The sequence below is a fragment of the Dromiciops gliroides genome, chromosome 3, assembly GCF_019393635.1.
Source record: "Dromiciops gliroides isolate mDroGli1 chromosome 3, mDroGli1.pri, whole genome shotgun sequence".
Lineage (NCBI taxonomy): Eukaryota > Metazoa > Chordata > Mammalia > Microbiotheria > Microbiotheriidae > Dromiciops > Dromiciops gliroides.
This window is the reverse complement of record NC_057863.1, coordinates 423,228,460-423,516,817: the sequence shown is the minus strand read 5'-3', so window position 1 is coordinate 423,516,817 and position 288,358 is coordinate 423,228,460. Positions and strand designations below refer to the sequence as shown.

The 288,358-nt window shown below is 36.8% G+C and overlaps 3 protein-coding genes across 7 annotated transcripts; 2 read left to right on the top strand and 1 right to left on the bottom strand.

The window, feature by feature from the left end:
- Positions 1 to 20,982: 20,982 nt before the first annotated feature.
- LOC122746005 (40S ribosomal protein S4, Y) lies at positions 20,983 to 30,569 on the bottom strand. Of its 4 annotated transcripts, none has more exons than XM_043991476.1 (3): positions 30,452 to 30,569; positions 30,193 to 30,365; positions 20,983 to 22,326 (listed from the first exon to the last, which is right to left on the bottom strand). In XM_043991476.1, exon 3 carries the CDS (start codon positions 22,311 to 22,313, stop codon positions 21,522 to 21,524), a length of 792 nt encoding a protein of 263 aa, XP_043847411.1. In that variant the 5' UTR covers positions 22,314 to 22,326; positions 30,193 to 30,365; positions 30,452 to 30,569; the 3' UTR covers positions 20,983 to 21,521. The 4 variants fall into 4 exon arrangements, with proteins under 4 accessions (XP_043847411.1, XP_043847410.1, XP_043847413.1 ...); XM_043991475.1 differs by having other exon boundaries at positions 30,259 to 30,365; positions 30,452 to 30,567; XM_043991478.1 differs by having other exon boundaries at positions 30,456 to 30,558.
- A 159-nt stretch (positions 30,570 to 30,728) lies between these two features.
- On the top strand, positions 30,729 to 64,960 carry ZC3H15 (zinc finger CCCH-type containing 15). The gene is made up of 10 exons (XM_043991474.1): positions 30,729 to 30,951; positions 36,412 to 36,513; positions 38,763 to 38,874; positions 42,507 to 42,659; positions 42,962 to 43,053; positions 49,609 to 49,791; positions 52,044 to 52,190; positions 52,344 to 52,445; positions 53,346 to 53,472; positions 58,335 to 64,960. Exons 1-10 carry the CDS (start codon positions 30,877 to 30,879, stop codon positions 58,520 to 58,522), a joined length of 1,281 nt encoding a protein of 426 aa, XP_043847409.1. The 5' UTR covers positions 30,729 to 30,876; the 3' UTR covers positions 58,523 to 64,960.
- Positions 64,961 to 145,831: 80,871 nt separating this feature from the next.
- ITGAV (integrin subunit alpha V) lies at positions 145,832 to 261,631 on the top strand. Of its 2 annotated transcripts, none has more exons than XM_043992982.1 (30): positions 145,832 to 146,040; positions 166,071 to 166,198; positions 194,751 to 194,842; positions 201,878 to 201,992; positions 211,413 to 211,474; positions 219,288 to 219,333; positions 224,444 to 224,569; positions 227,038 to 227,082; positions 228,813 to 228,856; positions 228,944 to 229,000; positions 231,299 to 231,351; positions 231,998 to 232,200; positions 236,895 to 237,086; positions 239,181 to 239,226; positions 240,091 to 240,198; positions 243,055 to 243,113; positions 244,314 to 244,468; positions 246,223 to 246,360; positions 247,272 to 247,339; positions 248,246 to 248,393; positions 248,886 to 248,978; positions 251,963 to 252,042; positions 252,618 to 252,698; positions 253,435 to 253,540; positions 254,620 to 254,778; positions 256,329 to 256,442; positions 256,992 to 257,105; positions 257,204 to 257,311; positions 258,066 to 258,188; positions 258,652 to 261,631. In XM_043992982.1, exons 2-30 carry the CDS (start codon positions 166,072 to 166,074, stop codon positions 258,745 to 258,747), a joined length of 2,958 nt encoding a protein of 985 aa, XP_043848917.1. In that variant the 5' UTR covers positions 145,832 to 146,040; position 166,071; the 3' UTR covers positions 258,748 to 261,631. The 2 variants fall into 2 exon arrangements, with proteins under 2 accessions (XP_043848917.1, XP_043848916.1); XM_043992981.1 differs by having other exon boundaries at positions 145,832 to 146,559.
- The last annotated feature ends 26,727 nt before the right edge of the window (positions 261,632 to 288,358 follow it).

Sequence of the window (288,358 nt, the reverse complement as noted above, 5' to 3'; positions counted from 1 at the left end):
ATCCTTGTTGAGTGACCTTTCTGTGTTATAGTAAAGTAAACCTTTTGTTGAGTGATCTTTTAGCATGTTGTTTCATTCCAATAATGGATCTAAACTACCAGGGATTAATTATCAGTCATACATAGCCCACCACAAGATGGAAATATTTTCATTGGGATTCTAATGTATTGCTTTGATGGAGGGATTGGAGTGGGTAGTCCTCTTGGACTGACATTTGTTGACTTCTTAATATCTGAGGATCAGGCTAAAGTATAGCTAGGCTTCATAGATTCATCAAAAGAAACACAGAGAAAACTAGAGAGAAGTGAACACTGAAAAAAAAACAGAGCTAAGAGATCTGAGAGTAGTACTGTGTTACTAGATTTATTAATGACATCTATGAATAGTTAGGGTTGCTGCCTGTCAAGATAGTCCCTGAAAAGAAAGGAACCACATCCCTCAGGCAATGACAGACACTGGGAAAGGTGACCAAAGAGTTTCCAGAGAAGGAATTATGTGGCCTCAGGAAAGGGGAGTTCTGAACCCAGACTCCCTGAGAGAAGAGGGAGGAATCTGGACAGCACTAATATCCCAAAATCAGCTTACTGGGAAAGAAAATGGAACCATATAGCCTACACCACTACCACGAACAATATGGATTGTACATATCTGATGAGTTAGCTGTTGACCTCAAAATACTTTCCCCTGGAGGGGATGAGGCCCAGATCACAGGATGGGACTGTGAGTTCAGATCATTACTGGAGAGTGGGTTTTGTGGTGGTGGTGGTGGTGGGTTTGTTGGGTTGTTGCTCTTTGTTGGTGGTGGGTTTTGTTTTGTTTTGTTTTCTTTTGCCAGGGGCAGGTTTGTTCTTTGTCCTCTGTTCTTGAAGAAGACCATGACATTGGGGTCATGTTATGACTTGCAGTGAATTGGATGTAAATGAGGGAGGGCTATGCAAAGTCACCAGCCTCACTTTCTCCTCCAGACTTATCTATCTAGATGACTGGAAATGGCCCCAGATGTTTAAGGCAATCGGGATTAAGTGACTTGCCCAAGGTCAAACAGCAAGGAAGTATCTAGTAAGTGTCTGAGGTCATATTTGAACTCAGGTTCTCCTAACTTCAGGGCCAGTGCTCTTATCCACTGGACCAACCTAGCTGCCCTTACTGGAGAATGGGACTCAGCAATGAAGGATAGAGGATTTTTTTAATGACCATTATGAAGTACAACTGTGCATCCTTCATACTGTTTTGCATTCTTCCACTAGTATCGCCTGAAATGTAAAACAACATCATAAAAGTCTGATGTAACATAGGTGATAAGCCTGTCACAAAAGTCATTGTCTTGTCTCCCAACTCTACCCTATATGAAATATCCCATATCTGCCCAATAGGAATTTTCCTTATTAAATGAATTTCACATTTAATATGAAAGTTTGAGGATACAGTTTCTATAAGGGAAGAAAATATGGTATAACAGAAAGAAAATTTGAGTCCAAGTTTTTCTACTCACAAGCTGTGTAACATTGGTAAAAATCCTTTAATGTCTCTAAGAATTCCTCATTTGTAAACTAGAAATAATAATTTCTTTCCTGCCTTTCTCACAGGGTTGTTATGATAGTCAACTAAAATATATAGTACTTAGTAAACTATAAAATTCTATTAAAACGTAGATATTATATAGCTTCTGGGTGTGACAATGCTTTAACATAATCACCTCAGAATTCAATGATATATTATTTTTAATCCTACTGCTGCATAAATAATTTAGGAGGAAATCATGCTCTGATAGTAATGCAGTAACAGAAAGTTTAAAAAAAAAACTTGTCAGTGTGCCTTGTAAAGTACTCCAAGGAATCTTTTTAAAGTACACAGAATCCGTGAAATATTCATGTTTACAATTTCAGCACAGTTTTCATTCTTTTAATAATTACTGCAGTGCTGATGTTATTAAAATAAGGAAAGCACATTAGTAGAATTACTATGATTTTTATTTTACAAAAGATGTTGACTGCCATCTCTTGGATTGTGTAGGCACTGTTCTTTTTAAAAATACTACAGATTCAGCCTTTAAATTTTACATATATGGAATTCTTTTAGGATAAAAAAATAAAATTCAATTTTAGGGGAAAATAAGACAAACATGTAAGACTTATTTATTATGACTTGAGTGTTTAGTTTAAGAATCACTAGTGTGGGGCAGCTAGGTGGCGTAGTGAATAAAGCACCGGCCCTGGAGTCAGGAGTACCTGAGTTCAAATCCGGCCTCAGACACTTAACACTTACTAGCTGTGTGACCCCGGGCAAGTCACTTAACCCCAATTGCCTCACTAAAAAAAAAAAAAATCATAGCACACCTCCCCCAAAAATGTCCTTTATTTTCTGGTTGATTTTTATTTTGTCCAGATAGATAAATACATATTTGTTAAAATTTAACAAATGAAAACAGTTTATGCTTTCACATTTTAAAATCAAAGCCCCAAATTTTGGGATATAAAATGTTTATTCCTTTCAACTATTATTTTCATAACTTTCTTAAATTAGACATATAAGCTCCTTGGTGGCAGAGATTGCCTTCATTTTTGTCTTCTATCCCCAATGCCTAAAAATTAATAAATGATTGCTGAATAAATCAATAATCTAGCAATTTTTTCACCACATCAGAACATAATTAATGATTAGCATAATCTTGAAATGTCAAATTGTCAAACCTCTCTACTACCAAAACAATGATCAGCTTGCACAAATTTTAGGACTCCTTCCTAAAATTCATGGTGTGAAAAATGGAAGAAAGGAAGCATATAAGTATTTATATAGAATGCTCATTATATAAATAGGCACTATGCTAAGTAAGCACTTTTTGTTTTGGGGGGTTTTGGGGGGATTTGGGGTTTTTTTTTTTGCAGAGCAATGAGGGTTAAGTGACTTGCCCAGGGTCACACAGCTAGTAAGTGTATCAAGTGTCTGAGGTCATATTTGAACTCAGATCCTCCTGAATCCAGGGCCGGTGCTTTATCCACTGCGCTACCTAGCTGCCCCCTAAGTAAGCACTTTTACATATATTCTCTCATTTTAGCCTGTAGAATCAACAAGAATGATATACTTAATATAAATAAGAGCAACAGCCAGTTGAGTCATCCAGACTTCTAATTTTTAATCAAAATTCTTACTTGCCCACAGATCGATATTGTGGACTATTTGCTATTTTTTTAATGATAAATGCTGATCTTTTTTTATTACCTTCCCTTCACAAATTTTCATTAATTTTTACTCCAACACTTGTCCAGATTACACATCGAGTCAATAACAGTCAAATCAGAACTTCAGTCCTGATGTCAGCCAAGAAAGAAGTGCAACACCTTTCCAGACTATGCAGAGAAAATGTACCATGCAGATTTTCCAAGGAGCTACAGTATATTACTGTACTAAGTACTTGGAACAAAGTGAGAACAATCTAAAATATGAGTCTGTACAACATAAATTAGAACCCTTGTAAAAGAGACACCAGTAAGAAGGCAGCATGGTGAGTGGAAAATGAAAGAGAACTCAGTCAAGATAATTGAATTCCAATCCAGGCCCTACCACTGACTGGCTATGTGATCTTGAAAGTGATTTAATTTCCCTGGCCCTTACTCTTCTTATTTATGAAATGAAGGAGTTGTTCCTTTCCAGGATAACATTCTATGATTCTACATTAATGAAGTTTTTCCTTATATTATAGCTTTCCTGAATATTTTAGTCGCTCAAATCCCCTTGCATTATAAATTGTTGTTTCCGGTCTCATTTATATTTACTATTTAAAGAAGAAAATATAAAAATCACTGGTTTAGTAAGACACTCTAATTTAAAAGGAAAAAATACTCAAAGATAAACAAGTTCAAAACAAAAGAAAAATGTCAGAAAATTCTAAACTAAAAATGGCTTTTCTAATTTCTATTTTTAAATCCTATAACAATCTGCAACAACCAAATTACAAATGAAGTGATTTCACTTTTTAAAATAATATCCCATCGTGTTTTTAATAAGTGTTAATAAACTCAAACACCATAATCCCACTATGTTTCAGTGTGGGTGTGAATTGTAAATTAGTATTAACAAATAATAAAATAGTGATGACATGAAAATAGGGCATAGCATTGCCTCAAATTTGACAAGCATAATCAACTACAGTGTTTAAAACTTGATTTCTCTTGTTCCATTGAAATTATTTCATAAGAATGAATAGCATGCATATGCTTTTCATTCCAGTGGCCCTACAATTGGCTTTGGCCCGGGTGCAGCTGGAAGATTTGATAGTGCAGAGGAAAGTAACACTGAGGACCACTGAGCACCTAAAGGGCTGGACTGCTACCTGGGGCCATGAAGCAGGACCCCTTCCCATCCCCCACCCCCCACCCCCGCAGAAGCATGCTTTCTGGGCTCAGAGCAGCCCCAGAGGTGCCCTGATTGGCCTGGGGGTGCTGCTTCCTTGGTCTACATTTATCTCGAGCCCCTGACAAAGTCGGGGCCAGCCAAGCACCTCTTGGACCCGGCTGAGTCCAGCCCAGGCCTCTTCCCTTCTTCCCTCCTTGCCCCCTCCTCCCACCAGAGGACCCCTCCTCTGTCTTTGTGTTTGTCTTATCAGTCTGTGAAGCACAGGCCCCTGGTGTGCCCACCAGGAATCCCTGGAGGACACTCAAGACTATCTCCTGGCACAGCTGTGCCTGCTTCAGGCTATCTCGAGGTACCTTCTAGGGACTTCTCCCCATCCCTGGGAACCTAAATAAAGTCTGTGTAAGCAACCCCCCCCAAAAAAAAGAATGAATAGCAAAGAAAGCCTCTGATGTTATAAAAATATGAATAATTCTTTTAAATTTCTAACATTAGAATGATTATTAATATTTCCAAAAATATTGATTATCTGTGTAATATTGTTATTGTCTACCTCACCATACAGTCTGGGACTACACTACAGAAATGCTATGGAATGATGAGGTAAAATATACTAGGCAACATAAAATTCCCAAGGGTAGATTAGAAGGGTACACATTGCTTACTTTCTTTGGGTGGGGGGGAAGGGGGAGCAAGGAGGTCCCCAGGTTTTTGTTGTTGTTGTTGTTTTTGCTTGTTTTTTGTGAGGGGCAATGGGAGTTAAGTGACTTGCCCAGGGTCACACAGCTAGTAAGTGTCAAGTGTCTGAAGCTAGATTTTGTAACGATTGGAATAACGCCACCTGCTGGAGACTTACTGTAGAAGAGTTCCACCCATGAAGCGAAGGTCTTTGAGGGCAAGACCAGGAGTCTTTTCTTTGGCATCAGGAAGTGATGTGGACTAGTGGGAGGAGGAAGGAAGAGACTGGCGCTCGGTCTCGGGCTCTTTCCTGGGGACGCTGGCAGAGAAGGGAGCTAAAAATGTGCTCTCCCTTTAATAGATAGAAATCTAGGCCTTTCTCTCTCTCTTTACCAAATTCTTGTTTTCCTTAATAAATGCTTAAAAGCCTAACTCTTGCTAAAGCTTATAATTTATTGGAGACCACTCATTAGATATTTTAGACAGTTTAGCTAGAATTTTAGCCCTTAACAATTTGAACTCAGGTCCTCCTGAATCCAGGGTCGGTGCTTTATCCACTGCGCCACCTAGCTGCCCCCTGCTTACTTTCTAAAATGTAATTTTATGTATTTAGAAAATCCAAACCATAAAGGTACAAAAGGACTTCCAGTAGCTTTTACTGAAATGAAGTAGTAAGTGTGATTTCAGAATATGCCAATTCTGACATCTGGTGGACTTACTGTAAATGGCAAGAGATAGCTTCTAGGTGAATCTAAGTGCATTTGTGAAAATAGGAAATTTTTTTACTGTGTATTATTTAACTGTACATTTTTTTATTCCCCATCATTTTTTGTTACAATCATTTTAAGAATGTATTTAAGATTCTGTTTTTATAAGGTATTGTTCAGATGATTAAAACTTACAAAAACCTATGAGCAGTAAGAAACTTTTAGAAAAAGCTCAGTTTAGGTTAAGATCATTTCATCATATTTGTCAATACCATAATCACTCACCAAGATGAGAAAATTATAATCATTAAGGAAGTTTAATTTTTCATATTTCATACTAAAATGAAAGAAAATACTAGAAAATCATGGAAATATGTAATATAAAGAATAACATACTACCTCAGAACTAGAAAACTATTGAAATTAGGGATTTTCATCATAAGAGGTACACATATCTCTTGCCTATATTCCTCATCCAATAGTGTAGTAAACAACAAACATACCTTTCAGCATAGCTTTCTACTCAACCTTGTTTGGATTCCAATGAGTAGAATATAAACAAAACTATAGATGCCCAGCAGGAGGACCTAGAAGGTCTGGAATATTGAGGGGGGAAAACACCCTATCTCCCTTTTAAAAAGGTAATTTTTCTACTTTGGGTCCTATGAATAGAAGTGGTCTTTATTTAACTTCTAGTCATTGGGACTTTTTACTTTGCTCTCTATTTTCCCCTATATATTCATTATACCACTGTTCTTCTAAACACTTCTTAAAGATCTCTTGACCATATACTTGGAAAGAAAAGGGAGGATTTCTCTTTTATAATAGCCTTTTATTAATAATTCTGAGACTCGACTCCAAAGGAAGAGGTAAATGTTTCATGAGTGATGGTATGAGTTCATGGCTTTAGAGTATGCAGATTAGTTGTTTATTATTAGTCCATCTAGAGTAAATATTAGTTGTGTTACTGGTCGAACAGTGATTCCTAGAACTTTATTTTAGGAGATAAGCAGAACCAAGATGGCAAAGGAACAGGAAGAAATACTGATAATTTCCCCTCCACCACCAAAAAACCCGCAAAACCTCCCAGCAAATCTATAACACACTCTAATGAGTCAATAAACATTTAAGTGCCTACTATGTGACAAGCACTGTGCTAAGCACTGGCATGCCAAAAAAAAGGCAAGCTTGATTGAAGAGAGATAAGAGAATGAGTGGAAAGGAAATGGAAGTGCCTATTGTAAATGGCCTCAAAGAGTTTAGTCACAAAAAGCGGAAGAAATATGGGACAATAGGTAACAGTAATGAATGGATGAAGTGAGAGAATTTGTTGAGAGAATGGGGGAGACATAAGTATGTTTGTAGGCAGTAGGAAAGCAACCAGCAAACAAGAAGAGATTGAAGATAAGTGAGATTGTAGGAATGACAGAGGGGGAAATCTGCTGAAGATAACAGATTGGAATGGGATCACTTGACATGTAGTAGGGCTTACCTTCAGGCAAGATAGGTGAAAGGGGTAATGCAGAAGGTATTTAGGTGATGGGAGATTAGGATGGGAGAAGTGGGAGCTTTGGATAAATGGGAGTTGTAAAAGGATTGCTTTGCCATACTAAAGCCCAGTTGAGGGTATTTACAAAATGAATCAGCAGAGTTTTGTGATTATATCCAGCTTCATTCAGCAGCACAGGTGTATGGACAAGAAGTAGATGGTGAGAGTGACCCAAGGTCAAGGTTTGGCTAAGCAAGATCGGTGACACTTTAGAGGGAGAAAATATTCAAGGGGGAAAAAAGTGTAGATTTGAACTGATTCAATAAGGAGTCAAGATGAGAAAGGGAAGAGACTAGCAAATGCAGGGATGATGGCCTATGAAAGAAAACTAGAGTCAAGAAATTGGAGATTACAGTGAAATTGAAGAACAGGGTTTGGGATCACAAGGCAGAGGGGAAAATGGAATGAAAACAGGGAATTTCAGAGTTCATGAACCTGCAACTGGTACATTTGTGGGCAATGGCAAGTTCAACCATCCTGATCAATTGTTTAGTAAATCAGAGGTAATAGTAAATCACTCTCTTCCTTTGCCACTTCTTTTTCTGGTTTGCTCTACCTTTCTCCCAGTCAAGTAGCAAAAGTCAGGTCCTCTGAGTCTTTTAACTTTTGCCACCAGGGATAATTCTTCTCCTGGAACATTCTCTTTTGGAGTTGACTTTGTGGTCTCAGACTTAGGTCCTGATCAGGAAATCCAACAAAAATTATAAGTATTTTTCCAGCCCAGGTTGATCCTGGGCACAGGAAGAAGCAGGAAGCATTCAACAAAGAGAGAAGCTGTGTACCAAGTCGAAAAGAGGTCTCAGATCCAGCATGAAAGGATAAAAACTTGTACAGTGTGCAAAAACTAGTATCAGCTAGCAGCTCTGTTGCATACTGCAGAGTTTGGGGTCATAAATCCATGACAGTTTGAGGAAAGGACCTGAACCAAGGGGTAGCCTCTCCACTACTTTCTATATTTTTGTTAACCCCAAGGTATGTTTGGGGTTCTTGTTCTTGAGTTTTTTGGTGGTTTTTTGCAGGGCAATGAGGGTTAAGTGACTTGCCCAGGGTCACACAACTAATAAGTGTCAACTGTCTGAGGCCAAACTTGAACTCAGGTTCTCATAAATCCAGGAGTGGGTGCTTTATCCACTGTGCCAAGCTAGCTGCCCAAGGGGTTCTTGTTCTTAAGATGTGCTGAACTTATTCTCAATACTCTTGATTTTAAATATAAAAATAATTGTTGTTGTTGCTCAGTTATTTTTGGTTCTATCTCTTTGTGATCCCATTTGGAGGTGTTTGGGATTTGGTTTTTTGTTTTTTGGTGTGGATTTTTTTCTTTTTGGCAAAGATACTGCAACGGTTTGCCATTTCCTTCTCCAGCTCATTTTATAGATGAGGTTCCTAGTGATAGGTGATTGAGCTCTGTCAGTCATGGAAATTAAGGACTGCTCAAACTTCCCTTTTGAGGAATTCTATGACCTCATTCCAGCACATCACAAAGTCTTACTGTGGAGCTTGTGCAGAATCCCCAAGGAATCACAGGCATATCATATGAACTTCAGGTTTCCTTCTCCAGAATTTAAGTAACTAGGGCTACATAGAACATATTGGGAATTTGGGAGGAAAACCTCATTAAATCACAATTGTGCCATGCCAGTGTTATTCCATGAATTAATTTACTTGGCCATTCACCTCTGCCCTTTGCCACACACAGCATGTGCACGTCATACTCATCTCAGCCAGCACTAAATGTAGACTAAATTTTTTTGTTTGTTTGTTTGTTTTGTTTGTTTTGTTTTTTAGTGAGGCAATTGGGGTTAAGTGACTTGCCCAAGGTCACACAGCTAATAAGTGTTAAGTGTCTGAGGCCGGATTTGAACTCAGGTACTCCTGACTCCAGGGTCAGTACTCTATCCACTGCACCACCTAGTTGCCCCTAATTTTTTTATTTAGATAACTTTTCTTTTCTGATTCAGGTTATGAGTAGGGGTCAGAACCATGGCCAGAGACAGTAGAAAAGCTAAAAGTATTTTCAGTACCATCAATAAAAAGAAATTAAACACTGGCAGGTGGATTGCATCCATCAGTGTTTAAGATAGAGCCACGAAAGGGACATGGCAAGGGGGAATCCTAGGAGTTACTCATGGTAATGCATAACAACTCTTCATTTTCCATCAATGACTCTGTTTGGTTTTAACTCCAAGAAAGTTTTCAGGAGAATGTTTTGTATTAACTTTTACCATTTTACCCAAGAGTAGCATTATGTGTCCTTGGGGATTCAACCTGCCAATTGAAGGAGAAATTGAAAAATACTGTTACTACTGCTGCTGCTGCTGCTGTTGCTGTTGCTGTTGCTACTACAACTACTACTACTACCTTCTTCTCCTCTTCCTCCTCTTCTGTCTCCTTCCTTTCTTTTCTTCCTCCTTTTCTTTCTCTTCTTCCTCTTCTACTTTTTTTTTCAAAGAGTTGAGACAAGGGGCAATTAGCTGGCACAGTGGATAAAGCACCAGCCCTGGATTCAGGAGGACCTGAGTTCAAATCTGGCCTCAAACACTTGACACTTGACTCTGTGATCCTGGGCAAGTCACTTAACCCTCATTGGCCTGAGTGGGGAGGAAAAAAAACCAAAGAGCTGAAACAATTTGCTTTTTGTCCCTATACAGTTTACATTTATGATTTCTAGAAATATATGGGGGGGGAGGGCCGGAATAGGCTTTTTAAATGGAGCTACTTCACTACACCTTTGAACCCAAATCACTCTGGCTTTCACTGAATGACCAATAATAATAGCCTCTAACCTAAGGCTCTGTGACTCATTGTTTAGGTTTTGATGGCTTAGAATAAGTTTAAATAGCAATTGTTTTCTGTTCTAGCCAGAAAACTCTGAGGGTCTTCCCTAGATTTGCTATCTTTTTGGTGTTAAATCGGGCCATCTTTTTCTCAATTCTTACCTAGGCCTTAGTCATTGAATGAGCATGGCCTCAGACAAACTGAGTTCTAGGAAAGACCTTAATTTAGAAAGGCCAAGGTAACTGTTGTGGGGAAAATGGGTAGGGGGTTTGGGATAGGGGTTAGGGTTTGGGGTTCTTAGGAATTCCTCTTTAAAGAATTACGCCCTCTTGCACACAAATCCAATACAAAAAGATAATAGTTTATTTAGGGGCTGGGAAAAGGAAACCAAGAGAGAAATCTTTGGACTTCTCATGGGGAGAAAGCATGGCACAAAGCACGGCTCTGAGATACCAATCTCCTTGAGCAGGAGACCAGCAGGTACTTTTATAGAGGACTGATGGGGGTGACCATCTGACTGTGGAAAGTTCCCTTAGGGAGGGAGGACCATCCCCCACTGGTGGTGGCTGGGGGAATTGGGTGAGGGGTGGCTGTGGATCAGCCATCTCTCTGCTCCTCATGCCACAAAGGCAGCAGCCACACCTAATCTTATCTCCCCAGGGGTGAGGGAGACTGGAATGAAGGGTGGGGGTCCTGGGGCTAGCTCAGTCCTGATCAAGTTCCACTTATCTCTTTAAGTGTGTCTGTCCTTTGGTCTAGTTTCTCAAGGAGAAGGTTCTTTGATGTACTCCAGAGAACTTTTGGGGTGCTAGGCCCTATAACATAACCCGCTGTGTTCTGGACCATAACCAGCTGTCTTGACTTTGCCACTGGACTTTCACGACTCTGAGGAGTGAGGCTGATGACTTTGCACAGCTCTGTTTCACTTAAATCCAATGCATGTGCAAGTCAAGACAGCTCCCTCATGATGTCATTGCTCCTCTTTGAGAACAAAGGATAACAACAACAGATGAGGAACTTTGGCAAACATGTTTAAGTGACTTGTCTGGGTTCACAAAGCTAGTAAGTATCTAAGGCCAGATTTGAACTCATGAAGATGAGTCTTTCTGACTCCAGGCCTGGCACTCATATCCACTGTGTAAAAATGATTTATATTTATATTCATCAGAATTATGCTTATCTGGGGACAGCTAGGTGGTACAGTGGACAAAGCACCCGCTCCTGGATTCGCAAGGACCTGAGTTCAAATTTGACCTCAGACACTTGACACTTACTAGCTGTGTGACCCTGGGCAAGTCACTTAACCCTCATTGCCCTGAAGAAAGGAAAGGAAAGGAAAGGAAAGGAAAGGAAAGGAAAGGAAAGGAAAGGAAAGGAAAGGAAAGGAAAGGGAAAGGGAAAGGGAAAGGGAAAGGGAAAGGGAAAGGGAAAGGGAAAGGGAAAGGGAAAGGGAAAGGAAAGGAAAGGAAAGGAAAGGAAAGGAAAGGAAAGGAAAGGAAAGGAAAGGAAAGGAAAGGAAAGGAAAGGAAAGGAAAGGAAAGGAAAGGGAAAGGGAAAGGGAAAGGGAAAGGGAAAGGGAAAGGGAAAGGGAAAGGGAAAGGGAAAGGGAAAGGGAAAGGGAAAGGGAAAGGGAAAGGGAAAGGGAAAGGAAAAGAATTGTTTTATCTCCAGAAAAGTATACTCTCTCTGGTCATCTTGAAGTTTTTTTTTTCACCTATGACTTTTCATGCAAGTATAGTTTCATGATAAAGGAGCATTTAGTAGTTTTAACCTAAAACAGAAAGTCAGAATGGCATTACTTTAAAGGGTTTAATGGAAAATTTAACAGTGCCTCATACTGTTTAGTTAAATTGCTATCATACTGGTGATCTGTAAATTTATAACTTAATACCTACTTATACAAGATCATCTTTTCCTTCATATTACCTGGTAGTTTGCCATCCCAATGAAGCCAGAAGGGAGACAAGAGAAGTATGGGGCTGAGAAAGAACTACCAGGAATTATTAGCATAAAGGAAAGTACATATACTAAAAGGTCATTGTCATGCTGAGTAGGCATTTAAAGCCAAAGTAGAGGATTATTTTATGAGAGGCACCAAGCTGGTCACACCCAACACTAAATCTCTAACAGATTTCCCAAAAGTTATAAATAGAATGGGTAAAAATATTATGTGCCCTCTACACATTTTACTTTCCAGGGGAAGTAGTTCTACTTTTTTTATCTATCACACTATCACCCTTGGCCTGTCTCAAGCTTAAATAGTTTTTTCCTCCTTTATCACTTTTTTGTTGTTGTTGTTGTTTTGGGTTTGGGTTTTTGGGGTTTTGGGTGAGGCAATTGGGGTTAAGTGACTTGCCCAGGGTCACACAGCTAGTAAGTGTTAAGTGTCTGAGGCCAGATTTGAACTCAGGTACTCCTGACTCCAGGGCTGGTGCTCTATCTACTGCACCACCTAGCTGCCCCTTATCACTTTTAATTTTTAATTTGTAACAGTCAACACAATACTAATGAAATCCTTAAAAGCAAAATATAGCTGGAGGGATCTTGGGATTCATCTACTCCAACCTCCTCATTTTACAGATGAGGAAAACAGGATCCAAAGAGGTATATTGCTTGCCATGATCACACCGCAAATTAGAGGCAAATTATGGACTAGAACCTAGGTTTCATACTCCTTTTCTTTGAACTTTATCACAGAGTTAAATGACTATATCTAAAGTCATCTCCTGGGAAATCAGAGAAACAGCCCCCAAACCCTGTATTTGAGATTATAGGGGAGTGGGAGAGAGGGGTTCAATCACTGAAATTTAGTAGGAAAGGAAACACGACTAGAATGTTTATATCAAATATATTCTGTTCTAAAGGAACAAAATAATAAAAGGAGTGGAAGAAGCTTTTTAAAAAACAAAAAATTAAGAAAATATGCTCTTGTAAGGAAAATCAAGAAATAATCAGGAAAGCATGATAGAGTATATTTGGATAAGGATCAGTATGTGTTGGGGGGGAGCAATATTGTTTAGCTGTATAAGTTATATTACTATATAGTTTGTTAAACAGAAAACTGTCTGACATAAAAACATAAACAGTGAATTACAGTTATAAAGATAAGCATTCATTTTTATTCTTCTCAGCAACTCAGTTGCATGCAATTACATGGGAAATCTTAAAAGATTCCTACAAGATATGGAAAAGAACTTAGTTGAAAGCACTTGAAAGGGGAGGTTATATAGTCCCTGGATCATCCAGGTTATGATTGATTAACTCTCTGATTCCTGGATTTACAATAGAATATGCTTAATTCTAGCTGCACAATACAAATCAATCGATTGCTTACTTCTTCCTTTTTTTTTTTTTGATAGCTCACTTCTTAAAAGCCAACAATGTGGGGGAAAAAAAACAAAAAACCAAAGCGGATGTGGATGAGGAAGCCTCTGGGGATTTTTGCAGATAAGATCCATGTACTACCCCAATTGGCTCAGGGATGATGGGGAGCCTAGACAGCAAACAATGATGTCTCCAGAAGATTCTGGAGAAGCTTCTTTGGTTTGTCCTTCTAATGTTTTCAAGAATGTCTGATGGGGCAGCTAGGTGGCACAGTGGATAGAGCACCGACCCTGGAGTCAGGAGGACCCGAGTTCAAATCGGGCCTCAGACACTTAACACTTACTAGCTGTGTGACCCGGGGCAAGTCACTTAACCCCAATTGCCTCACCAAAAAAAAAAAAAATGTTTTAAAAGAATGTCTGATTATTTGCATATCAGCCAGGTTCAATCTCTGTTACCATGAAGGAACTTTGATTTATTAGGCTAGGTTTTTGTACAGTTCTCCTGGAAAAAGAAGGGAATTTTACCAAGTAATCAAGTTGTATATTATAAACCCCCCAACAAGTAGGAAGAAATAGTAATGGCTATATATTCTAGGCCATCAGCACAAAACTCAAATAGAAATGGGGCCACTGAACTATATATGAGTATCCCTGCAGATACATATCAACTTAAAAGATCATGTGTTAATATTATATATATATGCATATACATATATATTATATTGTGTTTTTTATTTTGTTAAATATTTCCAATTTTATTTTAATCTTTTTCAACCAACACATGGACCTGCAGGCCAGCTACATGTTTAACACCTCTACTCTAGGCCACCAGTAGGCTACTACAATAGTCCAGGCATGATGTAATGAGGGCCTGTAGCACAGGGGTGATGGTATCTGCGGAGATAAGGGAGTGTATTTCAAGAAATGTTGCAAAGGTGAAATCAGCAGTCATTGGCAACAGATTGGATGGGGTGGGGGTGGGGGGGCTGTAAAAGATAGTATCTCCTACAATATGAGCTTGAAGGACTGAAAGCAATGGTTTTTCCTCTCTCCCTACTTCCACAGTAATAGAGAAGATAGGAAGGGGTAAGAGTTTAGATAAGGAACCCTGTTTTGGCCATGTTTAGTTTAGAATGCCTATTGGACATCCAGTTTTAAGATACCTGAAAGGCCCTTGGAGGTCAGCAAAAAGCTTGGGGGCAAAATAAATTGATTTGAGAAGTGTTAGCATCTAGAAAGAGAAGTTCCATTTAAAATAACTGTAAACAATATAAAATATTTGGAAATCTACCTGCCAAGGCAAACCCAGGAACACAATTACAAACACAAATAAAGTCAGATCTAAATAAGTGGAAAAATATCAATTGCTTATGGGTAGGCTGTACTAATATAATAAAAATAACAATTCTACCTAAATTAATTTACTTATTCAGTGCCACGCGAATCAAACCACCAAAAATTATTTCATAGAGCTAGAAAAAATAACAAAATCATCTGGAAAAAGAAAAGGTCAAGAACATCAAGGGAATTAATGAAAAAAAAAATGCAAAGGAAAGTGGCCTCTCTGTACCAGATCTAAAACTATCTTATAAATCAGCAACCATCAAAACTATTTGGTGGGGCAGCTAGGTGGCACAGTGGATAGAGCACCGGCCTTGGAGTCAGGAGTACCTGAGTTCAAATTCGGCCTCAGACACTAAACACTTACTAATTGTGTGACCCTGGGAAAGTCCCCAGTTGCTTCACTTAAAAAACAAACAAAACAAAAGGGGGTGGCTAGGTGGCACAGTGGATAGAGCACCGGCCCTGGATTCAGGAGTTCCTGAGTTCAAATCCGGCCTCAGACACTTGATACTAACTGGCTGTGTGACCCTGGGCAAGTCACTTAACCCCCATTGCCCCGCAAAAAAAAAAAAAAAACTATTTGGTACTGGCTAAGAAATAAGAGTGGTGGAGGGTCAGCTAGGTGGTACAGTGGATAAAGCACCGGCTCTGGATACAGGAGGACCTGAGTTCAAGTCTGACCTCAGACACTTGACACTTACTAGCTGTGTGACCCTAGGCAAGTCACTTAACCCTCATTGCCCCACAAAAAAAAACCCTTTGGGGCAGCTAGGTGGCGCAGTGGATAAAGCACCTGCCCTGGATACAGGAGGACCTGAGTTCAAGTCTGACCTCAGACACTTGACACTTACTAGCTGTGTGACCCTGGGCAAGTCACTTAACCCCCACTGCCCTGCCAAAAAAAAAAAAAGGTATTGCACAAATAAAACCAATTCAAACAAGTTTTAAGGAAAGCAGAAAGCTGGGAAACAATTTTTACAGGCAATGCTTCTGATAAAGGATTAATATCTAAAATATATAGAGAAATAAATCAAATTTATAATACAAGTAATTTGTCCAAATGAGAAATGGTTAAAGGATATGAACAGACAATTTTCAGATAAAGAAATTAAAGCTATCTATAGCCTTAGGGAAAAAAATGTTCTCAATCACTGCTGTGGGGACCAATTTTTAATTGGGGAGTGTTAGCTAAGCAGCTTGCTGCAATATTGGGGCAAGGAAGGAGACTGGCAGCCTCCCTCAAAACAGAACAGGATTTATTTTAACAAGAACAAACCTAAAAAACACACACACAAACAGGATCAGTAGGATCAAGGGAAAGGAAATAAAATGGGGAAAGGGAAATTATACAACCTGAAAAATACTACCACCCAGGGATCAGCTGAGAATACACAACAGAGCTCCTGCTGCCTTCCAGCTTCCAGCTAGAATGCTGGGGGAAAAAAAAAACTTCCCTCCTCCCCACACACTCCACACAACCCCCAGACAATTGGATGGCCACTCTGACAGTCACATGACTGCCCTCATTAGGCTTCCAATCATTATAATTTTGCCAGGCCCATGTAGGCGTCCATAAGTGGTGATGACATGAGGTGCCAGCACCATGGCAACAGCTACAACCAGTAGGTGGAGCACCGAGCGGTTTGCAGAGCCCCAGGCCAGTGCATGATGAGGCATAAAAACCTCAAATAACAATGAATTCTTTACACTACTGATTAGAGAAATGCAAATTAAAACTACGATGAGGTACCACCTGACACCTATCCAATTAGCTAATATGACAAAAAAGGAAAATGACAAATGTTGGAGATGTGGGAAAATTGGAACACTAATGCACTGTTGGTGGAGCTGTGAACTGATCCAAACATTCTGGAGAGCAATTTGGAACCATGCCCAAAAGGCTATAAAACCTTGCATACCCTTTGACCCAGAAACACCACTACTAGGTATATATCCAAAGAGATCATAAAAGAAGGGAAAAGAAACCACATTTAGAAAAATATTTATAGCTGCTCTATTTTGGTTTTTTGGTTTTGTTATTGTTTTTGCAGGGCAATGAGGGTTAAGTGACTTGCCCAGGGTCACATAGCTAGTTAAGTGTCTGAGGCTGGATTTGAACTTAGGTCCTCCTGAATCCAAGGCCAGTGCTTTATCCACTGCACCACCTAGCTGCCCCCAAGCTGCTTTATTTTGTAATGGGAAAGAATTGGAAATTAAGGGGATACCCATCAATTGGGGAATGGCTAAACAAGTTGTGGCATATGAATGTAATGGAATACTATTGTGCTGTAAGAAATGATAAGCTGGCATGTTTCAGAAAAACCTGGACTTAAGATGAACTGATACTGAGTGAAGCAACAGGTGTGGATTGGAATGATTGGAATGATGCCACCTACTGGAGACTTGCTGTGGGAAAGCTCCACCATGAGGAAAATGCCTCAGAGGCATTGTGGCTTTTCCTTGGCGTCAAGAAATGACGTTTGCTCATGGGTGCTGTCTATCAAGGCTACCAGCCAATCAACTTGAGGAGCCTCCTATGGTCTGGGAGAAGACAGGAAGGAGAAAAAGGAGCCTGCAGGGAGAGCTCTGGGGCTTTTTGGGTTCCTGACTGGATGGTGGTGGCGGCAGAGGACTTCACAGGAAATTTGAGGAAAGATAGGAATGCCAGGCTGTTGGAATTCTGTTCTCAATCTTTTTCTTTCTATTTTCCAATAAACCCTTAAAAACCTAAACTCGTTTTATCAGTGATTTTAGTCAGTTTCCCCCAAAACTGGGGGAACAGATTAGAATCCACATTTAGAATCTTAAATTACACAGGATACAATGGAAGCTGTAGTCACAACCCTGCACACAGGCAGCCCAAGCCATAGGGTTGTCTTCTCACTGGATCTTTGCTGGAATTCAGTGATGAAAGAAGCATAGTAATAGAGTCAAGAAGTTCTTCAAAAATACATAAGGGGGTGGGGCAACTAGGTTGCACAGTGGATAAAGCACCAGCCCTGGATTCAGGAGGACCTGAGTTCAAATCTGACCTCAGACACTTGACACTAACTAGCTATGTGACCCTAAGCAAGTCACTTAACCCTCGTTGCCCCGCCCCCCCCAAATTTTAAAAATACATAAGATATGGTCCAATAGACAGTTCAAGCAGCCAAGAAACCAATCAGAAAGTTCATTTTCCAAGATATGAGGGGAACTTGCATATAAGGCCTCTGTGATCTAGTGACACTGACCTCTTTTCTATTCTTCACACAAGACACTCCACTTTCCAACTCCCAAGTATTTTCACTGGCTCTCCCCCATGCCTGGAATGCTCTCCCTTATCTCCATTTCCTGGCTTCCCTCCCTAGCTTCCTTCAAGTTCCAGCTAAAATCCTATCTTCTACAAGAAGCTTTCCTGATCTTACTGCTGGTAGGCTAAAACCTTCCTTAATGCCAGTATCTTCACTGATTATATCCTATTTACCCAATACATAATTGGTGTGTATAGTTGTTTGCATAACTTCCCCATTAGAATGAGCTCAAGAGCAGGGACTGTCTTTTGCTTTTCTTTGTATCATTTAGCACTGTACCTAACATTTAGAAGGCCCATAATAAGTGGCTGTTGACTAAGTGTGATGAAATAATGAGACTTAACAGATACTCAAAGACACACCTGGAGGTTAATCTAGACTGACTGAATCAAGTGAGAGTGATTAACTGCTGATTAGCCTACTTCAAGTTAACTGGGTTGTAATCCCACCTTGAGAACACCTTCAGAACCAATGGATTTGGATGATGCCAACCAATCAGCTTGAAGCAGTGTGTAAGGACCGCCTCTGTTCCAGACCTATCAAAAGCTTCCACAATCAGTTTGCTGGAGAGAGTTTGTGATTGAAGCAGGCTTGTGGCAGAGGACTTGAGGAAGAACCAGACCAGGCTGGAACTCTAGGCTAAATAGGCTTTTTTCTTAACTTTCTGAACTCCATGGGAATATCTGTATGCTTTAATAAATGTTTAATGCCCAAGGACTGGTGCTAAAGCTTCTAATTTAAGGCGACAATTTAGATTTTAAACATCACATAAGTGTATAGAAAAAAACCAGAATGAACAGCCTTGAGTTCATGCTATATAAGAATCAACTTGGGGCAGCTAGGTGGTGTAGTGGATAAAGCACCAGCCCTGGATTCAGGAGGATCTGAGTTCAAATCTGACCTCAGACATTTGACACTTACTATGTGATACTGGGCAAGTCACTTAACCCTCACTGCCCCGCAAAAAAAAAAAAAAAATCAACCTAAGAAAACATTTTTCCTGGAAAAGAGAAGTCTTATTCCATAACAGGATGAATTAAGCTAAAACTGCTAAATAACTTTTCAATAGATTGCATGCCATTTATAGCACCAAGGAGCATCAGTTATAAGTGAGGAAAAACATGTAAAAAATGTTTTTTAAAAAATCGTTCTCCTGCATTTATATGAAAGACACTTCCAGGAACTAGAAAATTCATTAATATGTATTTTGGTGTTCTCATGACAATGAAGCAAATATGAAAAAGTCACAGATGTTCAATTGTGAATTATAAGAGTAAACAATAAAGTTATATCCTTTGGTATCTCATAATTTTAACCTTTTATTAAGTACAATTGTTGATTAATATTATGCAAAAAAAAAGTTGGAATGGTTAGCAAACTCTAATTATATTTCATACCTGAAAAATGGTACATATTTGACAAGAGTTAAGTTACTCTGAAACCAGTTTCAGATACAAGTTAACAATCAAGAATTGAGAGAGCAAAAGCTTTATCTTCCTATCATCAGTATGTTTTATAATTAAATGACTTAGTTATGGTCTTAAAATTAAAAAATATGGGGCTCTTGAAATATTTGCATTTTCATTGTTTGTTGTTCAGTCATGTCTCTTCATGCCCCGATTTGGGGTTTTACTGGCAAAGATACTGGAGTAGTTTGCTATTTCCTTCTTCAGATCATTTTATAGATAAGGAAAGGAAGTCAGAGGGTTAAGTGACTTCTCCAGGGTCACACAGCTGATATGTCCCAAGACTCTGTCCCTAGCACCACCTAGCTGTCTAATATTTGCATAGGTGTCCCCCAAAGAGAGCAATTTTTAAGATTTGTTCAAATATTCTACTCACAATAGGCAGCAGAGGAGATAAAAGACAGACAGATGGCTTCAGGGAAAGACTAGACAAGTCACTTAACCTCTTAGTATCCTGGAGAAACCTAAAGTATTTGCATTGGTAGGAGTTTATCTGGGAGTACTCAAAGAAAAAGTGACAGGTACACCCCCTATCTCCACTTTATCATGATAAAGAAGTTGGGGATTAATCATTTGGATATGGCAACTCATGAAACAAAAAATATCCATCAACTCTGAAGGCTGAAACCTCCCACTGTAGTGGCAAAGTAGCTGAAGAAGTCAAGAATCAGGTTTGGGTTCCTACATATTTAACTCTTGATAAGCTAAATGGGAGATTCTTGTCCAACAACTAGTACCTTCCCACAAGATGGGAAAGACTGAATCAGTGATACTGCCATTTTCACTATAAAATTAAGAAAAAGAAAGCTGCAGTGAAATAAAAAGATAACAATCATCTGGTAAGATCATCTCCAGCCCTCCATTTGGGGGAGAGGTCCGGACTTCCACCACAGCTCAGCTGCCCTCTCACCCTGAAACTTCCTTAAATGCCTGTGGCCTTCACACACTGTAACTTCCCCCAAAAGTCCCCTTCTCTCATTGGTCAAGTTCTGAGTCTCCATTTTGGGGAGGGGTCTAGGTCTGCCATTTTTCATTCCTCTCCCTGTTCTGCTTCTTTGGCCTTTACCCTCATGTTCTGTGGGTACCTTCCCCAATTCCCAGCACTTCTTATCCACCCTGCAGTTTTTCAGCTCTCTCAAGTATATTGTCTTCCCCTAGTAGAATGTGAGATCCTTAAGGACAGGGTTTTGTTTTGTTTTCTTGATTGCTTGTGTTTGTATTCCCAGTGTTCGTTAGCACAGTGCCTGGCAGAGTAACCACTTAATGTCTTTTTTTGAGGGTTAAGTGACTTGCCCAAGGTCACACAGCTAGTAAGTGTCAAGTGTCTGAGACCGGATTTGAACTCCGGTCCTCCTGACTCCAGGACCAGTGCTCTATCCACTGCACCACCTAGCTGCCCCACACTTAATGTCTTTTGATTGGCTGTTTAATAGAGGCTCTGTGAAGTGAAAAAAGGATTTGGTAAAGTTGTGACAGAAAACATTAACAAGTACATAATAATTCTCATTTTATTTGAGCCAGACACAACTACTAAATTCAGAAAAGGAAGTAACAGTGATACAAGGAAAAAACAGAAATATAATAGATGTCAAAATTCCAGCATCAGAATGATAAACCCAATAAAGAGGTTAAAAGTAAATATTTGATCCGGACTTACTTAAAAACCTTCGAATTACAAGTGATATGGAGAGAACTGTTAAAGAGGATAAGCAGAGAATAAGCATTCTTTTCAAATGCACATAGAAGACTCACAAAAATTAATCTGAGACTAGCTTGTAAAAGGCAACAAATTAAAAAAAGTAGAAATAATATATGTTGTATTATTAAACTAGAGTAACCCAAAAGTTGTCTTAGAAAATGTAAACTACTAAATAAAACCAGTCCACACAGTTATATTCCAACAAATCAGACAACATAAAGGAAATAAATGACTACCTACAATATCATCAATTACCAAAATTGACAAAAGGAAATTTCTTCCATGTTTGTAACACTTTTATCTGGTCACATATGCTATTTGTCCTCATCTTCATTTATCCACTGCTCTGTTTAGCTGCCAATCTCTTATCTCTTTCTTCAGCAATAGTGAGACGGATACCTTTTCCACGAGGTAGAGAAATCCAAGGCTTATTACCTTTTCCAATAACAAAAATGTTTGAGAGCCTAGTGGCAAAGCTATTGCCATTGGCATCCTTCACATGGACAACATCAAAAGAGCCTGGATGCTTCTCCCTGTTGGTGATCACACCAATTCGACCCAAGTTAGCACCACCAGTCACCATACACAGGTTGCCAGTATCAAACTTGATGAAATCAGTGATCTTTCCAGTCTCCAAATCAATCTGCACAGTGTCATTCACTTTGATTAGAGGATCTGGATAACGGATTGTACGGGCATCATGGGTCACCAAATGAGGAATACCTTTTGTAGCCACAAAGATCTTTCTCACTTTGCACAGTTTATATTTTGCTTCTTCAGCTGTGATGCGATGAACAGCAAAACGGCCCTTGGTGTCATACACGAGACGAAAATGCTCTCCTGTCTTATCAATACTGATAACATCCATAAAGCCAGCAGGGTAGGTAATATCAGTACGGACTTTGCCATCAATCTTGATGAATCGCTGCATACAGATCTTCTTTACTTCATCTCCTGTCAGGGCATATTTGAGCCTATTTCTAAGGAAGATGATGAGAGGGAGGCATTCCCGCAGCTTGTGGGGGCCTGTGGAGGGTCTAGGAGCAAAAACTCCTGTCAACTTATCAAGCATCCAATGCTTTGGGGCTGCCACGCGCTTCAGGTGTTTCTTTGGACCACGAGCCATGGCTGTGCTGGGTCTACAGAAAGGTCACAACAGGAAATTAACAATTAGACCAGCCTCAGAGAAAGAAACAAGACAAACCATCAAAGAACCACCTGCCTCCCCTCCCCCCCACCCCCCATATAGCTCAGACAGGATTCCCAGGTGCATTCTTTCAAACCAAGAACAAATAATCCCTAGATTACACAGATTATTCAAAAGTTTCAAGATGAAACATTACTATTAACAGAGATCAGTCTCCTTCAATTTAGGAGCAGCGTGTAACAAACAGACTCAATACATGATTGTTAACTAATTCCTACCAATCTCCTTTCTAGTGCATCTAAAAAAATCCAACTGTTTCAATTAAAAAATTTGAGACAATAAAATGAGATGAGTAAAAAAAACACAGGACATAATATAAAACAAAACAGAATTATAAAATAGAAATAATGTTAAACCTAATGGACATTTAATATTCATGGATTATTAATGTAGCAAAAATGACAACTCCCAAACTAAATTATTAATTTATTTATCAATTTATGCATTGAAAGCAACACCAAGCAAAGTACCAAGGGGTTTCTTACAGAACTGGATAAAATCATTAGGAAATATACATGGAAAAAACAAACAGAAAAGAATATCAAGAGACACACTAGGGTAAAAAACAAATGACTATGGTATTCCATTTTCAGACTTTAAAATAAATTGCAAAAGTGATTATCATCAAAACTATCTGGTTGATTGTATATAAAAATGAAATAAAAGAAATATATCAATAAGATTCCAGACTCCAAATGTATACAAGAGATTAGTGTTTGATAAAGTTACAGAATTTTATAGAATAAAAACTGGGGAAAGGATTTAACATGTCTTAGGGAAGAGTGGTTATTAATTGCTTTACTGGAAAATGGTTTTATCTCACATCATATACTTCAATGAATTGCAGTTGGATGACAGACAAAAAAAAAAAAACCCTTTAAAATTTGGGGGAGGGGGCAGCTAGGTGGCACAGTGGATAAAGCACTGGCCCTGGATTCAGGAGGACCTGAGTTCAAATACGACCTCAGACACTTGACACTAGCTGTGTGACCCTGGGCAAGTCACTTAACCCTCATTGCCCCACCAAAAAAATATATAGGAGAATGGAATATATATTTAACTCTTACAGAGGGAAAATTACTTTTTTAATAAAACAAAAAGGATTAATGATATGTGACAATTGTAGTGACGCCACCTGCTGGAAAGTTACTATAGGAAAGCTCCGCCATGAGAAGGCATTTGAGGGCGAGCTATATGGCTTGGAAGGTCAGGAAGACATTTGCTAGTGGGTACTGTCTATCCAAAGCTATCAGCCAATTAGCTTGGAGCTGTGTGTGGGGACAGGACATTTCTATTTTTCACAGGAGGCTTGTGGGATGGAGAAGGGGTGGTTCTCTCTCTTTTTTGTCAGGACTCTCATGGAGAGTGGAGCAAAAATGCTGGCTCCCTGAGATAGATAGATGTAGACATCTAGGCCTCTTTCTCTCTCTCCAGCAAATTCTTATGCTCCTTAATAAATGCTTAAAAGTCTTGCTAAAGCTTCTAATTTATTGGCGACTACTCATTAGATTTTTAGACAGACTAGCTAAAATTTACAGATAGCAACTTTATAGATAGAACAGGGTTTTTTAAAATATTTTTTGCAGGGCAATGAGGGTTAAGTGACTTGCCCAGGGTCACACAGCTAGTAAGTGTCAAGTGTCTGAGGTCAGACTTGAACTCAGGTCCTCCTGAATCCAGGGCCAGTGCTTTATCCACTGTACCACCTAGCTGCCCTAGGACAGTTATATTAAAATAAATTTCTATACAATAAAATATAATCAACAAAAAAAAGCTTTAAAATCTTTATGCTAAGAAACATTAAAACATAAGGAATGGTTACATACTGACAGACAACTCCCAGTTGACAACAGTTAATAGTTATGGGATAATTAATTTTTCAGAAAAGCAAACACAGATTGCATCATAGGCCTATAAACTGGTTGGGATCTCAAAGGTTAGAGTATTGCTAATCACTTTTTTAAAATGCTTAACTTCATTAATAATTAAAAAGATGCAAAATAAAACAACCCAAGTGTGAGAAAATAATGGGATTTGGCAGACTTCCAGGGGCCCCACCTGAAGACTGATTTGGAATTGATTGAATTGGGTGACTCACTGAGAACCTACTTAAGATTGATTAAATCAAGACCACACCTGGCCAGCCCAGAGTTGGGGGTTGTTCTCAGAGGCTGTGGACTACAACATCAACACAAGACCACCCTCAACCAATCAGCTTGAAGGACAGCCTCTTCAGGGAGGGAGACAGGAAGTCAAAAGGGAGGTTGGCTCCCTATCTCTGGCCTTTTTCCTTCTGGAACCTCAGGTTGGTGGCTGAGAGGAGTCCAGTCTGAAAACTAGGGAAGATAGGCTTCCTTTTCTGAACTCCACGTGTTCTATCTTTACTAACCTATAATATGTTTTAATAAATGCTTAATGCCAAAAACAGGTGCTGATGTTTCTAGCTTTTAAGTAAATCATATAAAGTTGGGGGTAGAAACAAGGCAACCACACATTAGATTTTAAACATTACACAAGTTACCCCCTAATTGGCAAAGATAAATGTAAGAAAACCAGAAATCCACCTGGCAGTTCTATAGAGGTTACCAAAAAAATTATATCCTTGACCTAATAACTCCATATATTTTAAAAGTATTTTTCTCAACACATTAGAAAGTATATGTATTTTAACAACCATTTTACTTTGGTATTTCATGAATCCACAATTTCATTGATGCTGGTACTCCTATCATCAACGATACATACCCAGTAGGTCTTTCAATAATATCTGTGGCTAAAAAAATTAAGCCTCTGGTGAAGAGCCTCTCTGAACTTGGCTCAATTGATCCTCAAAAGACAAACATGCCCCTATTACTAAGTAAATCTGGAACTCAAAACCTTTCTAACTTAGTAGGGCTACTGTGAGTCAGTGTTTCTATGAAATAGAAACTTTTCCAAGCACTCAACATTATCAAACCATATAGTTTTTGTTCATTTATTGAGTATAAATTAAAACCAGGCCCCCCCCCCAAAAAGTGTAGGTAGCTCATTATCTTTATGAGCAAGTCATGCATGTGAAAATCCTGCCTTTAGTTTCTATACCACCTACAAATTTTCTCAGCAATATTTTACCCAAAGAAAATATACTGACATTTATGATAGAATGAGATATAAACTGAATTTTTTGTCTCTGAAAAAATTGTCATCTCATCATGGCGGCACAAAAAACTCCTTTATCAATTCCTTTGAAAGTGGCTATATTGGGGAGTTTTGCATCATTATTCCTATATTCACCTGCTTTAATAGTCTGTAGTATGAATTTAGGTTCAATAGTACTGGACTTGAAGTCAGTAATGTCTGGATTTGGATTCTAAATCAGAACCTGTGCAAGTCACTTTACTCAGCCTCAGTTTCCTCCTCTGTGATATAGGGATAATTAATAAAGCTTTATCTGTTATACTGATCAACTTAATACATGCAAACCTTAAAACAACTATATAAATATTACCTATTGCTATTATTAATGGAGATGTAACTGGGATACTGGAAAAAAAATGATAGATTTGGGATGAAAGGACTTTGGTTCCAATTCACAATCTGGTAATCACTAACAGTGTGAACCACGACAAGTCAGTCTCCAGGGACTATTTTCTTCATGTACAAAGTAAAGAGGTTAGACTAGAAGACCTTCAAGGTCCCTTTCAACTCTGAATCCATGACATTTCAGCAGCTATATAAGTGGAGAAAATTCATTTTGTGCAGTAGATAATCTGAAGAAATAGAAAAAAGATTTAGATAACTAATACAGCAGGAAATGGCTAGTAGTCTAGTCTGGCTACGATGTAAAATGGAAGATAACATGAAATAAAGCTAAAAGTTGTACTATAGTCAAATTGCAGAGCTTTGAGTGATAAAATAAAGAATGCAGATATTTAGTCCTAAAGGCCACAGGAAGAGAGTGACATTCATAGGATAGCAGAGGTGTAACTTTTTCCCACTTGAGACCCCTTTTCGCAGGAGAAATTTTTACATGATCCCGGGTATATAGATGTATATATAAGCTTTTACCATTGCCAAATTTGTCACTACCTCCACATTCAGTTACACAATCCCATAGGGTCATGACCCACAGTTTAAGAAGCTTTGATCTAGAGGCAGCAAGATAATACAGTGGATAAAGCACTGGCCCTGGATTCAAGAGGACCTGAGTTCAAATCCTGCCTCATACACTTGACCCTTACTAGCTGTGTGACTCTGGGCAAGTCACTTAACCCCCACTGCCCTACAAAAAATTAAAAAATTTTAAAAGCTTTGATCTAGCCCAACTCTCCCCTTTTAAAGAAGAAACTGAGGTCCTAAGAAGTTAAGTTATTTTTGAGCAGGAAAATAACGAGATGAGTCCTATAAAGGAAGATGACTTTAGATACAAAATGTGAAGAACATACTTCGGAAGAGTCTAAGCAAGAAGACCAGTTGGTAGGTTACCTAAGAGTCCAGACAAATGATCTGAGCTTTTTGATTATACACTGTGTGTGTGTGGGGGGGGGGGTTGGGGGGGTAGACCCAGGGACTTTAACCAGGCATCCTCACTCTTCATTTATATTTACTTGCAACTAAAGTTAATACTATGGTTGTGAATCTGGATGACTAAAAGGATGGGAAAAGGGTTGAGTTGTATGGTGTGGAAGCATTTTTTTTTAAAAACCCTTTTTAGTTTAACTCCAAATATTAATAAATATTTCTGTAGCCTAAAGTCTTTTCCAGACTTTTGTCCTTTAGTAAAGTTTGTAAAGGTCAAAACCAAAAGTTAAAGCCTGGGGAAAATTAGATTATGAATTGTAACCAAACTCAAGAGAAAAAACTTCCTAATTAAGAGAAATTAATTCCCTCCCATATTTTGAAGGGATTAGAGTAGGAACTCATCAAAGCCCCACTGATTATTCTGGGAGAGATTTAGAACAGAGCTGAGTATTTAGAAGATATGATGACCTGTTCTTATAGTGAAATTCTTTTTTTGTGTGTTTGACTTCACTGGTACTCAGGTGAAGCCTACAGAGCCCTTCTCAAAATGTTTAAATACATAAAATAGACAGTTACAAAGAAAAGCAACAATATATTTATTTAGAAGGTTATGAAAATATTTTCCAATCCAAGTTCAAAGACCTTATGAAATGAATTCACTAAGTGTATGGACCCTAAGATTAGAAACTTTGTTATATTCACCAGAGTAAAATATTAAAAACCCTTTGGACATGCTGAGACCTTTTCTTTGTTCAAGATTCTTTTTTTTTTTTTTTTTTTTTTTTTTAGTGAGGCAATTGGGGTTAAGTGACTTGCCCAGGGTCACACAGCTAGTAAGTGTTAAGTGTCTGAGGCCGGATTTGAACTCAGGTACTCCTGACTCCAGGGCCGGTGCTCTATCCACTGCGCCACCTAGCTGCCCCCAAGATTCTTATAAATGTTACCCCAAATTGTCTTCTAAGAATAAGATGTTGACCCTGGGGAAATCACTTAACCCCAATTGCCCACACACACACACACACACACACACACACACACACACACACACACACACACACACACACACACACACACACACACACACACACACACACACACAGAATATGTTCAGAGGGCAAGCTAAGTGGCACAGTGGATAAAGCAAATCCAGCCTCAGACACTTGACACTTACTAGCTGTGTGACCCTGGTAAATCACTTAACCCTCATTGCCCTGCCAAAAAAAGAAAAGGAAAAGAAAAGGAAAAAAAAAAAGAGTAAGATGTTCAGGGGGAAAAGAAGCATTATATCAGTTTGGAAATTTCTTTTAACCTAGAACCGTTTGGGTTCGGAATAATGCTAACTGATACAATTTGTTTCTAAAAAGACAGTACAATACTAATATTTTGACTACTGGTAAAATGTTTTCTTTCCAAGCATAGACTTATAATCTAGTTGTGAGATCAAAGGGAAGGATATGAGGAAGAAAAAAACCCAACTTTAAAAAAAAAGTTTTGTGAATATCAAAATTTTGTTATGGGATAAAGCTGTAATATTCTTTGCAAAGGTGGGGGTCATGGAAGTAAAACATAGCATAGGCTGTCAGACTTAAGAGACTATCTTAGTTTACTGAATTGCTCCCTCTTTTTAAAAAAATTTTGTCATACAAGACAACTACCTGGATAGGAGAGGGATAGATTAAAAGAAGGTAATGTAAAAGCAAGATATCAATGAAATGTCAAAAATAAAACAATAAAGCTTCAAAAAATTTAATTTAATACTGTTACCTGGTTATCATCAAAATACATAGCATATTTTGATGATTTTGAAGTTTTCATTTGATAGGTAGAACATCAAATGTCCAAGTTGGTAAGGAATGAGTAAAACATTAGAAATTTTAAAGCCATGTAAGCCTTATCTATATTTAATGAAAAATAAACACTCAGATCCTATGTTGAATACAAGAACCACACCTTTAAAAAAATGTGGGGGCAGCTAGGTGGTGCAGTGGATAAAGCACCGGCCCTGGATTCAGGAATACCTGGGTTCAAATCCAGCCTCAGACACTTGACACTTACTAGCTGTGTGACCCTGGGCAAGTCACTTAACCCCTATTGCCCTGCCAAAAAAACAAAAACAAACAAAAAAACGTGCAGATAATTAAAGTGAATCTCTAGGGAAAATGTTATAGCTTAATTTGCTGTCATACTACATTAATTGGAAATATAATTATTTTGCATCCCATGTATAACATTACATGAGCAAAAGAACTTCATTACTACTTTACGACATTTCTTAATACAGTTGACTTTTAATGCTTTTAATCTAAGTCCAGAAAGATATGAGTATTTAATGAAATCATGGAAAATATGGGATAAAGGAAAAAGAATTATTCATCAAGTCCAAAAACATTTTAAAAGGACACACCTTGAAGTTCAATTAAAATAAAGACTATACTGAACACTAAATGTCCTATTTATTATTCCCATGAAGTTAATGCAAGCTGTCCTTTTTAAGTATTTTTCAAAGACAGGTCTGAACACTTCACCCTCCTAATTCAAAAGTCTTCCCCATTGCCTAAAGGGGAGAATACAAAATTAGAATTTTAAATCCCCACGATCTCGCTTTCATCTACCTCTCCATGCTGTGGCCCAGCCAAAGTGTCTTACCAGCTGTTTCCCCAATCCCATCGTCTACAGAATGCTACACATCTGGACATATACCTATCATTCATAAAATCCATGGCATCCTTCAAAGCATATAGCTCTAATTATAGATTCTTGCATAAGGCTTTCTTGAACCCTCTTATCTAGTGCTCTCTCCCTCAATAAATTGTCTTCTATATCTTGGATCTTACTTATAATTACACTATTGCACCCTGGCCTCAGTAAGTATAAGTTCCTGAAGGGCAGGGGCGAATCTAGGTTCTGTGTATTTTTGTATCCCCAGATAAATAGGCCACTTTAAAAGGTTTCTTAAATTGAATTCAAAGGTCCACAGTGGTGGGAGCAGAATGAAAGGAATCTTGGTGGGTTTTAGTCTAAAGATCAGTATTTCAAAATGAGTTCTTCTACGAACTCGTAATCATTTCACTTCTTTGGACCTAATTTTACATTTTTGTAAAACATCTCAAAATAGGCCTCCGACTGCAACACTATAGTTTTAATGAGACACCTTCTTTTTAAAGGAAGCTATTGAGCCACGTGTCTTTATCATGGAGGGTGAGCAGCTACCACTCTTCCATGTATCGTCCAGCCTAAGGTACACCACACAATCAGAGAAATAGGATTCCCCCAAACCCCTCACCCTCCGAATCAACACCTGGAATCTCAAGGGCACCGGCGGGATGAGTCTCGGTTCTCGCGAGAAGTTCTCAGCACGCCTTACCGCAGTCAGTAGAGTCGGAGCCCAATCCTTGCTCTCCACCAAAACTGCAACGCGGCCTAGGTCCACACAATAAGTGAGGAAGGGGATCACTCTTGAACTTGTCTGACCTGATAACAAGAGACGAAAGTTAAGCTGAACTGTGATTGACAAACGGAAAGAAAGTAGTAAGATCACTCCGAAAATAAGCACCTACCTACCGGATCCGTAACCACGAGGACGTCTGAGAACTTCCGCTCTCCCAGCCACGCCTCCCCGCCAGACGTCACTCACGTAGGACCTCCGGGAGGGGCCTGAGGCGACAAGACAACGTGACGCACAGGGATTTCTTACCCTCCCCTCTCCCCCCCCCAAAAAAAAAACCAAACCCCAACACGCCAAAGTGGCGCATGCGTATTCCTGCTTCCGGTTGCTTCACTGGAGAGGGGGGCCCCCACAATGCTCCGCGGCACCGGTTCCGACCTGTCGCAAAGGCCGCTTTTTACTCGGGCGTGAGCGACTCCCCTTCCGCGCTGGGCGGCGGTGGCGGCGGCGGTGCCAGCAGCGGCCTTATTCCCCTCCCCCATTCCCCTCCAGTTGGACCCCAGCGGTGCAGTGCCCTGAGCCTGGGCCCTCTCCGCGATGCCCCCCAAGAAACAGGCTCCGGCTGGGGGCAACAAAAAGGCGGAGCAGAAAAAGAAGGAGAAAATCATTGAGGTGAGTGAGTGGCCCCTCCCTCCGGAACTGGGGCCTCCGAGCGCCCGCGCTCCGGTCCCGCAGGCTCTTGGATCTCTTGTGTCCACGTGTCTCGTCTCAATTCCAACCTCTGCCCCCTTGCCGCACGCCCCGCTTGGCGGCCTCCTCGCCACCCCTTTCCCATCCTCATAGCTTTTCCGTAATCCCTATAGTGATGCTTCCCTTCTTATCGCCATAGTGACTCTGACCCGTGGCCGGGGTGTGCTGAGGGTGGGGGAGGGGGAAGGGGCGAGGCAAGTATTCTTGCCTCCCCCCTCACCCCACAGGCTGCTGCCCCTGCTGCCTGGTGCCCCATCTTTGCAAAACATGCACTCACTCGCTCTGATCTCTCTGTGGATTTTGTTGAAGTATGACCATCCCCGCCCCCTTTAGTGTCCTCTCCCATGCAGGCTGATGGTCTTTGTCCCTTCCATCCAGTACACCCGGTGCTGTAGGAATTGGGAAAGCCATGTTGTTCCTTGGTCCGCCAGGGGCCCTTTTTAGTCTAGCATTTCGTTTTTTGACTCTCTGGCCTCTGGTTTCTCCCTCCTCCACACCCTAACAACAACCAAAAATATCAGAGGTGGAAAGAAAAAAAAATTATGAGAAAGGGTTTTTTTTTGGTCACGCTATCCCAATATTCTTGCCATTTCGTTCTGATCTCCTCTGTAAAGGTACTACAAAAATAACAAAATCACTCAATTTAAATAGGAAGGGATGATCATTCAAAAAATAGGGATTTTAGAAATTTGTCCCTCCAGATTGTATGTTGCCATAAACTACTTGATGTCTGTTTATGTTCATGCAGTTATGCCTTAAAGGGTTATCCGAAAATTCCCTTCATTCTTTATCGTTAGTGTTATTCACAATTAAAATTTTAGAAGAGGTAAACATTAATATATGTGTGTGTGCGTAATGGCTTTTTTTATTTCTATCTCAGGACAACTTTTTGTGAAGTGCTTATTTCTCCCAGTGCTTTTAAAAGTTTTAGGGGGCAGCTAGGAGGGGAAGTGGATAAAGCACCGGCTCTGGATTCTGGAGGACCTGAGTTCAAATTCGGCCTCAGACACTTGACACTAGCTGTGTTTCCCTGGGCGTCACTTAACCCTCATTGCCCCGAGGGGGAGAGGGGGGAGTGTTGAACCATCTAAGTGCCTTCTCTGTGTACCTATATTAGCTATATAATACAGTCAAACTGAATTTCTTCTGGCTTATTTAAACTTCTTGTTTTTAAAGGAGGTATAATCACTTACAAAGTGATTTAAACAACTTCATACCTGAATTCACAAGAAATCATCCTGACAAATGTCAAAATTAAATCTAGCCAGTTGTTCACGTAAGAAAGATGAGAACTCACCCCCCCCCCAAAAAAAATATTGCTTGTTAAAATTAAGGATAAAGTCTGTAACTGAGCTTCAAAACCTTTTTTACATTATGCTTTTCGTTTGTTTAGCCTGTTCTCTCCCTCATACCTCTTTTTTAAAATATATTTGCATTTCTTTCTTTCTTCCTCTTTTATTTTGGTGAGGCAATTGGGGTTAAGTGACTTGCCCAGGATCACACAGCTAGTAAGTGTCAAGTGTCTGAGGTCGAATTTGAACTCAGGTCCTCCTGTCTCCAAGGCCAGTGCTCTATCTACTGTGCCACCTAGCTGCCCCTCCCTCATACCTCTGTAAAGAATTAATTGTTATTTGAGGGTTTTATGCCTCAGTTAATGTGACGCTTTTATCATACAAGCTTTTAGTACCAGAATCATGTGTTTATCTTATTCTTAATATTAAGATGTTTTCATATTAGCACACTTACTGTGCAAATTTTATAAAGTTTAAGGACTGGTTATGTTCAGTTTTGTGCTATGTGTAGGTGAATGGAAAGTAAAAAGTCTAATAATACCTAATGTTGTATGGGTAAAAATAGGATTTGACAACTAACTGTTTGAGGTTGCTCAGTTTGTCTGTAAGCATTTATCAAGAGGCTACTTTGTGCCAAACATCATGCCAAATGTTGGGGATACAGAAAGTCAGAAGACGGTTCCTAATGTAGATTGTCTCCACAGTCTAATAGAGTAGGGAAAAGGAGGAGCTGAAGCTGGTATTTGTTACAAACCTGGAAAATTAGGCTATGGAGCCTTTGACCTAAATAGGGAATTTTGGGGAGAGGATATTGAGTTTATTTGATATATTGAGCTTGAGACATTTTTAAGTTTTCAATAATTGGTGATGTGGGACTGAAGATCAGGAGATAGATTGGGACTGTATATGTAGATCTAAAAGGCATATGCATTCAGATGATTTGAACACATGGGAGTTGCTGAAGTTACCAAAAGAGAGCAAAGAGGGAGAAGGGAAAAGGTCATAGGACAGCATCTTGAGGAATACCCACACTTAGGAAAAAATGACAGTGACAATAAACCAGCAAAGAAAATTGAAAAGTGAGTAGGCAGGAAAGAAAAGAACTGGGAAAGGAGGGGATATTTTTAAAATGTCGGGGGGGGGGGGCAGCTAGCTGGTGCAGTGGATAGATAAAGCACAGGCCCTGGATTCAGGAGGACCCGAGTTCAAATTCAACCTCAGACACTTGACACTTCCTGGCTGTGTGACCAAGGGCAAGTAACTTAACCCTCGTTGCCCCACCCAAAAAAATCCCATAATTTAAAATAGTGTCCAAAGGAATAGATTGAGAAGGACATGGACTGTGAAAAGACCATTCAAATCAATAGTCTTTACTCATTGGTAACTAAAAAGAATAGTTTGGGTTGTAATGATTTTTTAAAATCATTTTGGAGAGAGGAGGTAGAGGCAAGGAGTTAGAGACAGCTTTTTCTAGAAGGTCTGCTTGAGAAAGGGAAGAAAAATAAAGGACATATTTCATACCTTGAAGGGGATTGTAGGAGTTGACGCTTTTTTGTTTTGGTTTGGTTTTAAGATTGGGGGCAATCGAACACATTTTAAGGCAACAGGGAAGGAACCAGTGGATAAGGAGAGGTCGGAGATTTGAGGATAACATGATAAACTTTGTAGGAGAGTTGTCTTTGGCAGTTAGAAGAGCTACTGTCAGAGACTAGGAAAAAGGAGAGGGTGGGAACTAAGGGAAATGAAGAGAATGGAAGAGGTAGCTCAGTTGAATGGTATCAATTGTTTCGGATAGGAGACAAGTTCCTCAGCTGAGAGGTGGAAGAAGAGAGATATGAAAGGCTTTACGGAGGGCAAAGAAGTATTGTAATAGCTTTTGTGAAGAATGGGGGGATCAATTGGGGAAGATTAAAAGGCTATCTTGCTGCAGAGAGGGCCTGATTAAAAGTTGGATAATCCAGGACAATTTTGGCAAGAGATGAGTTGAGCATTGTTAGGACAACTGAGATTAGAGAGCCAAGTACATTGTAGAGTTAAAATGCCTAATTAATGGTCAGGATTTAAAAGGAGGAAAATGGATTAGGGTAATGGTCTGAGCAGGTACTAAGATGGAAAGAAAAATTGAAGGTCTCAAGAGCAAAGAATTGGTTTAGGAAGGGTGAGACATAGGAAGAAAAGGAATAATAGTCAATTAACATTAGTAAGATACTGTGTGACCATGTGAGGCTGAGGTGGAATGAATACAAACACTGGTTTGTATTCTAAATGCATATCGATACATTCAAATGTATCTGAAGATAAACATACAACCACCCCAAAATGACAGATTAAAAAATAATAAAAACAAACCAGACATTTTAAATGTATACTTTAATTTTTAGTTTAGGAAATACTTGAGGATCTTCCAAGTGCCTTGGAGTCAGCATTATAAACATCAACTACAATTTATTGCCAGTGTACAGAAGTGCTGGTTAATAAGTCAAGCTAATGAAATCAGCTAAGAGTTTACTGTATTTGAAACATTATTAGTAAAAGGAGTTCTGGACTTGGAAGAACTAAGTGCAAGTCACAACATTACCACTTATTAACAAGGTGATGTTGGGCAAGTCACTTAACCTGTGAGGAAATTGTACTAAATTAATTCTTTCAGAGATGTTTAGATGCTATCAGACATTCACATACTAATATGGTAGCTTTACGTCCCTCTCCTCTCTATTCCATCATCTTCCAATCAAATAAATATTAAGTATTTATTAAACACCTACCAAGTGCCAAGCAGTGTATTAAAACTGGGTATGAAAAGCCAAAAATGAAAGCCTTTGCCCTTAAGTATTTTACATTCTATTGGAAGAACAATAAATAAGTGAATGTATCTGCAAAATAAATTCAAGGTAATTAGAGGGACTAGCAGCTATGGAAAGGTCTATGTAAAAGGTGGCACTTTGAAGGAAATGGGGGATTTTAAGAAATGAAAGTAAGGAATGAATGTATGTAAGGCATGGGGGAGGGGAGGTGCTGTACAAAAATGGTACAGAGAGAAATGTGGGGAACAGCAAGAAAGTCAATTTGGCTCCAAAGTAGAATATCATAAAGCCAGAAAGGTCATTTGAAACCCAGTTGTAAAGTTAACGGGGAGCTGGATTTTAAGGAATATACATACATGGTCAGGCTTGTGTTTTAGGAACAGCAGCCACAGATGGTATGGAAAGAGGAGAGATTGAAGGGAGACCAATTGGGAAACCATTGCAGTGGTTCAGGGCCTTAACACCTCTTCTGAACCATTACAGCAGCCTCCTATTTGATTTTCTAGATCAGTTGGACAAATTCCTAACTCTCCCAATGGTTAAATTCACTGATGGGGGGGGGGTATGTTTGTGTCTTCCCAAAGCCCCTTTAACATTGTGTTTCTTTTTAATAATCTTTGCCAGTTTGATTAGTGTCAGGTATTTAATTTGTGTTTCTTTTATTAGTAGCAATCTTATGGTTGATTGGTTGATTATTTGTGACTTTTTAATCTTTTAGGAATGGCTCTTAGTCTTGTATATTTTTGTCTTCCCTATAGATCTTAGATACAAAATTTTTGGTTTTGATTTGGTTAAAAATTCTCCCAGGTCAAAGCCATGAAAGGATCTCCTTTCATTCTCATTCTCTTTTTATGATGGGACTTTTGTGTATAAGTTGAGTATATATTTGAAGCTTATTATTGATTTATGATGCTGGTCTGAACTTAACCTCTGCGACACTACACTTCCTTCTAATTGAGTTTTCTTGACATGGTGCATGCTAAATGCAAGTTGATTAAAAAAATGCCAATTGTATTCGATTACATTTGGGTCTTGCTAATTCTAGTCTGTTCCTTATTTATACTGTATACCCTTTTCTGTATTTTAACCAGTGCCAGATAGTTTTGAGAATTTTTATTTTATAATATTGATCACTTGCCTACTTTAAGTGTAATTTTGGATAGGAACTTCAGTAGAAAATAAGATTTGAAGGGAAGCTTGTTGATGCAAAAAAGAGAGGAACTTAATGACTGCTTAAAACGTGCTTTTTTCTTTGTGAAGACCTTTTTATGATATTTCTCATTTAGGACAAAACTTTTGGTTTGAAGAATAAGAAAGGGGCAAAGCAACAGAAGTTCATCAAGGCTGTGACTCATCAAGTTAAATTTGGTCAACAAAATCCACGACAGGTATGTACTTTTCATGTTATGTTTGATCATAAAACTTATCCATAAAGAAGTGTTTTATCAGATGAGTTGTCAAGGTGGAGTTTCATCATGACTGCATTTTAATGAGGCCACTGCATTCCTTATTTCTCTGAGCTACCTACCTGACTTTGATCTGAATGGTAATGCTGTATTAGAAAAACAATTTATATTTAATCTAACACTTATGAACAAGAAATAGCTGTTAATTGGAACTTCATTCAGAAAATTGATTGCCTTTTTCAGTTGGTTCTGGCAATGCCTTCTTGTTAATCATATAGACACTTCTTATTCCAGAACAGGGAGAACCTTGTCTTTTATCTCTTAACTGTGGTAGAGAACAAAACTTGCAAAAAATATTTAAGTGATATTTTTGTTTTTTGTCAAACTTTCTTCCTATTCCCTTTCCCTGAACACCATCTTTTATATCAAAAAAAAATTTTTTAAAGATGGCAGATATAGTTCAACAAAACTAACCAACATATTTAAAATGTGTGATACTATATGCTGTGTTCCATATGCCTGTTCCCATACCTCTGCAAGGAAGTAGAAGGCAGTGCCTTCTCTTTTCTTTGGGGCCCAGATTGGGCATTATAATTTCACTACATGCAGCTTTATTATTTTGTTGTTCTCTCCATTTACATTATTGTAGTCATTCTGTATGTTGCTTTCTTAGTTCAGCTCATTTCATTTTTCTATCAGTCTTCTCATACTTCTCTATTCATCAGAATTATTATTTCTTAGATCTTATTAATATTCTAGTACATTTCTTTCTATTATATGACAAGTTTTTTCAGCCATTCCTAGTCTATGCCCATCTATTTTGTTTACAAGTCTTTACTAACACAAAAGGTCTTACTGTAAGGGGCAGCTAGGTGGTGCAGTGGATAAAGCACAGATCCTGGATTCAGGAGTACCTGAGTTCAATTCTGGCCTCAGACACTTGACACTTACTAGCTGTGTGACCCTGGGCAAGTCACTTAACCCCCATTGCCCCAAAATGAATGAATGAATGAAAAGGTCTTACTATAAATATTTTGGTGTACATAGAGCCTTTTTATTAATGTTCTTCTTGGAATGTATGCCAAAAGGTATAATCTTGGGGTCAAATGTATAGTCACTGTTGACATGATTTCAAATTGCTTTTCAGAATAATTGGACCAATTCACAGCTCTACCAACAAAGTATGGTGGGTCTGTCTTTCATAACCCCTCCCATATTGATTATTCCCATCTTTTGTCAGCTTTGCCAGTTTTCCAGGGGTGAGGTGAAATCTCAGATCATTTGATTTGCATTTCCTTTATTATTATTAATTTTTAGCACTCTTTGATGTGGTTGTTAAAAAAATCTCTTATGTAAAACACTTCATAGTCTCATAATGCCAAATAAGCATTGTTACACTATGTAATCCGACTTTCTTCTGTGAGTCCAAAGGGTTATTTTTCATTGTATAGGTTTATGAGGAATACACCTATATTGACTGGCCTAAAACTTTAAGGATTCTCATTTATTGGCAATTTTCTGTTGATGTATGCAATAAGATTTTAACAAGTATACCTCCTAAGGAACTAAACAGAAAAAAAAAATTGATTTAATTTTGTCAAGAAAATGTGATTTTTTTTTTTCAGGTTTTTGGCAAGTGGTTGTAACGAAGTACTCAGGAAACAAAACAACCCGTCCCTCATGAGTTTGCTATATTTAGATGAATTTTTTTTTTGTAGTATTTTCCAATATGTACATTTACTTTAAAATAAATACAAACTAATGAAGCTTTGACATAAACTATAAGATTAAACATTAAAATGACTAATAAAATGGTGATTTAGTGTTGAATTTATATTATTGAATGCTAATAATTTCATAGGTAACAGTTCCAAATCAAGGATAAAATCCTTGAAAACAGGTATTATGTTATAGTTTGTTTTACATCTTCTGTATTGTTTTACATCTTCTGTACAATTATTAAAAATCCTATTTTCAAGTACATTTCACCTGTAATTAATATGCAAATGATCATCTAAAGATTACCATCAGAGAGACAAGGGTAATGCCTACCTTATATGCTTTCTGTATTTTATGGTATACAAATTGCTATGCATTGCGCATACATAGTTTAACTTATGATATAGCCAATCTATAGTATAGCAATGCTCCTGAAACAATGCTTCATTGTATTTATTTAGTCTTTAGAATGTAAGTGATCTAAAATTAACGTTTTAAATCTGGAATTATAGGCTGCACAAAATGAAGGTGATAAAAAATTGAAGAAAGATGACAAGAAGAAGGAACTTCAGGAGCTAAATGAACTATTCAAACCAGTAGTTGCTGCTCAGAAAATAAGTAAAGGTAAAATTGGAAACTTAGTTGTTTCATTTGTGTTAAGCATAATTCATATAAAAGCTATTTGAATCCATTTTATTTTCATTTGTGTTTTCAAAGCATTTTTACTAAAAGTAGCTAGTTTGAAATTAATTATCCTTTAGGCCAAATTGACCATTGACTAATAACTCCCTTCTTGCTGTTAATTGTTTATTCAACTTGGTAGGTCGAACTCAAGTGGGCCCACCTATTTTACACTGTGGTACATATCACTATGGTACAATTACATCCTAGTGTATCCAAATTCCAGCAAATCCATGCTGAAAAAATATTGTCTCTTGAAAGAGAGGTAATGGTCTCGGGGTACATATTTAACATATATTTTTTGGACATGGCCTATTCAGTAATGATTGTTTTATTTGGCTATGTATATTTGTTTAATTAAAAAAAAAAAAAGATTTTTCTTTTCCTTTTCCCCCAAAGTGGGGGAAGAGCAGATGAGAGACAATGAAAGGAGATTTTAATTGAAAAGATCAAATTTTAAAATTTGGTATAAAAATAAATTGGGCAGTACATCAGAGATGGTCATAATCAGATTTTATGGTGTATATTATGAATTAACATTAAGAGTTGTCTTGTTGCCAATTATGAGAAATGACCAGGTAGTATATGTTTATACCAGTAACTTTATAACTTTAGAGTTAACATTTTTTCTGGTTTGGAGTCGTCTTTGTTCCTCACACATAGCGTAATATGACATTTTTAAAAATTTTAATTGAAATTAATTTAGTTTTTTATGATTTAACAATTTGTGAGTACCTTAAGTTAAGTACAGGCAGTCTGAGACATTGATTTTTGTGGTTGCTTTTTTTACCCCCCAAGAAATAGCAAAACAGCCAAAAGATTTTAATTACTATTATTGCTAATACCTTAGCACATAATCTGTCTTGTTCCCAAAAAGGCCTATTTCTGTACCTCATCTTCCTATCATTATGACCCTGTGTAATTAAAAGCACTATCCTTTGAGGCTGTGCCTCTAAGCTAATGCTTTTTGGAAGCTTGTTACTATCCTTGAGGATCCAGTCATCAGGTATTTAACTCGGCCACCTCATTCTAGCTCTCTTCTCTGAATAAAAGGGGCATTGTCAATGCCACTAACATTTCCCTCAGTTATCACTGGACCCTAAAGGGCCTGCTTGCTCCAAGGAACAAGTATTTCACCGATCTTATGGCTAGCATACTTTTATTTCTTGTTCCCTTAATTCTTATCATTGAGTCACGGTCTGCCAACATAAAAAAAAGTCTTTTCCCTGGTATCTCTTTCATTTCTGTGCAGTTTAGCCTTCATCTTCAGTCTCCTTCTTCCTCTGCTTTACCCCTTTTGTTTCTATTATTAGCAAAGTTCCCTTCATCCTAGATCTCTTCCTCTCATGTTTACTCAATCATACTTTTCTCAATTCTTATGCTTTCTATGGTTTTTGACACTCCCTATCCAAAGCCCTGCCTCCTTGATATGTTCTTCCTATGATACTCCTTTTTCCAATTTCTCCTACCTTCTTTGCTGAATAATCCCATCTCTTTAACAAAGATGTACTCCAGTCTGAGTCTTGTGCCTTCTCTTTCAGCTTGTCTTCCTCCTTTGGTGAATGTATCACTCTCCATAGATTCAGTTCAGAAATGTACAAAAGATTCATGTTTTTTAATCTTCCTCCTGAATTCTATTCCCCTCTCAACCAACTGCCTGCTGAGCATCTCCATCTAGATGTCTCTTTGGCCTCAAACTCAGCATGTTCAAATGGATAGAATATATCCTTATATCTTTTGAGGATATCAGCACCAAGATGCAGTAAAAGGATACTATAATTGGAATCCAAAGACCCTCAGGTTCAAATCCTTAGAAATTATGTTAGTAAAGGCAACTTTAGCCTGCACAGTATGGTTATGAGTATTTACCAACTCTATTTTCTCTCATACATACTATGAATTTTAAGAATTTAAGAGCGTATATTCAAATGTAACTGGATTATAGATCATTGTTAGTTGTGTATATTTTAGTAGTACTGTGGAAAGAGGACTGACCCTGGAATCAAAGGACACTTCTTATACTTGGTATCTATAAGACTATGGACAAATCATTTAATGTCCCAGGCAAGACTCAGCTTCTTCATCTATAAAACGAGGGGTTTGGACTAGAGCAACATATTTTTCACTGTTAAATCTATGATTTCTTCATACATTCTACAAATTGCCTCCTTGGGCCTTCGCATCTCATCTCACTAGCTGTGTGACTCTGGGCAGGTCACAATCCCAATTGACTTAAACATCTGAGGCCATCTCTAATCATCTTGAGATATAGATATATATATATATCATGCCACTGGACCCAGATAGCTCTGGAGGAGAGAGTGTGGTGGTGGCCTTCCTTGCACTGCCCTCCCTCCTTTGAAACCAGTTCAGTGCAAGTTATGATATCACCCTGGTGTCATGGTCCTCTTCAGGAACATAGGACAAACAACAAAAAATTGGCCTGCTTGCCATTTGTAGTACACAACATTCCAACTCCTGTCACATTGCTTTACCCTGTGCCTGGGAATAGGTTCTCTATTCAGAGAAGCCTCAGCCTCCTTCAAAGCTCAGTGAGGTGCCTCTTTGTACTATAAAACTGTCTACGTGGGGCAGTTAGGTGGCGCAGTGGATAGAGCACTGGCCCTGGAGTCAGGAGGACCTGAGTTCAAATCCGGCCTCAGACACTTAACACTTACTAGCTGTGTGACCCTGGGCAAGTCACTTAACCCCAGTTGCCTCACTAAAAAAAAAAAAAACTGTCCACGTGCAGATTACATTGTATATATTTTATATTAACTTATTGTGTACCTCATTTTTTTCTCAGAATTCCTTGAGGGCAAAGATGGTTTTGTTTTTGTTTTTGCCATGCTTGTCATGTAGTAGGTAAAAGAGGTTTGTTGAATTGGATTGAATAGTAAAGAGATAATCAGGCTCATGGTCATGAAGTGGTCTTGCAGTCATCAGAAAGGCTTAATACATACTAGAGTTGTTGTAACCACAGGCAAATGTCTTAACCTCTCTGTACCTCAGATGACTCTTAATACTTTAAATTATGGATGAGTTACTAATATTCTTCTGTGGAGTAGTTTCCAAGATAGAAGTTACACATACATACATACATACATACATACATACATACATACATACATACATACATACACATGTGTGCGTGTGCATGCGTGTGTGTGTGTGTGTACCTACTATGATGTTACAGGCCTGGTTTTTTTAAAAAAGAAATAGGAGGGCAGCTAGGTGGCACAGTGGATAGAACACCGGCCCTGGATTCAGGAGGACCTGAGTTCAAATCCGGCCTCAGACACTTTACACACTTACTAGCTGTGTGACCCTGGGCAAGTCACTTAACCCCAATTGCCTCACCAAAAAAAAAGAAAGAAATAGCATTATTTACATATAATTATAGCTCAATTTCTTTATCAGTGCATTGAACTCATCAGTTTATACAAAAGCTAATTATAGTCCATACTGAAACAATTCCTCATGATTTTGATGATGACTCGCTGATTTGAAATTTATACCCTTCCTTCTTCCAAACAGGATCAATAATGCCAAATTTTATCTTTCATTTGGTACAGGTGCAGATCCCAAATCCGTAGTATGTGCATTCTTCAAGCAAGGGCAATGTACTAAAGGAGATAAATGTAAGTTCTCCCATGATTTATCTCTGGAAAGAAAATGTGAAAAACGAAGTGTTTATATAGATGCAAGAGATGAAGAACTTGAAAAGGGTATGTATAGTTTTTTCTGTTATTAAATCTGAATATCCGTTATTAATTCATTGTTAGTGTTCAGTAGCAACTTTCATAATTAGAATCGCTTTTCTAAAGATTGACATTTTTTCTCTTTTGAATCGTAAACATAATTCCTTACATAATTTTATAATTAATACATAAAGAACAGTTAAGTGCACCAGATTTCTTTTTGTGATGTTATTTACCTTTAATACAGTATCTACATTTTTCTTAGAAGGAATATTATGTAATGGCAGAGGAGCTATAGTTATAGTGATTTTAACATCTTTTATATCTAGATACGATGGATAATTGGGATGAGAAAAAGCTGGAAGAAGTGGTGAACAAGAAGCATGGTGAGGCGGAAAAGAAAAAACCAAAAACTCAAATAGTATGTCCTTTTCTTGAATTGAGTTTGCAGTATTTGTTATCATTAGGGAGAAATTAATGTGGCAAGGTATTTGGCTTTTTTTAATAGGTCATATCTTAAATTTTTAAATAATTCTAGTTTATAATGATAAATGTGGTTTATGGGGAAACTGGGTTTTATTTTTTAAAACAGACTTTGGGACACTTTATGCCTTTTATTTTAATGAATCTATAATTTCATTAATTTGGTTATACATCCAATAGTGTATATTACAGTCCTGCACAATCGCATCCCATGTAGTTATTTTCCGTGTTCTACCATAGATTTCCCCAGTGTCCTTGGGGCCTTGCTTTAAATTATTTTATGTTTTATGAATACCAGAACAGATACATGATTCCCATTTACTGTTATCCCTTACTCTTGTCAGGCCTTTCCTTCCCTTCCTTTTCCTTAATTAAATATAATGTACACCACCTCCTGTGTGTTGGTTATCCCTGGAAATATTCTGTGACCATCTTATATCCCCCATGCATTTCTCCCTTGATCTTTGAATCACTTGAATTCTGGTGTTGAGATTCTTAGTCATATGATCCATTTGGATCATTAAAACTACATGTAGGGGCAGCTAGATGGCGCAGTGGATAGAGCACCGGCCCTGGAGTCAGGAGTACCTGAGTTCAAATCCGGCCTCAGACACTTAACACTTACTAGCTGTGTGACCCTGGGCAAGTCACTTAACCCCCACTGCCCCGCAAAAAAAAAAAAAAACCCTACATGTAGACCTGTAAGTATGGTTAACCATGCTCTGAATTCCTTCTCAATTCTGGGCCAAAGTTATTGCTCATCTAGAATATCTGCCAAAGATAAATGTAATGATGTACTACCTGGACCAACTGGTCTTCCAAAATACATGGCGTAATCTGAACAAGTATTTTTCATTCATTTAGCTCCTGTAAATTATTGGGCTAATTTTTAAGAGTTCCTGGATGGGGATGTGAGAATGGTCTGCAGGGTGCTTAGCCAGCAGGGCTGGAGGTATTGTCATGCTTCCCCCATTGCCCTGCCTCTCCTACATCTTGGATTTTTTTCCCTAAAAGCTTTAACCTCCAAGCCTATTATAGAGGGTGGGCCAGAAGACATGGTGTTGGGTTTTTTTTTTTGTTGTTGTTGTTGTTGTTGTTGTTGTTGTTGTTTTGCAGGCAATGGGGGTTAAGTGACTTGCCCAGGGTCACACAGATAGTAAGTGTCAAGTGTCTGAGGCCGGATCTGAACTCAGGGACTCCTGAATCCAGGGCCGGTGCTTTAACCACTGCACCATCTAGCTGCCCCCGACATGGTGTTTTAATAACTTTTTGAACATTATTTTTTCTTTATTTTTTGCCATTCATGATTTGATTTTTCACATGTAATATAAATTCATTTCCTATGTTTACTGTATATGGTACCCTAAATTAAAACAAAAATATTAAATATTGAAACCCCTTCATGGCTTTTGGCCCTGAGGTAGGGGTTGAGAGAGATTGGCAAAAATGATTTCCTCTTTCAAGTTGACAAAGGAGCAAGAAAATTCTTTGCCTTTCACAGCTCCAGACTCCTCTTTACTTGTTTGTAAACATAAAGACATTGCACAAGGTGGCTTTCTACCTCACACACACTGCACATCTATTTGATTCTGCCCCAGTTCATCTTTAATTTTAGTAAACATTTCTTAAGCTACATACCAATCCCCTCTCAGCCCTCACTGAATTTGGACTAGTACCTCTCCACAAAAATTACCTTGTATTTATTTTGTTCATATTTCTGTATGCACATGCTGTTTCCCTGAGTTTCATGAAAGTTCATTGAAGGCAGAAAATGTTTTGTTTTTTTTTCCTTCATGTACCCAGCACCTAGTACACAGTAGGTACATAATAAATGTTTATTGGTTACTCTTTTAAAAGGTCATGGGGCAGCTAGGTGGCGCAGTGGATAGAGCACCAGCCCTGGAGTCAGGAGTACCTGAGTTCAAATCCGGCCTCAGACACTTAACACTTACTACCTGTGTGACCCTGGGCAAGTCACTTAACCCCAATTGCCTCACTTTAAAAAAAAAAAAAAAAGGTCATGCATGGGGACAGCTAGGTAGTACCTGTCCTGGATTCAGGAGGACCTCAGTTCAAATCCAGCCTTAGACACTTAATAGCTGTGTGACCCTGGGCAAGTCACTCAACCCTCATAGCCCTGCCAAAAAAAAAGTTCATGGATCTCATTGAAGAGGCTCTAGAATATATTAGGCTGTGATGCACTGTATACAGTATCATATACAAATAGAAGAATCTAGGGGTCCATTTTTATATTTGAACCCTTCATGGAATATTCTCCATAACATTCTCCATTTCATGCTTTGCCTGAAATTAATAATCTGAAGGTTGTTGAACAGAATTCTCTGTGATTGTGTTTATTAAGGAGTCTTGTATGATCTGAGTATATACATGAAGACTTGTTTGAAGAAGAGACTTCTGAGTCTAATATTTATCTTTATTGCAGTTTTGTCTTCTCTGTATCTTTCAGTTGACTGTAAAGATGTGGTGGGCTGCTTTAGAATATCATTTGTAAAATCTAATTTTCATCAGTGTTACCCTCAATGTAAATAGAGCATTTTCATAAAGATTTTATAGAGGGGCAGCTAGGTGGCGCAGTGGATAGAGCACTGGCCCTGGAGTCAGGAGTACCTGAGTTCAAATCCAGCCTCAGATACTTAACACTTACTAGCTGTGTGACCCTGGGCAAGTCACTTAACCCCAATTGCCTCACTTAAAAAAAAAAAGATTTTATAGAGATGAGAGAGGAATATGAGTCAGCAGTTACAAGTAAGTGGCACTGGGGCAGCTAGGTGGTGCAGTCGATCAAGCACTGGCCCTAGATTCAGGAGGACCTGAGTTCAAATCTGGCCTCAGACATTTGACACTTACTAGCTGTGTGACCCTGGGCAAGTCATTTAACCCTCATTGCCCCACAAAAACAAAACAGAACAAAAAAACAAATAGGTGGCACCTTGGAGTCAGTAAGACCTACGTTCAAATCCCTGGACAAATCAATTAAGCTTTGTCTTTGTCTGTTTCCCCAATTATAAAATGGGGATAATAATAACAGCTACCTCCTGGGGTTGTTGTGAGGATAAAAAAGATAATGATTGTGAAGCACTTTGCTCATTGCCTGACACATAATAGACATTGTATAATGCCAGCTGTTATTATCACTTGCCTTTTGGGAGCAGTAAAATCTTGGGCTTTTTTTCTTTAGGTTTTTTTTCCCCCTCCTTAATATATCCTTTTAACAATCTGTTAGTGTTTTTAAAATCTGGGTTAGACTGAGTACGCAGAGCCATAATCTTTGACTTTATGATTACAAATGAAATTTCTATTTAATAACAAATTAAATGTTAGTGTTAAGCTGAGGTGTCAAAATAGTGGTTTCTCTGATGGTATAAGTAGATCTTTAGAGAAATGTTTACACATATGTTCAGTTTTCCATCAGTTTGTTGTATTGCTATTAGCTTGTTTTCCTCCATAGATGTCCTTGGGGTAATAATTGCTTAGTTGGGTTTCATGTCAAACTTTTTGTCAGCTTAGCCTTCTTTGCTTTTCACTGTCATAGTCTTCTTTATCCATGACATTTTAATCAGTTTCATCCTCATATGATCATAAATTTGTTTAATTTTTTTTTTTTTTTAGTGAGGCACTTGGGGTTAAGTGACTTGCCCAGGGTCACACAGCTAGTAAGTGTTAAGTGTCTGAGGCCGGATTTGAACTCAGGTACTCCTGACTCCATGGCTGGTGCTTATCTACTGCATCACCTAGCTGCCCCACACCACCTAGCTGCTCCTAATCATAAATTTAAACGTGGAAGGGATCTTGGAATATTCTAATCCATGTCCCTATTTTTACAACTGAGAAAGCTGAGGTCCAAAGAGGTTGTGGTTTGTTCAAGTTCACAGAGCGGGGTAACATATGGGTGGAGCCAAGATTGGAACTCAGGTCCTATGACTCCCAATTTTGGCACTCTTTCCACTTAGTGTAAACAGTTCTTACTATTGTTCTGTATCTTCTATGGTCTGGCACCTCTACTTTGTCCATTTAGCTCATCAGATTTCTCTGCCTCTTCATCCTCAAGTTGATACATAAGCACCAATTTTCTTCATGGTGTTATTTTTGATCACAGTCATAAGCAATACAAAATAATATGATCAAATATGCCATGTAAGGTTAACTCAGAAAAGCATTTTTTAGTATCTGCTATGTGCTAGATGCTGCTACGTGATGGGGATTCGATGAAAGACAAAAAAGCAATGCCTGCTTTTAAGAAGCTTACAGTTGGGGTGGCTAGGTGGCGCAGTGGATAGAGCACTGGATTCAGGAGGACCTGAGTTCAAATCCGACATCAGCCACTTTACACACTTAGTAGCTGTGTGACCCTGGGCAAGTCACTTAACTCCAATTGCCTCACCCCCCCAAAAAATTTTTTTTAATTAAAGAAGCTCACAGTCTAATGAGAAAGACAACATGCAAACAACTATGCACAAAAAGAATATACACAGGATAAATTGGAGATAATTTTAAAGTAAAGGCACTAGCACTAAGGGAGATTAGGAAGGGCTTCTTGCTAAAGGTAATCTTTTATCTGGGATCTGAAGGAAGCCAGAAGATAAAGTAGAGGGAGAGAATTTTTGGCATGGGAGGGACAGCCAGCAAAAATGTGGGAAGAATGGTAAGGAAACCACTGTCACTGGATTGCTGAACAGCACAGTATGTGGAGAAGAATAAGATATAATAACATTGTAAAGGTGGGAAGAGACCAGACTATGAAGGGCTTTAAAAGCCAAACAAGATTTTATATTTGCTCCTGAACATAGTAGAAAGTCACTGGAGTTTATTGAATGAGGAAGAAAAAGAGATTGTGACTTGGTCAGACCTTGTGTTTTAGGAAGATTAATTTGACAGCCTGGGGAGAAATTTGAGACCCAGAGACTACTTAAAAAGGCTGTTATAATAGTCTAAACATGAGTTGATATGGTTTTGTACCAGGGTAGTTGCAGAGGAGAAAGATGTAAATGAGCAATAGAATGAACAAGACTTAACTTATTGATGGGGGGCTGGGGGGGGCGGGGTATAAAAGAGTGAGTTGAGCATGAGTGCAATTTTCAGTAGAGGAGGGTGTAAATTTCAGAGGGAAACAATGAGTTCAGTTTTTTTGGACATGGTGAGTTTAAGATGTCTCTTGTACAACGTCCATTAGGCGATTTGAGATCCAAGATTGAAAATTGGGAAAGGTTTAGGGCTAGATAAATAATCTAAGAATCATCTGCCATGGATTTGATAAAAATTGAATGTATATTTGCTGATGAGATCAAACAAAATAATATAGAGAGAGACGAGAGAAAGGCCCAGGACAAAACTGAAGGACTATCAAGCAAAGGAACCTGGGAAAGACTAATGAGTGGTCAGGCAAGTAGGAGTAGAACTATAAGTGTCATGAAACCCTAGAGAAGAGAGCATCAAAGAGAAAACAGTGATCAGGTGTCAGAGACTGCAGAGAGGTCTGAGAAATAGGAGGATAAAGAAAAGACCTTGAAATTTGGCAATTAAAAAAACCATTGGTAACTTGTGAAGTGTTTCCTTTGGGATTACATTGAAACCAACTTCTTTGACTACTTGTAGAAGCTATATTCCATTCTTCGATTTAGTTGTAATTTCCTTTTCTGATTTTTTTTTTTAACAAATGATAAATTTCTATTGGTTGTCCTATCTTGCTCTTAACTGCTTAAGACCTTAAGTGATCTTGATTATTGGAGCAGATAGGAATCCTTCCTTCTTCTTTTCCATGCACTTTAGATTAAGTGGTCTTTGGAAGTAAAGGTCTCATTTGGTATAATTTTTTTTTTTTTTTTTTTTTTTTTTTTTTTTTAGTGAGGCAATTGGGGTTAAGTGACTTGCCCAGGGTCACACAGCTAGTAAGTGTCAAGTGTCTGAGGCCGGATTTGAACTCAGGTACTCCTGACTCCAGGGCCAGTGCTCTATCCACTGCGCCACCTAGCTGCCCCTATAATTTTTAATTACTAAAATGGGGAGAAATGTGTTTTTCCATTTGGGGAAATGATTAATTTTAGACATGAAATGTCTTTAGTGTTCCAAGAAGGCCATTAAAGTCGATACAATATTATCTCAGATTAGTAAACTTGGATTTTATAAGACAAATAAACCATTAGAACAAGCTATTTTATTATTTTCCTTAATGACTATTAATATGAGCTTTATAAATGTTAGCATTGAATTATATGAATGTGTTTCTTTAATGATTCAGCTGAATATATGATGTGTGTATAAGTGTAGTTTATAATTAGTCAACCATTATGTTATTGTATAATTTAAAAGTTCCAAAGTTTTTCTTTTCATTTTTGTTTCCTTGTAAAGTGATTGTTTTTTAAGCTGAAATTTTGTGTTTGTGGATAAGAATTTATCTTTCCCATAGTAATACTAGTACAAAAAATGTTCAAGGACAGAAGAAGTTATCAGTGAACATTATTGTTTCTTTATATAGGTGTGCAAACATTTTCTTGATGCTATTGAAAACAACAAATATGGCTGGTTTTGGGTTTGCCCTGGAGGTGGTGATAATTGTATGTACCGTCATGCTCTTCCTCCTGGTTTTGTATTAAAAAAAGACAAAAAGAAAGAAGAAAAAGAAGATGAAATTTCATTAGAAGATCTAATAGAAAGAGAGGTAACTATAACATAATAATATTTTTGTTTATTTATATTTTTATTTATGTTTTTAAGATATAATTTTGGGATTCACCCCTCAACCCTTAAATCCATTTATTGTGATTTTAAAATTTTTCCACTTGGGGGCAACAGCACTGTTTTGTTCAAAAAAAATGTGATTGATATAGCCTGCTTAATTGTAAAGATTTTATTTTTCTGACATTAAGCTTCTTATATGTTATAATTGTTTTTATTGAGATAGCTTTAAGCTTTTGCCCACTAATATAAAATTCTTTTTTGAAAACTAGTTGAATGACATTTATGCCTATGTAGGCATGAGCAGCTATAAGGTAATGAGGTGGCTCTGTGGATAGAGCACCAGCCCTGAAGTCAGAAAGACCTAAGTTCAAATGTGGCCTCAGATACTCACTAGCTATATGACCCTGGACAAGTCATTTAACCTCTTTTCATCTTAATCCACTGATAAAGGAAATGGCAGACCAGTCTACTATCTTTTCCAAAAAAACCCTATATAACATGAGAAGGAAAAAATATCTCAGAATCAATTTTTTTTTTTTTGCAACTTTAATTCTAGTCAAAGATTTAGCAGAAAGGAATGAATGAGCAAATTAATTTAAAGGTATTTATTAAGTGCTTACTACCTGTCAAGCACTGTGCCAAGTACTAGGAATACAAATAGAAAAATCTGAACATCCTACTCTCAAGGACCTCAGAATAGTCTAATTCAAGGAGATAACATATAAAAGGAAGTTCACCTGCAGGGTAGATGTCAAGGCCCTAAAATCCCCAAAATCCAAGGTTACTAGGTAATTAGTTTAGTTGACAGTGAGGTCAAGCCTAAGAACCTTTCTTCATATGTTTTTAAATTCATAATGTAAAATACATAAGATTATAAACAAAACCAGTTACATTGAAATAGAGGCAGTCTCTGCGTTTATGTATATCTTTAGAGTTCTTGAACTTCAGGTTAAGATTCCTTGGGCTAGAGGATATTTAAACCACTTGTAAGTCTTATTGGACCTGGTGGTCCTCCCATTTCATCAGAAAGAATGGAGGTGTTGGCCATTTCATCCAAACCTTGTCAATAGTTAGGCAGCCCACACAAAGAGGGAAGAAGAATAGGACTTGACCAGAATGAAATGTGAATTTTTGTGTGTTTCAAAGTTTGTTCCATCTTCGTATGAGTAATACGATAGAGTAAAATCATGCAGATATGTAGTTTATACTGTTAGGATTCACCAGAAACCTAATACCTAGATTTACAGATTACATTATGATTCACAGTTCTTCAGTTACCATTTTTATTATGCATTTTTCTTATAAATTATTAATTAGTAGGGAAAAAATGAAATAAAATTTTTATTTCATTACTTCTTACCATCACTTTCCTAAGTGGTAGTAAGGGTTCAATTTTTTTAGCTCTTGGGAATATAATTCTTTTATAAAGCATTTCCATATTGCTTCTAATTTTGTAAAAACTTGACTATTCAAAGTATGATATAATTAGGCTAATACATGTTAAATAAAGTTGAACCACATTTTCTTTTTTAAGAATTATTTGGGGTGGCTAGGTGGCGCAGTGGATAGAGCACCGATTTTACATAATCAAAACTATCTATTTTACACACATTTTAATACTTTCTGTATCTTCTTTAGACCTAAAATTCTTGCCCTATCCATAAATCTGACAGATTACCTATTCCATGATCTCTTAATTTGCTTATGGCATCACCCTTTATGTGTAAACATGTACCCATTTTGACCTTACTTTAGTACATAGTGAGTGCTGTTGCTCTATACCTGGTTTCTGCCAATTCTATTTTCCAGTATCACCAGCAGTTTGTCTCAAAAAATGAGTGAGTGTTTCAAAATCTTGAATTTTGGGGTTTGGATGGGTTTATCATATAGTAGATTACTCTAGTCATTTACCAGAGTGTAATTTGCACCTATTCTATTCCAGTGATCCAGCTCTCTCTTTCTTAGCTACTGGTACCAAGTTGTTTTGATAATTACTGCTTTATAATAGTTTTATATCTGGTAAAGCTAGACCACCTTCTGCATTTTTTCACAAAGAATTATTGGCCTCTGGTGTTTTGGGTAGGGCTGGGGGTGTTTAAGTGTTATTTTACTGCCATAGAATCTTCAGAATAAGAAGCTGAGACATTGTAAAGAAGCTGTTGCTTTGATATGATATTGGAGACATGCCTTTCTAAAAAAAAAGATGTTAACTATCTATTTTTATCTCTCCAGCGTTCTGCTTTAGGACCAAATGTTACCAAAATCACTTTAGAGTCTTTTCTTGCATGGAAGAAAAGGAAAAGACAAGAAAAAATCGATAAGCTTGAGCAGGATATGGAAAGAAGAAAAGCAGACTTTAAGGCAGGAAAAGCACTAGTGGTAGGTTCTAAAATAATTATGTTAATACTAAAAATTAGTAATATCTATATGGGCATTAGACAGGATACCTGCAGTAGACAGTTATTCATTGTTTTTTAATTCTGAAATTTTAACATTGACTATTTAAAACATTGTATTTATGTGTATGAGTAGATCAGTGGCCGTGAAGTATTTGAATTTCGTCCTGAGCTGGTTGATGATGATGATGAAGAAGCAGATGATACCCGATATACTCAAGGGACAGGTGGTGACGAGGTAAAAGTATGCTTCTGATAATCAATTATGTCTTAACTGTTATAGGATTGTAGATTTAAAGAGGGAATATTAGTGTCTTGAATCCATTCTCTTCATTTAACAGATGAGGAAAGTGAAGCTCTAATAGGTAAAGTAAGTTGCCCAACATCACACTAATAAGTAGCAAAGATGTGATTAAGTCTAGGGCCTCTGACTTCAGAAACTAGGCCTCTTCCCACCAGACCATTTTGTAGAATCCAGAGTATTTTGTAGAGAACTTAATAAAATCAGTAGTAGAGCAAAATTAGTAGAAAAATATAAAAGGAGTAATGGGGAAAGCAGAGTCAGCAAAACAGTTGGGGTCAGGTGATTGTGAGTTCATTTGGCAGAAATAGCAAACAGATTGGCTGAATTCCTCTTCTAGAAAAAGGTAGTAAGGATGAAATTTTGTTTCAGGGAATGACTGTTTGACTGAGTAGTAGTAGTAGTAGTAGTAGTAGTAGTAGTAGTAGTAGTAGTAGTAGTACTAGTAGTAGTAGTAGTAGTACTAGTAGTAGTAGTACTAGTAGTAGTAGTACTAGTAGTAGTACTAGTAGTAGTAGTAGTAGTACTAGTAGTAGTAGTAGTAGTAGTAGTACTAGTAGTAGTAGTAGTAGTAGTAGTACTCAAGTTCAGAAAAATTAAATAGGCATGAATTGTTTGGATTGTCATTCAGAGTTGAGCATTTTACCTGGCCATTGTATAACATTGGTTTTTCTTTGTTGTTTTTTATTGTTTTCTGGGGATGGAAAAGGGAAGGTATTTGGAGGGTTAATTTTTGGACACATATGAAAAGATTCACCAAAAAATGCACAAATGATAGATTTACAGTATCTATTCATATTTATAACAGAATTTTCACTTTCATGCTTTTTCTTGAAGGTTGAAGATCTAGTAAGAATAAATGATATCGATTTGAGCCAGTATATCCCAAAGGACGTGGATGAGACTGGAATTACTGTAGCTAGTCTTGAAAGATTCAGTACATATACTTCAATAGAGAAAGATGGTAAGTAGGCTAATTTATGTATATTTCTAAGAAGTAAATAATTGAATGGAGTCTTTATATTTTAAAAAAATAACTATTTCTCAAGAGTTAGAAAGCACAAAAGAAATATATGGTTTTGTGAAATATCTCTACTTCTGATAAGAAATATAGTAGAAGAAAACTTCATATATTTCCCTTTGCTTAAATTTTTTGCTTTATAACTAACACTGGGTGGGGAGGGGGCAGCTAGGTGGTGCAGTGGATAGAGCACCGGCCCTGGAGTCAGGAGGACCCGAGTTCAAATGCAGCCTCAGACACTTGTCAGCTTACTAGCTGTGTGACTCTGGACAAGTCACTTTACCCCAATTGCCTCCCAAGAAAAAAGAAATTCATAACTAACACTTGGGAACTTTATAAAGTATATTTTCTATATATCTTAGATAATATTCTATTGCACTTTGTTTTGCAATATTCCTTTAATGCTGGCTTACTCTTTTGCCCTTTTTATTAATTATAACAGTTTTAAGACTTCCAGCATTTTTAAAATTAGGCAAACCACTAACATAGATAATTGCTAGAAAGTGAGCAAGATATGCATTGGGGGTTAAGTGACTTGCCCAGGGTCACACAGCTAGTGTCAAGTATCTGAGGCTGGATTTGAACTCGGGTCCTCCTGAATCCACGGCCAGCACTTTATCCACTGTGCCACCTAGCTGCCCCCTATGTAATAGATTTTAAGGCCCTATTTCAAACAGTACTTAATAAACATCCTACCCCCCAAAAAAATTAATTAATGAACACCCTACAATACAGGATGTTTATTAAACTTCTGCAAAGAAGTCCAAGGGATAACCTACTTGGCAGTTGTTAAAATTAGCTTGTAATACAATCTGGAACACTTTGTTCAGATACAGCAGATTTTAAAACTGATTAAGTTTTAAGTAAATATCTGAAGTTTCTATACTGTTGCTTCTTAAATTGGGTTGAAGAAGTGTCATTATGTAAACATCCATTCTTAATTTTAGCGTGATCAGGGAGAGGGAAATGGTACGTCAAAGGTGGGAAACAAATGATGTGCCTCGGAGCTGCTGGGCAGTTATGGAAATAATTTTCTTATGCGAAGCCATTGAGTTAAGCACACCTAAATTACATATGACCTTTACATACAAATGGCCATCTTAGCAGCTGAATGGCACTGGGTACTATTACTACTGCTTAAATTTTCTTTTTTTATCCTTTTTTTACCCACACCCAAATCATACATTTTACCTGCTAGAGGGCTGTCTAAGATGGTGGGATTATTTGTGTGGCCGTAAAGTTCCTGAGACAGTTCTTCTTTATCCTAAATACTTAGACTTTCTAAGCCCTTTGAACTATTTGCCTCTGGACCTCCACAAACTAAATACCCAATTAATTCCTCATCTTTATCTTAGCTTCTGTGATATCCTCATGACTGGGCCTGAGCATCTTAACCCAGGCCTGAGACTTTGGGTGTAAGATATTAGTAGAAGAGAATTGAGATTTAATCTTTCCCTAATTAGAGGTGAAAGGTACCAGGAAGTTTAAAAATGAACCAAACTTACCCAGTAGCTTTCCAAGGATACTTAGTTAATTTGTTTTTGTAGGTTTCATGACTTCAGATCTAAAGAATTAACTCAGGGGCAGCTAGATGGTGCAGTGGTAAAGCACCTGCCCTGGATTCAGGAGTACCCGAGTTCAAATCCGACCTCAGACACTTGACACTTACTAGCTGTGTGACCCTGGGCAAGTCACTTAACCCTCATTGCCCTGCAAAAAAAAAAAAAAGAATTAACACAAAAATAGTAGACAGAACAAGGAAGTCACAATGTAAAAAAGAATACTGTTGTTAATATTCAGAAGACTTTAAATCTTGTACTAAAACTGGCATACATGTCATTGAAATGTCCTGGGCAGTTGCACTACAGGGATAGAAGGTGGAATATCACCTTAACGTTTTTTCTTTTTGTTAACCAAAGATTTTCTCAGCATTTTCTTAATGGGAGTGGAGAGGAAAAGTTAAATAGAATTGGGAAAGGAATAGTATAAGAGAAAAGTGCGATAGAGACAGCAGTGCAGAAAATATGGAGAAATAAACCCTATACTTAGTACCACAAAAAATATGAAGGAGAGAACTTGAGGATCCTAGATTCAAAGCTGGACTACACAGGGGGCAGCTAGGTGGCACAGTGGATAGAGCACCGGCCCTGGAGTCAGGAGTACCTGAGTTCAAATCCAGCCTCAGACACTTAACACTTACTAGCTGTGTGACCCTAGGCAAGTCACTTAACCCCAGTTGCCTCACTAAAAAAATTTTTTTTAAATTAAAAAAAAAAAAAGCTGGACCACACAGATCTTACTTAGCAGCAGCTCCCTGGCTTTACAGATAAGATCAGGGACCAAACAGGTCAATGGTGAGAAAAGGTTGTAAGTTGCAGATTTGGAACCCAAATCCACAAGCTCCAAATTCCAGTGGTGTGCCAACACTGTTGTGCGAATTGTCCTTGGGTTCCTTATAATTTTTTTAAAAAGGAATGTTTCTAGCTTACTAGACACTTTTGCCTTGGAAATACTAGGATTATAGCTATATTGTTTTATGTTATTAAATAATAAGAATGGTGTTTCTCAATTCACATATAATTTGTAATCAACTTAACAGTTTGACTTCATGCTAAAATACCAGGGTTTTCTGAAAGTAATACTTCAGTAGTATGATGGATCTTATCAATGTAAGTATTTTCAACATTGGTACACATTGGGCCTCATCTTTCTATGTCTCCTCATCCTGTTTGAGTCTTGTCCACATTCTTGCTTACATTCTTCACAAGGACCAAAAGTGCTGGTACCTTCCTCTGTGGTTCTTCACATTACTTGGATCATAGCTCCTATCCTTTAGTTATCCCTTGCTCTTTTTATGTGGCTGGCCCCACTTCTATATCCAGTCATCTGTCTGATGACATCCTTTATGAAGTTTCTCCTTTATAGCCCCATCTGCTTTGCCATTGCTTTTTTTTTTCCATAAAAGTATTTTATTATTTTCCAGTTACATGTAAAGATAGTTTTCAGTGTGTGTGTGTGTGTGTGTGTGTGTGTGTGTGAGAGAGAGAGAGAGAGAGTTGGGGTTAAGTGACTTGCCCAGGGTCACACAGCTAGTGAGTGTTAGGTGTCTGAGGCCGGATTTGAACTCAGGTACTCCTGACTCCAGGGCCGGTGCTCTATCCACTGTGCCACCTAGCTGCCCCAGCATTTGTTTTTATAAGATTTCTGGTTTCAAATTTTTCTCCCTCCCTCCCCCCTCCCCAAGACGGCAAGTAATCTGATATAGGTTATATATGTACAATCACATTAAACCTATTTTTGCATTAGTCATGCTGTGTAAGAAGAATCAGCAAAAAGGAAAAACCTCAAAAAAGAAAATCAAAAAAAGTAGAAATCGTATGGCTCAATCTGCATCTAGATTTCATAGTTCTTTTTTTCTGGATTTGGAGAGTATTGAGTCCTTTGGAAGTATCTTGGACCATTGTATTGCTGAGAAGAGTCAAGTGTATCACAGTTGATCAACACACAATGTTGTTGATACTGTGTACAGTGTTCTCCTAGTTCTGCTCATCTCACTCAGCATCAATTCATGTAAGTCCTTCCAGGTTTCTCTGAAATCCAGAAATCCACCTGCTCATCATTTCTTATAGCATAAGTATTCTGTTACATTCATATACCACAACTTGTTCAGCCATTCCCCAATTGATGGGCATCCCCTCAATTTCCAATTCCTTGCCACCACAAAAAGAGCAACTATAAATATTTTTGTACCAGTGGGTCCTATTCCCTTTAGCCATTCATTGCTTTTTCAATGACCTGCTGCTTTAATCTTTTTGTTTTTTACAAGGCAATTGGGGTTAAGTGACTTGCCATGGGTCACACAGCTAGTGTTAAGTGTCTGAAGCCAGGTTTGAACTCAGGTCCTCCTGAATCCAGGGCCAGTGCTCTATCCACTGCACCACCTAGCTGCCCCTGCTTTAATCTTTTTGGAGAGGATATTTTAATGTCAAAATTATCTGTTAATTTTTTTCTTTTGAGAGACAACTTTTGGAGGAAACCTTTAAAGAATTTTGCTCAACTGAATCGATTTTTTTTTTTAAATATGCAACAACAACAAAAAATGGTATGATTTTTTTTTTTTTAGGACAGCTAGATGACACAATGGATAGAATGTTAGACCTGGGGTCAGGAAGACCTGATTTTAAATCCCATTTCACACACTTACTAATTTTGTGGGCCTGGGCAAGTCACTTAACCTTAGTCTCATTTTCTTCATATAGACTTTTAGAGGTGAGAAAGTAGGCCTTTTAGTTGGTAGTTATTGATAAATTCTTGGTCACCTCTTTTTGTTAGTAATAAGGTAATAAGGTCATTGATTTGTTGGTTTATTTCTCCAAACCACTGATATCCTCTTTCAGATTTCTTGAGAATCATTTCTTTGGTATCTTCAAGATTGTGTCATATCTAATACAGACCATCACTCTATTCTTCACTGTTTATAGCCTTCTCTTTTAAAAAAAATAGATTTATAATTCGGTTAATATTTATTGACAACTATTTTGAATAAGCCGGTGTACTAAGTCTTTAAGGAAGATCTAGAAATGAGTAAGACAGATCTCTTCTTTCAAGGAACTTTGCTATTGGGGAGACAGACATGTTAAGTTCTCAGTAATACCTGTAATACATTGCAGTGTGAAACAAATACTAAAGCTGTTATAAACCGGATAGGATCGGACATAACAAACCTATTTTATAGCTTAGATTTTCAGCCAAATATTGTAATGGCTATTCTGTTTTCATGTTTATTGATTTTTCTTAATTTTCAGATAATAAATTGAGTGAAGCTTCAGGAGGTGGGGCAGAAAATGGAGAACAAAGTGATTTGGAAGAAAATAATGAAGAACAAGAGGAAAATGGAGTTATTGGTGCTGTTCCTGTTGATGAAAACCTTTTTACAGGAGAGGATTTGGATGAATTAGAAGAAGAACTAAACACACTTGATTTAGAGGAATGACAACAAGCAAGTCAGATGAAAAAAATTGTCAACTCAACATAAATTGAAATTGACTACATTAATTTTTTTTCTCCTGTATAGAATTCTTAAACAGGATGTTTATGGTTTCTTACACTGGTTTTGGGAGGGAACCCTTTCCTCCAACCAAAAAAAGGAATATTCACCCTTATCACCTCTATTCTGACCTTCACTACACCTCATAGTAAGTTCAGAATAGGTCATAAATAATCAGAAATATAATGGTCATTGCAGAAAAGATTTTGTAAATAATTGAAGTAGGAAGTATAACTGCTTTTTTCCAACTTGTGAGTTTCATTGGGCATGTGTTATTACCAAGTACAACATACATATTGAAAATATCCCTCATTTAAGATGCATCTTTTTAATGAGTGATTTGATTTCCTTTGTATTTATATATTAAAAAAAAAAAAGACTGCCTAAAATAAGAGCACTGTACTTCATAGATTACTTATGCAGATTCAGTGTTGGGTTTCTTTGGATAATTAATCAGATGGACATTAAAGATGCAGGTTCTTTAAACTGACAGCATCGTCTGGAATGCCCTCTGTAAACCGTTTTAAATTTTCCCTTTGCCTTTTTTGCCAACAAAGTTGTAAATAAAGACCATCAAACATTTAAATCACAACATGGGCTTTTTATTTTTTATGATTTTATAATTTTTTATATATTTCATAAAGTATGTTGGCCACCCTGTATTTGTATGAAGATTTTTGTTTCGTTTCCATTTTGGAAACGAAATTTCTTCTAAATAGATTGTCAGTAATTAGTAGTTCACCTCAACAAACATGGACCCTCAGGACTATTCTGTTTATCTGTTATGCAGGTTTAAACATGTGTCTGTTCTACTAAATAATCCATTAACATTAGTAACAATAGCCTCCAAGGTATCCTTATTCCCTAACCTCAAGTGAAAGTGATACTATATACAAGTGATCTCTTAAACTGTTTAAAAACTTTAAACTTCAATTCTCATTACTACCAGTTTATGTCTTAGTTAAGTCTTATAGTAGTACACAATCAGAAAACTTAAGGTTATTTGCTAAGTAATGTTGAAGCTCACGATAATTCATTTTGGTAATCTGTTCTCACCTTTGGCTTCAAAAATTAGCATGTCAAAAATAAAGCCACTAATTTTTTTCTTTTAAAAGAGACCGTGGGGACAGCTAGGTGGCACAGTGATTAAAGTACCAGGCCTGAATTCAGGAGGACCTGAGTTCAAAGCCAACCTCAGACACTTGACACTTACTAGCTATGTGACCCTGGGCAAGTCACTTAACCTTCATTGCCCCACAAAAAAAGTAGACTATGACCTTTGACACTCCAAAGGTACATGATCTAATTATGCCTGACAGATACCTAAACCATAAAACTTATAACTAGATACCTAATTAACAAATGAAATAATAAAAAAGCTGGTTATATCCACAATGTCATAAGAGAATTTGGGGCTGGGGCAAAATGATGATAGCTGTCTTCTTTTAAAAAGGTGGTGGTAGTTAGGAAGCAGCTTAGTTCCTTGAAAACACCCTGGGAATTAGCCTGGTGGTCAGAACAGGAGCTCGGGAGTCCTAGAGCATCATCTCTAGAAGGTTTTAATCTCATGGAACTAAAGCCAGACTCTTGGGCAAGAGGGAAATGTAAAACCATCATTGGTGTTTCTCAGTGAGTGGTTTTAATAAACATAAACATGGTGATACAGACAGCCTTATTACAGCATGTTTATCCAAATAATATTTACCTATTTCTAACTTAAGTCTCATAAATTTTAAATGTTCAGAAGTGAGACAATACTTAAGATGTAGCTAACTAGCTGTATCAAATTATTATTAATGATTTGGAGTGAGTGTAGTATAGTGAGGATAGCACTGGCCCTATAATCAGAGAGGATGTAGGTTCAAATCCTACTTTTGACACGTACCTGTGTGACCATGATCAAGTCACTTAGTTTCCCAGGTGCTCATTTTTCTCATCTGTGAAAGAGTTGGGATTGCACGGCCTCTGAAGACCCTTCCCCTCTAAATCTGTGATCCTGTGAATTATAGCATCTAGGTTATAATGTCTGCTTTGACACTAATTAGCCATGCAATCTTAAGCAGATCGCTTCATTTTCCAAGTTTGTTTTCTTTTAAACATAGGGGATGCACTAGATTAATCTCTAAGGTCCTTTGCACCACTGAAAGATTCCTAGTTGGTAAAGATGTTCATCACCCAAAAGTTGCTTCTAGCTAAAAAAGTGCTGTAATTGGAATTTGTCAAACCTTGTGACAGCATGAACCACGCTTATAAGGACTGAATTTATTTATTCACACCATAATGAAAAAGCATACTTAACTAAAATTCTTTATGTGGTAAAGCAGTTTCTAAGATTTATGTGTAGAAGTTATGCCTTAACTTTTCCTCATCCCGGACCCTGATAACTTTTTGAAAATGTTTATTACCAACTCATTATTAAATAACATTGAATTGTTAACAATTTTCAAAACTATTTAAGAACCTGATCATTGGGGGTGAGGCGAGGTAAGTGATATATTCTCCCTCCTTTGTCCTCATTTTGTAAATTGAGTAAAGATCTTTCACATAAATCAAAAGAAATGAAAGATTATACTGACTTTGCTGCATTAATATAGTCCATTATAAATACCAAAATAAGGTGACAGAAATTGATTTAGCTCTCTGGTCAAAGAAAAAGATTGTTAGTGCCTTAAAAACCAGTGTCTGATTTTTGAAACCACCAGATATTTAGCTACTAAGAAGTTATAATACTAAGAATTTATTTGGTATTTTGGAAAAACACCTCTGAAATACCCAAGTGAAATAAAGGAGAAATGTCAGTATTAAAAGTTTATCCATGTGTAGCTGACCATAAGTTCCCTGCAGCAAATTAATTTATTCTATCCATGTTGCTTCCATCTACAGGAGTCATGTACATGGGAAATGCAAAGTCACTTTATTCAGGCAGCTATCAGCACAGTGGATAGAACACTGGGTCTCGAATTAAACCCAAGTTGGAGTTTTCTCTCAGACATTTATCTAACTCTATGACCCTTGGCAAGTCTGTTTGCCTCACTTTCCTCAACTGTAAAATAGGGATGATGAAGTACTATTTCACAGGGTTTTGAGCATCAAATGAAATAGGATTTGTAAAAAATGCTTAGCACCATGCCTGGTGCATAGTTGGCACTGTAATGAATGTGTATTCTTTTCCATTCCCTTTCCCATTCTACTATTAGCCAGAAGAAAAATGAAAGGGTCCTGAAATGTTGCAGTGATACATGTTAAAACCAGAGAGAAATTGCTTGGATTATCCACACCACCATCACCTTCCATTTGTTCAGACAATTGTGAATTAATGGTCTTTTTCAAAACTTTGATGGATCACCTTAAAAGCTAAGTCGTTTTTTCTTGCTCCCAAGCTGTGTGATTTAATTCTGCACATTCTATTTTGCACACTTGACAAAGGAGAGAATGCCTTTGATCTGAATTCAGTCATATGAACTTGGTTTCTCTCAAAAAAAAACTTTGTGATTTAGACATGTAAACAACTCACAGTCTCTATCCTTAGACTTTTTACTGTAATATAATACTAGAACTATATAGAACATGGATGCTTTTTTGGCATTTGGCTTCTTGTATTTGTGTGAGATGCAGTCATTTTTCCAAAAGTTTGAAAACACTTATGGACTATTACGTCGGTGTTATCTGTATTTGGCTTTTGTTTGTTGTAAAGTCACTGTTCTCTATAACAGATTTTGCGGGTTATTTTTGGTTTTGTTGTTTCTTGTTCAACTACTTGTAAAAATAAGTGTTTCAAAATAGTTATATTATGGGTTTTATTCTACTTTTGCTGATGTAGTTAATTCGCCACTATCAGAAAGCAAGGAATGGCTGGTTCACCATTAATGTGTATGCATAATTGTTTCAACTTAATTTTTTGGTCATTGGATTTATAGACCTAAGTTTATTCTTTCTATTGTTAATGATTCAGAGCAGGGGTGTCAAACTCATAGAAATGGGGTGCACTATCTGTACCGAAAAATCCTTATAAGTCGCATATTGCCTTAGTTTAAAATGTATTGTTATCTATTTTTATTGTATTTACATTGTTAAATATTTCTCAATTACATTTTAAATCTGATTGATCCCACACTGTGCCATATGTTTGACACTTCTCATTTTTAGAGTATGGTGCTAATAAGTTGAATGAAATTTAAGAATTTATAGCTGGAAGCAACTTCAGAAAGCATAGGTTAAGTGGCTTGTCCAAACTCATGTGGCTAGTTAGTGACAAAACTTAATGGGTTTGGTTATCATTCAGGCCAATTAATTTCTCACAGAAAAATAGCTCATAGTCACAGACTGTCCAATGTGTAATCCATAATTTAAGGCAGGACCTTAGCTTAAATTTTTATTTTCTTTTTTCCCATCTTTTACTCAGTTCAACATTTTGTACCTATAAACCTCTCAATAAATGTGTGATGGTGGATGAAGTATAGTTAGCTCAGTACACACATGCTAAGAGGTATATTTTGGAATCTTTTTTCAGTGATAGAATAGTGTCTTTCTTAATAAATATTTGACTGTTGACTACCCTTCTTAATATGCTCTTCTCCCATAGCTTCCCATTACTCTTTCTGGTTCTCTTTCTTTCATGGTTTTTTGTTTGTTAGGGGTTTTTTGCAGGTTCCTTGTCTTAATCTGGCCCTACTCTCTATAGTCATCTCTCTATGCTTTCTCTTGATCTCATCCATGCCCAGCACTTCAAATGATCATCATCTATCATGTGATTGCCAAATATCTGCCCTCAGCTCCAGTTTCATTTTTTCACTTGGATGAGTCTACCTTAAAGACTTGGTCCAAAGCTAATTAATTCATCTGTTTCTTCTCCAAACCTGCCTCTCCCCTGGCTTCTCAATATCTTTCAATATCACCACCATCTTCTACATTATCCAGATTCTCAACCCCAGAATCATCTTTGAGTTAACTTCCCCTTCACCCACATATCTAGTCAGTTGCCAAGTCTTTTCAATCTTATTTAAAATTTCCTATTCTGTCAACCTTTTACTCAAAAACTTTCCTTATTTTCCCATTGCTTGCAAAATAATGCATATACTCCTGATTCCAGCATCCAAAGATTTTCACAGTCTGAATCCAATCTATATTTCTAGTACTTCTCATTACTCCCATTCATGTACATGGATCTATTCTTTCCCTATAACTCTCTTCCTCCAGCAGTCAAAGCTGAAAGAGAGTTACATATTTCTCCACAAATTTCTCAGTATTTTTCTTGAACCTCTCCTTTATTTCTTTTTTTTTTCCTTTATTTCTCTAATCATTTTTTATCATGGTTTGTGTTTGTTGTGTTCTCATTGTCCCCTTTCCCTTTTAGATTGATTGTAAGGCCTGTATCATATCTTCATAGATCCAAATACTTATTTAATCCAATTCAGTTGAATTGAAAAAAAAATACAAGAAAGTGATAGGTTTCAAGGCAGAAATTATTAATCAGGTTGTTGATGCTTTATAAAATGAACCATTATTTTTAATTTAAAAGTCAACTTTTCCTTTTATAATTTTTAATGCACCATCCTTCATATATTTTTTTTAAAAAAACTAATGGCCTACTAGCAGACCTTGCAAGTTATATAATTTGTCCAGTAGTAATGATTAATTTCTCTGTGAAGTTAACTATCCCTCATTTGGATTGAGTTTGCCACTTTGGTCTTAGCCTTGTCCTATAACTACTTGACTCTGAATGACAGTTTTAGTTAATGAATACTGTGCTCCTCCAAGTGGGAGCTATATATTTTATCCAAATCTAGCTTATATAAAATTTGAATACATTCTACACTTGTTTTGCTTCTTTTTCAGTATTTTCAAAGATATTTTTCATTTCCAAGCTCTCTGTCAAAAGAGTCATTACTACCATTGGCCAATTAATTAACCTTTAGAACATTCCAGTTTTGATATTCACTTTGCTAGCTATACACATATCATTTCCACTCAATATATCAACTGTGTTTTCTTTCCATCTGTGTACGCCCTCAGCAGCACAAAACTAAACTAGCATTCTAGTCACAACTATTAATTCCTCATTTTGTGTTGGAGCAGTACAATGAAATTTAAGTAATTCCATTATAGTTGGTGTATGATTTGGATAGTAGTTCTTTACCTTAATGATCCTTATTCTCTACATTTTGATAATGTATATGTATGTGCCATATTCTAAAGAAACTTGTGAAATTCCAGGTATGTGAGTAGCTTAAAACTTTTAGTAATGTTACCTGCGTTTACTATACCTTAAGTTGTCAGAATAATACAATTTGTAAAGATTTCCAGTAACCTGGGTAGAAGGTTATTTTCAGGTTGTGAATGATTGTAAATGCATATTTTGTTAATAAAATATTTTTTCATAGATAAGATTCATTCTACAAAGCCATTTGAGTACAAGACAACATTTTTGCATATTAGGAAGAGACTTCATCCTTAAATATATATGTGGCGAATGAACAATGAAAATGGTAGATAATTGTATAGAATGTTATATCATGACTAAGTGGTTCAGTATTTGTTTATCAAATTTTGGAAAGTCAACTAATGGTAGAGTTATGCATAAATGAACACAATGCTTGCAACAAACTGAGTTATTTGTGACTTAATTAGCCAATCAGATACATTAGCAACAAATCATACAGTATACCCAAGAAACCAACTCTTCAATACACTTCTTAGCACCATTAATCTGCCATTTTCTTTCTCCAGTGTATTACCTGCTACACAATGGAAGCCAACAAGTAAATTAAATTGTTTCCTTACCATTTAGCCCAAAAAATCAAATATATAACAGTATGTTATGGGTGAGCAAATCAAACCAGAGTTGAAAGAGAGTATAGGCTTTGAGAAGCTTGAAATGGCTTCTTTGTGATAATACCAGACACCTTATTGGTGTTGTCATTGTCAATTTCTGGCTGAACATACTTTGTTTTCCATAGCTGAAAAATAAAATACTGTAGTATAAATTTTGGCTTTCCTGACCTCTAGCCTTCCTAAACCTGCAAACTTCTGGCAACTTCATCCCTAGGATATCCCTGTTCCCTATCCCCAAAGAAAGTCTTTGCATCGAATAATCAAAGGTGTGAAGAGCTGAAGATTATACCATGCATGTTACAGAAAGTAACTTTGTTCCAGGGAAAGAAAACTTTTACTTGTATGACTTAGATAAAGCTAGCCTTTCCCCATGAAAGCCAAGAAGAAGCAAGAGGCAGAAGAAAGATTGAGGGAGAGTAAACATTGTAGGTACAAATGGTGGAGTATACAAGAGCCAATGATGAAAAGACATTGGAGAGGAAAGTGAGTGATAGCCAGTAGTCACTTGAACTTCACTACTGTTCCCTCTAAGAATAAATAAATAAACCACACTGAGGGCATAATTAACCTTAACGGAGGTGGAAGAGTGGAGGAGGATCTAGAACAGAGATCTTTTAGGCTGTTGCAGTAGTTCTTGACAAATGGTTATTCCTAAAGCAAAGTTCTGACCATATCACCAGATTAGAAAAATTTAGTGGCTTTTAAAGTCCTCCACAATCTGACTCACAACCACCTTTCCAGTCTCATTTCATTTTATCGTACTTCCTGGTAACCTGGCTTATCAGTTTCCCTTATAGACCACATTCCATCTGATGGATGGCCTTTGCACAAGCTCTCTCCATGCTTGAAATATGTCTTCTTTACCTCTACCTCTTTGAATCCCTAGCTTCTTTCAAGGTTCTGTTCAAACACCACAGATTTGGGGCCTTCACTGGTCCTCCAGGGGTTGGAAATGACTGAATATGAACAAATATGTAATGACTGAAAGGGTAGATAGGAGCCAAATTACAGAAGGCCTTAAATATTAACAGGCTGACAAGCTTGTACTTTATTCTAGAGACAATGGGTAGGTAGAGACAATGCTTTAGGAACCTCAGTATGGCAAATGGATTGTAGGAACACCAGTTTGGAGACAGTTGCAGTGGGGTTGAAGAAAGAGTTGGCAGCTGAGTGGCAAAATAGAGTCAGGAAGACCTGAATTCAAATCTAGCCTCAGGCACAAGGCAAGTCACAACCTCCCTAAAATGGGGATAATAGTAGCACCTGGCTCCCTGTGTTGTAGTGAGGGTCAAATGAGATAATAATTGTAAAGCACTTAGCATAGTACCTGTCACATAGTAAGAACTATATAAAAGTTAGCTAATATTTGCTTTAATGAGGAGTAGGGATACCTCTTCTGGAAGCAGAGCAGCATAAAAGAGATTGGGTGATGAGGTAGTTCCATTCTGTGAAATAAGATATCTGCTATAAATCTTGGGTTTGGGATTGAGATTAGGAGCTTTGGGAGAAAAGACAAGATCAGGAGCAACCATTGTTAGAAATGTGATAAGGAGTCTTACTGTAAGTAGGTTTATTGATTAACATCAAGGACACAGCTGAGATTATGCTCTATAAATGCTGTGGATGAAAACTCAAATTTTTTTACTTTTCCCAAAGATGCTTAATAAGCCTGGGGCAGAAGAGAGATTGGTTGTGTAGAAATGGGATGAATAATGACTTTACTAATCACCTTCATTTGTTTGAGCTCCCTTATCCAGGAAAAGCTGAAATAACCTGGGAATCAAAATCAGCCAATCAGGAGACAAGAATAAGTGTTAAGGAGGTTGACATACCAGTGGTCCTTTGCAGGAACCTCAGGGCCAGCTCAAACTTGTTCATACCAGCCCCAAATGAATAGAGGTTACACAAATATCCTGGTTCCGGGTATTCTACGTTCCTCTTTCTCTTGCTTTCCTTTGTTGTAAAACCATATGAACTACTCTCTAAACCTTCAATCTTTGAAGCAGCAGACTAGGTTCTGCTGTTTCCTACATGCACATGGGCTGTACTCACCCAATAAATGCTTCCAATTTTTGTACTTGAACTATGCCTCCGTTCCCTCTGTTCAGGTGAATTGTACCCCAAGTAATCAAACTGCCAATTAATCAGTTGGTGAGTGTTCACCAGCTAAGTCTTTTATTTTAGCCCATTTTTCAAAGTACTATACTGCACAATAAACTGAAGAGTCTGAAACATTAAGTTTAAACAGAAAAGTTTATATTTTTATAATATAACTGACAAAATGACTGGAACATTGGCCTAATGGTGCTTGGCTAGCAGAGGTTTTACTTGAATGTGTATCTAGTCCTTCCAGGCCCAACTTATTTCCTAGAGGAATTTCATGACAAGCAAAGAATATTCTGACAAGAAATGTGTGCCATTCACTATATTCAGGGTCTTAAACTATTAAAGACTTAAATAAAATAGAATACATAAAGTAGATAAAATAGAATACATAAAGGCAGGTCTAGGGGTTGGGGAAATTTGGAAGTAGAATTTTTTCATGTGAAAAAATTGTCATTTACATTAAATGTTTTTTGATACATAGCGTGTTTACTATCACTAGCATTGACATTTTTTCACAGAACCTCTCTTCCATGGAATAAATTTTGGAAAAACAGAGTTACTCAGTGGCCAAGAGATTTATTCCAACTTTACTTTTTCTACTTAGATAAAGATAGTTTGATCAAGTATCCAGACTAGAGTCATAATAAAATGAAATCTATAGCTAAACGACAAAGAAGTAGTAAGATCTATGGCATTTGTCAACACAAGATGGAAAAAGGGACCAAGGAAACATTTACAGGACATGGGCTTAGCCAGTAGAACAGACATATTTCTGAAAGACAGAATTTAAGAGTGAAATTATTTTGGATAGATGACTGGAACTAAAACCATAAAGTGACTATTTCCCAGTCAGAGTTAAGATCTATGTTTAGACAAAGGATAAAGATGAAGGGGAAAGGGATGGGGCAGCTAGGTGGCACAGTAGATAGAGCACTGGGCTTGGAATCAGGAATATTCATCTTCTTGAGTTCAAATCTGGCCTCAGATAATTACTAGCTTGGTGACCTTGGGCAAGTCACTTGACCCTGGGCAAGTCACTGAGCCCTGTTTGTCTCAGTTTCTTCATCTATAAAATGAGCTGGAGAAGGAAATGGCAAACAACTCCAGTATCTTTGCCAAAAAACAAAAAAAATGGGGTCACAAGGAGTTGGACACAACTGAACAATAACATAAGAGAGAAAGTGATGAGGTTTATGTGTTGATATTTGCACTAATAAAGCCAAGGAAGGACTTTTTACAGGAGGTAAGTGGCATAAACCTAAATTTTAGAACAAAAATTTTTTGTGTTGTTTTCTTTTGTATATTTATTCTCTGTGAAGAAATCTTTCTACTCTTGTTCCATTATTTACTGAACCTATATAAATAAATACAAACTAGTCAGGGTTCTATTTCCTATAAAGAGTAAACTCTAGTCCCTTCCCTAATGATTTTGAAAGTTCAGCTGTGCTGTACTTAATTCAGATCATACAACAAAAAAATATAGCTAGTGCCACTTAGAAAATATTTCTAAAACCCAGGAGTTAATCAAATTTCTTTCCAGCTGCACTTTTTCCAATTTAGATCAGGATCATTTGACTAAAGAACCATGCTAGACAAGAAAAAGAACCAGGTTCATAGTTGAAGAACAAGAGCAGGGGGCAGCTAGGTGGTGCAGTGGATAGAGCATGGGCCCTGGATTCAGGAGGACCTGAGTTCAAATATGACCTCAGATACTTGACACTTACTAGCTGTGTGACCCTGGGCAAGTCACTTAACCCTCATTGCCCCTCCAAAAAAAAAAAAAAGATTGGAAAGGAAGAACAAGAGCAAAGGATTCTTTCTCTATCATAGTGGTAGGAGTTGGTGAGGAAGGAATAGCTAGGACGGTAAGGGAGCTAACCATGTCCTAACAGGATTAGTTAAGGGAATTGAGGTGTTTAATTTGAGGAAAAGGAGACAGAAGGGGTAGTGGGAAACTGAATAGTTGTATTCAAATACAGATAAATTTTTTTTTTTAAAAGCCCTCTTCTCTCCGCTCTGCTGTCCTTTTTATTACCCCTAACCACTTCAAGGCTACCCTTCCCCCTCTGACTCTACATCTTTTCACCATGCCTTCTGGAATTCTCAACTTAGAATTCACAACTTCATTTTTGACCTCTTTCTCTCATGTACTTTCCATCCTCTGGCTCTCACTGAGACAGATACTGCATCCTAGGCTTTTCCAGTACTGGTTTCAACATCTCTCATATCCCACAATTCAGTGGTTACAGACTGGGAGTTGGGATATTCTTCCATCCACTTTCAAACTCCACATTCATTTCCATCATTCAGCAATCTATTCCTTTGAGTCTGACCATCCAAATTTATCACCTCAAAAAGGTCATAGCGGCTATTATCTACCAAACTCTGTCCCACCCCACCCTAGCATATTCTCCCTCCTTTCTCATCGAATTCACTGCCTGACTCAGACTCTCTCTAACCCAGCTCCTGCCCTTATACTAGGGGATTTCAACATAAACATTAATATTTCCTCAAATACCCTAACCTGCCAGTTCCTCAATCGGCTTGGTTTCCATAAACTACTCACTCCACCACAGCCACACACAGGGAGTCATACCCTTGATGTTCCCATCACACTCAAGTGTTCCACTTCCAGATTAAGAACTTAAATTCTTTTTATCAAAATGTCCTCTCATTTCATCACTCTACCTTACCCTTCCCAAGCCTATTTGTTCTTACTGTATCCTATAATCTCCAACCCTCACTGCTTTACCAGGTCACCATCACACACGCTCTGGCTGCTATAGTCTTCTCTCCCACTTCCAAACCTCAACCTATTAGTGAAATAGTTCAACTCTATACTATCTTCTCTTCTTGAATCCCTGGCTTCCCAGTCCTATCTCACTCAGTTCATCCCTTACTAAATCCCAGCCCTGGATTATGCCCACCATTTGCCTCGTTTGTTCCTTCATCACATGCTACTAAACTGAACTAGAATTCATGCATCTGTACTATGTATTATGTATTATGTTACCTAATCTTAACTGGGTTCTTTGCTGCCAAGAAAATTGTTTCTCTGTTCTACAGTTCCAAACCTTTTCTTCTCAAAGAGGAAGTTAAGGAAGGGACCAAGCATTTATTAAACTGCTGAGTGCCAGGTGCTTTACAATTACTACCTCATTTGATCCTCACACCAATGCTGAGAGGTAGGTGCTATTATTATTCTTATTTTACAGTTGAGTTAACTGAAGAAGAGAGATTAAATGACTTGCCCAGGGCAATGAAGTGGCACAATGTATTGAGCACCTGGTCTAGAGTCCAGAAGATCTGGGTTCACATCTAGTCAGATACTTACTAGCCATGTGACCCTGAACAAGTAATTAATTCTGGTTTGTTTATTGATTGAAAAGTATGTTGAGGGGCAGCTAGGTGGCGTAGTGGATAGAGCACCAGCTCTGGAGTCAGGAGTACCTGAGTTCAAATCTGGCCTCAGACACTTAACACTTACTAGCTGTGTGACCCTGGGCAAGTCACTTAACCCCAATTGCCTCACTTAAAAAAAAAAAAAAAGAAAAAGAAAAGTATGTTGAATTCCATTTTCTCATAAATTCCTCACCTAAATTTTCGAATTTAAGAGCTACTGTTCTCAAAGGAAAGAAGAATTCACATCAAATTTGAGAGCTAATAAAATAAAAATAGGTGCTTCCCTTAGCATCATACTGTGATTAATTCCTTGTATGTAAACACAGTTTTCTCAGGCAGGAAATATAGCTATGGAAAATCACATTAAACATTTCCACCACGATATTATTTTTTTCAATCTAACAAACATCACCCACTAGAAAGATTTATTGATTAATTGTAAGACCCAACTGATAACTGAGTCAATAAACCTTCCTTTGGCGGGGGAAAAAATAATCCTTTCCAATATACCACAATCCTAAGTGAAATTCAAATAGGACTACACATAGCTCTTCAGGTTGAAAGGCCTGGGCTATATCCTGATGAGATGCTTCATACCAACCACCTTTATTTCTTTTTTCTTTTGGATATACATTAGCCTTTAAAAAGCTACAAGAGGGGGCGGCTAGGTGGCACAGTGGATTAAGCGCCGGCCCTGGATTCAGGAGGACCTGAGTTCAAATCCGGCCTCAGACACTTGACACTTACTAGCTGTGTGACCCTGGGCAAGTCACTTAACCCCCATTGCCCTGCAAAAAAAAAAAAAAAGCTACAAGAATCCAGTTATGGCTCCTGTTAGGTGCTGCCAAATAACAGACTTCTGTTATATTTTAGAAAAATTGGAGACGGTTGAATTTTTTTAAATTTTAGTATAGTCAGTTTTACCGAAATGCTTTTAGTATTAATAATCTATAATTCACTAAAATATTTAATATTATGCAAATAATATAGTTCATTTTATACTATTATCAGGAAACTTTACTGCTTTCTCTTCTTTTTTGCAGGTGGGGGGGGGGGCGGGGGTGAGACAATTGGGGTTGTGACTTGCCCAGGGTCACACAGCTAGTGTCAAGTGTCTGAGGTCGAATTTGAACTCAGGTCCTCCTGAATCCAGGGCCAGTACTCTATCCACTGTGCCACCTTAGCTGCCTCTTTTACTGCTTTCTTTTTTTTTTTTTAAGTGAGGCAATTGGGGTTAAGTGACTTGCCTAAGGTCACACAGCTAGTAAGTGTTAAGTGTCTGAGGCCAGATTTGAACTCAGGTATTCCTGACTCCAGGGCTAGTGCTCTATCCACTATGCCATCTAGCTGCTCCCTTTACTGCTTTCTTAATCAAGACTTTAAGTTGAATTCTCAAGTTACAGGCAGTTAGGTGGTGCAGTGGATAAAGTACCCACCCTGGATTCAGGAGGACCTGAGTTCAAATCCGGCCTCAGACACTAGACACTTACTAGCTGTGTGACCTTGGGCAAGTCACTTAACCCTCATTGCCACAACAAAAGATAATAAGAGAATTGGGACTGGAGATAGAAAGGGAAAAGGGATTTCTGTAGATACATCTGTATCTACATAGAATTTTCACATCATTTCTATAATTTTCAGTTTCAAAAATTCTGAAATTGGAAAAACTTCAGTAGATATGTAATATGGAAGAAATAAATATTCAACAAAAATTTTCTTTCCCCAATTTATCTTAATATATTATAATGTCTTTTTTATACATTTAACCAAAATCTTCAAACTTTAGGTAGTATTATAACCAGTTTTCAATAGATCTTATGTAATTTCTTTTTATTGATCTTTAAGGAACTTTTTTTTTTCCCTTAACAATGGCAAGTTTTGGGGGCAGCTAGGTGGCACAGTGGATAGAGTACCAGCCCTGGAGTCAGGAGGACCTGAGTTCAAATCCAGCCTCAGATGCTTAACACTTAACTAGCTGTGTGACCCTGGGCAAGTCACTTAACCCCAATTGCCTGACCAAAAAAAAAAAAATGGCAAGTTTTTGTGTAGATGTATTTCTGAGTAAGACACCTAGGATCCAAAGTTAATAGTTATTTCAGGTTTAGCTACCAATTTTTGGTAGCTGTGGACAAAGTACTAAGTCATAGTGCTTTGACCACACTTACTTGACTTGCAAATGAAAATAAGACAATTGAAAAAGTTTAAGTGACCAACTTCTGGATGAATGGTTTCTCAAAACTTTAAGGTGTTAACTAATTCAAAAAGCCTATCCATCTTTTTCATCTTCCTTTTACCTTAATAAATAGAACATCAGAAAACTGAATTAAGCTGTCAGAACTTGCCCTGAAGCAGACAATTCAAAGCATATTGATGGATATGAGCCAGTAACATTTCAGGGCACTTGACAATGGGATTCCTAACAGGTTTTTTCTTGTATTGCTATTTTCATATTTATTGAATATTGTATAATATACTACTTGAACAAGAGATAATAGTTATATCAAAGATTAAAATGGGCACAGCTGTGAGATATTGTAAAGAAAAGTACAATTTTAATAATATTTACTTTGAATATACAATAGATCTTCCATGATGAAGTTCTACAGTGTTCCTCAAACAGTTTTCTGTCTTAAAAATAAAATATGAAGTGATTTATAGATTTTAAAGAAAAGAACCAAATAAGTAAATTTTAGGAGTTACAAATATTAGTCATTAGTTTGTGAGATGACTCAAAATGGCTTTTGGGAGAACTTTATACTTTTCACCCATTAGCTCTGTTATGGGGTTGGGACATATCAAGGAATTTGGGACTATTAAAGTTTAAACTGGCCAGCTAAACTAAAGGACATGGGTCTGAGGTAACTCTCCTTGAAAAGCTAAACTGAAAGAATAACACACCTTGCAAAGTAAGGGAGATAAGCCCATTAGGGGTGGCTGCTTCCTGATTGGCCCAGAAGACGAGATAACTCCAGATGTCAGGACCACCTCCCCTCAATCCAGCTTCCCCCACCCCCAAAGAGAATTTTTCACAGTCAGATAGTCACCCCATCTACCATCTACCATCTATAAAAGCTTTGGCCTTTCTCCAGTTCAAGGAGATAGGCATTTCAGAGAACCATCTCCCCTTCAAAGAAGTCCTTGCTTACATGAACTGATGCTGAGTGAGATGAGCAGAACCAGGAGAACATTGTGCATAGTATCAACAACATTGTGTGTTAATTAACTGTGATACACTTGACTCTTCTCAGCAATACAATGGTCCAAGATAGTTCCAAAGGACTCATTATGGAAAATGTTCTCCAAATCCAGAAAAAAAAAACAAAAAAACCCAAAACTATGGAATCTAGATACAGATTGAACCATACTATCTCTATTTTTTTGTTTGTTTTTCTTTTTTTGAGGTTTTTCCTTTTTGCTCTGATTCTTCTAGCACAGCATGACTAATGCAGAAATATGTTTAATGTGATTGTACATATATAACCTATATAGGATTGCTTGCTGTCTTGGGGAGGAGGGAGGGAGGGAGAAAAAAATTGAAACTAGAAATCTTATAAAAACATGTTGAAAACTATCTCTACATGTAACTTGAAAATAATAAAATACTTTTATGGAAAAAAAACATTTAAAAGAAGCAATAAAAGTTTTAAAAAAAGAAAAAAGAAGTCCTTGACTCCTCTCTTGGTCTCCTTTCTCCAGCACCTAAATAAAAGATTATTTTATTCTAATTGGATTTGTGTGTGAGAGGGTGTAATTCCTTAAAAAGGAATACCTAAGGACCCCAACCAGCAATTTCTCCTGTGACAAGCTCCAAATGTTCTCTGAGAATATTTTAAACTTTTAAACTAGAGATCAGTTGGGGTTTGCAGTAAGGCACACATTCATTAACAGGAACATTTTTAGATTAGAAATACCTGAATGAGTCCTACTGGTCACTTTTATTTCCCTGTAGAAGTTTGGAGCATTTTACAATATGTCAAAATGTAAATACCAATACTAGTTCTATATCCCAAAGACATCATAAAAAAGGGAAAAGGACCCACATGTACAAATATTTATAGCAGCTCTCTTTGTTGTGGCAAAGAATTGGAAATCGAGGGAATGCCCATCAATAGGGGAATGACTATAAAAGTTGTGGTATATGAATGTAATGGAGTACTATTGTGCTGTAAGAAACAATGATCAGGAGGAGTTCAGAGAAACTTGGAAGGACTTACATGAACTGATGCTGACTGAGAGGAGCAGAACCAGGAGAACATTGTACACAGTAACAACAACATTGTGTGATGAACAATGGGGATAGACTTGGCTCTTCTCAGCAGTGCAACAATCCAGAACCATTTCAAAGAACTTATGATAGAAAATGTTCTCAACATCCAGAAAAAAGAACTGTAAATTATGAATACAGATTGAACCATACTGCTTCTACTTTTGGACTGTTTTTTCCCCTTCTTTTTTGAGGGTTTTCCCTTGTGCTCTGATTCTTCTTTCATAAGATGATTAATGTAGAAATAGGCTTAATGTGATTGTACATATACAACCTATATCAGACTGCTTTCCGTCTTGGGGAGGAGGGAGGGAATCTTTTTTTTCCAAACTGAACATTTCTAGTATCTCAATCAATACTCAGATGTGCTGACAATTGAGGCTTTTCATGATCTATGTTGTCCACATTCAGTATGAGAGACTTAAGACAACCTAAAAATAAATTGTATATAAGTATGAAGCATTGATGTTTCTTGATCATAAAGTTCTTTGATGAACATTTTTTCCTCTCAGACACATTTTGAGTGAGATTTGTTCTTTATATTTTAATATTGCAATAAAATGAAAGTTAAAATAATGTGATCAAGAAACATTGTGGTAACAAACTAGCTATCATAAATGTCATGGACTTCAGAGAAAAATTGGAGTGTTTAAATCAAAGTATTTGTTTTTTACATATAAGGTATTTTATTTTTTCTGTTACATGTAAAGATAGTTCTCAACTTTTGTTTATACAAGCTTTACAATTTCAGATTTTTCTCCCTCCCTCCCCTCCCTCCCCCCTCCCCTAGACAGCAGGCAATCTGATATAGGTTATATCTATATATCTATATACATATATATCTATACACACACATATATATATCCATAATAACATTCATCCTATTTCTGCATTAATCCTGTTATAAGAGAAAAAATCAGGGCAGTAATGCAAAACCTCAAAATAGAAAAAAAAAAAAAACCAGCACCCAAAACAAAAGAAATAGTATGGTTCAATCAGCATCTATACTCCACAGTTCTTTTTTTTTTTTCTTGGATTTGGAGATCCTCTTCTATTATGAGTTCCCTGGAACTCTTCTGTACCATTGCATTGGTGAGAAGAATATAGTCCATCACAGTAGGTCAACACTCAATGTTGATGATACTGTGTACAATGTTCTCCTGGTTCTGCTCATCTCACTCATCATCAGCTCACGTAAGACCCTCCAGGTTTCTCTGAACTCCTGCTCATCATTTCTTACAGCACAATAGTATTCCATTGTATTCATTAAAGTATTTGTTTTTTAAGACATGGAGAACTAATCTTATCACAGCACAATGATCCTTTTGCTTTACTGTAAGAATAACTGATATACACACGTGTATATGCATGTGTGTATGTATGTATATTTATGTATATATGAAAGAACATGAAGGATGACAGACCCAAAATAAAAATTCTCACTTCTTTCCCAAGGATTTTGTAACCACAGTAACTGTAACACTAACTAACTTCAAAATTTTTAAAGTATCTGTGATTTAAGTAAGCTTAACATTTTAAGTTCATCATTGGCACAAATATGCACATGTGTACATGAGAGTCAGAATGATAAATAGTTAAGTAGTTTATCTTATATTGTATTTTTTTCTTTTTTTTTCTTTCTTTTTTTTTTTTAAGTGGGGTAATGAGGGTTAAGTGACTTGCCCAGGGTCACAGAGCTAGTAAGTGTCAAGTGTCTGAAGCTGGATTCAAACTCAGGTCCTCCTGAATCCAGGGCCGGTGCTTTATCCACTGCACCACCTAGCTGCCCCATATTATATCTTTTTTATTATTTCTGGCCTGGTAATATGCTACAGTCTATGCTCCTACATGTCTCTCTATTACCCGTTGTGAATAATTAATCAGAGATTGTAGTCCACAATGCAGTGCTCTATGGTGTAATTGGAAGAAAATTGGTGCTTAAAAAAAATGAGTTTTTATTCCACACAGAAACGAGGTCACTCCTGCATAATTTCCCAAATGCAATCAATTCCCTCACTTAATATACCCTGCAAACTTTTCTATAACATAGTCACAATCATCTGGGCCCTTTAGAGATTAAGTGACTTGTCCATAGTCACACAGCCAGTATATTTCAGAGGCAAATCTTCCTGAATCCTCTATTGATTCACCATGCTACCTCTCAAGCCCTCTCAAGAAAAAATATGAGAAAGGTAACCACAGACAAAAGGCTGTAGTATCTTTCTGTTCCATAATGCCTTCAAGATCCGGACTGAAGTCTTTTATAAGCTTTCTGCAGAGTACTGTCAAAAGCAAAGTAATTTCAAAGTAAAGATTAGCCTTTTTATGTTGGCAGAGTAAAGATTTAATTTCATATTAGAGTGGCATCTAGGTGGCGCAGTGGATAGAGTACCAGCCCTGGATTCAGGAAGACCTGAATTCAAATCCAACCTCAGACACTTAACACTTACTAGCTGTGTGACCCTGGGCAAGTCACTTAACCCCAATTGCCTCACCAAAAAAAAAAAAAAAAAGATTTCACATTAGAAAGGGTTCTTTCCAACTTATATGAATGTATGCAAAGTGAAGTAAACAGAACCAGAAAAACAAAATAAGCAATGACTACAGTAATGTAAATGGAAAGAACAACAATCAAAACTGAATTCTGCAACGTTATAATGACCAAGCTTGGCCCCTAAGAAAAGATAGGAAAAGATACTTCCCTCTTCTTATCATCAGATTTTTTAAATATGTTGGTTAATGTTGAATTTTTTTCCTTTCTTTTTAAGTTCTTTATTATCAGGGATGGCTTTTCTGGAAGGGGAGAGGGAAATGGATACAGTACAAAATGTCAGTGATATAAAAATAAAAGTCATCAACAAAAATTAATTTGGGGGGAAAAAAGTTGTCTAGGATGGGAAAAATGATGAACTCATTAAAGATCAACTATACAAATTATTGATCAGTATTAATGCCTGAAGTAAATTCAGCATCCTTAATTTTGGCATAGGGTCTGAATTTGTAACTAGATATGTTTTCTCCTAAGCCAGATATTAAAAACACATTTTTTCACTGGTGAGCTACAGTTAACTTGCTGTACTTGCTCTTTGACATTATTGTTTAAAGTTTGATATATACTGAAGTTGTTTGCAAAGAATTATTCCATGCTTCATTTTCTTTCCCTTTAAGTCAAATGCAATCCCAGTACTCTAAGACATTTGTCTTTGGATATATAGAAAAACATGTGATCTCTTTTCAGTATTGTTTTTCATAGGGATGATTTTGTTAAAAGAAAGAAAGAATAGTTCAATAATTAGAATCATAATAAAACTAAATTATGTCCACTACTTGTAATTAAATAAAAAGGACAAGCTTAAACATTATTTACTCCTCCTATAGTATAATTTGAGTTTCTTTCCCAATGACAAGTGAATGGCTATTTAAAAATTAATTGCTTTCATGAGAATATTCATTTTAAGGAGAAAATTGTTAATTTGTTCTGAAAAATAGAAAGTAGTATTTTAAAATTATACCTTGTATTTTTCATTAACTAAAGTAGATTTGATTAGAATTTAAGGATATGCTTACAAGCCAAGCATTTTTTCAAGTTAAAAATTTGTGCATACACATTTATAATGCCAATGAATATCTATAAGATGTAACCACCTCATCTAATGCCTTTCACATCTAAGTTATACTAAATTAGAAAGTAAGTGCTAGGTGCAAGTAATTACTAATATTATAAAGCTTGGAGTACATTGATAACAAATAACAAATCACTGGCATGAAAATAGATTATTTATATTTATAGGTCATTGTTCTTATATAATCACTGACATCTCTTGAACACAGGTACATTGTACAAGGTTCTGAAGGGAATTACAGACTCATGAGGCACCTAAGTAGCACAATGGATAAAGGAGTGGGCTGGAAGTCAGGAAATCTGAGGTCATGTTTGAACTCAGAAACTTAGCTGTGTGACTTAAATTACTTAACCCCATTTGCCTCAGTTTTCTCATCTGTAAAATGAGTTGGAAAAGGAAATGGCAAGCCACTTTATTATCTTTCCAAGAAAACCCAGAATGGGGTCACAAAGAGTTGGACATGAATGAAATGACTGAACAAGAACATGAGATACCATCCATAACCTCAAAAATTTACAATGTACATAATTACCTGAGAACAAATGACTGAAACTCAGAGAAATGTTTGTAAAAATAAGAACAGGAGAAGAAAAATCAAGGCAAGTGATTTGCTCTTTTCTCGACTATTGTGTTCATCCCCTTCTGTTGAATAATCGTTTTCATTCTAAAAATAGTTTCCAACTAAAAATTCAAATGAAAACCTAACTATAAGAGAAGGGGATTGTAGAGAAAGAGACAGTATTTCAGTCAACTAGTGAATTTATTTTAGGTTCTGGGAATAACACATGGCAAAGATAATAATCTGACTAAATTCAAAATGTCAGATACTATGAAGCTACCTGTCATCTTGGTACTTCTAATGTTAATATAATCACTAAAATGCCTTCTATTCATAAACCCATTTTCTTGATAAAGAAGGAATAAGGAGTGAGATAATTTCTCAGCTGAACTCCCATACCTTCCACCTCAAAACCAGAAATAAATAAAGTAATTTCTAAGGGGGGGGGACCCATTCCCCCAAAAAGTAAAATTCTTCTGAGAAAAACAAAACAAAACAATAGATGTCTGCAGTATAAACTTCTTCCCCCACCCACCCAGCTGTACTCAGCAAGTCTGGCTCTCAGTTTGACTTTTGCTAGGCCTGAATTTTGAGCTTGCTTTGTGGTAGAGTCTGACACTGAAAACATTGCTTTCCTATCAAAGTTTCCTTCTAGCAGTGACCCACTCTGACTCTCCACATACATACATTCTGTTAAGGGCTAAAATTCTAGCTAAACTGTCTAAAATATCTAATGAGTGGTCGCCAATAAATTATAAGCTTTAACAAGAGTTAGACTTTTAAGCATTTATTAAGGAGAATAAGAATTTGGTAAAGAGAGACAGAAAGGCCTAGATTTCTATCTATTAAGGGGAGAGCGCATTTCTAGCTCCACTCTCCACCAGCGTCCTCAGGAAAAAGCATGAGACTGAGCGCCAGTCTCTTCCTTCCTCCTCCCACTCGCCCGCGTCACTTCCTGACGCCAAAGAAAAAGACTCCTGGTCTTGTCCTCAAAAACCTTCACTTCATGGGTGGAACTCTTCTACAGTAAGTCTCCAGCAGGTGGCGTTATTCCAATCGTTACAGTTCACACATATGCCTTAACTAGATCACTGAATTCACCTGACTCCAGTGACAGAGGGATACAGCAGTATAGGGGAAAGAAAAAGGGAAGCAAATAAGCATTTATATAGTTCCTAGCATATGGCGAGCAATGATGATAAGGTCTTTTTTTAACAAATATCCCCATTTTACAGTTGAGAAAACAGGCAAACAGAGGTTAAGTGACTTACCCAGGGCCACACAGCTAGTATCTGAAATCAAATTTGAAATCAGGTCTTCCTGACTCCAGGCCCAGCACTATGTAGTTCAAAAAGGAATAGATTTTTTAAAAAAGGAATAGATTGGAGGCAGCTAGGTGGCACAGTGGATAAAGCACTGTCCCTGGATTTAGGAGTACTTGAGTTCAAATCCAGCCTCAGACACTGGACACTTACTAGCTGTGTGACCCTGGGCAAGTCACTTAACCCTCATTGCCCCACTAAAATGAAATTTTTAAAAAGAAAGGAAAAAAAAGGACTAGATCATTGTACCTTTGGAAAAGGATGGATATAACACCCTATTTCATCTTCCCATGAAGTTTTTGCACAGCTGTGATCCTATCAGACAATCCCTACTCCCATCCCTAACACAAAGAGGCTATTGACATCAGTATTCTAGACAGGAGTAAAGAGGTGGCAATGGATAGGGAAGGGACACAGCAGTGCAGAAGTCCAATGTAATTCTATTTAGATCAGAAGGGAAAGGAAAGAAGAGAGAAGATTAAGAAAGATCCAAATATCAAAGATAAGCCCTTGTAGTCTAACACCCCTTTTGGGTCACTCCACCAACTTGCATTTGAACTCACAGGTTGGTTCTCCAAGGGGCTGATGCTCTCTTAGGTTGTAGGATAGTTCTTGCTACCTTAGGCATTTAGGTAGCACACTGGATAGAGTGCTGGGCTACTGTAGTCACAAAGACTTAAGTTCAGATTCAGGCTCAGGCACTTCTTAGGTATGACCCTAGGCAAGTCTGCTTCTCTTTCCTCAACTGTAAAATGGGGATAATTACAGGATCTCCCTTTCAGGGTTGTTTTGAGGATCAAATGAGATAATATTTGTAAAAATTATTTAACAAGTATCTCTATGTTGAAGGTGCTTAATAAATGCTTATTCCCTTCCTTGTTCCCTAGGGCAGCTACATGGCACAGTGAATAGAGTGCCAAGCCTGGAGTCAGGAAGACATGTTCAAATCTTGCCTTAGACACTTACTATATGACCCTGGGCAAGTCATTTAACCCTGTTTGCCTCAGTTTCCTCATCTGTAAAATGAGCTAGAGAAGGAAATGGCAAACTACTCCAGCATCTTTGCCTAAAAAAAACCCAAAAGGGGTCACAAAGAGTAGGACACAACTAAAAACAACTGTTATGGGGTTAAGTAAACTGGCCAGCTGACACTGGACTTCTCCTTGAGAAGACACACCTTGAAGCAAGAGAGATGAGCCCATTAAGCGTGGCTGCTTCCTTTGTGACACCAGGTAGATGGAACTGGGAGCTGCCTCTCACCCAACTTCCCCCAGCCACCACCAATGGGGATCACCCCCAATAAGGGAACTCTCCACAGTCACATGATCAGGTCTCTCCACCATCAGTCCTCTATAAAAGTATTTGCCTTTCTCCTGATTGAGGAGATTGGTGTCTCATGAACCAGTGGTGCCATGCCTTCTCCCCATGAGAAGAAATTCAAGGATTTCTCTCTTGGTTTCCTTTCCCTAGTGCCCAAATAAAATATTATTTTATTCTAATTGGATTTGTGTGGGAGAGGGTGTAATTCTTTAAAGAAGAATTTCTAAGGACCTCAAACCACCCCTACCCTAACACCCATCGCCATATCCCCCTTGATTTCCTTTCCAATGGAGTCCTTCCAACACTTCACTTTGGAGAGCTCAGATAGGATCCCAAAGTCAGTTTCTCCCTGAAGTGCTGCTCTTCTTTTCCAGGGATAGTTCTTAAGACCGTATCTTGCTTTCTTTTGATTCTGCTAGAGGTCTCCATTCGGGCAAAGCTACTTCTGGCAGCTCTGGATCAGGGTCTGTCTGGGGAGCCTCTGTCTCTGCTCAATCAACAACTGTACTTGGAGCTTAAATTGACTCTGCAAATGCTGCATTTGGGATTTCCTGAGTGAGTAGCTCTACTGCTAGAAGCTATAGCCAATGGGAGTGAGGGGAGAAATATTCCCTCTTCCCAAGACATGCAGAGGTCTTCATCTAGCCTGGATTGTCTCCAAATACTGTGGTCTCCAAGGCTTAGCTATTTAAAGTCCTCAGGGCCTTGGTAAATTTCTTGTCTCATTCACTAGCCAGGTTCCCTTAAATTCCAACAGAGAAAGAGGTTCACACTTTATAAAAAGCATCATCAATCAACAAACATTTGTTAAGGCCTACTATGTAACAATAAAAATAATAACTGGCATTTATAAAGCACTTACTGGGTGCCGGGCATTTTGTTAAGCGTTTGCAAATATTCTCTCATCTGATCCTCACAGCAACCCTGGGAGGTAGGTTCTATTACTATCCCCATTTTACAGTTGAGATAACTTGCTCAATGGCACAGAGCTAGTAAACATCTGAGTCTGAATTTGAATTCATGCCTTCCTGACTCCAGGCCCAGTATTCATTCATGAAGTCATCTAGCAGCCTAAGTCCACATAGCTCAATTCTCTTCATTAATTAGAGTGGAATGTGTAACCAGAAATATATTCTGGTTTGTCACATTTACACAAAAAAAGGAAATAATGTCTTCACCCCACCCCCTCATAAAAATCTGATCCCTAGATGGCAAACTGGGGGAAAGGAGTGTAGCCAATAATATAACAGAGGAGAAGGAGAAATAAAAGTAGGAAGTATACATAGTTCCTCATTTCTTCTTATCCTTCCAAGATGTATCATGCTTTAGCACATTGACTCTGTGCTGAGGAGCCCTATATCCTCTCCATAACACTTAATATGCTTTGCCACTACATCTTATACTGAGAATAAGAAGGGTACAAGCTGTACTGGAAAATATACAAGAGGAAATGTAAGTGCTAAAAGGACTCTTAGTTATATTGCCAAATACCTAACACAGTATTCAAGGTAAGAATGATAATACTCATGTCCACCATTGGAAATAGATGTTTTTAAAATACTTGGGAGAACAGAAAAGTAAGGTAAACTATTTATAGAATAAAATGAGCCATTTGCACATGACCAAGACCAGTCATAATCCTAAAACAAAAAGAATGACCTGAGGATGGCCAGAAGGTAGGGTTAAAAGGGTAATAGGAAGGAATAAAATTGGGAAAAGGGAAATGGAAAAGAAAAGGATCTATGACAATAAATAGCTAAAGGTATATCCAGTGCCTGCAGAGTTAATAATATGTCCTTCATAGAGGAGTTAGTAAACAGAAAGCAAGGACAATGGCTCTTTTCTTTCATTCAATTAAATTATTAGGACTGCTACCTGCATTGCTAAGAGAACTTATTTCTAGAGTACATGTAAGGCATTTGGAATAAATGCTTAGAAAAATAATAAAAATAATTTCTGAGCTAGAAAGATGAATCTGGAAGTAAGTAAAGAACTAAACAGATTGGTTATACAATGAATCAAAAAAAAAAATACCAGTCATTTATTGTAATCCTCTTGGACCTACAGAGGAGGTGAGTTGATGAATATAAAGATTTCTATTAGGCCCCAAACCTTATGGTTCAGCTAATCCTAAATAGCCTTTGTTGTTCAGAAGGGGGAGGGGGGACCCCTTATAGTACATGACCACAGGATTTCTGGGGCACTGGACTGTAGTGAATATATCACAGTTGCTTCATACACAATACCTAGCACTGTTCTGAACACAAAAGGCACTTTAAAATTTCACTATTATGAAATTATTAGTTCTTCTGCAGCTTAATTCTATTTCTTTAGATAAAAATTAAATTCTCTTTCCTTATAGTCCTTAGAATGTGATATATTTATAACTATAACTTACTAATGGGCAATCATTGCTTCATATACCATTCCATAGCATACATCCATAGAAAAGCAAACTCCAGAAGCTTTTAAACTTCCTACAACCCTAGACATTAAGCTTGAATGCATCTGGTGAATGAGTATGAGGTCAGCTGTTCTATTTGTAGATAAATCCATACCCACTCTGTCACAGGAAGGCTTCCAGCAAGGATATTGTCTTACCCTGGAGCCACATTTGGTCATTTTTTTTACTCCTTTAGAAACAAAGATGAGCAACGTCACTACATCATAGTGTTTTTATAGGATAGAAATTATAACAGTTTAAACTCTTTGTTGGCACCCAGTGGTCCAATAATGAAAATGGAACTAGCTACACATGACCACTCTTGACATTTCTAGCCTGAAAGAACCCTTTTACCACTTGAATTTTGGTTTTCACTGACCTAATAAAAGGGTAATATCTACAATGGGCACATTGAGGCTCAAACCCAGACTGTTGTTCTTGGGGTACCATAAAAGCAGTTCGAGAAGAAAAGAGTTAAAGAAATACTATTCTCTCCCTTTCTCTTGCAAAAAATTATAACATACTGGAGCACTATTGTTAACTTTATATTAGTGACAATAATAATGAAAACAATAATGAGTGGAATAGTGGACAGAGAGCCAGTCTCTCTTTCCTGAATTGTGCCCTGAGATAGTTATTCCTCTATCATAATTCCTCAGATTTAGGGCAAGTCATCTCTTTGTATTTCAGTTCCCTGTATGTTAAGAAGGCAAGAACATCAGCTAGTTCTTGCTAGTACCTCTAAAGTGACAGGTTCAAAGCACTGGCCCTAGAAAGGATCTCATGAGCCAGTTAGTACAATCTGCCCTATCCCTGGCTTAGGACTGAGGAAACTGGAGCCCTGACACATACTGATCATGTGACACTGAGCAAATCACTTAAGCTCTCAGTGCAACTCTCTAAGCTGTGGAATAGTTGCCCGAGTGCATTATTCCATCACTGAGAGCTCCCCACACCAATGAAATCAAAGTTCTCAACCAAAACAAAACATAAAGATGACTAATGTTCCTAAATGGAAGAAGAGTAGTTGGGACCTGCACATACTGCTGAGATTTAGTTCCTATAACATGGTTTGGGACTGAGGTGGATCTAAAAGGAGAGCTTGGGTGTGTGTGTGCAGGGAAAACTAGGGGGGGGGGGGCGGGAAGAAGAAGAGAGAAGAATGTACCAAGAGGAGAGAGAGAACAGGGAGCTTTTTCCAAAAGCCCAGGGGCACGATGAAGCAGGAAAGGAGGGCTCCCTGGCCCCTCTCCTTTACCTGTAGCTGTCTGAACGGCAGCCTGAGATATGTTTGCTTCTTTTCTGGGCCTCTGGGAAGGGAAGGCAAGGAGAGAGGAGGATGATCAAAGACTTATAGACTGCTCCTTTGGACAGTGATTCCTATTCCCTCCCCCTGCAGCTGGGTAGGACTGGAATCTGTTTCTCTTATCCTATTATAAATGATGTTTTCCTGAATTCATTACTCCTCATAAACTCATGTAGTCAGGCCAGACGTGTATTTCCTTGTGCCCACTGGTTTGCAGCATGAAGGCCCAGGGGAGCCACAGCAGAGATAGTGACCTAGTCTAGCACAGAGCCGGGATCCCACCATTACCCTCCTTCCCCTTGTTAGAGAGTTTTTCTCCCTCTCACTGGGGGCATAATCATGAGCCATCATATATTTCATGACTAAACTCCCAAGGGCAGAATTAATACAAAGCTGGGCCTTTAAGTCAGCCCCATGGGACTACAAGCTTAGCCTGTTCCTCTACCACCTAAATCAGGTGTCTGACTCACTCAGAGCTTCATGGCCAGGGGCTCTGTTGATGAAGCTTTTCATAATGCAGCATCTCTCTTTCAAGTCATGCATAGTGCTTTGGAAACATTGTAGTATATTTTCTTACAATCTTAGAGCCTGGAACATCCTTCCACTGCGCAGGCTCAAGTTCCTTCTTTGGGGATGTGCCAAGGCCAGCCATGCTTCATTCCTTTCCCAGCTGTTCTGCCGGCTCTCCAGACATCTCCACATTGACTGACTCAGCAACCTTTTCACCCTGAAATTTCCTTCATGATTTAGGGCCTTCTTATCCTGGAATATGCCTTTACCATGGCAGCTCCAGTTTTCCCACTGGTGAGTTCCTTCTAGGGCTTCCATTTTGGGGATGGGCCCAAGCCAGCCATGCTTCTGACCGGACCATCACAACAGCCTTTTGCAGGGTCTCCCTATGTTTAGTTTCTCCATTCTGCAATGTGTACAACACATAGCTACCAGAATAATCTTCCCAAGACACAAGTTCTGCCACATCATTCCCCTCTTCAGGGAACTTCAGGGGCTCCCTACTGAAATTCCAATTCTTTTGCCTGGTGTCTAAATTCTCCATGATCTGGCTCCAAACTAGCTTTCCAGATTTATTGTTTATTCCTCTGCTTCATGGTCTCTATGTTCCATACAAACTGAACTATTAACTAAACTTAGCATTCTTTCGCTCCCTGCCATCCTTGAAGCACATTTCTTTCTCATTTCTGACTCTCAAAAGCACATTCCTCAAGAGTCAATTCAGGTGATTCTCAACTGATAACAATCACTATAATTGACATTTTGTAGCACATTAAAAATACTCTCAAATTTTATTCTCACCACAGCCCCAGGAAGAAAGTACTACAAAGATTATTACCCTCATTTTGCATAGGAAGAAACTGAAGCTCCAGACACTGAAAATGTCTTATTCATGGTTATAACAAGAGTCTAAGACATGTGTGTGTGGGGGGGGCAATTGGGGTTAAGTGACTTGCCCAGGGTCACACAGCTAGTAAGTGTCAAGTGTCTGAGGCTGGATTTGAACTCAGGTCTTCCTGAATCCAGGGCCAGTGCTCTATCCACTGTGCCACCTAGCTGCCCCAAGTCTAAGACTTTTAGGACACTGTTGAATTTGTAAAAGATTCAAACAGTCATTTCTGACTCTATGCCCAATATTCCTTACACTATGCTGTCTTGGCTCTGGCATTCATTAATCAGTACTTGAACAATAAACTTAACCTTTCTGAGTTTTAATGTCCTCGGCCACAAAATGGGGAAAGAAAATGAATATTTTTACGCTCCCCATCTCACAAGACTATTGTAAGTCTCAAAGCAGTTAATATACATATATGTAAAACATTTTGAAAACCACGAAGTACTATATATAAACATTCATGATTAATTGCCTGTCATGGTTTATAAGGATTTAAAGTCAATACAAGTTACTATTGGTTCAATCTTGTTTCATATGAAAACTAATTCACTATATGTTCCTCTGCACTGTTATGTCCCCAGACCCAGGGTCCAATTGTCTCAGGGCTTGTCTTACCCACACTTACCAAAGCCCAAAGGGATAAGTTTGGTCTATCACCTCTCTTGACATAACTGGACCCATGATTGAATTTATCTTCTGTATCCACAGAACAATCCCATCCTACCCCAATCCTTGCTAAATCAATTTGCCCCAAGTATAAGAACTCTTGAGAGACAGCGTTATGTAGTGGATAGAAAGTAAGACTTGAAAGTAGGAAAACATGCCTCAAGTCCTGTTTCTGATGCATGCTGTGTGACTCTGGACAAGTTGTTTCACTTCTCTGTGTCCCTAGGTAACTCTCTAAAACTTTAAATTGGAGAAAAGGTGCCAACCTACCCTAGAGGGATTTAATTTAGTTGGGAGTTCCCTATACCACTTAGTTTCCAGGTCTAATACCATGCCTACAAATTTTTCTTACAATGAATTGAATTAGAAGACTTTTATTCAAGGGGCAGCTAGGTGGCACAGTGAATAAAGCACCGGCCCTGGATTCAGGAGTACCTGAGTTCAAATCCGGCCTCAGACACTTGACACCTACTAGCTGTGTGACCCTGGGCAAGTCACTTAACCCTCATTGCCCCACAAAAAAAAAAAAAAAAGACATTTATTAGAAGACTTTTATTCAAATCTTAGCAGCTCTGCCACACACTACAGTTATCCCTTACACATCCTGGGGATTAGGGATGCAGCAGAACCACAATCTGGAATATCCAAATAAAATGTTTTGGCCCTCCTTTCATACCAGAGAAGAAGTCTAATTCTTTTCTTTTTCTTTTATGGAGAGTTTACAGTGCCTCATTGTAAAATTTGGGTGAAGTATCTGGTCATAGGCTCTGTGTTGTCTGTGGCCTCCATAAAACTCCCCCCAAATTCCCATTTAATTTCTTATGCTGACCCATGATATACCAAAACAGCTATGGGAAAGTTGTGATGTGAAAGGGATAACTGTAGTTGTGTAGCCCTTTGTTAGCTATATAAACCTTTTAGGCCTTAACTTCATTATCTGTTGATTGTTTTTTCATAGCAAGAGAATGGGGAAGGATTGAATTTATTACAACAGATCTCTACTATCCACTTCTGGTGATTCAATTAGGCACAAATCATACTGTTAGGAGAAACAGAAATTGTCTCCAAAGTTTATGAAGTCTTGGGCAAAGAACTGAAGACCATAGGGGCATAGCATAGCAAGATATACAGTAGACAAAATTTGTTTGGGAAAAGAACAGCTGGCTGAGACGATAGTGTCTAAGAATGGGATTTGGATTTATAGTACAATTTAAATATAAGAATGTCAGTAATGAGGGGCAGCTAGGTGGCACAGTGGATAGAGCACCGGCCCTGGAGTCAGGAGTACCTGAGTTCAAATGCGGCCTCAGACACTTAACACTTACTAGCTGTGTGACCCTGGGCAAGTCACTTAACCCCAATTGCCTCACTAAAAAAACCAAACCAAAACAAAACAAAAAGAATGTCAGTAATGCAATGTCTCTAACAAAGGTTTGTCATACTATACTTACCTGGCATAATTACAAATGTCATCAAAAGGGATTTAAAATAAAAACAAGAGGAGAGGAAGAAAACTGTTTGATTGTATTTACCAAGCTAGATATTTTAGAAAGTACATACTTCAAAAGGTAAATGATCCAACCAGAGGAAATTCTATTCTTCATTTGACCGAACTGGAAGCTGAGGTGAAAATGATGAGAATCTCAAGGAGACAAGACTGTCCTAGAGTTTGTGATATAGAAGGAAAGAAAAATGGAGTATATAGTCTGATGTGTAGCATAAATTTGAGAAGAGTAAAATTGTCAAGAGTCCAGACAGAGCTAGGATTCTGTGGACTAAAACTCTATAAAGGAAGCCAACCCAGGAAGGATGGGAAACGCTCAAAAATAAAATTCTAAATATACATACGAAAGCGATTTTTGAGAAAAAATGAGAGGTATCTGGAAATTCACCTCAGAAAACTCATCAAACAACATAATAAAGGTATAGAGAGAAGAAAGATGAAAGCAAGGGCAAGTAAAAGAGGTTACATTTAATGAACAGTTAAAAATAGTGTCAGTAGATCTATATGAATTGTTACAGAGTAAAGTAAGCAGAGCCAAGAAATCAATACACCCGGTAATTACAACAATGTGGACAGAAAGAACAATACACCCCAAAAAATCATAAGTAAATGTAACAAAACTATAAAAATCCAATAAGACTCAAATGAAGTTATATGGGAAAATATGCCCACTCTACTCCTACATAGAGATGGGAAGTCCACAGGTGTTATATATTGCACATATTTTCAGACTTTTTCAATGTATCAATCGGTTGTGGTGACTTTTCCCTCCTGATATAAAAAGAAAAAACCTATCATACAAAATGGCTCTCAGGGAGAGGAGTATTCAGGATACTATGATTATGTATGAAACAGAAAATATCAATAAAAACTTTTTAAAAAAAGAAAACTTATAATAGGACAGTATAGAAATCCCTTTAATTTTACATTTTGTTTTTCAGTTAGTACTTTATTTTAAATTGGGTTACTAAATGGGCACATCAGGGGAATGCTGAAGATATAGTTTGGTATCTCATTTTTTTCATGGAAAAGAAGCAATATGAACTAGATATAATATAGTTAGATAATATTCTGACCTGATTGAATGGCTGGATTCAAAGAGTATATAATAAAAAGTCAACTTCAGTTTGGCAGGAGGTCTTTAGTAAAGTTCCTTCAAGGATCTGTACTTGGCCCTGTGTTATGTAACTTTTTTTTTTAAATCAAAGATTTAGCTGAAGGCAAACATGGCTTCTCAAATTTGTGGATGACACAAAGCTGGGAGGGATGGCTTACATGGTGGACAAAAGATAACAAATCTCTGAACTTACTCAAACAGGATGAAATTCACTGAGGATAAATAGAAAGGCATATCCTGGGATTAAAAAAAAAAGTAACTTAAAAATTTTAAAATAGAGGAAGCATCTACTATGTGCCAGGAGATTAATTCTACTGTGAAGGCAAATTAGGCCATCTTTTGCCTCAGTTCTTACCTAGCCTCTAATTACTGAATAGGGGGCAGCTAGGTGGAGCAGTGGATAGAGCACCAGCCCTGGAGTCAGGAGTACCTGAGTTCAAATCTGGCCTCAGACATTTGACACTTACTAGCTGTGTGACCCTGGGCAAGTCACTTAACCCCAATTGCCTCACAAAAAAAAAAAAAAAGAACTAATTACTGAATAGGTGTTGCCTCAGACAGACTGAAAGCTGGGTAAGACCTTAGCTTAAAAAGGCCAAGGAATCCCACTGAATCCGGGGACATCTCCAGTCATCCTAACATATGTCTTACCACTGGGCTCCAAATGACTGTAGAGGAGAGAGTGAGGTTGATGACTTTGCACAGTTCACCCTCACTTAAATCCATTTCACTTGCCTATCAAGAAATCACCCTCCTGATGTCATTGATCCTCTTCTAGAATGAAGAACAAATAACAACTATGTGCCAGGCACTATGCTAAGTACTTTACAAATATCTCATTTGATCCTCACAACCACCCTGTGAGGTGGGTATAGGTGTTATTATTATCTCCACTTCACAGTTGAGGAAAGGCAGGCAGACAGAGGTTAGGTGATTGCTCAGGCTCACATAGTTATTAAGTATTTGAGGTTGAATTTTAACTCATTTCTTCCTGACTCCAAGTGCTCTATCTACCTAGCTGCCAGCTCCTCCTTAGAGAGAGGAAGAATGTTGTGGAAATGGCTGTGAAGTGGCATGGAGGAATGATTCTGGGCAAGAACAGTAAAAACACATATATCATAGCCCAACATAATAGGGGCAGAAGTCCAAGGTTCCAGTGAGGGTTGAAGACAGGGATAATGGTGGGAGCGGAGACTGCAAAAGCATTGGAGTTAGAGTGGCTCTTCCATCCTTGTACAAGCAGAACTGAGGGGGAATTAGTATTTATATAGCACCTACTATGTGCCAGGCACTGCTAAGCACTTTACAAATATTACCTAGTTTGAGACTCATAACAATCCTTTGAGGCAGGTGATATTATTAGCCTACTTTTATAATTGAGGAAGTTGAGGCAAACAAAGGTGAAATGACTTTCCCTGGGTAAAACAGCTAAAGGTTAGCTGTCTGAAGCTGGATTTGAATTCAGGTCTTCCTAACTCCAGACCCAGTACTCTGTATACTGTAACAGCTACCTGCCTCAAATTATTTAATCTCTGAAACTGTTTCTTTTTCTGTAAAATCCCCAGAGGATTGCATCAAAAGTATTTTGTGAACCTTAAAGCATTACATTAAAGTTAATTATTATAATCATTTTAGTTACTTATGCACATGTTTTATCTTTGCTACTTCATTATAAGATCCTAGAAGGCAGAGGCTGAGTAAGTCTCTAAACCCAGGGTTTAGTCTAATACAAAGCCATCAATTCCATACATAAAGAAATAGCCTTGTAGAATTGATAGAACATTAGTATTTCCATTATCCCTTCTGTCACTCAGTTTCAACCATTAATTGATCCAGGAACTTAGAACAGCCAGCAAAAACAAATGTGGTTGTCCTAACACGGCAATATGATTTCCCAGTTTTCTATTTTTAGGTGTGTGCATATTTTAAATGGTAGAATTGGGACAATCAAGTCTGAAACTGAATTTAGAAATATAGATTTAGAGTCAGAAATGACATTGGAGACTATCCAGTCCAACTTTATCATTTTATAGTTGAACAAACTGAGGGTGTTATTTTCTCAGAATGTTTGTTTTGGTCTTCTTAATAACCATTAATTCTGCCACTCCCCCCCCCCTTCAGATATTTTTTTTTTTTTGGTGAGGCAATTGGGGTTAAGTGACTTGCCTAGGGTCACACAGCTAGTATTAAATATCTGAGACAGGATTTGAACTCAGTTCCACCTGACTCCAGGGCTGGTGTTCTATACACTGTGCCACCTAGCTGCCCCTCAGATCTTTTTTAATCTATTGTGTAGACATTGTTTTTGTTTATCAGAAGCTTTTTGTCTAATCTATTAAGGTCTTCACATCTTGCCCCACAAAGTGTTTGTAAATGCCAGGCTTTAGAAGGAACTTAGTACTTAGCTTGGCAATGTACACCTCAGAATATAATGAGTTCAGTTGTTCCTGCCACAAAGACAAAGTGAGTTAGCTATAGTATGGAACAACAGCTTTCCCAGTTCTGTACTCAGGCTATCAGAAAACAAGCAAAACACATATACATGTAAATATGTGTATATGTATTTTAGTATGTTATATGTGTCTATGTGAGACACACATCTAACTATAGATATATGTAGGTGTGTATGTGCATATACATATACACATGTATGTCTACATGTACATGTATGTGTGTGTATCTGGGCATAATGCAAGATCAAATGCAGAGCTATTCCAAGCAGTTGTTTACTGCTACACAAGAGGACATTTTTCTCACTTTATGATCAACTTGATAAGGATGAAAGGATTGGTTCATTGTTTGGGACTTTGATTATATACAAAGGACTCTGTGTCCTGTACAGGTTGGAAAATTCCCCTGGAGTGATTAAGTCATACATCCCTAACCCCATCCCCATGGGTAGATTTAATAGTTGTATAAAGGACTCTGATTATGCCTCCTTGATATGCCAATACATTCCTGTGGAGTGATTAAATCTCAGAATTGGAAGTAGCTTGGTTGATCAGGCTATTGTGGATTTGAGCCAGGGATAGGCTGGTAAATTTTTACCAAACAACTCTCTCTGAAAACACAAGACACATTTTTAAGTTTGATCTGTACAGTTAACGCTTTAGCCTAACCCTGCTGCATATTCCTTTCTGCTTATATAGCGTTATTTGTCCTTTGTTCTGGAAGAGGAACATGACATCTGGGTGATGTCATGAATTGCAGTGAATTGGATTTAATTGAGGGAAGGCTCTGCAAGGGCACCAACTTTTCTCCCGCAGAGCCATCTGGGTGCTGTGGCAAGATATATACTAGGATAACTGGAGATGGCCCCAGTTGTTTAAGGCAATTGGGATTAAATGACTTGCCCAGGTTCACACAGCTAGTAAGTGTTTGAGGTGAAATTTGAACTCAGATCCTCCCAACTTCAGTGCTCTATCCACTGTACCACCTAGCTGACCTTCCTCTCTGCTTAATTTTACCTCATCTGAAGATGGTAGTAATGGAGAGGCAATGGTAGAGCCTTTAGGCCCAAGAAATGGCAACAGCTAGGGGAAGTGGCAGACTAGATATCTTCTCTAGTAACCCCAAGTTTTTTCAATTCCATGGGGAATGTAAACCTGAGAATAGTACAATAAACTTGCAGAAGTGGTTAGGTCCCCAGTGTGGCTACTAAGAGGTAGAGTGTCTAGACTGCTGGGCTTGGAATTGGATAGGCCTGTTTAAAGCTTACCTTAGGGCAGCTAGGTGGTGCAGTGGATAGAGCACTGGCCCTGGAGTCAGGAGTACCTGAGTTCAAATGTGGCCTCAGACACTTAACACTTACTAGCTGTGTGACCCTGGGCAAGTCACTTAATCCCAATTGCCTCACTAAAAAAAAAAAAATTTTTTTTTAAATTAAAAAAAAAAAAGCTTGGGGCAGCTAGATGGTGCAGTGGTTAAAGCACCGGCCCTGAATTCAGGAGTACCTGAGTTCAAATCCGGCCTCAGACACTTGACACTTACAAGCTGTGTGACCCTGGGCAAGTCACTTAACCTCCATTGCCTGCAAAAAACAAAACAGAACAAAACAAAACAAAAAAGCTTACCTTACTTACTATGTGACCCTGGACAAGTCACTTAACCTCCCTCTGTCTCACTTTCCTCATCTCTGAAATGGGAATAATAATAGCATGTACTTTATGAGGATCATGGTGAGAATTAAATGATATAATATTGTGAAGTTCAAATGATATAATATGTAAAAAGGGCTCTGTAAACATTAAAGTGCTATATAAATGCTAGTTATTATTATTATTTTTTTTTTGGTGAGGCAATTGGGGTTAAGTGACTAGCCTAGGGTCACACAGCTAGTAAGTGTCATGTGTCTGAGGCCAGATTTGAACTCAGGTCCTCCTGACTTCAGGGCCCATGCTCTATCCACTGTGCCACCTAACTGCCCCTATTATTATTATTATCATCATTAAAAATAGTTTTCACCAGAGGGAAGGAATGTTACTGTATTATTTATAGTATCTACTGAGTTCTGTGTGTCCTTTGCATTCTTTATGCAGGGTGAAATAAAGGTTATTCTTTATCCAAGATGCATTGTTTTGTTATTAGAGACAGTGGGTTTAAGTAACTTGTCCAGGGTCACACACAGCTAATAAGTCTCTGAGGCTAGATTTGAATTCAGGTTCTGTTGACTCCAGGACCAGTGTTCTATCTACTGTACCACCTAGCTGCCCTCTAATATACATTGTTACCACATGTGTTTCATGGGAAGCTATAGCTCCTTTACTTGCCTCTCTGGAAACCTAGACATGAGGTAAATTCTGAGGTTCTCAGGAAAACAAATCTTGGGGCAAAGGCCAAAGAAGAGAGTGATTTGGGGGACAATCCCCAAGACTGAATCTGAACCATGTAAGCCCAGAACTCTGGGTGGAAAGCCAAAGGTTATATATATATTTTTAAATGCCAAATACATGCAATTCTGAAGATACCGACCATTCCTGTTTTTTAAAAATAGAAAAATATTTATGTTTATGAGAAAATATTTTAGATAATAATTATTTATCAAAGTGATTAGTTGGGAAGGGGACAGTAGAGGGGAAATGCTGGCAGTATAAAACCAAAAGGTAAAAATAGCAATGTTTCAAAAGTTAAACAATATAGCTCACATCTATATAATACTTTACATATATTCTTTCACTTGATCTTCTAACCACCATGTTAGAAAGATAGCCTAAGTATTTCCATGTCCATTTTGCAAATAAATAAACCACATCTCAGAGAGGTTGTAGCTTATCTAAGATTACAGCATTATTATGTGGATCTGGAACTGAACTCTGATATTTTGACTCAAAACTCATTGTTCATTTCACTGTATTGTAATGATGTGTTGGGGCAGCTAGATGGCACAATGGATAAAGTACTGGGCCTTTATGAGTTCAAATCCAGTCTCAGACATTTCCTAGCTATGTGACCCCAGGCAATTCCCTTAACTCAGTTCCTCATCTATAAAATGAGCTGAAGAAGGAAATGGCAAACCACTCTAATATCTTTGCCAAGAAAACTTCAAATGTAGTGGGAAGTCCATTTCCATTAGGGAGCTGGCCCATTCTCGAGTGAATGTATAAATAAAGACCTTTGATACTTCTCCCACACAGAGTCCCAGAAATTTTTTAATGGGGTTTCTCACAATGACTAATACAGAAACATATTTTACACGATTGCACATATCTACCCAATATCAAATTGCTTACCTCCTTAGGAAGGGGAAGGTGAAAGAGGGAGGGAGAAAATTTGGGACTCAAATATTTTTTTAAATGAATGTTAAAAATTGTCTTTACAATCCCAAAGGACTAATAATAAAACATACCATACACCTCCAAAGAAAGAACTCAGACTGAAGCATGCTATTTTTCACTTTTCTTTTTTTCTTTTATTCAAGTTGTCTTATGCAAAATAACTAATACGGTAATGTTTTACTTAATTGCACATGTATAACTCGCCTCAGAGAGGGGAAAAGGGAGGGCAGGAGGAATGGAATTTTGAACTCAAAACTTTAAATAAAAATGTTTATTATTTGTCCAATTAGACCTATGATACCTACTTGAGAAGGAGGTATATATTGCTTGTAATTGGAAAAAAATTAAATACTATTTAAAAAAAAGAAAAACATATCTAATGAATAGCCACTATTAGCAAACATCTCTTTTAGATGTAGACATAAATGTAACATATAGACATCTAAAAGAGAATCCCTGTTTCTCTCCTTCAAGTTACTGGACGTTTTTTTTTTGTGGGGGGGTTTTGTGTAAGTGTGTTGTGTTCTTTTTTCTTTGTTTAGGCAAGTGGTTTGAGAGATTGGATTTTGTTTTTCAAGGAAGATAACTGAAATATTTTTGTGTGTGTGGGGGGAATTGAAGGGTAATTACTGTTGGTAATAGACCATCCCCAACACATCCTTTTTTTTGTTTGTTTGGGGTTTTTTTTTTTTTTTTTGGCCAGTGATTTAATCAGTGTAAGGAGCTTCCTGATAAGGAAACTCCCTTAAAAGTTCTGCAATTTAGATTTAGAGACAAGGGAGTTGCCTGGGGCCCTAGAATGTAACAAGTTGTGCCCAGAGTCATATATCCATTATATACCAAAAGTAAAGCTTAAACCAAGGACCACAGGACATCAAGGCCAGCTTTTTAGTCACTGCACCAAGCCAACTCTTGTTGAATTGATTTGAATTGAACTAAACTGAACTAAATTGAGGCAGCTTAACATAGTGGAAAGAAGACCAGCCTTGGGAATCAGAAAGCCTGTGCTTGAGGCCCACATCTGCCATTCATTTTCTTTATGATCTTGGTCAAGTCTTTTCACTTCTCTGGGCTTCAGTTTCTTCACCTGTAAAATGAAACTGTTAGACAAATGATCTCTCAGGTTCCTTCCAGTTCCAACAGTCTATGAAGTAATGATAGAAAATAACCTTAAGTTTTGGAAATGGACATTAAAAATTGTTTTTTACATGTAATTGAGGGGAAAATTCTAAATAAATGAAAAATTAATTAAAAGAAAAGAAAAAGAAAATAACCTTTATATGGATGGAGAAGTGTTTGTTGTTTGGGAGTGGATAGTGTAGGGAATTTGTTGTAACAACATTGGCAACTATGGGCTACTGCCAAGACATAGAAATAGCTGCTGTTGTAGTTTTTAAATGCTATCTTTTTTATGTAATGGCATTTGCTATAATAGGGCTTTAGCAGCTGTATCATTCTCTTGAATACAATGAAGTCACATGTGTGCATCTAGAAAAGTTCCTGACAGTGACAAATTGATACTGCCCTTTTTGAAAAATAAACAGTATCTTACATTCCTTTCTCTTTTTTGTTCCAAAAGATTCTGAAGCTATTAAGGGATCTTAAATTGTTCTTTCTCAAGCTGTTATGATATGTTATCAAGATACCTTATTCGCAACTTACAGAGTGCTCAAAATTCCAACTTATATCTGGAAGTAAAAAGAAACTGGATATGTGGTTGGGACATATCAAGGAATTTGGGACCATTAAAGTTTAAACTGGCCTACTGGCTAAAGGACAGACATACCTTGAGAAGTAAGAGAGATAAGGCTGTATGAGATGATTATGGATTTGAGTCAGATTAAACTCTGAGGATAGGGTCTGGAAGATACCTAGCCCTGCCCCAGTATAGTTAGTTTAAAAGTTTATTGCTTGTCAAATTCTCACTGTCTCCTTTAAGTTTTATTGCCAGTTAACAGTATTTTTACTTCTGTTCAGTCTCCCCACTTGTCAGCTACATATTAGTTTTGTCTGGAATCCATCATGTGTCAGAACCCCAGTCCCTGTTGAGTGGGTCGGGGAGTTTGCCCACCAATTCAATACTCGGACTCAGGAAGAAAGGACAGGGCTCGGCACAGGATGCGTCAATTAAGTTGAGACCAGATGTTAAGTGACATCTCTTTTTCTCAGAGCAGAATCCCCTTGACCCTAGGGTCCCAACAATGGATTATTCTTTTGTTCTTTATTCTATTTCTTTGATTTCCCAACATAGCCGAAGATAAATTTTAACCCTGTCATCCTTCTAAAATTAACATGACTACAAAACAATGCTGAAACACCTGAGTGACTCTTCCTGTTATTCAAGTTGAATATCTTTAGAGATAGGGGCCGGAGAGGGGAGTCAGTGGGAACTGTGAGATCTGAAACATCTGACTGTCACTCCCCCATTCCCTCTTCCTTCAGTTTGACCTTGTTCCCCCTCCCCTTTTCCCCCTTATTCTTGGAACACGTATGCATGTCTCCATACATTGATCACGAGCTAAACACGCACCCTGGGTGAGACAAGATTGGATGTTAGATTGTGAGCTCGCCCTAGTGTTTGTGGGGACTTCCCCTCTGACCAACATTCCTATAAAAGGTCAAGGCATGTATTAGCTATCGCGACTCAGTCATTGAGTTTGCCCATTCCTGCAGGAATGTAATAAATCTGTCTCTGCTTGACTTGGTGGTCTCCTCGAGTTATTTGGGTAAACTGAGGCAGCTTGCCCCAAACAAGGCCATTAGGTGTGGCTGTTGCCTGATCCGGACTGGGGACTGAGATAACTCCAGAAGTCTGGACCACCATCTCATTCAAGCTTTCTCCACCCCCAAAGGGAACTTTCCATTGTAAGGTTGTGATCACCCCATCTACACTCTATAAAGGCTTTTGCCTTTCTTGTGTTCAAGGAGATAGATATCTCAGAGAATCATGTCTCTGAACCATCTCCCCTCTAGAGAAGGCACTGACCTCTCTTTGTCCCTTTCTCTAGCACCTAAATAAAATAATATTTTATTCTAATTGAATTGTGTACAAGAGAGTGTAATTCTTTCAAGAGGAATACCTAAGAACCCCCACCACCAATTTCCCCATGACACTATGAATTTAGAGAATCACATAATTGATGTTAGATAGCAAGTTCTGGTATAATGAATGCAATATATACCTGCTCAAGTAGGGCTGATCATAGGGGCAATTAGACTTTCTTTCACCCAAATTTTCTTCCTCTTTTCAAAAAGAATGCTTATCATTTTTATGTAGGAGGCAAAAAGGGGTTAATTGAAAAACCTAAGACCCAAGCTTTAATTCAGATACGAACTCCAAAAGGGAGTTAGACCCCAGTTAATGGATAACTTACAAGTCAGGGTACTAGGTTCTCTTACCCACAGAAATCAGTACCCATAACGGGACCATAAAGGGTCAGGTCAAATAACAATAAGACATAAGACAAGGCTATAGAAATTCTCATGAAAAATGGAGATATTTTGAATCTAGCCATGGGAATCAGAAAGAGACATGCAGAAAAGGCCAAATTTGTCCCCAGATTCACCTTATGATGTGTAAACCCCAAAAACACACCTCCCCAGAAAAAGGTACCCACCTGGGGGTTAGTTTAGGACCCCAGGAACTCCAAATTAGGATAAGCCCACCCCTGTACCTCCCCAAGGTGGAGAATATTATAATGAGTAGGACAGGCCCTCCCTTATACCTCCCAAAGGTGGAGACTATTATAATGAGACTCATAATCAATTTATCCATACTATAAATATAACTGTCTTTCCTTTCCTATTTCAGAGATACCTTTCCACTATTCTGGTTCTCTCCCTGTGGTCACCCACAGTATTGCAATAAAACTTGGGAAACTGAGTCACTGAGTCTTGTAATTCTTTTGGGATGACTCATGATCAATTTGACCCCCACATCAATTTTAAATTCCTGACATCTGAAATTCTCAGTCATGAAACTGGGAATGGGGGATAAGATTAAGACTATTTGAATATATATTGAAAAATGATCTGTGGTTTCATGTTTCTGTGTTTTTGTTGTGTTTGTTTTGTCAGACAACTAGAAATTGAAAAGTTAAAAGGCATTCACTAAATGTAAGGGTATGTATTTACTCTAAGATGTGCTTAGTTCAAGCAACAACCAGATAGGTCATTCACATAAGTAATTTTGTCTGAGTATTCTCCCAGCTATAGTCTCCTCCAGTAGAACAAACAGCTCAGTTATCCTGTTTGGCCATAATGATAGTTCTAGTCCATTGATCTGTGGCAAATAACAGTACTTTATAATGAGTCAGTGTAAAAACAAAATGCCCTCACAAGCAAAATAGAGCAGACAAAGTAGAAGTCACAGTATTTTTTATATTGCATTCAATATACTATCCCTTGCTAACAACTACCATATAATTCTCCAAATTCACAGTTTAATTTTATTGAATTGCAGTCAGTTTATTTCAATACTACATTAAAACCAGATTCTCACTTTTCCCTTACAACATCCTTCTAATGTCCTAAAGGTCAATAAGCGTTTCTGTGCTGTGGACATTTTTGTTTTTAACATTTGTTTGCTGAAGTTTTATGGTAAACCAAAAGGGAGGAAAACACTTTACAAAAGAAAACATTCATGTTTATTCTCTCAAATGAATCAATATTATTCTATATATCAGTAAGAGAGTCAGTTGAAAGAGCGTTAGTTTAGAGACAAAGAGCCTATGTTAAAATCCCAACTCTGCTATTTATTACCTGTATGACTGAGCAACTAAACTTTTCTGGGCTTCTGTTTCTTCAGTTATAAAATAAGGAAACTGGATTCTAGTCCCTTCTAACCCTTAATTTCAAAATTTTAGTGAAGAAAAATATTTCTGAAGAGAAGGCATTATTTCAGAAAGACTATAAAAGATAAAATATCTATGTGTGTGTATATCTTTTTTTTTTCTATTTCCAAAGAGAGGGAGAGAACTTTAAAAAGAAACAAAGAAGGAAAAAGAGAAAAAAATATTGTATAACAGCGACTATGTGCCAAACACTTTGCTAAAGTACCCGCCTTCCGGGTTGGCTTAGGACCCAAGGAAGTTCAAATTAGGATAGGCCCTCCTCTGGACCTCCCTAAAATGGAGATTATTATAATGAGACTGATAATCGATTTATCCGTACAATAAATATAACTGTCTTCTCTTTCCCTATTTAAGAGATACCTTTCCATTTTTCTGGTACTCTCCCTGTGGTCAACAGTTTTTCAATAAAACTTGGGAAATTAAGTCTCTGAATCTTGTAATTCTTTTGGGACTACTCACAGTCAATTTGATTACCTTAATTCCATCCCACATCAAGTGCTTTGTCAATATTGTCTCTCTTTATCTTTAGGATATTGCTGGACAAAGTCATAAATTTAATCTGTCGGAGTTGTTTCCCCATCTATAAAGTGGAGAAATAATCACAGCTAACTCATATGGGGTTGTTTTGTTTGTTTGTTTTTTTGGTGAGGCAATTGGGGTTAAGTGACTTGCCCAGGGTCACACAGCTAGTAAGTGTCAAGTGTCTGAGGCTGGATTAGAACTCAGGTACTCCTGACTCCAGGGCTGGTACTCTATCCACTGCGCCATCTAGCTGCCCCGGGGTTGTATTAATGATATAATGGATTTAAAGTAATTTTCAAATCTTCAAATCTCTATATGAATATCTGCTTTTATTGTATTTTTATTTATTTTATTTTTATTGTTTTGCTCTGTTAGCATGCTAGAAACTAAATGTCTAGAGTGGGTAGAGAAGGAAGATTAAAACCCACAGTATTGCCAGAGGCTCTAGTACACAGATGTAACCTAGTCTGGAAAATGGGACAAAAGAGACAGGAGGTGGATCCAGATAGACAAAGAGAAGACCAGACAAGCAATTCTAAATAGAAATACAGAATATCTTTTAAAAACAAACAAACAAATGGGAAAAAAAAACTTGCCCAAAATAAAGCACTGCAGGCAGGAATGAATTTGGAAAAAACAAGTGATTAAGAGAGTTGAAGGGCAACAAGAGGACACTTCAGGTAAGGAAGAAATTGGAAAAACAAGTAATGAAGAGGGGATATGGCTAGAAAGAAAAAATGTGGTGTAATCACAGTGTAATGCAGTTAAAATAGAGAGGGGAGGAGAGCAGAACTTTCTTATAATCACCATTTGCCTCACCCTAATTTAATAGCACCAAAGCAGTTTATTCAACTCCACGTTACCAAATTCTCCCCAGCATCCAGTGAAGCATGCTTTGGTTATTACTGATAGCCCCTGAATCGAAAAATGATGACCATTTAAAGGCATTGCACTACTAGACTAAGAAGAGATGATTTTCTTTTCTTCTTTACATCATATTCCTTGACCTTAGCCAAATCTCACCAGAAAAGAATGTAAATTCCTTTCACCTTTTAATTTGGGATCTGGATTTTTGCTCCCACTGAGAATGATCTAAAAATAACACTATTACAGAAAATTGGGGTATATAGTTTCCAACATTTACAATAATAGTTTTCAAAATTGAATAGTAGTGAGCTTAAGGTTTAAAACATTAATCCTCACCACCTTCCTCACTTAATAGGGTTAGGGACCTGTGATTTCTTTTGTATAGGGAACTACCAGGTGACAAAACTCCTTCTACTAAAGCAGAGCCAAATCTTTTCTGAAGTTATAGTTGTTAACCTGGAAATTAAGGAAACAATCAATATAGGAGAAATAAGGTCTTTAATCGGGGCAGAGGAACTAAGATGGGAACTGAGGACAGGGTTTTTAATGGGGGAACAGAATAGAAGAGAACCAAAAGATTGCTCCAGAGTCACATACAACTACTTAATGTAAATGAACAGAAACAATAGAACTGCTCCTAAATTAAGTATAGATGCTACTAACTCTAAATTGAAACTACTTAATGTAGGTGGACTCTTTTTACATAATAACATAAAGTCTGGCGAGTAAGGTGGGGAAACATTGGGAGGGGACAAGTTGCTTGAGGGAAGTTCCATAAGTCCATCAAGAGTCTGGAAATGACAAAGACAGTCAGCGCCAGGCAAGTCATTTGTCTGGGAAAGGGGGGACTGGGTGGGGAATCAGTTCTCAGTAAATTTTGTAGTTCTCATAGTCTTAGAGCACTTTTAACTAACTTGCTCAGGATCACATCGCCAGTATGTCTTCTTGGCTTTGAGGGCAGCTCTCTATTCACTATGTCATATTGCTTCTCGTGTCATCCTCACTCAATAAGCATAATTTTATAGCTGAAAAAATGGGCATACTTTAAGAAAATACAACCATCCTGAAGACTTTTAAAACGGCAATACCTTCACCGACATCCATATTTGAACAATACCTATTCAGATTAAAAAAAAAAACAAACCCAACTGTTTCTCAGCCAGATGATAATAATGAACTTGAAACCATTTCCCAGTAATCTGAGAACTTTTCTTCTTTGATAGAATTTATTCTGTCTGTCTTTCTTTAATCCATCAGACAAATAATTGCCCAGTTAGTGAAAGGATGATGAAAAATAACTTGTCCTCTTGTTACTAGCCCCCAGTAAAAAAAAAAATTACTATAGGGAACAAAGTTTAGACTGTTAAGAAAAGGTAAATGACTGGAGATTCAAGTATGCCCGTAGACCTCTTAGTGTCTCTCAGTTTAGGGGTATATAATACCAAAAATGGATATGTGACTACACCCTAAACTGTCTAGACTGATTTACTTTAATGGTCTTAAGCATTCAGCCCAGACAGTAATGACTTTGTGACTTCCGGTAAATTGGACGGTGACTCATCCCACCAGCAGAGTCATGGGAAGTTTACTTGCTGACTCAGGAGAATAAGAGACTTGCTTACCATGTTCTTCAGCCTAAACCAAAACAGAAGAAAAGTAGATACATATACGAGCACACACACACATACACAATCCAGACATACCAAAGAGAATTTGAAGTAGGACAAAAGACATTACGTACTATAATTTGAAGCAGCTAGGTAAATTTAAGTGCTCTTGATCTCATGCGTCACTGTTGATTTAAAGGAAAAAGCAGATCATTTTCAGGGCTCCTCCTTTTGTGAGATCTTTTTCTGCTTCTCACAGCTGACTCAGCTCTTTAGGCATAACTCATAGGACACTTTCCAAATAAACATTTAAATAGGTTTTTGAACCCTAAGATATTTAATATAGTTTCTAAAGATAGTGGTTAATACTTGGAGCAGAGAGTTGGGTGTGGACTGGATTTCTGCCCTAAATGTCACTGACTCATTATGCAACCTTAGGCAAAACTATTATCCAAGCCTTCCCTTATGAGCTAATTTTTCTGCTTTTAAGGGGCTAGTGGTAATATTTGACTCAAATATTTAAAATTGAATTAATATTGAATTCTTTGTAAATTATCTATTTTTACATATTACCTGGCTTCTTTTTATCTTCTTGATAACACACACTGTTACAGATTAGCAGCTCCACAGAAGAGTAAGCAAAGCCCGGAGAGGGATTTTAATTCTGAGATCTGTTTAATATATTTGGGGGCAATGAGGGTTAAGTGACTTGCCCAGGGTCACACAGCTAGTAAGTGTCAAGTGTCTGAGACCGAATTTGAACTCAGGTCCTCCTGAATCCAGGGCCAGTTCTTTATCCATTGTGCCACCTAGCTGCCCCCTGTTTAATAGTTTTTTAAATGATTTGGTACAAAAGAAAGTATAGGAGTTGAAATAATGATTAAAATTAAGTTTGGGAAGTTTTTGTGTATATAAATTTCTAGTACTTCTCTGACCCATTTACTCTGATATATTGAAAGCCTCAAAATTTCTAGGGTAGGTTTTCAATCCATCGACACAGATCATATGCCCATTCATTGTGAGATTCTTATTCATGTTTTTGTCTCAATCCTCCACAGAAACCAATGTGCTGTAGGTTTTTCTTCTCTTCCTTTACTATCTTAGGCAATGCTAGAAAACTGCTTGGGCTATTCGTCTGTTGGCTTTCATTCTTGAGCCTGCCTCCTTTTCTGGTCATAAAAGTCATAATAGGAAAATATATCTACGGCCGAAAGGACCATCTCACCCAGTACCTTTGTTTTATAGATGAAGAAGCTAAAACCCAGAGATTTGCCCAAGGTTATACAGTTTAGCAAATTATTATTACCCTGGCCCTCTGAACCTATCTTCAATGTTCTTTCAACTATGCCTTTGCATTAATAACTTTTATTAAACATCACAGTGATAGCATCTCAGTAGAAAGTATATCCATGACCATTTAGCTCAATTTATACCTTAACAAGAATCCCCTCTATAACATATATATGGATTGGTATGTGTATATATATATACACACATATATACCTAACAAGTGGTCATCAGTCTTTGATTGAAGACCTTTAATGAGGGGGAACCTATTACTAACTGATCAAGCCCACCCATTCCAGTTTTGGATAGTAATAGGTGTTAATATTTTTTTTTCTTTTTCATCAAGCCTAAATTTGTGTCTTTGCAACTTGTACGTAATACTCCTAGTTATGTTGTCACTGGGAAAGTAGAAATTGAATCCTTCCCCTCACAGGTTTTCATATGTTCATAGAGAGTTTTCATGTTCCTCCTATACCTTTTTTCTATGCTAGATATCTCTAAATTTTTTAATCAGTCTGCAATAGCACGACTGCAAAGACCCTCACCATCCTCACTGTCCTTCTCTGCATAATCTCTAAGTGATCAATGCCCTTCCTAAAATATGGCACCCAGACCAAACACAATAGTCCAGATACAATCTGACAAACACAGTTTACAGGATGGATGATTATCTCCTTTGCTCTAGAGAACAGGACTCTGTTTGTTTGTTTGTTTTTTTTAGGGCAATGAGGGTTAAGTGACTTGCCCAGGGTTACACAGCTACTAAGTATCAATTGTCTGAGACTGAATTTGAACTCGGGACCTCCTGAATCCAGGGCCAGTGCTTTATCCACTGCACCACCTAGTTGCCTGAACATGACTCTCTGTTAATGCAGACAAATGAAGAATAAGATTGTAATCAACCTAAGAGTAGCTTTTCTGGGTGTTTATAATGCACTGCTGACTCACTTTGAGCTTGCAATCAAGACTTCCATATCTTTTCAGATAAATTGCTCTGTAACCATGCCTTGGCAATTGTGTACTTATACAAAGCTTGTTGTTGTTGTTTGTCCTTAGAGGACCATGACGTAGGATAATGTCCTGACTTGCAGTGAATTGGATTTAAGTGAGGGAGGGCTATTCAAGGTCACCAACCTCACTTTCTCATCCAGAGCCATCTGGATCCAGTAGCAAAATACATATTAGGATGATTGGAGATGGCCCAGATGTTTAAAGCAATTGGGATTAAGTAACTTGCCCAGGGTCACACAGCTAGTAAGTATCTGAAGTGACATTTGAACTCAGGTCCTCCTGACTTCAGGGCCAGTGTTCTATTTACTATACCACCTAGCTGTACCTTATACAAAGCTAATTTAGTATTAAATATATGGCTGTCTGTTTAGCACTCTTAACTTTCATCTGTGAGCTTGTTGAGAGCAGGGACTGTTTTCTGCCTTTCTTTGTATCCCCAAGTGCTTAATATAGTACATCGCACATAGTAGGCACTTAATAAAAGTTAGTTGACTAGTTGACTTGACTGATAGACTAAATTTGGCCTGAAGTTCTAGTCTATTAACATTATTTTGAATACTAAATTTGTCATTCAGCACAGTATGTATCTCTTTCAGCATTTGTTATCTATAAATATATATGATATATATGCCATCCATACCTTTATTCAACTCATTTAAAAAAGTGTTTTTCTTCCACTTTGTTCTTCTAGTATGAATGGTTAATCCAATTTCCTTGCATGAAGGAATATTTTTTTCTTTCCTTTTTTTTTTTTTTTGCAGGACTAGGGGGGGTTAAGTGACTTGCCCAGAGTCACACAGCTAGTAAGTGTTAAGTGTCTGAGGCCAGATTTGAACTCAGGACCTCCTGAATCCAGGGCCTGTGCTTTATCCACTGCGCCACCTAGCTGCCCCCCAGGAATTTTTTTAAAAAATATTTTTATTTAAAATTTTGAGTTCAAAATTCTGTCCCTCCTTTTTTCCCTTCCCCCTCCCTAAGGTGAAAAGCAATCAGATATTGGTTATTGATGTGCAATTGTATAAAATATTGCCATGTTAGTCATTTTGTATAAGAAAACTTGAATAAAAGAAAAAATGAAAGTGAAAAATAGCATGCTTCACTCTGTTTTCAATCAATATCAGTTCTTTGTTTGGAGATAGATAGTATGCTTTCTCATTAGTCCTTTGGGGTTGTCTTGGATCATTGTATTGCTGAGAATAGTTAAGTCATTCAGAATTATTCATTGAACAATATTGTGGTCACTGTGAACAACATTCTCCTGATCTACTCACTTCACTATACATCAGTTTATACAAGTCTTTCCAGACCTTTCTGAAATCATTCTGCTTGTCATTTCTTATAGCACAATAATATTCCATCACAATCATATATCATAGCTTGTTTAATCATTCCCCAATTGATAGGCATTCCATGAAGGAAGATCTAAATAAAGCTTTACAGTATTATAAGGTTCTATGAAATTGTTATATTATATTTAAAATATATATATTATTTTCATTTTATTTAGAATTTCCCCCAAGTTACAGGAAAAAAAAAACAACTAAATTTTTTCACATTGATTTTTTCAAACTTTATGTTCTAAATTTTTTTCCTCCCTCCCTCCTCAACCCTGCCTATGAAATCAAGCAATTCAATATAAGTCATACATGTGCAGTTATGCAAAACATCTTCACATTAGACAGGTTGTGAAAGAAAATGACAAAATAACTTTAGAAAGAAGAGCTAACAAATAAAATTATACTTCAATCTGTATTCAGATACCATCAATTCTTCCACTGTGGATGGTTTGCATTTTTCATGTCCTTCTGATATCATCCTGCTCTTCATTTCTTTCACAATTACTATTGCTAACTGTATTACCCTCCATCTTATTCCCTTCCCTTGATATTTACTCTTTTTTCTATCTTCTTTCACCCTATCTCTCCTCGAAAGCGTTTTGGTATTTACTGGCCTCTCCCCCAATCTGCCCCTCCTTCCTTCACCTCTCCCCCCTCCCCCATCTCCTTCCTCTCCCACTTTCCCTCAGGGCAAAACACATTACTATACCTACTTGAGTGTGTATTTTATTCCCTCTTTGAGCCAATTCTGATGAGAGTAAGTTTCACTCACTCCCCCACTCCTTCCCCCTGTTTCCCTCCCCTCCATAAGCTTTTACTGGTTTCTCTTATGTGAGCTACTTTTCCCCAGTTTACCTTTCTCTTTCCCTTTCTTCCAGTGCATTCCTCTTACCCCTTAACTTTATTTTAAAATTTTTTTGGTGAGGCAATTGGAGTTAAGTGACTTGCCCAGGGTCACACAGCTAGTAAGTATCAAGGGGCTGAGGCTGGATTTGAACTCAGGTCCTCCTGAATCCAGGGCTGGTGCTCTATCAACTGCACCACCTAGCTGCCCCCCCCCACTTAACTTTATTTTAAAGACATCATCATGGGTCAGCTAGGTAACACAGTGGACAAAGCACCAGCCCTGGACCCAGGAGGCCCCAAGCCCAAATCCGGCCCCAGACATAAGCCACCCCACACTGCCAGTCCCACAAAAAATAAATGCTTTACAGATATCATCCCTTCATATTCAATTCACACCTGTGCCCTCTATCTAAGTATATTCCTTTCAGCTGCCCTAATACTGAGAAAGTTCTTATGAGTTAGAAGTATTATCTTCCCAGGTAGGAATGTAAATAGTTTAATCTTTTAATATCCCTCATGATTTCTTTTCCCTGTTTACTTTTTTATGCTTCTCTAGGGTCTTGTGTTTGAAAGTCAAATTTTCTATTCAGTTCAGGTCTTTTCATCATGAATACCTGAAAGTCCTCTTTTTTGTTGCAGTCCCATTTTTTCCCTAGAAAGACTGTACTCAGTTTTGCTGGGTAGGTGTTTTTTGGCTGTAGTCTCAGTTCTTTTACCCTCTGGAATAACATATTCCATGCCCTGCTGGTAGATCTTGTGTTATCCTTATTGTGGTTCCATAGTAATTGAATTCCTTTTTTTCTAGCTGCTTGCAATATTTTCTTCTTGAGCTGGGAGCTTTGGAATTTGGTTACAATATTCCTGGAAGTTTTCCTTTTGGGATCTCTTTCAGGAGGTGATTTGTGCATTCTTTCCATTTCTATTTTATTTCTAGAATATCAGGGCAATTTTCCCTGATAATTTCTTGGGAGATGATGTCTAAACTATTTTGATCATGGTTTTCAGGTAAACCAACGATTTTCAAATTATCTCTCCTGGTTTCCAAGGAGATATTTCATATTGACTTCTATTTTTTTTTCTTTTGGATTTGCTTTACTGTGTCTTGGTTTCTCATAAAATCACTAGCTTCCATTTACTCAGTCCTAATTCTTAAGCAATTATTTTCTTCAGAGAGCTTTTGTATCTCCTTTCCTATTTGTCTTTTCAAGCTGTTGACTTTTTTCTCATGACTCTCCTGCATCACTTTCATTTCTCTTTCCATTCTTTCCTCCACCTCTCTAAATCTTCCTTCTATCTCTCCTACTTTCTCTTCAAAGTCCCTTTTGAGTGCTTCCATGGCCTGAGACCAATTCATATTTTTCTTGGAAGCTTTGGATGTTGGAGATTTGACTTTGTTATTATCTTCTTCTGAGGGTGTATTCTGTTTTCTACTTTTCCCCCCAAAAAGCTCTCTATAGTCTGCTGTTTCTTTGCCAACTCATCTTGATCAGAAGCAGATGTCTAATTGAAAACTGATTCTCTATGGTTGGAAGTTTGGCATGCCTGTGCCCCTCCCCCACTGGGCTACCACCATTCGATTCAGCCCACTCCAGCAGAGACCCCAGCCACTTTACCCTAGCCAACCACCGAACCCCTTCACTGGTCCATAAGCCAAGCCTGAGAAGAAGCCACTGGTGCTGAAGAGTCTGAGGCACTGGAGATGCAGTCTGTTCCGGACTGGGTCCGCACCACGTGCTGAGCTCCTTTCTCAGTCCGAATAGCAGGTAATCCCAGTTTCCATCTTTGACTGGAAAATAGTCTCACTCTGTTCTTACATGGGTTAGGCTGCTCTAGGAGTTGTTTTATAGCATTATTTTGGAGTGTTTGGATGGGTTAATTGGGAGCTTGGGGAAATCGCATTCCTTCCTCTGCTATCTTGGCTCCACCCCCATTATATTATCTTTAATCGAAGTTTAATTATTGCCACCAATAAGAAATGTTGCTTTGTTTGAACCTTATGCAAGGCATCTTCCATCACTGTGGTGAACATTTGAGATGAACATGTATTTCATTTTTTAACCTTCATTAAAGTCTTATTATAAATGCCTAATGCTATAAATGCTTGATTATGGTACAGAGGTGACATAAAGATATTGTAACAAAATATAATCCTAGCCTGAAAGTTTTCAAGTCTGAGCCTGACAATGACTGTGCCTGTCATCTGAAAAATGGCCTACTTTGTAATGGCTGATATATGATAATACATGAATGGTACCTGAGAAATGATGGCTAATTTCTCTTCCATCCTTAATTGCTTCCTCTTATAATACTCCTCTTGAAATATCTCATTATCAACAGCAAATATTAGCAAAAACTATTTGAGTTGTGCTTTAAAGGGTGAATGAGACAAAGAGGAAGAGAAAGAGCATTCCAAACATAGAGAAAAGAGAAAGGAAGGCCCAGGCTACGCTCAGTTTCTCTGGATTGTGGAGTTTATGACAGGGAGTAGTTATGAGATGGGGCTAGAATGATGGAGGACCTCGAATGGTAGGCAAAGGAATTTGAACTTTATTTGGTTGGAAATGATAAGCCATTTAAGATTCTTGTGTGAGGACTAATGTGATTCTATTCCCTACCTTGAACATCAGGCAGGACTGGGGTTTTGTGATCTTCTTTTCCACCTTTCTCCTCACAGAGAGGTCATAACTATAAGATTAAAGACTTTTTTGAACTACCCTGGGGAAGGTACTTTATTTGGAACTGGAATGAGCTGTAGGACAGAGCTGGTCTGGCTGAGGATTGGAGCCAGGCTCCACAATTCCACAATTCCTTGCCAAGATTTTTACAAAGAAAGACAAGCTTACCTTCTGCCTTGCCACCACACATCTCGTCTCTCCCTATATCCTTTGTCCCATTCCTATTAGCAGCTAGGTGGGGGAAGTTAGGTGGTGCAGTAGATAGAGCACTGGCTCTGAACTTGGGAGGATCTGAGTAAAAATTTCCCTCGGATACTTACCATTTGTGTGACCTTGGGCAACTCACTTAACCCCAATTGCATCATCCTGATGCATATCTTGCTACTGGCCCCCAATGTCTCTGGAGGAGAAAGTGAGGCTAGTGAATTTGCCCAGCCTTCTCTCACTTAAATCCAATTCATTGCAAGTCATGACATCTGTCATGGTCCTCTTTGAAAAGAAGGACAAACAACTAATAGCTAGGTGGTACAGTAGCAGCTAGGTGGTGCAGTGGATAGAGAGCTAGGCCAGGAGTTAGGAAGACAAATTCAAATCTAGCCTTAGATAGTTACTAGTTATGTGATTCTGGGAAAGTCACTTAACCTAGGATGATGATAGTGGGGAAAAAATGAAGGGAACAGGTACGAGAAGGTTTGAAATGAGTCAAATTTATAAAAATAAATGTCATTCCCCAACTGACAAATGATCAAAAAATATGAAGTCACTTTTCAGATGAAGTGATCAAAGTTATCTATAACCATATGAAAAAATGCTCTAAATCACTACTGATTGGAAAAATGCAAATTAATACAATACTGAGGTACTACCTCACTTCTATTAGATTCATTAATAGGAAAGAAAAGGAGAATGATAAATGTTGGAGGGAATGTGGGAAAATTGAGACACTAATGAACGGTTGGTGGAGTTGTGAACTGATTCAACCATTAGGTAGAACAATTTGGAACTATGCCCAGATATTTATAGCAGCACTTTTCTGGTGGCAAAAAATTAGAAATTGAGGAGATGCCCATCAATTGTGGAATGGCTGAACAATTTATGGCATATGATTGTGATATAAAAAATGATGAGCTAGATGCTCTCAGAAAAACCTGGAGAGACTTACATGAACTGATGCGAAATAAAATGAGAAGAACCAGGAGAACATTATACACAGTAACAGCAATATTTTAAGATTATCAGCTGTGAATGACAACTATTTTCAGCAATATGATGATCCAAGACAACACTGAAGGACTTATCATGAAAAATACTATCCATTCCTAGAGGAAGAAGTGATAGAGTCTGAATATAGCTCAAAGCATACTTTTAAATTGTTTTTTATTTTTCTTGAGTTTTTATTTTGGTTCATGTTTTCTTTTACAACATGACTAATATAGAAATATGTTTTGTGTGATTACACATGTATAACATTATCAAATTGCTTGCCTTCTTAATGAGAGGAATGGGGGGAGGGAAAGAATTTGGAACTCAGTTTTTTAAATGAATGTTGAAAATTGTTTTTCCATGTAATTGGGGAAATATAAACTATTACATTAAAATTATATGATTAATGAATTTTCTGATATCTATTCCTTCCTCTTGTATAACATACACCAAAACATTTAACATTTTGACTGTGTTTTTATGTAATTGGGCTTCCAATCAAATCTGTAACTTTTTCTGTGCTGCTGAGTTTGTGGAGGGAGATACGAACTTCTAACTATTTGAGAGAATTTGAAGCTTATAGACCTATGTGAAAGATGAAATTGTTACAAGAGCTTTTTGGGGAAGAGTCATGTGTGGGGGGGAAACCAAGATGGTGAAGGAGAGGCAGTGACTTGCCTGAGCTCTCCCCAAGACCCCTCCAAATACTTTCAAATAATGCTATAAGACAATTCCTGGAGCAGCAGAACCCACAAAAGGTCAGGGTGAAATGATTTTCCAGCCAAAGAAAACTTAAAAGGTTGGCAAGAAAGGTTTGTTGCACCGGGGTGAGAGTGGAGTGCAGTCAAGTTCAGGCTGAGCCAGCACAGACCCAGCCCCAGCAAACCAGGAGCAGGTCTCAGGAACCTCTGAATCAGCAGCAGCAACTGCTTCTAGGATTCTTAGACCACAGACAGAAAGGGGATCCAATAACTGGCTGGAAGATGACAGGGGTCTCTTTGCTAGCACCCAGGCAGGACTCTTGTTTTGCCCATACTCAGATCCAGGTCACAGTCTTGGGTGATGGGGGTGGGGGGAGCACAAGCACACTAGAGCTTGTAGCCACAGTGGAGCAGGATTCTGTTCATAGTTCCAGGTCAGAAAAGCCCACCTGTGGTTGCTTGCAGAACAGAGCACAGGCTAGAAGAGTAGAAAACATACCTCTCCTTAAATCATACCACCTTGGAAGAAATAAAGACTTAGAAATTCCTAGAAGTATCTCTGAAAACAGTTACAAAAACCCCCTAAAACTTGGGACAGTGTGCCCTCCACCCTGGAAGCAGTGCTCCACTTCAACAAAGAGTTAAAAGTCAAGAAATAGGCTGGGAAAATTAGCAAACAGAAAAAAATGCTTACCCTAGAAAGCTTCTATGGTGACAAGGAAGATCAAAATACACCGTCAGAAGAAGATAACAAAGTCAAAGCTCCTACATCCAAAGTTTCCAAGAAATATATGAATTGGTCTCAGGCCATAGAAGCACTCAAAAAGGACTTTGAAAATAAAGTAAAAGAGGTAGAGAAAAAATGGAAAGAGAAATGTGAATGATGCAAGAAAATCATGAAAAAAAGAGTCAACAGCTTGGTAAAGGATAAACAAAAAAATACTGAAGAAAATAACACCTTTAAAACAGATTATGCTAAATGGTAAAAGAGGTACAAAAAGCCAATAAGGAAAACAATACCTTGAAAAGTTGAATTGGCAAAATGGAAAAGGAGGTACAAAAACTCTCTGAAGAAAATAACTCCTTAAAAATTAGGATTGAGCAAATGGAAGCTAATGACTTTATGAGATATCAAGAAACAAAAAAGCAAAACCAAAAGAATGAAAAAATAGAAGGAAATGTGAAATATCTCATTGGAAAAACAAGTGACCTGGAGAATAGATCCAGAAGAGAGAATTTGAAAATTATTGGACTACCTGAAAGCTATTATATTAAAAAAAAGACATCATCTTCCAAGAAATTATCAGAGAAAATTGTCCTGATATTCTAGAAGCAGAAGGCAAAATAGAAACTGAAAGACTCTACCAATCACCTCCTGAAAGAGATCCCAGAAGGAAAACTCCCAGTAATATTATAGCCAAATTCCAGAGCTCACAGGTCAAGGAGAAAATATTGTAAGTACTCAGGAAGAAATAATTTAAGTATTGTGGAGCCACAATCAGGATAACACAAGATTTAGCAGCTTCTACATTAAAGCATCTGAGGGCATGGAATATGATATTCTGGAGGGCAAAGGAATTGGGATTATAGCCAAGAATCACCTACCCAGAAAAACTGAGTATAATCCTTCAGGGGGCAAAATGGGAATTCAGTAAAAGAGAGGAATTTCAGGCTTTTTTTTTTCTAGTGAGGCAATTGGGGTTAAGTGACTTGCCCAGGGTCACACAGCTAGTAAGTGTTAAATGTCTGAGGCCGGATTTGAACTCAGGTACTCCTGACTCCAGGGCTGATGCTCTATCCACTGAGCCACCTAGCTTCCCCATACTTTCAGGCATTTTTGATGCAAAGACCTGAGTTGAATAGAAAATTTGACTTTCAAATACAAGACCCTAGAGAAGCATAAAAAGGTAAACAGGAAAAAGAAATCATGAGGGATATTAAAAGATTAAACTGTTTATCATGTTCCTACATGGGAAGATGATACTTATAACTCATAAGTATGTTCTTATTATTAGTGCAGCTGGATGGCATATATTTAGACAGAGGGCACAGGTGTCAGTTGAATATGAAGGGATGACATATGTAAAAAAATAAAAGGGTTAGAGGAATGCACTGGGAGTAGGGAAAGGGAAAGGTGGAATGGGGTAAAGTATCTCACATAAAAGAGGCAAGAAAAAGTTTATACAGTGGAGGGGAAGATGGGGGAGGTGCTGGTGAGGGAGTGAACCTTACTCTCATTAGAATTGGCTCAAAGAGGGAATAACATACATACTCAATTGGGCATCAATCAAATCTATCTTCCCCTGGAGGAAAATAGGGAGGTGTGTGATAAAAGGGAGGGCAGATTGGGGGAAGGGACAATCAGAAGTAAAACACTTCTTTTTTTTTTTAGTGAGGCAATTGGGGTTAAGTGACTTGCCCAGGGTGACACAGCTAGCAAGTGTTAAGTGTCTGAGGCTGGATTTGAACTCAGGTACTCCTGACTCCAGGGCCAGTGCTCTATCCACTGCACCACCTAGCTGCCCCAGAAGTAAAACACTTTTGAGGAGGGACGGAGTGAAAGAAGATAGAGAATAGAGTTAATGTGGGGAGTGAATAGAATTGAATGAAATACAGTTAGCAATAGTAAATGTGAAAAAAATTTTTGAAGCAAGTTCATCTTATAAAGTCCTCATTTCTTAAACACATAGAGAATGGAATCAAAGTTGTTAAAATAAGAGCCATTCCCCAATTGATAAATGATCAAAAGATGTGAGCAGTTTTCAGATGAAATAATCAAAGCTGAAAAAAAATGCTCTAACTCACTTTTTTTTGGGGGGGGGGGAGAATGGGGGTAAAGTGACTTGCCCAGGGTCACACAGCTAGTAAGTGTCAAGTGTCTGAGGCCAGATTTGAACTCAGGTACTCCTGAATCCAGGGCTGGTGCTTTATCCACTGTGCCACCTAGCCGCCCCTCTAACTTACTTTTGATTGGAAAGATGCAAGTCAAAACAATTCTGAGGTACTACCTCATACCTATTGGATTAGATAATAGGACAGCAGAGGAAAATGACAAATGTTGTGGAGGATATGGAGGAAATGAGACATTAGTGCATTGTTGGTGGAGTTGTAACTGATTCGAACATTCTGTAGAGCAATTTGGAACTATGGCCAAAGGTCTTATAAAACCATGCATAATACCACTACTAGTTCAGTATCCAAAAAGAGATAAAAACTAAAAAGTTAAAAGACCTATGTGTACAAAAATATCTATGGAATCACTTTTCTGGTGCAAAGAATTCTAAATTGAGGGGATGCCCATCAATTGGGGAATGGCTGAACAAATTGCAGGATGTGATTATGATGGAACCTGGAAAGACTTACATGAGCTGATAATAAGTGAAATGTGGGGCAGCTAGGTGGTGCAGTGGATAGAGCACGGGCCCTGGATTCAGGAGGACCTGAGTTCAAATCCGGCTTCAGACACTTAACACTTACTAGCTGTGTGACCCTGGGCAAGTCACTTAACCCTAATTGCCTAAAAATAAAAATAAAAAAAATAAATGAAATGTACTGTATACAAAATAAAAGCAATATTTCAAGATGATCAGCTGTAAATGACTGCAATTCTCAGCAATACAATAATCCAAGACAACTCTGAAGGATTTATCATGAAAAATGCCATCCATCTCCAGGGAAAGAACTGATGGTGTCTGAATATAGATTGAAGCATAATTGTTTTTAGTTTATTTTTCTTTTTTGTTTGTTTGTTTTCTTTTACAACCTGATTGATATGGAAATGTTTTACATGACTACACATGTATAACTTACATTGAATAGCTTACCTTCATGGTATGGGGTGTGGGGGAGGGAAGAAGGAAGAGAATTTGGAGCACAAAGTTTTAAAAGTCGGTGTTAAGGGGGCAGCTTAGTGGCACAGTGGATAAAGCTCCAGCCCTGGAATCAGGAGGACCTGAGTTCAAATCTGGCCTCCTGGGCAAGTCACTTAACCCTCATTGCCCCACCAAAACAAAACAAAAAAACAAACAAATAAAAAGAGGATAGAAGTGAAAAACTCATTAAAACATACTGAAAAAATAGGACATTATATGGAACTGAAACAAAATAATTTCAAAGGAGTAGGAAGAAGGATCTCAGCATCTCAAGTAGGTGTGGTTTCAATCAAGTCAACTTCAAGTGAGTCAATCAGCAGAGTCAATCCAATCAATCTTAATCCAATCAGTCCCCTAGATGTTGGGCCTTTGGGCATTCCAAAGCCCATTATTTTCTCACACCTAGATGGAAAAAATATAATTATTAAGAAACTTTCTAGATTTAACCCAATCTATGTAATCTCTGAACTATGGGCTGCAGATGAGCAGCAGGTGACACATGTAATGGTTCATATTGCAGAATTCTTTATGTCGTTGTTTTCATTTAATCATAGATTTCTCAATAATCACTTTTCAGTCTTGGTTTATAGATGATTTTTTTTAATATGTAGAAAATTGATTTAAGTATTATGTAACTCACAGATTATAAATATTCAACAACTACTTACTATCTTGAATTTATTTAACTAAAAGAAAAGGGATGAATTTTTTTTCTTTTTTTCTTTTTTTTTTTTGGTGAGGCAACTGGGGCCAAGTGACTTGCCCAGGGTCACACAGCCAGCAAGTGTTAAGTGTCTGAAGGGGATGAATTTTAAAACATTAAATGTGTCCTCCAGAAAACTCCTCCTCCAATGCCTCATTGTAGTATGGAGGTAAACCTGAATTCTCAAAGGCTATGACATTGGGATAAAAGCTCTGACAAATCTAACCAACCTGGAAAGGCTTCAAGTTGGGTCTAGTGATGGGTTGTACATCTGTTGTCCAAAGACCACACTATGTTTCAAGAGGTATATCATTACCAGGTTGGTTGTGGGATGTTGATTTTTTAAAAAATTACAGCAATTATCTAAGATTAATGACTAAGATTTAGGACTCCACTGACATAATCACAAATTCTTAAAATAGTGGAATTAATTTTACTTAAGAGAAATATTGCAATAACACTCAAATTTACCTCATATACATATTCAGCCAGATTTCTGCTGAGTATAAACTATAAGGTAGGCATTTTTTAAAGTTAAATTTTGTAAGATACTAAAATAATACTTAGGGTATGGAAACCTAAAGAATGTAGTACATGTAGTCTTTTAAATACATGGAAGGAAGTACAGCATTGCAAGGCATGCCCTAATTATCTGGTGTTGGTCAGGAAAGAGTTGACAACTAGACAGAAAGGAGAAGCTGTATATGTTTGAAAGTCATTGGAGGGCAGCTAGATGGCACAGTGGATAAAGCACCGGCCTTGGAATCAGGAGTACTTGGGTTCAAATTCGGTCTCAGACACTTAACACTTACTAGTTGTGTGACCCTGGGCATGTCACTTAACTCCAATTGCCTCACTAAAAAAAAAAAAAAAAAAAAAGGTCATTGGGGTGGGGGGGGGGATTGGAGTGGGGGGGGGTGGAGTAGAGTCTGAGCACTAGAATTAAAAGCTAAATCATATGTCAGTGGACCAAAGTAAAGTTATGGAAAGAATACGATACTATAGCCAAAGTCCCAGCAGTCAGCAAATGAGGTGATCACAACATGGGGAAAAACCCCAGAAGAAGTCATCATGTTGGCTGGGCTTTTTACGGGGGAACTCATATTGTTACAGGATTTGGGATGAAGTAGAAAATGAGGAAATGAGCCAAGAGGTCTAGAGCCAGTAATCCTAAATCAGACAAGGAGCAAAGCTTTAATCAAGTGATAGTTTGGCTGCACTCAGTGCACCCTGGCCTTTTCTAGTAGATCTTGGTGCAATGCTCTTATTCTCTTTTGGATTTTAAAAAACATTATTTTTTAAATAAAATAAACAACTACAAAGAACAACAAATATCCATATGCACAAATTATATCAACAACAATAATACATGTACAGCCTTAAATTTTACTGATCTCTTCTTGACTTTTGTTTCCTGTGAATTACTTGGCCTTTCTGCTGTATTCCTCTTCTCCAGTGTTGTACCTGTTATACCCAGAATCCCAGATTAGGAAGAGACCTCAGAGAATATCTAATCTCCCTCATACCAACAACTGGTCAGTGAATCTCTGCATGAAGATTTCCAATGAAGATGAACCTACTGTTTCCTATTATACTTTTAGAAAGCTCTGATTGGTAGGAGTTTGTTTTTTCCTTTAAATCAAGTCTAAATTGGCTGAGTGGCTTCATGACAACGACACTGTAATATTTAATGTTTTCCTTAAGTTGCCTCATTCTAGCCCCTCAGGGTGTTCATTAATGATTCTTTGTCAATGTAGCATAAAATTTCCAATAGAGTGTGCTGGGATTGTGTTTGACCCTGTGGTATTTACACATTTTTATCAATTTTATCATTGATCAATTTTATAATTTTTATCAATTATTTGGATAAAGGCATAAATCATCAAATTTGAAGATGACACAATGCTAGGAGGAATAATTGGCACATTAGATAATAGAATCAACATCCAAAAAGATCTTGGCAAATTAAATAATTGGATTTTGGATCTTCATAGTCTAGATCATCGGGTCAAATCTACAGGGACAAATGTAGCAGGAATTTGAGTTGTTTTTTAAAAAAATTATCTCAAGAGCATAATGGAGAAGGTATATCTAGCTATCAGTTAATCTGTTTCAGATGAAACTCTTAATGGGCAGCAAGTTAATATGAGCCAATATGGGGTACATCATAGCCACCAAAACAAAACAAAACAAACACACACAAAAAACCCCCGTGATTTTCTGCTACATTAAAAAAGACAAGTGTTTAGAAACAGAGTGGTGAAAGTCCTATACATTGTTCTGGTTAGAGCACATCTGGGCTATTATGTTCAGGTTCGGGTGCCAAATTTTAGGAAAAACATAGATAAGTTGGAAAGAATTTGAAGAAGAACAAGCAGTATAGTTTAAAGCTTCTAAATCATGTCATATGAAGTTATTGTGAAGGAACTTGAATGTGAAGGCTGGGGAAGAGAAAACTCAGGGGAGATGTTATATCTGTGTTCAAATATTTGAATGATTGTCATATGAAAGAGAAAAAAGACTTGTTCTTATTGGCCAAAGAAGGCAGAAATGGAAGTTGAATTCCCATGTAAGGAAAAACTTCCTATGAATTAAGGCTATCCAAAAGCGGAAAGGCATCCTTCAGGAGGTAATTCTCTAACCTCCTCCTTCATTATTAAAAATCTAGCAAAAAGGTTGGATGACCCCATGTCAAGTGTGTAGTACAAGGAATTTTTGTTTGTTTGTGAATTGTATTAAGTAACCTTTGAGATCACTCACAACTGTCAGAGTATGCCCAGTGACAGGGAAATGACTGAATGAACTATAGTACCTAGTAATGGAATAATCAAGTTAACAATCATTTATTAAGCTCACATTCCTTGCTCTCAAGAAGTTCACAATCTAGATGGGATGACAACACACAAATAGCTATGCACCAAATTACATGCATGTATACACGCACACATATGTGTGCATACACAGATAGCTATACATAGATACCTGTATATAAACACATATGCACATGTATACATATGTGTGTATATGTATACACACACACACACATATATATAATAAACTGGAGATAGTCTCAGGTGAAAGATATCAGCATTAAGGGGGACTAGAAAATGTTTCTTGAAGAAGATGGGATTTTAGCTGATACTTGAAGGAAGGCAGAGGTGCCAGGAAGTAGAGAGGTATGAGAGAAAGAAATTAAGAATATCAAATATTGGGAATTTAAAGAAATGTTGAAAGACATCCAAAATAATTCAAAGTGAAAAGTAGAACTAGGTAAAATGTACAACTGGCTAAAATATGAAAATTTTAAAATATATGTAGTCATACATTTGGCTGTATTGACTCTAGCAAATTTCACACTACATTTTATGACCCCCAAGCTTCTCCCTAACACAAAGGCTCATCTTTTTTTTTTCTGATAAAAGTATTTTATTTTTTTCCAGTTACATGTAAAGATAGTTCTCAACATTTGTTTATACAAGCTTTCTAATTTCAGATTTTTTTCTCCCTCCCGCCCCGGCTCATCTTTTTAAAAACATATGGTGCGATATGGTGCTGTCATGGAATATCCTGATCACTAATGAATTACAGCTGTAGATTAAACAAAGAAATTCACATGGGCATAAGTAGATTATAACTTATTACCAACAAAAAGTTGGGCAAATATGTAAATAGGATGCATTTTCATTATTGACAGTTTAATTTTTTTGTTAGCATGTCTCTTTTCCAGAAAAACAAAAACATTTATATATTTTACTCATTGAACCTTCATTGGAAAAGTTTTTTTTTTTTAGTAATGACATTGTAGTTTATAAGTTTGTGAATTCCATATGTAAAGTAAAAAATAAAAAAGTTTTGCATCATAATAAAAAATTAATCATTTCCAAATTTATACCAAATGATAACTAGTAGGAAAGTATTAAAGACTATTGTTGGAAATATTTTAAATTGTTCCATGTGACTGTTTAAAAGATTCATGACATATAGAGAAAACACTGCAATGAAAAAATCCTAGTAGCTAGTTCAATTAGTAGTTATTTTTAGCTGTTCATGGTTATGAAGCTTAGCTATACCACAAACATTTGGCTATCTATGACTTTAAGTCTCTAATTTAACCTTTCGTAGACAGAATTCAGACATGCACCATTTCTCTCCTTCCAATCCCTTCTCTTTTTTATGGCATAAATACTGTACTAAGAAATACGGTCAATTTGTTAGCACACATTAGAGATACACTTCAAGTCTTTAACCCCAAATTAAAGGTCTCTAAGTAGCTTGAATCACTACTTTGCTAAGAGGATAAAGAAACATTTTATATGATTCTCCTTTTATGTTCTCACAAAATTCTGAGATTTTTCTTATGTTATTAGACATATAAAGGTTAACACTTAAAATATGGAATTTCTATCTTTAATCAAAATGTAGCTTTTAACTGTGTTTCACGGAAATCCTGGACTTTCCAAAGACATTTTGTGATAAATGTGATTAACTTATGTATGCTCCATCACTTACAGACAGAACCCAACTAACACTATACCAGAACAAGAAAAATCTCAAAAAGCTTCTCTAGATAAGGCAATGCTTATTTCTTGACTACTCTATAGCTGAATCTTCTCTTTCTGGGTTTTTTAAACTCCATTCTCATATTACCAATGTAGAGACTGATATAACATTAATTCATCCATCTGATCATTCATAATTTAGTGATGTGAAAAAATAATGAGTTTTGGGCACCCAGAGAGCCCCCCTGCCCTTGAAGGGATTATATTAAGATTGATTGAGGGGTGGCAAGGTGGTTCAGTGGATAGAGTACCGGCCCTGGAGTCAGGAGTACCTGAGTTCAAATCTGGCCTCAGACACTTAACACTTACTAGCTGTGTGAACCTGGGCAAGTCACTTAAACCCAATTGCCTCACTTAAAAAAAAAAAAAAGATTGATTGAATTGACTTTGCTGATTAACTCACTTAAATTATCTTAATTAAAACCACACCTACCTGAAAGCCTGGCTTTCATAGGGTGTGTTCTCTTGAACTCTGACTTCAGCACAGTCTATGATGCTAGCCAATTAGCTTGAAGCAGTGTGTAAGGGCCACCTCTCCTCTAGACTCGCAGGAAGCTTCTACTCACACAGGCACAGGGACTTCCTTTTGGCCTTGCTCTCTCTCACTCTTCTAGGTATGTAGGGCTTCTGAACTTTCTGAGCCATGTGCTCCCTCTCTTTACTAATATTTAATATACTTTAATAAATGCTTAATGCCCCTAAACTGGTGCTAAAGCCTCTAATTTATAAGTAGCACTATATTAGGAACCCCAGCTAAGTTTCCTTCAAACTTTGGACAACAATAAGGCGACCACATATAATTTTAAACACCACAGTTTTGGCTGACCACAAAGGGGGTGCCGGACCCTGAAATCTTCTGATCTTCTCTTCAAGCAAGCTAAATGTTTGACATTGTTGATTAACAAGTTTTTACTGAGCAGCTACAAACATACTCAGGATTATGTTAGAAGCTATAGGGAATATGGCAATCAAGGAATTGATTATCTAGTTGGGGGCTAAGTCTAATATATGTCAGTGAATAAAAGTGATAGCTAATATTTATTTATATAAGATTCTATAAATGTAATCTAGGGTTCAAGCCTGGGAATTTGCATAATACTCACCTAACTGGTAGAAAGAATTATTATTTGACACTGCTCTTGTGTAAGTGGTAAAGTTGGTTAGAGCTTAGGAGAGGAAAGTTCTTGCTTTTTGCTTCAAAAGAGACTTTTTTATGGATGGCCCATGAGAGAGAGAAAAATAGGGGGAAGAATCCAAAGTACAGAGGAGTCAATGCCTCAGGCATATTGTTATTTCCAGCTTGAGAATTAGAGACTTCAGGGAATTCTCCCTGAAATGGGGGACACTTGAATGAGCTAAGTTATTTCTCTCCTGTGGAAGAACTCATTTGATTTATTTTCTGATATATTCTAATATGTTTAACTTCTCATTTTTGTTTGTAATTGGCTTTTTAAAAATTAAATTTTATTTTCTTAATTACCAGAAATCTATTTTCTCTCCCTCCTATCCTCACCCATGAAAAAAGAAAAACAAAATTCTTGCAAAAAAAAAGCATAGTTTTAACCAAAATAAATTTCCTTATTGGTTGTGTCCAATGGCTATGGTAAATTGCTTTATTTGCTATTCAATATTTGTGATGGTCTTTATGGAACTAGCATTTGGAGCGGAGTCAAATGACTTATATTGGGATAAAGGAATTTTCCCTAGACTTGAAATATTTAGGAAGCAGATAAATATCACTATAGTCTAATAACCTAATAATCAGAGATACCTAATTAGATTAAATGAGTGGCAAGGCACCATAATATATCAAGAAAATATGTACCTCCATGTAATGTCTTTCATGTTATATCTGAAATATGATATCAGGTTCTGAGCACCACATTTTAGAAGGGATATTGACAAACTGATTGTGTTTAGTCTATGTAGTTTACAAGAAATGCTTGAAGCAGAGAGACAAACATAGAGTAAGGTAAGGTAAGAGGATAGAGAAGAATGTATTATGCTTCAGCTGAAGTAAAAAAGGCAGGAGTATGATCTCAGAAAAAGTAAAAGCAAAAAGAGGCCCAATTAAAAGAAATAATCAGAGAAACTACATTTTGCTAAAAGGTACCATAGACAATGAAGTAGTATCAATACAAAGCATATATGCATCAAATGGCATAGCATCCAAATTCTTAAAGGAAAAGTTAAATTATTTGCAGGAGGAAATAGTAAAACTACATTAATGGCAGGCTTCAATTTTTCTTAATAGAACTAGATAAATCTAACCATAAAATAAATAAGAAAGAAGTTAAGGAGATGAACAGAATTTTAGAAAACTTACATATGATAAACCCCTAAAGAAAACTGAATGAGAATAGAAAAAAGTATGCTTTTTTTCTCAGCTGCACATTGAACTTCCAGAAAAATCGACCCTATATTTGGGCATAATAACCTTACAACAAAAGCAGAAATATGAAATGCACCCTTTTTGGACCATAATATAATAAAAATTTCATTCATTAAAGGATCTTGGAAGCATAGATTAAAAATTAATTAGAAACTAAATAATCTAATCTTAAAGAATGAATGGTTCAAAGGAGAAATCACAGAAATAGTCAATAATTTCATTATTTTTTCCTTTTTTTTTTTTAGTAATGAGCAATTTTATTTATAGTTTTGAGTTCCAATTTTTATTCTTTTTTCCCTCCCTTCCCTCCCTCTCCCTGAGGTGGCAAGCAATCAGATATAGGTTATAGATATATGATTATGTAAAACAATAATTTCATTATTGATAATTACAATGAGACAACGTACAAAAATTTTCAGGATGAAGCCAAGACAGTACTTAGGGGAAAACTTATCTCTAAATTCTTACAGCAATAAAAGTAAGAATGAGCAGATTGATGAATTGGATATGCAACTAAAAACATGAAAAAAAGAACAAATTTTAAATTCCCAATGAAACACAAAAATAGAACTACTAAAAATCAAAGGAGAGATTAATAAATGTAAAAGTAAAAAATAAAATTCAGCTAATAAATTAAACTAGAAGCTGGTTTTGTGAAAAAGCCAATAAAATACACATTTTGCAAATTTGATTTTTTTTTAAAAGGAAGAAGAAAACCACATTACCAGTACAAAAATGAAAAAGGTAAATGAACCACCAATGAAGATGAAAAGATTCCTAACCATTAAAGATACCTCAAAGTGAGATGGGATGTTTCGGGAGTTAGTAGGTTACCCCTTTCTAGAGGTCTTCCTGTGAAAGCTGGATGATTACTTGTCCGCTATGTTGTAGGGGGAATTCTTGGTCAGGTTTGGATGGTCTCTGAGGTCTCTTTCAAATTTGAGCTTTTGTGCGAAGAAATAGTACTTAAATAGTATTAAAAAGCTGTGCAAAGAAATGCAATTAAAGAGAACATCCTTTTTTGTTTATTTTTCCTTTCTTATTTTTCTTTTCTTTTTAATAAACTAATTCCATTGTTGCTTTTAGAAGTTTTTTTATACTTATGTTTTTATTTTTATTTTTATTTTTTTTCTTGGGTTTTTTTTTTTTTAGTGAGGCAATTGGGGTTAAGTGACTTGCCCAAGGTCACACAGCTAGTAAGTGTTAAGTGTCTGAGGCCGGATTTGAACTCAGGTACTCCTGACTTCAGGGCCGGTGCTTTATCCACTGCGCCACCTAGCCGCCCCTATTTTTATTTTTTAAAAATACTCATGTTTTTAAAATGAGGTTCCAGTGAATTAGTTATCTATACAGTGTTCTTTTAGTGCCTAAACTGGGTGACCCAATGCTAAATTTCTCCCTAACATTTATTTTAAACATTTTTATGCTTGCAATTAAGACTTCTAGGAACATGGGATGAATTTCCCATCTTCTAATAACATGATTAACTACTGTTGTGAAAGTATAAATCATTTTATCTAGTAAGTGATGATTGATAATATTTCCTCAGTTTATTCATGAATTTTAAAATTGGCTTTAGTTTTCATGATGATAAACAATGAACAATAATCAAGTCATGGTAATTCAGCCTGGAGTAGTAGAAAGAATACTGGGTTAGAAGCCAGAAGACTGTAGGTCTGGTTCTAGCTTTGTCACTAGTCTCCCTCTTTGTATTTCAGTTTTCCTATCTGTAAAGATAATAATATTTTCCTTATCTATCTCTTATGATGGTGGGGAGGTTTAAATGAGTCTTTTGAAGCATATAAAGCACTCTACAAACCAAGTTATTGCTGCTCAATAGGTGATTACTTAGCAGTTGGTTATCCAGGCTCTTTGTTTCTCTTTCTCTTCTTTTCAGAATTTGACTAAACATTAGCACCTCTATGAAAGGGAAATGAATGAGGAAACTCAAATTAATTCTTTTTTTTTCTTATTAGTAGATTGGTTAAAAATTATAGTGCAAGTAACACTCTCAAGAAAGGATGGTGGTGCTCTAGAAGCAATGAGAAGGATAGTTAGAGTATAGGGAAAGGTGTCTGACTAGTCAAGAGTCATGGATGAGGAGAAGGGGATGCAGACACATAAGCAACATTTTGAGATTTTCTCAACAGGTATCAATTTATTTCACCTCAAAACATTTTTTTCAGCAGGTATGTAAGAGCAAAACTGAAGGTAAATATGCAAAAATAGCAATTATAGATTTAGATTTTTGAGAAAGAACATTTTAATCAAAAAGTCCACTTGATCATGTCCTCAGTATTTCCCTTGTCTTTAAGGTATTTTTCAGTCATCTACCACATCCTCATTCCACTTGATCACAACCTCGTGTTTATGATAATGTGTTACCAAAGAAAAAATTGACTCATCAATTCAGCACTCTGACTTGAGTACATGATCCACACATTGGGTGGAAGAAGTGAATTAAGCTGAAAAGTTTATGTGAATTAGAAAAACAGGCAAGCAATAGGAAATATTTTTGTATAGTTCTCTCCTTCCCAATACTTCTATTTCTTGGCCCTCATACTCTATTCAGAAAAGCAAGAATATTTCTTCTTTATGATTCATTTAGTTTTGACAAAGCTTATCTTTTTTACTCTTCTAATAGGTGTTTTCATTTCTATTGAATTGGATCTGATTTAAGCAACTGAATTGATTGAATCTGTTTTAGGAAACTGGACATCTAGGTGGTGCGGTGGATAGAACACTGACCCAGAAGTTGGGAGGACCTGAGTTCAAATCTTACCTCAGACATTTACTAGCTCTGGGCAAGTCACTTAATCCCAATTGCCTTAAACATCTGAGAGCCATCTCTAGTCATCTTGATGTTTATCTTGCCCCCAGACCCATCTGGAGGAGAGAGTGAGATTGGTGATCACAGCCCTCCCTCACTTAGATCCAATTCAGTACAAGTCATAACAGTGATGTTAGGGTCCTTTTTGAGAATGAAGGACCAATAACAACAATAGTTTTAGGCAACTGGAAGTATGCAGATTCCTAAAAATCTCTCTGAAGTTCTATAATTATATTTATAAATATCATGCATCAATAATTTTTCAAACTTCTTTCTTACTATCTCAATAAATATACTTTTCAAATATGTTTTTAAGGGGGAAGGGTTAGTATTTTTTTGGAAATCAATTCAAATTGTCCAGATATCTGAGTGGATCTTATTTGATGAAACGATCCATTTGTAATCCTGGTTTATATTTTTATATAGTACCCTCCCTAGCATCTTGATTGTACTCCCTGTGGTGGATTTATGTCAAACATGAACAAGTTGTACAGAATGAAAAAGTATGGATGGGATGTAATGTTTCATTAGAGAGAGCTCCCACATCACTGAGATTACAGATCCTTTGACATATTAAAACCAAGGCATAAAATAGTAAGCTGTATATAAATCAGCTATGATAATAACAATAATAATAATAATAATGTAACATTTATATAGTGCTTACTATATGCCAGGCACTATACTAAGTGCTTTACAATGATTATTTCTTTTGATCCTCACAACTCTGGGAGGTAGGCACTATTATTATCCTCATTTTACAGATGAAGAAACTGAGGCAAATAGAGGTTAAGTGACTTGCCCAGGGTCATGCAGCTAGTAGGTGTCTAAGGCCAGATTTTAATTGAGGTCTTCCTTATTCCAGGCCCAGTGCATTATCCACTGTGACATCTATCTCAGCTTAATCCATCAAACATTTATATATATGAAATTATGCTTGCTGCTATGGATTCAAAGACAAAAACAGTACATCCTCTTCTTCAAGGAACTTACATTCATTGGAAGGATAGAACACGTAAACACATAAGTCCAGTTCTAGAACTATGATATTATGATAGCTGATCAGGAATGGTTTATGTGAGGGGGCAGTGAGGTGGCACAGTGGAGGTGGCACAGTGGATAAAGCACTGGCTCTGGATTCAGGAGTACCTGAGTTCAAATCCGGCCTCAGACACTTGACACTTATTAGCTGTGTGACCCTGGGCAAGTCACTTAACCCTCATTGTCCCACAAAAAAAAATAGTAATACTAAAAAAGGAATGGTGTATGTGGAAGGTGACATCTGAACTGTGTTTTGAAGGGCAGATCGGAATTCTAAGATAAGGAGGTAAGTAGGGAGTACATTCCAGACATAGGGAACCACTTATCCAAAGAAGGAAATAGATGCCATATATAGAAGAACATTATGACTAGAACAAGAGGAAAGTAAGCTAAATGAAAGAGGTAAGGGAGAGCCAGATTTTAGCAGGATTTAAATTCCAAGCTAAGGGTCTTCTGTTCTGTTCTGTTTTGTTTTATCTCAGAGCCAAGAGGAAGGCACAGAAGATCTTTGATCAGGGGATTGACATGATTGGATCTATGTTTTAGGAATATAAATTTAGTAGCTGGGTAGAGTACACATTGGACAGAGGAGAAATTGGAATCAGGGAGAACAAGTAGGAGACCATTGCAATAGTATAGGTGAGAGGTGATGCAGACTTGAATTAAGGTAAAGGCTGTGTGACAAAAGAAAAGGGGATGGATAAGATAGCTCTTGGTGGGGGGAGGGTGAAATCAACAAAATTTGCTTACTGATTGAATGGGGTGAAGGTGAAGGAAGAGTCAAAGATGACTCCCAGGTAGTCATCATTGTTATAGCTAATAATAACAACATTTAGCTGGTGATTTAAGGTTTACAATCTATTTTACATCTGTTTATTTGATTCTCCCAATAATCCTGGGAGGTTGGTGCTAGTATTATCCCTACTTTATTATGAAAAACCTGAAGGTAAGCAATGTTACATGACTTGTCACAGAGCTAGTTATTGTCTGAGGCAGGATTTAAATTTAGGTCTTCCTAATTCCAAGTTGAGTGATCTATCCAATATACTATACTGTCTTTTATTTTATATGTACAATTATATATACATATATGTGTATAGACATAAACAGGGTCTAAGAATAGGGACATTATATGTAAACATACACACATACATAAGCAATACATTTATCACATATATGTTTGTATATGTAAATATGTAAACATACAGACAATGCTGCCTCTTATGTGTGTATATATGTGAATATGTATTAAGGCTCACTAAATCATTTTGGAAATATGAAGCACATCTTTGTTTCTATGTAGTCCAATAATAAACAATACAAAAGCAGATAATCAACTCTAATTTGGAAGAATCTTATTTTTCCACAATAATATTCATTGTCATTATTATCATTTGAAACAGATTATTTTTATTTTAAACATTTGGGAGTTTTTAAAAGTCCTAAATGATGCTAAATTTTATTTATCTCTTGCAGCAGTTTTTTAAGGTCAAAGTCTATGTTGTTACAGTTGCCCTGCATGACCTCCATCTTTCCTCTTTTATTTTCTTACTCATGTCAAAGGAGGATCTTTCTCTCCTACCTCTATTGCTCTTATCCCCTATATACTCTCTGCTTGACCACCCTCCCTCTCTTTTGAGATCTCCTGGGCATCCTCTTTTGCTATATTGCTTAACCTCTCAACCTAGCTCAATGCTAGAGTGCTAATACATACGCAGAGAATCAAGAGCTGAGGAAATTATGTCCTTGGGAATAAATGTTACTGTGTTATTTTCATCAGAGTCTGACCAGAATTTGTAATATTCCAGGATCCACATCTGTTCTCTTCATACTGGCTAGTTTGTAGAAGAGTGAGCTCAAGATCCTTTTTTTTATTTTCAGAGCAATGAGGGTTAAGTGACTTGTTCAGGGTCACACAGCTAGTGTCAAGTGTCTGAGAATGGATTTGAACTCAGGTCCTCCTGACTCCAAAGCCAGCGCTCTATCCACTGTGCCACCCAGATGCCCCCTGAGCTATTTCTAAAATGGAAGTTATGTCTCTGCCTACAAGGCTGGGACTAAAGAATATTTTTAAACTAATTTTACATAATCATTAAAGACAAAGAGGCAATAAATGTAGGATGATGCTGATTTACTGTACTACTCTTTCCTCAGGAGTACAGATAAACACTATTAACTGCATGAGGCTACTAGGTCTGTCTGGCCAGAGTCTATAATCCTCCAAAGTATACATCTGTCCTCTTTCAGTTCAGCACTGCTAAGTCCCCTAATGGCTTCAAAAGGATAATTTAGCATTCTAATCTGACTAAAACTCCAACCTAGGCTTGGTTTATATATCAGGAAAAAGTAATCCATTGTTTGCTTGTGGAATTTCTGGTTTTACTGAAAACTCATGTTATGTAGGGATAGTCAATATAAAATAAAACGTTAAAAAACATAACCTATTCATGTATCTACTGTACTTTAAGATTTACAAATTCCTTTCCTCATGACATCCTTATGAGGCAAGTAGCACTAGGGTTATAATCTTCATGTGACAGATAAGGAAATAGAGAATTTCAGAAATTAAATGCCTTCCCTAGAACACACAGTTACTAGGGCCTAAGGGAAGGACTTCATTTAGTTTCCTGATTCCAACTCCAACATTGTGTTTCTTACACCAGTCTTCAAAAGATGGAGTCCCACTAGATAGGGAATGACTCTTCCATTTAAACTTTTAATAAACCCTTCTTGAGGATAATGGTTCATCATTTTTGCAAACACAAATCTCTTGAGTTTATGCTTTTCTTGCTATTCTTTCTAGAATGTACATGGATATGTGTATAGAGTGGCTATACATATAGATGTGTTCATAGGCACATGTATAGCTTTGTGATACTCTGCCACATGGTACTCTCACCATTTCTCTCATTCCTAAAAGGAATTCTAATGGCAGACTGTAAAGAATTGTTATTTGAGGTTTTTATGACCCCATCTTTTGGCTAGAATTTGAAAGAAAAACCTTGGCATGCACTGGCCTGGGGCTCCACAAACCGCACGGTGCTCCATCCACTGGTTGTAGTTGTTGTCATGGCACTGGCACCTTACATCATCACCACTCGCCGATGCCTACATGGGCCAGGCAAAATTATAATCATTGGAAGCCTAGTGAGGGCAGTCATGTGACTGTCAGAGCGGCCAGCTAATTGGCTGGGGACTGTGTGGGGGTGCTGGGAGAAGGGAGTTTTGGTTTTTTTTCCGGCATTCTGGCTGGAAGCTAGAAGGTGACAGGAACTCTGCTGTGTATTCTCAGCTGATTCCTGGGCAGTGGTATTTTTCAGGGTGTATAATTTCCCTTTCCCCATTTTATTTCCTTTCCCTTGATCCTACTGATCCTGTTTATGTTTTTTTTTAGGAAACATTAAATTTCTTTTTTTTTTTCAGTGAGGCAATTGGGGTTAAGTGACTTGCCCAGGGTCACACAGCTAGTAAATGTTAAGTGTCTGAGGCTGGATTTGAACTCGGCTCCTCCTGACTCCAAGGCCGGTGCTCTATGCACTGCGCCACCTAGCTGCCCCTATGTTTTTTTTTAAAGTTCATTCTTGTTAAAATAAATCCTGTTCTGTTTTGAGGGAGGCTGCCGGTCTCCTTCCTTGCCCCAATATTGTGGTGAGCCGCACTCCCCAATTAAAAATTGGTCCCCACAAGACTTAAGTCGGGTTGAAGACTTTCTGTATGTAGAAATTATGGCCTCAAGAATAAATGTTAGGGGCAGCTAGATGGTGCAGTGGATAGAGCACTGGCCTTGGAGTCAGGAGTACCTGAGTTCAAATCCAGCCTCAGACACTTAACACTTACTAGCTATGTGACCCTGGGCAAGTCACTTAACCCCAATTGCCTCACTAAAAAAAAAAGAATAAATGTTGCTGTGTTATTCTCAACAGTGTCTGATCAGAATTTGTAATACTCCAAGGTCCACATCTATCCTCTTTATATCTGGCTACTTTGTAGAAGAGTGAGCTCAAGATACTTTTGATGCTTATTTATCCATTCAACAGTGTAGGTGCTTTTATTAGGTAACCTGTATGGGCAAAGATGTGTGGATATGAAGGAATAACGAAACATTTCTTGCCTTCAAGGAGGTAAAAAGGAAAACAAGTTGTATGTAGATAATCACATGCAACATATATTCAAAATCAGGTTTGGGGCAGGGGAATTATTGTCCTCTATTCATATGGGGATCATTTAACTTGGAAAGATGGTGGGGGGAAAGGGTGTGGTTCAGGAAGGAGGGACTTGACTGAGAGGAATGTTGTGCTCCTGTGATTATTTCCATGTTTATCTCCCAGACAAATGGATCAGGAACCTCTGCTTGCAAAACTTAACACAAAAGATAATTCTATGTTCTGTGTGTTTGACTGGAAGGTTGATTGTAGCCTACCCGATGGAGTGGTAAGCCTCTCTCCTGACCATTGAAGGGGAACAACTCGCCTGAAGGACAGAACTACAAAAATAGTTAAATAATTCCCTTATTGGATACTTGTCACAAAAAGCTTCCTGACTTAATGGATCTTTAAAATGGAGAGTTGAAACCACCCTCCTTTTCTCTCTTCTCTTCCAATCTACTGAGAACACCTATATCTTTGATCTTCTCCTTGGAGTCTCATACTAACCAACATGAGAGAAAGATGGTAGACTGCAAACACTTGGCAGCTGAAGCAAGTGAGAACTTAGGTGAGCCTGAACCTGAGTCCCTTAGTGGCCACTTCTGTTTTAATTCTACTCTGAGTATAAGTGGTCAGGGTGAGATTGATTTGTATAGTCTTGGAAGCAACCATGTGAATTTAAAAGGTCTGGATATCTTAGGTCCCTTAGTCAGATATAGAATTACCAAAGAGACAATAGCTAAACCTATGCCTGGGCTTGCCAGAGAACAGGAAACTGGAGGAAACTTGACAGTGCCAAGCCAAGGTAAAATGTAACATGCTTATTCAACAGTTCTGCAAACCATTTCATGTTCTGAAGTTTAAGTCTCAAACTCTTAAAAAATAATAGAACTATTAAGAAATAGTAGTTATAGGGGGCAGCTAGGTGGCACAGTGGATAGAGCACTGGCCCTGGATTCAGGAGTACCTGAGTTCAAATCCAGCCTCAGACACTTGACACTTACTAGCTGTGTGACCCTGGGAAAGTCACTTAACCCTCATTGCCCAGCAAAAAAAAAAAAAAGAAAGAAAGAAATAGTAGTTATAAATTATTGCTTCTCATTTATATTAAGCATTTTTAATAGATATAGAGGAAACAAACGGCTGTCCTAGACTTGATATCCACATGTCTTTTGGAGAGACTCTAAATATGAGCCAAACCTAAACTTTAGATAATTTTCAACAAAAGTCCAGGTTAAGGATATAAAAACTCAGACAATGAGAAAACCTATTCTGAAGTCACAGATTTAGAATTGTATGAAACCTTAGATAGCCAGTCCATTTTCTCTACCTCCATTTTATACCTGAGGAAACTGAGTGTCCCAGAGAATTTAAGTGATTTGTCAGAGGTCACATTTAATAAATAGCAGATTCAGGGGTTTTTTTTTTGTTTGTTTTTTTGTGGGGCAATGAGGGTTAAGTGATTTTCCCAAGGTCACACAGCTAGTAAGTGTCAAGTGTCTGAGGCCAGATTTGAACTCAGGTCTTCCTGAATCCAGGGCCACTGCTTTATCCACTGTGCAACCTAGCTGCCCCTAGATTCAGATTTTAAAGCAAGATCTTCTGATTTCAATTCATTTCAGATTTTTCTAGAAAATGCTGCTTTTCTACATATAATTTAAAGATTCTCTCTGTTTTGTTTTGTTTTTGCGGGGCAATGGGGGTTAAGTGACTTGCCCAGGGTCACACAGCTAGTTAAGTATCAAGTGTCAGAGGCTGGATTTGAACTCAGGTACTCCTGAATCCAGGGCTGGTTTTTTATCCACTGTGCGACCTAGCTGCTCCTCTCTCTGAATTTTTTTTTTCAGGGCAATGAGGGTTAAGTGACTTTCCCAGGGTCACACAGCTAGTAAGTGTCAAGTGTCTAAGGCCGGATTTGAACTCAGGTCCTCCTGAATCTGGGGCCAGTGTTTTATCTACTGCGCCACCTAGCTGCCCCTTCTCTCTGAATTTTTAACAGAATTCTACAAATGTAAGAATATTGTTGAGAATTTACATGTACAAGTAAGGAAGTTAATTATCAGTTACTATAAAAACCAAAACAAACTTTTTCATATTATTTATATAGCATCTCATAAAATCATAGATTGTGGTTGTATGTACAATGTAGAGAAGTAATCACTATTTTGTGAAAGTAATTGGAGCTTCTGGTTCTAGTGTTTATAAATTTTCAAATATTATAATGAATATGTATATCTTAATATGTGACAACAAACTTTTTTTTTCCCCCAGGGCAATGAGGGTTAAATGACTTGCCCAGGGTCACTCAGCTAGTAAGTGTCAAGTGTCTGAGACTGGATTTGAACTCAGGTACTCCTGAATCCAGGGCCGGTGCTTTATTCACTGCACCACCTAGCTGCACCCCCTGCCCCTCCCCCCCCCAACAAATTCTTCAGTAGAAAAACAGGAATTCAAGTGTATTTTAGCAGGAACAGAGCTCTAAGGCTGAAAAAGTACTTCAGGGATATGTAAAAGAATCTTCCAAATGAGGAAACTGGGAATCAGAGAGTTTAAGGGTATAAAACTGTGACATCTTCAACCCAAGAAATCCAGAAATACTAAAGTTAGTTTGGAGGCCTTCCCAATGTCAGAGTTATTCAGTGAAGGTCCTTGGATAAGTTTGAGGTTGGAGATCTCTTAAGCCATCTTGAACCCATTATAGAGTAATCTGAAATCAAAAGAAAGAAGAAGAAAAAAAGAAGAGCGGGAAGGGAAGCAGAAAAGGGGAGGCAGTGTGGCCTCACAGAGACTCACTGCTGCATTTTGAGCAAGTTGTTTAACTTCTCAGTCCTCTAGACAACTTTCTAAGACTTTGAATTGCAGAAAAGTTACCAGCCTACATTGCTAAAGGGAATTCTCTAGGTGCTCACAGCAATGAAATCACAGGTCCAATCTGTGGTGTGTGTGTGTATGTGTAGAATAATACATATATACACAAATATATGTATATACACCTAATTGCTGTACATATATTTTGCATATATATTTATTTTATGTAAAATATGGTAAATAATTCATGTTAATGTGTTTAAAACACTCATTTATCTATCAGCCCAACAAATGCTTAGTGAACACTTACTAGATCCTTAACACTACTTTAGGTGCTCTGAGGTAAAAATGGTTGGATGATTGAATAATGGATAATGTTCAGATACTGGTTTTTTTTTTTTGGTGAGGCAATTGGGGTTAAGTGACTTGCCAAGGGTCACACAGCTAATAAGTGTTAAGTGTCTGAGGCTGGATTTGAACTCAGGTCCTCCTGAATCCAGGGCTGGTGCTCTATCTACTGCACCGCCTAGCTGCCCTTCAGATACTGTTCTTACTCTAAGGAATTTAAAACTTAGCTGGAGAGACAAAATTAATATACATGAAATATTTAATCATGATAATGGATAGAATTATATAGTGCTTTAAGTTTTGTAAAGCATTTTGCAAATATTATCTTATCTCATCACAACAATCCTGGTAGGTAAATATTATTATTATCCCCATTTTACAGATGAGTGAGGCAGAAAAAAACTGTTAAGTGACTTGCCCAGGGTCACAGAGTTGGCAAGTGTCTGGGTTTGGATATGAATTCAGGTCTTCCTGACTCCAGGACCAGTGCTCTATCTATTTCACCTTAACATACAAAAAAATGGTAGAGACAGTAGGAATTCACAGAAAGGAAAGATTAATATGGTTGGTTAAGGAAGATTTCATAGAAGAGGGAGGTGTTCTGGAGAGAGGACACAGTATAGACAAAAGCAAAGAGTAAGAAATTTCAAAGGCCAAGGAGACTAACCTACTTGGAGCAAAGACTTCCTGCTGGTGTGCAGTGGGAAATGTTTGGAGAACTAAACTTGGGAGAGAATTTATGGAGGGCTTTGAATATTACTACTTGATTGAATATGCAAAAATGGAGTTATTAAGAGCTTTTGAGTTTGAAGTTGACATGATAAAAGTAGTGTTAAAGACATAGCTTGTTCACCACATCTCTTCTTAGCAAAATGAAAGCTGGGTACATAGGCCATAATGCTTTAAAAAAAACAACAACCAAATACCAAGGTTTTAATGATATTTTTTCTTTTTTACATTATCGTAGTATTCTTATTTTTCCTTTACAACAAACATTTATTTTATTTTTTCCAGTTACATGGAAGGGTAGTTTTCAACATTCATTTTCATAATATTTAGAGTTCCAAATTTTTCTCCCTCCCTCCCTTTCCTCCCCACTCCACAAGACAGCACCTAGGTTATATATGTACAATCCACAAGCGCTCTTTTTATCAGTTATTTCTATGGGGGTGGATAGTAAGCTTCGTCATTAGTCCCTTGGGATTGTCTTGGGTCATTGCATTGCTAAGAGTAGTTAAGTCATTCACAATTGATCATTGAACAATACTGCTGTCACTATGCACAATGTCCTCCCAGCTCTGCTCACTTCACTACACAGTAGTTTATGAGTCTTAACATGGTTTTTCTGGGATCATCCCATTTGTCATTTCCTATAGCACAATACCATTCCACCACAATCATATACCAACGCTTTTCCCGTCATTCCTCAATTGATGGACATTCCCTTGATTCTCAATTCTTAGCCACCACAAAGAGTTGCTATAAATATTTTTGTACAGTTTTTCCCCCTTTTCTCTTTTTTCATGAGTACTACTGTTAACTGTTTCCCTTCCATCCTATTCCCTTCCCCATGATTTATTCTATTATCCATCTTCTATTTATTTATTCTATTATCCATCTTCTTTCATCTTATCCCTCTTCAAAAGGGATTTGCTTCTGTCTGTCCCCTCCCCCCCTCTGCCCTCCTTTCTTTTGCCCCTTTCTCTTTATCCCCTTTCCCTCCTATTTTCCTGCAGGGTTAGATAGATTACTCCACCCAATTAAGTGTGTATGTCATTCCCTCCTTGAGCCAATTCTGATGAGACTGAGGTCTTGGAGCCAATTCTGATGAGTATTAGGCTCATTTACTGCCCAGATTAAATAGATTTACTCCACCCAATTGGGTATGTGTGTTTTAATCCATCCTTGACCCAACTCTGATGAGATTAAGGTCTTTGAGCCTATTCTGATGAGTGTAAATTTCATTTACTGCCCTGCTCCTCCCCCGCTACATCAGCCTTTTCCTGTTTCTTTCATGTAGGATTTAACCTCTGCCCTTCCCCCTCCCCCAGTACATTCCTCTCACTCCTTAATTTAACCCTAAAGATGTCATCATGGGGCAGCTAGGTGACACAGTGGACAAAGCATCCATCTTGGACCCAGGGGGATCCCAGCCAAAACCCAGCCTCAGACACGACAGTCACCCACTGCATGACCCCAGGTATGTCCCCCAACTCCAATTATTTATGGTTCTCTAGGGTCTTGAATTTGAAAGAAAAATTTGCCATTCAGTTCAGGTCTTTTCATCATGAAGACCTGAAAGTCCTCTTTTTCATTGAAGTCCCATTTTTTCCTCTGAAAGATTATGAACAGTTTTGCTAGGTAGGTGATTCTTGATTGTAATCCCAATTCCTTTGCCCTCTGGAATATCATATTCCATGCCCTCTGGTCCTTTAATGTAGAAACTGCTAGGTCTTGTGCCATTCTGACCGGGACTCCACAGTACTTGAATTCTTACTTTTTGGCAGCTTGCAATATTTTCTCCTTGACCTGAGAGCTCTGGAATTTGGCTATAATATTCCAAGGAGTTTTCCTTTTGGCATCTCTTTCTGGAGGTGATCATTGGATTCTTTCAATTTCTATTTTACCCTCTGCTTCTAGAATATCAGGGCAATTTTCCCTGACAATTTCTTGGAAGATGATGTCTAAGCTCTTTCTTTGATCATGCATTTCAGGTAGACCATTAATTTTCAAATGATCTCTCCTAGATCTATTTTCCAGGTTGGCAGTTTTTCCCAGAAGATATTTCACATTGCCCTCTATTTTTTTATTCATTTGGATTTGCTTTATTGTGTCTTGGTTTCTCATAAAGTCACTGGCTTCCATTTGTTCAATCCTAATTCTTAGGCAATTATTTTCATCAGAGAGCTTTTGTACCTCCTTTTTCATTTGACTTTTCAAGCTATTGACTTTTTTCTCATGTCTTTCCTGCATCACCCTCATTTCTCTTTCCATTTTTTCCTCTACCTCTCTAATTTTATCTTCAAAGTCCTTTTTGAGCACCTCTATGGCCTGAGACCAATTCATATTTTTCTTGGAAGCTTTAGATATAGGGGCCCTGATGTTGACATCTTCCTCTGAGGGTGCCCCTTGGTCTTCCTTGTTACTGAAGAAACTTTCTATGGTTCTCACCTTTCTCTGTCTTCTCATCTTGCCTTTCTTTTACTTGACTTTTAGCTCCTTAAAGTGGGGCACTGTTTCTGGGTGGCACTACCCCAAGCTTCAGAAGTCGCAGGTGGTATGATTTAAGGAGGATCAGGTTCTTCACTTGCCTGGTCTGTTCCCTGGTCCATAGATGACCCCAGACCAACTTGCCAATCAACCAGTTTTGCGTGTTGTGGTTGTCAGCTCTAAAGAGCCTGTACCCTTCCCCAACCTGGACCACTGCTACTTAAGCCTACCTCCTGGTTCCCAGCAGGGGTGAAAAACCCAAGTTCTGCCTCAGTACCAGCACAGACCTCTGCCAAGGGCTCAGCCCTCTCACCAGACTGTGAGCTTAGTTCCAGACGACACTGGTGCTTCAGCTGATTCAGAGGCTCTGGGGGTTTCCTTCTCTGGTGAGGCCTTCTTGAGACTGGATCTGTGTCAGGGTGACTGAGGGGTTGGGCCTGACTCCTGTATCAGCACAGCAGCTCCCTCCTTCTGACCTTCCAAGCCGTTCTTGGTTAGGAGGTGATTTCAGCACATTCTTCTGTGGGTTTTGCTGCTCCGGGCATTGTCCTATGGCATTATTTGGATGTTTTTTGGAGTGATCTTGTCATGAGTTTGAGAGCTCACTGCTTTTCCTCTGCCATTTTGGCTCTGCCCTGGAAGTCCATACCTACTACCTATCATAGTATTCTATGTGTTCCTTCCCCTCCTCTTCCCTGAGAGCCATCCTATATAACAAATAGAATTTTTTAAGAGAGGAAAAAAAAGTCAGCGTAATTGATCAATACGTTGAAAAAATGCAAAAATGTGTGCAATGTGCAACACCCATGGACCTCCCACCTCCATGGAGGCGGGGTAGGTTGGAGCTATCTTCTAATATCTCCTTTCAAGTTCCATTTGATCTTTGTATTTTTGTCATGTCATTCTTTCTATTTAACATTGTTGTAGTTACTGTTTATATTGGATTCCATTGAGGAATTTCTCCATTATTCCAGGCCTTGATATCATGATGGTAAAGAGGATCTTTTGGAGAGCTCCAGTCTCTATAGGGAATGGCTCTTCCATTGAAGCTTTACACAGGATATCTTTCATAAACTGTTTTATACCTTTGACAAACATGTATCTTCTAGTTTTATGTATCACTTTATTCATCAGAAATTCAAAGAATAAAGTTATCTCTGTAGTTGCCTCTGCCAAGGAATCTTATATGATGACACTGAAAATTGAGAGACAGAATAAAGATTTTAAGGCTATTTTCAATTTTACCTAGTTATTTGTTTAAATCAACATAAATTCTATAGTCTCTATCCCTGTTGATTGCATGACTGACGGTGAGATAGGTTATAGAAAATCATGATAGTTTCATAAAGGATATCCTTCACACACACACACAGGCAACCAAAAACCTTTTTTGTAATGAGTTTTTTGCTGACCTCATTATTGTATGCCTGGGAAACCTGGACAGTGTACTAACACCATGCCAGGAAATTTAATCTCTTCCATCTGAATTGTCTTAGGAAGATTCTGAAGATCACCTGGAAAGATAAGATATCTGATAATGAGGGCCTTTCTCAAGCTGAAAGGCCAGGCACTCAAAGGCTGCTGCAGTAGGCTAGCCATGTTGTTCCAATGCCAAATGTATGTTTGCCTAAAAAAACCAAAACCAAAACCAAAAAAAACATAACTCCTATTTTATGATAAAAGAAAATCATCTGCAAAAGCCTTCCTCTTTTTATAGTTTCATAGAGGATACCCTTCACACACAACCTTTTTTTGTAATGAGCTTTTTTAGAGATGAAAGAATAAAGATATGGTTCAATAGTTACTGATGTCTTCTCAGTTCCTTTATGGAGGGTTAATAGTACCTGTGTTTCTTTTTTTTTTTTTTCCTTTTTTTTGTTATAATCCAAGAAAGCTGCTTCATGTAATAAGTCGGAGAAGAAAAGTATGTTAGTAATGAGTATTTCTTTGTGCTGCTTGTTTTCATGAAGTTTGATATCATACTTAATGGTACTCAGTAGAATGCCATTTGATATTGTCATTCCTTACTGTTTGAAGTGCTGAAGAAGAGTATCAGGATATTGGTGGATGGTACAGATCGTTTCATTCTATAGAACTTTATTTTTACTGTTAGATTTGTGTGTGGTCATTGGGAGTTAATGATTACAATGTTGGGATCTACCAATATGGGGCTTAGTTAAGTCAATTTCCTATAGAATCATACATGAGCAATACCTGAAGTCTATCTACGAAGAGCCAGTACCTTACATACAGATGTACAAATATGCCATGTGAGATTCAAGGGGCAGGAATATCACTATCAATCTGGAAAAGTGGGAAAATGGAAGGGAAATCAGAAAAGGCTTTCAGTACCATTTCAGCTTGGCTTTAGAGGATGGGCAGGGTTTTCAAAAGGAAGAAACACAAGGAGGAAGAGTGAGTAAATACCAGGTATAGGGACAGGACACAGAGGTAGGGCATGAATGACAAACATTATGTTTTCCAGTCTAGCTGGAGCTTTGGACACACACAAAATGTAACACTGGAAATGTTACAAATGGATGGTACTGTGATTTTGGTTTTGATGAACACTATGAAGTGGCCTTAGCAAAGCAAAACCTATGATTGATTTCTATATTGAGATAATCCATTTAGGGGCAACTAGGTGGTACAGTGGAAAAAGCACCAGCCCTGGATCCAGGAGGACTGGAGTTCAAATCCAGCTTCAGACACTTGATACTTACCAGCTGTGTGACCCTGGGCAAGTCACTTAACCCTCATTGCCCCACCAAAAAAAAAAAGAAGAAGAAAAGAAACTCATTGCAGTGCCAATTCTATCCCATCTACCTTGGGCTGGGATCAGTCCAAAGGTGTTTTCAGATGCCCACAATCTGAGATACAATATTGAATAATACAGTTTAAGAGATAACCCATTTAACTAGTAAATAAGCTTTTTAGTATATTTTCCCTATGAGCCCCAAACTGGAAAGTTCTAGTAGTGAAATAGAATAATGATTACCCAGCTAGCCACATAGGTGATATTTAAAAAATCAACATTATTAAATGCCTACTATATGCCAGGTGCCGGGAATGTTGTTATTGAGCCATGTTTGACAAAGATATTAGAGTGGTTTGCCATTTCCTTCTCCAGCTCATTTTACAGATGAGGAACTGAGGGAAACATCGTTAAGTGACTTGCTCATTGTTAAGTGACTAGCTCAGCTAAGTGTCTAGTAAGCTAGATTTGAACTCAGGAAGAGGAGTTTTCCTTATTCCCAGCCTTGTGCTCTATCCACTGGGCCACCTGGTGCTGGGAATACAGAAATAAACAAACAAACAAACCAGTCCTTGGCCTCAAGGGACTTTCACACCATTGGGAAAAACTATACAGGAAATACAAAATCAAACAAAGTAAATAAAAGGCATCTGGAAGTATCATGTACCAGCTCTTGAGTTTTTGTTTTTGTTTTTTTCGGGGCAGGCAATGAGGGTTAAGTGACTTGCCCAGGGTCACACAGTTAGTAAGTGTCAAGTGTCTGAGGCCGAATTTGAACTTGTGTCCCCTGAATCCAGGGCCGGTGCTTTATGTACTGTGCCACCTAGCTGCCCGCCCCTCCCCGCCTTTTGAGTTTTGAAGGGAATCTATTATTCCTCGATGCAGGAGTGAGGAAGGATCCATTTTAGACATGGAGAACAACCTGTACAAATTCATGGTGAAAGACGGGGAAATGTTGTAAGTGAGGTGCAGCAAGTAGGCTGGTTTGGCCAGACTACATAGTGAAGAAAGGGTAGTAATGTACAGTAAGTCTGGAAAGATGGGCTGGGATCAGATTTGGAAGGGATCTAAATGTCAGTGAAGTGAAGGTTTTATATGCAAAGCAACAAAGAAGTACTGGCAGGGTTTTCTTTTGTTTTGTTTTGGTTTTTTTGCGTAGAGAAATGGCAAGATCAAACCTGTGCCTTGGGAATAAATATTTCAGCAGCTGTTTGGAAAAAGGATTACATTTTTTAGGAGGTGGGTGAAATAATCAAGGATAAATAATAGCACAGATTTCATTCTAAGATAGTTTTTGCTTAGCACAGTGCTTGGCACATAGTAGGTGCTTAATTAATGTTTGCTTACTTGATTGCTTAATTTTTGCATTAGCTTGACTTGATTGGCTGATTATATAGTGAGACTGGAAAGACTATTAGTTAAGTGAGGAGTATAAGGTAAATGTATTGGCCCCTAACACTTTCTAAATATTTATAGTAGCCCTATTCCATGACCTTTCTCTCCCCCCTTCTCTCTCCCCCTCACTCCCCAGGCTCAGGAACTTATGGAGGGCAAGTACATATTGAATCCTGGCTTTAAAATAGATGTCATCAAGAACCATTAAAAATATAGAATATTGTTAACATGAAAAAGTTACATATGTAGTTGCAGCTGGACATTATTCTAAGTTTATAATCAGAAATGAAACTTTTTGTATTGGGAACAAATATGAAAAAACAACATCAAAAAGATTTACATACACAACATCATTTGTGAAAATGCTACCGAAAAATCAGTTTTTGTACCAAAATATCTCATGGCAAGCATTATCTCTGGCCTCCATCACTTTCTTTCTACTCATACACCTACCAACCTAGTTCACCCTCCTCTCCTCTTGCCTGAATTTTGTAAAAGCTTCATCATAATTGGTTTTCTTGCCTTCAATGTCTCCCCAAACTGACTCCTGGTTATATAGCTTGAAAAATGATTTTCTAGAAGCATGGGTCTTGCCATGTTACTCTCTTGCTCAGTAAACTCTAGCGGCCAGGAAAAAATAACAAACTCCATTTGTCATCTGGAGCTCATCACAACATATATCCAATCTATCTTTCCAACAGAATTATGTTACCCTACTTCATGAATCTGATGGCATCCAAAGCTGATGTTACCTCATACAAACCCTCTATCACTCTTTTCTGTACCTTTGCAGAGGTTATATACTAGACTTGGAATATACTCCCTCTGCCTCTTTGAGACCTAATTAATTTAATTCAAAGTTCAGCTCAAGTGCTATATTCTACATGAAGTCTTTGCTGATTCACCCCCCCCCCCCAATCAAATGCCTTAGCCTCACCCTGCAAGGAAACAACCCTATCTGAACAGTGGAGTGATCTGCATATCACAGATATCCTGCTTTAGTTAACTTTATGAGTCAACTTTGGAAATGTCCTAGCTGTGTAACCTTGGGCAAGTCACTTAACCCATTTGCCATTGGAGAAGGAAATGGCAAACCACTCCATTATCTTTGCCAAGAAAACCCCATGGGCAGAGATCCAGGGAGAGTTCAATAGGGCTGAAATAAATGAAACAAAACAAAAACTTAGGAAAAAGCAAAGGACATCAAGACTCTAAGGTTTAGGAGTTGTGAGTTACTTTGGCCACGTTTTTCCCTATGTGTATAACTCACAATTCTGTAAATTCATGTCACTCTTTCCTCCATTCCACTACATGGACTGTGTGTTTTTGTAAAAGCCTGCTGGTTGATTGGGGGGGGGAGGGGGCGGGGGAAAGAGTGGTTTGCCATTTGAGTGCCTTTGCTGAAGAATGTCTACTTCATGCTTGTTTAGGAGAAGCAAACCTATGAGGGCTTGTAAGCTACATTGTTAAGAGGCAAACCATCCTCAGGGTTACCTCCTAGAGAGTTTCAGCAGCCACGCCTCTGGATACTCAATCTTCCCCAATCAGTGTGAGTTGAATGAGAGGGAAGGGGTTCTTACTGGCAAGTGCCTTGTACACTTCCCTGCACAGTCTTGGCTGCTTCCTAAGGGGGTAGTGCTTTGGGTAAACTCCTTTAGAAAGGGGCCTGTTTCATTTTTGTCTTGGGATTAACACCTACCACAATTCCTTAATAAATGTTTGCTGATTGCTTAAAATGAAAGGAGTGCTTCATTTGAAAGCTGGGTATAACAAGATCACTGGCTCTACAGTGAGAAGATCCGAGTTAAATTCCACTTTTGGTACTTACCTTGGACAAGTCACAACCTCCCTAGGTCTGTTTTCCTCTTTTTAAATTGAGGGAATTGCATTAGGTGGTCTCTGAGAGTGCATCGAGCTTTGATGTATGATCCTCTGACCTAAGCTTGAAGTTATATTACCAGAATGATCTTGGGTAAGTTATAGCCCCTAAGGGCAAAATGTGGCAGGCCGGAGTCGCTCAAAGGTCTCTATTAGCCTCTTTTGTCAAACATTTAAAGCATACTGATGATCATAAGGCTACTTATGAAAAACATGATAAACAGATTAAATTGACAGGATTCAGCATTGGTTGAGAAGACAAAATTCCTTGTAATAAAGTCTTGGTTGTTAGTCACATCTCTACAACTTCTAGCTTCTGTTTGTTTAATTCAAGTTCGCTTTATTGTAGTAAACTCCTCCAGATTTAAACACTAAACATCTAAAATGGGCTTTGTTTGTGAGTTTCTTTTCCTCACACCTTCTGGGTTCTCTAGGTGCTGAATCCAGAGAGAGGTGGATGCTTGCACATCCTCAGCTCTTAAACACTTAGGGGGAAAATGAGTTCATTAGGGTCATCTGGCCCTGCCACCCTCTACTCTTGAGCACTTTTGCACCCCCCACCCCCCACCTCCTCCAACCTTCTCTTGTTGACTGACCCCTTAGGGCTCAGAATAAAAATTTGTTCTCTCCTATCCCGTTTCCAGTTCCTCTTTTGGCACAGCGCAACAGACGAAGATCGGGCGAGTTTGGACAGCCCCAGCCAAAACTATGCCTGTTTAGAGAGCAGCCAGCGCTCGGCACGGAAGTTTGCAGGGCTCTCGCTAGTCGGATGGCTGCCTTCCCTCCCTCTTCCACTTCCTCCTTCTCTCCGACTGCTCAACCGCCCAGATTCATCAGCTCCTCCTCCTCTCCCTTCTCCGCCTACTCTTCCCAGTCGCGGTCGCACTAAGGCCGGGATGTCCCTCTGTTCCCAGGTCAGTGCCCTACCAGCAGCAGAGAGTTAAGCACCCGGCTAAAACCGACTGGAAGGCCGAGAGGTACTGGATTAAGGAGGGACTGTGGGAGGGAGAGAGGACGGGCGTGGAGGGCCGGCCTGAGCTCCAGCCCACGCAGCGGTCCCAAGGGAAAATCGTCCCCAGCTGGGAAAGCCCCTCTCCCTAGTGGACACCACAGCCAGCTCTGCTCTCCTCCCTCCCTTCCGTTTCTGGAGCGGTAGGAAACTTCGTCTCCGCTAACTTGCAGCCGGGGCGCCGGTGAGCAGCTGCGATTGAGGAGGGGCTGCCCGGGGGCGCTAAGACAGGCTCTGAGCCGCGCACTTCGGAGATGGCCCCTTGGCTGGGGAGGCGGCGGCGACGGCGGCTGCCGCTATCGCTTTTCCCTCTCCGGCGCCGCTGCCTCCACCTCTTTCTCCCCGGCCTCCTGCTGCTGCTGTGGCCGCCCCAGCCACCTCTCTGCTATGCCTTCAACCTGGATGTGGATAGTCCCGCCGAATATTCTGGCCCGGAGGGAAGTTACTTCGGCTTTGCGGTGGATTTCTTCGCCCCAGACCCTTCCTCGTAAGTGGCCGCAATTTATCTGGGAGTCTTCCTTCCTTTTTTCCTCTCTTTCTGCGCGCTCTGCCCCGGGTTCTAAGCAGGTCTACGAATCCTGTTACGACTCTTGGGGGTTAACGAGAGCGTACCTCACAAAGGGGAAATAAATGGGAGGTAAGTGTAGGTTAGCTCTCCTGATTCCAGCCTTTACAATTGAAAAAAAGTGAAAGTCCAACAAAGACTAGTTCGACTCACACTCCACGCCCGTTCAGGCAGTTGTAGGAACTGGGGTTACTTTCACACTCAATCCCCTCTTTTTCACCTAACACTCCAATCATCCCTTTCCTTTCTTATTTTCCCAGACCAGGGGTTCCGTGCACTTTCCCCCTTCCACTTGCATGCCAGCGTTCTTTTCTGGAGTCTTTTTCTCTTTTCCATCCCTCTCCCTCACTGTCAGACGTCCTACAATAGCTACATTGTTACACTAAGTACAACGTGCCTTATCTCTAGAACTTCCAGGCTTTTGCAGATTTGAGGTCGAGCTGATGTATTGAATACACAATTTGGAGTCATTGTTTTGAAAGAATGTGGGTACTTGTTGGATTTTCTCTCTCTGGGAATTTGCTTCAATCTTCCCAGGTCTAAGAATTCAATTCTGTTTCAGCTGTCCTAAATTCATCTTGATTTTGAGATTGTTACAGTTATTAATAATATTTAATGAAAAACTTTCTTTTTCAAATCCTTACTGCCTGTTAGGAAAACATGCCCTGAATATTCGTGTGGAAGTACTGATTTTATAGACACACATTTTATCGTCCTTTAAATTGTTTATAAAACGGATAACTGTGTTTAGGATTCTTTCTGAAACTTTGATAATTACATCAGACATTTTTATATCCATTCTTTGTTTTCTTTACTGAGAATACTGCTTATACTACTTCATTGGGAATATTCATATTTCATTTTAATTTGCATGCGATAATTTTAAATAGCAGCCTTGAGGATAGGCCTATTTTATTATACGTTTGTACCTGACGATATTGTGCACATTTTGCTGTAGCCTAATAATTAAGGATTTTCCCCCATTGTCTATCATAGCATTCAAAACAAAACAAAACAGCTACTTCTCCTGAGTGCCACATTTAGAGTCATTCTGTTGAATGTCATTTATTTAATAAGCAATCTGTTCAGATAGAGGTAGTTTGCACTACCTAGATTTTTTTTAAGAACAGCAAAAAACACGCTGCCCTTCTGCTTTAGTCGCCTGTTGTTTTATACCAGTTTTAATTTAAAAAAAATTTTTTTTTGAAGTTTGGATTAAAGGTTACTTTTGCAAATAACGGGCTAAATTGTGAAACATGTTTATATTCTTTGTTTCCACTTTCTCTTTTGATTCAATATTAGTCATCCTTGCCTCTTCTTTTGGAATCAAAACATTTTCATATTTATCTCTTAATGGTACAGTGTTTTATTGTTGTCAAAAGTCTCCTTGTAAATTCACTTTGTATAGAAATTCCAAAAATTTTGAAAGTACCTAGTAGCTATCTAATGCTGCATTGAGAACACTTATTAAGTTAGAACTTAAATTCTCTTTTCTAGTGGAGTGTTTTACAAATATTGTTAAATTTCTGGAAGGTCCTGTGAGGTAGGTGGAAAGATAGAAGAGGTTGATAAAACTTTGTGAGCTTTTGAAAACTTTTATTCCCATTTGAAATTTGGCAGAGTTGAGCTGTTGGCAACAATGACAATAAGATGTCCAGATACTTTGGCTGACTCTTGTCTGTTGAAATATACTGCTTGCCACATAGATTCAAGGATATTTAAGCCTCTTTTCCAACTTTAAAGCTAATCATGATTCAATTAAAGATGTTTTAAATGGTGGTATGAGCTTGATGTATTTTTGCCAATTGACATCTCTAAAATCGGATGTTGTGAAGCTCAAATTAGAAAGACTATATGAGTGCCTTGGGCCACTTTATAAACATCAGTAGACACATTTAAAAACACATATACACAGACAGCCCACGTTATAAGAAAGAAAAGAAATTACTATAAAAATATAATTCCACAAATTGTAATACATTTAAAAATTTTATTTTACTATTCAAAATAGTGGAGTTTTAAAAAATATTTTTTCATTGAGTTGGCAGAGGGATGCTACAGAGTATCATTAGTACTTTTATAACTATACTAACTAAATGAACTTATTCTCCGGTAGTCTTAAAATTAATAACATGAAATAAAACACATCTACCAAAGGTGGGAATGGGGGGGAATCCACGTATTCCTAAAGTCTTTTTGTCTGCAGAAAGAAGGCAGACTGGATTAGTTAGGAATCTAAAAGGAACTATCATCCCGATCCTGATGCTTAATACTAAAGTTTAATCCAAGCTCTGCTGTTGTCCATTTGTAATACTGGACAAGTGACAGAATTATTCTCTGCAAAACTTCTGGGTTTTGGATAATGTGAGTGATGATATTTTATAAAATAGAGTCATGGAAATTGAACATGTGAGTACTAATGTAAAAATTTGACAGAACAGAAAGGAAAAGGAAATTTTATAATCTATAGTTCATGGAAATAGATTCTGATATGAAATTAACATTCACAAAAGCAGTGATAAAATTGAAAAAATCTTGATGGAAAGAATTTTAAATTAAGTTGGCATTTATCATTTCCATTAAAATGTGTGACTTTTGATATTAGATTAATAAAGAATGTCAAACTTGTCCAATGTCAAGAGATATATGGCCATGTTCTTGGTGCTGAGACCTATAAGGGCAACTAATTCTATAATTTACCAAGTATATTCTTTGCGAGGATGGCTTTGTGATAGCAAGGGGTAGAAATCAAAAGATTTTTTTTTCCTATTCAAACCTCCCACTCAGTGTTGCAATAAAACACTTGATAGAATTATAAGATCATCATAGACTTTTAGAGCCAAAAGAAAATGAGAAAGGAATATCTGTCCATCTTTCTGTGTCTGTGTGTGTGTGTGTATATGCATATATTTAACCCTCAATACTTAGTGCAGTGTCATATATGGGCAGTGCTCAAATATAGTTGTTGACTGGTTAATTTATTATTACATTATAGTACCCTAGAGCAGGACTTCTTAAACTTTTCCCACCGTATATAACATAGACATACATAATCTTTTATTGCTGCCAAATTTTACCAGACCCCTCCCCCCCCCTTCAGTTACTCAACCCCATATGGGGTCATGACCCACAATTTAAGAAGCTTTGCCCTAGAGTAATCCTTATTGTCTTCAGATTTTCTTAATTTTCTAAAAATATGACCTGTAACATTGCTATAGATAAGCAATCCTGTATACTTGATGAATCACCTTGAAGAATTTGAAGAGTAAACTTGAGAAAAGTTCCCTTCGAAGCTATTGGAAGAACTTTTTTAATACCTTCTAGACCTCAAAAAGAAGAATTTCACTCTATGTTCTTATGCATTAGTGGCAAGTAAGGGAAAAAGAAAGACCACCAAAGTCCACCAGGTTTAATTTAGTTTATCACGTTATGTCAGTAGTCAAACAATAGTATATAGTACAAGTCAAATGTTCATTATATCTATAAGTGGAAAGGTCTGTAGGGACCAATTTAGTATAACACTTAATTTCACAGATTATGAAACTATGGTTGAAACATACTGTTTATTGTATAAGACCATATGAAGTCAGTAGCAGAGCTAGGGTTCAAACTTAGTTTCACTGACACCATATCCAGTGTTCTCACCAATCTTATATTTCTATTAAGCAACTGGTTTTTTTTGAGGAGGCTAGGTAGCTCAATAAATAGAGTGCTAGGCCTGGAGTCAAGAAGACCTGAGTTCAATCTGGTCTCAGCACTGATAACTGTTACCCTAGGCAAGTCATTTAACTTCTGTTTGCCTAATCCACTGGAGAAGGAAATGGCAAACCACTCTAGTATCTTTGCCGAGAAAACCTCATACTGGGTCATCAAGTGTCAGACAGGACTGAACCAAAACTGGTTGTTTACTTGGAGACAGTAAAACTTGAAATCTTGACTCAGACGTATGTTAGCTGTGTGACCATGAGCCAGGCACTCAACCTCTCAGTGCCCCGGGCAACTCTAAGGCTGAAATTAATGAGGAGTTGCCATCTGCATTAGGAGAAAGTTTCCTAGAATATCAATTCATGAAGTTAGGACTACATATCATGGTGTAGCAGGTGTCTATTTTATTTACTAAACTGTGATAAACAGAACTGAGAATATTTGATCTGAATCTCAGTCAGTAGTATCTAACTGTTTCATCAAGGGGTGATATTTCCTCTGAGATAAACTATAACCCCTCTATCCTTTAGGAAATTTTTATAAGTTGCTTTTGTTTAAAAAAAAATCCATCACTAACTTTCTGATGAAAAAACTCATTTTTTTAAACTAGGCAAGTCCTTGGATGGTACATATCGTTTGGCACTTTCAGTCTTTCTAGCTTCTGTTTGACTCAGAATAGTGTTCAAGAATCCAGGGTCACTTTCATACCCTGTAAGTATTGGAATGGGATTAATGACAATAAAGTGGCTGACAACATTTATTTTGTGAATTTTTGATTTGAAGTTGTTAAAAACATGTCTTTGGTGATGATTATGGTAAATAATCATAGGCTGAATCCACATACAAATTATGAGGTGAAACAGGTACCATGGGTTCATTTTTGTATAATTCTAAATTGTAAATTTAAAAATATAGTTTGCTGGAGCCACCTTGAGAATGTAGGAAATTGTGTGACTTCCGAGAACTTGGAAAGATGAAGTGTGAGTCAGTTCTCTGCATAAAGCTTTTGTATATGATATGTAGTATGTAGGTTAGAGGTCCTAATGGTACATCACAGCTAGAATGAGAGATAATAAAATGTTAGGCAAAATAAAAATGCCGGCAAAGGCCAAATGTATTGGAATGTTTTCACACTCTTATTAAAGAGGTGACTGGTGAAATCAACCTGGAATCTTTCATGTTATTTTACAACCTGTTATGTTTGTGACAGAAGATGTCTGTGTCGATGGTGAAGAAAACAGTATTAGAACTTTACTACTAGAGGGGAACCTTAGAGACCATCTAAGGTAATTCCTTGGTTTTATAGGAAAAGTGTCAGAGATATAAAGTGTTTTTTGATTTTAAAAAATGATGTCTAAAAAAACCCCATATAACTGCCTGCCACTTCCCATTGACTTCAAACCCGGCCCCCCCCCCCCCCCCCTTGTAGCAAAGGAGACTAAACAAAACACATTGGCCATGGTCCGCCTCTGCTGAGAAGCAGAAGGCATTTTTCACCATTAATCTACTAAAATTATGATTACTTATAGTATTGGGTTCTAACTTTTCTCAATGTAGGCACCTAGTGACCTTAGTGCTTGTTACCACCTCAGACACTTAATAGCTATGAGAACCTGGGTAAGTAATATCATTTCTTTCAACCTCGTTTTCCTCATCTGTAGAATGGGCTAATAATAGTATTTACCTGACTATTGTAAGGATCAAATGGGATAACATGTAAAGCACTTTGCAAATCTTAATGCCTTATGTAAGTGTTTCTTATTAGTAGTATTTTTTCCTTTACTTGACACACTGAAAATTAAATCTGCATTAACATTTTCTCCGTCACTTTCTTATATCTAGACAGTCAACAAAACAATAAATCAGGCCTTGATTTATGATGTTTGCAAATTTCCAAGGTATAAATGCTCACAAAGAAAATTTAACAAACATATTATTAGTATTTTTAGCCATTATATTATTGTGATTATTATGTAAGTTGTCATGAAAGTTTCTCTTTAAGGTCACACATCCTCCTAGTGCAGAACCAGGACTAGAAATCTGATTCTTAAATCTCAGCCTAGTTCTTTTACTATGCCTTGTTGACTCTTACCTGCTTATCGTGATCCAATTTGTGGGAAATTTTGAAAAAAATCAAACCCTAGGCCTTCAAAAATCCTTAATTTCCTACAAAATCTATAGCTAAATATCATTGTCATGGGGGCATCCACACTGTTGGTTCCCTCGGTTTGGTGCACTGTATATTCTAACTCGAGACAAAATTTACTTTGGCAATTTAGGCCCCTTAGTAGATTTAGTTTCTGGTGCAGTATACTTTTTCCATTTACAACATTCATAAAACCTTGAGGGTTTATAAAGCTTAGAGATCACTCTATTTATAATTAGCTTTGAGTTGGAAAGAACATTAGAGTTCCCATGGTATCTAACATAGGCATACAAGAAAGAATATGAAATATGACTGAATTTTGTAGTGGGAAATTCTAAATGGCATTTTAGGCAGGTAGGTTGCTCAGTGGTTAGAGCACTAAGTCTGGCGTCAGGAAGACATGAGTTCAGATTTAGCCTCTGATGCTTGTGATTGTGTGACAAGTCACTTTACCTTTGTTTGCCTCAGTTGCCTCATCCATAAAATGGGGAGAACAGCACCTACCTAGTGGGGTTGTAAGGATCAAATGGGACATTTGTAAAGAATTTAGCACAGTGCCTGGCACAAAGTTGGCACCATATACGTGCCACTTTCCCCAAATGTGAAAATGTAACTTCCATAATTACTTAGACTAGCCTTAGTTTGCATTTTGAAGATATGTAGGTCGAAAGATTGTGTGGATACATGTGTTTCTCTGCTATAAATAGAACTGGTGTCAGATGTATGTCCGGAGAGATGGAGAGACTTGAGAGTAAAATCTTTGTTTAGATGTTCTATTATGTACTTGGTAATTTTCTTTCTAGGATAAACACTTGTTTGACTTCATTTTCAAAGAGTACTTTTATTGGCTTGTTTTCCATGTGACCAAGAAACACTATACTTTAGACAAAATTTATGCTAATCTAAGTGTACTTCAAACAGCAAACAGCTTTCAAATGCTTCTCTTGCTTTTTTGTAAAGTCATATTTTACCCAAAATGCAATGGTTTACTGAATTGGGTTTTTTGTTTGTTTTTTGGGGCAGGGCAATTGGGGTTAAGTGACTTGCCCAGGGTCACATACCTAGTAAGTGTCAAGCCCGGATTTGAACTCAGGTCCTCCTGAATCCAGGGCCAGTGCTTTATCCACTGTGCCACCTAGCTGCCCCCAAAGAAGGCAGTGTTATTATTATTATTTTTTTTTGGTGAGGCAATTGGGGTTAAGTGACTTGCCCAGGGTCACACAGCTAGTAAGTGTTAAGTGTCTGAGGTTGGATTTGAACTCAGGTCCTTCTGAATTCAGGGTCGGTGCTCTATCCACTGTGCCATCTAGCTGCCCCTCAGTGGTTTACTGAAGCATAAAGTGAGTAATACATTTCCCTGCCTACATCACTTGTAAAGAGGGAAAATTCCAACCTGGTAGGTTGTCATAGATCTAGAGGTGAAAGGACCACAGAGACCATCTAGTCTAGCCCTTTATAGATGAAGAAACTGAAGCATACAGAGATTAAATAACTTGCCAAGTCACACAGTTGTCAGAGATGAGATTTAAAGCTAGGTCCTCCGACTTTACTGCTTGTACTCTTTCCATTATACCACACTGTCTTATAAGTGTTTATAAATAATCTTCATTTTAGGAAAGGTTCAAAGTAAATTATCTTAGAACATGGAAATTTGACCTCTTTATTGATTTGATGTTGTTACAGTCTTGTTTTTTATTCATTCTGTAACATGGTGTGTGGAGGTATCTTGTACATTTATGACCATCCATAAAGCAAATTTGTTAAGATAGTTATCACTGACAATTGCTACTGGTTAATGCCAAAAATTTATAGAGCAATTTAGATGAGAAGACACTCCCTTACAAGTGAAGGCTCAGCATAGAAGGTAGCTTGTACAAAACTACATATTCTAGGAAATAGAATTGGGGAATGAATATATTCTTAGCATGGACGGTAGCCAGGGAAAAGGAACAAGGCAGATGATGGAGTGTCATGTTTGAAGAATCGGAAGGTCAATTTGATTGGGCCATAGGGTGTGGGAGTTAGAAAGTAAATCTGGGACTCATTGCCTAACTCTTGGCTTCCTGTCCTTTTCTTTGCATTTACTTGGTTCTTCTTCTGACATGTGTTTTTTGTTGTTGTTGTTGTTGTTGTTTTGTTTTTCTAGTGAGGCAATTGGGGTTAAGTGACTTGCCCAGGGTCACACAGCTGACATGTGTTTTTAAAAATAATTACTATTGGTATGTACAACAGTTTTGGGTAAGCATATTATTATTTATTAATATTATATACTAGAAAAGAATTGACCATGAGAAGTTAGGGAGTGCTTCAGCATGGCAGCTAGTGAGAGTAGGACAAAAGCCCCCAAAAGACCCATGTTGTCTGTAGCATGCAATCTCAAGGAGAACTAGGAGAGATCAGAAGACCTACAAGCCAGGGCTTTTATCCTCTTTTGATAGAAGCAGGTACGTTGATCAAAGCTAATTGTTTAGCATCATTCAATTCATTTGGTTGACAGTTGACATCAGGGAAAAGAATATAAAAGACTCACCAAGAGCAAAGGCAAAGTCCATTATCTAGGTGTGGTTTGATCCCATATGCCTTCACTGAGCTAGACAAAAGAATGTATCTCCATTTCTTTTGTTCCTGTGGGTTTGTCCCAAATAAAGTCTGCTGAAGTTCCTTAAAAACTAGACTTTCTGGAGTAGAGGGTGGGGGAGTGGGAGGGAGCAAGACTGAGAAACTGATCTCTGGGTCCCCCCAAGAAATCCATTCTTAATAATTATTTTCTCACAATGCATATGATTATTCTGCCTTTTCAAAAGATTTTGACCGGGGCAGCTAGGTGGCGCAGTGGATAGAGCACTGGCCCTGGAGTCAGGAGTACCTGAGTTCAAATTCGGCCTCAGACACTTAACACTTACTAGCTGTGTGACCCTGTGCAAGTCACTTAACCCTAATTGCCTCACTTAAAAAAAAAAAAAGATTTTGACCTTCACTAGGTTTATTGGTTAATAGAGTTAACTAAACAACTCATATGCTTTATCTTGGATGTGCCACTACTGAATAATTTTGTTTATTTTCAGGGTTTGAAAACTTCCTATTTTTGGTGGTAAGGTCACATTCCCGGAAGGCTTTGCTTTTAAAGAGCACCTAGGAATAGGAAACTGATTAGGAAGGCATCCTGTTAATTTTTTTTGCATACTCTTCTCTAATTCTCCCTCCCCTATTCATCCTCCATTCCCTTGGAATGATTGCAGATAGTTGGTTTACTCAGTTTCCTTCTCTTCCTGAAAATCCCTCAAGTTACTGTTACCAAGAATCCTGACAATGGCAGTAGTCATAAGGCATAGTAAGGAGTGCACAATTATTAAAGGGATAAGGCTGGTTGTGAGGAAAGAGAGTGAATGGGGCTTCTGCCATTCTTTTTTTTTTTTTTTTACATTTATTTATTTTTGTTTGTTTGTTTGTTTTAGTGAGGCAATTGGGGTTAAGTGACTTGCCCAGGGTCACACAGCTAGTAAGTGTTAAGTGTCTGAGGCTGGATTTGAACTCAGGTACTCCTGACTCCAGGGCCAGTGCTCTATCCACTGCGCCACCTAGCTGCCCCGGCTTCTGCCATTCTTACAACCATTGGCAGCTATCTTTATTATCCTTAATATCTACATAGCAAACTTCCTCCACTGAGTCTTATGAATACTTGATGGTTGACTATTTTCATGCATTTTTTTAAGTCCTGACTATTTGCTTACCAATCTAGTCATAACTGGACTTTTGGCAAGACTGTAAGAAGAAAGTCTCTTGCCTTTGCAACTTTTTAGAATTTGCAATTTCCTCTTTCTTCAGAGGGTATTGATATTATTATTGCTTTTGTTATTAATAATCATTAGAAAACTTAAATCCCAACATTTCTATCACTTTCTCATTTTATCCTTACAAGTTGCCTATTAGGTAGTTAGGGCATTTATATCAGACTACTGATGAGTTGACTAAATTTTTTAATAAAATGACTTGTCCAAAGTTAAAGAGTAAGTTGTAATGGCAGAATTAGTACTAAAACTCAGACCTCCTGACCCTTAGTCCTATTTTCTTTTCATTGAACAATGCTGTAGTTGCAGACTTTTCGTATAATTTTTTGTTGTTGTGCCAGTTCAAAGGCCTTAAGTCACCCTGATTTAGTAGTAGGAACATTCATTGGACATTGTGAGGAGTGGATCTTAAACCCAGATTCCATAAAATTAAATTTGTGTTTGATTTTCTGGTACATTCAACAAACATAGCTTTTGGTAGTCCATTTTGCTTTTGCATTTTTCATTTCCTTTAAACGTCACCATTGTCCAAAGGGCATTCATTCATTCAACACTTTTAGTGAGTGCCCACTTTTGTGCTGGGCACTTTGATGGGTTGTTGTTGTTTGACCTTCATTCTTGAAGAGGACCATGACATCTGGAGGTGATGTAATAACTTGAAATGATTTGGATTTAAGTGAGGCAGGGCTGTGCAAAGTCACCAGTCTTACTCTTTCCTCCAGAGCCACCTGGGTCTGGTGGCAAGATATACATCTGGGGACGAATGAAGATGGTGCTGGATATTTGAGGCAGTTGGGTTAAGTGACTTACCTAGGGTCACACAGATAATAGTGTCAAGTGTCTGGAGCCAGATTTAAACTCAGGTACTGTTTCTTCATCTTGCCCATTTAGCTTTGCATAAGGATTTCCTTCTTTTTTTTCTATCCTGTATTTCTTCCTACCTCTTTCAGTTTGTGGATACTTGTCAGTTATTTTATTTTCCATTCTTTCTCTTCTTGTTGTAGAGCCTGTAAAAAAAAAATCTTTTCATAAACCTTAAATCAAAACATCTTGTCAAAAGTTCTGGTTGGCTTTTGGGGTCAATTAACATTCATTCTCAATGTTTTACCACTTAGCTTTTAGAAATCAATAATGTTCCATCCAACATTTTAAAAAGTCATTCTATTTTTAGCTAGGTTCTATCATTTCCTGTGTCAACTAAATAGGGAACGAGGTTTTACATAAAGGACTTGGGGAAAATATTAATGAAGATTCATATTTGTAACCTAATTATCATAATTTCATGCTTGTAATATGCATTTTGGATGGTAAAAAGAATGCCTTAACTTAGCATGTAAGTAGTTCATGCTGTCAAGTTTTGTTTTTATTTGGATAATATCCCCTCCTGAGCTCTTTCTTGTCTTTGATGAACTCTTTGTTCTCTAACAATTATCCTATTCTTGTTGCTTTTCTCTCTGACATGTAGTAGCAAATCAAAAAGGTACCTAAAGTCATAATTAAAGAAACTTATTAAAGATGCTTTATGTAAATCCACTCACTTGAGGATTATTTAGATGCTAGAAAAATTTTTTGTTTAGTGATTTATTTTTTGCTCTCTCTTGGTTGCATATTTTGCAATTACAGTATGGAATTGTTTAAATATGACTATTTTAGGGTCACCTGGAACTGGCCATGTAAACAAAAGTAGACATTTATTCAATTTGACTATTTGTCCTGGACATCATTTACTTTGTTAAGAAAGACTCAAGGATAAACATCTGAATACAAACTTTTCTTTTTCTACCCTATGAAAAACTCTAAAAATCATTCCCTGTTACAACAAAGCTAAGCATATGGCATAGTATATGTTAGATCTGTGTAGATATAACTATGTGTCCATTTCTGTAATGCAAGAATGATAGTTTTTTCTTAAAATTACTCAGTCCTGGCAAACAAGTTAGTTAAAAATAGCTTCCTTTTCTAGTCTTAAAAGTATATATTTCACAAATTTTTCAGACTTAGTGTGAACATTGTAAGATTGTTGTGGCCAAATTTCTTCTCTCTTAGGTGAAAAAAAGGTTTATTTAAATTATGACTGTTAGTTACTCATTAATTGTATAACTGTTATGCTTCAGATAGAACACTAGCAACTGGGGAAATCAATCAGTAAATCAACAAGCCTCTATAATGTGCCAGGAATTGTAGCACTGGGGAAACATTAACGAACTAGTTCCTGTCTAGAAGGAACTTATATCCTATTTGAAGGAAACAACATCTAAGTACAGGGATACTACTACCTGAGAGTGGGGATCAGGTTAGGTTTCATGTAGAAGAAGGTGGTTCTTGACTTGAGCTTTGAAGGGAGCAACAGATTTTTTTTTTTTTGGGCGGGGCAATGGGAGTTAAGTGACTTGCCCAGGGTCACACAGCTTGTAAGTGTCAAGTGTCTGAGGCCGAATTTGAACTCAGGTCCTCCTGAATCCAGGGCCCGTGCTTTATCCACTGCGCCACCTAGCTGCCCCCAAGGGAGCAACAGATTCTAACAGGTGGAAGTAAAAAGGAAGAAGGGGGAAGAGGGGAGGGAGACAGTTTGTGTAAAGGAATGAAGATGGAAAGTGGAATGGTGTGTATTAGGAACTGCAAGAAGACTGGTTGAGCTAACCATGGAAGATGTGAAGGGGAGTGATAGGTAATGAACCTAGAAAACTAAGTTTGTGAAGAGCTTTAAAATGCCAAACAAAAGAGCTTCAATTTGACCCTAGAAACAATTAGGAACTCCTGGAGCTTTTAGAGCAGGAAAATACACGGTCAGAATGGTTTTTGAGTATTATCACATTGGCAGCTGTGTGGAGATGGATAAGAGTGGGATGAGAGTGGAGGTAAGGAGACCATTTAGGTGGAACAGTACAGGTGAGAGGTGATGAGAGCTTAAACTAGGATGAATGCCACGTGAATGAAGTATGGAAAGAATGTTGTTTGACCTCTGAAGACCTGGATTTAAATTCCTTCTTGGCTGCTTACTTCTTGTATGACCGTAGACAGTTAACAACTTCCCTTGGCCTCAGTTTCCTCCTCTTTAAAAAGAGAGGGCTTGGGGGCAGCAAGGTGGCACAGGAGATGGAGCACTGGCCCTGGATTCAGGAGGACCTGAGTTCAAATCCAGCCTCAGATACTTGACACTTACTAGCTGTGTGATCCTGGGCAGGTCACTTAACCCTCATTGTGCCGCTTTAAAAAAAAACCCAACAAATAAAAAGAGAGGGCTGGATCAGATGGCTTCTAACTTCCCTTTTGGATGAGCCAATCATTTTCATCGTATTTAGGATGTGGTAAATGTTAGAAGTGATAAGAATGTTTTCCAAGGTTAGTTTCAGGCACAGTTGGTCAAGAAATCCTTTACATAAATTGTGCCAGATTATTAATTTTGAGATTATAGTATTTAGAACTAAAGGGGAACTATGAAATTGTAGAGACTAAACCTCTTTTTTTTGTTTGGGGTTTTTTTTGCAGGGCAATGGGGGTTAAGTGACTTACCCAGGGTCACAAAGCTAGTAGTGTCAAGTGTCTGAGGCCGGATTTGAACTCAGGTACTCCTGAATCCAGGGCCGGTGCTCTATCCACTGTGCCACCTAGCCGCCCCCTAAACCTCTTATTTTTACAGAGGAAGACATTGAGTTCCAGAAGAAGTTAAGTGTTTTTTCCAACATCACAAAGCTTTCCACAAGAAAGATAGTGCATTTATTAAGTACTTAGTATGTGTCAGACACTGTGCTAAGTGCTAGGAATACAAATACAATTGAGCAAGACAGTTCCTGTCTCAAGAATCTTACTTTTTTTTTCCTGAAGGCAACCTATCAATTCTTTCTATTGGTACTTACACCCCCTCTGTGTTCAAAAGTTCTCGACAGCATTCTTTTATTATTTCTTGTATTATGATGTTATTTTTTTTGGCTCGTGATGTTCTTTTGGGAGATATATAGCTTAAGGTGTTTATGTGTATCTTATCTTTGAAATCAATATGTTTTGACTTTATATATATATAAATATCAGCTTTCTTTTAAGATTATTTTTTTTCCTTTTCTTCTTCCAGATAGTTCTTCACTTCTTCATATTTTCATTCCAATGAATTGTTCACTCCTTTGTTTCTTTGATGAGATTTGTTACTAAGGATTCAAGTGTTTTATACCTACATACATACATACATATATATATATGTATATGTGTGTATGTATATATATATATATATATACATACACACATCTATCTTCTATCTATCTATCTATATCTATCCATTCTGCTGACTATTTCTGCTATGCGTGCCATAAATTATGCTTTCACAGTTCTGATTTCTCTTTTGATGAAACTTTCAGGAGCCTCCTGTTGTGATTCCATGTTCTTTTTTTTTTTTTTTTTTTTAGTGAGGCAGTTGGGGTTAAGTGACTTGTCCAGGGTTACACAGCTAGAAAGTGTTAAGTGTCTGAGGCCGGTTTTGAACTCAGGTACTCCTGACTCCAGGGCCGGTGCTCTATCCACTGTGCCACCTAGCTGCCCCTGATTCCATGTTCTTTTGAGAATCTATAAAGTCTTCTCAATCTCTCTTCAGGTATTAATTAATTTTCCTTGTCTTGAAGTATTTATTTTGAGATATTTATTGTTTAGCTGATTTGGAAGCTATATTCCTTTCTGTTATTAAAATCTTCCCTGTTAATTTATCTGCATATGTTCAAGGTTTTTTAATTGAGTTTTCTTCTGGTATCTTTGATAATTTCAGTCTTTTTTTCTCCTATCACTTACTTCTTGACTTCTTCCCCTTTGAGGGCAGTTTTCTGAAATGATGTACCTCAAAGCTATCTTAGCACCTTCCTTTCATAGGCATTTCACTTTTCACTGGCCTAAGTTTCTTCTGGTACTGGTCTCAGCTGGATGCCAATCCCATTTCCTTCAAGCCCGATAGAGCCCACATATACGGACTCCCTGTCACTGTGTTCTTTAGTTCTGTGGCTGAGTACTGTTATGGTGTAGTGTGCTGATGAACTGGAGTCCTGGTTAGAGCAAACTTCCCAATTACTTCTACCTTTTCCTCTGTGCATTGGGGGAGAATAAAAAAAGTGGGAACAGAGTTGAGTTCTTTTGCAAGGTGTGTTGCCTCCAGAGTTTAGGGGATAGTGAAGGGAGAGGGAGCTAGGTAAGCCCTTTAGGGATTAGCCTTCTCTGATATATTACTAAATCTGGTTATTGCCTGCTTAGTGTTCTTGGGGGTTTAGACCATTTATTACAGTTGTAGCAGTTTTTTCTATTGTATATAATTCTTATTTTGGAGAGGTTTGAGAGATCCTCTGACCTCACAAACATCTTATTGGTCATGTGACCAGGAAATAGAAATTTACATTCTAATGGGAAAAGACAACACATAAAAGGGAACTACAAAGGGTGATGGTGACAATAGGTAAGATGGTATGAAAATGGCCAAGAAGTGGCATTGAGGCTTGGTTCTAAGGAAAATAAAGAGAAATTACCTATCAGAGCCTGAGGTAGCAGTGGTGGGAGGAGAGGGGAGATGAGTGATGCCAAACAAAGACACCCTGATGAGGAGATGGTGAGAAAGTGACCAAGATGGAGGCCTGCTTCTGGGAAAGAAAAGGGGAAAGTTCATCTATTATTACACCATGCCTCTCCAGATCCAACCTTTTTATCCTGATGAGAGAGTTTTGAAGTCTCAAACTCTAAGTATGATTGCACAAAACTTAAAAATTGGGCTGGGGTTTGGTTAGTGGCTTTGTCTTTGTTTTCTATTTTTGTCCATTTTAAGATGAGTAGGAATTTGAGTGTGGGAGGAGAATTCAAACTCAGAAGACTTCCAGTAACCTAATGATTCATGCTACTAGCTAATAAGTGTTCTAGATTAGTTTTTGCCCACAGCAGATGAATTTAAAAGAGATGACTATAAACAGAATTGGGTTGATTCTGGTTTGTTTAGCTCCTCCATATTTCAGATGAGTGTGAATAGCAATTGTATGTGCTTCTTTTTCTAGAAAGATTTAAGTAAATTATTTGCTTCTTTTTTTTTTTTTAAAGCAGTTTGGAAAGTGGGCCTTCTCTGTGAAAATTTCTCTCAAATTGACATTCCAATTTAGGTTGGTCAAATTCGGGGAAAAAAAATGTAGATAAGTATAGCTAAAAGGTAGCCAGCCAGAGGGTCTTCCTTGGCCATGGCCAAAAAGGCATATATCATTCTGCTTATTTAGTCCATCAACTCTGTTTCCAAAGGTGGGTAGCATTCTCTATCATTGGGTCCTCTGGAATCCATGGTTGATAATTGCATTGATCAGAGTTCCTAAGTCATTTAAAACTTTTAATTTTTTTTTTTGGGCGGGGTAATGGGGGTTAAGTGACTTGCTCAGAGTCACAAAACCTTTTTATTCTTACAATGTTGTTTGTATCATATAAAATATTCTCTTGGTTGTGCTCATTTTGTTGGTTTTTTGTTTTGTTTTGTTTTGTTTTGTTTTGTTTTGTTTTGTTTTTTTGGTGAGGCAATTGGGGTTAAGTGACTTGCCCAGGGTTACATAGCTAGTAAGTGTTAAGTGTCTGAGGTCGGATTTGAACTCAGGTCCTCCTGACTCCAGGGCTGGTGCTTTATCCACTGGCCACCTAGTTGCCCCAGTTGTGCTCACTTTGTATTGCATCAGTTCATACAGATCTTCCCAAGTTTCTTTTAACCCTTCATCATTTATTGCAGAATAATAGTATTTCATTACATTAATATACCATCATTTGTTCAGCCATTCTGCAATTGATGGGCACATGCATAGTTTCCAGTTCTTTGCCATCACAAAAAGAGCTGCTATAAGTAAAAATATAAGTATAAACATAGGACATAGTTCCAAATTGCACTAAAAATGGTTATAACAATTCACAGCTCCACTAACAGTGCATCAATGTAGCTGTTTTCCTTTAGGTCCTGTCAACATTTGTCATTTTATGTATTTTGTTAACTTTGTCAATCTCATGTGTTTTGTGTTAAACCTCAGAGATGCTTTACTTTGTGTTTCTCTAAATTATTAATGTTTTGGAACTTTTTTCAAATGCCTATAGATAACTTGGATTTCTTCCCTTGAAAATTGATTGTTATGGCCATTTATCAATTGGGAGATTGGTTCTTAATCTTACAAATTTGAATCTTTTCCTTATATATATTGGAAATGAGAACTTTATCAGAGAAACTTGCTGCAAAATTTTTTCCCAGTTCACTGTTTCTCTTTATATTTTAAAAAAAATAAATTTGTTTTAATAATTGTTTCCTTTCCAATATTAGCCATACTGTATTGTTTTTTTGCAAAAACTTTTAAAATTTTATGTAATCAGAATTATAAATGTAATCTTTTGTGACTCTTTTAATCCCTTGCTTGGTAATGAATTCTTCCCCATCCATAGATCTAAATGGTAATTGTATGCTTACTCCTCTAATTTGTTTATAATATGACCTTTTATTTGTGAATCAGGTATCCCTTCGGAGCTTATCTTGGTATATGGTGTGAGGTGCTGATCTGAACCTAATTTTTGTCAAACTAATTTTTGTCTAGTTTTACAGTTTTGTTTTTTGTCAATTAGTGAACAGGGTCTTTGGATTCATCCCACACTAGGCTATAAAGATTTTTTTTGGTATGTTAAGTACCTAATCTGTTCCACTGATCATATTTCTTTTTAAACCAGTACCAGATCATTTTTAGGCCGCTAGGTAGCACAGTGGATAGAATACAGGGACTGGAGTCAAGAAGACTGTGAAGTCACTTAACCCTTTTTGCCTCAGTTCCTCATCTATAAAATGAGCTGGAGAAAGAAATGGCAAACCACTCTAGAATCTTTGGCAAGAAAACCCTAAATGGGGTTACAAAGAGTTGAACATGACTGAATAACTACTCGACAACAACAAAAAAAACATTTTAATGATTACTACTTTGTAGTAGAATTTGGGATCTTTTTTCCCTCCATTATTTCCCTTGGAATTCTTGATCTTTTCTTACTCTAGGTGAATTATTATTTTTATTTATTTTTTTATTATATTTATTACTAAAGCAATGCTTTAGTAATTCTCTATGATAATAAATAAATAAAATAATTTAGGTGGTATTGTCATTTTTATTATATTCCTTGCATGAATTTTTAAATTGGAGAACAAAATGAATACTTGCAAATGAAAATTTGGCTTCTCAAAGTCTGCCTTAAATATGTTTTCCTCATATATAAAAGTGACAATACAAAACCCAATTATAATCAGAATAGCCTAAACCTTTTATTCTGAATGTAATTTTTTTCCCTCTCTGCTGGCCTCTTCTCATATCTGAGTAGAAGTATGAGGTGAAGAGAAAAAAGTTTTCAGATAAGTACAAACTTTTCTAAAAGTGAATATATAGGGGCAGCTAGGTGGCGCAGTGGATAGAGCACCAGCCCTGGAGTCAGGAGTACCTGGGTTCAAATCCGGCGTCAGACACTTAACACTTACTAGCTGTGTGACCCTGGGCAAGTCACTTAACCCCAATTGCCTCACTTAAAAAAAAAAAAAAGTGAATATATATTGGTGTTATTTAACCACTACATTGCCCTGAGTATGGTGGGTACTCAATAAATGAATGATTTCTTGGTTTCTATGATGGATCTTTTCCGATTAATTCAGAGTGTCACTGCTTAGAAACATGTTTCTTTCTTGCCCTTTTTTTTTTGTGTGGGGCAATGAGGGTTAAGTGACTTGCCCAGGGTCACACAGCTAGTAAGTGTCAAGTGTCTGAAGCCGGATTTGAACTCAGGTCCTCCTGAATCCAGGGCCGGTGCTTTATCCATTGTGCCACCTAGCTAGCTGCCCCCTAGAAACATGTTTCTAACCAGGTTATTTGATCTTGGCACTTCTACTCAAAGGCAACTCCTATTTCTCTGTAAAATTAGGCTTCAGAATCAAAATCAAACTGTTTATCCATTTCTGACTACTTCTTTCACATATATCAAGCAAATTTGTTCTTGGCTCCTTTTGTTGAATTTTTCCTTTACAGCTTGTATCCTACTATTTTCCAGGAGACTTGCATTTCCAAACCTTAGCCCTTACCTTCTAAGTTTGTTGTAGTTGTTTCTCAACTCTGAATTTTTACCTCTTTGAATCTCCAATGCTGTCTCTTTTTAGGAATCCTTCTTATACTTAGGAGGGTGGTTTGAAGACTTTTGCCTTTTCCTCAGAAAAGTATACAACAGTATACCCCTTTTAAAATCTTGAAATGAGTATGAATCCATAATCAGTGAAAATCAGTGAAGGTTCAGCATGATGAATGAATATTATGTGTGACATATACATTAACTGCCACGGAATTTTAGTGAGTAGAAGGAAAGGACCATATTGCATTGTGATATGGCCCCTAATCAGCTAAGTGGTGTAGTGATAGAGCACTGGGTCTGGAGTCAGGAATATCTGGAAGTTCACATCTGGCCTCAGCTACTTATTAGCTGTGTGACCCTGGGCAAGTCACTTAACTCTTGTTTACCTCAGTTCTTCATCTGTAAAATGGGGAGAAACTAGAGAAGGAAATGGCAAACCCACTCCAGTATCTCTGCTAAGAAAACCCCATGGACAAAAAGTTCATGGAGTCATGTATAATTGGATACAACTAAACAACTTAACAACAAGTAGCATCTATCACAGTGTGGTCACTCCATGTTTTATATTTGCTAAAAATGTCAAAAGAATGCTAGGCATTTCATTATTACAAAGCTTTATTTTAATTTGTGTAATGTGAAATCTTGAATGCTTGTGTCTTTTTTTTTTTTTAAAGGATGTTCCTTCTGGTTGGAGCTCCCAAAGCAAATACTACCCAACCTGGTATTGTAGAAGGAGGACAAGTGCTTAAGTGTAGCTGGTCTTCTAATCGCATATGCCAGCCAGTGGAATTTGACTCAACAGGTAAATATGAGATAATTAACCTTTAATTTAATATAATTCAACTGCTAGATTTTGGTAATTATCCTAAATTGAATAACTAATCCTCGTAAATGGTAATCCCCCCCCAATATTTCTGAATTTTAAAGCACATTAAAATATATATATATATATATATTTTTCCTACAACAATGAATATCCAAGGATGTTTTAAGTGTTCAGCTGATAATTTTACTGAACTTTGAAAAATTCTGGAAAAGCTCATGTTCCCATAGTATTTTTGGTCTTCACTCTGACCAAAGAGTCAGTTTGTAGGCAGAGCAAAACATTATTTTGGATCCTGCGTCTGCCAATTTAAAGTACTCTTTCAACAACTACTAGTAAGAACTGAGTCTTAACAGGTATGAATCTTTCAAAGCTTTGTTTTATGCTACCAAAACCAGTTATACATCTTTTTTTTACCCAAGACTAGTTTTGTGATTAAAAAAGAAAGTTTTTAGGGCTTCAAAAATGTATGTCCTTATTCTATTCCAAACTTTTCTGGGAAATTTGCATTTTGTTGTTCTCATGACATCAGAGTTCAATTCATTGGGACTAAGCTTATTGCCATTATTGTGGAATTGTAGAATAAAGTAGGGAGAGAGGATAGAAAATGATCAGTAGTAGTAGTAAGGCTCACATTTCACCTTTACTTGGCACTTGTAAGCAACAGTTTGGGATGAAAAGGAAACATAAGCACGTACATACACATAGGACTCAGTGTGCACATATATTGGTAAGCTTCATGAACTGCAAACAAATATTGTGATATTCCTATGAGGCATAGTTTTACATAATTAGAATTGTAGTGATTAGTTTTCCAAGTATACTTTACAATTTGATAGATTATGGCGTGTAGCAAGAGGCCTAAATAAAAGATAACCCATGTTTCCATTTTATTTGTTGGTTCTTTCTAGCTTCAAAATTCTTTGTATGTATGAGTTAGAATTTTATTTTATTATTTTATTTTATTTTATTTTGGTGAGACAATTGCACAGCTGGTAGGTGTTAAGTGTCTGAGGCCGGGTTTGAACTCAGGTCGTTCTGACTCCAGGGCCGGTGCTCTATCCACTTAGCCACCTAGCTGCCCCGAGTTAGAATTTTAAGAACTAGAAAGGACCATTTTCAAGAGAGCACTGACTTTTCATTCAGAAGACTTTGGTTCAAATAGTCAATATTAGTTGACCATAGATCACTAATTAAATTTCTGTTCTATTTGCTTCCGAGTTTGGCCATCAAAATTGTTTTCCACTAGTTTTGCCAATGGTTAGTGGAAAACACAGGGCACTTTTTCCTCCACTTTAACCTATCTATATTAAATCCTTTCTTTCATATCTTGCTTTAGGCTAACATTTGGAAAAACCCAAGTATGGGTGAATAGGCTCAGTTTTACAGCAAATGGGGAAACACCTGTGATTCAGAATGTTACAGGTCAGGGCATGTGTGTCTGCCAGAAGAATATGTATACTTTTAAAATGAAACACCACATTTCAGTTTTGGCAGGCTGGACTTGTTCAGATATGTTTGTTTATTTAGTTTCAGAGATTACAGTGCAGCACACAGTAATAGAGGGGACTGTTCTTTGAGGCATTTGGCCCAGTGTTCATTCAGCTAACTCACAGTTCAGTGAAATGTGAATCTGGAAAAAATGATATTTCACTTTCTTTATGTTATATTTTCAAAGTATAGTTTCAGCAATTGAATATGTTATTTGTTATGAGTTCTGAACCTGTTGGCTAGCAGGATTAAGTGCCTTTGAAAGTAAGTTTTTATTCTAGTGTTTTGACAGACTCGTGAAGCTCATGGACCATTTCTCAGAATAATACTTTTTTTTTTACATATAAGGTATTTTATTTTTTCTGTTACATGTAAAGATAGTTCGCAACTTTTGTTTCTACAAGCTTTACAATTTCAGATTTTTCTCCCTCCCTCCCCTCCCTCCCCCCTCCCCTAGACAGCAGGTAATCTGATATAGGTTATATCTATATATCTATATACATATACATATAGACATATATATATATATATATATATATACACACACATATATATACACATAATAACATTAATCCTGTTATTTTTATTTTTTTTTTGTGAGGCAATTGGGGTTAAGTGACTTGCCCAGGGTCACACAGCCAGTAAGTGTTAAGTGTCTGAGGCCGGATTTGAAATCAGGTACTCCTGACTCCAGGGCCGGTGCTCTATCCACTGCGCCATCTAGCTGCCCCAATCCTGTTATAAGAGAAGAAATCAGAGCAGTAATGCAAAACCTCAAAATAGAAGAAAAAAAAACCCAACAGAACCCAAAACAAAAGAAATAGTATGGTTCAATCAGCATCTATACTCCACAGTTCTTTTTTTTTTTTCCTTGGATTTGGAGATCCTCTTCTATCATGAGTTCCCTGGAACTCTTCTGTACCATTGCATTGATAAGAAGAATATAGTCCATCACAGTAGGTCAGCACTCAATGTTGATGATACTGTGTACAATGTTCTTCTGGTTCTGCTCATCTCACTCATCATCAGCTCACGTAAGACCCTCCAGGTTTCTCTGAACTCCTCCTGCTCATCATTTCTTACAGCACAATAGTATTCCATTGTTCAGAATAATACTTTTAAATGTGTAAGATAAAATTCATAGAATTATAAAGGGAAACAATTATATCAAAATTGTTATAAAAATGTCTTTTTTTTTAACAGGAGGGGTTTTTTTTGTTTGTTTGTTTGTGGGGCAATGAGGATTAAGTTACTTGCCCAGGGTCACATAGCTAGTAAGTGTCAAGTGTCTGAGGTTGGATTTGACCTCAGGTCTTCCTGAATCCAGGGCTGTATTTTATCTACTGCACCACCTAGCTGCCCCCTAAAAATGTCTTAGCACCCCTGATTTAGAAAGAATTAATTATGTCCTTCCCAATAAAATAAAGGGGAAAAAAATCCAGTAAGCATGCAGAACCAACTAGATGTATAATGAGAAATTTTGAAATGTTGTGTATAGTTAGATATTACATAGTAATTTTTAATCTAAGCAGTTTTCAGAGACTTTTTAATTCAAAGAAGAGAAATTTTTTTTAAAGTGTATGTGTGTATATGTGTATACACACTAGACAGGATATTTCTTTCATTCCATGTAGACTTTAAAATTTTCTGTTTCTAATAAGGAGAATGTTTGTATTTAATTTTCCCCCTTACCTTGCCTAATTAAGAAGGGCCTGGGTATTAGCTGATGTAGCATTTTTAAGAAGGCAAAGGAGTCAGAAAACAGAATGGTGTGAAAGATAAAAGGGAACTTGGAGGCATCAGACATTTTGGAGCAAGGGTTAAGAAACTATACATTAGCAATAAGGAATGTACATCTGTTTGCTGAGCAACAGTTTTATGGATCAGTTTATCCTCTGAATGTTTATGTGTACCCAGATGTTAGGCTTAAGTATAAATCATAACTAAGCCATTTCCCCACTGCTTGTCTGAGCACATTGCTGTGAACTGCTGCTCAAGGGAAATGCACTTGGTGTTTTTGTTTTAAAACAATACATAACATAGTTTCTTGGATTTTTTACTAGTCAATTGAATACTGAATGCTTTCCTCTCTTGACGTCAGAGACTGTTTTAATTTAATTTTTATTTTTTTCAAAGACTTTTTAAAAAAAGACTTCTAAGAGTTTTAAGAACCATTATATATTTTCATTTTATTTTTGTATGATAAAAGTAGGTCTGTATAAACCAATCTATCAGCTTTTGAAACATAAAAGATAATTGTATCCAAACTAAAGTAGTTTTCCTTCATGTGTATGTTGAAGTAGCAATTTCATGTCCTCTTCCCTGCTCCCATGCTATTTGGCTAGCATTCTCACCTTTCTGGAAGTTTCCATCCCAGTCAACTATAATAGCACCTTTCCTCTGGCAAGTTCATGCACATTCCACAATAAGAAGTCATTATTTTGAACTAGATAAGAGAAGGTTGAGAAGAAGAAATAAATAATGGAGCAATAAGTGGAAAATAAGCAAGAGATAAGGCAGAAGTAAATGGGGAAAATTTAGTAGGTACAATGAGAAAAGGAAGGAGACAGTTGGTAAGGTGAAGGGGACAGATCATTCCATGCTCCATTCGTTCTCTCAATTGTTTATTCCATGAGTTTCCTTCATAATCATTAGGCAATGATTACTACTTTTGGGTGCTCTACTATGACATCTCATGTTTCATATTTCAAGCCTTCCCTTCCACAAGAATTCATCTCTTTTATATCCCAGTATTTTTAGGACATAGCTGTCAGTAGATTAATCAGAAAAATAAGTTGTATTAAATGTTTTAGCTTGACTGTGTCTTCTAACTCAGGTGATTTAATCTGATTACAATGGACATATGGACTTAATGATGTGAGTACTCTTTCTAGTACAGACTCCAATCCATTCTTTGTGATTCTTTTTTTTCCCTTTCTTTCTTTCTTTCTTTTTTTTTTTTGTGAGGCAATTGGGGTTAAGTGACTTGCCCATGGTCACACAGGTAGTAAGTGTCAAGTGTCTGAGGTCAAATTTGAACTCAGGTCCTCCTGACTCCAGGGCTGGTGCTCTATCCACTGCGCCACCTAGCTGCCCCTATTCTTTGTGATTCTTATCCATATTTTGCCATAAATTCTCAATAGAGGGTCTATGTAAACTTTGGAAGCTTTCTGTTAGCTCTTCTGAGATTCTGTAAATACCACGGCAGGACATAAGCTACTCAAAATTAGTTATTCATTCCTTCCATTCATGAGCAACCCACCTCAGGTATGAACATATATTTAACTGGATAATATCCTATATGCAGCTTTATGTACACATTTTTCTGTTCACAGAGGTAAGCTTTTTTTTTTTTTTTTGGTGAGGCAGTTGAGGTTAAATGACTTGCCCAGGGTCACACAGCTAGTAAGTGTTAAGTGTCTGAGGCTGGATTTGAACTCAGGTCCTCCTGAATCTAGGGCCGGTGCTCTATCCACTGAGCTACCTAGCTGTCCCCAGAGGTAAGCTCTTGATTACTCTGGGTCACCTGCAGTTTTGATTCTTCATAGACTATAATCACCCCTGTAATTTCTTTAGCCATAAGGAATCACTGTGAATACTATTTTTTAAAAAAAGATCTTTTCTATTAGCAGCAGCTTGAGGTTGAAGAAAATTAACATTGAGCTGAATTATTTAATAACTAACATTACTCTGTGACCCATCCTTTTCCTTATTTTTTCAGGTCCCACTTCTGAAGGGCAGGCAGTTTCAGAAGGGTGTGATCTAGTAATGTGATTGCTCTCAGCCCCCAAGGCATCTGCTCATTAACTAGTCTGGACCCCTACTAAGTGGGACCCTCAATTCTGTTTACCCCATAGACAGAAGCAGTTTGAGCCCAGGTACTAAGTCTCTTGTTTTTTACTCAGAGTTAGGGGTGATTTAGTCCACTTGGAGTAGAACAAGGGGGTGGGTAGGTTGGACCTAATTGAGCTTTTGTTTTTTTAGCCAAGATTGCTAGAGGCTGCTGGGCCTTATAAAGCAACTATTATTTCTTTATTGTCTGAAGGGAGTGTAATTAGCCACTCTGAAGGCCAGCCCACTTTCCCCAGCTGCTGATTAATCCTATCACTTGAGGATTAGTCCCCTTCCCACCCCAAGATGAAGTAATAGGGAGGAGCTGAGAACTCTTAATTTACCTTCCTATTAAATTTCTACCAATTGGGAGTGGATTGTCTTTGCCAGGGGAGGTCCAAATAATGTACTGTCGGTCCAATCAGAAAGACAACAAAGCTAGGTTTAAAAGGCCCATATCCCTTACTCGAGTCATTGGTCATTGAGAGGCCAATGATCCAATTTACTAGTTACCGCTAGCCTAACTAATAAATTGAATGATCATGCATGGAACTTTGTCTCAGAATTTCTATCATGACACCCATTTTTTATTATCAGGTAGAATGCCCTTGGTGACTTTGTACAGCCTCCCCTCACTTAAATCCAATTCACTTGCAAGTTATAACATCATCTTCCTTATATCATGGTCCTCTTTGAGAACAAAGGACAATGAATGAATGAATGAATGAGGTAGAATGCCCCTGTTAATAAATGATACTTTGCTCAGAAAATTGCCTGTTTACAATTTTGTTAAATTTCATTCACAAAAAAGGCATTATACTTATACTTTATAATTTCTCAGATATCATTTAAACTGCAATTTGCTTTCTATTTGTTCACCTGTGGTACAAATTTCTTGTCTGTGCATTTCCTGAAGTCTAGAAGTTCTTGGTGACTTCATAATCTTTATCTTAAATATTGTTTCTACTTTATCATTTGGCCTTTCAGGTACAGTGTGTATACTCAGAAGTTCCAGTATAATTGATGATGGTATAGAAATACTGGCAAATCTATTTCATTATTTTTGTTTTCCTCTTTCTAATTTCATGTGTAAATGATCTAGGGATAACTTGGCATAATTGGGTCTCATTAAAACCTCTGCTGGCTTTTTAAAAAAAAAATTGGGGGTTTTTGGAGAGAAGCAATATTATTTGTAATCTTCTGCCATCCTTCTATAGTTTGGCAAATTATCTTGTACCCTAAATTAATGTTGCCCCAAGGCAAGAGTGCCATAACTTTGTCTACTAAAATACATAAATCTTTAAAAGGTTCTTAATGAGTGATGCTAATTATCAGAACTTAAGTTATCTTTGTGTGGTTGTCATATGTTGGCTTTTCAAATCATACTGTATTTGCTCATAGATCCCGGCCTACGGAACTACTTTTGTTTTGTTTTGGTTTTGTTTTTGTTTTTGTGGGCAATGGGAGTTAAGTGACTTGCCCAGGGTCACACAGCTAGTAAGTGTCAAGTGTCTGAGGTTGCATTTGAACTCAGGTCCTCCTGAATCCAGGGCTGGTGCTTTATCCACTGCGCCACCTAGCTGCTCCCCTATGGAACTACTTTTATTCTTTTTATAACATATCCTGAGTTTCTTCAATAGTATATAGAAAAGAAGAGGAGAAGAATATAATTCTCTCATTTTAGAAATAAGAAACCCCTAGGTCCAGGAAGAAACACTGACTTTTTCAACGTCACAGAGGCAATTCATTTTGAGACCATGTCTAGAACACAGCTTTTCAATCTTCCAATCTAGTGATCATGTCCTCAAAAGTAGATTTCCGGGAAAATCTGTTTAAAGTTTGACTATTTGATTTTTAAAATATAAGTGATCATTTTATGGATGCAGGGAAGAAAGGTGAACCAAATCAATCAGTAATATTTATCATTTCAGTGGTAAAAGTTTCTGATTTTTAAAAAGTTTTTCAAATTATAAATCATTACAATACTCTACTAAATTATTTTGCTCCTTCTTGATTTTATCTTCTATTTTTTCATTAGTTTTTGTGACCTTATTTATGACAGAATTTCTTGACCTTGGGTCCACAGACTCCTTAGATTTCAGAGATCCTGGAATGTGGATAACAAAGCCATTACATTTTTATTTTCACTCACTTTTAAGATTTAAATTATTCATTAAAAATTATTCTGAGAATGGGTCCATATGTTTAATCAAAGAGATTCCTGGATGCAAAAAATGTTGATCCTAGATTTAGTGAAAAGTTTGAGCAGTAGGTTTCTTTAAAAAAAAAAAAAAACAGAAACAACCACAACCTATAATCAGTGGTTAAATCCATGAAAGATTTGAATAATAATAGAGTTTGAAAGACAACGAGGAAGAAGGACTGAATGGAAAGATTTTCTTCTTGTTATAATTCCTGAATTCTCTTGTTGATCTGCTACCATTCCAGAGAAGGAATTTGACAGAAAGGAAGAGCTGGAAAGGATGATGTGGAGGGTGTGTGTAGGTTTTCAATTATGTGAAATGGACCGAAAATAAAGACCTTCCCAAAAGGACTAGGGGTACTGTTCTCTTTCTTCTCTGGCACTACAACTCTCTGGTCAGTCAGTCCATCAATAAGCATTTATTAAGCACTACTCTGTGCCAAGAACTGAGTTAAGCACTGAAGATTCAAAGAAAGGCAAAAAATATGATCTTCTCAAGGGACTCATAGGTTTCCTATTCTGTACTGACATAGTAATGCTAATTTAATGCAATCTTTTTCTCTAAAGAAATGCATTCACTTAAAGACCATTTAATCCTGATAATCAGTTGTGAACACTAGGTTACATTGTTCTTTCCTTTAATTTTTACTTTCTTTTAACATTGAAAAAAAACAACAATTGAGTTCCAAATTATCTGCCACCTGCCATCTCACACCCATTGAGAAGGCAAGCGCTGTGATCAGTTATATATTTGAAGTCCTGCAAAACATTTCATATTAGCTCTTCTGCAAAAACAAAATAAAACAAAAACAGCAAGAAAAATAAAGTGGAAAAAAATCCTTCAATTTGCACTCAGTTCATCAGTTCCTCTTTGGAGATAACAAGATAGCATTTTTGATTATGAGTCCTTTGGAATTGTCCTTATCAGAGTAGCTAAGTCTTTTACAATTGATTATTGTTGTAATATTGCTATTACTGTGTACAGTTGTCTCCTTGTTCTGCTCACTTCACTTTGCATCAGTTCATATAAGTCTTTCCAGGTTTTTCTGAAAGCATCTTGCTTGTCATTTCTTATAACACAGTAGCATTCTATAACAATCTTATAGCACAACTTGCTTAGCTTTTCCCCAATTGATGAGTATCCCCTCCATTTCTAATGCTTTGCTGACACAAAAAGAGCTGCTATAAATACTTTTGTACATATAGATCCTTTGTCCTTTTCTTTGATCTCTTTAGGATACAGAACTACTATACCAATGAATACCAATGTATTTCAGGGCCCTTTGGGAAAAGTTCCTGTTTTCCAGAATAATTGGAGTAGTTCCCAACTTCACTAACAGTTCATTAGTGTACCTATTTTTCCACATCCCTTCTAGCATTTATGATTTTCATATTCTGTCATGTTATTCAATCTGATAGGTATGAAGTGGTACCCAAGAGCTGTTTAATTTGCATTTCTCTAATCAATTGTGGTTTAGAGCATTTTTAAATGTGACTATTAATAGTTTTGATTTCTTCTTCTGAAAACTGCCTGTTCTTATGCTTTGACCATTTATTAATTGGCAAGTGGGTGTTTTGTAAATTTGGCTCAGTTTCCTATAGATTTGACATATTAGGCATTTATCACAGATACTTGCTGTAAAACTTTTCCCTAATTTCCTGTTTTCCTTCTAATTTTGCCTATATTTATTTTGTTTATGCAAAACCTCTTAATTTCATGTAATCAAAAAAAAAAAGATGCAGAATAATTTTGGGAGTGAGTGGGAAGGCACTACCACTTGGGAAACTTGATGAAAGGCTTTGTATAGAATATTCGAGTCAGGCCAAGTCTTAGAGAACTATGGATTTTAAGAAGTGGATGTGAGGAAGGAGTACATTTCTGCCATAAGGGACAACTAGTGCAAGGGTATGGAGAGAGGTGACAAAGTATGCTTTTTGAGAAATAGTAAGAAGACCAGTTAGGTTTTGTCATAGACTATATGAAGGAGTATAATGTGTAATAAGATTGCAAAGGCAAGTTGGGGCCAGATAGTAAATAGCTTTGAATGCCTAACATAGGAGTTTATTAAATCTAAGAAGTGGTAGGGTGTCATTGGAGTGCAATGAGTAGATGTGACATCATCGGACTTTCACTTAAGAAAATCACTTAGGAAAGACTTGTATGAACTGATGTATAGTGAAGTGAGCAGAACCGGGAGAACATTGTGTACAGTGACAGCAATATTGTTCAATGAAGAACTGTGAATGACAACTATTCTTAGCAATACAGTGATCCAAGACAACCCCAAAGGACTAATGATGAAGCATATTATCCAAAGAAATAACTGATAGAGACTGAAGCATATTTTTCACTTCCTTTCATTTTTTCTTTTATTCAACTCTTATACAAAATTATTAATAGGGTAATATTTTGCATAATTGCATATGTATAACCTATATTTGATTGCTTACTGTTTCAGGGAGGGGAGAGGGATATAATTTGGAACTCAAAACTTTAAGTGAAAATGTTTATTAAAAAAAGATGTATCCTGAGGGGCAGTTAGGTGGCACAGTGGCTAAAGCACCTGCCCTGGATTCAGGAGGACCTGAGTTCAAATCTGGCCTCAGATACTTGACACTTACTAGCTGTGTGACCCTGGGCAAGTCATTTAACCCTCATTGCCCTGCACAAAAAAAAAAAAAGAATAAAAATGTATCCCTTTGTAACTGATACTTTCTAATATAATTTGAATTCTTCAATATGGTGTTTTGCAATAGTTTTTTCCCCTTAAATTTAAAGGAAATGGAGATCATGTGTGATACAGTGATTTAGGAGCAAATTTTGTCCTGATGGCAAGTTTGCTTTCATTTCTAAGTTGAGAATAATGTTTATGCTTTTAGGGAACCCATAGGAACAAGAAGGAAACCACAGCCTAAATTTGTTATCCCTAAGGTCTATGAAAATTAGTTTTGAAGTGTGTTCACTGTTAATCTTCTTTCCAGTTATGGGCTCTTTCTAGTTTTATTTCTTGAAACAATAAATGAACAAAACCAAGACTACAATGTAAAAAACTAAAGTTAGCCTTCCCTTTATACTATAACTTCTGATATGCAGTGATTAAGCCTGAAGTGTTATTGCTATGTTTTTGAACTAACGTATTTTCTTGGATTTGTGAAGTCTTCTAGCAAATGGTTCCATGCATATTCCAGGTTTTATCTAAATAACTGTGGTGTTATTGATGATAATTTTTTTCTAATCTAACTTGAAATTTGGTAAACTTTTTTTTTTCTTTTTGCCTCAGTAGAGTGAAAGCATTGTCTTCATATTACTTCCAGTGGAGTTAGTGAAAGTGAAAAGATCACTTTAGGCATGAGTTGCTAATTTATTTTAGACAGAGGTGCTTCCTTGCATGGTGGTGGGGAAAGAAAACACTTTTAATTCAACTAAATATGAGGATGCCATATAAGGCCCAAGTGTTAATTTATAAAAGTTTTTATTTGAATATCAGCAATTACCTCCTTCCCTCCAAACATGTTCCAAAGGAAAAAAGTCAATTCTGTCACTACTGCATATTGTAACATCTCATTTGTCTGTGTGGCATTTTCACAGATATATTATAATGTTTCCTACTAAATAAATATTGTAAGCCACTACATAGGGGTTATATTTTGTCTCCTTTTAATGATTTGATATTATGCTTTCAGCATCATTGTTATTGCTGTTACTGCTGCCAATGCTACCTGGACAAAACAATGATTCATAAAACTCAAGAACAATATTTTTAATAGATGTCACCATTTAAATATTGACGATCTCAAAGTCATATGGAACAAAAACATTTCCAAATACAGGATCCTAACAGGAGAAATCAAAATGTGCAAACAAGATAAGGCACATATCATCTCCATCATCATGATTGCAACCAAAGCTATACTGAGCATTCTTTAAGTGAGCCTACAGAAAATGGACTTATTGCTTAATTTTTCTAATTCAACTAAAAAAAGCTGTTTCTTCTTCCTGGTCTGTATTTTTGAAAACTTTTCACTTCAAGGAGACCAGAGATCATTATTATTTGGTATAGCAATATCTACTTAACACTTTCTTAAGTTTTTATTGATCAATGTTACCTTGGGGGATTGTGGGTATCACTGTGGTTTGAGATAATGTTCTGATTTTAGTATAATTTTAAAATCCATCTTTATTGATACTTTTATTTGACATCACCTATGCTTTCTCCTTACCATCTCTGATAACAAATAATTTTTTAAAAGATAAAAAATATTTAGCAAAACTGATAACTACATTAAAAAAATATGTTTTATGCATTTTTACACAATGTCTACTCCCCTATACCTGTGTAAAGGAAGAATAAGAAGTATTATCTCATATCTCTTTGGGGCTAAGCTTGCTTTTTAGAATTTCAAAATGCTCATTTTCAATTGATTTGTGAAGGTTATTTCCTTTTCCATTGTTGTGGTCGTTGTATATATTCTTTTTGTGGCTCTGCTTAATCCTCCATTACAGTTTATTAATTTATCTTAAAGATAATTTGAAGTCTGTATTTGTAACATGAGGATTTGTGATCTGCCAATCTATAGAAGATAATATGCCTCTAATATAGTAAAGTGGCAGTTTATCCCAGTACCATCTCTTTCTAAACGTTATCATACTTAGTTTTTAACTGATTTGCCAATGAATTTAAGCCCTGTTTTTTCCAGGCTATAAGTCTAGTACTATATCAAATGTATAAAATTGATTAAGACAAGAGAAAGGGAAATAAATAGTAGCTCTTCTTAAAGGAATTTAGTTCAAATTCAAGTAATTGAGTTCAAATTAGACTGTATTTTGACCTCATGAATTTAAAGTTCTCAATGGCTGCAGCCCTGGTGAATGGTAAAACTAATATATTGCAGAACCCAGGACTAAATTCTCAATAGGGTTATACATCCATATACACATATGCATGTATATGTATATTATGTATATGGAAGATTATTTAAAAAATCATTTTAGTGTCAAGCTTTGAATATGTTTTCCACTTAAAAATGGTATCCCTGACTTAGTCCATTATTCCTAATATTGAGTTGTAGAATTTTAAATCTACAGGCTATTTTAGAGATTATTCAGTGTAAACCTCTCATTTTATGGATTAGGATATTGACAGCCACTGTGGTGAGTGGGATAGAGAATTAATTTGGAAGTAGTAGAAGACTTGTTTTGCTGTAGTAAGGGCCCAGATGATGTTAGATAACATACATTTGTAGTGGATCTAGTCAATACTTTTTTTGTCTTCATCCAGCTCTGTTCAGCAACTGAATAAGAGTGAAGAAGGCAGGGTTGGAGTTTGGTAAGGAATGGCAGTTGAAAAGGGTGGGAAGGGATTAAAAAGATGGACAGTATAGAATTGAAGTGAAAGAATTAGAATGTAGCCATTGCCCAGTTGAAGGTCTGGGAAAGTACTGAGTAGTTAAGGGGTTGGAGATTTCAGTGAGAATGAAAACAAGGTTAGGGGTCATAAGAGGATGATGAGGAAAAGATGAGATAATAAAATCTTATGTTTGGATAAAAGCGTTTCAGAGTTCACAAACATGGAACATGTGGATAATGGTAAGATCAGTGGTATGAGCAACCCTGTATAGAGGTGAAGTATAGCAGAAGAGTGGATCATGTATATTGAGTAGATTGAAAAAACTGAGAAGTTAGGATATTTTAGGGAACAAACATCAATATGCATATTAAAGGCCCTTGGTGTAGATCAGAAGTCAAGGTATAGACAAATTTGGACAGTGTGATCTTTAAAGGAGAAAAAGATCCTGAGTAATGTTGGTATAAGGAGAATATGGAAGGGGGTAAACAGGAGCAATATGTATTCTAATTCTACCACTGTAGCCTGTGAGTTGAGAAGTGTAGCTAAAATTGGGAAGGATGTCTGGGAATGAAGTATTGTTAGAAAAGGCCAGGTTTCAATATATGCCAGAAGATGGAAAGATCCAGAAGAACTATATTATCATCTTTTCCTATTTATTTGCATGATAGTTTTATGACTTTTATTTTTGATGATTTATCTCCACTTGGATATCACTGCCAGATTCATAAGTCTATGTTTACCCTTACCCTAGCTTTCCTGTGTGATGTTTAAAATCTAAATGTGTGGTTGCCTTAAATTAGAAGCTTTAGCATCAGTATTTGGGCATTAAGCATTTATTACAGCATACCAGCTATTCAGATGGAGTTCAGAAAGTTAAGAAAAGGCCTATCTTGCCTAGAGTTCCAGCCTGGTCTGGTTCTTCCTCAAGTCCTCCACCAGAAGCCTGCTTCAACCATGAACTCTCTTCAAACTGAGTGTGGAAGCTTTTTATAGGTCTGGAGCATAGGAGGTCCTTACACACTGCTTCAAGCTGATTGATAGGCGTCATCCAAATCCATTGGTTCACTGGGCTTGAAGGTGGTCTCAAGTTGAGTTCAAAGTCTAACTTCTGAGAACAATACCTTCTTAAGGGCTTGCCAGGTGTGATTACAATCTAGTTAACTTGAAGTAGACTAATCAGCAGTCAATCTCTCACACTTAATTCAATCAGTTTAGATTAATCTCCAGGTGGGCCTTTGAGTATCTATCTGCTAAATCCCATTATTTTATCACACCTGTTAGTTACTTAAATGTATGGGGTGGTAGTGGAGAAGTGATTTCCAATTTAAAGGAAAGTTTTCATGATTAAAAATCAATATTTAAAGTTTAGGTAAGAGTTTAAATTGTCTTTGGGGTGTGGTGTAAAAGAGATTTTCTTTAATCAAGACCTACCTGTAAATTCACTTCTTCACTAGGTTAGGGAAGACATTTTTAAATGGAGATTTTATATCAAATTTAATTTTAAAGCTGGAGACAGCTTTATTTTCAGCCAACTGGAAAGACTTAAATTTTTTTTCTAATATAAATATTTAGGGAAGTATTCATCTTGTATGTCATCATGGCAGATACTTGTTCCAGAGATGCCTATTTTCAAATACCGTATGATCTTTAGTAATATGAGGAACATTGATGCTTTCCATTCCTTTAATGGTCTACTTTTTCATGCTATCCTTGGGAATCTGGTTTGTGACACAATTGACAAATCAGCCAAGGGAATAATGTGATAGGAAGTGTAATGCTTGGGAAGAGTGCCAGTGATAAGCCTGAATAATTTAAATGCTCCTGGATGCATGAACTAAAGTTTCTTTGTGTATTAAAAAAATATTGAAATATAAACATCAAGCTATAAGTACTGTGGGAACTAAAACCTTATTTCTAAAGGCATGTTTATCTTTTTTAAAAAATTCATTAGAGTCTACATTTGCTTTCCTTTCCTGCAGAATTGAATAAGAGTGATTAGAGAAAGGCCATTATCATTGACTTACAAATTCAAGAGCTTAAAAGTATAAGGGGCTAAAATTCTAGCTATACTGTCTAAAATATCTAATGAGTGGTCACCAATAAATTATAAGCTTTAGCAAGAGTTAGACTTTTAAGCATTTATTAAGGAGAATAAGAATTTGGTGAAGAGAAAGAGAAAGGCCTAGATTCATTTATCTATTAAAGGGAGAGCACATTTGTAGCTCCCTTCTCCACCCAAGTCCTGAGGAAAGAGTGCAAGAGCGCCAGCCTCGCCCCCTCTTCCTCCCCCAAGCAAACATCACCTCCTGACGCCAAAGAGCCGGATGTCTTGCCCTCAGATGCCTTCTCTTCATGGTGGAGCTTTGCTATAGCAAGTTTCCAGCATCATTCTAATCATTACAAAAGTTATGATGAGTTGCTTCCCCAGCTCTGTTCAGTGGTCTGGAAAAAAAATGAGTCAGAAAGTGAACCTTAAAGGCTATTAGCCCTTTCTAACTTGGTAGTGTAGAGATTCATAGCAACTTTTTGTGAACATAAAAAATAAGAGAACATATTTTTTACCTTTTAGAGTATATCTCTACAACAGCCCTGGAGTCAGGAGGACATGAGTTCAAAACAGGGCTCAGACACTTACTAGCTATGCAACTCTAGGCAAGTCATTTAACCCTGATTGCCTCAAAAAAAAAATTAAATATATATATTTCTAAATTCCTAAAGAATCCTGGAAGTATAAGGAAAGGCTAAAAAATAGGATTGTCTCATCCTTTCTCCTGTGCCATTGCACTTCTGAGCTATAAATTGGGACACATGATCTAAAAAAAAAAAAGCTATACAATTTGCAACTTCTTTGTTGGTTCCTTGATCTCTTGGTTTGGAGTCTTTCTTCCACCAATGCAGCTTTCTTCTTCTGTGTGAGTTTTGTCCGTATCTTCCTATTATAAATACATTACAATGGGTCTACTCAATGTGCTGGTAGTCTTCCAGTACTTTTCTTGAGACTTGTTGTTATTCATTCATTTCAGTAGTGTCCAATTCTTTGTGACACCATTTGGAATTTTCTTGACAAAGAATCTGGAGTGGTTCGCCATTTCCTTTTTTAGCTTATTTTACTGATGAGAAACTGAGGCAAATAGCATTAAGTGACTTGCCCAGGGTCACACAACTGTTAAGTGTCTAAGACTAGATTTTAATTTGGTTCTTCCTAACTTTAGGTTCAGTGCTTTAGCCACTGTGCCAACTGGCTGCCTAGTTTCTTGAGGCTATCTATCACTTATCACTGTTTTCATTTTCCTCCCTGGAAAATCCCAGACATTATGATCAAAAGTCTGTAAGCTCTATCATACTTTGAACTTCTGTTTAAACCAGAGTTTTGATATGATTATTAAAAATTATTAAAGTGTCTCTGGATCCCTCTTTAGCCACAAATTTAGGGGTTTTTTTTAGCTTTGTAATTTTTCTAGAATAAATAATAATTGTGAGATTAGACCAGGGATAAGTCCCAGAATTATTACCACTACTTAATAATGAGAAACCATGGGAGTTTATGGATGAAAATAGCTATTAAACTGCTGACCTTCTGCTAGGTTTTTCAGAATGGCAGGTAACAAATTTGGGAGAGGTTGATACCAGTCTTTCCTGTGGTATGATCATATGAGGGAGGGTTCAGAGAGAGAGAGAGAGAGAGAGAGAGAGAGAGAGAGAGAGAGACTGACTCTGTGTGTGTATGTGTATGTGTATGTGTATCCTTCCCACCATATTGTTCCAGTGGTCTTTTTACCATGGTAGATCCCTCTGTTTTTGTGGGTTTTAACCTTGGAAGAAGATGTTTCTGTCCCTGCAAGAACTTCCTCTGGTCACTTCCTTAAGCCACCTTCATTTAAAGGAAGAGTTCAGTACAGTTGTCATGTTCACTCTTTCATTCCTTACCATTCTTTACTCCTAATTTTCTGGACTTCCTTCTCCACTGTCCCAACCCCCTTTTTTCTTCCTTTTATGTGTGTTTTTCCCCATTAGAATGTAAAACACCTTGAGAGCAAATACTCTTTATTTTCTTATATTTATATTCCTAGTACCTGACACATCGAAAGTGATTAATATCTGCTTGTTTACTTTTACGTATTAGCATCTTATTTCTATATTAATTTGATAAACAAAGCTTAGAAATGTGAAAATCAAATATTAATAGCATTTGATTAGAGGAAGTTATTACCATAATTATATTTTGGAATCCATAGAGATGTATTTCTTAAAGAACTTTCTTTTCATAAAGATGATCTGTCAAATGAAAAAAACATTTTTCTCTTGATCCCCAGAGTGAAAAAAGACAGTAGGCTTAGAAGTTCATATTATAAAATCTTTCATAAAGACTGAACTCTTGTTGAACTTTATAAGTGTCCTGCCTTAGTAAAGAGTTTTTCACAGCTATGATTCAAAATTCAAAAGAATTGACACTAAGATACACTAAGACTTTGTCAAATGGATAATTTTACTCTGAAGTCATAGCCCTTTTTATCTTCTTTTCAGAGATAGGATGAATAGAAAATTGGTGGTGGGAGTTGCAGAGAGAAATAGATTCTTTTGCATTCATTTTGGGAAGGAAAAGTGAATAAATCCAATTCTGTTTCATTTTCACTTACCTCAAATTTATGATGAAATAATATATGTTCAAGAACAGGAAAAGGGTCTTTCATAGGAGTACAGAGATATAAATGGTATTAATAGGTACCCTTTTTTCTTTATACAGAAATAAATTATATTTAGAAATTGTTTTTAGAAGAAAAGCCTGTTAAAAAGAAGTACCTAATAAATGATTATGACATGTAATTAAAGGTACTAAACATGTGCTAGGTCCAATATGCATGTTATGACTTGCCTATTTTCTTTTGCTGGGAGAATTGGGGAGTGGCATTGTTTTAAAAAGCCATGTCATTTTTTTTTTTTGCCTGAGCAAAAATGTGTCCAGTGACCTAGATCATCTCAGCATTGGCTGAAGTCTTTCAGATTGTACACATGCATGCATTATGTAGTAATGAAAGGAAACCAAATGTTTTACATTACTTATGACTTATAAACAGAAGATTACAGTTTTAACTCTTGTAGTATTTTCCCATTTACCCTTAAGTTTCATTTTCTGAAGTGATAGGTGAAGTTCCCTTGTATTCCCAAAAGCTATTCTTTGTGTATTGAAAAAGAATTTTAAAATGTTTGACTCTGAGTGGTAGATAATAATAGCCTAAACTGTTACGGTTGCCTTCTAGAATCATGCTAGGCAGTGTCACATAGACAGAATGCTTTAATAAATCAGTTTAGTTCACATACATCCTCCATCTAGCACTTACTGCAAAGCAGATAATGAATTCTAAAATCTAGTTAAATTAAGAAAAAAAAGTTGTGAAGTCAGTTGCCATTAACTCCACAGCTAATTACCTTCAGGTTTCTCTGCCAACAGTTTTTCCTTTTTCTTTGTATCAGAAGTGATAATAGTTCTGTTGCTGGTGCTGTTATTTAATTTTCATTGTGTAGAGACCATTTTTTTGTCAGTTCTTATTACTGTACCTATTACTTAAAAAAAAAATCTCAAGAATGTTCCCACCCCACCCTTTCATTTTTATGCATTGAAGAATGGGAGGTCTATTTATAGAAGCAATGGGAAAATTGATGATATTAGGATTTGAAAAAAAAAAGAAAAACCTCACAAACTAAAGCCTCTTCCCATGTATTTTGTAATTTTCTCTGGAAAAAAAAAAACATTTTCCATATTTTTCTTGTCTGTCAAAATATCTGATGCAAATCTGTCTAAATTTGACATAGGAGATTTAAAGAGTGGAAAAGGCTTTATGTTTCCTGAATATTCTATTTAAAAAAATTTATATCAGAAAGAATTGGCAAGAATAGGGAGACCATTATCTTCTATTTCTTTTATGTCTTTTGGTTTTCTCTTTCATAATGAATGAACCTTTCAAACAATGCAGAGCTTTGTGTGAATGCCAGGTCCAGTACACTGGCATGAGGTTCTCTTTCCGTGACCCACTATTTTTCTTTTTCTTTGTTTGTATAGTTATTCCTTCTCAAAAGAGCCCATTACAGAGGAATATGATGTGAATTTGCTTTAAAACTCTCACAAATATACTATGTATGGTGAAGGCAGTGGTGATCGTAGAAAGAATTGGACAGTACAGATAAACATGGATATATTGGAGTACAGATCTTAGAGACAGAATACCCCCAATCAGGTCAATATATGGTGAAGTGGGTAAATAAGATGAGCACAACAGAAATGAAGGGAGTATATCATGTGGAAAACTGGATTTGGAGTTAGGGGACCTGGATTTGAATCTTATTCTGTTCCTACCTGTGTGACCTTGGGCAAGTCTTTAACTTTGCTTGTCCTCCATTTTCTCATTTGTAAAATGAGTGCATTAGACTAAAGGAACTCTTATATTGCTTCCAGATCTAAACCTATGATTTTATGATCCTGTCACTATCTGTCTAGGTGCTATGGGAATTTTAATAGATATCATCTGGAAAAATTAAGGATAGCTTCAGGGAGGACTTGAGACTTGAATTAGACTCTGTGAGGAAAGACTGAACAGAATTGTTTCATCTTCTCAAATAGGAATAAAATTCACCCCAAATTTTACCCTAGATGCAATGAGTAAGTATGATGCCAGTCACATAGTTCTTGCTATTTGGTTGAATGATAGTCAAGTATATTTGACATTCTTCATTCTGTTTTACAGTTTTAGAGTAAAATTGTGAAAATCTTAAATCTCTATTTGAGCTTCTAGAAAGTAGCATTTTTGTTGTTGTTGTTAATCCAGAGCACAGAAAGGACTATCCCTATTCCACTGTTTCCCAGGAGGATTCCCCATAAAAAGGTAGAAACAGATTGCATTTTTGTGAAAATTTCTTAAATTGTATGTACTCAAGTGAATTAGCTCATAAACTCCACTCAATCCATAGATGTTTAAGGTTGCTTCAGTTTGCTCTCTAGGGACAGTAATTTGGTATAAATCTTTCCAAGAACCAAATTATGTTGTATTTCTCATATTTTAGTCATGTTAGGAAAAAATGCCTCCATCTGTTTTGGAGTAATATAGAATGGAAAGCAAGTCTTGCAGGAGGAATATATTTGTGGTCTTTTCAAGCCAATAATGACAAAATATTTAGGGCTCTTTCTGTTTATTAAGTAATGACCATAAACTCTGTAGCCAAGTACTTTGAGTAAACTATGGTAGTACAATTAGAGCTTTCTACGAGATAAACTTTTAAAATTCAAGTAAATAAACATTTTAGAATCCCTTAAAGGTAGCATTATCTTTTTAAGACCATCATTAAAAATTGTTTTAAGGCACTAAGTGATGTACTAGAGAGTCCTGACATATTGCTGGGGACCTGAAAATAGAGGAGGGGCCCTTAGAGCCTGATGGATTTGGAAATGGGCATACCATTATTTGGAAAGAAAATATGAATGGATTTAATTCATATCAGCACTTCCAACAAATGTTGCTTAAGTATCTACTATGTGCAAGATAACATGGTATAGTCAATAGATTACCAGTACTGGAGACAAGAAGACCTGACTTCAAGCCCTACTTATGCGCATAAACTTCTTTAAGACCATAAGTTACAGATGCTAATTTATATCAGTGGAGGGAGGTCTTATACCAGGATTTTTCTTTGGCTTGAAATCATGGATATGTAAATGCCACCTCCCTCTTGCACTCCTAAATGTGTAAAGCACTTGAACTCATATCATATTAATACTTACATGATCAATTTTGAGAACGACTGCTCAGTCTTATCTCTAGCCTAAAGGTAAAACTGCTGCCAGTACCCTGTGTCATTCTTAAAATTACACTCTTAAAATGGTAATTGTGACTAAAAATGTCTATATAGTTCATTTCTAGAGACAGAAGGAGTCTATATTCTGAGGTACATAATTTACAAGTGGTGAGTAGAGTCTAATGACTGATTCACTACATATACCAAGTTGGTTAAAACACATTTTAGATCAGAATCAGTCCAGGGGAATTGTTTCTTTTGACCCAGCCCTTAGATCATGTTTTTTAGGAAGAAAACCAGGTACTTTGGTTACTTCGAGAGGCCAGTACCTACTCAAAAGCCTAGTAGCCCCAAATCAAGGAAAGCCCCATCGCTAAAACTGGATAATTAATAATGATTTAGCTCAAAGTAAAATGGCCTTAGATATAAACTAAATTCCCTTTTTGTTTTTTACATCAGAGTATCTACTGGATTGTCATTTACTACCAAAATGAATGTTAAGTACTAGGAAAATCTAACTCATAGCAATTATCACAGCATATAATCTCAAAGCTTTCTTTTTTTTTTTTTTTAGTGAGGCAATTGGGGTTAAGTGATTTGCCCAGGGTCACACAGCTAGTAAATGTTAAGTGTCTGAGGTTGGATTTGAACTCAGGTACTCCTGACTCCAGGGCCGGTGCTCCATCCACTGTGCCACCTAGCTGCCCCCAATCTCAAAGCTTTCTAAAAGTCTTGAGTAGCATTGTAAAATCTCTCCATTTATAATTTTTAGATTTCATTGATTAGCAATGTCTCTTGATTTGGACAAGGACAGAGCCAAAGTTTGCATATACTTAGGAACCACTTCTCTCCAGTAGATAATTCTACTTAAGCAAAGTAAACCATATTCCAGGAGGGTTATATGAATCACTCTACTCTAAAGCAATTGAATGTTTTTGTCATTGACATTCTTGGCATATATCCCCAGTAATGAGTCACTTCTCATATATCACATAACTCAGTTATTCTTGGCATAATCGACTTGAAGTCAAGAAGACATGAGTGCGAATCCCACCTTGGACACTTACTGTCTATGTGACCTTGGGCAAATCAGTTAACCTCTGTCTGCTTCAGTTTCCTTAACTGTAAAATGGGGGCAATAATAGCACCTATCTATCAGAGTTGTTGGATACAGCAAATGAGATAACACATGTCAAGTGGTTTGCAAATCTTAACTCCTGTATAAATGTTAGTTATTACTGTCAAACATGTCTTAGGTCATCTAGGACAGAAACCATCTCTTAATTATATTTATATCCCCTATACACAGTGCCTAACAGGAGCAACTTACATAAAATGCTCAGTTAGTCCTAGGCGAAGGAATGAATATATTACAACCCTAGTTTGAGTTATATTGTATAGACATGAAAATAATATGATTGTATTTCTTGTAGAATAGTTTGTCATTAAGACCTTACTCATTCAAATATCAGCATGATACAGTGGAAAGAGTGCAGGGGTCAGGAGAAACATGTGCTAATTCTGATTCTTCCATTAACTCTGTGATCTGGAACAAACCATTCAATTTCTTTTGGTCTCTTCCTGATCTGTAAATTGCGGGTGGGAGAGGGAGTTGATCTTATGCATTACAAAGATCTCTTCCAGCTGTATGATGTGTGATTAATCAAGGCTAACATATTCTAAGATTACCACAGTTTGCAGAAAAATATTTTTAACCATATTTTAATGTGGGAGGATAGTGAGAAATTAGAAGGTCCTAATATAAAATAACATGATTCTTTAAAAGTGAGTGGCTTTGGCGCAGCTAGGTGGTGCAGTGGATAAAACACCGGCCTTGGATTCAGGAGGACCTGAGTTCAAATTCGGCCTCAGACACTTGACACTTGCTAGCTGTGTGACCCTGGGCAAGTCATTTAACCCCCATTGCCCTGCCAAAAAAGGCAAAAAACAAAAATAAAATAAAAAAGAAATAATTTTTTTAAAAAAGTGAGTGGCTTTCATGCCTCTACAAATTTTAGATTTGGCCATCATGTATAGGCTTTGGTGCTCCCTCAATCTCAAACCTTTCTTGAATTCAGCTCAGCAATTTACAGGTCTTTACCTGGATGTCTAACATACATCTTTTAGTTCAAAATTAAATTTTATGGTGAAAAAGTCCAGCACAGCACTATGCATATACCTGAGTGGAATAAGGCAGTGTCCTTGGATCTTTTTTTTCCCTTCTCTCTCTATATACTTCAAGTCATCTTTTCCTATGATTTCAACTATAACTTAGAGAGGTTATAGTTTGCAGATTCCCAAGTCTGCAAATGACTCCAGTCTAGTCTTCTTTCTTGACCTTCAGTCTTTCCTAGATAGCTAATGTCTGATAGATATCTTTTGTGTTTTGTTTGTTTGTTTTTGTTTTGTTTTGTTTTTGCAGGGCAATGGGGGTTAAATTACTTGCCCAGGGTCACACAGCTAGTAAGTGTCAAGTGTCTGAGGCCGGATTTGAACTCAGGTACTCCTGACTCCAGGGCCGGTGCTTTACCACTTCGCCATCTAGCTGCCCCCCTGATAGATATCTTTTGGATGATAGAATTATATATTTATAGCTGAAAGGGAATTTAGAGGTTATCTGTTCCAACCTCCTCACTTTACAGATGAGGAAACTGAGGTCTAGCAACGTTCAGTGGAAAAGATCAACAGAGTTATTTAGGATGGAGCCAAGATTTGATCTCAGATTTTCTGATTCCAGCTCTCACATTCTTTGTATTGTACCACAGGCCTGTCTTGCTAGAGTTCGCATGTCAAAAGCCAAATGAATTGTCTTCCCCTCCAAATCACTTTCTTGAAATCTCAGCCATCCTTGATTTCTTTATCATTCTCATCTTCCATATCCAATTACTTGACTAAATCTTGTCGTTTCTTTTTTCTTTTTTGGTGAGGCAATTGGGGTTAAGTGACTTGCCCAGGGTCACATAGCTAGTATGTGTCAAGTGTCTGAGACCAGATTTGAACTCAGGTCCTCCTGACTCCAGGGAGGGTGCTCTATCCACTGTGCCACCTGGATGCCCCTCATTTCTTTATAGGACTTTTTCCTCCTAATTGTTCCCTCTTTCCCATTCTCTTTTCCACCAACCTAATCCAAGATCTTGTATTCTGTCAGGGAAATAGGCTAAGTCTGTGAACCACAGCATGATCACTAAGGGAGAACAGGAGGTTTTGACTGTTATGGTATGAGGAACACCAAGGTGAGGAGGTGGTGCTCCACAAACTCCAAAAGGAGTCACGTGTCAACTAATTATCACAGTAAAATATTTGTGTTTTATTGTTTGTCAAATTATTAAGCACCAACTATGTGCATAGAAACTACCTTGTTTTCATAGCATAACAAGTTAAAATGATTTTCTGTTTCCAAAAGGAAAACAAATCAATGCGCATGATTACCCATGCACAGAAACTGAGGTTACTTAAAACTGAGTGACTTATAATATTTATTTAGAACTAGTATTAAAACTTTTTTTGAGATATGAGTGATTTAGATTAGCTCTGTGTGTTTTGAGAATTTCCCCCAGATATATGCCAATTTTGTTCTGTCCCATGAGGCCAAGGATGGCATAACATAATCCAGGAAAAAAAAGTCCCAGAAGGATTCCATATCAGTGGCATATTTTGGCCAAACTTGGCATAAGAAAGCCTAGGGGGAGAAAAGGGATTCCATACCAGGAATATATTTTGTTTTTTATCCCTCTACATGGGCATTTTGCATACCCTGATGACTACATCAGCTGATTGTGAGAAAAACTTCACTGTGGTTACAAATGTGGCCATAGAAACTTAACATAAGCCACATGTGATTTCAATTTGCTTTAGATTGCTACATTTGTCACTCCCCCCCAAATATTACCCAAGTAGATTTTGTGTGGGGGAAATGGAGGGATGACAATTACTGTATGTTTTTCTCAAACTGAGAAGAAATAGATCTACTCATGCACTTCTTGTGGAATACTAGGCTACTGTAAAATCCGATCAGTAGGTCTAAGATCAGTCATAGACTCTTTAGAGCAGTGACTCTAAAGTTTTGGTTTCACGACCAAAAAATTAAAGATGATCAAAGGCTCCAAATAGCTTTTTTATGTGGGTTTTATCATATATTAGAAATAAAAACTGACAAAATTGTAAAATATTTATTCATTTAAAATAATGATAAACTCATTACATTTTATCATTTTTATGAAAAATAACTATTTTCCAAATTTTAAAAAATGGTGAGAAGACTGGTATTGTTTTCAATATGTTTGCAAATCTCTTTAAAGTTTATGCCCCTGTAGTCTCTCCCTCTGATTGGATGGCTTCTCTCAAAATTTCCATTTAAGGAATGAGTGCAAGCTAGTCATGTTTCTCATTCCTTTCCAGGTCGCAAACCAGACTTCCTGTAACATGCCCCAGTTCTTCATTTTAGGCATCTTCACTTCAGCTCTGGAATTCACACATTGAAAATGTCCTTAGCCCCTTTGGAGCCTTTCCTTCTGATTGGATTTTTAGAACTCCATTTGAGGAAGGTGCCTGGATCAGCAGTGTCTCATTACTCTCCTGGCTGGGTACCTGTCTCCCCCTTTCCCCAATTTTCAGCTTCCTTTTATGTATTTTCTCTCCCAATAGAATATCACCTTTTTGAGGGAAGAGACTCTTACTCCTTCTCCTTGATTTCTATTCTCAGTGCTTAGCACAGTGCTTGGCATGTAGTGTTTGCTGAATGCTAGTTGACTAAAAGACAAATGTCTGGCTTAATAGAAGATATCTGAATTTTCATATCTGCTTTTGCATTAAATTTGTTGTATAATAACAACAACTAGCATTTATACAGTAACTACTGTGTTCCAGGCACTGTGCTAAGTGCTTCACAAATATCTCTTTTTATCTTCCTGACAACCTTAGGAAGTAGCTGGTATGGGCCTCAGTTTACTTATCTGTCAGGTGAAGAGCTTAGACAGGGTGACCAAGAAATTGTGAAGGAACAGTTTTTAAGCTGTCATCTGCAAACCCCAGGGAGTTTCCAAGACCCTTTCAGGCTGTCCTCGAGGTCAATACCATTTTCATTATAATATGAAAACATTATTTCCTTAATAAAATACTCTTCCCTGGGGAGAAAAACACACACAAGAAGAATATAGCCCGCCCCACTTTCTCTTCCCTCATTTCCGACCTTGGCATTGAATTGAGTCATGGCCAAGTAGTATATGGATTGTAGAATGATAGTTACAGCTGGAGTGACCCTGAGAGAATATCTAGTCCAACCTCCCCATTTTACAGATGAGAAATTAACTAAGGTCCAGAACTTTTGATAAACATATATAAATGATACAGGTGAAAAATCAAAAAGCCAAGACTAGGATAAAATTTTTCTGACTCCTAATTTATTGCTCTTTTTACTATATTTGTTTTTTTTTTTAATCATTGCTCATGGAGTAAAGAGAGAGAAATACTTGCAGACAAAAATACTCCAGAAAAGATGATAAAGTTTCATGGTTTATGATAAATTTTACAATTTGTATAACTAGTAACTTTTTCAGTCAGGTCTGCAATGTCACCTTGAGGGTACCATATTGTAATATCTGTAATTTTCTAATGTAAATATTTTTTTGGGGGGGGGTGAGGCAATTGGGGTTAAGTGACTTGACCAGGGTCACACAGCTAGTAAGTGTCAAGTATCTGAGGCCAGATTTGAACTCAGGTCCTGCTGACTCCAGGGCCAGTGCTCTATCCACTGTACCACCTAGCTGCCCCTAATGTAAACATTTTAAGCAATGACCTAGTTAAATTCAATTGTACTAAGTTGTATCATGGTACATATTATAAGCTACTGTAGGCTGCTCAGAATCACCATGTACTTCTTTGTTGCACTCTGTGTGTTCATTTTTGCATGTAGTTTTATTCTTCAATATAACATTGGTTTTAGAAAGATTAACCTTTTTCTTTCCTTGGTAACTGAGTGAAGGAATTTTCAGTTTCCCAAACATCTACTCTCTTCCTATCCAACTCTGAGCCTAACCCATTATCTATTTGTACTGTCTATCTCAGATATACATACTGATGGGCAAGTTATATAGGTTGGCCTTCCATGCTGAAGTCTGGACAATAAACACTCTTAATCCATTTGGTCTTTTCCTGTATGGTTGGTCAGAACAAATTCCTTTGAGTGATTATGGATCTCTTTCAGGAGATTCTCCAGTGTTCTGAGGCTTGATGCAATCAGCAAAATGTTATCTGCAAATAAAAGTTATCATCATCTACAGAAAATCTTTATTCTACCTGGATTCTGCTAAATCTCTTCCAATATGACCTCCATTGGCAAGCATTTATCTCCATATTTTGCCCTTTGCCTGATATATGTTTTCTGAGTCATTGAACATGGTTATTTCTTTTGTATATCTTTTAAGGAATCTCAAATAACTTTAATACGTGGATGGGAAACATTTCGTTGTAAAAGAGTATAAATCACCATTCCATTTACTAAATAAAATGCTTTGGGTATATGAAGCCTATTTGTGTGTGTGTGTGTGTGTGTGTGTGTGTGTGGTGTGTTTGCCCATTTCTACCATCTCATTTTATGGTTTGTCAAAAAAAAAAAAGAATTTATATAATAGGATTTTTCTAGCATAGCTTAATCTTATTCTTATTTGAATATATCAAAATTTTAAATTTGATATATTGGTGAAATCATGTTTTCTAAAAAATGTAACTGATAGTATGAATGTTAGGCTTTTCTCCTGGTAGTAATGCTACAAGGGGTTCATAATTAAATTTTCATTTTCATCATTTTTCATGGATACCAGCATATTACAGGCACTCTTATTGGTTGATTAATTATCCAGGCTGCAAAAGAATGTATCCATTAACCATCACTTCTATGCAAATATAGGACAGGGAAGATTGATGTTTATAATGGGGACATAGGCATTGGAGGATTCTTAAGTGCCTTTGTGGTAGGTGAAATCTGAAATAATTGGGGAAACAAAGGTCTGAGTTTATGAGTATATAGATTTATTAAGCAGTACATGCCAATTACATAAAAAATCTGAATTTCCTCACCTTGGCACTGTACCCTAAATACAGGGGGAGACAGATTTTATTCATTAAAAGAAAACAATAATGAGGATATAAAACAGGATGTATAATTAGGTACTTTGATTTCTAATTAGAGGAAAGATTAGGGACTTTCCAAGTTGGAAAAGGGAGAGCAAATAGGTTCAGTTCCCTGAATCAGAAAAAGAAGTATTCCACTCCCCCCAAGTGTTTGTATTCATTCAGAGGAACATGGAAACAACTGATTGACCAGTATGGAGCTAGTTTTCAGATAAGACATAGAGGTTGCTCTAGGTTTATAATTGTGAGAAAAGAATTTTAGGCGTAACATAGGTCCTTAGTTAAAAGTCTCTAAACAACAGGTAGAGGTGGTCCGACTTACCAGCCATGCAGAGCTTGGTTCAAACAATGCAATAAAGTTTTCTCACAATTCCCATAATTGAATAAAGTTTTCTCACATGACAGAAATTGGACTGGACCCATAATTGAATAGAAAGGGAACTGAGCTAGCTCCAGAATTGAGTCACAAGATGGAGTCAATTTGGTTCACTCATTTCCCAGTTTTCTCACCTTCCATTCAAATGTAGACTAAATGATGGTCACTATTAATCAAGTGTTAAGATATTGTATTTTAATAATTTGAATCCAGTTAATAAAAATTGATAATCTATGGACATATCTCTCTTGTCAAATAAAATATTTTATTAACCATCACCATTTCCTTCCCATACTAGATTAAACAAATGTTTGCTGCATTATTTAAAAATAATATTTTGGGGATTTCTTTCCTCCCAATTTTCTTTAGGCAACAGAGATTATGCCAAGAATGATCCATTGGAGTTTAAGTCTCACCAGTGGTTTGGAGCTTCCGTGAGATCTAAACAGGATAAAATTTTGGTAAGTGCTTTGGACAATTTACCCAGTGGGTTAACTAAGAAAATCTAGTGTGTAAACTATAGAAATAACATGTATAGGCCCCCGAAATGTAAATACAATCAGTTGACTTAAAAGGAAATTAAAGTGTTGATTTTCTCCCCCATTTTGCTTCTCTGATCATTTGGAGACACCTAAATGGAAGAATGGATAAAGTGCTAGACTTGGAGTCAGGAAGACCTGGGTTCATATCTTCCCTCATATACTTATTTATGTGACTCTGTGCAGGTCACTTAGCCCCCCCCCCCTCAACCTTGGTTTTCTGTTCTGTAAAGTAGGATTAGTAATAGCATCTATTTCTCAGTGTTGTTGTGAGGATAAAATAAAATAATATTTTGAAGCACTTGACAAAAAATGCTATCTAAATGCTAGTTGTTATTTGTTCATCTTAGTATTGTTCATTTTCCCTTGAAGTTCTTTATATGTCTGTGTAAACTTCATATTTAACTGTAAGAATATGCTGGGATTTTAGCTTAATGATATGAGCCACAGTGGAACGAAAGGATATGAAATAAGTAGGAATGACATTTTTGATTAAGCAACAGTTTTCATCGAAGACTCATTTTATAAAGAGCTGTGTATTAAACAAAGCTCTTTTGTGTTTGCTATGGGAAATTATAATCTAATGAAGGAAACAGAGCCACTTCACACAAAATGCATATCTGACTTAGTTTAAAACAATACTACTAAACTGCCAAATCTATGAATAGAATTGACCCCAAAACACTCATATAGGCTTTTTCTTATTTGGAAGTACAATTTAAGTCAATCAATGAGCATTTATTAAATGTTTACTTTATTCCCAACACTGTGTCCTGGAAATACAAAGGCAAAATTAAAATAATCCCTGCCCTCTAGAAGCTTATATTATAACAAAGACAATATCTACATATATGAATATGTATATATACACATGTTGGCTAGGTGGCACAGTAGATAGAGTGCTGGGCCTGGAATCTGGAATACTCATCTTCCTGAGTTCAAATCTGGTCTCTACCACTAGCTGTGTGACCCTGGGCAAGTCACTTAACCTTATTTGCCTCATTTTCCTTGTCTATAAAATGAGCTGGAGAAGAAAATAGGAAACTACTCCAGTGTCTTTGCCAAGAAAACCCCAAATGGGGTCACAAAGAGTTGGACGTGACTGAAAAACAACAATATATATTTGTATATATGTATGTGTATATATATACACATGTACACACACATTCATATTATGTATATTATATATGTATAATCCACAATATGGATACAAATTAGTTTGGGAGAGAGTACACTAGAGTGGGGAGGTGGGGAGAACAGGATAATAAGGCTTCATTAAAAGACAGCACTTGAACTGAGTGAAGAAAACCAGGGATTCCAAATGTTAGAAGTGAAAAGAAAGTACAGTCTATTCATGAGAGATAGCCACTGTGAAAACACAGTGGTGGGAGGTGTAGAAGCATGGGTGCAATTTCACAAGTATTCTAGGATAACTGTGTCACAGTATGCATGTAATGTATAAAAAGAAGTGGAAAGATAAGAAGGGACCAAGTTATGAAGATAATTGAAATGCCAAAGAGAGGAGTTTTAATATTTTATTCTAGAAATATCCTAGGGTTTATTGAATAGGGATATGATATGATTAGGTATAAGCTTTAGTTACAAATAGCATGTGGAAGACATATAGGAATTTAGAGAAGAAGTTTTAGGGATGTTGAACGAAATAGGAGATTTTGGCAAAAGTCTAGTTAAGAGGTGATGGAGGCCTGAACTAGAGTGATGTCTGTGTAACTGTAGAGAGAAGTAGATGTCTATGTAACCGTGTGCATATGAGAGATGTTGTGGAGATTGAAATGTGAAGATTTGGTGACAGATTGAATATGTGAGGTGAGTAAGAGTGAGGAGTCAAAGATCTCAGTGAGGTTGTGAAACTCAGACAGATAGTAAGTGTCCTCATCAGCATTAGTGGAGTTTGGAAGTGGGATTTGCTGTGAACTAAAGAAAATTTTTGTGAGCCATTAGGATTTTAAAAATATTATCTCAAGGGGGCAGCTAGATGGCGCAGTGGTTAAAGCACCGGCCCTGGATTCAGGAATAACTGAGTTCAAATCCGGCCTCAGACACTTGATACTTACTAGCTGTGTGACCCTGGGCAAGTCACTTAACCCCCATTGCCTGCAAAAAGAAATATTATCTCAAACATTAGTTTAACCACCTACTACCTTTCATCAAAGGAATAAAAATTTGTGATTTTTCCTCTCTTTATATCAAGGATTTGTATAAAAGAGGGAGGTAGTATGGTAAATAGAAGGAACATTGAACATAGAGTCAGGAGACCTGGGTTCAAATCCCAGGTTTGCACTAAACCATTTTTATATCTCAGTTTCCTCATCTTTGAAAAGAGGGAGTTGGACTAGATTATGTTTAAGAACCCTTCCAGCTCAATGAAGCTATGATTTCTGTATCTTTATATTTATATATTCACACACAGACACAGACACCAGTGAACTATTTTGAAATAAATGGTGGTTGGGAGGTTGGGTCAAGGAGACAAAACATGTCTAATGGAGAAAGAATTTTCACAAGGATGGAAAATACATTTTTGACTGGTGTTTACTGTCATCCAGTTCTTAATAATTATGACAGTTAATATGGTTGGGAATCAATCACAAAAATTTTGTAGCATGGTGAAAAGGATTCCAAATGGCTTTAAACCACTAATGAAAAAAATTATAATTATTTGCAGAAGTATTATTTGTAATAAAATTAGTCACATCTTTACTGTTCTAGGAAGGCATATTAAGCATCCAGTCCAGTAACTAAATTTAGCTGTCTTAAACTTTTTTCAGCCTTTGTTCAGCAACTATAAAAACACTTTCAAACCTCTTCTGTCTTCACCTGCTAGTTTGATAAATTTACCGAATCTTAAAGTTGGAAGGAACCTCAGAGGTCATGTGGTCCATTCTTGAAATGGCAAAACCCTTTATAGTATCCTTGGCAGTGATCATTTATCTACCCTGTGCTTCAACAACTCCAAATATGGGGAATTCGCCACTTCCTGAAGTAGCCCATCCCACTTTTAGACAGCTCTAATCATTAGAAATTTTTCCTTATATATCTTATTTTGTAGCTTGCACTCATTATTTTTTGTTATTTTCTTACAGTCAAGCACAAGAAGTCTTTTTCCTCCCATATGTGCCAACCTTTCACATATTTGCCCCAATTCATCATGCTCTCCCAAAGTCTTCTCTTCTCCAAGTTAAATATTCTCAGTCTTTTCAACAGTAGGATTCTTATGGGCAGCTAGATGGTACAATGGATAGAGCACCAGCCTCATCTTCCTCAGTTTCCAATCTGGCCTCAAACACTTAGTAGCTGGGTGAGTCACATAACCCTATTTGCCTCAGTTCCTCATTTGTCAAAAATGATCAGGAAAAGGAGATGGCAAATCACTCTATAATCTTTGCCAAGAAAACTCCAAATGGGGTCACAAAGAGAGTTGAACTTGACTGAAATGACTGAACAAACAATATGACTTTAAGAATGGTTTCTAGGGGTATAATGTCATAAAAGCTTTTCAGTCCCCTTGCCATGCTGGCCACTCTCCTTTGTACACATTCCAGTTTGTCAGTATTCTTTCTAAAATGTAACTCAGAGAATGCAATAATCTAGATTTGGTCTGGCCACAGTGACACAATTTATCATCTATCTCTCTCTCTTTTTTCTTTGAGGATACTGTTCTACTATTTCTCCATTGCCCCCTTTGTTTTTTTTTTCTTTTCTTTCTTTCTTTTTTTTTTGCAGGGCAATGAGGGTTAAATGACTTGCCCAGGGTCACACAGCTAGGAAGTGCCAAGTGTCTGAGGCCGAATTTGAACTCAGGTCCTCCTGAATCCAGGGCTGGTGCTTTATCCACTGCACCACTTAGCTGTCCTATTGACCCCTTTCTTAACCTACCTGTTTTGTTTGACCAAAAGTGCCAGTCTTCTTTTAAGTAGACTTGTACTACAATTGAAAAGGGCAGTACTAATGAGCTATGCCCCTTTTAAAATTTAGAAGTTATTCAAAACTAGTCTTCTGATAGCCCTGTATCATCATGTGAGCATTCTGTGACTTATTTTTATTCACCTTTTCTCCATGCTGCATTTCTTTCAAATAATTTGTTCTGCCTTTCTTTGAATAGTTTGCCAGTAGATAATTTGATGTGCCTTTAAAAAAAATAACTGAAAATGTTATTTGTAATAATTAGTACATTGGTATAATTATGCTATATTATTATTATATGGTGTTTTTGTAATATATTTTAATGTACTCTATGAGTCTTATACTAAAATTACCCAGTAGATTTGAAAGGAGAGAAAAGCTGGTTCTTTGAAAAGATAGTAAAGTTAATATGTGTATTACTAACCTGACAAAAAAGAGAAAGGAAACCAAATTACCAAGAAAATGTTTTTAAGAAACAAGGTGTACTTACAACAGACAACAAATAAAAAGAATTTTGAGAATCTACTATTCAAAACTATTGCAGCAAAACAAAGAATTTAAAGAAAGTGGATTGTTATCTTAAAAATATAACATACCCAAATTACTAGAATGTGAAATAGAGATCTTAACCTAATCTCCAAAAAAAAAAAAACAAACACCTCACAAAACCCAACATTGAAAAAGACATATAGGAAGTTCTAAAGAAAAAAAATCCTTTCCAGATAGATTTATGGGTAAAGACTACCAAACATTTAAAGAACAGTTAATTCCTATACTATGCAAGTGGTTCTCAACAACTCAGAAAATACTCGAACAATTTTCCTTTATGAAACAAATACTGATATGGAAATTTGGAATAAAACTAGAAAAAAAAACTATAGCAATACATCCAAAAGTTATACATTGCTACACGTTGGATTTTTGTCAAGAGATACAAAAATGATTCAACAATTAGAACAATTCTCATTATATTTCATAATAATAGCCCAAACCACATGACTATTTCAAAATGGATTTTTTTGGGGGTGAAGCAATTGGGGTTAAGTGACTTTCCCAGGGTCACACAGGTGGTAAACTGTCAAGTGTCTGAGGCTGGATTTAAACTCAGGTCCTCCTGACTCCAGGGCCAGTGCTCTATTCACTGTGCCACCTAGCTGCCCCTCAAGATGGATTTTTTAAAAAGTCTTTGAGAAAGTATAGTACTCATTCATGAAAAAAAAATGGTATAAAACATGAGAATATATAATTTTAAAAAATGTTAAAATGTACATATCTAAAATGAAAGGCTAGAAATAGTTTTAAAGGAGAAACATTGAAACCCTTCCAGGAAATACAGGGAAAAAGCAAGAATGCTGCCTCTTCTTTTATTGTTTGAATTGTTCTAGAAATTCTAGCAAGAGGAGAAGAGAAAGAAATTAAAGGCTTAAACATTGTTAAAGAATAAATAAAATCATCTCTATTTGCAAATAACTTGATAGTAAATTCCAGAGAATTTGCAAAGAACCAAATTGAAATAATTAATAACTTCAGTAAGGTAGCAGCATACAAAGTAAATCCACAAAATCATTAGCATTTTTGCATACATAGCAATTTTTTAAAAGCATGAAGAAATAATAGAAAAGGGAATCCCATTCAAAAGTTTTGCCAAATGCATGGTCTTAGAGTAATTTTTATAAATAGACACTTAAGACATTTAGTACAATTAGGAAACATTCTTTAAAGAAATGAAGAATGAATTAATAATTGAAGGGATAGTCATTGTTCATTGTTGGGTTGTGCTAGTATAAAAATGATAATACTATCAAAACCAATGACAGATTTCTTGTTGTTATATGTCAAGCCCTCTCTTCATAAACTATGAGGATGGGTTTTTTGGGGTTTTTTTGTTTTTGTTTTTTGGGGGTTTTTTGCTCACAGACATGATCATTGTTTTGGTCAGTTTTACTGAACTTTTTTTTTTTAATTTTAAATCTTTTGTTAAGATGTACTGAGATAGGGAAGAGATACACTTCTACATTAATGAGTTGTAAAAAATGAAAACCATCAGTAATAAAATAATAGAAGAGAAGGGGGAGAGGAATTCCTTAATATTTTTTAAATTAAACTGACCGAACCCTTTTGTATTTCTACTATCTTAAATTTTTCAAAATTTAATTATCAGGAAACTGAAGTTAATTTTAAAGAAAATTTGTTTTGCTTTCTAACCAACAAAATAAGCTATTTAATAATTCATCAAAACTGTCATCACCCCAGGAAAGGGTTTCTACCCTATGTTCAATAAGGGAAAAGAAAGTAATGAAGTGTTAATAGCAATGGTAAATTTTAATATATTTTCTTAGGTGAATGAATCTTTAATTTTTGTAGTCTCTTCATACCACCTACCCCAGTGGTGGATTAATACCTAATATGTTTTTTTTTCTTTTCTATTATATGTCTTATATTACCTTACCCCACATGTGATTTAAGGTTTTTCTCTGCCAAGGCTTCATTTCAGCTAGGCTGCAAAGGCATCTAGTTAAAAGCTACAGTTTATCCCTTCTGCCCTATAGTGTTAAAAACCTGGTGGTTACTTGATTTGGACCCAATTCCTTATTCAACTTGATGAAATCAACATCTATGAAAACAATAAAACTTTCTCAGTCAACAGATTATGCTCAGAACCATTTAAAGGAGTCTGTTCATCATTGGAAAAAATTGGTCTCTAAGTCAGTTCAAAATATGACTCTCATTTGAGCAAAAAGCATTTAAAATTTTTTTTCGGAATGAGTTCTCCTACCTTATTTGAAGTGATATTTACTTGGACTATTTTATATGCTCTTTAATGGGATATGAGAAAGGTACTTATTTTTAATCTTTCTACATTCAGGAAGCATTTATTTATTAAATTCTCATGTGTTCAACATGACCCTAAACTGTTTGTTTTATTGTGACTTTGCCTGTTTTATAGTGTAGATTGATGTATAGAGAAATTAAAATTAAAGGATAAAAATACTAACATTTACTGATACTCTGTTTTCCTTCCTTTGGCTTCAGGCCTGTGCTCCACTGTATCATTGGAGGACTGAACTAAAACAAGAGAGAGAACCTGTTGGAACATGTTTTCTACAAGATGGAACAAAGACTGTTGAATATGCTCCCTGCCGGTCAAGTATGTAAAGAAATCAATTCTTTCCTTATGCTTTGCAGCAACTTTTTAGAAAGGGACGTGAAGCTTATTTTGTGACAATTTGTGTATTTGCTCAAAATGAATTTTGTATAAAGATTGAGGCTAAATATGTCTTCCTGTGAGATCAAAATGTCTGGATATAAATATAATCCTATCAGGGGGCAGCTAGGTGGTACAGTGGATAGAGCACCGGCCCTGGAGTCAGGAGGACCTGAGTTCAAATGCGGCCTCAGACACTTAACACTTACTAGCTGTGTGACCCTGGGCAAGTCACTTAACCCCAATTGCCTCACAAAAATAAATAAATAAATGGATGAATGAATGAATAAATGAATAAATAATCCCATCATTCTCTGGGTACCGTGGACCATTTTGCCTGTCCTTACCATGAAAACTTTAGTTCTCACCCTCTAGAGTAGTGGTGTACATCATTAGGTGATCTTGGAGTCACACCTGTAAATGTTATGACACAAAAAAGTCTCCAATTTGTCCTAGTGAGTCCATTATAGAAAATGCATATTGATTAGCTCTTCTAATAACATCACTGCCATATTTCTGAGAGCTAGCATGGTATAGTGTGTTTAGTTCAGCCTTGGGACTTGGATACATAGGTTTGCCTCTGATAGTACCTTGTGGTCTGACTCTGGCTGAGCCAATTTTAGTGTCCTCAGGCAAATCTCTGAAGTTATAAATTACAAGGGCGTCATCATTCTGCATCTGTGGAGAGTGTTTTCCTTACAACAGTAGTATAAGATACTTTAATTAGTATTAGTGGTGTTTTACAGAGAAGGAAACAGCTTTAGCCAGATGAAGTGACTTGCCCACCATCACTCATGTCAATTTTTTTTTTTTAAGAAAAAAATTTTTTTTGGTGAGGCTATCAAGGTTAAGTGACTTGCCCAGGGTCACACAGCTAGTAAGTATTAAGTGTCTGAGGCCGGATATGGAGTCAGGTCGTCCTGACTCCAGGGCTGGTGTTCTATCCACTGCATCACCTAGCTTCCCTCTCATGTAGTCATTTTTGCAGGTGGGACTTGAAGCTACATCTTCTAGGTTCAAGTGTGATATTCTTCACCTTGCAGAATCCTTCTGATACAATGATCCAAAGGAACATTGAAAGGCCAGTGTGTCTTTTAATAGCAAAATAAGAGCTGCTGGATGAAATATTTCTTTATCATAAGTTTTCTTATGCTACCTAGAAATACGAATTCAACTTATATTCACTTTCTATATGTCATATCTTTCTAAGCCCTGTGTTGAGGCAGCTAAGTGGCACAGTAGATATATCATTGGGCCTGCCATCAGGAAGATCTTAATTCAGATCTGGATTCAGACACTTATTAGCTGTGTACCTCAGCTATAAAATGGTAATATTAATAACACCTACCTCCCAGATTTTTTGTGAGGATCAAATGAAATAATAATTGTAAGAACTCAGCATAGTGCCTTTCACATAGGAAACAGTATATGAATATTAGCTATTGCTTGAGTCTTTTGATCTGCCTTCTTCTAACCAGGCTTGTCTTGACGTTCTTTTCCCAATAGGGAGCCACTACTCTGCTCAGCCTTTTTTGTGAGGAAGAATCTGGTATCTTTATCATTTATCACATGACTTAAACACGTGATAAATATTATTTCCATAATTGAGGTATCTACCCTTAATTAGGAAGCCAGAGAGTATATCATAGAATGAATCCTTAAGAATTAGTGTGGCTAAATTGTATTTCAAGGTTAATTTTTTTTAAAACTTCAGTTTTCAAACTTGAAATTCTGTGTTCATCCTAATGGTTCCTTTCTAGATCTTTCTAAGGCTGGATTAAATTTTCTAGATATAACATTGAATATAGGGTATTGAGTTGCTTTACTTATAGAGGTCAGATTTTTGGAGAGGCAACTGTCCTTAAAGCCCGGAAGACATGTTTTCAGGTCTCATCTCTGATAAATACTAGCTGTGGGAGTCTGGGTGAATCACTTCACCTTTCACTGAACTAGGCCTCTCTCTAAGCCTATAAGTTGTTGAGGATGGGTAGGCATGAATTGATAAAGGGACTTTCATTACCAAGCAATTCCCTATATCAGTAAAATTATGGATCTAGTCCCTATCCCAGGCCAAGTTTTAGATTCTTCTGTTTGGATTCTTCTGGGATTGATAGTTTAAGGTACAGCAAACCTTATTTGTCCAGAGGTCCATTTTCCACCAATTTCAGGTATTTAAAATACTAATGGTAAAACTGAAAGTATATAAAAACACTTTTGAGGGGCAGCTAGGTGGCGCAGTGGATAAAGCACCGGCCCTGGATTCAGGAGTACCTGAGTTCAAATCTGGCCTCAGACACTTGAAACTTACTAGTTGTGTGACCTTGGGCAAATCACTTAACCCCCATTGCCCCGCCAAAAAAAAAAAAAATTCACAGTGGGGGCAGCTAGGTGGCACAGTGGATAGAGCACTGGCCCTGGAGTCAGGAGTACCTGAGTTCAAATCCAACCTCAGACACTTAACACTCATTAGCTGTGTGACCCTGGGCAAGTCACTTAACCCCAATTGCCTCACTGAAAAAACAAACAAGCAAACAAAAAATTCACAGTGGATTAAAAGACCTGATATTGATGGCAGACTACATTTCTGTTTAGATATAAGCATTTATTGTCATGGCCTGATTAGTCCTCTAATTTAGTGGGGAATATCAGATGTTATAAAATTTTTTTGGTAAAGACCAAACAGCAGCTTTGAAAGGGAGAGGACATAATGGAGACTTGGTTGGAGGTGCCTAGTCTACCAAATGTCCACCATAGATTTTTCAAGGGACATTTGTTGAATGGATGAATGAATATTTCTCATTCTCTTTTTTTGTTGTTGAGCATAATGAAGGTAGTTTCCTAAGACAGGATAGTGATGAAGGAAAGTTTTTTTTGGGGGGGGGCAGGGGAAGTAAGCCCAATTCAGATTTGAGTTTTTGATTATATAATTAATACCCAAATTTAAAAATCTCACAATTGAAAGTAAATGCAAAAGTGCCTTGTATCAAGACACTCTCTAACTATTCTTCTCTGACCTGTATGGCTTTAGATCATACATTTCAATAGTACTTAATTCCTGGGGTCAAAAGTGGGGACTCATTCTGCATTCTTAGGTGTAATGAACAAAAGAATTAGAATGGGAAACAGGGGCTCTGGGTTTTAATCTCTATTCTTTTTCTATTCACCTGTGTGATTTTGGGCAACCTTTTTCCTCATTGTGGCTAAAATGTAGACTGTATGAGGACATTGATGTAAAATCAGTCTAGAAAGTCACGTTGGTACCAAATCATAGAGGTCCTTAAATGCTAGGCAGAGGAGTATGTATTTTCTCCTATCATTGTTATTTGTTCTTTGTTCTAGTAGAGGACCATGACATCTGAGTGATGTCATGACTTTCAGTGAATTGGATTTAAATGAAGGAGGGCTGTGCAAGGTCACTAACCTCACTCTCTCCTCCAGAGCCTGGATGTTTAAGGAAATTGGGGTTAAATCACTTGTCCAGGGTTACATAGCTAATAAGTGTCTGAGGTCAAACTCCCAACTTCATGGCCAGTGCTCTGTCCACTATGCCACCCAGCTGCCCCATTTTCTCCTATAGCATAAAAACCAGTAAAGATTTCTGGAAAATGGAATAATGTGGTCAGATTGGTGCCTTAGGAAGATTATTTTGGCAACTGCACAATGGAAGGATCAAAGAAGGAGAGACAAAAATGAGGGGCTCAATCATCACCTCCTTGGACCACAGTGGTGACAAAATGAGTGGAAAGAAAGAATTAGGTAGAAGAGATGTCTCAGAGATTTAATCAATAGAATTAGGCAAGTTAATGATGGCAGCCATTAAGAGGAAAAGGAAGTGTCAAATATGACCTTGAGGTTGTGATTTTATGTAATTGAGATGCTTATGAGACCTTTAAGAGATAGTGTGAATTTTAGCAATTGGAGAAGGTTTAGAAGAAAAGATCATGAGTTCTGTTTTGGACAAGTTGAATTTTAGTGGTTGGTGGAATAAAAACTTAGAAGCAATAAGAATTATCCCAGAGTATAATCAGTGGTCTACTTCAAGATGAATAGCCCCTCTGTAAGAATAATGTTAAGGCTAAAGGAACACTTGTTGGAGTGTTATTTAGAGAGGAGATTCTTATACATGTTAGACTAGATGCCCTCAGAATCCATTTTAATATTCAGCAAGCAGTTGAAGAGAAAGGACTGGAGCTCAGGAGAGCTAAGGGTCAGGTGTATAGACCATTCCCTTGTATGCAGATCAGCTTTGGTGACTGAGTCCTAAAACACATTGACAGCATTATTTTTCCAGCCTCATTGTTAAAAGACTCTTTTTTTTTCTCTAAGCCTTTTCTGATGTATTAGGATTTATTTAGAAATTACTTCATCTATGTCCTTTGAAGTAGTTGTTCATTTCCTTGATTATTACATTATGTAGGGATCCACAAATATGCTGATGCCACTTTAGTGAAATAATAAGGGAAAAAAAGATCATTAATCATGAGTAGAAGTCAATTCAAAAAACTTGTTAAAATATACAAGGCTCAACAACCAAAACCCCCCTTTAAATTGATGAAAAGTAAATATTCTTGTTTACCTGCCAAGAAATCTTTTTTAAAAAGTATTATTTTTTTTGAAAGTGCATCTTATACAAATGCTGTAGATTATCCTACAGATCCATAATTGGGAGAGAATGTCTTCACAAATAGCCTGAAATAGTCTCCTGATACAACTGAAACAAAGGATATACAATAGTTGACTTGAGGTCACAGCAGAATTCCTTAGAATGATTCACCATGCTCTGGAAACCCTAAATACCATGTTTTCCCACTCCCTTTTGGTCAGAAAAAATTTTAAATTGTAGTAATATTATGTTCTTTATTACTAAGATGAATAATATAGAGTAGCTCCTTAGGATTAAAAATCAATTAGGAATCTCTGAAAGTATTTTTGGTTATTTTTAGACTACATAATGAATAAGATATCATACAATTAAGTTATATTGTCAAGAGTGTTGAAGGTTCAGGCTTTAAAAAAAGATGAGGTTGAGGAGCAAAACCCACAGAAGAAGGTGCTGAAATCATCTTCTAACCAAGAATTGCTTGGAAGGTCAGAAGGAGGAAGCTGCTGTGCTGAGACAGGACTGGAACCGAACCCCACAGTCACCCTAACACAGATCCAGTCCCAGGAAGGCCTCACCAGAGAAGGAGACCCCCAGAGCCTCTGAATCAGCTGAAGCGCCAGTGTTGTCTGGAACTAAGCTCACAGTCTGGTGAGAGGGCTGAGCCCTTGGCAGGGGGTAGACTACAGGGGTCTATGCTGGTGCTGAGGCAGAACTTGGGTTTTTCACCCCTGCTGGGAACCAGGAGGTAGGCTTGAGTAGCAGTGGCCCTGGTGGGGGAGGGGCACAGGCTCCTCAGAGCTGACAACCACAACACACAAAGCTGGTTGATTAGCAAGTTGGTCTGGGGTCATCTATGGACCAGGGAACAGGCCAGGCAAGTGAAGAACCTGATCCTCCTTAAATCATACCACCTGCGACTTCTGAAGCTTGGGGTAGTGCCACCCAGAAACAGTGCCCCACTTTAAGGAGCTAAAAGTCAAGTAAAAGAAAGGCAAGATGAGAAGACAGAGAAAGCTGAGGACCATAGAAAGTTTCTTCAGTGACAAGGAAGACCAAAGGGCACCCTCAGAGGAAGATGTCAACATCAGGGCCCCTATATCTAAAGCTTCCAAGAAAAATATGAATTGGTCTCAGGCCATAGAGGCACTAAAAAAGGACTTTGAAGATAAAGTTAGAGGGGCAGCTAGATGGTGCAGTGGATAGAGCACCGGCCCTGGATTCAGGAGTACTTGAGTTCAAATTCGGCCTCAGACACTTAACACTTACTAGCTGTGTGACCCTGGGCAAGTCACTTAACCCCAATTGCCCCTCAAAAAAAAAATTAATAAGATAAAGTTAGAGAGGTAGAGGAAAAAATGGAAAGAGAAATGAAGGTGATGCAGGAAAGACATGAGGAAAAAGTCAACAGCTTGAAAAGCCAAATTGGCCAAATAGAAAAGGAGGTACAAAAGCTCTCTGGTGAAAATAATTGCCTAAGAATTAGGATTGAACAAATGGAAGCCAGTGACTTTATGAGAAACCAAGACACAATAAAGCAAATTCAAATGATTAAAAAAGTAGAGGGCAATGTGAAATATCTTCTGGGAAAAACTGCCAACCTGGAAAATAGGTCCAGGAGAGATAATTTGAAAATTATTGGTTTACCTGAAAACCATGATCAGGGAAAGAGCTTCATCTTCCAAGATATTCTTAGGGAACATTGCCCTGAAATTCTAGAAGCAGAAGCTAAAATAGAAATTGAAAGAACTCACCGATCACCTCCAGAAAGAGATCCCAAAAGGAAAACTCCTAGGAATATTATAGTCAAATTCCAGAACTCTCAGGTCAAGGAGAAAATATAGCAAGCTGCCAGAAAGAAAGAATTCAAGTACTGTGGAGCCCCAGTCAGGATGGCACAAGATCTAGCAGCTTCTACATTAAAGGACTGGAGGGCATGGAATATGATATTCCAAAGGGCAAAGGAATTGGGGTTACAATCAAGAATCACATATCCAGAAAAACTATTCATAATCTTTCAGAAGAAGAAATGGGACTTTAATGAAAAAGAGGACTTTCAGGTATTTGTGATGAAAAGACCTGAAGTGAATGGCAAATTTGACTTTCAAATTCAAGACCCTAGAGAACCATAAAAATTGGAGTTGGGGGACATACCTTGTGTTTTGCAGTGGGTGACTGTTTTGTGTCTAAGGATGGGTTTTGGCTGGGATCCCCCTGGGACCAGGGTGGATGCTTTGTCCACTGTATCACCTAGGGGTGAGGGGGCAGCTAGGTGGCACAGTGGATAAAGCACCAGCCCTGGATTCAAGAGTACCTGAGTTCAAATCCAGCCTCAGACACTTAACACTTACTAGCTGTGTGACCCTGGGTAAGTCACTTAACCCCCATAGCCCTGCAAATTAAATAAATAAATTGAGGGGGTAAAGGGAATGCACTGGGGGAGGGGGAAGGGCAGAGGTGAAATCCTCATGAAAGAAATGGGAAAAGGCTTAGGGAGTGGGGGAAGAGATGGGGGAGGAGCAGGACAATGAATTTTACACTCATCAGAAAAGGCTCAAACTCATCAGAGTTGCCTCAAAAGGAGGGATTAACATACATACCCAACTGGGTGTAGTAATCTATTTAATCTGGGTAGTAAATGAACCTAACACTCATTGGAATTGGCTCAAAGATCTCAATCTCATCAGAATTGGCTCTAGGAGGGAATCACATACACACTTAATTGGGTAAAGTAATCTCTCTAACCCTGCAGGAAGATAGGAGGGAAAGGGGATAAAGAGATAGAGGCAAAAGAAGGAAGGGCAGATTGGGGGAGGGAACAGATAGAAGCAAATCCCTTTTGAAGAGGGATAGGATGAAAGAAGATGGATAATAGAATAAATATCATGGGGAAGGAAATAGGATGGAAGGGAAACAGTTAACAATAGTAATCATGAAAAAAAGAAAAAAGGGGCAAAAATTGTACAAAAATTATGTATAGCAACTCTTTGTGGTGGCTAAGAATTGAGAATCAAGGGAATGTCCATCAATTGAGGAATGACAGAAGAAGCTGTGGTGTGTGATTGTGGTGGAATGGTCTTGTGCTATAGGAAATGACAAACGGGATGATCCCAGAAAAACCTGGAAAGATTCATGAACTGGTGTATGGTGAGGTGAGCAGAGCTGGGAGGACGTTGTGCATAGTGACAGCAGCATTGTTTCATGAGCAATTGTGAATGACTTGACTACTCTCAGCAATGCAATAATCCAGGACAGTCCCAGCGGACTGATGGTGAAGCTGACTATCCACCCCCATAGAAAGAACTGATAAAAAGGGCACTTGTGGATTGTACATATCTAACCTGGTTGTAGTCTTGTGGAGGGGGGTGGAAAGGGAGGAAGGGAGAAAAATTTGGAACTCTTAAATCTTATGAAAATGAATGTTGAAAACTACCCTTGGGCAGCTAGATGGTGCAGTGGATAAAGCACCAGCCCTGGATTCAGGAGTACCTGAGTTCAAATCTGGCCTCAGACACTTGACACTTGCTAGCTGTGTGACCCTGGGCAAGTCACTTAACCCCCATTGCCCCACAAAAAAACCCTACCCTTACATGTAACTGGAAAAAATAAAATAAATGTTTGTTGCTAAGAAAAAATTTTAAAAATGAGGTTTTGGTTTTTCATATATAAACACAGTATGTAACAGTAAAAGTGTTATGTATTTGTTATTTAAATTCATTAGTATTAGGGGAATAAAGGAAATGGGAAGGGAATAAACATTTATGTACTACCTAGTAAGTGACAAGCAGTGTGCTAAATGATTTTTTTTTTTAATTTAGTGAGGCAATTGGGGTTAAGTGACTTGCCCAGGGTCACACAGCTAGTAAGTGTTAAGTGTCTGAGGCCGGATTTGAACTCAGGTACTCCTGATTCCAGGGCCGGTGCTCTATCCACTGTGCCACCTAGCTGCCCCTAAATGATTTTTATTAACATTATTTCATTTATAAAGATCCTGTAGTAACCAAAATATAATATTCTCATTATATTGGTGTAGGACAGAAAAGCCACCAAGAAAGTTGGGTTTTTTAATTCAGCAGACACTTATTGAGCACCTACTATGTATAAGACACTGCAGGGCACTGAGGGAGATATAAAGATATAAAATCACTTAATCTTTCTGGGCCTCAGGTTCCTCATTAGTAAAATGGAAGGGGGGAATAGATAGCCTCTGAGGTCCCTTTCAGCTCTAGATTTATGATCCTATGAAAGTATTTAATTATAAAGATGGCCCCTTGTTGCTCTCAGAACCCATTTTGTTTGCATCTTATTTTACACTGAACTATGTGGAAGATATTAATTTGCACGCTGCATGAAACTCTGAACTACTTGAGTGTATGGTCTTTCTAGGTTGGTAATAAACCGTTAGATGTATATCTTGGAGCTTTCATAAGGAGTGTAAAGATATAATTGAAAATTTAAGTACCCCTTTTCTGGCATTTATCATGATTAAATGGTGACAGAGTTCAGTCAAGTGGGACAGCAGGGTTGGAGGGTGGGAGGAAAGACTAAAAATTTTAGCTTTTTTTTCAGCCCTGTTCCTGATTCATTTGTCCAAGTAAGTGCTTTAATCTTTTTGTTGTTGTTGTTTTTCCTATGGATAATATAGCTCTAAAAAACCTGATGCCTGTTGTCTTTACTAGAATACCATAATAAATCATTAGCTCTCTGTCAAACTATGGAAGTTATTTTTCTTATGACGTGTAACTTTTTTCCCTTTACTTTAGAAAATATTGATGCTGATGGACAGGGATTTTGTCAAGGAGGATTCAGCATTGATTTTACAAAAGTAAGTTATTGATCCTTAATCAGTATTAGATGAAGCTAAAACCTACCTTTCTATTTTATTTTTATTATCCGTGGTAACGGGAGGGCTAAGACTTAGTATGGATAATTGAAATGTGCAGATAATAAAAATAAAACGTTAATCGATTGCTTAAACTTTATCATCAATTCTTTGTGCTATTATTTTATTATGGGATTAAAAATATAGGAATCTTTTGGTCAAGGATTGGCTGAAGCTACTTTGGCTACTACAACTGCTGAAGATTATCATTGGGACATAGATTTAGAGCTGGCAAAGTATTTTAGAGGTCATCTAGTCCAAACAACTCATTTATAGGAAATTAAGGCCAAGAGATAAGAAATTACTTATCCATGGTCACACAGTCAGTCAGTCTTCAACCTAGGACTTGAAACCAAGTGAAATATTTAAAATCCTAATTTTTAAAAAATTGTACCATATTGATTTTGAGAGTCATTTAGTACCAAATGAAAAATACAAATTACAACCAAAATAATTTAATATTTATCTGCATTGATTTATACTCACAGAGACCTGGCTTCACCTAAATTGCCATGTCTCTCCATTTCTAGTTGGATCTCTTTTCATACTCCATGACACACTGGTCCTAGTTGGGTAATCAGAATGCTCCTTGCTCCCATTGCCACTTTGAGATTTTTCATTTGTTGCCATCATTTAGTAGCCTTTAACATCATTCTATTAATCGTTTTCCCCATACAGATCACAGTTCCGATTGCCTACCAACCCCAAAGTCATTCTTCCTCCTATATCAAGGACTTTAGAATTTGACTCACAGTCTCCTTCCCACCTCCTGCCATTATACTTAGGGGACTTCAGCATTTATGGCGATGACTTCCTCAAATGCCCATATCTCCTAGCTTTTCAGTCTCCTCAAATCTCATGAGCTCCTCCTCCACCCCAACTCAGCCAACCATGGAGATGGCCACAACCTGGATCTCAGCATTTCCTACAAGTCTTCTAATTCCTTGATCAAAAACTCTGACATTCTTCTATCTGACCCTAAAAATTCTACTATGCTATATTTTCTTGTGCCTCACCATTCCTAAACCTATTTTTCATACTCATCACAATCTCTAAACTTCAGTACTTTCTCATGCCAGTCAGACAAGTATTTATCAAGCACTTAGTATTTGCCAGGCAATCTGCTAAGTCCTGGGGATGTAATGAAAGGTAAAAACACATTTCACTTCCTCAAGTAACTACATTCTAATGGACAAGATAACATACAAATGGCTATGTATATACAAAATATATACAGTGTACATGAAAAGAAATTTCTGAACAAAGAAAGTGTGTTTTTTAGGGAGGAGAAAGAGAGAGCAAAGAACTCTTGAAAGAGATTGTATTTGGTCAGAACCATGAAGCCATAGAGGGAAGGCAAGAAGTAGTGTTGGAGAGAGAGCAGTCCAGGTATAAAGGGACAGTCACTGAAAAGGCACAGGGCAGCTAGGTGGTGCAGTGGATAGAGCATTGGCTCTGGATTCAGGAGGACCTGAGTTCAAATCTGGCCACAGACACTTGACACTTACTAGCTGTGTGACCCTGGGCAAGTCACTTAACCCCAATCGCCTCACCCTCACCCCCCCTCCCCCAGAAAAAAAAAGAAAGAAAGAAAAGAAAAAAGAAAAGGCACAAAGTTGGGAAGTGAAGTGGGCCAACATGGCAGGATCTCAGGGCATGTAGAGGAGATTAAAGGTTAAACAGAGTAGAAAAGTAGGAAGGGAACAGATTTTTAAGGGCCTTAAATGATAAACAGATTTTATATTTTATCTTGGAGGGAAGAAGGGAACCACCTCGAATTTATGAAGTAGGTGGATACCATAGTCAGACCTGCACTTTAGATAAATCACTTTACAGCTGAGTGAAGGATGAATTGCAGTGGAGAAACACTTGAGTCCGAGAGAATGATCAGAGCTGAGGAATGCCTATATCAGGGTTGTGATTGTATTAAGGGAGCAAAAGGGATGCATGATTAGAACTGATAAACCTTGAGTATGACACTGAGGTCAAGTGAGCCTGTTTAACTGGAGAATGTTGTTACTCTTTACAGAAGAAAGCTGATATATTTTGTTTTGGGCTTGTTGAGCTTGAGATGTCTGGGAGATATTCAGTGTGACATATCCAAAAGATAGTTGCTAAACATCAATAGTCAAATTTCAAATTAGGAAATTGGAAATTATTTTTTAAAATTTAAGTCACATTTTATTTTGGGGGGGGAGGCTTTTTGGGTAATGTTGTTAATATATTATTAAATCATGATTAGAAGGTGGTTGGTGATTCCTGACTGTAGCTTAGGAGACAGACTAGGTATCAACATAGAGATGTGGATCATCTCTATTAAGATGATAATTAAACCCATAGGCATTGATGGGATCACAAAGTAGGGAAAAGAGCAGAGCACTCCAGACAGACCTTTTGTCTGTTATTATTGCTAAGATTTCACTTTCCAATATTGACCCTATACTTAACTAATTCGAGGCCACATTGTCTTCTACTCTCAAATACCTGGCATACAAGTCTTATCATCATTAATTCTTTTCCAAATTCCAATTTTCAGTTGCTCCAGCAAGATTGTGCTCCATTCCACGTGCAAATTGGATCATCAAATCGTTAAAACAGATTTATGTTATCTAATCTTATTTATGTTACCTAATCTTAACTAGGCTGATATTGTTTTTACTCCTCCCTAATTCATTCTTTATTCCACTCCTTCCATCCTCAAATCTCCAACCTTCCCTTCACTATTTTAGCTGAGGATCTATTATCTCTATTATCTTTGCTGAGAAAATTGAAGCCAATCAGTGTGTGCTTTCTGTTCTCTTAATCTCAAACCCCCCATTCCCCACCATAATTATATCCTCTCTTCCTCCAGTCTTTGTTACTGAAGTAGACAACATCAACCCCTGAGTTCTTGATCCCCTCCCCTCCCATCTTCTCTAGAAGATTGGCCCTTTAATCATTCCCTTTCTCTAGCTAATCTTAAACTCTCTTTATCTACTGTTTCTTTTCTACTGTCTTCCAACATGCCTGTCTACCCCCCCTTTTTTTTTAATGCCTAGGTCTTTAAAAAACAACATACTCTATCATCCATGAAGTTAGCATGGATTCTCTTTTATACACACACACACACACACACACACACACACACACACACACTCCTTTTGTTCAAACTCCTGAAAAAAAAAGAGCTAGGTTAATTATTTCTGTTTTTCTTCTCTCACTCTTCAAATCCTTTGCAATCTGATCTCTGATCCTTTTACTCAGCTGAAATTGTTTTCTCCAAACTTAGTAAATCATCTTTTAGTTACTAAATCATAGGGTCATAGATTTAGAGCTTGAAGGGACCTGGAGAGATAATCTAATGATTCCACAGTCTCCTTTGCTGTTTTGCAATTTCATCATGCATATTATGCTTCCTAATTAAGTGTACCCCAAAGCTGTGTCCTAGGCCCTATTTTTCAATCTTTACACTCCCTCAATAACCTCATCAGTTCCCATAGGTTTATCTCTTACTGAGATATTTCACTGGAGCTGAAGTCACACATCAGCAGCTGCCTATTGGACATTTCAGGTTGGATATCCAAGAGACATGTTAGATTTGATATATCCAAAATAGAATTCTCCGTTCCCCGACCCTTTCCTTTTTTCTAATTTATTTATGTCCTTTGAGGTCACCACCATTCTTCCAGTATCCCATGTCCATTAACCTCAGAATTATCCATAACTCCTTTACCCTGCTTCATATATACAAATAAACATTTGCCAAACTGTCATTTATGCCCTTGCTACATCTCTTGGGGGTATATCGCGTGTTCAGAGAGGACTAGTACCTTTGTTATGAGGGCTTGCCAAGCCCTTTTCAGAACTGCTCATTCACCTTTGATGTCTATCCGATTTATCCAACTTTCACCTTTGACTCCAAGAAAATGTAGCCTGCACAGCAGCCACACCCCAGTAAACTGTTTCAGTGGGCAGGTTAAACCTGGTTGATGGTAACGGTAACTTACAGACCTCAAATCTGTTTGGTGAGTTATGGGGATGTCTACCCTAAACATGTAAAGACTTTCCCTGGCAGAATAGCCTTATGTGAACAATTTGTTCCAGCTGCCATAAAGGTTGCTGAAGCAAGCACTGGTGAGTGTTTAGAGCTTGGTCAGACATCAAAGGCTCCAAAGTCATCCACTGAATCTCAGGCCATCACAAGTTGTCTGACTTTTGTCTTGCCATGGGACTTCTGTGACTCAGGGAGAGAGCGTGAGAGTGATGACTTGGTGCACCTCTGCCTCACTTAAATCCACTTCACTTGCAAGTCAAGACATCAGCATGTCAGTGTCCTCTTCAAAAATGAAGGGCAGGGGGCGGCTAGGTGGCGAAGTGGATAAAGCACCGGCCCTGGATTCAGGAGTTCCTGAGTTCAAACCCGGCCTCAGACACTTGACACTTACTGGCTGTGTGACCCTGGGCAAGTCACTTAACCCCCACTGTCCCACCAAAAAAAAAAAAAGGGAAAAAAAAGAAGGGCAAACAACAACATATCTTGTATCGGACCCCTTATCTCTTCTCATAGTCTAGACCACTGCATTGGTTGTTACCTTGATCGTTTCTTTTTTTGTTTTTTGTTTTGTTTTGTTTTTTGCCAGGCAATGGGGGGTTAAGTGACTTGCCTAAGGTCACACAGCTAGTAAGTGTCAAGTGTCTGAGGCCAGATTTGAACTCAAGAACTCCTGAATTCAGGGCTGGTGCTCTATCCACTGCGCCATCTAGCCACCCCTTGCCTCGATCATTTCTAACCTAGCCTATTGCAGTGATTTCCTAATTGATCTCCCTGTCTCCAATCTGTTATCTAATTTACTCTCAAGACACAGATGTCAAAAGGATTTTAAACGTACTCTGATTACATCCTTCAATTTCTCACTAAACTTCAGTGGTTCCTTATTACCTCTAGAGTTCAATACATTTCCCTCTGCATGGCTTTTAATGCCCTTTACAACTTGCCCCCAATGTACCTTCCCAGCCCACTTATGCGCTGTATACAGTTTAGCCAAAATGATCTCTCTTTTCCTTACACATGGTACTCCTTTCTTACTTCACTTCATAATATCCTTCTCTTCAAGACATATCACAAGCACCCCCTTCTACCCTAGAGGTTTCTCTCTTGGGGCATCCATCCCTCCAGGCATATGAGAAACTTGTCAAAAGGTACAGGGAACACATAATGGATATATTATCTTTCTGAAATAATTAATCTATTTTATATGCATATGCATGGTTTATTAAAAATTATTCCTTTCATAGTGAATAGAGAGTGTAGGTAAGTTTCTTGAAAGCCAATAGGCCCAAGGAACAAAAAATGATGGGAACTTTTCTACTGATTCAACATGATGTCCAATCATCCAACTCCTTAGAGACCGCTTAATAACTTCTTTGTATTTAACTACCTTGTATTTATTTTGTAGATACATGCACATGTCTTTTACTCAATGGAGTGTAGGGTTCTTGAGAACAAGGATGTTTCATTTTTTGACTTTGCACCCCTAGTAGCTAGCACAGTGCCTGGCATATATTAGGCATGTAAACTTTTCTTGATTTCATCTGGTTGTTAATTTTCTTTTTTCATTTTTCTCACTTGTCAAGTATCTTAATAGGGGGAATTTCTTTACTATTGGACTAAGTGGCCACTGGGTTCCCTTTCAATTTTCAAATACTGTGATTCTTTTTTTGCGTGTGTCTGTGTGATTTTTTAATGTAGTGGATAGAGAACCTGATTTTGATTCAGTTAGAGCTATGTTGAAATCATGTCTCTGACATATATAATGGCTGTATCATAATTCATTTCTGTCTGAGGCAATTTTCTAACTCTATAAATTATAGAATAATTGCTGATTAATAGTGGTAGAGGGAATTCCTCACCAGGATATCTCTACAGAACCAGACCAAAAAAAAATCAAGTAAAAAGAGACTTTTCGTAAATGTTTTTTATTTATATATTTTTTCTTCTCTCCTTTTTTTAAAAAAAATAAATTCTAGTACAATAATTCATGCCCCAGATAACTCAGGAACATAATGATTAAAAAACAGATCAAACCAGAAGCTAGGTAGCGCAGTGGATAAAGCACTGGCCTTAGATTCAGGAGGACCTGAGTTCAAATCTGGTCTCAGACACTTGACACTTAACTAGCTGTGTGACCCTGAGCAAGTCACTTAACCCTCATTGCCCTGTAAAACCAAACAAACAAACAAAAAAACAAAAACAAAAAACCAGAACAAGCAGGATGTGACTTTTTTCTAGGCTTTGGGAAAAGAAGGGCTATGATAAGCCAAATTAATGAAAACCACAGACCTCACAGTCTTCTGATCATTTTTTTAAAAATGTAATAAAGTATTAACATCTTGGTCTTATCCTTTTACTTTCATTTCATTTAGGAAGGCAAATGTTCATTGTGTTTGCCTAAATTAGTTAAATAATCCATTCTCTATTCACTTTATATACCAATGCCATATTCATGATTCAAACATTAAGGTGTCCACATAAAATGAATAATTTTACATTAGTAAAATAATTAAATTTTAAGAGATTAGATCATTTTTCTTTATGGTTATAGCATTAAAACAACTAGAAATAGTCATACCATAATATAGTAATTCTAATGTTCAATTCTTTAAAAATAGTTTCTGATGCCAAATATCACAACTTTTTAATTAGAGATCTTTTTTTTTTTTTTTTTTTGGTGAGGCAATTGGGGTTAAGTGACTAGCCCAGGGTCATACAGCTAGTAAGTGTTAAGTGTCTGGGGCGGGATTTGAATTCAGGTCCTCCTGAATCCAGGGCCGGTGCTCTATCCACTGTGTCACCTAGCTGCCCCAATTAGAGATCATTTTAGGTAGATTTACTAATATTGCCAGTATCATCTGATCAGTATTGTTTTAACATTGATGATCTATTGGAAGGAGAGGCATTTGGACTTCGGGGATAGATTTGTCACCAACAAGGTATTAAGATGATTTTTAAAATTCTTAGCTTTAGGGGCAGCTAGATGGCGCAGTGGATGGAGCACCAGCCCTGGAGTCAGGAGGACCTGAGTTCAAATGTGACATCAGACACTTAACACTTACTGGCTGTGTGACCCTGGGCAAGTCACTTAACCCCAATTGCCTCACCAAAAATAACCCCACCAAAAAACCCCCCAAACCCCAAAATTCTTAGCTTTTGAAACAGTAAATACTTTATGTCTAATGCACTCAATTAATTTTCTGCAATTAATTATTGCCACAGCGTATAACTAGGCAAGTTAGAAATTGATTAGCTACAATAAGCCCTGAAAAATTTGTCCTTTACCTTCTCCCCTGATTCTACCACATGGTTGCCATAGGTAACAAAAAGAGTTTCCCTCTAGTGGAGCATAAAGTTCGGAAGTCATCAGGATGGGAAATTTGCCTATTTAGTCACAAACTTTGATAATCAAAATATAATAACATAAAACCCCCCATGTTAGATTAGCAGACAGTCAACATAAAAGGATTCAATTTATAGTGATATATACACTGATATGCCATCGTTGATGTAGTAGAAAAAGTCATAGGCTGATAATGTAAAGTTGAGCATATATTTTTACTTTTCTTTTTTTAAAAACATATTTTAGTAAAAATGACAATTACTCAACCTGAGAGTAGAATGAATTTTAATTTAAAAATTACTTTAATTTACCCAATATTTATTATTTTAATTTAAAACTTGTATTTTTAAAAGAATATTTTTTTCTTCATCATTTTTCTCCAGGCAGACAGAGTACTTCTGGGAGGTCCTGGTAGTTTTTATTGGCAAGGTAGGTTAATAAAATTATTCAATACCTAATACTGACTTTTGTTAACTTAATTTGTTTCAAAAATATGAATTTCCAAATTAACTTTGAGAAGAATTGAGAAATACTGTTTTTGTGACTCAACACTATTCCTTACTTTTGAAAGGTGAAAAAGAAAGTATATGTAATTTGAGAGAATTTATGATGTGTCTTTTTTTATATAGCTGATACATGTTATAACTAAGTAAATACAGATGATACTGTTATAGAGTTGCTCAAAGATTAAAATTTAACTTTTTAAAAGATACTTAATTTAAATGGCTTTAATTTTTTGGTGAAATATAATATGTTGCTATATGATTAAGTGTATTTAATTTGTGAATTTGAATATTTGGGTTTAAAATATTTTAAATAAAGGAATAGCTCCTTTAAATGAAAATTCTATTTGCTAATCACTGAAATCAAATGTGGTGTTCATTGGGGAAGAGACACAACATACATGAGAGGTATCTGCTGTTTTGAACTGTTCAGGATGGCCTCTTAAAATCATCATTGATATCTTTTATTTTTATATCACCTTTCCATGTGAATATTACCCACCTCCAACATACCCTACTTGCTATTAGCAAATAAGAAATAGAAAAATAGGGGCTTGGGATGGGGAAGAATGGTGGTGGTGGGGTAATAGTTCAACAAAACTAACCAACACACTGATGGTATATACAATGTTCAACTCCCATAGTCCATCCACATTGCAAAGAAGGGAGAAGGGTAGGAGTTTATTTTTAAGTTCTTTATTTGAGGCCAAGCTAGGTCACTTTAATTACAGTGTTTAGTATTCTTTTCATTTACATTATGTTTCAATCATTATTTTCTTGGTACTCCTTATTTTACTATGTATCAGTTCATGTGAGTTTTCCCATGCCTCTTTGGAAATTCTTTCTATTCATTGTTCTTTACAGAGCTGCCCTATTCCTTTATATTAATTACCAAAGTCCTTTTAGCCATTTCATAATTAGATGAGCCTGTGTGGTTTCTTTTTTTAAAAATACTATTTAAATAATCTATAGCTTTTACCATTGGCCATGAAACAAAATGGAAAAAGAATCCATATAAAATGAATGGTTTAAAAAAATAAAATGAGTAGTTATTTATTTTCCAATTTCATTTTTGCCAGTTTTTTTTGCCAGTTTTGTCTTTTGCTTATAAAAATCAGTATTCTGTATGATTCATGGGGACCTTAACATCCTAGTTTTGTCAGTATTTGGAAGAATCAGAAACTGTCATCATAGAAAATTATCCAGATTCTAGATTTCGGTCATACTAAGATCAGTTGTATTTTTTTTTTTAAGTTATCAGTGGCTTTCTCTGCATGAGATGTTAGGAAAGAGTAACTTATAGAGATAAATTATACACTAGATAAAGAGCAAACATTTCTTTTAAAGAAACCGGGAGGGGGGGCAGCTAGGTGGCACAGTGGATAAAGCACTGGCCCTGGATTCAGGAGGACCTGAGTTCAAATACGACCTCAGACACTTGACACTTACTAGCTGTGTGACCCTGGGCAAGTCACTTAACCCCCATTGCCCCACCAAAAAAAAGAGAAAAGAAAAAGAAACTAGGGGTGGTTGCCAGCATTCTGATTTTGTGTAATTCTTAGTGCCTTCATATGGTTATAAAGTATTAGATTCTTTTTCTTTACATAGCTTACATTTGTTAAGAGACACCTTGGGGCAGCTAGGTGGCACAGTGGATAAAGCACTGGCCCTGGATTCAGGAGGACCTGAGTTCAAATCTGGTCTCAGACACTTGACACTTACTAGCTGTGTGACCCTGGGCAAGTCACTTAACCCCCATTGCCCCACCAAAAAAAAGAGAAAAGAAAAAGAAACTAGGGGTGGTTGCCAGCATTCTGATTTTGTGTAATTCTTAGTGCCTTCATGTGGTTATAAAGTATTAGATTCTTTTTCTTTACATAGCTTACATTTGTTAAGAGACACCTTGGGGCAGCTAGGTGGCACAGTGGCTAAAGTACCGTTCCTGGATTCGGGAGGACCTGAGTTCAAATCTGGTCTCAGACACTTGACACTTAATAGCTGTGTGACCCTGGGCAAGTCACTTAACCCTCATTGCCCTGCCCTGTCACCCCCCCCCCAATAAAAAAGAAAGAAAGAAAGAAACAAAAGAAAGACATAGCTTGGAATTGTTGAGAAAGTTTTGGATTAGACTGATCAAATTAAACAGAGATGATCTTTAGGTAAAAGGCATATGTTGTTAGATTGTAGATCTAAGAGATTCAAATTCAAGATATCTAGAACAGATTCTCAGATCATTACCCTTGAGGTTTTCCTGTTTGTGGTGGCATTTATCCAGGGGTATGCAGGTAAATGTTGACCAATTAGTTCTCCAGAAAATGCAAGGCAGGGTTTTAAAATGTAATCTCCATTATTACCACTTCCTCTATTACTTTTTTACATCTAGAAATTAACAAAACAATAAATCAAGCCCTGATTTGTAGCATTTGTTGACTTTAGGGGTGTAAAGGTTCATACCGAAAGTTTTAGAGCTGTCTCCAGCACAACACCCTGCCAAACAGATCAATAATATGAACAATATTGTAAGATAAGTAATTTATTGCAAATGAACATACACATATATGCATGCATACAGCCATTCCCCCCCCCCCCCCCGTGTGTTCTTTTCCCTTTGGAGGACCAAGAGAGACTGTTCTTTCTGTATTTAGAGCAAATGACTGTTTTTCATCTGTTGAATGGAATTATATGTTTCCAAAAAAATAGCTTTGAGATTTCCAAGTAGTATCTTCATATTCATGTTGAGAAGTGAGTAGCAGGTAGAAGCTGCTTGTAATGCTTCTAGGAGACTCTCCAGCCTGCTAATTTCATTTGTTTAATCTGTAAATAATACTCTGTACCACAATCCATCTCTACCCCACTTTTTTGCTAGCCGTAAGAGATTTGTCTTAGTGACAGTCATAAGTTCAGGCTTTGTATAGGTAAAGGGGAATAAAGAATAGATTAGTTGAAGGAAAATAGGAAAATAGGGAATAAATAAGGAAAAAAGGATGAGGAAGATGGATGGGGAAAAAAAGAATTAAAGATCCAAATCAGGAAATAGGAGGGTGTTAGGAGAGAATATCAACTGCACTAACATATTTTGATTTGAATTTTTATAAATTCTTTATATTTCATCTAAAGGGTAAATGAAACAATTTACTAAAATATAGAACTAAATTTGACAGTTTTAAAAGCAGAGTAGTAGAATGTGCAAAATCTCTTAGCTTTCCACATGGGAATCTAAAAAACATTCATTCCCTTTTTCCCCTTCTTCCCCACCCCCATTCACTGCCTACCTACATGAACAGACTGGCATGCTGTGGGAGAGGAGGAAACATCACATGGGTATGCCTGTGAGCCAAAACACTGTCAGGAAGATAGATTTTGAGTTTACCCATCAGTTGTGAATAAACCCTTCTCTTTTTTTGTGACATGACTTGTGGTATGTTTAATAAATTGATCTAGATGAGTTATTGTTTAAAGTTTTGTAAATAAAATGTGAATATTTAATTGATGTCTATAGATGCATTTCTGTCCACTATAAATTTGAACTATGCTAAGGACTCTAAAAAAGATTTTTCAACTGTTGATGTAATGTTCAATGAAGTTTTTTATTATTGTTAGCAACAGCAGTGTGAATAACATGGAGGCTAGGATTTAATAATAATTACAATGACTCATTCTATGAATGAGAGAATACTTTGGTAAAGTAAAAATCACTGGTGCTTCAAAAAATAAACAACCCAGATTTAATTCTAGACATGGTAGTAAAATATACAAGACTTAAGATTTGGGTTCTGCAATGAAAATCAGTCAGTAAACATTTATTGAGTACCCACCATGCACTAGGCACTGGTGCTAAGTGTTGGGGATAAAAAAAAGAAACAAAAGACAGTCCCTGCTCTCAGGCACCTCACATTCTTCTAATGGAGGAGACAATAAGCAAACAAATAAGTAGAAACAAAGTATATACAGGATAAAAAGGAAATAATTAACAGATGGAAGTTACTAGAACTAAGAGAGTTTGGGAAAGGCTTCCTATAGAAGATGGGATAATAAAATGTTGATAAATGAAATTGGTGATAATGTTTACTGTGTTTTACCTCATTGTTTTGCCTATGTTATATGTTATGGCTATGTGACTTGAGCAAATTAGACAAACACAAAAAATTTAATCTTTCTGAATTGTAGAACTCTCTCTTTAACATTGAACAAGTGAAGAAATTACTGGTGTTTCTAGGTCCTGACTATAGTGACTCAGATACCTGTTTTTTTGGTCTGGTCTGATTTGTTTGTAGTCATATGGATTTGATTTGGGTCTGACTTAGAGTCAACGATATAGAGACAAGAAAATTAATGTTTCTACTGCATTTTTTTAAAGTGAGGCAATTGGGGTTAAGTGACTTGCCCAGGGTCACACAGCTAGTAAGTGTTAAGTGTCTGAGGCCGGATTTGAACTCAGGTACTCCTGACTCCAGGGCCAGTGCTCTATCCACTGTGCCACCTAGCTGCCCCTTCCACTGCATTTTGAGGCCATTTATGTAACCACACTGCCCAGAATAAATCAATTAGTGAAAGAACTTATTTGAATTGATTGGCATTATGGAAAATTCTCTCCCACCCAACAACAACAAAATGTTAGGGTCTTTTTTTTTTTTAAGGTCTTGATTGCAGTTATAAGAGGAATAGCCTGAAGAATTTCAGGTCCCTTTCCTTAAATGCCAGTGTCATTCTGAAGCTGAACAAGTCCATGTACTTCCTTAAATGCCTATTTTATCTTCATGGAGCTTCTTAGGCATTGGTAGGTGGAATAAGAAATAAATGTGAATGGGTGAAGAGATAACCATGAAACCTGTCTTCATACTTTTTCAAGTTTGTTTTTCATTTGTATAATTAAGCAGTTGAATAGTTGAATTCTTGCTTAGGGATTCCATGTAATATTACAAACTAGCATCTAATGATGAATGACATTAAAAAACCAAACAGGAAACCCTCCTCCCTCCTTTGATTTTAGGCTTTATTGGAAAGTCAAAATGTGTTGGTTTTTTTTCCCCCCCCAGGTCAACTCATTTCTGATCAAGTGGCAGAAATTGTATCTAAATATGACCCTCATGTATACAGCATCAAATATAATAACCAGTTAGCAACTCGGACAGCTCAGGCTGTTTTTGATGACAGCTACTTAGGTAAGTATTCTAAATATACAATCTATCTGAAAAAACAAAACAAAACATCAAATCACTTCACTCTTTTCTAGGTATTTTATTAATGCTGTATACAATATACAGTGTTTTTTTTTTTTTTCCTATTGAGCTGAGGGATAGCAAAATGGAGAGAGCCTTGGACTTGGAGAAAGGAGAAAACTGAATTTAAATTCTAACCATGACTCTGTTTGGCCACGGGCAAGTCATAAGATCATAGATTTAGACCTAGAAGGAACTTTATATGCCATCAAGTCCAACCTCCACTAAGGGAAACTAAGGCACAGAAAGATTAAGGTACTTAATAGCTAGTAAGTGTCTGAGGTGGGATTTTAACCTCATCTTAACTGGCTTCAAGTCCAGTGGCCTCTCTACAATAAGATGCTGCCCTCTCCTTTATGTCACTTAAGTCATCTGAATTCCATTTTTCTCATGTGTAAAATAAGGATCGTAGGATCTAGAGCTGGAATGAACTTTAGTGATGATCGAATTCAATCCTCATTTTTTAAAAAAAATAGATATATAACCTGAAGCTCATGGAGACTTAGGTGATTTAAGTAAGATGATGTAAGCAGTGGCCAGTAAGTATCAGAGCCAGGGCGATGGCATTACTTGTTCTACCTATAATTACTTTATGACTTTAGGGTACAACATAAATATGACTTATTACCATTAATATATTTATGAAAGTTGTTTTTTGAGCACTGAGGACCATAGTGTACTGCAAAGAGCATTCAGTGTAGAGTTAGAAGTCCTGAGTGTGTGTACACACAAACACACACACAACACACACATTTGTTAGAGTCCTGATGAGACCGGAGGAAATTTATTCTTTTTTTTTTTTTTTTTTTGGTGAGGCAGTTGGGGTTAAGTGACTTGCCCAGGGTCACACAACTAATGTCAAGTGTCGGAGACCGGTTTTGAACTCAGATCCTTCTGAATCCAGGGCTGGTGCTTTATCCACTGCACCACCTAGCTGCCCCAAGATTTATTCTTTTAAAGTAGTTAATGCCCTTTGGTAGAAACAAACCCTTAATGACTGCAATAGAGATAGCTAAATGGCATAGTGGATAGAACATTGGACCTGGAGTCACGAAGACTTGACTTCAAATTTGACTTCTGATACTTAGAGGCCATATGACCCTAATTAAGCCTTTTAACTTTTCTCTGCCTCCATTTCTTCTTCTGCAAAATGGGAGAATAATAGCATCTATTTCCCAGGGTTTTTGTAAGGATTAAATGAGATAATATTTGTAAAGTACTCTTTTGGTGCTTTTCAATTGCTAGCTATTATTATTATTATTTAAAATATTAACCAAGCAATCAATAATCAGTAAACATTTATCAAGAGCCTACTATGTGCCAGACACTATGCAATAAGAAGACAGAATTTTGCTTTGTTTTTCCATATGAAATCTTGGAATATTTAGAAATGACATCCAATATGAATTTTTTAAACACCATGTGTGATATATTATACTTTATAACCTTTTAGTCCTTAGTACATTTCAGCAAATTGCATTTTTACACCAATAATGCAATAAAGAATTTTCATTCCATGCAAAGTTAGTGTTTGCCTATTATTTCCTTTGATTAAAATATTTTCCCCTTTAAAAACTGGAGAATTTTTATTTTGAGTTGGAGCATACCACATAGAATCATTATCTCTTGTAATTTCCATCCTTAAAAAGCTACATATGAACATGAAAACATAAAACCAGTAATTTACTGGGTAGGGAAAATTTGATTCAATGATTCCCTTTCCTCTATCAGGATAAGTCACTACAAATTTGTTCTTGCTTGTAGCTTAAGCTGTATAAAGTTAAGGTAGCCCATCAACATATTGTTCTGATAGATATGATAGCTGTTCTAATAGGATATTGAAGTATTTAGTGCAGTGGCTCTTATTCAAAATCATGTTTCTTATGCATATATAGTGTGAGAATCAGAGCTCCACCCTGAGGAAAAAGCATATGATTAGCATCCGAACAGTTACATCTCTTCATAGAAATGCCCATAAGCCATGTCAATCACTGCTACCAGCCAATTAGCTTAGAGCTGTGTGTGTAGGGGCTGCACCTGGGCAGGCCCGCAGAGGGCTTCTGCTCGAGAAAAGGGGGAGAAGGTCTTTCCACTGAAGGTGATGAGAGAAGCAGCTGGGAGCTAGGGTCTTTTCTTTCTTTCTTCACGTGTTCTCTTTACTAACCCCTAATATACTTTAATGAATACTTAATGTTCAAAGATTGGTGTTATATGTTTCTAATTTAAGGTGACCACTCATTAGATTTTTAGACATCACAGTTAGAATTTTTAAGCTTCACAATATCAAATATGTGCATTTTGCTATTCTGATCATAATAACATTAAAGTATTAGTGGAATTACAGAATTTTAAAAACATATCAAAATTCCAGAAAATCTTATAGTTTTTTTTTCTTTTGGTTTTCTGTTTAGGTTACTCAGTGGCTGTTGGGGACTTCAATGATGATGGCATAGAAGGTATGATATTTTTTCTTAAAAAAAAATGGTTAAAGTCTTCAAGTATTCAGGGTTCATGATGAATAAAGATTGCAGTGGCGAAAATAGGTTTAGAAACATCATGTTTATGGAATAAAACAACACAAGAATGTACATTTTAGTATATTGAGAATAATTCTATACTTTTAGAAATGTAGTCTAGGTTTATTTTTCACTAGTGCACCCTCAACACTATAATTCTCATCTCTATTTAGGCTCAAGTGATGTAGGATTAATGCCATCACTTAATCTGTTACTATACTTCTTAGAATTTACAGTGGCACCCATTGTCTAGCACCTTAAATATAAATTGCTTTGCTTAACATTTCAAGCTATATTTAACAATCTTATATCCCTAACAGATAGATAGAAAAACGTGTGAGTACGCATGTATGTGTGCACGAATGTGTGCACCTCCCCCCCCCAAAAAAAAACAACACCGTATTGTTTTATTTAGACTCTCAAAACTTGATCTTTGAGTCATGGGTACCATTTCCAAACAAGTAATATATCAGAGTACACCAAAACTGATTCTGAAAGGCCTTCCTGTTGCAGGTGAAGACCTCACTAGAACAGACATCCCTTGCCATGTAGTAATGGCACTATTCTCTGGTATACAATAGCAAACACTTGGGGAAGAGATAGGTGGATGTGTTCTCCCCTGACTGTTTTCTTTCAGCTTATAGAATTCAGGAACCAACATGGACATACATCTAGTTCAGAGAGGTTTCTTCTCCTGGGAAAACCCAGACAGTGAATCCCTACAATTGAAGTGGGTCATACTTTCACTCTATAAACTACAAAGTGCCTGAAAGATGAAAGGTTTGCCATCCTAATGGAAGTTTCTAGCTTCCTCCTTAAATACAACTGGTGACACTTTCCTGCATGGCGGTCACTCTGTTCATCTAACAAAGCTCCACTGAAATCTGGCAGTCTTATATTTGAATCAGCTAGCTATTTTGGGCCTTTCCATAATGTTAGCCATTTCCCTGCACATTCATCTCTTGTAGTCTAACTTTCTTAACATTATTCAATAATTTTTAATCCCTGCCTCCCGCCCCCGTACACACCTTTTACATATACCACTTCCCTCATTTGTAAACCCCTTTTCTTTCTCCCAAACTTTGCCTCCTAATCCCCATCAGTCTTCTCTGCATTGCCTTGAATTATGAACCAAACCAATCTGGAATACTGTCTTCTCAGCATTTCTCTACACAGTTTTCTCCTTATTCTTTGCATTAGTTATTCTTATATGTTTTATTTTCTATGTTGTCTCTTCAATTAGATATTTTGAAGACAGAGATATATTTTCTGTAGTATGCACTGGTTCTTTTCTTTTTTTTTTTTTTAAAGTGAGGCAATTGGGGTTAAGTGACTTGCCCAGGGTCACACAGCTAGTAAGTGTTAAGTGTCCCAGGCCGGATTTGAACTCAGGTCCTCCTGAATCCAGGGCCGGTGCTTTATCCACTGCGCCAAGCACTGGTTATTTTCAAGAGTTTTAGAAATATTTGGTTGTGGGCTTTACTTATCCCTGGTATTACTTTGAAAATGAATCCTTAACTACAGCAAGAAATCAAGATAACAATTTCAGTTTTCTGTTTCTGTTAAATAAAAAATAGAACAAAATAAAATATTTCCTAGTATTCAGATTCCTGCTAACCATAAAATTAATTCTATTCATCTCAGTAATTACAGTCATTATGTTTTTTCAGACTTTGTTTCTGGAGTCCCAAGAGCTGCAAGGACATTGGGAATGGTAGGAAAATAAAACTCTGTCCTTCATAGAGGTTACATCATCTCATATTTTACCATATTTTTATGAAATTTCATTTATCCTAAACAGGTTTATATTTATGATGGAAAAAATATGTCTTCTTTGTATAATTTTACTGGAGAACAGGTAAGCCTCTTAAGATTGATTAATATTCTCTCTCTATATATACATATATATATAAATTAAATGAACTATAAATATGTTTATATGTGTACATAATATATATATATTATAGTTACACACATATATAAATACAGAGTAAAAATGCATGTTTCCAACTTTTATAATGAGGATATAATAAAAATTTGGCAGTTAAGGCCTTCTTTTATTTTTTAATATCAGAATAGTAAAAATATTCTTGATATATAGAAAAGTTTTTAAGCTTTGATATATGTCTTTTAATATAGTTTGATATGGTTCCCAGAACAGCATGGTATGTACATATTTGCTCACTGGGCAATTTATATAAACTTTGTTTTGCTTATTGTTCAAAACAAAACTTTTTACTTCAATCAAAAGTAAATTTAAAGGGGGCAGCTAAGTGGGGCAGTGGATAGAGTACTGGCCCTGGAGTCAGGAGGACCTGAGTTCAAATCCGGCCTCAGACACTTAACACTTATTAGCCATGTGACCCTAGGCAAGTCACTTAACCCCAATTGCCCTGCAAAAAAAAAAAAAAAGTAAATTTAAAGTACCAAATTTTCCCTTCCCATATGACATTTTAAAGTAGTCTCTATTATATACAGAATTAGCAAATTAAATAATTTTTAAAGAAAAGAATAGCAAAATAATAAAACAAAAAGTTTAATCAATAGCTATTAGAATAATTTAAGAATAAATTATTTAACCTTTATCAAAGAATCAATCATCACACATTAAGGGCTTACTATGTGCCCCAACATTGTTTAAATATTGGTAATATAAAGAAAGGCAAAAATGTTCCTTGACCCTTAGGAGCTTAAATTTTAATGAGGGAGGCAACATATAACATATTAGGTAAATAAAAGATACATATGCAGTAGATAGAAGGGAACCTTAGACTAGGACCTTCTCCAGAAAGAAGGTATATGAGCCCAATTTTGAAGGAAGTCAAGGATTCTAAGAAGTGAGTGGGCAGAGAATTTCATGACTAGAGGACATTCAGTACAGAGATAAGGAAATGAAAAATGGAGTATTAAATGCAAAGAACAGCAAATTAATCAGTATGGCCAGATTATAAAAGCATTGGCATAAAGATGATAATTGAACTCCTATCACCTGATGAACTCACCAAAGATGTAACAAATGGGTAAAATAGGAGAGGGCCCTGGACAGAGTCCCTATAATACCTATAGCTAGTAGGCATGATGTTGATAAAGATCCAGCAAAGGAGACTATGAAGGAGAGTTGAGACAGATAGGAGAAGGAGAACTAAAATATAACAGTATCAAAAAATCATAAAGAATATATAGAAAGAGGTCATCATTTATCATTAAATTATTAATTGTCATTAAAGCAGCAATAATTTTTAGATTAGATAAATACATTCCTAATCACTGAAAATGAAATTGTACTAAATGCTGTTGATAATAACTTTATAACAATCTAAATGGGATCTGGAATTAATAGCTCCCTTTTGTAGATTTGGAGGAGAATATCACTGGATAAAAGATTGAGTCTAGTTATGTTTGTGGGATATAAATATAAAATAAATCAGCAAAGTGATTGATAAGGAGAAATGAAATTTCTACCTTTCTCTTCAAAAGACAATTTAAAAATTATTTTATTATTATTATTATATTATATATTTTTTTGTGGGGCAATGGGGGTTAAGTGACTTGCCTAGGGTCACACAGCTAGTAAGAATCAAGTGTCTTAGGTCGGATTTGAACTCAGGTCCTCCTGAAACCAAGGCCAGTGCTTTATCTACTTCGCCATCCAGCTACCCCCAAAAGACCATTTTTTTAAAAATAGCAATTGAAAATCCTTTTTATTCACTTTCTAATTTTTCAATAAATGGCAATTGTCACTTTTTAATATGTTTATTTCTGTATGAGAAATATTGGCTTCCAGAATTCAGATAAAAAGAAGTATATTTGAGTGTATGAGTAATGTGAAAGAATGCAAGATAGGAAGGAAATCCACCATTAGATGTAGTTAAATGACAGTTCTTGATAGTAGGACCTTGTGGCAAATGGCAGAAAGAATCATTTGAATGAAGTTTATTTAGGATTCTCATGTTCTTACTATCACAGTGTTAAAGAAAGCAAATATGTACCTTATTTTCATAAAGGACGTTAGTAATGGAGGGGGAACATAAATATTTTGAAGATTTGAAGACATGTGAAAACATTTTTTTTCTGTTTGAAAAATAAAAGACAAAAATGGCATCTTATAAACCAGTTAGATGGAATTTTAACATATCATTTTCATCTTGTTATCCAGATGGCTGCATATTTTGGATTTTCTGTAGCTGCCACTGACATTAATGGGGATGAGTAAGTTTTTCTTTAAAAAAAAAAGATGTTTACCAAAACAGTTTCTTTCATTGTTTATCAACAGCTTTACTAAGTCTAAATAAACTGGTTTAGAGTATTTTTTTTTAGCCTTTTCTGTTTCTGTATACACTTTTCTCTCATGCTAAAACACACTTCATCTTAAAAATGCTTAAGATGGTCACATAATTTGTAACCTTAATTGGAGACAGATCTTTTGCTTTCTGTTCATCTTTCTAATATCAAGGTATGAACTCATTGTACAAATGGTTTGCACATGCTACACAAACTTGAAGGTAGACACAATGCTGAAATGATTTCACTAGAGCAAAGCTTCTTAAACTGTGGGCCATGACCCTGTATGGGGGTCACATAACTGAATGTGGGGGTCATGATAATATGGCAACAGTAAAAGGTTATGTATACTTATTTTATATACCTACATACCCAGGGTGGCATAAAAATTTCTTGGTGAAAATGGGTCATGAGTGGAAAAAGTTTAAGAAGTCCTGCTTTAGAGATCACTTAATGTGTCTGTAAAGTTGTGGGAGATGCAAAAAGGAGAGAGAAGATAATGACAGATAGGAAATTGCATGTTGATAGGTACATGCAAGACTTTATGAATGTTGAAAAATTCTATTCTTTACAGTTATGCAGATGTATTTATTGGTGCCCCTCTCTTCATGGATCGTGGGTCTGATGGCAAACTCCAGGAAGTAGGTCAGGTCTCCATGTGCCTACAGCAAGCTTCCGGAGGTTTTCAGATCATAAAGCTGAATGGCTTTGAGATTTTTGCCAGATTTGGCAGTGCTATTGCCCCTCTGGGAGATCTTGACCAGGATGGCTTCAATGGTAAGACAACATGTATAAACTGTTGACTATTGACTTGCAAGCTTAGCCATAGAGTCATGACAATTTTATATATGGTAGTTGATGCATCACTGTTCTTTTCAAAAGAAGAATTCAGCTTGAATGAATAATATAGTATATTAGACTAAAAAAAATACTACTTTCTTCTTGTAAGTTTTCCACTTGAAAAAAAAATTAGTCTCTACTGAATTGTCTTTTTTTTTTTTTAAGGAATGTATTGTCAGTTTTATTCATTGGTAACATCATTGCTGCTACCAGTAGACATGCACTCTATACTGTAGTTTGTTGAATTTCTTGTTAGTCTTAATGCTACTTATTATCAATGTTCTTTGTAAAAAAGAACAGTGTATATATTCTGTTAAGCTACAGTGCCCTCTTGTGCTGAGTTAGCAGAAAATGTAAAATTGCCTGGGCTCATGGAGTCCCTGTTATACATCCAAAAAAATGGCCATCCAGCCTCTGTTGAAGACCTCCAAGGATGGGGAATCCGTCACTTATTATGGCAGTCCATTCCACTTTGGGATAGCTTTAATTTTAAGCAAATAGGTGACATAATAGGGCACTGGATTTATAGTAGGGAAGAGCTAAATTCAAATCCTGCTTTAGACACTATTTGTGTGACTCTAGCAAGTTACACCTCATTTTCCTTATCTTTAAAATAAGAAAGTTGGACTGAATTATCTCTAAGGTCCCTTCTAGCTTTTTTTTTCTTTTTTTTTTTAGTGAGGCAATTGGGGTTAAGTGACTTGCCCAAGGTTACACAGCTAGTAAGTGTTAAGTGTCTGAGGCCGGATTTGAACTCGGGTACTCCTGACTCCAGGGCCGGTGCTCTATCCACTGCGCCACCTAGCCGCCCCCTCTAGCTTTAAATATATGATCTTCTGATCATTTCCCTGATATAAAAACATTTGTCTCTTTGCAACTTAGACTCATTGCTTTTGACTCTATTCTCTAGAACCAAACAGAACAAGTTAACTCTCTTCTCTATATGAAAACTCTTCAAGTACTTAAAAATGGTTATTATGACTCTCTTAATTCTTCTCTTCAACAAAAATATGTGGTAAAATTCTTTGATTTCCCCCCCACCACAACTCCCCCATGCAGAGAATGCATCAGTAGTTGGAGACAGCTGGAGGCTCAGTGGATAGAGCACTAGGCCTGGAATCAGGAAGATCTGAATTCAGACACTTCCTAGGTGTGTGGCCCTGGGCAAGTTACTTAACCTCTGCCTGACCAGGTGGACCCACTGGATCCACTGGAGAGGGAAATGGCAAACCACCCCATTATCTTTGTCAAGAAAAACACAAATAGGATCACAAAGGGTTGGGAATAACAACACAACTGAACAATTATAAAGAGCAACATTTTACCCTGGATGTATTGGAAGGCATCCCGTGGAATGTGAGCAACTTGAGGTTAGGAACAGTTTCACTTTATATATCTCAAGTACTTAACATATTTCTTTATAGATAAGACAATAAATTTTTGGTGAACTGAATTATATTGAACACATTAATAGCATTTTTGTTCCTATATCAAGGGTGAGACAATGTGTAAGAAACCAGTAACTTTGAAACAAAATAAGACCCCCCCCCAAAAAAAAATTCTGCTTTAGAAAGTATTTCAGGGATATCTATCCGTTCATAAAAAAGCAAAGGGGAAGGAGTAGACTTTTTTCGTAATAGTAATAGTAACTTGTGTAGCAACCTGATGAAGAACTGATCCATCCACTCCTCTCTATAATCTGTTGATGTCCAGAAAAATAAAATTTACAAACTATTGTGTTTTTTGTTTTGGGGTTTTTGGGTTTTTTTAGTGAGGCAATTGGGGATTTAGTTACTTGCCCAGGGTCACACAGCTAATAAGTGTTAAGTCTGAGGCCAGATTTGAACTCAGGTCCTCCTGACTCCAGGGCCGGTGCTCTATCCACTGCGCCACCTAGCTGCCCCCTAAACTGTTGTATTTTAAAACCTGAAGAAGCCAACACCACAATCATTCCACATAGTTCAAACACCTTGGGGGAAGGAAAAGAATCTTCCTTCCCTTTCCTCCCCAATTGTGTTGTACTTTGATGGAAAGTCATTTGGCATTTAATATTTAAAACCATCCTAATAAATTAGTAATAGGCAAAAAACTATTTAGTGGTAAATTTTGCTCTCTAAAGTATGTCAGAGATTTCATTATCATGAAAGTTTGGCAAAAACTAAAGGTAATATTTGCATAGACCAGACATGAGAAATAATACAGTGGAACCAATAGAACTCATCATTAAAAATATTCAGAGTAAAGGAAGATAAAACATTTGGAATTTGTAAGTCTTGTAACAGTGGAGAGTGACTTTAACACCATTTACCCAAACTGAATTTATCAAATGATGGACTAAGAACTGCTAAAATGTATCAAGGACAAGATACAGGTTGGCACTAGGAGACATCAGACCAATCTGCTGCTGCTAAACATGGCATAGATAGGGAGTTTGGATATTAAGGAAGGACACTAGAAACAAAGCAGGAGTCAGTCTCCTATCTTTGTACAAAAGCAGAACATTTATATATGAGAATATGGTATGCAGTTGTAGTCTGAATTCCCAAGAAAGGGATAAAGGAGATAGATGAGTTTCTTCTGTGAAGAGAGCCTTAATAGCAGCTGCAGGAGCAATAGAACTCAAGATTAGAGAAAAAAGAGAAAGATAGATATGATACATATATATAATAATGATAGGATGGATATGAACTTTTGTTTATCTAACTTCAGATGCTAGAACCAATCTAAATTTGATATCTAGTTATCTTTATCACCTTCCTGTATATGACAACCATTTTAAGGGTATAGTTATTACTGAAGCTTATAAGAGATAATTATTGGACAAATGAGGTAAGTACTTATTTGGACCAATAGCTAATAAATTTATTATTAGAAAACAATATAGATTCAGTGAAGCTTTAGATTTTATACTAGATAAGTCAAAAATTGGATATTGAAGGGGCAGCTAGGTGGTGCAGTGGATAAAGCACCAGCCCTGGATTCAGGAGGACCTGAGTTCAAATGTGACCTTAGATACTTGACAGTTACTAGCCATGTGACCCTGGGCAAGTCACTTAACCCTCATTGCCCCGAAAAACCAAACCAAACCAAAACAAAAATTGGATATTGAAGAAAGGTGGTATCTGTGAAGCATCATCCTAACCTTTGGAGGTTAGCATTATCCAGAAGAATCACGATCTCCCAGAACATCTCTCAATCTCATTGTTAGAGCTAGAAGTACTGGAATGGTTTGGTCTGACCCATTATGACATTTCTTAATGTATTTAATGTTAAATTTGTAGTACAAATTGCTTCAAGTAGAAACCTTTCATATTAAGATAGTGGGAAATCCCCTAAAAATCCAGGCAACATCTTAAGGAATTTGAAGTTCTCTTTTTTATTTGAAATGATCTGCAATGGAATCCTCCTCCTTTAATCTGTTTGTTCTATGACTCCTGCAAGAATCATAGGCTTCTCCTTATAACTGATAAAAGTTTAGCAATATGCTGAGGTCCTGACCTTGAATTGCTATTATATATGTGAAAGAAGATGCTATAAAACCTGATGGAATCTTAAGTACACCACAGTTTTGTGGGCAAGCTTGAAGATGTGCATTTTAATTTAGTTTTTAATTACGTGAGTAATGAAAATATAACTCTGACTCCCTTTGACTTGGATATTCAGTGTTATTTAGACTATGCTTTTGTAAGGCAGATTAATCTAGGGAATGCTGTTTGCTTTAAGAAACTTACCTCTCACATTGTTTTAATATTGATCTGGTCTGTAATGAAATTAAGAAACAGAAATATCATTAATTACATGGATAAGATGGTCAGACTACCCAGGAGTTCAAGTTTATTAACAGATCTAGGTTGTGTATTGTTAATACACAAGCTAAAATACTTTCTACATTAAGGTAATAAGGATAATGATGACCCCAGGAAAGTTTCAGGAGCCAGCTGATATAAATGCCATTTCTTGATTTTGTACATAAATTGAATTAGAAAGGATCATGTTGTATACCTACCTGTCCAATTCAATGCAATTAAATAAGTATTTATTAAGCACTTTCTATATGCAAGGCATTGTGCTAGATGCAAAGGATACAAAAACAAATCTTGCCTTCAAAGAACTTAACATTCTATGGAAGAAAGTAAGTATATGATAATTTGAGGAGGGAGAATACACTAACATCCAGGGCAGGTACTTGGGGGTCCCTGTCCAAGGGGTTTGGTTTTCGGTTCAGTCTTTAATTTGGAAGCCACTTGTGACAGCCTCATTTCTTGCTGCCTTCCTTGCTTCCAAAGATAAAGAGTTTCTGGTAGCAAAGTCAGGCTTTAATTGCAAATATTATGATGCTTCAAATTACAAGAGCTGGAAAATACCTCTGTACCACAGAACTATCTTGTTTCCATAAGTATATCCTGCTGAAACCTTTTTCTGGGCCAGACTGATCTCTACTATTAAGAAACCAACACTACGCCTGAGGGATCTGGTTTGTTTCAATTTGAACTGAAGCATTGTCTTTGAATAAACAATGCTCCACTCCAACTTTAATGTTACATTTATCTACAGGAGTGGTTTATGGGAATCCATAAGTCTTTTTCTTGCAGAAACTCAGACTTTCTGAAGTCTTTCTTTTTTATTCACAGATGTTGCAATTGCTGCCCCCTATGGGGGTGAAGACAAACGAGGGATTGTTTATATCTACAATGGAAGAGCCACAGGCTTAAATTCAGCACCATCTCAAATCCTAGAAGGACAGTGGGCTGCCCGGGCCATGCCACCAAGCTTTGGGTACTCGTTGAAAGGAGCCACAGATATAGATCAAAATGGATACCCAGGTGGACATTCTTATGAAAGAGACAGTGTATACATCTCTGTTAAATCAGCTATAGAATCAATGTTTGCTATCTTGGTTTATAATAGAAATGAAATAAGAAAACTCTTACATTTAACTGATTTCCATATGATTTTTGTGAAGGGCAATAATGAAAGATGTAGTATGAAAAAATTCCTGAAAGTCAGGATGTCTGGGTTCTAGCCTCAGTTTTGTTACTAACTAGTTAAGTGTCTTTGGGCAAATAAATCATTTTATCTTTCTTGGCCTCAGTTTCTATACTTCCAAAGTGAGGAGGTTGCACTGAATATCCTCCAAAGACTTTTCCAATCCTAAAAATGTATTTTTATGAAAGCAGATCAAGTTATCTATATACATACACACACACATACATACATATGTGTGTGCATTTACATGTACACATGTATAAAATATATCTACATAGAAATCTTTATGTATATGCATACACAAACATGAAATTATGCATATATAGTTCTAATTAACTATACAACCTTTGTTTTTTCCTACCCAGGATTGCAGAAGAGCATGCCTTTTTTCTAAATGTATATAATGGAGAACTTTATGTTGTGCCATAATTCATTACATTAGAGTAGATTTAGCTTAGTCATGTATATTCTCCCTATAACATACATGAAAAGAGAAAAGAAGGAAAAAATGTAATGCCACTGTGATATCTTCTTTATTTATTTATCTATTCATTCATTCATTCGTTCATTCATTCATTTATTTATGCATGCATGCATGCATGCATGAATAGCAGTGAGGGTTAAGTGACTTGCCCAGAGTCACACAGCTAGTAAGTGTCAAGTGTCTGAGACTGGATTTGAACTCAGGTCCTTCTGAATTCAGGACCGGTGCTTTATGAGATATCTTCTTTTTAAAAAGGCCAAGAAAAGATCTGAAAGAAGGCCAGAGAGAAGGCCAGAAAATCAGGACAGCTTTGAAAGCTACAGAATGATTTTATTATAACCTTGAAAGGAAAAGCAAGCTGTACATAAAAGAAATGTGCAATTTCGTGTAAAATGTCCCCTTTTTGTTCTGGATAAAATAATATGGACTATTTCTACCTGAACTGTAGTAGAGCCCTTTGAGTTCATATTGGTCTGATCAGCACCAATCGGACACACTGTGCCTTGACCCCAACATAGTGATGTCATTTTGATCTTCTTCAAGAACGAGGGACAACAACCAACCAATATAATAATAATAATAATAATAATAATAATAATAATAAGTTTAATTGTTGTTATAGCTATTGTTTATATAACATTTTTAAAGTTTGCAATGTGTTTTGCAAATATTATATATGTTTGAGGTTGGATTTGAACTCAAGTCTTCCTGACAACAAATCCAATGTATCAATTGTGTGACCTAGCTGCTTCTCATGCATTTAATTATAGAGGGATGGAGGGAGGGGGGCATTTTTTTTGGTGTTTCTTTAGTTTGATTTTTTTAAAATAAATTTTACATGTGTTGTGCCATTTGAATTATACAGCTCATGATTTTGGTAAGGCAACTACTGAATTGGAAATTAATTTTCCTTTTTAGTACACAGAGTGAGGGGCACATATGGTCTAACATAGCTCATGCAGAGAATCTTCCCTTAGAAGTTTTGTTCCTAGAAAGAGATTATATAGAGGTGATCATTATTATTATTCTTTTTTACTTCAGGTTAAGGTCTTTGATGTGGTGAAAACCAAAGATATCTATACTTCTCTCCCCCCCCCCCCCCATTTCTTAATCCCTATAGGATCTTATTAAAGCTATGTGTAATTTTTATCTCCTTAGAATAGAAATTCAAGCTGTAGGTTAGGATTTTAGACTTTGCAGTCACTTATTTAAATCTTTTACATTTTCCCCATTTCCCATCTAGATATAATGTTAAGACTTATTGTTGGGGGGAAAAATCTGAGAATTTCACAGCCCCTATTTCATAAAAATATAGGAATAGAAAATGAATAATCTTGTACAACACTATAAATTAAAATGATCTTACAATAATTTGAGCTAAGGAAAATTTTTTTTTTCTTTTTAATTAGTAAAAATTTATAAATAACATGGTTTTATTCTTTTGTAGATTTAATTGTAGGTGCTTTTGGTGTGGACCGAGCTGTATTATATAGGTGAGCAGGGCTTCTGGAGCCTCTTTTAGAGGATGATCCAGAATCATTTGATAATTTTGTAACTAAATACCAAATAATACATGAACTTCAGCTGAACCCTGAGCGAGTAAATGGTAATACTTGATATCTAGTATTTTATTGCAGCTAAGCGTTAGTCATTCTTTTGTGTTTTTAATAAGTAAAACTATGATCATTAAAAGAATGTCATTCAGTTCAGACCTTCACTGTTTTATTTTCAAAATTTTTACATTTATTTTCTTCTGGTTTTATGTTTGTATTTGGCTGTAGCATTAAAAACAATTTCTGCAAAAGGCAAGGCAATAAATTTCAAGTAGTTCTAATATAAATATTCCTATTAGAGAAATTAAGTACTCCTATCATCCATGTTCCTATCCTTTTGCCATACAGTATGATTTCTAAAGTCTTATAACTATATTTTTTCCTTTTGTAATTTAGGACATTTTTCATGCATCTGTACTTCATCAATTCCATATGTCCTAAGATGTCATCAGAAAAGCTTTTCTATATCTCTTCTGCTCTACTAACATTTTCCATTTGTATTTCTTAATAACAATACATCTTTTTTGGCCTATGTTTACACATGCCTAGCAAACCAGATTTAGGATTGTAAAATTTGGTCTTTTTGGTTTGTGAGGGATGATCTTAATTTAGGGTATTATGGAAAAAGTGATGTTTATAGATCCCAACTGGCTTTTATTTGGAGACAAGACACCCCGAACTGAGCACATTTAAGAAATATAATTTACATGTATCTGTGTATCTAACCTGCTAGAATTTAAAAGTTTCTCCCAATTTATCTTATTTTCTTCTTTTTTCCTTAAAAAACAACCATCACCACCACAGAGCCAGGCCAGTTATCACTGTAAATGCAGGCCTGGAAGTTTACCCCACTATTCTAAATCAAGATAATAAGACCTGTCCACTCCCTGGCACAGATGTCAAAGTTTCCTGGTAAGAATGTTTGTTTAATAAAAAGCATTAACATAATAGTTAATTCAATAGGAATGGTAAATGAGTAAAAATACTTAATTGAAAGAACAAAGGGGGGTAAGTATAAAATACTTTTAATGAAAGGGTTGTATTTCAGCTCTATATTATAACTAAAGAAATAATTTCCAAAGAAAACAATAGCAAAGCTCTTGAATTACTAAACAACCCAAAAGTTACTTTATTAAATTGCCCAGTTATACATGAAAGAGATGCAGGATAGTATAATTTATATTGTGCCAGGCTTAGAAAGACCTGGGTTCAAGCCTTACTTCTAATATATAATAACTATGTAGGCTTTTTGTTAGTTTGTTTTAAAGTCTTGCCTCCCCATCCTACCCAGGCAGGGTACAGAGGTTACTCATGGGCCTGATCTTCTTACTAATCGACATGGAAGCTTTGATTTGATCCATTTCCAATCTGGGCTGGTTTGCCTCTCCTCAGGCAAACTGGTGGCCCCTTGCTCCTGGGGGCTCACCATATTGTTGTCAAACAGTGCAGATATTTAATTACCATTGCCCACCTTGGCATAGAACTTCTGAACTTGAGAAATCTGCCAGCCATAGTCTCCCTGGTAGCTGGGGTGATAGGCACGTACAATAATGGTAGGCACATACTAGTCATGTTACCTGGGACCATTTACTTTACCTTTCAGTGTCCCAGGAAATCTCTATGACTAAAAGTTTCCACAAAGTTTCTAACCTGCATCAATGGATGGAATTTTTATAACTTGGAGTTTCTTACACTAATGAAATAACAGGCCCAAATCAAAGAAATAGAGGGAACAAGAAATAAAACCATAAAATTTGATTTTTGTTTTTATATAGGGCCTCTAAATGTTTAGTGCATTTGAATTATTCATCTTCCCTTTCCAGCTTAACATGCTAAGTAATAATTAAATACCCTAGGTTGAAATGAAATCTTTGAAGAAGCACTTAGTATTTCTTGGGAGATATATCTTCCCTTCTTACCTTCTTTATTCTCCTTCAAATAAATAATAGGTAACATTGATATAGTGTTTACTAATGTTCCAGTCACTGTGCTAAGCGCTTTACAATTATTGTCTCATTTACTCCTCACAATGCTTAGATTTTCCTCAAAAGCCAATTTTTTTTCTTGTTGCCTTCATATGTTTGAATGTCTCCGATATAAATTGGAGAGAGCCAGGGCCTGAATTGGAAAATGATTAAAAGGTAGATGATTTGAAATTAGAAAGAAATATTTAATAAAAACCAACTTTACTGTGTTATCCTATATAAAAGTTTCAGTGAAGAGCTCTATGCAACTAAATTTTGTTTTTTTAAATAGAATCACACATCATCCTCATTAATTTACATTATCATTTCAGAATTTCTTTATATTAATTTCTGGGGATCTTTAGTTGGCATTGGTTCCAAACACATTTAAGTGTCTTTGCCTTTCTCTCTACCCCCAGGAAGCTGCACAGTGTTTTTCATCAGCCTGTCAAGTAACTGATGATAATAAGCATATATTTAAGTGCTCTTGGGTTACTTGCTATTTAAAAGATCCTCTGATGAATCCCTTTGTTAAACCAAAACAATCTTTTTGTAGTGTTACTACAGCTGGGCCTGTCAAGGGCTATGGCTGAGTTGGTGGCATTATGCTCAGGGAAATGCCTGATTTGGGGAGGGAAGAACACTTTGTAGTTTTTTCTACAGTGAGGGGGCATAACTGCAGCATGAAGAAGCCAGTATCAGGAAGTGGATTGGGAGCAGAGATGGGAGACAATGTCTGAAGTGTAAATGAGGTTAAAAAACAAAAAGCAACAGATTAATGATGAAAAGCAGGGTTAGGAAGAAGTGAGGTTCAGGGTTCAGCACACAATGGTTCAGAAGCAGAGCAAATAACAAGATAATGAGTTAGACCATTTTTGATCTCAGTTACCTAGGAGTTTTTAGGACCAGCTGTATGTTAGGCCTCAATTTCCATTTGTTCTTGAAGTCTAAATAGAAGGAGTTCTTCACTTGTGGTCCATGTAGAGATTTCAGTATAATTAGTATTCTTTGTAATCCAAATTTTTAAAAACATTTATAAACATTATTCTAAGAGGTAAGTAGATTTCACCAAACTGCCAAAGGAGTCTGACAAAAAAGATGAAGAACCCCTGCCTTATAGGAAGAAAGCTCTCAGGCATTGTTCTCTATGGCAAGAGCTGACTTCAAAATAGTGATTAATGCTTTTTCATATGGGGCAGCTAGGTGGTCAGTTAATGGAGTGCTGGATATGAGACTTAGGGAAACCTGAGTTCTGATTCAGCCTTGTACATTTACTGTCTGTGCAACTTGGAGCAAGTCATTTAACCTCTGTCTGCCTCAGTTTACTCACACATAAAATAGGCATAATAATAGCACCTACCTTCAAGGATATTGTGAGGATATAAGGAGATAATAATTGTGAGGCACTTTGCAAACCTTAAAACATTTTATAAATACTAGCCATTAATAATAATGGTGGTGGTGGTGGTGGTAGTGGTAGTGGTGGTAGTAGTAGTAGTAGTAGTAGTGCTCAGGAAATTTACTCATTTTGTGAATTCTCTATGCTTTTATTAAGGGGATTTTAATGAGATTCTGTTTCTTCTAAGGATAAAATGAGAAAAAAAGTGAACTTAACTGACTATAGGAAGAATTTGGATTAGAAATATTTTACATGTTAAAATTAATTTCAGGTTGAGTATAAAGATGTTAGTTAAATTTTACTATGTAAATTAGGGATTAGCTTTGTGAGATATATATACTTTTAAAATAATTTGTCAAAATTCTTCACTGGGTAGAAGGATTTATAGTTTTCATTTCTCCACAGTTTTAACGTGAGATTCTGCTTAAAGGCCGATGGCAAAGGAAGGCTTCCAGAGAAGCTGAGTAAGTTGTGCTGCAAGGGAGAACTATTATTTTTGCTATTTTGGTCATAGGGTATTTTATGTTTGACAAGTACTAAATTGGCTGTTTCTACAATTCAGAGAAACTATCCACACAGGTTTTTCTGGGCATTACAAATCCTGTAAAACCTTCTTGTTTTAATCCCTATTTTTCTGTTAAGGGTCCCTGGAAACCCTGAGCAGAGGAGAATCCCTGAGGGCTCAAAAACTAAAGCTTTACCACAAATCCTAACACTTCTGCTTTCTTGAAAAATGGAAATGTTTTGCCCAGCTGAAAAAAGTAGGGTGATTGCCTGTATGTCATGCTGCTTAGTGGTCACTTTTTGTGATTTCTTTTTGAGTGGTAACTTCTTCCAGTGTCCTCAAAACAAAATTTATTTTCATTCACTTAAATTGCAAGATTATAGGGAGATGCTCTGGCTGAATAATTTTATCATCTAATGATAAATTACTTACTAGATAAAACTTACTAGCTTCTCACTAAAACATTAAATAAACATTTATTAAAGTTAATAATATTTGGAGTTTCGTCATTGTTAATGACAGAAGACCCAGTTTTGAAGCTTATTCTATAACTTCTGTCAAAAACTTCCTCCTGCATGCTTGGGTCAAAAAGCTTGGCATCTCTTCTACATAGTTTGTCATGTTATCCTCCATGTGGGATAGTCAAACTGTGTCACCAATACTTTTCCATTTTATATATGAAATTAGTTTGCTGCAACACTTTGAGAGCTTTGGGGGTGGGGAGTGGCATATAGTTTTAAATGGGCAGCATGGAATAGTGAGAAGAGAGTCAGAAAGAAGTGGGTTCAAGTCCTATCTCCAGCAAGCCACTTAATCTCTTAGTGCCCCAGTCAACTCTCCAGGACTACAAATTGCAGAGAAGGGACCTATCTGCATTAGTAAAGGAGTTGGTAGCTCTCTTCTTAGATGAAATCAGAGTTCTTATATTTAAAAAAAACAACCTGTATTGGTACATGAAGTGTTAAAGATTTATTTACATTAAAGCTTAGAATATTGGCTTCCTAACTAGAATATTCTTTTTTATGAGATTTGAAGGCAATTTTTACTTTAAAAGAAAAAAAAAGGTTCTGTTCCAGAGAAAAGTATGTCATATCATTAAAGTAAAAAGTCTTCTATATAAATGACTATTTTAAAAATACTTATTTGTTATTTTTCATAGATTTCCAGGTTGAACTTCTTTTAGATAAACTGAAGCAAAAAGGAGCTATTAGGAGAGCCCTGTTTCTCCATAACAAATCACCTGGGCACTCAAAAAATATGAGTATTTCAAAAGGTGGTCAGATGCAATGTGAAGAGCTTACCGCATATCTACGGGTAAAAAAAAAAATCTGCGTCATTGTTTTTAGTATTTAACAATATCTTATAAGTTTTTATGTTACAAAGTACTTAACATAGATTATCTACTTGTTTTACTTTCTGAATACTTTATTGTTTAGGTTAATTTTATAAGTTTTGAGGGTTTTTTGTTTTGTTTTGTTTTGTTTTGGGGGTTTTTTTTTGGTGGGGCAATGAGGATTAAGTGACTTGCCCAGGGTCACACAGCTAGTAAGTGTCAAGTGTCTGAGGCTGGATTTGAACTCAGGTACTCCTGAATTCAGGTCCCATGCTTTATCCACTGTGCCACCTAGCTGCCCCTGAGATATTTTTTGTATTACAGTAAATTTTTTAAAAAGAAAAATAAACTGAAAGTAGGACTATTTGCTGAATATTTTTCTCCATGTTATATAATAGGTGTTATATAAATGCTAGCTATTATTATTATTATCATTATTTATTAATCATTAAATCAAGTTGTTCTTTCGGGGCATCTCACTCTTCTCAGTATGACACAAATCTAAAAGCTGGACAGGATTTTGAGAACTACTTAGCCCAAAGCATACCTAAGCAATAATGCCTTCTAACCACATCCCCATCAAGTTATCATTTAGCGTTTGTTTGATGATCTCTAACAAGAATGGGGACTAAGAGGGAGGGAATATGCATTTATTAAGCTACTGCTATGTGCTGGGCATTGTGTTAAATGATTTACAGATATTATTGCATTTGAGCCTTACAACCACCCTATGAGGTAAATGCTATTATCATCCCCATTTTTACAGTTAAAGAACCTTAGGCAGAGATGAAGTGGCTTGCCAAGGGTCACACAGCTCTTGTCTGAAGCTGAATTTGATCTCAGGACTTCCTGACTCCAAGTCTAGCATTTTTGTTCCTGATAACACCACCATCCTGGTGCGACCCCCTCATCTTCTCACCTAGACTATTGAAGTAGTCTCCAAGCCTCAACTCTCCCCATTCCATTCTCATGCATCCTCCACTTAGCTGTCAAATTTGTCTCTTTAAAGTATAGGTCATACAATGTCACTCACCTATTCCATAAACTCCCATGCCTCCAGATTGATTATCTCCAGAATCAAATGTCAAATCCTGTTTGGTTTATACAGCCCTTTATTATCTGGCATCTTCTACCTTTCCAGTTTTCTTATACTTTGCTTCCTTTCACATACTCTGTGAACAAGGGACACTAGAGTTGTCAGTGTTCCTCGCATAAGACGCTCCATCTTCTGATTCTTAGTATTTTCACTGGCTGGAGAAACTCATGCCTAGAATGATTGCCTGCCTCATCTCTATCTCCTGGCTTTCCTGATTCCATTCAGGTCCCAGCTAGAATTAATACCTTCTGCAAGTAATGTTTCCTGCTGAATCCTCTTTATTCTAGTGCCTTCCTTCTGAGATTATCTCCGCTTTATCCTGTATAGATCTTGTCTGGACATAGTTGTTGGCCCGCTATCTCATTAGACTGTGAGCTTCTAGAGAGCAGGGACTGTTTGTTTTGTTTTCCTTTGCCTTTATATCCCTAGCACTTAGCATAGTATCTGGCACATAGAAGGTACTTAATAAAGTTTTGCTGAAAGTACAAAATTTCTCCAGCATTTGCTGTGGGAATATAGATACAGTGGATGATGGGATAGTTAAAGGTAAATGAGAAGTAAGTGAAGTGTGCATCTGTGGGATTTCTCCTTAGATGTTGGGGCCATTTCATCACTAACCAGAATCATTTTCATTTCCAGGATGAATCTGAATTTAGAGACAAGCTCACTCCAATTACTATTTTTATGGAATATCGATTAGATTACAGGACTGCAGCTGATGTAACTGGATTGCAACCTATTCTTAACCAGTTCACTCCTGCCAATATTAGTCGACAGGTACTATATTTGTTCAACCTTTTCTGCATTTTTGTTGTTGGTTTTTTTTGGTGGGGCAGTGAGGGTTAAGTGACTTGCCCAGGGTCACACAGCTAGTATGTGTCAAGTGTCTGAGGCTGGATTTGAACTCAGGTACTCCTGAATCCAGGGCCGGTACTCTATCCACTGTGCCACCTAGCTGCCCCTGCTCAACCTTTTCTTGGATGTTTTTTGGAGCGATCGTGTCATGAATTCGGGAGCTCAATGCCTTTCCTCCGCCATCTTGGCTCCGCCCCCATTCAAACTTTTCTTAAAAGTACACATTAATTTTTTTTTTAAGCACCAGATCAAAACAGAGTAGGGTATACACACACACACACACATACACACACACCTCTTAAGAAACAAATTATGCATAGGAGAAATTCAGTTTCTCTTACAAGTTTTTCCTAGTTCATCTTTGTATATTAAAATGTTTGTTGACATTAATTTTACAATGAAAAAGAAAATTTAATAAAAAAAGGAAAGAGGTTAAAGGAAATATATGAATTGTGGATAAAATAAGGAAAATTTTTGACATAGAAGGGATTTAGAGAAAGAAACTTCTTGATAGTCATTTAGCTTTGATGAGACCTTCCCAAAATATTTCTATTCGATAACATAATTATGTTTTATCATGTTTAGGTGCTGCCATTTGGTAGGGTTTTTTTATCCTGTGATTTTTATAGTTATTTAAAGATGTTTTGGATAATTTTAGAATAATTTACTATTCATTTCCTCATCAAATATTTCTGTCCCTTTCTACTTGTAGTACTTTATTTTGTAGACAGCCTAGATTACCCAGATTTGCTTCTGCACCATGATGTTATACCAGAGGAGGATATAAATGGTGACATTTATTTGCATATAGAGACTGAATATTTCTTTTTTAGGCTCACATTCTGCTGGACTGTGGTGAAGATAATGTCTGTAAACCCAAACTGGAAGTTTCTGTACATAGGTAAGTTTTATAGCTATGTAAATACATGATTAATAAATACCATGAAATTATTTCTTTTTCTTTCTTTTTTTCTTTTTAAATTTTTTTTTGGTGAGGCAATTGGGGTTAAGTGACTTGCCTAGGGTCACACAGCTAGTAAATGTTAAGTGTCTGGGGCCGGATTTGAACTTAGGTCCTCCTGTCTCCAGGGCCAGTGTTTTATCCACTGTGCCACCTAGCTGCCCTGAAACTCTTTCTTAAGAAGTAATTTTGATAAAAGATTATTTTTCTTTATGACTTAAGAGTTCTATGAACTTTTAATAACCTAGAGATAATAAATAACATTCTTGCATGAAATAATTCTCATTATTTTAGATATTTGCAAATAGAAGTAGTTTGAGCTTCAAAAAAATCACAATTCTCTTACTACTTGAGTTAGAGAAAATATTTAATTTATTTGTAATAGTCTACAAGTTCACTGATAAACTGTTAACTGTATATGTGTTTGATGTCCAATCCTGGATGGAAAAAAATAGATATAATCCTCTATTCCCCTTTACACACATGATTATTCTTTTTGGTGATATAATTAAAATATCCTGTTATCTACTTAAAATAGAAGGGACAATGCACATACCATATGAAGCATTTTTGAATGGATGGTTAATTTAGGAATTAGCATTTGAACAAAAGAAAATGGAGGATTTATTAATAAAACTCTCAGAGCAGTTGACTTACCAGTACTTTATTTCATTATAGGGAAAAGCATTAATATTTCTATTCATTATATAATGCCACTATTCTATGGAACTGCAAAATATTCTTAAACTTTCTGAAATAATTTTTGAAATTATTACTCCATGCACCTGTTTCTTGGTTTTTGCCATGCTCTTCTCATTTACTGCCTGGATTTGTATTTATTTCTAGTGATCAAAAGAAGATCTATATTGGTGATGACAACCCTCTGACACTGATTGTTAATGCCCAGAATCTAGGGGAAGGAGCCTATGAGGCTGAGCTCATTGTGTCCATTCCGCCCCAGGCAGATTTCATTGGTGGTGTCCGTAACAGTGAAGTAAGCTTTTAAATCAAGAACTCTTTTCTGATCATTGAAATGTACTGATAAGCCTGATTAACATTTATGAGTTATGCTCACAATGCAGTAACAGAGCAGCCATACCTATATTTCTGGGCAGTCAAGAGTCTTATCTGTCATAATTATCTTCAAGCCCAGCACTCTGCAATCCTGAAATGATATGCAGTTTTTGATATCTTTCAGAAGCACTTGACCACTTAACTCCATATCGGAACCATGCAAACTTTTCCATCAAACTATATATTAACAGTTAAATAAATGTTTCTGAGTTCCCTAAAGACCTTAGAGTTATACTATTCCATTCATGTGTAATAGGGATATAGATTAGTTTTTTCTACTAAATATTAACTTGATAATTAATTTAAAACTTTAATATATAAGTGCAAAGTTTCTTCAAACAATTTTACAACCCTGTGGTGTGTGCTTTTGTTAAATATTTTGTGTCTCTCCAATCCCTTTGTCCTATTTTAGACTTTATCAAGGCTGTCCTGTGCATTTAAAACAGAGAATCAAACACGCCAGGTGGTATGTGACCTTGGGAATCCCATGAAGGCTGGAACTAAAGTAAGGCAACCAAGTTCAATTTCATTAAATTCAGTTTATTATTTTTTTCCTGAAGAGGGAGCAGGGTTCTTTTGTCAATACCACAGTTGCCTAAAGGGAAATATTTTCTGATTGTCTCAGAGGCCTGGAAAAGTAGTTTGGCATAATGAATAGGGTACTAGAGACTATCAATAGGTGTCAATAAAGATTTATTAAGTGCCTACTATGTGCCAGCCCCTGTGCTAAGCACATAGGAGGTTTGGAGAAAGTAGGTTTGAAACCAGACAGAGAATATGGTAGAAAATAAAGAATGAAGCTGGGTCCTCTAAAGGAAGGCTTTGGGAGGAGTTTATTGTTCTGCCCCCCAGCCCTCCAATCAGAATGGAAAGGCAGCTGAGGGTGCTGAGAAGGTATCACAATGGGATCAGTCTTCCATGATGATTAGATTTTAGGCAATGGGCTTATCCTGGGGAAGACATGATGTTCTTGGAGTAGAAACCAAGCAGAGCAGCTGATGGAAAATGAAAAGTGCTATCACCCAGCTAGTAAGTCTCAAAGATGCCAGCTTCAAATCCTAAAGCTGATATATACTAGCAATATGAACCTGGAAAAATCGTTTAGCCCCTCTGCGTCTCAGGGATCTCCAGTGGATTATAATATGCATAGGTGGAAGGAATTTCTATGTCAATTGAATCAAAGATTCTTCAAGCATTTGCATATACAAATGTATGATTGTTTATTTAGATACGTTTTTAGTTCATTCTTTTATTAGCTGAGTTTTGCTTATTTGAGACCAGAATTTGGTATGTCACCATTTACACTTGAGAATTCTGCTACTTTTGCCTGCCCCTCTTCTCCCACTGATGAGTTCCCATTGGAACCCACCTTCATTATTCTCCTGGCTCTTCTTCCATTTTGAGACCAGTGTTTTTCCTGAAGCTCATCTAACCGTGTAGTAAACTCTAGTAGCTTTTTATTATTTCCAGGATCAAATGTAAAATTCTTTTTGGCTTTTAAAATCCTTCCTAACCTTGACCATTCCTACTTTTTAAATCTTCTTTCTCTTTATTTCCCTCCATGAAATTTACAATCTAGCAATACCAGATTGCTTGCTGCCCCGTACACATAACATTCCACCTCTCCCCTCCATCCCTTTTAAGTAGCTGTTCTCCATGGCTGGAATGCCTCTCCCCTATCATCTCTGCCTCCTGACCTCCCTGACTTCCTTCAAGAAAGCCCAAATCTTGCCTCTTTTAAGAGACCTTTTCAAGTTCCTTCCCCATCCCCATACCTAGCTACTGCCTCCATAATACCTTCCATAGTCACTGGATATGTTTTGTGTGTAAATAGTTGTTTGCATGTTTTCTACCCCATTAAAATATGAGCTTCTTTTTTTTTTTTTTTTGTGAGGCAATTGGGGTTAAGTGACTTGCCCCCAGGGTCATACAGCTAGAAAGTGTTAAGAGTGTTAAGTGTCTGAGGTCGGATTTGAACTCAGGTACTCCTGAATATAGGCTGGTGCTCTATTCACTGTGCCATCTAGCTGCCCCAAAATGTGAGCTTTTTGATGGTCCAGTGCTTAGCATAACTCCTGACTCAGAGTAAGCATCCAATAGATACTTTTATTTAGTAATTAACAACCCAATTATTTATTATCTGCTGGCCTGCTCTGTAGATGGATTTATCATTGTGAATCTTGTAACAACTTTCTCCAAAGAATCAAAGTTACAAATGACCCAAACTTTAATGGAGAAACTCATGTGTGAATAGTTTTCAGTTGATTACCAATAATGACTGACTGACTTACATTCAAGAAAAATTTCATTCTTAGTGAAGAATATCTTTTAAGAAATGTGAAATCAAAACAGAAAATGAGATATACATGGAACAGAAGTGAACAATAACAGTAGATGGGTGGCCCAAGTGCTGTAATGCTTAGCACAGTGCCTGTTACATAGTAGGCACTTAATACATATTTATGATTGTTTGCACTGGTACACATGATATTAAACAAATGTTGAAGGAAGCCTCCAGCACATGGAGTAGCACATAAAAGCTGTGCGAGAAATTAGACAAGACTTGAATAGAATGATCAGGTGTGAATGGGTTATGATCTGAAATGGAGTGAGCATCACACTGATGAAACTTCGAACCACTAAGGATAGAATATTAAATATTATAAATCCTTCCATGTTTCTTTTTTCTTTCTTTCTTTCTTTTTTTTTTGTTGAGGCAGTTGGGGTTAAGTGACTTGCCCAGGGTCACACAGCTAGTAACTGTTAAATGTCTGATGCCAGATTTGAACTCAGGTCTTCCTGGCCCCAGGGCCGGTGCTCTATCCACTGCGCCATCTAGCTGCCCATGTTTCTTCAAAGCAGAAATATGATGGTGGGAAAATGGGAAGACAGCATATTAATTTAAAAAATAGATTATCCTTTAACATTATCATAGGTTCATAAAACAACCTTATTTTCAAATTCAGATATTGAGTAGATGAGGTTGAATTTGGCATATACTGCAAGAGAACTGATGGTTTGTTTTGTTTTTCTGTGTTATTAGGGTAGTTTCTATGTGGGGGTAATAAATGGGAACTTTTTGGCAACAAACTGCCAAATTTTTAAACATTTAAGTTGGTTGATAGCTTAATTCATTTATTCATTCATCCATTTACCTATTTATTTATAGTTTAAATATGAAAATATATTTTATTTTGTTAAAAAATGTTTAAATTTTTTTTTTCATTTTTTGAAATTTAGACTTAGGCAAATAACCCACACATATTCACACTTCTCCCAGAAGTGATGGCATAGCAGCAAGGCTTCTGGGCCAGGGAGAGGGGGCTCTGGGCTGAATTGGTATTGAGACGATGGGGCATAGCCCTAATCTGGAACAAGTGGGCTTTGGGAGGCTGTGTGTAGATAGCTTAATTTTAAAACTATATTAGGTAGGGATTCTTACTGGTTAGGTGCTAGTTCATCTTAATAACATCTCTTTTCCTTACCTAGCTTTTAGCTGGTCTTCGTTTCAGTGTACACCAACAGTCAGAGATAGATACTTCTGTGAAGTTTGATTTACAAATCCAGAGGTATGAAAATAATGATAACAGCTTCTTTTTTACCTAGTAATTTCACAAAGAATGATTCAAAATCACTAAATTGAGCAAGTTTACTTTTATATAAAAAGAGAATATAGGTATTATATTATATTAGTTTTAACATTCTTGAAAATAACTTGTAATTAATGGGAATAAATTTTCTATGGGATTAAATTTGATATTTATTTCAATAAATATACACATTAATATCTGCCTAGCATATCATCTTGTCCATGGTGGGTGCTTAATAAAAATAATTTGTTCAATTAAATTAAATTCATAGCTATTAATTTAATTAATAGACATATGTATGTTTTACATATATAAAGACTTTAAGCAAAAGTCTAGAAATAATAACTTTTTAATCTTTGAAAATATTGGGATGTATTATTTTTTATAGTTATTAATATACTTTTAGACATTATAGATGCCCTTTACATTTTTCTTGGCTCTTACTGAAATATGTTCATTTTTAATGAGTGATATCAGAATATATCATGTCACTGGAAATTTATGGTATAAATATGCTGATACTAACAGCTTTTTTTCTTTTTTTCTTTTTTTAGCTCTAATCTATATGACAGAGTGAGCCCAATGGTATCTTACAAAGTTGACCTTGCTATTTCTGCTGCTGTTGAGATAAGAGGGTCAGTAACTAAAAACTCTAATCCCTGTAATTGCTTTCACATTAGATATTAATTCTGTTCCACTAGCCAAGATGATATATTCTAATGGCTCCTTTACTGAAGTCCTCACCTTTTGGAAAGAATTGGGTTTAAGATGGTATAGGTTAATTTTAGAATGTGCTCCAGTGCTAAAAGTATCTATATCTAGTCACTGTTTTGGAAGTGGCAGTCACTAGCATGATAGCAGCAGGTATGATACTATATATGTGTGTGTGTGTGTGTGTGTGTGTGTGTGTGTGTGTATTTATATTCTACTAAAATTATTTACTGATTCAGAGTTTTAATTAAAAGATTTAATGGAGGCAGTTATTTTCACATTTTTCCATTTATATGTTTTTGTGTGATTCTTTCATTTTATTCAGTCTATCTGTGAATAAGCACTTACTAAACACTATATGTGTTTAGCATATAATGCTGAGTGCTGAGATTACAAAGAAAAGCATAAAATAGACCTTGCCCTAAGGGAGTTCACAGCCTAATGAGGGAGATAATGTGCAAACAACTATATATAAAAGATATATAGTATACATGGAAAGTATTCTTAGAGCAAAGGTACACACAGTAGAGGTGGGGAAGGAAAGGATTGAGAAAGACCTTTTTATTCCTTTGAAAATGATAGAATAGTTTTAAAAAGAAAATGATGGTGTGATTTTCATAATCATAGCAAGTCTGAGGGGTTTTTTTGGTCATTGTTTAGAGTCTCAAGCCCTGATGATGTCTTCCTTCCTATTCCAAACTGGGAGCATAAGGAGAATCCACAGACTGAAGAGGATGTTGGGCCTGTTGTTCTACACATCTATGAGGTTTGCAGTTTTATGTGCACCTTAAGATGTCATTAATAGCAGGGGCAGCTAGGTGGCGCAATGGATAGAGCACCAGCCCTGGAGTCATGAGGACCTGGGTTCAAATGCGACCTCAGACACTTAACACTTACTAGCTGTGTGACCCTGGGCAAGTCACTTAATCCCAATTGCCTCACCAAAAAAAAAAAAAAAGATGTCATTAATATTAGATATCAACATTACTATTAGCCAGTAGGTAAAAAAAATAACTACATTACTTTTCAATTTCATATATTTATCATCTTTACTTTAAAACTTCATTATAACAGAATCCTTAGAGTTTCTCTTATTAATCATTTTATTTTCTATTAGTTGAAGTAGTTATATGATTTTTAAATGATGTCTAAAATATATTATTTTAAACCACCTTGTTTTACTCCAATCAGATAACATCATGGTATAGTATAGTTTTTTGTTTGTTTGTTTGTTTTTTAGGGCAATGAGGGTTAAGTGAGTTGCCCAGGGTCACACAGCTAGTAAGTATTAAGTGTCTGAGGCCGGATTTGAACTCAGTTACTCCTGAATCCAGGGCCAGTGCTTTATCCACTGCGCCACCTAGCTGCCCTATAGTGTAGTTTTGGAATCAGGAAGACCTAGGTTTCAGTCTTACTTCTGACCATACTAGCTCTTTGATCCCAAGGAAGTATCCCAGACACTCTAAGATCAGTGCAGAACAGTTTCTGATTTGTATTAATAAAGGGGATTACCATCACAAGTGTTCCCTTTCTCACTAAAATTTCAGGTTCAGACTTTTTCCCCAAAATACCAAAAAGCATCCTAAAAGTTCCCACCAAAAAAAATGTTAAATTTTAAAATGACATTATTAGTCATCTTTTTGCATGATTATATTAATACTATAATTTTAAAGCCATCAAGAAAATTCTATTTTGGGGGGGGGTGGGGCAGTGAAGGTTAAGTGACTTACCCAGGGCCACAAAGCTAGTAAGTGTCAAGTGAAAATTCTACTTTTATTCTTTATCCCAAGGTGTATGGGAGGGGAGATCTTTATAAGCAGCATTTAACTGTTCTTACTTCACTAGCTGAGAAACAATGGTCCAAGTTCATTCAGCAAGGCGATGCTAAATCTCCAGTGGCCTTACAAATATAACAACAACACTCTGCTATATATTCTTCATTATGAAGTTGATGGACCAATGAACTGTACTTCAGATATGGAGATTAACCCATTGAAAATTAAGGTAATGCTGTATAAACACATTTCTGAATTAGAGTGGAATTTTTCTATATCTCTTTTTAACTACATAGAGCAAATGCATATAAAATAACATTTTATATACTAACTCAGTAGAAATAGTTTTGTTTGCCTTTGATGCATTCTGGGTTGGGTTGTTTGTTCTCATAAACTGAGTAAAGTTGAACTTAAAGAAGCCCTAGGGAGCCATACTTTTACAGATTGTCTAGGATGCCTCAGGAAGTATTTGTCAGTGACTCAGTCTGTGGCTTATTTCCCACCACATATACTAGGACTAATCCAGGGCCTCAGTATGATGTCAGGGATGTTGTGTTTTTTGGATGAAATATAGAAACGATCTCTCGGTTATGTTGACTTTGGCGACTTAGAAGAATTTTGTTTTGAATAAAAACCAATGGCAAGTTATTATAGGGTATCCTAAAAAGCAGAGAGAGGGGTAGAAAGAAGAAAAGGGCTCTTAAGGTAACTCCAAATGTAATATTCCACTGTGAAAATTCCAGCCATTATTGGGTATATTTCTACGGATAATGAAAAGAAAAATTGAAAAAAAAAAAGATCCATTTCTCTTCTGTGAACATGTTAGTTGTTGTCATCATTGTGATCACCACCACCACCACCACCACCACCAAAGACTTGGTTTCCCAGTCTCACCTAGGCTTAAAGTATAGTAACCACTTACGAGTGTGATCCCAATACTAATCAGCAGCCTGACATTTTTGACCTGCTCCATTTCTGATCTGGGCCAGTTTGGCCTTCTTTAGGTAGTTTGGTGGGCCTCTTACTACCTAAGGATCACCATATTTTTTAAAAATTTTTTTAAATTTAAAATTTTTTAATTTTTTAAACAGGGCAATGAGGGTTAAGTGACTTGCCCAGGGTCAGGATCACCATATTGGTGCCAGACTTAGTATAATAAGCTTTACCTCTACTGGATCTCTGAACTCCCTCACTCAAATGCTACACTACTGTCAACTTTTTGGTAGCAGGGATTTCAGACATGTGCCACCGCTCCTGGCAGAGTCCTTATACCATGTCCTTATAGGCATAGTGTATCCCACATTCTTTATTTTCTTTCTTGAATTTTGTCATGTATCTAGTAGTGAATTTTCTATCACAATATAATTTTAAATCTTTTCTGAGATCCTTTATAGGATTATAGGATCATAGGTTTATTTAGATCTAGAAGGGGACCTAGAACAGGGCTTCTTAAACCTTTTCCACTCACAACTCCTTTTTTGCCCAAGAAATTTTTACACAACCCCTGGTATATAGCTATGTAAAATAGTTACACATAACCTTTTACGGTTGCCAAATTTTTGTGTTCCCCCCACCCCACATTCAGTTATATGATTCCATAGGGGGTTGCTTTGATCTAGAGCAACTTTCTCAACTTCGAAATGAATAAACTAAATCCTGGAGAGCCTGTTTCTTCCCTAGTGTTGCTCAGGTAGTAACTATTTACTGTGTTAAAATTTAAATGCAATATAAAATATAAATTATTTTAATTTCTCATTACAATTATTAATGTAATCCTAGATTTCAACTCCTCACACAGATGAAAAAAATGAAACAAACTTAGGACAAGGTGACCGGAGTCATCACATCAGTCGGCGGGATTTACCTCCAAATGAAGGGGATGTACACACTTTGGTAAGTACTTTTGGAACTTTTCTGACTCATTTTTACTTTCAAAAACCACAAAATTATAGGCAATGTCCCAAAGAAAAGAAATTAAAAAAAAATAACAGCGGTGATCAAATGTATAACCATAATGTTCATTCAGTCAGTAAGCATTTACTAAGCATCTGCTACATACAAGGCACTATGCTAAGTGCTGGGGATATAAAGTTAGGCAAAGACAGCCCCTGCCCTCAAGGTGCTCACAAACACTTTCAGGTCCTAATACTTTCCTGATAGCCAATCTTTTCTCATTAGAGAAGTCTCTATAGCAAAAGTTTTTAGTCTTCCAATCATTAGCTCACCTGTTTTAAGTGGTATTCCACTATCTCTCACACGTACATAAACACATATTATACACACAGGAATTTTTTTCTTGTTCATTATAGTAGCTTTTGTCCTACATGTAGAAAGAATGACATGTGAATTTTAATCCTTGATTTTCAGAATTTTAAAGATTTGGTTTTTGCATGATGCTCAAGTGGCATTTCCTTGAAAGTTCAACAAATCTGTTCTTGTCAGGGGTGTGGGACTGCTGAGTGCTTGAAGATTGTCTGCCAGGTTGGTCGCCTTGATAGGGGAAAGAGTGTGATCCTGTATGTAACATCTCTGCTGTGGACTGAGACATTCATGAATGTGAGTAAAAAGAATGTCTTCGTGTTGACTTTACAAATTTTTTCAAAATAAAGTTGTCTGACATCTAAGATATTATCTCAATATTATTTTCTCCATAGAAGGAAAATCAAAATCATTCATACTCCTTGAAGTCATCAGCTTCATTCAGTGTCATAGAATTTCCCTACAAGAACCTCCCTATTGATGACATCCACAACTCTACTTTAGTAAGTAACTTGTATGGAGTTGTGAAGTTAGTGTACACAATCTAAATGGCAGAAGAACTGTTTAAAATAAGAAATTGTCTTCACCGTTTCAAATAATAAGTATAGGTGCTTTGATAGGTTCTATGTTATTTTTTCCTACCTCCAAGTGGTTAAAGCTTGACTCTTTATTTGATTGTCCTTTCCTGCTTCAGAGCAATGTCTTAGTGTGGCTTATAATTTTGTTCACAAAATTATTATGTGGACTAGAAGTCAACTACTCCAATAGTAGCAGGCAACTATGTAGCAAATACTTTGACATTTTAAATTTCCAACTAAGATGATGTTTGGGATTGTGTGGGAACATATGGTTCTGTAGTGAAACTGCTATTTGGTACCACAATCTATTATATCACTAAAACTAGTCTGATTCTTTCCAAGCCTACTAGTCTCTGTTGCAGAAAGAGGAATTCATATCACATCTCTTTCTAATGTTAACAATTCACATTTATACTCTATACTTTACAAAGCACCGCAAATCTGTGAAGTAGGTTATGCAATTATTATTATATCTTTTTTTATAAATGGGAAAACAAATTCAGAGATATTAAATAACTTGAAGTGGTTAAACACCAAGAAAGTATCCATTCAGGCCTCAAACCCTTCACCTATGATTCTGTACCCAGAGGTCTTTCTACTGCAACACATCAGTTATTGAAAAACTTGAAGCAATTCTTATGCCATTCTCTTCTAATATTTGTTGCATTTTTCCTAATAGGTTACCACTAATATTACCTGGGGTATTCAGTCATCGCCCATGCCAGTGCCTTTGTGGGTGATCATTTTAGCAGTTCTAGCTGGATTATTATTATTGGCTGTTCTGGTCTTTGTAATGTACAGGGTAAGTAATAGATATTGTGGATGGGGCAGGGATGGTGGGAAAAAGTTTATAAGTCTGTTTTAGTGAGGCAAAAGTCATGAAATTTAAATTTCAGTAAATCAGTCAACAAGTATTTTTAAGTACATACTATATGCGAGGCACTTGGTGCGAAATGCTGGGGATACAAAAAAAAGTCCTTGTTTTCAAAAATCTCAAAGTCTAATGGTGGCGAGAAATTGGATATAATCAACAGAGGGAAGGTACTAGCATTAAAAGAGAGATCATGAAATGCTTCTTCTAGAAGTATATTTTAGAGTGTAGGATTTTATCCATGACTTGAAGCCAGGAGATATGGTTGAAGCGGGCAAGAATTCAATAAATGGAGTACTCTTTAAAAAAAACACAAACTACATCTCCATTAAAAAATGTTTTAAAATGCATTTCTTGATCTTGGCAGTGATCTTGCTTCTCCTTTAAATTGTAGATGGGGTTTTTTAAACGGGTCAGACCACCTCAGGAAGAACAGGAAAGAGAACAGCTTCAACCTCATGAAAATGGTGAAGGGACGTCAGATGCTTAAGAACTTTTAATTTATGCAAAATACTTAAACTTTAAAATTGCCAACTTCATTATGGATTTCAGTTTCTCTCAAGAGGAATAAACACTCCATGACTACACTGCTGATTACACCCTTTGGCATAGATGAAAGCCCTAAACAGCAAAATGAGACAATATGTGTCAGCCATATCTTGTATTAACCATGTTCCTAATCTGACTAGTAATGCACTTGCACTGACATGTGTGGAAATAAGTATTGTTTAGTGATTAAGACCTTGCCCTGTTTGATGCACATCATACCTATATTTTTTGAATTGCCACTTGGACTTAATGAAAATGTTAAAACTGAGAGCTTTTGTAGTTACTGTTTCTAACAATGGTTTTGTTTTTTTGTTTTTTTCTTCAAGACAAAACTTTATTGGGCCTTAGCTTCCAATTCTTCTGCACAGATTCATATTGTTAATAAACATTACACTACAGGTGATTTTCAAGGTACTAATGGATGTGTACAGACACAACTTAGTGAATTTTGACATATAAGATTATTTAAATTCATGTTAGTACTTTACTCTCTATGTGACTCCATCAGTCATCTTCCTAATGAGTATAAACAAACTACTATAAACGTAGTAGTCAGAATCACTAAATATGTTTGAGCCTTCTGGTTTTATTGCATTTTAATTTTTTAAAAATTGCTTTTGTCTCAAGGACAAACAATTTAGTCAGTAAATGCAAAATATTAAATATCTAATTGTATACTTTCTTTTACAGTAATTAAATTTTAATAATTGCATTTAAATCATCATCTTGAAAGCCATATAGGAACTTAAATCATTCCAAAATTACCTTTATTCACATTTTAAAATAATTTGGATGTACTCCTGATCAATCAAATGTTTATGAGTATTTGATTTTAATCAACTTCTGTTATAAGTGAAAATAATATGAATGAAAAGATCTTCATTGTTGATGTAGCTATTGTTATTGTAAAACACTTCACTGTTTGGGTTCAGTCAGTTTTGTAATTTGAGATTGTTTATCTTAAAATACATTTCCCTTTTTATTTTGAAACTGACTTATAGGAAAATAATCTCAAGAAAAATGGAAATTAATTTACTTTGGTTTGAATTTGCTTTTCCCTCCTTAGAAGAAATGTTTATGTGTAAAACAGAATCAGTCCCACTCCTCAACCCAACTCACCATTGGGTTTATTTTTAGAATAAGATGTTAATAATATAAATTGTTTTCCTAGGATTAAGATTAGTTATAAACCAACCTTCAGTTTTTCCTAATCTATGATAATTTATAAAGACAAAAGAATTCCCCATATGAAAACATGGATAAGGCTAATTTTCTGCACATTTTAATGATAGCTATATATGTAAGGAACTTCTATTTTTAAATCCCTGTGGTGGTGAATCTTCAAGAGTAAGATTTTGATGTGCTTACCAATCTTTAGGGTTTGAGCATAATGAGATCAATTGACTTTGACTTTGCTATTATCCTCTGTAAGGACATTATGATGATGCAGTTAGAATTAAGAAAGTTGAACACCATTTGTAAAGTTTGGTCTTTATTATGCAGTGTTACATATTTCTCTTTCTTAAATCAGATATTTTTTTTTCTTAAGTTTCACAGAGAGCCTCAAAGCATTTCTTTGAATAATTCTATGTATGTGAAATAATGTTGGCTTATATTTACAAAATAGAAGTTCATATAGGTGAGCTTATACAAATTATTTGCTTAGTTAAGTTTTTTGGGGGGGGGCAGGGCAATGAGGGTTAAGTGACTTGCCTAAGGTCACACAGCTAGTAAGTTTCAGGTTTCCGAGGCTGGATTTGAACTCAGGTCCTCCTGAATCCAGGGCCAGTGCTTTATCCACTGCACCACCTAGCTGCCCCCACTGTGCCACCTAGCTGCCCCCTAGTAAAGTTCTTAATGTAATTTTAATAAGAATATTGTTTGGCAAAAATGTTTCAAATAAATATATTTTGGGCAGTGCTTTTTGCCAACAGTTTTAAAAGGGATCTTACATGTACAGTAAATATTTTATATTGTGAATGAACTTGATATTTTGTAAAGAAATTATTTGTGATAAATATCCTTAAAGCCTTGTCACTATATAGCCATTTTGAATTTTACTGGCACCCCTCAAACTGTCATTTTAGCCATTTTCACAAACGATACCATTTACTACTACTGAATCTTTTATGTGGCAGTCCACACTCATCATTTAAAGTCAGAGAAATGATTAAATTAGACTATGCCTGAAATTAAAGCACATTCTAGTATTATAGAAGCAAAGACTGGATGATCCATTAACACTGGAGCTATTAGTAAAAAAAAAAAAGAAATATAACTTAAAGCAATAATGTGACTCATGAAAAGATGGAGAAATACCAAACGTGATAAAAAAATATTGCATAACTTATAGATTTCTCTTTCTGAAGCAAATATTTGAAAAAGTGAAAATATTGGTTTTTACTCTAAAGTATCATGTGAATGTATATAGCTTTACATATAATAAGCCTATAAAATATGTACATTTCTGTTGCCAAAAAACTACTTTGTTAATGAATATTTACAATCTAGACCTATGCCTTTTAATTTGATTCTTAGAGATCGTATAATAGTGAATTTGAAAATCTTAATTGGCAACAAAGATACATTTAGTATGACCTAAAAGGCTAAGTATTAGATATCTGTTTATAAATTGTTTTTTCATAAGAAACTTTTGCTGATAATCCTACTAGCTCATTCCCACCTCCCCTTGCCCCCAACTTTTCTTTTATAAGTTGTTGAGTATAATTTTGGTGACATTCTAAGGAGTTTTGAAACACAAGAAAAATAAAAACAACCATTTTTCTAAAAAAAAAATAATCATAATTCTTCCTCAATTTTGAAACTATTTAATCATACTGATTAAGGTAACATTTACTTTCAGAACTATTAGAAACTTAGCTTTCCAGGATTATTTGAGAAGGTTACGAAATATTTTTTTTTCTTTTTTGGTGAGGCAATTGGGGTTAAGTGACTTGCCCAGGGTCACACAGCTAGTAAGTGTTAAATGTCTGAGGCCAGATTTAACTCAGGTCCTCTTGACTCCAGGGCCAGTGCTCTATCCACTGCACCACCTAGCTGCCCCAGATTATGAAATATATATTTTTTAATTTTCCGGGTTTTTAAAAAGGACTTTGATGGCAGGATTAATAAGCACTGCATTTGCTAGTTTTCAAAAATCAAATTGGTTTTTGTAGGTCGGTGTTTGCTCAGAAGTTATAGACCTTCATCCTAAGAGGCTAAAAGGATTACCACATGGCTGTTTTTCTCTTTCTCGTATCATACTCATTGGTAAACAATCATTAACAAGGATGGCACCTTGTGTAAAGGTAATCTATTAAACTGTGGTAATCTTGCAAATGTAAAAGACAAATTCCTTATGGAAAAGAAACAGAATTGAAAAATGTATACCAGAATGAAGAAGTCTGTGACTCATTCTTCATTTTGTAGTATACCTTTTCACTTGGTGAAGTGGTTCAGAGTAAGACTTTGTAGACTGCCAACATGAAGAGTATGTGCTAGGTACTAAATTTTGGGGGAATAGGTACTGAATCTTTTACTTTTTGTTCTCAAGTGCAATATACCAATTTAACAAGGCTTTGGTCATTTCAAAGTTATTATTAATTTAATAGTCCTAATCAAATAAAAATTTGTGCTCTTGACAGTCTGATTCTGCTGTTCTTATCAGGCAAAAGAACTTTGCCTTTTTTCCATTCAGAAAGTTGACTTTTTAGACTGTACTTAGGTATTTCTAACCAGCCTAATGCATTAAAAAGAAAATACTGTACTGCTTAATAACTTATATCCTGAAAAATAGATAGGAGCCATGATAGAGGTCCATGATCTGGGACATAGTAAAGATCCTTCCTTTATTGACTTTAAAGGGAGAAATAGTCTTCCTTCAATTTCAGTGGAAGTTTTACCTATGTTAGAGAAGTGCATAATTAGTTCTATGTGGTTTTAAAGCATTTTATGGCAACTTAGAAAATACATGTATCAAATTGAGTTGATACATAAAACTGTAGAAAGCAATTTTCTTTGTTTAGCTACTCTGACCACCCATATTGGGTATGCCATGAAAATAAAATTTTTCATTTGCTAGCTCAGTGATTTGAGTTAGATAAAAATTGATTACAGTACTCTGCAAAGTGTTTGCAAAGTTATAACTATAGCAACTGTACAATAAAGATTGGGAAGGGCATATGATGCCACTTTTGCTTGTGGTCTTTATATTTTCACTCTTTCTTTTTAAAAAAAGTTCTTTTGACACAATGAGCCATCAGTAATTCACTAAATGGTAACCTTGTGGCCATAGAGAGAAGAAAAATAAAAACAAAAGCAATCCAATCTTAAAATATATTCTTATAAAGTCATTATACATGGAAATAACAGCAATCCTTACATTTTTAAGCAAAATATATAAGGAGTCAAAAAGGCAATATCACACTGACCTTTAAGAATAAGAATGGTTGTTATTTGCAAAACTAGACACTTACCTCTTCATTTTATAGAAACTCTTTGGCATCTACAATGTTAGTGCAATAATTGTTAGTAAACTTTATTTTTTTACATTGCTGTTCAATAATACAAGACTTAAGAAGAATCAGCTTACCCCTCAGAATTTTAAAAATACATCCATTGATCAAATATTTATAATTCAAGAAAGCATGGAATTAAAAAACCCTGGAGTTAACCAAAAACCCCTATCAATTTATTCTAATAAAAGTAAAATATACTGATAAGTGGTTTATGAGTTATAGTGCTCTATTTGGAAAAACAATTACTGACATTAACTCACAAGGGGGCAAGTGTGATACTGTTTTTTAATTCAGTTTTATCTCACACATCCTCTTTCCCCTTTGTGATAAGGTTTATTTGTTGAAATGCACTCTGCTTTTTTCCAAATATATTTTAAGATGTTTAGTGATGGTGTACATGGGTAAATCTTATTGTAAAAATTCATTTTTGGTTCTGAGAATTTCGCAATAAAATACCTCTACATACAAAACCAAAGGCTTTGCTATTTTAAAAAAAAATTTTGAACGAGATTTTGTGTATTTATATTGCTTAAGCTGTGATAATGTGTTGCTACCAACTTTTGTAACAGAACTTTAAAAGGTATAGTAAAACTTAAAAATGCCATTTTCATCAGCACATATTTTATTCAGTTTTCTCAAACCATAGTAAACCTCAATTTTTGTTGTTTAATTTTTTTCAGTGTCTGACTCTTCATGATCCCATTTGGGGTTTTCTTGGCAAAGATACTAGAATAGTTTGTTATTTCTTTCTCCAGCACAATTTTACTGATGAGGGTTATGTGACTTGTCAAAGATCACACAGCTGGTAAGTGTGTGATTTGAACTCAAGAAGAGGAGTCTTCCTGACTGTGGACCAGGTGCTATATTCACTGTACCACATAGCTAGCCGTGAAATCTTCATTATTCAATGGTAATTGAAAAAAAGCATTTTCATTAAGCAACTGTTCTGTTTAATGGAAAGTTCAGATATCTTCAAAAATTCTTGAGAATGTATAAAGTTGGATCAAAATGCAAGAATTTGGTAATGATTCCAAGAAACAGTGGGGTAATAAGAAAATATTAAAACAGCCACATTTGTAGTTTTTTCCTACCTTTTTATGGGGGGTGGGGCAATGAGGGGTTTGTTTGGGGTTTTTTTTGGTGAGGCAATTGGGGTTAAGTGACTTGCCCAGAGCCACACAGCTATTAAGTGTTAAGTGTCTGAGGCCAGATTTGAACTCAGGTCCTCCTGAATCCAGGGCTGGTACTCTATCCACTGAGCCAACCTAGCTGCCCTGTGTAAAGGAATATCTTAATGTTTTATACAAAGAAAAAGGACAAGCAACTATGTACTAACTTCATACAAGTCTATTAAATTACCTGCTTTTTTTCCTTTTATTGATTGTCATGGGTCATTTTCTTTTATCATTAGAATTTCCATCAGGAAATTATGTATAAATCTTACTTGTTCACATTAACTAAGACCAAATTATCACAGTTCTTATGTGGCTGTTCTGGCTAAAATGAGTTCTCGAAGATATCTGTATAAATTCATCCATTTACTCTCCTCATTCCCATCAGTATAGCAAAAAAAACATTCTAAGCTATACTAGAGAGCCACACCACTTGGAGGGGAAGAAGAAGGAAGAGAAAGCCTATATGTTATCTCGGTATCTCCACTAACAGGGACAATTATAGGTACTAAAATTAAGATTAAGAAAGTGTGTCAAATTACAATAAATTTAATATTTTCATACTTTGGGTACTGTAGAGTGCTGGATTTGGAGTCAGGACCAAGGTTCAAATCTCAGCTCTGCTAATCAATAATAATTAGTAAATAATAAATTTGATCAAATTACTTTACCATGTTGGCCTAGTTTCTTTATCTTTAAAATGAAGGTATTTGAGTGAATAATTTTAAAAGCCCCTTGAAACTCTGAATCTTGTAATTTCCAAGTAGCATAGAATCATATCAAGAATGGAAATGTGCATTTATATATTTTTACCACCAGATGGTGGTCATGGGTTTGATCTTTGTTCCCTCTGGGTAAAACATAATTTACTTGGTTTCATAAGCTCCTAGAACTTTAGAGCTTGAAAGTGATTGCAGATTGTTTATTTGAATCCTTAGTTTTATATAAGTGGAGGCCCAGAGAGATAATAATGTGCCTAAGGTCCCATAGCTAGCCATTCAGTGGAATGGAACCCAAACCCCAGTCTCTTGGGTTCCAGTCAAATGATTTTGTTAGCTAATAACTAAACATTTATATAGCACTTTCTATGGTCTAGGCACTTCACTTTTCAATTACTGTCTCATTTGGTCCTCGCAACAACCTTGGGAGGTGGGTGCAGTTATCTCCATTTTATAGATGAAGAAACGGAGGCAAACAGACGCTAAGTGACTTGCCCAGGTCACACAACTTCTAAGTGTTTAAAGCTGGCTTTGAATATAGGTCTTCCTGATTCCAGGAACAGCACTCGATCCACTGCAAAATTGTTACTGAATGTCTGATAGCCAATTCAAGTAGTAATGGCTGTTATTTCCTTAAAGAGACCCTTCTTGTGTGTACCTAATTGTCTTAGTGAGAAAAGATTCAGAGGAAAAATGGTATTTTCTTAACCAAATAAATGGAATTTCAAAAACAATTCAAAAAAATGTTTTAAAGTGGTACTGAACCAAATCTTAGAGGAGATAAAGGTTAGCTAAAACATTGTCCCTGCCCTTTAAATTAAGTAATGGGTAATATAATTCACAATGATATGTTTTGATACACACATACATTAACAAAAGGAAAAAAAATTAAGTATTTAAAACACAAACATGACCTACAACAAAATAGGATGGATCATTTATGAGAGAATCTCAGAGAAATATCTCAAAGAAACATAATACTTGAATAAGAATCTTTATTTTCCTAGTAGTTCTCTCTTTTATATTGTCATTTGTTTTCAAATGTATAAGTAGAACTGTTTGAACAGTTTGTACTGAATCAAATACCTATTTATTCCAGCTATTTGTTTTCCTGAACTTCTCCACCTAAATTGTCGACTGGGAGAAAGATGCAAGAGACACTGCTCTTCACTGAGAATAGCACACTTACTAGCTCTGTGACCCCAAGCTATTCACTTTGCCTCAGCTTCTCATCTGTAAAATAGTTAATACTAGCACCTACCTCCCAGTATTGTTATGAGGATCAAGTGAGATAATAATTGTAATGTCCTTAATACAGTGCCTAGCACAGAGTAAACGCTCTATAGATGTTAGCTATTATTAGCTATTGTCTAACTGTGGGTGCCATCAGATCACTTTTTAAGTCTATTCCTTTTCCAGCAAGTCAAGGATAATTCTAAACATGGCATGAACTTTCTTTCTGCCTTTTCTTCCATACAGTATGTGTTCATGCTGACACAGCCTCCCCACCCCAACCTCATTCAAGGATATTAAATTCTAAAATTAGCAAAACAGGTGGAATAGACAATTCAGGATACTACTTCAGGACTGTAATACTCAAACTGTCTATCTGATATTCTTTGTTCTCTCTATGTGATCAACCTGCTTCCTTTTCTGATCATATAATCAACAAATTCTTTATTAAGAACCTACTATATGTAAGGTGCCATACCTTGATACCATTTTTATTATTATTTTTTTGTTGTGAGCTCATCAATGAACATTTCAATATACAGGAATAGGAAAAAGGCTTAAACAAGATCACAAACTTGTGATATATATATATATATATAAAGATTCATAGGCAATATGTAAATGTATAATGTAGCATATTTTATAAAAGCATCAGCTGCATATAATTTAATGAAGTAGTAACAACACGGCTCAATTTATCCCTAGCCCCTTGGAGCCTTTTTTGCTTCTGTACATTTTTTTCAGTTAATAGTATTTTCCCCTCAATTAAATGTAAAAATGGTTTTCAACATTCATTTATGTAAGATTTTGAGTTCCAAAATTTTCTCCCTCTCCCCTCAAGATATAGGTTATAGGATGCAATCATGTTAAATACATTTCCACATTACTCATGTTATAAAAGAAAAATCAGAACAAAAGGGAAAAACCATGAAAAAGAAAAAACAAAAACAAAAATGAAAATAGTATGCCTCAATTTTCATTCAGACTCCATAGTTCTTTTTCTGGATGTGAAGAGCATTTTCCATCATGAGTCTTTTGGAATTGTCTTGGATCATTGTATCAGTTTACAACTCCACAAACAATGCATTAAGTTTCCAATTTTCCCACATTTCCAACATTTATCATTTTTCTTTTTTGTCATATTAACCAATCTGATAGGTGTGGTGACATCTCAGTTGTTTTATTTGCATTTCTCTAATCAGTAGTGATTTAGAGCATTTTTCATATGACTATAGATAGCTTTAATTTCTTCATCTGAAAACTGCCTGTTCATACTAGATACCATTTATGTCACATTGCATAAAGTTATATTTGTACAAGTTATATTTGGTAATATGTAGCAGCCTGCTTATCCCCACCACATAGTTCTCTGCTGTCCTAAAGATTACTTATAGTTCTGTTTCTTTGGAGACTGGAGTTTAATGGTCAGTTAGGATCATTGAAAGTAATTTCTCAAAGGAAATCCAGCTTGTTGTCTTCATCATCTAAGAAAAATCTATCCCTTTATGCTACTGCCTATCAGATGAAGGAGTTTAATGTTAAAAAAGGCAGAAAATGATTTTTACATAAAGAAAAAGGTATCTAAGCTGTCAAAAAGGAATAGAAAAATAACATTTCAGTACAACTGCTAATATATGGGTATGAAGAAATAGTTTTCAGATGGGAGTTGAGTATTATTAGGCAGAAGGTGAATTGTGGCTTAGATATAAAGAACCTTATGAACAATATAGAATGATGTCTTACTTATATGTGAACTGTTTGATATTTTAAGCTCTTTTTTTGATCATAGTGTTAAGGGCTAAAATTCTAGCTAAACTGTCTAAAATATCTAATGAGTGGTCGCCAATAAATTATAAGCTTTAGCAAGAGTTAGACTTTTAAGCATTTATTAAGGAGAATAAGAATTTGGTAAAGAGAGAGAGAAAGGCCTAGATTTCTATCTATTAAAGGGAGAGCACATTTTTAGCTCCCTTCTCCACCAGAGTCCAGAGGAAAGAGCCCCAGACTGAGCGCCAGTCTCTTCCTTCCTCCTCCCACTAGTCCGCGTCACTTCCTGACTCCTGGTCTTGCCCTCAAAGACCTTCCCTTCATGGGCAGAACTCTTCTACAGTAAGTATACAGCAGGTGGCGTTATTCCAATCGTTACAGTCCCCCCTGTTGTTCCTCAAGAAACAAAATGTTTCCTTGACGGAACAGTAAAAAGAATATAATAACTATTGCTAACTAATAATATGTGAACAACAATATAGAAAAGGAAGAGAGGAAAGTTTTGTCCAGAGGGGTGATTTTTTGTCCTCATGAACCGACGCTTTGACATTGGTCTTGCAAAGGGAGGGCCTCTGCAGAGAATACATATTACAGATGGTGTATATTATAACAGAAAGAGAAAAAAACAACAAAAACAACAAATCAAAACTGTTCATTTAAAGTCTCTGAAAGTCTTTTCTCAGATGTCCTCTAGGTGTAGTCATGGAATGGAAGTCTTTTCAGGGGTTGATGTGTGGATGCTGGTAATCAGCCAGGAAAATTTCCTACAAAATTGAGCTTAACACAACTTTAAAATAGCTTTGTCAATAATCAAATCAAACAATGAAAGTTCTCAAAAACATGTCTAAGGGAATTCAGAATCTTAGTTGTTACACATGAAACATATAATAAAACAAAAATTGAACCATTCTTTAAAATTATAATATTACTATAGTCCCCCCTTATGGAGGGTAATTGAGAAGACAATTGCTGCAATATTAATTAATAAAAATAATTTTTATCTTTGTTTTATCACTTTTTGCATCATCTGCCTAATTATCTTCATGCCATTATGAGAAATTAAAAAATCTAATATAATTGGTAACAGGTGTCAAGGCCAAATTCAACACTGTATTTATCATGACACCTGAGATAATTATGGGGGTTACCATAAAAGAACAGAGAAATGATGGGATATGAACATTCCCACACTTGAGCAATATATACTGTCCATGCAGTATGCCAGGCTTAAAATAGGTGGATGGAATACATGTCCATGCCACCAAACATATTGGAGGAAACTGAGTCAGACTTAATCAGATGCATGGGATTGAAATGGTCCATGGCATCAGGCATATAGGAGGGAGCATAGAAGCCAGGTGTAGAAGTGAGATGGGTGGGATGAATACTTCCAGCCATCTGTACAATATTGTGGGGAAAAAGAGAATAAAATATTAAACCAAGAGAATCCAACCTCAACATTTGTCAAAAGCCGTTCCCTTGGCCATACCTTGACTTCATGCATGTCTCCCCTCATGTGACAATTCAGTGTCTGCTCTTGCATGTATTCCTCTTGTGATTGGATGGCATCTTGGCCAACTGGCATCTGATAACTCAGAATAAAGGCAATTAATGTCTTAAATGATAAGTTCCCATAATCCAAGTCTCATATGGATTTAAAAATTGAGGATAATAAATGATTGCAAAAAATGTGAATACATCTTGACTCAGAACACAATATATAATTATGCAACAATTTCAAATAATACCCCTTTTTACTTAGTATACAATTACTTTTGTGAAAAATCTGAACATACTTAAATACAAGTTAAAGCACAACAGAATCTCAAAGAACTTTTTTTTTTTGAAAATAGAAAACTTTTACAAATGTTCCCCTCTTTTTTTTTTTTTTGGAATATGCTTATCAAAAATAATACTTCTAGAATCAATTTATACTTGCCATGGCAACCAATTTGCCAGGGAAATGCTTTAAAGAGTTTGATCAAATAATCAGTTGAGAAAAAATAACAAAAACAAACAACTCAGAATATGGGAGCACAATACTCCTAGAATTAACATTGTATTATGAAATCAAAACCATGTTTCAAAATTAGATAGATGAATGAATAGAAGAAAATACACGTGGAATAATAAGACAATGAAATTCAAACTAGGGAAATCTAAATGAATATGAACTTAATATTAATAAGAGTATTATAAAATATAAACCTGATCACATGACTATAAAAAGCTTTTACAAATATTCTCCTTGTTTTAAAAACTAAGTATAAGACACAATCTCAAAAGCATGAAAATCTCTATGAAAATAAACCCATACCATTAATTTCAAAATGTATATATAATAGCATAGAAATCCTATGTAACCTCTGAACTGACATTAATACTCTGAATGAATTCAGAACACTTTTGATTCCGATATCTAAAATCCCCAATACTCATATCAATACCTTGCTGCTTACTTCTACATTTCTGTAAAATATATACCCTTCCATGGCAAAAGAAGCAGAGTCTTGAACTATGTTGATGGTTGTCATTCTTATTCAGCTTAAGTTTTTCTTCTTTAAGCCCTCTATATTGTCTGTCAGTCTTTTCACCATACAAATGCTTTATAAGATTACTAATTAAAGACAAAAGCAGGTTAGCAAAATTAAGAACAAAACGAGCATATCTGGAATTTAAAGAGTTTTCTAAGATTGTCTCAAAAGCACAGCCAGGCCCGGGAAGGGCTGAGCCTGAAGCTGCAAATGCAGGTAGAAAAAGTTGAGCATGCGCATCAGATCTCTGGACTTCCCAGGCAGGGGAAGCTATGGGCTTGGCCATAGGAGGAGTAGAGGGTGGGGTCTGGGGAGGAGGGGAGGGACCAGAGCAATTTGAATCCGACTTGATTTTGAACTCAGGCCTGGATTCCTCTTCCCCCACTTTGCCTCCAGGTGCTAGGGGATTAAAAGCTTCTAGAGGGTGGGTCATTGCCTCCAGGCATGCAAAATTAGAGCAACAATTAGTGTTGGAACTGGGAAAAGCAGCAGGAATCTCTTCAGGTTTCTCTGAAAAAGCATGGTTGGGAGAGGGAGAGATATTTCCTTGTGTGAGTAAGTTGCTGGCTCTTTTAACAAAAATAAAAAGAAAAATAGAAAATCCAGAAAAACAAAGCATTAACATGATCTTATCTCCCATTTGTCTGGTTAAACAGACTAAAATCAAAAATAGGGTAATTAGGGAGTTTAAAAGGTCCATTCGAAAAAAAATTAAAGGGAAAACACCTGGCAATTCAGCAGTACTTAAGATTTAAAGGGTTAGGGTAGGGAAAATTTCTTACCCAACCGGAAGATCAGAAGTGAGGTTCAGCTTTCCTCTTCGTGGTCAGCCATCTGTTAAGGGCTAAAATTCTAGCTAAACTGTCTAAAATATCTAATGAGTGGTCGCCAATAAATTATAAGCTTTAGCAAGAGTTAGACTTTTAAGCATTTATTAAGGAGAATAAGAATTTGGTAAAGAGAGAGAGAAAGGCCTAGATTTCTATCTATTAAAGGGAGAGCACATTTTTAGCTCCCTTCTCCACCAGAGTCCAGAGGAAAGAGCCCCAGACTGAGCGCCAGTCTCTTCCTTCCTCCTCCCACTAGTCCGCGTCACTTCCTGACTCCTGGTCTTGCCCTCAAAGACCTTCCCTTCATGGGCAGAACTCTTCTACAGTAAGTATACAGCAGGTGGCGTTATTCCAATCGTTACAATAGCTTTCAGGTAGTCCAATAATTTCCAAATTATCTCTCCTGGATCTATTTTCCAGGTCAGCTATTTTTCCAAGGAGATATTTCACTCTATTTTTTCATTCTTTTGGTTGTACTTTATTATGTCTTGATTTCTCATAAAGTCATTAGGTTCCATTTGCTCAATCCTAATTCTTAAGTAATATTTTCTTCAGAGAGCTTTTGTATCTCTTACCTTATCTTCAAAGTCCTTTTTGAGTGTTTCCATGGCCTGAGACCAATTCATATTTTTCTTGGAAGCTTTGGATGTAGGAGCTTTGATTTTGTTATTTTCTTCTGAGGGTGTATTTTGATCTTGTTACCAAAGAAACCTTCCAGCATCTGCATTTTTTTCTGTCTGCTCATTTTGCCAGTCTATTTCTTGACTTTTAATTCCTTCTTAAAGTGGGGGCACTGCTTCCAGGGCACATTGTCCCAAGCTTCAGGGGGTCCCAGGTGGTATGATTTAAGGAGAGGCATGTTCTACACTCCCATGGCCTTTTCTCTGGTCTGTAAGTAACCACAGGCCTGCTTGCTCTTTAACCTGGGAACAGAATTCTATTTCATTGTGGTTGCAAGCTTGGGCATGCCTGTGCCCCTCCCCAACCCAGGCTGTCACTCAAGACTGCTTCCTGGTTCTGAGCACAGGCAATACAACAGAGTTCTGCATCAGCACCAGCAGAGACCCCTGCAATCTCCCCCTGGCCAACCACTCCACCCCCTCCCTGCTCCATGAGCTGAGTTCCAGAAGTAGCTGCTGCCTCAGCTGATTCCAAGTCTCCAGAGGCCTGATACTCTGGGTCTGGGTCTGGGTCTGCAGGGTGTGGCCTGGATCTGCACTCTACTCTCACCCTGGTATAACAGACCTTTCCTGAAGACCTTCTAAGCCATCCTTTTGTGGGTTCTGCTGGTCCAGGAATTGTCTTATAGCATTATTTGAAGGGATTTGGAGGGATTTGGGGGAGAGCTCTGAGGAGTCACTGCCTGTTCTCCACCATCTTGGCTCCACCCAGGAAGTCTACCTGTTTGATATTTTAAAGATAAAAATATTTTATTTATTGAAAAATTGAAAGACATGAGTAGGAAGAAGTAGTTTCAAGGACAGAAAGTGAAATGTTGGATCATAATGAGAACTTTAGAATTGCAGAATATTATCATCCCTTATCCCAACTGCATAAAACTGTTTTATCCCTAAAGTTGAAAGGGAAAGGGAGGCAGAGAGACAGACATAGGGAGAGAGACAGAGAGAGAAACATATAACCAGGCATTTTTTAAAAGGACTACCAAATTCATGGAGGGGGGTGTTTTTAACCTTTTAAATGAGACAGGTGATTCTCATTTAAACCATTAAAAGGAGAGGAATTCGACATAAGACCTGCTGGAAAACTGAAAAGAACAATTGAAGATACCAAAAGGGACTGAAAAGCTGCTCTTTTGGAGCTGTGGAAGCCTAGAACAGCCAGCTGACAGAAGGCTTCAGCTAAGAGATTTCTGATTCATGGGAGACAGAGCTAAATTCTTCAATACAAACTCATTGACATCTTTTGCCCTTTATGGCTACATAGAGATGGAGAGAAATTCAGTCATGTAAGTGCCTGTTGCTCTCTGTTGCCACCTATACCATAAGAGGGAAAAGCAGAAGTAAAACTAAGCTGGCTAAGTTCCTTTGCTTTGTTTTAGGAGTCAACCTGGTATGTATTGCTGTTCTGATTGGAAAATGAAACTTCCAGACAAGTGCATAATTGGGTAGGCTCACTTTACTTTGTATCCATTCATTTAAGTTTTTCCAGATTTTTTGAAATCCTGCTTGTCATTTCTTATATCACAATAAAATTCCATTACAATTGCATATCACAACATGTTCAGTCATTCCCCAATTGATGGGTGTCCCCTCAATTTTCAATTCTTAACCACCACAAAAGAGCTGCTATAAGTATTTAGAAATAGGTTCTCCCTGCCCCCTTTTAAAAAATCTCATTGGGATATAGACTTAGCAATGGTATCGCTGGATAAAGGGGTATGCAGTTGTACAGTCCTTTGGCCACAGCTCCAAATTGCTCTTCAGAATAGGTGGATCACTTAACAACTTCACCAATGGTGTATTAGTATCCCAGTTTTCCCATTTCTTCTTCAACATTTGTAATTTTCCTTTTTTTGTCATACCAGTCACTGTGGTAGGTATAAAGGAGTACTTCAGTGTTTTAAATTTAGATTTCTCTAATCTATACTGAGTTAAAGCATTTTACATATGACTATAAATAGTTTTGATTTTTTTGTCCAAAAATTACCTGTTCATATCCTTTGATCATTTACCAAATGGGAAATGACATGTATGATTGCTAACCCTGCTTTTTTTTTTTTAACTTCAGTTGAAGCATAATAGATTCTGCTGTAGCCCTTACCTTTGATCTGTGTGTGTCTCTGGGCTTCAAATGTGTTTCCTGTTTTTTTGGGTTTTTTTGGTGAGGCAATTGGGGTTAAGTGACTTGCCCAGGGTCACACAGCTAGTAAGTGTCAAGTGTTTGAGGCTGGATTTGAACTCAGGTACTCCTGATCCCAGGGCCGGTGCTCCATCCACTGTGCCAACTCAAATGTGTTTCTTGTAAATAGCACATTGTAGGATTTTGATTTTTTAATTCATTCTATCTGCTTCTGTTTTTATGGGTTAAGTAATCCCATTCACGTTTACACATGATAATTAACTGTGTATTTCCTTCCATCCTATCTTTCCTTCATCTTTCTCTCCCTCTTACCTTTCACTCTTTTCCTCCACATGTGTTTTACTTCTGATTACAGTCTCCCTTAGCTCACTTTCCCTTATATCAGTCCCCCTCCCCTTTCTTACCCCCATCCCTTTTTACTTCCCTATAGGGTGAGATAGGTTTCTATATCCAACTGAATGCATATGCTATTCCTTCTTTGAGCCAATTCTGATGAGGGTAAGGTTCAAATTTTGCCTGTAACTCCCCCCATCTTCCCTTCCACTGTAATAGCTCTTTCATATATATTTTTTAAAATAGCTTTTTTCTTTTATGTGAGATAATTTTCCCTATTCTATCTCCCCTTCCCTCATGTCCCAGAGCAATCTTCATTCTTACCCCTTAATTTTTTTCAATAGCATCCTATCATAATCATCTCATACCTATACCCTCTATGTATATGCCCTCTAATTGCATTTATATATAGTGATAAAGTTTTTAACAATTACAAATATCATCTTGCCATCTGGAAATATAAACAGTTTAATTTTACTGAACTTCTTATGTTTTCTCTTTCTTGTTTCTTTTTAACCTTTTTGTGTTTTTCTTGAGTTTTGTATTTGAAGATCAAATTTTTTATTCAGCTCTGGTCTTTCAATGAGATATGCTTGAAAGTCCTCTGTTTCATTGAATTTCATTTCCCCCCCTGAAGGATTACACTCAGTTTTGCTGGATAGGTGATTCTTGGTTGTAATCCTAACTCTTTTGCCTTCTGGAATATCATATTCTAAACCCTCTGGTTCATTAATGTAGAAGCTTCCAAATCCTGTGTAATCTTGGTTGTGACGCCACAATATTTTAACTGTTTCCTTCTGGTTGCTTGCAGTATCTTCTCCTTCATCTGGGAGCTCTGGAATTTGGCTATGATTTTCCTGGGAGTTTTCATTTTGGGATCTTTTTCAGGTGGTGATTAGTGAATTCTTTCAATTTCTCTTTTGGCCTGTGAGTATATCAGAGCAGTTTTCCTTCATAATTTCCTGAAATATGATGTCCAGGCTCTTTTTTTTTTTTAAATCATGGGTTTCAGGTAGCCTAATAATTCTTAAATTACTCCCCTGGCTCTCTTTTTCAAATCAGTGGTTTTTCCGGTAGGAAATTTCACATTTTCTTTTTTTTTATTATTTTAATTTATCATTTCTTGATGTCTCATTGATTTAGTAGCTTCCACTTGCCCAATTCTAATTTTTAAGGAATTATTTTCTTTCATGAGCTTTTGTACCTCCTTTTCCATTTGGCCAATTCTATTTTTTGAGGAATTATTTTCTTTGGTGAATTTTTATTTATTTGTTTTTCCTTTTTTTGTGTGTTTTTTTTTCCTGTTGACTTTTAAAATTATTTTCTTGTACTACTCACTTCTTTTCCAATTTTTTCTTCTACTTTTAAAATCCTTTTAAAACTCTTCCAGAAATTCTTTTTTAGGCCTGAGACTATCTTACATTTCCTCTGAGGCTTTAGGAAGCTAGTTGGTACAGTGGAAAGAACACTGGCCCTAAAGTTGGGAGGACCTGGTTTCAAATCTCACTTCAGACACTTACTAGCTGTGTGACCCTGGGCAAGTCACAACTCCAATTGCCTTAAACATCCAGGGGCAACTTCAGTCATCCTGATATATATCTTGCCACTGGACCCAGATGGCTCTGGAAGAGAGAATGTGGTTGGTAACTTTGCAAAACCCTTCTTCACTTAAATCTAATCCACTGCAAGTCATGACATCATCCCAATGTCATGGTCCTCTTTGAGAAGAAGGACAAACAACAACAACACATGTAGCTATTTTGACACTACTGTCCTCTTCTAAGTTCATGCCTTAATCCTCCCTGTCACCATAGTAACTTTCTATAGTCAAGTTCTTATTTTTGTTTTTTTACTCATTTTTTCTGTTTATTTTATGAATTTGTATTTTTGTATAAGAGTTGGGCTCTGCTCCTGCATTGTCCCAAGCTTCTTGTCCCAGGGGATTGGGGCATTGTTGCTGGCTTTTATTGGGCCTCAGGGCCTAGCTGCTGGCTTGCACTGAGAGGGGGGCTCCCTGCTGGCTTGCTGTGGAGGTGAGTCCTCACTGCTGGTTGGCCCCAGGGAAGGGGTCTTGCTGCTGCTCAGCTCTGAGGGTGGGCCTCACTACTAGTCAGAAATGGGGATGAGACCTTGTTTGTGGTCTGCGCTGGAGGTGGGACTTTGCTGTGCTGCTAGTTTGGGATTGCTGGCTTGCTTCAAGGGATGCTGATTTGCATGGGGGCAGGGTCTCACTGATGGAGTGCCCAGGAGCTCAGAGCCCCTATACTGAAGTATAGACCCCATGGGGTGTGACTTGCTGCTGCTTGTTTATTGGGCTCCCCTCCCACCCCAGTGATACAGATCTTTCCTGCTGTGCTGTCAGTTGCTTCCCCTGCTCCTAAATTGGTTCTCAGGCATTTGGGAAGGCTACAGGGGATTCCTTCCTCACTCTACCACCTTGGTACCAAAAGTCTATACTAAGGATTTTCAACATACTTGTTTATGTTTTCTCAAATACCCTTGTTTCCCATTCAGCATCTCATCTCCTATAATCTCCTCCTTCACTCCAGTTTAGCCACACAGAAGGATCATCACACTCTCGAGCTCTATATCATCTATAAGTGTTACACTGCATTATCAAGAATGTGAAATTCATTTTGACTATAACATTTTATCACTACCTCCTTATTTATGCCTCACTCTTCCTAAACCTAGTCTTCATTCTCACTGTGACCTTCAGCCCCTCCATCTTTCAGTAATTTTCTAGATATTCATCCCTACTCAGACCATTGTTCTACTTTCCTGATCTCAACACTAGAATTAACTAGTTCAATGTTACATTGTCTTCGACTCTCAAATTTCTTGTCCTCTTTCTTAAATGCTGTTTGTGTCTTGTCAGACTCCAAAGCTGGATTCCATTCTCTCCCTCCTCTCCTCCTACTCATGAGTCTAACCCAAGTTTATGTGTGAATCGTGATATATTTTATTATTTATGCATTTGCTTTGATATGAGTGTTTATGATATGTCTTTTGCTAATAGCAAATAGTTATTAAAAATTTTTAAATGTGCCACTATTTTGAGTATCTGGTTATATAAACAGGGGAGTATATTTCCTCTTCTACTCACATGTCATTATATAGTTATGGAGGAAACACTGGCACTGACTGTATCCATTAAAAATTGCATTATCTAAATCCAAACTGGGCCTTCACTTCAGTAGTCAGTACTTTCCTCTTCCATAAATGATTCTCTATTACACTACTCACAGAATTGGACCCCAATTTTTTTTCTCAACCCTCTCATACCAAATCCTATCATTCCTCCAAACTATCATTTTATATAACTCCTTATTTTTATGGTCACTTCCTAGAAAAAAGTTGTTTATACTCTTTGTCCCTGCTTCTTCCTCTTTTCCTTGCTTCTCTCTCTCTCTCTCTCTCTCTCTCTCTCTCTCTCTCTCTCTCTCTCTCTTTTTTTAGTGAGGCATTTGGGGTTAAGTGACTTGCCCAAGGTCACACAGCTAGTAAGTATTAAGTGTCTGAGGCCAGATTTGAACTCAGGTACTCCTGATTCCAGGGCCGGTGCTCTATCCACTGTGCCACCTAGCTGCCCCTTTTCTTTGCTTCTCAACTCTGCAATTTATCTTTCAATCTCATTACTCAATTGAAACAATTCTCTTCATTGCTACCAATAATATGTTTACGGCCAATTCAACTGGCTTTTTTTCAGTGCTTTATCCTTCTTGATCTGTGTAGCTTTTTACATTGTGACCACCTTCTGATCTGGAAACTCTCTTCTCTCTGAGCTTTCATGACATTGTTCTTTCTCGGTTCTTCTACCAATCTGCCTGTCTTGGTGTCCTTTGATCAGTTATTATCCATGTCCCTCTTCTTACTGTGGGTTTACTCCGTTTCTGCCCCAGGTGTTTATCTCTTTCTGTATTTTGTCTTGGGGATCACATCAGCTTCCATGAGTTCATTTGTCATCTCTATGAAGATGACTTCTCTATCCATATATCCATTCCTAGTATCTCTTCTGAATTCCAGTCCTGTATTACTACACACCTCTAGGCATTGCAGATAGAACTCATCTTTTCCCTACAAATGTACTCCTCTTCTTAGCTTCCTTATTTTTATATGGTCACAATTCTTTCAGTCACTTAGGTTAATAACCTTGGTTTCATCCTTTATATCTCACTCTCCCTCAACCTACATATTCATTTAGTTATCAAGATTTATCAACTGGTACAACTTTTCTAGATCTTTCTCTCTACTCAGATGGTGACTCATTACTCTTCACCTGAAATATTACAAACACTTCTTAGTTGATTTTCCTTTAAGTCTCACCACCCCTCTCTAATTCATCTTCCACACAGTTCTCAAAGTGCTATTCTTATAGCACAGATATGACCATGTTGCTCCTTTCTCTTGTCCTTGTCAAGTTGATTCTTTAGAAGCAGTCAGTCAATAAACATTCACTGAGCTCCTAACACATGGCAAGCACTGTGCTAAGCATTGAGAATACAAAGAAAGGCAAAAGATAGTTCTTGCCCTCAAGAAACTCACAATCTTTTTTTCCCTAATAAACATTTTTATGCAAAGTTTTGAATCCCAAATTCTATCCCTCCTTTCCTCCTTCTCCCCAAGGCAGAAAGCAATCAAATATAGACTACATGTGTGCAATTATAGAAAACATTACCATATTAGTCACTTTATATAAGAAAACTTGAATAAGAAAAAAATGAAAGAAATAAAGTAAAAAATAGCATGCTTCAATCTATGTTCAATCAATACCAGTTCTTTCTTTGGAGATGGATAGTTTGCTTCATTATTAGTCCTTTGGGATTGTCTTGGATCATTGTATTACTGAGAATAGTTAAATCATTCACAGTTCTTCATCCAACAATATTGCTTTCACTAAGCACAATGTTCTCCTGGTTCTGCTCAGTTCACTACACATCAGTTCATACAAATCTTTCCAGGCCTTTCTGAAATCATCCTGTCTGTCATTTCTTATAACACAATAATATTCCACCACCATCATATACCACAGCTTGTTTAGCCATTCCCCAATTGATGGCTAGGGGCAACTGGGTGGCACAGTGGATAAAGCATTGGCCTTGTGGTCAGGAGGATGTGAGTTCAAATCTCACCTCAGATGATTACTAGCTGTGTGACTCTGGGCAAGTCACTTAACACCAACCAATTGCCTTAAAAACATCCTGGGCCATCTCCAGTTGTCCTGATGTATATCTTGCCACTGGACCCAGATGGCTCTGGATGAGAGAGTAAAGGTTGGTGACCTTGTACAGCCCTCCCTTACTTAAATCCGATTCAGTGCAAGTCTTGACATCACCCCAATGTCATGGCCCTCTTTAAGAAGGAGGACAAACAACAAAAACAACAACAATTGATGGGCATTCCTTTGATTTTCAATCCTTAGCCACCACAAAAAGAGCCGCTATAAATATTTTTTGTATAAATAGGTCTTTTTCTCTTCTTTAGGATGTCTTTGGGATATAAACCTAGCATTTGCTGGATCAAAGGGTATTCACAGTTTTATAGCCATTTGAGCACAGTTCCAAATTGCTCTCCAGAATGGGAGCATCATTTCACAACCCCACCAACAGTGGATTAGCATACCAGTTTTCCCACATCCTCTCCAGCATCCAACATTTTTCTTTTCTTTTTTTTTTTATATTTGCCACTCTGATAGGTGTGAGGTGGTACCTCAGAGTTGTTTTAATGTGCATTTCTCTGATCAATAGTGATTTAGAGCATTTTTTTTTCATATGACTATAGATAGGAGCTCATAATCTAATGGGAAAAGTCAATATATAAAAAAGATGAAAAGCAAAAGGACAGGGAAAGCGGGTACCCAGATCATGGGCATGATGAAGAAAAATGGGTGAAAAATGATGAGGTGTCTGTCCTGTCCTGGCCCCTCCTTAAATAGAGGCGCTGGGAGGAGCTCTTAATGTTCCTCCTCCACCCTCTCTAATCATAGGAAGGAAGGTGCCCAAGAGGCAGAGGGTATTGAAGAGATGCAAATTACAGAATTAATTTGTTCTTGCAGGAAGATAAGTTTCTGGAGATAAATGAGAAGTCTAATGGAGTATCCAGGTGAGAAGTAACTTTTAAATCAAGTATGTATCTTTACATTTGCCTTTTCAAAATTTCTTATAATATGTATTATATATTACTCCACTTTGAAGTCCTTTTTTATCTAGTTTATTGTCATGAACATAGTTATTGTCCTTTATTCTCAAAGAGGACCAAACTGATGTGGCTATGTTGGGGTCAAGGTAAAGTGTATCCAACGGTGGCTGATCAGACAAATATGAGTTTGGAAGACTCTATCACAGGTTCGGCACAAATAGTCCAAATGAACATTTAGAGTGGAAATGTTTCTAAATTTGTATATCTCACATTTCCTTTGAGCTATTGCAATTCTGCTTTGTTCATAGTGCACAGTGCCTTACTTGATATGGCCATGCCATTCTGCTCCTATGCCAGTGTCTCACATGTCTCATAATTGATTCCAAAGTTTATCAGAGATACACTGAGAGAGCCCCTGCATTGCTTCTTCTGACCTCCATGTGAGCACTTGCCTTGTGTGAGATCTCTGTAGAATAGTCTTTTAGGCAAATATACTTTTGGCATTTGAACAATGTGGCTGGTCCATTAGAGTTATGCTCTCTGCAGTAGAGTTTGAAAACTTGGAACTTCAGCTCGAGAAAGGACCTTAGGTTCTGCTACCTTATCTTGCTAGGTGATCTTCAGAATCTTCCTAAAATAATTCAAATTGAAGCAATTAATTTCCTGGCATGGCACTGGTATACTGTCCAGGTTTCACAGGCATACAACAATAAGATCAGCACAACGGCTCTGTGGACTTTCAGTGGTAGGCCCCTCACTGTGTCCTCCCAAACACTGAACTAGCTCTGGAAATTCATACGTCAGCCTCATTATCTATGTGTACATCCCTGGGAAGCATAGTGCCAAGGTAAGTGAACTTACCCAAAGCATTCAAATACCTCTTCATTTCCTGTAACCAAGGGTTCTATGAATGGATTTTGTGGGGCTGACTGGTGGAAAACCTCTATTTTCACTATGTTAATTGTTAGGCCCAAATTAACAAAAGCAGCAGAGAATTGATCCATACTTTGTTGCATCTCAGCCTCAGAGGCTATATTGAGTGCATGATCATCCATGAACAAAAAGTCATTTGTCAGTTCTCCCTCCATTTTAGTCTTTGCTTGTAGCCTTTGTAAGTTAAATAATTTATTGTCAGCACAGTAGCTGACTTTGATGCTGTTTTTATCCTCACTGAAGGCATCCAAAAATACTGCCAAAACCATCATGCTAAAAAGCACGAGAGCAGGCATATAGCTCTGCATTACATTGGTGACTGGGAAAGCATGAGAACATTGTTCATTATCCAGAACCCATGCAAGCATGGTGTCATGAAACTGAATTTGAACATGACATGTTAACTCTCCCAGGTTTATTTTCCCCTTTGTTTGAACCTGAAATCTTCTCAAGGTATTTTATATGCCTTCTGCATTTCACAACCAAAACCTAATCAATGGTCATCCATTGACTCTATTTTCTCACTTCCCAACACCTATAATTAGACTTCGTGTTCTCCACTCAAATGAAATTCTCTTTACAAGATTACCAACAACCTTTTAACTGCAAATCCAATGCATTTTTTTCAATTTTTTCAGACCTCATTCTATTTTACATCTCAGTTGCTTTTGGAACTGTTGGCTACCTCTTCCTACTGAACATTCTCTCCTTCCTAGTCTTATGTGACACTATTCTCTCCTACTTCTCCTACCTGACTGCTACTTACCAGATATTTTTCTTGAATTCTTCCATTAAACTTGTGTATTCTCCCCAGGATCTATCCTGCTTCCTTCTTCTCTACATACTTTTCCCCCTTGCTGTTCCCATCCACTCACAAGGGTCTTACAATCATCTTTATACATATGGCTCCCAAATTTGTAGATCCATCCCTAAACATCTTCTAATACTCCAGTCCTACATCATTAACTGGATAATGGACAGTTCTGTCAGAATAACTTACAGGCATTTAAAATTTAACATGTCCAAAATAGAAGTCATTCTCTTTTCCCCAAAATTAAGCTGGCCTCTAAACTTTCCTCTTTGTCTTGAAGGCAACACCATACTGTGGTTAGAAAGAAAATATTCACCCTGTTGCCAAGCTGATGATGAGTCCCTTTCAATTTAGCAAGGCTGTATCTTGGTGAGCAGACACACAGTTCAACCCTGATGCCATAATCAGAACCTTTTCAACTTTTTGTAGGATATGCCAGAATTTGAGTTCCACTGACCTAATTTTCAAGATTCCAGGGTCAACTTAATTCTACAGTAAACTATTAGTGCATAACTCCATTGGAGCATATCTAGTTACATTGTGAAAAAAGGAAATGAAGTTATACTTGATTGATTTGTTCTCAATGGAGCCATGCTGATTCTTAGAGCTCACTGATTTCCTTTCTAAATGCTCACAAACCATGTCTTTAATAATAATTCTATAATTTTTCCAGGAAAAGAAGCCAAGTTCATTTGTATGACTTGCTGACTTCAACATCTTCTCTGTTTTGGAAATGGGAATATCTGGCTACATTTAGTCTTATGGAACTTCACTGTTTCCTCACCCTCCCCCACTTTTCAGATCAGAAGAAAATTCATTTAGGGTTGCTAGAAATTTACCTGAACAACTCATGGTAGAAGGAGAGCAAGATCGAGGACTGCTCTTCCACATCCTGTCTTTGTTCTTCCTTCTTCATCTCTGAAGTACAGAAGTTCTCATAATTTCTCAGGTCAAATGATTTCTTCCTATTTGGGGGTCACATAGTTCCCTTTCGGGGAGCTCTTGAGTGATTCTGCAACTGCTATTGTTGTTGAGTTGCTTTTCAGTCCCATCAATTTGGGAATGACTAGACAAATTATGTTATATGAATATTGTGGTAGAAGCAATATCATAACACCTTTCCATCTGCATGTTTGAATTTGTTTTTCCTTAAAACTTATTGAAAATTCCTTGAGTCTTGGTTGGTTCAAGTCTCATACTTCTGGTCTCAGACTATTGATATCACTTCCTCATTGCCTGAGTACAAGCAGCCTTGACTGGTGGATCATGATGAAAGCTTTGCTCAGACTCAGCTGAATCAATTCAAGGGGTTCTCAATGCTTATCTTTGTTGAATATCCTTCTACTGTGACTAAGTAAATCTACTTTTGCTAACTGTTTAATCATCTATGAGTATCTCACTGTCCCATTATTGAACCTAAATTATCAAGGGCATATGTTGTTGTTTATCCTTAATTTTTTTTTTTTTTGTGAGGCAATTGGGGTTAAGTGACTTGCCCAGGGTCACACAGCTAGTAAAGTCAAATGTCTGAGGTCGGATTTGAACTCAGGTCCTCCTGAATCCAGGGCCAGTGCTCTATCACTGCACCACCTAGCTGCCCCTATCCTTCATTTTTTTTTTTTTAGTGAGGCAATTGGGGTTAAGTGACTTGCTCAGGGTCACACAGCTAGTAAGTGTTAAGTGTTTGAGGCCAGATTTGAACTCAGGTACTCCTGACTCCAGGGCCAGTGCTCTTATCCACTGCGCCACCTAGCTGCCCCTCTATCCTTCATTTTTGAAGAAGACCAATGACATAGAGTGATGTCTTGATTTGTAAGTGAATTGGATTTAAATGAGGCAGAGTTGCACAAAGTTGTTAGCCTCACTCTCCCAGAGTCACTCAAGTCCAGTGGCAAGGCAAAAGTCAAAACAACTGCAAACTGATTCAGTGGGTGGACTTGGCATTTTTGATGTCTGAACATGCTCTAAGTGCTCCACAGTCCCTTCTTCAGTCACCTTCATGGCTGTTGGAACAAATTGTACTCATCTGCCCCAATGAGAACAAGATCAAAAGACTGGATTAAGAGAAACTGGAGAAGGCTTCTGTGAACTGATGCAGCAACAGGTGAATGGTTTATATGAGGAAAGCAAACTTCCAAAGAAAACATTTTTGAAAGAATTAGGAAGTCTAGTCAATACAAGGATCAATCATGATCATAGAGGATTGATGGTGATGCATAATACCTCCTTTCTGACAGAGGTGATGGAATAAAATACAGAATAAGGCACAGATTTTTGGACATGGTCAATGTGGGAATCGGTTTTTATTGACTATGTATATATATTATAAGGGTAGTGATTTTTTTCTTTTTTCTATTTGAGGGATGGGAAAGAGAGAACAAATAGGCACAGGGGAGTAAAAAAAGGGAAGCAAATAAAAAAGGAAAGTCATTGACACATTTTTTAAAAATTCACAGAAGTAAACAGGACAGAAACACAAAAAAGGTAACTTTTAAAGTTGTTGAATTTGTTGTATATTTGAAAAGAAAATCAAGTGATTCATGATGGAGATTTCATAGTTTAATGTACAATTTATATCTTCTTGATTCTATTATCTATATGGAAATGCTCATTTTATTTGATGTTTAAGTTCAAAGTTAAAAAAAATTTTAAATGATTGGACAAACCTTATATGAAAGATTTATTGATCAATTTTACCTAAAACTTTTTATTAAAGCTTTTACTTCATTACTAGCAAAAAACAAAGCAACCGACATATACCAAAATATTTATAGTAGTCCTCCTTGGGTCAGCAAAGAACTAGAAAAAAGTAGACACCCAATAACTAGGAAATAGATAAAATTGATGGTAGATAAACATAATGGAATGTTGCTTTATAAGAAGAATTTAAAAATATGAGGAAATCAGAGCTTTGTATGAATTGATTTTCATTGCAAAATGAAATAAACAAAACCAAAAGAAAAATATACACATTGATGACAACAATGTAAATGAAAAGGAAGGAAGTTTTCCTGAATAACTAGAAAATCAAAGATGATCTACGAACTAGTAATAAACTATACTCCCTTTTCACAGTACACAAGTGGGAGGCTACTAAAGCCAACCTGTCAGATGTAATCATCATATAACAAATGGTTTTGCTTAATTCTTTTTCTTTGTTGCAAGGAGCTGGTGATCAGTAGTCATTTCCAGAAATCACTGATTTAAAAATAAAAGATATCAGTAAAGATTTTTTAAAGGTGACTGAGAGAACATTAACAATGACATAAATGCCAATTTTCCCATCTATAAAATTGTATTAGAATAATTAATGCATGCCTCAAGGGCTTCCTTTATGAAAGAATAAGAAGGAAGAATACAGGCTTTCATAAGTGATATATCACAGCAGAACAATTTTTTTTTGCCATCACACAATTTCCTGAAAAGTGTAGAAGATGCAAGATACCATTGTGCTTATTGTTTAAATAAAAAGCCAATCCCCATTGGATTCAATAAAATAAAACACTGATTTAAAGGTTCTTCTTCAACAAGCTGTCTTTCATGTATATGTCAAAATTTTAAAAATATTCCTTGGAAGATAATAACAACAGAGAAAGCCTTATTGGATGACTCTGATATTTAACTTCAGGTCAAGCATACAACATGGAGTTGTATGATTGTCAAAGATTTTCACTACTCTAATGTAGATTTAATTTAGAATCCATATGAAGAGGAATTTTCTATGGATGATGAAGTCTTTTATATGCTAGTGTTTGCCAATTATACTGTGCTGGTTTCATCAAGCCTTGGACCACTGTAGAGCCTCTGAATGAGACCTATAAATATTCAAAAGAATTTGGTTTAGGATTCATTTAGAAAAAAATCAAGTGGACGAGAAATGCTTATTGTCAAAATGGCATTGATATATTAATATGTAAGCTCATATGAATGAGCTGGAGCAGTTAGGTGGCACTGTAGATAGAACAATGAGCTAGGAATCAGGAAGACTCATATTCATGAGTTCAAATCCAGCTTCACACACTTAGTAGCTGTGTACTTCCTCATCTGTAAAATGAGCTGGAGAAAGAAGTGGCAAATCACTTCAGTATCTTTGCCAGGAAAACTCCAAATTGGGTCACAAAGAGTTGGACAGAACTGCAAAATGAATAAAGGTCAAAGGTAATTATTATTTTTTTCTTTTTGTGAGGTAGTTGGGGTTAAGTGACTTGCCTAGGGTCACACAGCTAGTAAGTGTCAAGTGTCTTGAGGTCGAATTTGAACTCGGGACCTCCTGAATCTAGGGCCAGTGCTCTATCCACTGTGCCACCTAGCTGCCCCCAAGGGTAATTATTCTAAAAACATGAAGGAAGGTGACTTAACTGTACCAGATCTTAATCTATACTACAAAGCAGTAATCACTAAAACAATTTCATACTGATTTTTTTAAAAGTCAACCAATAGGACAGATTAAGTACATAACACATAATCTGCTTTTATTAAGTACTTATTTTGTGCCAGGCACTGTTATAGCATAGTGTTCAAGACTTTAAAGACTTTAGAAGTTTGATCAACTCAATACTAAGCCATGAGTCCAAAAGAAGAGAGATAAAACATACTGTTCATGCCAATGACAAAGAGAACTTAAAATACAAAAAGAGAAATAAATTTTTATCCATGGCTAGTGTGGCAATTTGTTTTGCTGCTATATAAAGATACATATTGAAGGATTTTAAAAAAATGCTAATTGGGGGTATTGGGAGGGACAGATTAACAAAAATACTTATTTACTTTAAAAAAGTACAAAACAAATCCTTCATTTGGTGTGCTTGTTGATCAAAATAATATAATAAGCCAAGTTAGTAATAATTCTAACAAAACTAAAATTCTTAATATTATATTTGAATTTGTAGATTATCATTACATTAATAAAATATTAATATTACTAAGGGAACTATTCTGAAATTCTTTTTCTATACCTTTGTCATAATAATTAAATCTCTAGAAATTAGAAATCTGTTCTCTCTGCTGTACCCCTCATTATACAGATGAGAAAATTGAAGCTGAGATATTAAGTGACATGTCTGAGGCCAGTACAATAAGTTGTAAAACTGAGATGTTATCTCAAGTCTTCTAAAATGCTCTCCCTCCTCCTTTGTGCCTTTTAGAATCCCTTCCTTCCTTCAAGACTCAGCTTGAAATCCACTTTTTCCCAGGAGACCCATAGTTGCTAATATTGTCCCTTATAATGCTACCATTCATCTATATTGTGTGAATCTTGTATATACCTATTTATGTAACACTAGATAGATATCATCTTCGTGGGCTCATGGTCTACTAAAGCAGACTTAAAAGACTCCAAGTTCATAGTAATTCTACTCTTGGAAGTATAGTTATGAAACATATGAATATCTCATGAATATGTTATTATATACTTCTTAAAAAGGTAACCAGTATAAAATGGAGATTTACGTTTCATTTATTCTTTTTGTGCTCTGATGTATATAGGAAAAGGCTCTTTTTACAATTAAATTCGAAATAAAAATTAATACAAATTAAAGTGCAGGTATTAGAAAAGGCCTCATATGGAAGGCAGCATTAAAACTTCCACTTTCACACTAAAGAAATCACATATCTTTTGCATAGATACATACCCAGATGAGGAAAATGGGGCTCAGAGATACAGAATGATTTGGGCACAATTATGTAGTAACTATCAAAGCTCAGACTTAAGCATGTCTGTTCATTCAAAAACCTTTGTTTCCCACT

Excerpts from the sequence above, each read along its gene's own strand:
- ZC3H15 (XM_043991474.1), top strand. The coding sequence starts at position 30,877 with ATGCCCCCCAAGAAACAGGCTCCGGCTGGGGGCAACAAAAAGGCGGAG. Across the intron at positions 30,952-36,411 it reads AGAAGGAGAAAATCATTGAG|GACAAAACTTTTGGTTTGAA; the intron begins GTGAGTGAGTGG and ends TTTCTCATTTAG. Across the intron at positions 42,660-42,961 it reads AGATGAAGAACTTGAAAAGG|ATACGATGGATAATTGGGAT; the intron begins GTATGTATAGTT and ends TTTTATATCTAG.
- ITGAV (XM_043992981.1), top strand. The coding sequence starts at position 146,327 with ATGGCCCCTTGGCTGGGGAGGCGGCGGCGACGGCGGCTGCCGCTATCG. Across the intron at positions 244,469-246,222 it reads AGCTTACCGCATATCTACGG|GATGAATCTGAATTTAGAGA; the intron begins GTAAAAAAAAAA and ends TTTCATTTCCAG. Across the intron at positions 246,361-247,271 it reads CTGCCAATATTAGTCGACAG|GCTCACATTCTGCTGGACTG; the intron begins GTACTATATTTG and ends TTTCTTTTTTAG.
- LOC122746005 (XM_043991476.1), bottom strand. The coding sequence starts at position 22,313 with ATGGCTCGTGGTCCAAAGAAACACCTGAAGCGCGTGGCAGCCCCAAAG.